Source organism: Ursus americanus, chromosome X (genome assembly GCF_024610735.1).
Source record: "Ursus americanus isolate L20-20 chromosome X, mUrsAme1.1.p, whole genome shotgun sequence".
NCBI lineage: Eukaryota > Metazoa > Chordata > Mammalia > Carnivora > Ursidae > Ursus > Ursus americanus.
In genome coordinates, this window is record NC_142164.1 from 63,840,709 (window position 1) to 64,096,565 (window position 255,857).

Below are 255,857 nucleotides of genomic sequence, written 5' to 3' on the forward strand. Positions count from 1 at the left end.
CTCACCTCTAAGTAATTTTCTACCCACTGACTCCCATCCCCATTACAATAGGCACTTGAATAAAGTCTTCCTTACCATTTTTAACAAGTGTCAGAATAATTTTTCTTTGACATTAATGTGAAAGACAAATGCACCGGACAATTAAAGAGATTTTTTTAAATTCAGGCAAGTGCAATAAGGAAAATGTTCATTTCTGCGGAAGAATGTCTTAAAGAAAAGGAAGGGGGCCTGAGTGTTATAGAGGCAGATAAACAAGGGAACCATGAGGAAAGGTGGACAGCAAATTTTGTTTAAGTTATGAAGCAGAGTGAGAATACATGAGGGCAGGGTGGTCCTTTGTGGTTAGCCATTTCTCAGAACACAAAAAGGTGGGGGGATTTCTCAACCACCTCTAATCTCCAAGAGCACAAGTCTCAGATATAGTTAAATATTGTCACTAGTTTTCCTCTATCATCTTGATTTAGGAAAAGAATTTTCAGACTGCATTATCGTCTAGAGCTTTTGAGATGACACTATGGAGTACACATATGCTAGCATATGCATTAATGTGTTTCTGGAAGAGTACACAAGAAACTTGTCAGTTCCTTTACCTTTGAGGAGAAAAATTGGGGAGCAGGATGGTGAAGGAAAACATTTCTTTTTATCCTTCTATTTTGTTTGAATTTTCTGGACATATGCATATATTTATTTTATTATTAAAAATACTATCTTTGGGTGGCCAGGAAGATGGCAGACATTCACAGTTAGTATGCCCAACAAAAGCCACTGACCATTTTTCAAAATAAGAAGAGGGGCCTATTTGGAGGAACTGGTAAGGAGAAGCTCTCATGATACTACAAAAACATTGTTCTGGGCTTCAAGATGCCATTGTTAATAAATTCCCCTTTCCTAGTAATGTCTCCATCCAAGGGCAGTTTCTATCTGGTGTGGTGACCAAAGCAAAGATGCACAGGACCATTGTCATCTGGCAAGATTACCTCCACTACATCCAAAAGTACAACTACTTCAAAAAATGCCATAAGAACATATCCATGCTCCTTCCCTCCTGCTTCAGGGATGTCAACATTGGCAACATTGGCACAGTGGGTAGGTGCCAGCCCTTGAGAGAGACTCTGAGCTTCAACATGCTCAAGGTCACCAAGGCTGCTGGCACCAAAAAGCAGTTCAGAGTTCTGAGACTAGACATCAGCCCACACCTCCAAACAAAATGAAGTTATTTTCCCAGTCAAAAAAAAAAAAATACTGTTAGTGAAAGTTTATCTGGGCATTGAACTATAGGTCTTTTGTTTCTTCTTCAAATTTTTCTGCATTTCAAAACATAATAAATAGTTTTTTAAATAATAATATATGCAATTTTTTCTGCAAGTTTGGTTTGTTAAAAGCAGTCCCACTGGAGAAAAAGACTGCCTGGTAGAATTACTTGGATTGCCCTAGGTGTTGGTTCCTGGATGCCTTTTCTCTTTTTGCTTAAGCAAAGGGGCAAAAAATTATTAACATATCAGGTTTCTCAATTTTTCTCTCTCCCTCAAGGAAGTAAAGAGATGGAATCTTTCCAATTTAGTAGCCTCAACCAGGAGACTAATTTCCTACCAGGTGAGTTCTTACACTTTTGCGATGCAGAAATAGAAAAATAAACTGAGGAAGACAATATCTCAAAAGTGGGGAGAAAAGATGAAACATATAAAGAGAGAAGCTAAACTAACCTACATAATAAAGAACCAGAAGATACTGGGGAGAAAGAGAGAGCAGGAGAGAAACAAGAGTATTTGAAGGCATTTTTTGCAGATGAGAGGCTTCAGACATGTTAGGGTGGGGTGTGTAAGAAAACTGAAAAGAAGAGAGAGGATATAAAAAGTGCTGCTGAAGTTTCCACAATAGCCAAACTATGGAAAGAGCCCAGATGTCCATCAACAGATGCATGGATAAAGATGTGCTATATATGTACAATGGAATATTAGCCATCAAAAAGAATGAAATCTTGCCATTTGCAATGACATGTTTAGAGCTAGAGAGTATAATGCTAAGTAAAATAAGTCAGTCAGAGAAAGACAAATGCCATATGATTTCACTCATATGTCAAATTTAAGAAAAAAACAGATGAACCTAGGGGAAAGGAAGGAGAAGTAAAATAAGATAAAAACAGAGGGAGGCGAACCATAGAAGACTCTTAACTATAGGAAACAAACTGAGAGTTGCTGGAGGGGAGATAGGTGGGGGGATGGGGTAACTGGATGATGGGCATTAAGGAGGGCAGGTGATGTAATGAGCACTGGGGATTATATATGCAATTGATGAATCACTAAATTCTACCCCCAAAACTAATAATACGTTATATGTTAACTAAATTGAATTTAAATTAAAAAGATTTTAAAAAGTATTGCTGGCATGTGTAAATTAGATTCTATTTCATATTCTGGAAGGGACACAAAATAAAAAATGTAAAATATTTTTAAACTATTTAAGATCTTTTGATTATCTTCCTTGAATACAACTCCTGGCAACAAATGGACCACATGGGTGCAGTATTTATAATGATTACCTTTCAGGGACTTTTTCATGATAATGGAACTATACACTCATATTCAACACTACCTAAATCTAAACATGCTTTAAATCTGAGCCAAGACATGTCCATTTCTGGCACTCAGATTGTTGGAAAAATCACACAAAGAAATCGAGATGAACTCGGCATGAGCTGTAATAGTGTTTGAAGTATTCTTTCAAAGGGAGGGGGGATATGATAAAGAGCTGAATTCTTTCCCTTAGAATCACTGGGTGCAGTGACCTGCAAGAGACAGTTTTTCAAATGGAAAATTGGAACTGTGCTTGCTGAGCAGTATCTAAATAAAATTTACTGTGGTAAATCCCAAGGGAAGGTGGCCACATGGGGCTGTATGTACATATGTGTTGTCTAACACAATGTTTTTTACCTTTTGTTTTTTTAAAAATGTAAAACTTGTGTTTTTGTAAATGAAAACGTTCATGTAATGTAAATGTAAAACTTATAAAAGCTTTCTGTAGAAAAGTTGCAATAATGGTACAGGGAATTCCCATATACCTTAAGCTGTTGCTGTTGTTGTTGTTGTTAAACCATTTGAGAATAAATGACAGATGTCAAGGCCCTTTATTCCTAAATATTTAATAGTGATGCGAATTTTTCAAAGAAAATTCAATTGCTTCTAGATAGGTAAGGCACATACATGAGCAATTTCCTAGAGGTAGGAAGATCTAATACACACCAGATCTGAAGGTAGCTCAGGATTTTGCTGAGGTGGTTAAGTGGCTCCCAAAGGAAGAAGACTAAACTATGGAATAATATGCTAAAGAAATGTTAGAGAAATGGAATGTTTAGATTTCTTTAAGTTTTCCTTTTCACGTATGGCCTTTATTTTTTCCAAAGTTCCTCCCTCTGTTGATTTTGGTCCTCTGTCTTTCGTATTATTTATAATTGTATTTCCTCAAATGCATGGTGATCCTTGGTTGACTACTTGTATTTAAGATTTGAATACTAGGAAGCTGATTAGAAGTCCTGTGCACATGGATGGGATTTAGAGACTAACTTACTCTGCAGGGTATCGATTACTCCATTTTGGGGAGCAACTCACCATGTTGGTATATTTTAGTCTTTTCTGTCAGGGTGATCAGATTCCTCACATAGAGTCATCCAATCTTTCCCCTGTAGTAAATCTAAATAGCAATAATCTCAGGGACTGGGATGAGGTAGGTATCAATATTGAGTATATAAGCTTTCATATAAATGAATTATACTATTTTAAGTGTAATGCTTCTCACTTTAATTGTGCCTGGGTTCCCTGCTCCAGAAATTGTTTTACCTTCTCTGAAGAATGAATCTCCAATCTTCCGCCAAGATGGAAGAAAGGAAGTTGGCTGGCTGTGCTCGGGGGTGGGGGGTCTAGGGATCTAACTGATTTTAGATAAAATTTAGATAAAATTTAGATAATCAGCCCTTGGTTTTTATCATCATCTTCATTCCCATATTCAGAAATACTCAGTGCTGCCAATTCCCGACTTTTTGGGGGCGGGGGGGTCTCTCAGGGTGAACTGGATTACTTTTCAGTTTTCTCCATTGCTTGGGATTTAGGTGTGCAAAGTCAGTTTCATTGTTTCCTTCTTCCAAAATTGTGTTGTTGTTATTTGTCTCCCTCTCTAGATCCTACAAGACTTATACCTTCATAATATCCCATTACTGTCATTTTTGTGAGTTTCTAGAATATTTGGTCCACCATCTCTAACTGAAATTTCCAGATTCTATAATTTTTCAATCATTCTGTGTGACATCTGTCCCCTTTTAAGACCTACTAGAATTGGGAGTTTATGGCATAAGTGCAGAGAACTTGGGGTTAAAGTGTAGAAGGAGTTATGGGGCATAGAAGTGTAGACATTTCTTCAGTGGGAAACTCAGGCTCCACACGTTGAACATAATGCACTGCATTCATTAGGAACATTTTCAAGCTCTTCAAAGTTTTGGTTTGTTACTGACACCAGTACCATCAGAGCTATATTTAGCTGCATTCTATATACATTCTCCATGAGTTAATTAGTGTATACCATACCTAGCCTGAGGCAATTTCTAATGTGCCAAGCCAGGCTGCTGTTGGAGGAGAGGATCGGGGAAATCCTGACAGGGTAGGAAAAGAAAATTCTGATATTAGTGATTACTTGTTAAGCACAGGTAAATGCAGACAGAATATCAAAATGAACCCGATCACCTAGCTTCAGCAATTATCACATCATGGTCAAGCTTGCTTCTTCTGTATCTCCACTCAACCTCCTCATCATCTCTGCCCCACTCCAACCTTCAGAATATTTTGAAGCAAATTCCAGACATATAATTTTACCTGTAAAAATATTGGTATGTAGCCATATGTACTTCTAAAAAGCAAGGATTCTCCTTTTTAAACATAACCACAATACTATCATCAAACATGTATTTCAAAATCAACACAAATTGGAATAATTTTAGAAGGTAAGCTGTGGGGGCGCCTGGGTGGCACAGCGGTTAAGCGCCTGCCTTCGGCTCAGGGCGTGATCCCGGCATTCCGGGATCGAGCCCCACATCAGGCTCCTCCGCTATGAGCCTGCTTCTTCCCCTCCCACTCCCCCTGCTTGTATTCCCTCTCTCGCTGGCTGTCTCTATCTCTGTCAAATAAATAAATAAAATCTTTAAAAAAAAAAAAAAAGAAGAAGGTAAGCTGTGAGCTAGAAGTAAGGTTTCCTTCATCATTGAATAGAATTTAGAACAGTATCAAATAGCATTGTATGGTCCTGACCTTCCAGGAACATTCAAGAAGAATTATCATTTAAGGGACCATACTTTCTCTTTTTTAAAAAAGTTTTTATGTAAATTCATCGATTAACATACAGTGTAATACTAGTTTCAAGTGTACAATAAAGTGATTCGACACTTCCATGCAACACCCAGTGCTCATTACAAGTGCACTACTTAATCTCCACCACCTATTTAACCCATCTTCCCACCCACTTCCCCTCTGGTAACCGTCAGTTTGCTCTCTATAGTTGAGTCTGTCTCTTGGTTTGCCTCTGTCTTCTTTTGCTTATGCTCATTTGTTTTGTTTCTGAAATTCCACATATGAGCGTAATCATATGGCATTTGTCTTTCTCTGACTAACTTATTTCACTTAGCATAATACCCTCTAGCTTCAACCACAGCATTGCAAATGTCAAGATTTCATTCTTTTTAATGACTCAGTAATATTCCACTGCATGTAGGTATGTATGTGTATGTACTTGTATACATACATACCACCTCTTCTTTATCCATTCATCAGCTGATGGACATTTGGGCTGTTTCCATAATTTGGGTATTATAGATAATGCTGCTATAAACATTGGGGTACATGTATCCATTCAAATTAGTATTTTTGTATTCTTTAAATAATACCCAGTAGTGCAATTGCTGAATCATAGGGTCATTCTATTTTTAACTTTTTGAGAAACCTCCATACTATATTCCAGAGTGGCTGCACCAGTTTGCATCACCACCAACAGTACAAAGGGTCCCCCATTTTCCACATTCTCACTGACACTTTTTTCTTGTGTTGTTGGTTTTGGCCATTCTGACAGGTGTGAGGTGATATTTCATTGAGGTTTTGATTTGTATTTTCCTGACGGTATGTGATATTGAGCATCTTTTCACGTGTCTGTTGACTACCTGTATGTCTTCTTTGGAAATACGTCCATTCATGTTTTCTGCCCATTTTTAAATTAGATCATTCATTTTTGTAGGTGTTGAGTTTCCTTTCCTAAGTTCTTTATATATTTTGGATACTAACTCTTTACTAGATATGTCATTTGCAAATATCTTCTCCCATTATGTAGGTTGCCTTTTAGTTTTGTTGATTATTTCCTTCACTGTGCAGAACTTTTTTATTTAAGCAAAGCCCAATAGTTTATTTTCACTTTGTTTCCCTTACCTCAGGAAGACATATCTAATAAGTTACTACGGCCAATGTCAAAGAGATTACTGCCTTTGTTCTCTTCTAGGATTTTAATGATTTCCTGTCTTACATTTAGGTCTTTAATCCATTTTGTATTTAAATTTGTGTACGGGGGGCGCCTGGGTGGCACAGCGGTTAAAGCGTCTGCCTTCGGCTCAGGGCGTGATCCCGGCGTTCCGGGTTCGAGCCCCACGTCAGGCTCCTCCTCTATGAGCCTGCTTCTTCCTCTCCCACTCCCCCTGCTTGTGTTCCCTCTCTCGCTGGCTGTCTCTGTCTCTGTCGAATAAATAAATAAAAAATCTTTAAAAAAAAAAAAAAAAAAAAAAAAAAAAAAAAAAAAATAAATTTGTGTATGGTGTGAGAGAGTGGTCCAGTTTCATTCTTTTGCATGTTGCTGTCCGGTTTTCCCAACACCATTTGTTGAAGAGACTGTCTTTTTTCCCATTGAATATTCCTTCCTGCTTTATTGAAAATTAACTGACCATATAGTTGTGGGTTTATATCTGAGTTTTCTATTCTGTTCCATCTATGTATCTATTTTTCTGCCAGTACTGTCCCGTTTTGATCACAACAGATGTGTAACATAACTTGAAATCTGGAATTGTTTTGCCTCCAGGTTTGCTTTTCTTTTCTTTTTTTTTTTTTTTTAAGATTTTACTTATTTATTTGACAGAGAGAGAGGCAGCAAGAGAGGGAACACAAGCAGGGGGAGTGGGAGAGGGAGAAGCAGGCTTCCCGCTGAGCAGGAAGCCCAATGTGGGGCTCGATCCCAGAACGCTGGGATCATGACCTGAGCCGAAGGCAGACGCTTGACGACTGAGCCACCCAGGCACCCCTGCTTTTCTTTTTCAAGGTTGCTTTGTATATTCAGAGTCCTTGTGGTTCCATACAAAGTTTAGGATTGCTGGTTCTAGCTCTGTGAAAAAAGCTGTTGGTGTTTTGATAAGGATTATATTAAATGTAATTAGATGTAATAGATTGCTTATGGCAGTATAGACATTTTAACCATATTTGTTCTCCAATCCATGAGCATGGAATGTCTTTCCATTTCTTTGTGTCATCTTCGATTTCTCACATCTGCGTTCTATAGTTTTCAGAGTACAGGTCTCTCGCCTCTTTGGTTAGTTTATTCCTAGGTATCTTATGGGTTTTGGTGCAATTGTAAATGGGATTGATCACTTGATTTCTATTTCTGCTGCTTCATTGTTGTTTACAGAAATGCAACAGATTTCTGTACATTGATTTTGTATCCTGTGACTTTACTGAATTCATTTATCAGCTCTAGCAGTTTTTGGTGGAGTCTTTTGGATTTATGTATACAGTATCATGTCTTCTGTAAAAAGTGACAGTTTTACTTCTTCCTTGCTGATTTGGATTCCTTTTATTTCTTTCTGTTGTCTGATTGGTGGCTAGGCTTTCCAGTACTGTGTTAAATAACAGTCCTGAGAGTGGACATCCCTGTCTTGTTCCTGACCGTAGAGGAAAAGCTCTCAGTTTTTTCCCATTGAGGATGGTATTAGCTGTGGGTCTTTTGTATATGACATTCACGATATTGAGGGATGTTCCATCTATCCCTACTTTGTTGAGGGGTTTTATCATGAATAGATGCAGTACTTTGTCAAATGCTTTTTCTGCATCTATTGAAAGGATCATGTGGTTCTTTTCTTTTATTAATGTGGTGTATCATTTTGATAGATTTGCAAATATTGAACCCCCTTGCAACCTAGGAATAAACCCCACTTGATTGTGGTGAATGATTCTTTTAATGTATTGTTGGATTCAATTTGCTAGTATTTTACTAAGAATTTTTGCATCCATGTTTATCAGGGATATTGGCCTGGAGTTCTCTTTTTTAGGGGAGTCTTTATCTGGTTTTGGTATCAAGTCTATTCATCCCTGATTTTACCACAACCTATAACAGACTTGGGAAGGTAGGAATATTGTACACTAAACAAATAGCCTAAGATTGATCAACATACCATGATTTGTGTTCAGTAAGTGGTACATTGTCTGGAAGAATTAGGTCTAAGGAGTATCATGCCTAGCAAAGGAAAATAAGAAAACATCTTTCTCTCCAAGATGATTTTTTCCTATTACATATAAAAAAAGATTATAAGGGAATACTAAGAACAATTATATACCAACAAAATAGATAACCTAGATGAAATGGACAATTCCTAGAAACACACAAACTAGTGATACTGACTCAAGAAGACATGGAATACCTGAACAAACCTATAGCGATAAAGTGATAGAATTTGTAAGAAAATGATTATACCTGTGACCACGTGGGAAATGCCTCAGAAATGCAAGGCTGGTTCAAAATACAAAAATAAATTAATATAACCTATATTAAGAAGATTAAGGGGGAAAACCCATATGACTGTTGATTTTCTGTTGATACAGAAAAATTGATGCAGAGAAAGCATGACAAAGTCCAACACCCTTTCACATTAAAAAACACTGAACAAATGAGTTCTTTCTAATTTTCTTTTTCAGAGATTTTCTGCATCTTTTTACATGTATATTTTTCCACATGATCTAAGGGATCAGGTTGTCTAGTTCAAAAAACAATCAAATAAAGAAACCATATAAGTATATTTGTTGGGATCCAATTTTTTTCCAATAGGAAAAATTGATATCTTCATAAATTATTTTCTGAAAATTATTATCATGAAATATCATACATACAGCATATTTTAACATATACAGTAATAATAATAATAACAAATCAACATTCATTTACCCACCCCTAGAGATACAACTAGGAGTATTACTTTTATTATTGTTATTTATTTACTTTTAATTGTGGTAAAATTCACATAGCATAATATTTACCATATCAACCATTTTTCCCAACTTTATTAAGGTATAATGAACACATAAAATTACATATATTTAAAGTGTACAACTTGATGATTTAATGTACATATACATTGTAAAATGATTGCTACAATCAAGTTAATGAACACATCACCTCACAATGGCCTTATTTTTTTTTTTTTTGGTAAGCATGCTTAAGATCTATTCTCTTAGCAAGTTTCAAGGACACAATACAGTATTATAACTATAGTCACCATGCTGTACATTAGATCCTCAGAACTTATTCATCTTATAACCCTATGTACCCTTATTTTTAAAGATTTTATTTATTTATTTGACAGAGAGAGACAGCCAGCGAGAGAGGGAACACAAGCAGGGGGAGTGGGAGAGGAAGAAGCAGGCTCATAGCGGAGGAGCCTGATGTGGGGCTCGATCCCAGGATTCCGGGATTCCGGGATCACGCCCTGAGCCGAAGGCAGACGCTTAACAACTGCACCACCCAGGCGCCCCTAACCCTATGTACCCTTTGACCAATATCTCCCCATATGCCCCACCTCCCAGCCACTGCTAACCATCATTCTACTATTTGTTTCTGTGAGTTTACCTTTTTTTTTTTTTAAGATTCCACATATAAGATGATATCACACAGTATTTGTCTTTCTCTTTCTGGCTTTTTCACTTAGTATAATACCCTCCAGTTTCATCCATGTTGACACAAATAGCAGAATTTCCTTATTTTTCATGACCAAATAATATTCACATTTTCCTTTTTTATTATTAAAGTATAATGGATATACAATAATATGTTAGTTTCAGGTGTACAACACATTAGTTTGACAATTCTGTACACTGCTCAGTGTTACACAATAAGTGTAGTCACCATCTATCTCTATACCATGTTATTACAATATCAATGACTATATTCTTTATGCTGTAATTTTCATGTCCATGGCCCACATTTTCTTCATCCATGCAACAGTTAGGTTGTTTCAATGTCTTGGCTACTGTGAATAATGCTGAAGTGAACATGGGGATGCAGATACCTTTTTGAGATCCTGTTTTCATTTCCTTTGGATATACGTTGCAAAGTGGGATTGCTGCATCACATGGTAGTTTTACTTTAAATTTTTTTGAAAAAAATGGCTGTATCAATTTACATTTCTACCAGTGTACAAGGGTTCCATTTTCTCCACATCCTTGCCAAAACTTGTTATTTTTTTTCTTTTTCATATTAGCAATTCTAACTGTGAGATAATATTTCATTGTGGTTTTGATTTGCATTTCCGTGATGCTTAGTGATATTGAGCACCATTTCTTATATACCTGTTAGCCATTTGTATATCTTTGGAAAGATATCTATTTAGGTCCTTTATCCATTTTTCAATCAGGTTAGTTTTCACTAATTGTATAAATGTTTTATATTTTTGGATATTTACCCTTTATCAGATACATAGTGTGCAAATATTTTTTCCCATTTTGTAGGTTGCCTTTTTGTTTTGTTGAACCTTGTTAAATTTGCCCTTATGTGTCTGGGTTATTTCACTTAGCATAATGTCTTCAGGGTTCATCCATATTATAGTATGTGTCAGAATTTCCTTCCTTGTTAAAGCTGAATAATATTCCATAGTATGTATATACCACATTTTGTTTATTCATTCATCTGTTGATGGGCACTTATGTTGCTTCCAGTTCTTGGGTAATGTGAACAATATCGCTGTGAATTATATATGCTACATACAAATATTTCTTCAGGACTCTACTTTCAATTAGTTTGGATATATCCCCAAAAGTGGAATTGCCGGATCATACGGTAATATTATTTTTAATTTTTTGAGGAGATGCCACACTCGATTTTTATTTTTATTTTATCTTTGCAAAGTTTTTATCTTTATCTTCAAAGCCCAGGAAATCACTACCTCAGAGCAAGATATTTCATCACCAGTATATGTAGAGAACGTTCTTCATTTTAGGCATTCACTGAATTAAAAACTGAATCACTGCTACCCTCAAATAATACATCATCCTCATCTCTAGCGTCAATGACATTATTATTTCCACAACAGTGCACAAAATTTTCACTGCTCATCATTAATTCCTTTTATCTGACCCAGCATCTGATATCATTTCTCTCTTCTTGAAGAACATCCTTTAGAACTTCCTTTATTTTTTGAGATTTTATATTTTTATTTATTTATTTATTTATTTATTTATTTATTTATTTATTTGACAGAGAGAGAAATTGAGCACAAGCAGGGGAGGGGGAGAGGGAGAGGGAGAAGCAGGCTCCCCGTGGAGCAGGGAGATCCACGCAAGGGCTTGATCCCAGGACCCTGGGATCATGACCTGAGCCAAAGGCAGATGCTTAACTGACTGAGCCACCCAGGTGCCCCTAGAACTTCCTTTAGTTCCAGTCTTCTGGTGGCAAAATCTTTCATTTTTTGTTTGACTGGAAATGTCCATTTTTATCTTATCCCTACTATTTTTGTCATACCCAATCATTTAATTACTTTTCATCCACATTTTTATTATGAAAAAATTCAAACACAGAAAAGCTGAAAGAGTAATACAGTGTACTCTATATACACACTATGCAGATTCAACAAATGTTAACATCTTGTCAATTTGATTTAATGTCTCTGTTCGTGTGTGTGTGTGTGTGTGTGTGTGTGTGTGTATGCATGTGCATGTATAAAATCCCTGAGGAATTCATAGAAACAGAAAGTAAAATGGTGTTTACCAGGGACTGAGGAGGGGGGGAAATGAAGAGTTCTTGTTTAGTGGGTATGGAATTTCAGTTTTGTAAGATGAAAAACTTCTAACCGGATTATGTGTTTTTATCCATACTTTCAATCTCTGCAAATATACTTAGCACTACTGAATTAAACACTTAAAGATGATTAAGATGGCAAATTTTTATCACGATTTAAAAAAAAAAAACCTAGAAAAGTTTTTTTGTGAATATCTAAAGCACAACCAAAATACATGGCTCTACAAATATATGGCAAGAAGGAGAAGTGGGGGAAAATATGATACTGGACCAGTCATCTTATCAATCACAAAGTTAAGTCTTCCAACATAGTTTCAGATGGTCTAACTTGTACTCTGTTGTGAATATAGTGGCTTTGAGTCACCTGCATTTAAAATGGAGCAGTGGTCTAATAAGTTATGATGGAAGGGAGTATTTTACTTCTGGTTCACTCTGATCCCTGGAGTGCAGCTTTTTGAGGCCTGTGCTGCTCCTGGCTGTGTTTGCCCTCAAAACTATTCTACTTTTCCTGGCTCCCAGCCTCTTGAGGAAAAACCTCCGTGGTTGGGAGGAAGAAAGACTCTAGGGCATTTCTCTGTACTTCGGGCAGCTTCTCTGGCAGTGGCTCATTTCTCTACCTTCATTTCTCTATACATTGGCCAATAAGATATAACTGTTAAGCGTCTGCCTTCAGCTCACGTCATAATCTCAGGGTCCTGGGATGGAGCCCCATGATTGGCTCCCTGCTCAGCAGGGAGTCTGCTTCTCCCTCGGCCCCTCCCCCCGCTCGTACTCTCTCTCTTTCAAATAAATAAATAAAATGTTTTTTTTTAAGTTTTAAAAAATTTAAAAAATAAAGTCTATTTTGGCTGATATTAGTATAGTCACCTCTGCTCTTTTTTGGTTACAATTTGCATGGAATATCTTTTTTTTAAATAATTTTTATTTTGTTATATTAGTCACCATACAGTACATCCCCAGTTTGCATGGAATATCTTTTTCCATGCTTTCACTTTCAATGTATTTGTGTCTTTGTACCTAAAATGAGTCTCTTGTAATAACAAACTGATGGTTACCAGAGGAAAGGGGAGTGGGGGAATGGGTTAAATAAGTGATGGGAATTAAGAAGCTCACTTCTGATAAGCACTGGGTAATGTATAGAATTGTTGAATCACTATATTGTACACGTGAAACTTGCATATATATATATATATACACAGTTTGTTAACTTACTGAAATTAAAAATAAAACTTTTAAATAAAGAAATAAGATGAATCTCTTATAGACAGTATATAGTTGGATTGTGTGTTTTTATCCATTCTTTCAATATCTGTCTTTTGACAAAACTTAAACCACTTACACTTAAGGTAATTACTGATAAAGAGGGACTTCTGTCATTTTACAATCTGTTTTCTATATGTCTTATAGTTTTTGTCCCTCATTGCCTGCATTACTGCCTTCTTTCATGTTTTTAAAGTTTAATCATCTTACTTGGAATTTATTGAGCATCTTGGATGTTTATATTCATGTCTTTCGTCAAATTTGGGAAGTTTCTAGCCATTATTTCTTTAAATGTTCTCTTTGCTCCTTTCCTCTCTCTTCTCCCTCTGGGACTGCCACAATGTGTATGTTGAGCTTCTTGATAGTAGCCCACAGGTCCCTTCAGCTCATGTTCACTTTTCATTGTTTTTTTTTTCTGTTCATCAAATGCAATACTTTCCATTGCCTTATCTTGAAGTTTGCTGATTCTTTTTTTATGCCAGTTCAAATCTGCCTTTGAATCCCTCTGGTGAATTTTTTAATTTAGTTATTGTGCTTTTCAGCTCCAGAATTTCTTTTTGGTTTCTTTTTAGAATTTCTCTCCTTATTGATATTTCCATTTTGTCCATTCATTATTCTTATGACTCTCTCCACATCTTCCTTTAATTAATTGAACAGCTTTAAGAATGATGCTTAAAGTATTTTTCTAGTAGATTTGTCATCAAATATGTTTCAGGGACAATTTCTGTTGGGTTTTTTTTTTTTCCCTTTGAATGGGTCATACTTCTTTTCTTTATATGTCTTGTGATTTTTTTTTTGTTGAAAACTAGACATTTGGGGGCGCCTGGGTGGCACAGCGGTTAAGCGTCTGCCTTCGGCTCAGGGCGTGATCCCGGCGTTGTGGGATCGAGCCCCACATCAGGCTCCTCCGCTGTGAGCCTGCTTCTTCCTCTCCCACTCCCCCTGCTGTGTTCCCTCTCTCGCTGGCTGTCTCTATCTCTGTTAAATAAATAAAATCTTTAAAAAAAATTAAAAAAAAAAGAAAAGAAAACTAGACATTTGAATCTAATAATGTGATAATTCTGGAAATCAGATTCTCCACCTTACACAGGGTTTGCTGTCTTTTGCTATGATGATGATGATGATGATGTTGTTTTAGGCTGTTTCTTTTTTTTTTTTAAGATTTTATTTATTTATTCGACAGAGATAGAGACAGCCAGCGAGAGAGGGAACACAAGCAGGGGGAGTGGGAGAGGAAGAAGCAGGCTCATAGCAGAGGAGCCTGATGTGGGGCTCGATCCCAGAACGCCGGGAACACGCCCTGAGCCGAACGCAGACGAACGCAGACGCTTAACCGCTGTGCCACCCAGGCGCCCCAGTTTTAGGCTGTTTCTATGCTGAGGTTCAGGCTGTGGTAGAAACTTAAGGTCTTCTCGGGTCTTTTTTGAGACTTTCTGTGGGCATGCATGCTCACTTTCTAATTTCCCCATATATATAGGTGTTTTTAAATGTCCTTATCTCTAATGTCTGGCTCTCAAAAGGGGTAAAAGAGAGAAATCAAGCGGGGGAGTGGGGAACGGGCACCAGTCCTTTAAATCCACTTGGAGTCACTTCAGCCAAAGTGGGTGGAGTTTGCAACAATGCGGGAAGATGCAACAACAATGGGCTCTGCTTTTTTGTTGTACCTCCGTGATTGGAAGCAACAGTTGATGATCAGAAGGCAGATCCCTGATATTTGGAGAACACGGTCCTTTCTGCCTACCATGGCTCTTGCAAGCTGTGTGCAAGCTGATCCAGGAACACATGCGCAGCTGCCTGCCTGTGGCTGGGGCTGGGAAATGGGTGGCTGCTACTGTGTTAAGAGCTGAAATTGATCAAAATTAACTTCAATTTGCCATGCAAGCCTTCCCCTGGAAGTTTTGATCTTTCAATACACTCCTGAATTCCAAAATAGTTACATCAGACAGTTTCTGCCTGTGCAATTGTCGAGGGGGGAAGGCAGATTCCTGAGGCTTCCTACCCCACCATCTTCCCAGAATCCTCTCACCCAGGAGCCCTAATTTTTAATACACTTTATTTTTTGGAACAGTTTAGACTTACTAGAAAAATGGAGAAGATAGTATAGGGAGTTACAATATACATTGCACGAAGTTTCCCCTTTTATTAACAGTTTTTATCAGTATGGTACATTTGCTACAATTAATGAACCAATATTGATACCTAATTATTAGCTAACATCCATAATTCATTCAGATTTCCTTACTTTTTAACTAATGCCTTTTCTGTTCCAGGATTCCATCCAAAATATCTCATTCCATTTAGTTGTCATGTCTCCTTAAACTCCTCTTGGCTGTGATCATTTTGATGCTTCCCTCATTTTTGATGACCTTGACAGTTTTGTGGAATACTAGTCATTTATTTTATAGTAATCCTCTCTCTGAATTTGTCTGATGTCTTTCTCATGATTAGACTAGGGTTACATGTTCAGAGGAGAAAAATTGCCAGGTAAAGTGTCATTTTAATCACATTATATAAAGGTTACATACCTCAATATCACTCATCATCAAGGAAATACAAACCAATGAGATACCATCTTACACCTGTCAGAATGGCTAAAATCAAAAACACAAGAAATAACAAGTGTTGGCAAGGATGTGGAGAAAAAGGAACTGTTGTGCGCTGTTGGTGGGAATGCAAACTGGTGCAGCCACTCTGGAAAACAGTAGGGAGATTCCTCAAAGAGTTAAAAATAGAACTACCTTACAATCTGGCAATCACACTACTGGGTATTTACCCCCAAAATACAAAAACACTAATTCAAAGGGATACATGAACCCCCATGTTTATTGCAGCATTACTTATAATAGCCAAATTATGGGAGCAGTCCAAGTGTCCATCAATAGGCAAATGGAGAAAAAAGATGTGGTGCATTACTCAGCCATAAAAAGGAATGAAATCTAGCCATTTGCAATGACATGAATGGAACTAGAGAATATAATGCTAAGCATAATAAGTTAGTCAGAGAAAGACAAATACCATATGATTTCGCTCATATGTGGAATTTAAGAGAGAAAACAAATGAGCAAAAGAAAAATAAAAGAGAGGAAGGCAAACCAAGAAACACTCTAAACTATAGAGAACAAACTGATGGTTACCAGAGGGGAAATGGGTGGGAGGACAGATGAAATAGGTGATGGGAATTAAAGAATATACTTACCACGATGAGCCCAGAGTAATGTACGGAATTGTTGAATCACCACATTGTACACCTGAAACTAATATAACACTGTATGCTAACTATACTGGAATTAAAATTAAAAACTTAATTAAAAATGAGTATATACTGTCAACATTATTTGTGACTGTGCATGTTGAAATCGATCACCTATTTTAGGTAGTGTTTGTCAGGTTTTTCTGCTGTGAAGTCCTATTTTTTAAAATTAAACTTTTCATTTTAAAACAATCACAGATTTACATATAGGTGTTAGAAGTAATACATAAATAGCCCGTGTACCCAGTTTTCCCCAATGGTAACAATTTATAATACAATAGTACAATATCACAACCAAGAAACTGGCATTGATACAGTCAAAACTCAGACATTTCCATCACCCTTAGTAACCCTTATGTAATTCTTCTATAGCCACACCCACTTCCTTCTCACTCTCACTCACTCCTTAACTCTGGATGGTCACTAATCTGTTCTCCATTTCTATAATCATATGATTTCACAAATGTTACATATATGGCATCATACAGTATATGCTCTTTTGGTATTGGCCTTTTTCACTCAATAATATTTCTCTAGAAATTCATCTACATTTTTTATGAATTGATAGTTTATTCTTTTTATTTTGAGTAATAATCCATATGGCTATACCACATTTTAACCACACACTCATTAAAGGGAAGCTGCATTGTTTCCAGTTTTTGGCAAATAAATCTGCTATAAACATTTGTGTACAGGTTTTTTTTTTAAATCTATTTGACAGAGAGACAGAGAGAGAGCACAAGCATGGGCAGCGGCAGAGGGAGAGGGAGAAGTAGGCCCTGCACGGAGCAGGGAGCCCAATGCAGGGCTCGATCCCAGGACTCTGGGACCACGACCCAACCTGAAGGCAGATGCGAACCAACTGAGCCACCCAGGCGCCCCTGTGTACAGGTTTTTATGTGAATAGAAGTTTATTCATTATTCTGGTTACATGCCCTAGAGTGCAATTGCTCGGTTATATGGTGGTTGCATGTGTACTTTCTAAAGAAGCTGCCAAACTATTTTCAAGAGTGGCTGTACCATTTTACATTCCTACTGACAATGTATGAATAATTCCATTTCTCTACATTGTTGCCAACATTTGATGTCACTCTTTTTTTATTTTAGCAATCCTGATAAGTATGTTGTGATATCTTACTGTGGCTTTAACTTGCATTTTCCTAGTAGATAACGATGTTGAAAATCTTAATGTTTCTTTATTTGACATCTATATGTTTTCTTTAGTGAAAAGTCTCTTCGTGTGTTTTACCCCATTTTATAATCGAATTGTTCGAATTTGCAACTGTTGAGTTTTGAGTGTTGTTTTATATATTCTAAATAACAGTTCTTTCTTGGATATGTGATTTACACATATTTTCTACAATTCTGCAGCTTGTCTTTTCATTCTGTCAGTTGAGTATTTCAGAGCAAAAGTTTTGAAATTTGATGATGTCCAATTTATCAATTTTTCCTTGGGCTGTGTTTTTTTGTTGTGCTTAGGAACTCATTACTTACCCATAGATCCCAAAGATTTTTTTTTCCTAAACGTTGTATAGGTTACATTTTACAATTAAGTGTGTGATTGTTTTTAGTTGATTTTTATGTAAGATTCCTTTTTTTAAAACTCCATTAAACTGATTTTATACCTTTATCACAGTTCAGTTGGACATATTTGTAAGAATTTACCTCAGTGTTTTCTATTCTGTTACATTTATCTACACATGTAGATCTATATCTCCACCTATACCATTCTGTCTTGATTACTATGGCAATTAAGTAACTCTTGAAATTGGATAGAACGATTCCTCCCACTTTATTCTTGTTTTTCAAAATTGCTTTAGCTGTTCTATTTCCTTTGCCTTTGCCTGGACGTGAATAGTATATATACAAAAAGTTTTGCTGAGATTTTTATAAGATTTGCATTAACTTGTCTCTCCATTTATTCAGATCTTTGTTTTATTTCATCAGCATTTTGTACCTTTCAGCATACAATTATTGTACATATTTTATTAAATTGACACTTAGGTATTTCTCTTTTTGAGTATAATTTGCATTGCATTTTTAGTTTCAGTATTCATTGCTAGTATATGAAAATACAATCGATTTTTATGTTTTTCTTCTGTCCTGCAACCTTGTTGAAATTATTAGTTCTAGGAGGGGTTTTTTGGTGATTACTTGGGATTTTCTATATAGACAGTCATGTCATCTGCCAATAGGAAGAATTTTAGTTCTTCCTCTCCAATTCGTATGCCTTCCGTTTCCCATTATTACCTTATTGCACTAACTGGGACTTCCCTCACTATGTTGAATAAAAGTGGTGAGAGTCGATATCCTTGCCAGTTTCCTGATCTCCAAAGAAAAGCATTCTGTCTCTCACTATTAAATATGTTAACTGTAGTTTTTTGTAGATGTACTTTATCATGTTGAGGAAGTTCCCCTCTATTCCTGTTTTTCTGAGAGTTTATATCATGAATGAATGTTGGATTTTATCAAAGGCCTTTCCTGCATCAATTTACATGATTCTGTGGTTTTTCTTCTTTAGCTTATTAATACATTGGCTTGCATTTATTGATTTTTGAATACCGAACCAGCCTTGCAGCCTTGGGAAAAAATTTCATTTGGTTATGATATGTAATTCTTTTAATATATTGCTGAATTTTATTTGCTAATATTTTGTCAAGGATTTTTGCATTTATATTCATAAGGGATATTGATCTGTAGTTTTCTTTTTTGTACTATCATTGTCTAACTTTTCTATTAAGGTAACTCTAGTTTTATAAAATGTATTGAGAAATGTTCCTTCCTCTTCTATTTTCTATCTTTCTAGGCTGCCTCCCTTCTGCACCTTTGGCTAGTGAAAGTAGGCTTTTCTTGAGGCTTTTTATTGGTGTGAATTGGTATGAATTCTTTCTTAAAAGTTTGATAGAATTTTACAGTGAAATCATATGGGCCTGGAGATTTTTTGAGGGGGGATATTTAATTACTAGTTCAATTTCCTTAATGGCTGCAGAGCTAGTCACATTATCCATTTAATATTGGGTGAGCTGTGATAGCTTGTGTTTTTCAAAGAATTGGTCCATTTCATCTAAGTTGTCCAGTTTATGTGTGTAGAGTTGTTTATCGTAATCTTTATTATTTCTTTGATGTCTGCAGGCTTGGTAGTGATATCCCTTATTTCATTCCCGAAGTTGGTGATTTCTCTCCCCTCTTTTTTTTTTTTCTTGGTTAGTTTTGCTGGAGGTTTATCAATTTTTAAAATCTTTTCAAAAAGCCACTTTGTTACTGCTGGGCTTTCTCTGGACAGTTCTCCAACTGAGGTGTTGGAGTACTTTGTTGCAGCTTTATCAGGGTGTAAGTCTAGTCTCCCCATTAGGCTTTTGCTGGTGGGGGTGGGGCCATAGTTTTACTTGTGATATTTGGCTGAAGTAAAGCAGTTATTGTCCAAAAGTTTTCTAAGTTTCTAGGCTGCTTCTTTCATGGCCATTTAGCTAGTGAAAGCTTTTATTTCTGTGCCTGTTAAAATTTCTTCAGCTTCAAGTCCAGGATATAGGAGGCAAAAAGAAAACCCAGGAAACTCACTGCAGTGTAGTTCTTTGATCCAAAGGCCCTTACCCATCTTTTTCTCTCTACCTTTCAGAGTCTTTTTATGTTTGTTTTATAATGTTCAAGGTTTTTATTGCACTGAATGGAAATAGGTAAAAGTGCATTTATTCAATCTTCTTCTCCATTAACCCTATTTTAAGTTATTTTGAAGAGATGTTTTGTTATTTTGTTTTTAAATTAGAAACTTGAATTTGATAAAATGCCTTTTTATCCTCTATTGATATAACGTGCTTCCCTGTTTGTATCTACAAATACTGAGGAGAATATAAACAGCTTCAATTAAGCTTCTCTGAGGAATGTCGTATAGTTGTTTACCCCTATCCCCAAGCATACATCAAAGGTTTAGACTCAAGCGACTAGAGGGGCCTGGCAGGTAAAGTTAATGAGAAAGGAGTGCCTGTTGGGGTTTTTGTAAGATTATGGGGAATAGTGGGTGCTGAAGTCAGAGGAGGAACATGTGACTTGTCAATAGGGAGAAAATGCTACTCACCTTCATCTGAAAGCTTCCACGCAGAAATGGGTGACTACTGCTTTCTGATCTTTGTTTTATGTTCCAGAGAGACCAAAAATAAGAATGTCTATGAAAAATGGTGCAATTTTTAAATGTTGGCATCTATTTCATGAATATTGTTAAACAATGTGGAGGTCAGACTAAATATAGTATGGACCTGATTCAGTAAAAGGGCCACCATTTTGTAACTTCTGATACAGGGATACTAATGAGTCAAAATAAGGCTTCCTTTCTTCTTGAACTAGAAAAAACTGCCTAGAAGGAATGTAGAGGGGACTTAAATGCTGAGTGTGTTCTTTATAAAGGGACATAGTGTATTTTCCCCCTCCAACTCTGGGCCAAACTCCTAAGGACATGGGAAATGAAACTCCAGATTGTTTGGGGGGATTCAAATGCAGAGATCTGTGTTCCTCTTTTCCTAGAGCTCAGCACTGTGATGAGACTCGAGAATTTGTTTGGCTCAGAGTGATGTAGGGGTTTAATATTGTGTCTTGGCAGATTGAACTGAGATTGCCTCACTTAGGGGCTGGGAGTGTACCTGAGGTTATCTTGTTGCAACAGCACACAATGGCAGAATCAATTTCTAGGAACCCAAGAGGGTCACAGAAGTTGAAACTCAGCTGCATTGAAGGGATCTTTTAGATGGGAATAAAGAATTACACATGAAGTTTTATGGAGGTTCATAAAAGAATGTGGCTTCAGTTATAAAATCAGTTACATTTCTTTGACCTCATGTGTTTATAGACCAAAAATTGTACCCTCTACACTATCTTTTCTAATATAAATTCTATCACATCCTAGGTTTGACATGTAGTTATTATTTTCCAAACCATTTTTTCATTACAACTTCAATTATGGTTACCTCCCCCATCCCAGGTTTTATTTGGAATTTAAATCCTACTTTATAGACTTAGAATTTATATTCTACTTTATAGACTTCAGTTGTTTTTCAGATTTGATTTTTAAAAATAGATTCCAGCATTTGAAACTGAACATTTTTATATCTGTGACAACACATTTTTTCAGAAAATCCTAAATATAAATATAATTTTCCTATCTATGAAAATGGGTATTTTTTAAATTGTCAAAGTCCCAATCAATGTTTAATGTTAATGTTTATACTTTTCTTAGATTTTAAAAAATATGTAAGTCCAAACTTTGCCATATGTTTATGTCAACCATTTGCTGTGAAGGTTTTTTTGTTCGTTTCTCATTGCCCTCTCTCTCAAAGCTACTTACATACATTGTACACATTTTCTGGTTTATTTTCATTAAACTGTACACTCTAGGTAGGGTCAGATAGAGATGTCTTTCAACATTATTTAAAAACTAATGAGATCAGATAATTCAAAACAGTCAATATATAATAAAGTTGAAATTACTTTGACAAAGTCATAGACATTTTTAGAATCAACTTTATTTATCAACGAATCTCTGAGGAAATTCCTCAGGGCACCTTGTGTATCTAAGAACCGCGTGTCTCCTTCCCAGTATATTCTATCCTTTTACCTGGTGTTCTTTTTCTCTATAGCAATTTATCTTCACTGACATTCTGTGTTATTCGTTAATAGATTCTAGGCCTGTGTTCTCAAACCTGATGTGATTTGTTCACTGATATATCCCCAATTCCTGCAGCGGTGGCTGGCATACAGTAACAGTTAGTTGGATGTTAAATCAAAGTACAGAGAACCAAAAATTGTCTAATGTCTAGAATGATTGTCCAGTAATGTTTCACCAGTGACACAGAAACACATTAATTACAGTATAAGACATCTAAAAGTGAACAACTTCTTTTGAGATTTTTTTCCCAGCCCTTTCGTTCTTCAACATGGTAATCGAAGCTCACTGGCCTGGGAGTAGCCTCCATCTATCAACTTCTGGTCAGTGAAGAGATTTCAGAGAAAATAATACAATTATCAATCAGCAAAAGGCGGGGAGTGGGGGGGACACAAAGGGGAAAAACTAAGCGGTAGCCTCCATGGGGCATTCCCGGGCCAGATGTCCGGACTCGCCACAGCGGTAGCAGTTGACTTCACTCGTTTTGCTGCAGTTGATGGCCACGTGGCCGGTCTCGCCACACCGGTAGCACCTGACCTGGGTGCAGTCTTTCTGAATGTGGCCGTATTCACCGCAAGAGTAGCACTTCGGCTCTTCCCGACGATCACAATCACGAGCCAAGTGGCCTGGTCTTCCACAAGTGTAACAGCACTGCTCTCTCTCTCTCTTCGGCTCCATACAGTCTTTAGCGATGTGGCCACTTTTCCCACAGTTGTAGCAGACGGCCTCAGGAAAGTCACAGTTCTTAGCATGATGGCCAGACTCACCACAGCGGTAACAGATGTCAGGTAGGTTGGTGGAACTGCACGGAGAATCTCTGCCGCGGCCTCTAGCTCCGCGCCCTCGACTCCCTCCTGCTCTAGGGCATCCCCAGGCCCAGTGGCCAGACCGTCCACACTTGAAACATTCGTTACTGCTCATGGCGGCGGTGAGATCTTAGGGTGAGCCGGCCCACCACTGCCCCGGAGGCTCCGACGCACCTCCCCTTACGGCGGCTTAGAGACAAGTGGCCGTTTTTCTCTAGGGGCCTCGGTAACGTCACACAAGGTTTGCGCACGGCCCCAATTATGTGTCACAGGCATTCCAGCGGCCCTTCTCCCCGCCCCCCCCCGCCCCACTTTCCTTCCATCCTTGAAGTCAAAAGCATGGCTGAGTGTTGGTGTTTTCTGTTGTTGTTCTTTTTTTTAAATAAACACTTGGATCTTTACGTTTGTTGGAATCCTTCCCCGTTCAGAAAATACACCCTACAAGATTTCTTATAATTAAGAATTAGATCTTTGTGATCTAGTAGATGACATTTTTATGGACATAGGAAATATATGTATGAGATGTATCTAATCCAGTAAATGAAAGAAACAAATTATAACAAATTAGACCAACCACCTTTTTGTTTTAAAAAATAAAATACAAATGTTCACAAAGATATAAGATACATAGGGTAGAAAAAAATCTTTAAAATGCCACAGTGAGGGGCGCCTGGGTGGCTCAGACTGTTAAGTGTCTGCCTTTGGCTCAGGTCATGATCACAGGGTTTCTGGATCGAGGCCCCAGTCCAGCTCCCTGCTTGGTGGGGAATCTGCTTCTCCCTCTGCTTCTCCCCCTGCCTGGTGCTCTCTCTCTGTCAAATAAATAAATAAAATCTTTAAAAAAATAAATAAAATGCCACAGTGAGACTTATAATCTTGCATATTTTATTGAAGGAATTCTAGTTTTCAAGATAATCACCACCATTTAAGTTATAAAACATAACAGGATTGAAGCAGTCAGTATAAAGAACACATTATCACTTGAAAAATAAATTATAAAACCGTAATTTAAATATTGGACACATTTCCTCTCTGTTGTTTTCCAAATTGTTTATATCTTATATAAACTGCATAAAGATTTATGGACATGTTCATTTATATAGATATACAAATAAATATGGACTACTAGACACTGAAATATCAACCATAGCTATTTTGGGTTTCTGTGATTGAACACAATTTTTTTCTCCTTATTTTCCTTTTCTGTACTTTACAACTTTTGAAATAAGTTTAGGTTATTGATAATTTTATTTTTTTTAAAGATTTTATTTATTTATTTGACAGAGATAGAGACAGCCAGCGAGAGAGGGAACACAAGCAGGGGGAGTGGGAGAGGAAGAAGCAGGCTCATAGCGGAGGAGCCTGATGTGGGGCTCGATCCCAGAACGCCGGGATCACACCCTGAGCCGAAGGCAGATGCTTAACCGCTGTGCCACCCAGGCGCCCCTAGGTTATTGATAATTTTAAAAACTCACAATAAATGTTTTTCTTTAAGTCACTAGTTAACTATATGTTTTGCATATGAATTTTTTTCAGGCAGGCAATACAAACATATTTGGTAAAACACAGACATAAGAATATAATATATGTAGCCATTGGTCTTTATTTTCAGTATGACTTCATTGGAATGTGCAACTGGTCCCATAAATGCAATGACAAAGATAAATATTTTCAAAAATTAATAAAGGATTAGAGCCAAAGAGCATGAGTTGCTATATATATAGTAATGAAATGAGTTTTATTCCTAAACAATTAAATGATGCTGCATAAATGGTTTCAAAAGGCAAAAAACCTCTCTGTGGTTCAAAATTTGATATATGTTTATTAAATTAACCTTATTAATTATCACATGTATATTTCCCTTTAGGTTTATATCTTTATTAAGTAATACATGCCCATAGTTTAAAGTATTGATTTTCAAACAACTTTAATTGAGACATGAAGTAAGATACGCATTTTACATCACAATAGAGGATATATATGTGTGTGTTATAACTCAAACAAATTCAAGAAAAAAATACCTTTAACGTGTGCAATGCACTTTGATGTTTTCTTTTATTTTAGGTATTAAAGGAATAATTATGCCAATAAATTTGATAACCTAATAAAATGGACAAATTTCTTATAAAACACAACCTACCATACAACTAGAAAATCTAACAAGCTCTCTATCCATTACTTTTTTTAAATTTAGAAACTTCCAATAAATTTAAAATAGAGCCCACCTAAAAATTAGGATCATATAATAATGTAAGCTACACACTGGAATGTGTAAAAGGTGCATATGGCAAAAGGGAACTTAAAATGATGAAGTAACTATGAAATTTATATGTCTGTATCTATATACCTTAGGTTCATTATACCACCAGCTGTATTTTCTAGCCTAGGACTGGTTGGGTAAGACAAGGTAAAGAGGAAATTAATATTCATTTGATATGTACAGTACACTAGATACTATGGCATAAATTTTGAATTAGGAGGGCAAATGATTTCCTTTTTTTTTTTTAGCTTTTATTTATTTATTTGAGAAAGAGAGACAGTGAGAGCTAGCAGGAGTAGGGAGTCAAGGGAGAAGCAGGTTCCCCACTGAGCAGGGAGCCCAAAGCAGAGCTGGATCCCAGGACCCTGGGATCATGACCTGAGCTGAAGGCTGACACTTAACCGGCTGAGCCATCCAGGCGCCCCAGGAGGGCAAATTATTTCTATAAGGAAATATATTCTTTCTTGTTTTTCTTGAGACTTGAGATCCTGAAAATCTAATTTGGTTTAATATATGGGAAGACAACATGAAATTTTGAAGATAGGTGATGAATTTGTGAGCCCCTGCAACTCTTTTTGTTCCCCCTTCAGACGAACACCCTAGTTTTATTTTTTTTTCCTTTTCAAGTTTTTATTAACTTCCGGTTAGTTAACATACAGTGTAGTATTAGTTTCAGGTATAGAATTTAGTGCCTCGTCACTTACATGCAACAACACCCAGTCCTCATCACCACAAGTGCCCTCCTTCATACCCATCACCTATTTAATCTGTCCGTCAGCCTACCTCCTCTCCAGTAACCCTCAGCTTGTTCTGCATAGTTAAGAGTCTTTTTCATTTCATCTTCTGGATGTGGAATATTTATATATTGGAATGTTTGCACATCTTCTTTATCCATTCATCAGTTGATGGACACTTGGGCTCTTTCCATAATTTGGCTATGGCATTTTCTATTCATGTTGTAATAAATGCTGGTGGTGACCTATTAAATTGATCTCTCAAATACATTAAATGATTGTAATTCACAGCTTAAAACACACTGATTTAAGGAGTCCTAACTATAGGGGCGCCTGGGTGGCTCAGTCATTAAGCGTCTGCCTTCGGCTCAGGGCCTGATCCCAGGACACTGGGATCGAGCCCCACATCGGGCTCCCTGCTCCACTGGGAGCCTGCTTCTCCCTCTCCCACTCCCCCTGCTTGTGTTCCCTCTCTCACTGGCTGTGTCTCTCTCTGTCAAATAAATAAAATCTTTTAAAAAAGGAGACATAACTATAAATGATGCTTATGAATTCTTTTTTTGTCATTAAGTGTAATTATTTTTAATAATAATATTTTTATTACATTATGTTAGTCACCATACAGTGCATCCCCAGTTTTTGATGAAAAGTTCCAAGTTACTTGTGTATAACACCCAGTGCACCATGCAATATGTGTCCTCCTTAATTAATGCTAAGCGAAATAAGTCAAGCAGATGCTTATGAATTCTTGATGTTTTTTAGATGTTTTAATTGATCTATGATTTTCCATTTCAGAGAATGAACATGTAGCCCTTTCTTACCTATACCATCTTTTGGTCCACCTCATACACTTAAACATTTCAAATTCTCCACCCCAGCCAGCCCCCCTGCCATGGCTTCACCTTTCTGCTAATATTGGTTGGGTCAATAGCCAACATTTACATAATTATAACTATGTAAATGCTACTTATGGCTGAGCCATGAATACTCTGATCAATTCTTACTATCTGCACAGCTTTTTGTCTCCTGGAGTTAGTTATTGTCATTCTTCATTTCCCTGGTTTCTCACATACTTACCTCAATTCTATTTCATATGTCTATATGGTTACCTTTACACCAGTACCATACAGTCTTCGTTGCTGTAGTTTTGTATTTTGTTTTGCAATTGGTAAGAGGCCTCCAACTTTTCCCTTCTTTTCCAAAATGTTGTGACTGTTTTGAGTTTCTTGCATTTCCATATGAATTTTAGTATCAGTTTGTCATTTTCTGCAAAAAAGGCGACTAAGATTTTGATATATATCGTGGGACCTATAGATAAATTTGGCGAGTATTATCTTACAAGTCATCCAATACATGAGCACAGGATGTTGTTCCATTTATTTAGGTTTTTATTTTCACTCCACAATGTTTCGTAGTTTTCAGTGTGTAAGTCTCATACGTCTTTTGTTACTTTTTTTCTAAGTATTTCATTCTTTTTGATGCTATTGTAAGTGGAATTATTTTCCTAATTTCATTTTTGTGTTGTTCATTGCTAATATGTAAAAATACTAGTCTTGTATATCGATCTTTTATCCTGCAACCTTGCTGAATTGAACTGATTTATAGTCCCAATAGTTTTTTAGTGAATTCTGTAAGATTCTATAGACAAGATTATGTCAAACGATGGAGACAGTTTGAATTCTGACTTTTATTTCATTTTCTTGCCTAATTGCCCTGAATAGAACTTTCAATATACAATGTTGAATAGAAGTAGTGAAAGTGAACATTCTTGTCTTGTTCCTGATCTTAGGGGGAAAGTTTTGTCTTTAAGACCATTAAATATCATGTTAGCTATGGGATTTTTATACATATTCTTTATCAGGTGACGATGTTCTACTTTGTTGAATGTCCTTGTCATGAAGGGGTGTTGAATTTTGTCAAATATTTTTTTCTGCATCTCTTGGGTTTGCCTCGACATATTGCATTTGCTAGAACCACTAGTTCAATAGAAGTTGTGAAAATGAATGTCATTGTCTTGTTCCTGACCTTAAGGGGAACACATTCAGTCTCACCATTAAGTATGACGTTAGCTGTGGGCTTTTGGTAGATGTCTATTATCAGATTGAGGAAGTTCCCTCCTATTCCTAGTTTATTAAACATTTTTTATCATAAAATTTCATTGGATCTTGTCAAATTCTCCTCTGGCTATTGAGTTGATTATGTGGTTTTGTCCTTTATTCTATTAATATGGTGTATTACATTGATTTTTATATGTTCATCTAATCCTACATTCCTCAGATAAGTACTACTTGACCGAGGTGTATAATCCTTTTTTATGCTGCTGGATTTGGTATGTTAGGATTTTGTTGAATGTATTTGCATCTTTATTGATAAAGAATGTTGATCTATAGCATTTTGATGATGATGATGATGATGATCTCTCTGGTTGTCATTTCAAGGTAATACTGATCTCAAAGAATTATTTTTGAGGTCTTCCCACCTCTTCTTCTCTTTGGAATAGTTTGTAAAGAATTGATACTATTTCTCCTTTAAATGTTTGGAAACTTGCACTATTAAAGCCATCTCAGCCTGGGCTTTTCTTGTGGGAAGTTTGTAACTTACTAGTTTAGTTCCTTTACTTGTAGCTCTATTCAGATTTTCTATTTCTTTTTGAGGCAGCTTTGGCAGTTTGTCTTTCTGGGAATTTGTCTAATTCATCTAGGTTACATAATTTATTGGCATACAGTAGTTGATAGTATCCCTTATTCTCCTTTTATTTCTGGAAGGTCAGTAGTGATGCATTTTCTTTCACTCCTGATTTTAGAAATTTGAGTCTTTTCTCTCTTTTTCTTGGCCAGTCCAGCCAAAGGTTTTTTTCAATTTTCCTGATCTTTGAAAAAGCCACTGTTGGCTTTGTCAATTTTTTCTAGTGTTTTTTTTTTACCTCTTTATTTCACTTATTTTCACTCTAATCTTTATTCCTTCCTTCTGCTTGCTTTAAGCTTATTTTGCTCTTCTTTTCAGTGTCTTAAGGTGAGGATTGTGTTTTTGATTTGAGATCTCTCTTGTTTTTATATGGGTATTGCCAGTTATGTATTTCCCTCTGCGCACTACTCCCACACTCCACTGCTACTCTCTCTGAGCTGCATCCCATAAATTTTGGTATGGTGTGTTTTCTTTTCATTTATCTCAAAGTGTTCATTAATTTTTCTTGTGATTATTTCTTTGAGCCACTGGTTATTCAGGAGTGCAATATTTAATTTCCACATTTTTGTGAATTCCCCACATTTCCTCCTCTTATTGATTTATAATTTCATTCCATTATGATTGGAGAACATACTTTGTATAATTTCAATCATTTTACATTTATTGAAGCTTGTTTTATGGCCTAGCATATGGTCTGTCTTGGAAAAAAAATGTTTCATGAGTGCTTGAGAAGAATGTCTATTCTGCTACTATTGGTTGGGGCATTCTCTCCATGTTGATTAAATCAATTTGGTTGCTAGTATTGTTCCAGTTTTCTATATCATTGTTGATTTTCTGTCTACTGTAGTATCCATTATTGAGAATAGAATATTAAGTCTCCTACTATTATTGTTGGATTATTCCTTTATCTATTTAATTTCGTCTGTTTTTTTCCCATGCATTTTGGGGATCTTTTGTTAAGTGCATATATGTTTTTAGTTGTTATAATTTCTTGATGAATCATCCTTCTTATCATTATAAAATACTTTGACCTTTTAAATATTTCTCCAAGGTGTCACATTTCTTTCCAACCCACAACTACTCTAAAGCACCTTTACATCATCTCTTGACCAAGTTATTTTTCTAAAATGCAAAGTGGACCACGTCAATCTCTTGCTTAAAATCTTTCTCTTCAAAAACTACTAGATAAACTTTGTTAGGCCCAAGAGAGGAAGTAATCTTCCCAAGATCAAATTAAGACAGTGACAGAGCTAGGACTACATCCCAGGTTTCCCAACTCCCAGTTGAATACTCCCTTTACTGTATGTACCACTGAGCTGGGTACTCTGGACTGGCTTATTCAATCTTCATTTAATTATCCTTCTTGTTTGAGAAGTTAGAAAGCCGAAGAGCCCACTTTCTATACGCACTTATGGCCATAGTTCTGGAGGTAAAATAGGGTTTATCAATCAGAATCAACTCCTCAAGATTTGGAAGGCAAATGTGACATCTTCCAGTTACATTTTGCTTGTTTCTGACAAGCAAATTGTGCAGACTTGCCACACAAATAACATTTTGATGTTCATTCATCAACATTGTTTGCCAGTAATCAGTTATGGTGGTGACAGCAGCAGCTGTCGTTTTTCACTTTGGCTTTGGTGTACTCTTGAGTTCATGGATGCAGTTGTAGCCTCATAGGTACTAGCAATTCTGGTTAGTTTTTTATTTTTGTTTTTGTTTGTTTTGAGAGGTACTCTAAATTCTGCCCTAGGTGGGGCCACCAGAACCATGATCTATGCTCCCAATTCTAACGGGGATCCCATTATCCTGGGCCCCAGGGTTCACACTCATGATCTCAGACTGGAGCCCACAGACTCAGTGGCAACACTGTAATCCTACCCCTGGGAGTACTTCAACCCTCAAGCCCATATTCTGGATTTCCTAAACCCTGTCTTAAGGGCCTCTAGGCCGAGAATCTCTGATCTGAGCCCCTGACCCATCCAAGACCCCTAAGTCCAGGCTCAGATTCAAACACACAGATACATTGAAGTTGGCTTACACCAGCTTGGAGCCCCCACCTAGAGAACCCCACCAGACCAGGACCCCTACCTTTAATGATGCCTATGCATAGACTCACTCCAGGGTGTCTCAAGCCAGATGGGGATATTTTGGATTGGGAGGGGATTTCAAACCTGATCCTTTATCTCCATCCCACCCATCTAAGAACTACCCTCCCCAGAAGCCCAAACCCTATTCCAAATGGACCCTCAAGCCCCCAGCCAGAGGACAGCTCCCTACCACAAGGCCTCATATTACTCCTCCATGTTCAGCTGCCAGAAATGCATATTTTGTAGGGAGGGGGCAGGCTCAGGGGCAAAGCAGTCACCTGACCTGTTTTTTCCCTTGGGAATCTTAAGTCTCAGCCATGTTCTCTGTTAGGTGGTTTTTTGAAGGGTGGTGGCTGCAGGGGAGGCAGGAGCCTGGGGTGGGGGCTGGGGAATGTGCTTGCAGGACTGAGGTGGCAGCAGTGGTGGTAACAGAACTCTGGTTAGTCAGTTCTATATTCTTCTGGGAGTTATTCCTTGAGACTCTACCTAGAACCTGTTCTTCTTTTCCTTCCAAATAGTTTGTAGACATGTAATTTTTTATATTAAATTCCTTCTTACATATAAAATACAGATGGGTTTTCTGCTCTTTACAATGAATCCTGATTGATACAAACATCTCCCAAATCATAATTATGACCTCCTTAAAAACATACACATCCTCTTAAATGACACATCTTTGCTCCATAACCGGATATCTTTATTGCCCATACACAAGACTGGATGCATTCTAGGCCCTAATGTATATATTTTTTGTCCACTGGCCGAATTTTGTTGCAAGAGGTTTTTCTTCAAGTAATGTATCAGGGAGTCAATAAACAAATCAATCCCATTACTTGTCTCTTAGCCATCTTGTTCACATATTCAGACTAATTAAACTTAAGCAATACAATTAAGGCCTTTATTAACATGAGTTTGATACTGTACCATTTTGCCAGTCTCTGCTTTCCTATTGTCTCATTCCTCAAAAGTCACAAAGAACAGACAAGTTCTTGTGCCAAAGTAGACTAGTACTATCATGGAAAAATTATTGGACTCTGAGAAGACAAGGGTGCTTATTTCCTCAGTTGTTTTATATCCTTGTAATGATAGATTTTGCAAAGTTAAGTCCAGTTCTGTGTCAGATTTTGTTGATGTACAATTTGACAATGCAAAGCTGTATTCAAGGGATTAATAGAATATTCTTGATTGCCTCTTTTCCCTGCATCCCAACCTCAGTTCAGGGTATTCGCAGTTTCAAGAAATCCTCTGTGTTAGTCAGGATTCTTCAGAGAAGCAGAACCAAAATGATATCTATATCTATCTATATATGGATATATAGGACCATACCAATATGATACATATATATCTCCAACACAGCTATAATTATATATCTATAATTATGATGATATATTTATATCTATCTGGGAAGTCCAAAATCTGGGAAGAGTTGATGTTGCGGTTCAAGTCTAAAGGCTATCCGCTAGCAGAATTCTCTCTTGCTTGGGGAAGGTTAGTCTTTTCTTCTATCCAGGCCTTCAACTGATGGATGAGGCCACCCACATTATGGAAGGTAACCTGCTTTACTCAAAGTCCACAGATTTAAATATTAATCTCACCCAAAAACACCCTCACAGAAACATCCAGAATAATATTCGACCACATATCTGGGCACCATGGCCCAGCCAAGTTGGCACATAAAATTAACCATCACATCCTCTAAGAGTACAGGGTGAGGGAAACAGAGCCTCAGAATGTTAGCCTAAAATGGGTGGATACACTAGAGGTCTCCAAATTTCTCCTTTACCACTTCTGAGGAACTGCATATGAACTGGGAAGTTCAGACAAATAGCTAGGCCCAGGACTCTAAGCATTTTATAGGATTCACAATTTACTACTTGTACCTCCTTTTTGAATTTCTCTTCAGATGGGACCATTGTAGATTAGGGAAGTTTTGTCAAAAGGAAGAGAAAGTGGAAAGAGCAAGTAACTCCATCTGCAAGAATTATTATTGAGGTCAGACCTCAATTTTACAATACTTAAAAAAATAATGCCATCCATTCATTTAAAAAGATAAAGATGATAATTAGAAATATGGAAAATTAGTTAAGATGACACATTGTTACAGCTGTAAAAATAAAAATGTCGATGTTAAAACATTACATGTTTAAACAAAAATGTAAAGAACACAAAGATACACTAATGGCATGAGGTTTCTTTTTGGAGTAATGAAAAATTCTCAGATCGTGGTGATGGCTGTACAGCTCTGTGAATATACTAAAATCCAATGTATTGTACGCCTTAAGTGGGTGCATTGTATAACACAAAATCATATCTCAATAAAACTTACAACGACAACAAAAAGAACACAAAAAGCAAATAAAGGCAGCCAACAGAGAGACTTGGCAATGAAATGGTGAGCTAAGAATAGGAGAGGGAGTGACGAAGGAAGGATGGGCTGAAGAAGGGATGGTGATGTAGGCCGGTGAGACCAAGGGGAGGAAAGCTGGAAGAAGCAGGATGGGCTAGAGACCTGGGCCCTGGGGAAAAAGTGAAGAAGGCCAGAGGCTTAACCTCTGAAAGGCGGTAATGGGTGGGGGTGGAGAGAAGAGGGCGTACTCAGCGCATGCGCCAGGAGCAGACTGCGGCGATCCGGGAGAGGCAGTCCTTTAACTGGCAGCAGCGCTGCGGCTGGAGGCGCCGCTGCTTCTCTTTCGCCTGTCCAGTTCTATACCTTGGCCTGTGCAGCCACACTAGATCCGCGAGCTCTGTGCCGCCGCTCCCTCTACCCTGTCTTGCGGCGGCCAGCGCTAAGAATTCATGCTCCGACACTCGATTCAGCCAGGAGGTAGGAGAAGAACATGGAGGGCGGCGGAGGGAACTCGGGACGGGGAGATCCTTGATCTGTGTGTTCTCCCAGTTCACGAGAGGAAAGAGTGGGGGACAGCATGGGTCTCAAACCTACAAAAGGATGTTAAGCGTTTACTTCCATTGTGAAAGGATACAGACTCCTTTCCTCTAATCAGGGTTGAGGCACATGAGCGTCGGTATTTTCCATAACGTTCTGTTTAAAAATTGGGGGTTCCTCTTATGTAGCAGAAGGTGTATTTAGAGGATGGGCCTTAGCACTAGGCTCATCCAATTATGAGAGCTTTCTTTGCCTTTGTTCTGGGCGGTGGGTCTCATCACGGAGCCTGAGGGTACTCTAGCTCCTCCCTGGGGGCCGGGGCGGATTCCATCTAGATTTGCCCCCTGCAGTCACCTGCAATATTTCCACTTCCCTAGTTTATCACACGTACCCCCATTAGGAAATGCTGGTAGCGTCTCTCCTTGAGTAGTGGGGCACAGCTATGGCGAGGAACACGTCGAGATGGCATCAGGCATGTTATATATAAGAAACCAAGGGAGGGCAGGGACTAGGCGAGGACGAGCTTGGCGCGCATGTGTGTTTGAGAGGTTGGGGGGAGGCGCGGATTCGCGCACGTACATTTGAGAAGGCCCGATGTGAGGAGGAAGGGGCCCCAGTTGGGGAGAGTGGGAGGTAAGCACGCGCAAGCTTGGGACGTTGCAGGGGCGGGGCAGGGTGTCGAATGCGTATTTAAGAAAGCAAAGTTTCTAGTACACAGTTGGCAGCCACAGTTGGGAGGGAAAGTGAAGGCGCGCATGCGTATTTGGGACGACATTGTGACGGTTGGCTTTGGGAGGAGAAAGGAGCGCAGGCGTATTTCAGATGGAATGACGGGGAGGGGAGGCGCGCGCCGTAGGTGTAATTAAGATTGCAAAATGGCGAGGGGGGAGGTAAGTTGTCTTTGCTTGGCAGTCTTGGGCTAGGGGGCCCTGCAGAGAAGTAGAAAATACCTTTCTGGTTGCGTGAAGAGATCTGCCGAGTGGGAGATGTCCTAGGCTGTGGCCAAATCCACCAGAAATTAACCCAGAATCTTAGCCTTTCACTGGCCCATTGATACATGTGGGTTTGAAAATGCGGAGGCGATGATGACTGTCTAAAAGGTTTCGGCCGCTGGCTGTGTGTAGGAAATGCGTAAAATGGGAGCCCTGGAGCCAGGCCACATTCCGGCAATACACATTTGGAGTGCTCTGTGTCAGACTTCGGGCCGCTGTACTTGGCTCTGGACACATTCTCTCATCCCATCAGAGTAGCAGAACACAGTGATTGCAATATTGTGAGAATCTACTGTTATGTTGGTCAGAAGCCCTTGGTTTTCCCCTCTGCAGAATATTGGTGTGAGGATTTGGCTGTTTCCAAGTAGGATTTGGGCAGATGGTGGTGATGGTAGGAAGGTAACCTGGGTTCGTATCCTTTACTCTAAATTATTTTTTCTGTAAAATTGTAGCCTAGGGGGAAGATTTTTTTTAGGTAGCTGTACTGTCGTGGATCTCAGAAGGCTGTCAGTGAGGATCTACTGTAAATCGCTAAAACTAATAGTTTAGCAGTTAAATATGCAGCACAAAGGGCACAGGATTCAAAATAGAAGAGACCGTTCTTGCCCAATAAACCTAGCTGTGACCTCATACTGGTCGTTTTTCTTCTCTGAGCCCATTTCTCTTCAGTAATAATTATATTTAGACGTCTGTAGCACTTAAAACTGTATGCCAAGTACTGGTCTACGTGCTTTTACACATGCCTTAACTCATTTAGTACTCTGGACAATCCTATGAAATAGCAGTGCCATTATTCATATTTTACAAATGAGAAATGTGGGGGACACAAGATTAAGTAATTTGTCCAAGGCTTTACATCTATTTGAATGGCCGAAACTGGATTTTTATCCATGTTGTATAATTCCATAATGCTGTGCTCTTAATTAAACATTGTGCTTTATTCCCCTGAAATGAGGGTTCAAAATGTAAAGGACCTTTCTTTCCTGATTTCAGATTTTGTTTGTAATTGACCTGTGCTGTTTAAGAAAGGAGACCTGTTTGCTTTGGGCTGCTTTTTACTCAATGTATTGTGCAGGGTAACATGTGTAGAAGACAAAAAGTAAAGAATTGTTGATTTGGAGGCTACGGGGGTGGCCATCCTTATCTACCCTTGTCTTCTATGCTTTTTGTTCTGCAGAGGGTTTAAAATGGCCGACTGCGGCAGGCTGGACACACCCTTCTTGTTTTGCCTGGTTTGAGATCTGGTCAAATGCTTTGAGACAGCGGTCTTTTGCTGCAGTAGAGATTTTTTTCTTACCCATTATTAGTATTTTGGTGTGTTAATACAAATGTCCAACAGTAAAAGAAAGATTATTGTTTTTTTTCTTATAATAAAACACTGAAAATACATGCATTTCTTTTATTACTGGTTAGGATGGATTCACTGAAGTGGAATTACTATGTCAACGTTTTTAACACTTAGTGTGTATTGACAGATTTCATTCTGAAAAGGTGCCAATTTTTACTCACACAAACATTGGGTGGTGTTTTTAAAAATATATGTTTTGGATAAAAACCAGTATTATTTTAATTTTGCATTTCTTTGGTTATTAGTGAGTTTGAACTCCTTTTTCCTCTGTATATTTCTTAACAGTTTAATTTTTTTTTCATTTAATGTTAGTTCAGGTCTTATACTGATTTATCTGTTGGAGTTTTTTTTTAATGTTTTTTTTATTATATTATGTTAGTCACCGTTATCTGTTGGAGTTTTAGTTTAGTGTTATTGTTATTACCTATTTGAAAGTGTTCTTCAAGTAAAGGCTATTACTCGGATTTCTGCAGTGTTACATACTCCAGGTTATTGTTTGCCTTTTAACTTTTGTTTTTAAATTTGGGGTTAGTAGAGATTCGAAAGCAAGTGGTCAAATCTCAATCTTCGGTTTTCTGATTTTTCTTCCATTGTTTAAGTTTGAATAGTTCCCTCAATCTAGAAGTTCGGTAAATATGCATTGTAGCGTTGTCTGAGGATAACCATCAAGTTTGGGGAAAAAGGATCTGTAATTTCACCACCCAGAGATAACCCAGTGTTTATAAATGTGCTCACGTCTTTTCATACCCTGCATTTTTCTACAGTTGATCATATATTTGTACTATTTTACATTGTGTTTTGTGTTTAACATTATAACATGCATTTTTCCGCGTTAAACATGCTTTGCAATTGTCGTCTGATGGTTTCATGATATCTTGTTGTATGGAAATATTTTTAAATTTTCAGTATTTTAAATGATGTAATGAATGTCTTTTCATTTTCATTTAGTTATTGTTTATCTATTTTGAGTTATTTCTTTATAGAATAGAGTTCCAGAATTAGAATTGTTCATCAAAAAGTTTGAACGTTATAAGTCTTGCTATAGTAACATTCGAAAAAATTGTCATGTTTTTGTACCCAGTTACTTAGGCATTTAGAAAAAAATTTTTTTGCTACCTTATATGTAAGAGAATGGCATTTTTGTTTTACGGTCCGTTTTTCTGATTCCTGGTGAGGCTGGATTCTCAAATGTTAATTATTAGCTCTTTGCTTTGTGAACTATTTGATTTGAGTCTGAATGTTATGTATTTGTAAGAGCTGTATATTACGTGTTCTGTATAAGGATCTATTATCCCTTGTCATTTATTGCAAATGACAAATGCGATTTGTTGCACATATACTCCTGGTATATGTTGCCATTGAGTCTTAAGAAATGTTTGTGATTCCAAAGACAACTGCTTCGTGGGATACATGTCAGATTCTTGGTAGCCATTTTGAGATAACATTTGTCTGTCCTTTAAATAAATAGCCATGTCTTTTTATTTAAAAAGAGCACTTTTTTATAATAATTTTTTATTATGTGCTGCATAGCATTGGTACATCCTGGCTATGGTTGTGGAAAGAAGACATGGCAACATTTTGTCCCTAATAGGAAACCAACTTAGACAAGACACAAAACAGCAGAACCCTCTTCCCCATCCGTTCAGGGACTGATCTTATTTTGAATACTTAGGAGTGATCTGGAGGAGGATATGGACATAGTGTAATGTCCACATTTATAGATAACACCAAGCTTTTTGAAAGTGTAAAATGCTAGGAGGAACAAACTGCATCACCTGAGAAGGCATTGCGAGTGTGGGCTGACAGTGGCAGAATGGAACAGTGTAGGCAAGAGCAATATGATGAATTTAAGGGGAAATAGTACATATAAAAGTGGCTTCAGAGACATTGGGTCCCAAGACAGGGATCTCAGTGTAAAGGGCAACAATCTATTGATGTCATCAGCTCAGTTTGCTGGTGCAGAGACAGAAGAGCCATTAAAACCCTAGGCCTTATTAAGAACAGTATGGGACACAGAAAAATTCCATCCTGTGTTTGTATAAAACCATCTGAACCAAATGACTAGTTAACACTAGTAATCTCTCCTCAAGGAGTCTCTTACTATCACTCAGTGTTGACAAGTGGTTGGGAAGAGTATATTTCCTCCTTGTTTCATTTTTCTTATTTATTTTGTTATTTACTATTATGTAGGTAATTTAGGATAGATATTCTTAAAGGTTTTGGGGTGAGGTGTCTTAGAAGGTTTCCTGAAACTGGGTCTGTTATTTGTAGTTCAGAGAATCTGTTTGATTATATTTATTAAGTAAACCTTTCTAAATTATCATTCCCAGTACATGGGCTCCATACTATCTCATATATTTAATAACATTCTATAATTAATATTTAATAATATATTTAATAACATTTAATAACAATTTAACAAACAATAAATTTTTACTTTTTCAGTGAAGGGTGGGAATTATAGGATTTAGAGGTGCCAAGTGATTTGTTACTTACTGCTTTTTGCTATCCAGTTACACTGGGTAAATCCAGGTGGTCGTAAGCCCCCATTTTTCAGCATTTTGTTAGTTGCAGGTGTTAAACAGAGGCTTATTATGTGTGTGGGGGAGGTTGACAGATGTATAATGAGCAAAACAAAACAACAGAACTTGTACTGTAGAGGAGGTGGTTGAGAAGATCCTTTACTGGATGTCTCTTCCTATCTTAAGCGTGGGAGTCCCATGTTACATCATGGCCGGTGTCTAGTTCCCCACCCCATCTCTGATCAGGAGTTAGGGAGAGCGTGGGTATTTGAAAAAGCCTAAAAGCCTTTAACCTTTGATTTCTACAATTTGTTCCTCCCCTCTCTTGATGTTACAGCCAGCAGCAGCCTGGAGCAGCGCCCCCCCCCCCCCCGGAAAGAAATTTTACATCGGCCATTATAATACAACCTGATAAGTGTTACAGCACTTACCAGGTTGTATTGTAATTGTCTGTGTATATGCCTGTCTCCCTTCCTATGTTCTCAGTTAGACTGTAAGCTCCTTGAGGGCAGGGACAGTGTCTTCTTCTCCAGAGCCCAGCCTGGCACATTAGTAGGCCTCAGTAAATGTTTATTGGATGAATAAATGAATGAGTCATCAACAAACATTTATCGTGTGCCTGCTAAGGTGATCTCCACAGGCTCTGGACTGTCAACTGTTTATTCAAAATGCATGTGGTCAGAAACGTGCTATTTCTTTCTAGTTATGTATCTAAAGAGTTTTTCTGAGATAATGCTATTTTTGTGTTTGGATTTCAGTCCTTGCTATTTACAGATGTTGCTATGTTGCTGCTGCTGACGCTCTCTTCCTTGGTGGGACCTGGGTGATAGCTGCCAGATCAGGAGCCTCATCCTCCCTGCCCAGTGTGTGCTAAGTGGTTTATCTGTAGACTCATCCCCTTTTCACTCCTCCTCAGGTCAGCCTTCAGATGGTGTTCCTAGAGAGGGCTGCACGTTCTAGATCAGGGGTAGGCCAATGCAGCCTGTGGACTGCCTGGTTTTGCAAATAAAGTTCTGTTGGAACATGTGTTATTTGTTGATATTTTGTCTGTGGCCTTTCTGGCCTGCAGCGGCAGAGTTGAGTAACTACATCAGAGACCTGGTGGCCCATAAAACCTGTCCTTTACAGAAAAAGATTGCCTACCCTGCTTTGGATCATTACTCGGCATTGATGGTTTCATGTTCCTTGCCAGTCACCAAAGATGTTTTTAGCATCTCAAACTCATTTATTTACCTCATTCATTATTGCTTATAACAGGTCTTTTTTCCTGTTTTACAGGTGGGCCAGCTAGAACACACTTCAAACTAGATAGATTATAAGGCCTCCACCAGGGTCCGACAGTTAGTCAGTTATACCATGTACTTCGGCATCAAGCTTGGACCTTCATCTCTAGAAATTCCTTTTGTTATATCCTAACCTGAAGAATGTGGCCATGTCATACCTTGGTGCCTTATCCCTTGACCCCCTCCTTCCTGCACAGCCTTTTGCAATGAGAATATGGAAAGTAACAAATTAATGTGAGCTAAGGCAGAAAGGTAGATCAAGGCAAATGTCGACAGGGTCTGAATGCTACACAAGGAAAAGGGTTTTCTGAAATATTCACTTACTTAGACTTCATACAGTTAGGGAACCTGGACTTCCAGGAGCTTAGGGCCTTCCCCTTTACCCTCCCTAACCTTCCACACATTGTCTTGGTAACCTGCCTGGGGGTCTGTTGTGATTCATTTCATGATTTCATGTCGTTAAAAAGTTGAGAGCTCCCAAGTCCAATTCAAGAAAGCTAGATCCAAAAACAAACAAACGAAAGGAAGGAACATAGGAGTAAAATGGTGGGAAAGGCCCTTACGGCGTTGTTTTTCAAGTTGCTTGTTCGATTTTTCCCAGCATTTTATTATGAAAAGTGTTAAATATACATATAGAAAAGTTGAAGAATTGCACATTGAAAACCCATCTGCCTACCAACTGGATGTTGCAATTAACATTTTGCTATATTTGCTTTATTGCATATTTATCCATCTTTGTCGCATAGGTTTTTAAAATGCTTATGGTGTTATCCATTTTGAGCTCATCTGTATCTGCCCCACGTGGTACTTGAAAAATAGTTTCTTTTTATTCTTATCTGTATTTCCCAAGTTGGAACAAATACTGCTGCAGCCTAACTATGTATAAGCAGATCTTCCTGGCAGTGAGATTCCAGGGAGAGAAGACATTTGAAATCTGAGAGAAAATGCTTGCAGCTTACTGCAAATGGTAGGAGAAGGAAAGCTGGAAATCCAGGTCCATTGTCAGTGAATCTTTCAATAAAACATTGCCCTATACTTCATTTACTTCACTGCCTGGGGGGAGGGGGACAGGTCGTTTCCTGAGCAGCTTCTGCATGGTTCTTAACTTAGACTTGATGAAGGAAAAACAACAAAGTCACATCAAAATGCCACCTAGGTGATTTAGGATTAGCACAACTCCTTGGAATTTTAGCAGATGGATTTTTAATTTGAAGTACTGTCAAACAATATTCTTTCGGACCTTTTCTATTAGCAATAGCCGCAGAGGCAATTTAGGAAGCACCACGAACTGAAATCTTAATTTCTCTTCGTCATGAACATGATGATGGTAAACGTTACCCGTTTGTGTCTGTCTCCCTTCATTTAAACTCAAGGGCAGAGACTGGATCTTACTCATCTTTGTAATTCTCTTAGTAATAAACGTTTGAATTCATAAAAAATGTATTATTGCATTTAATACCTATCACATGGGCAAATACTAAAAAATATTATGCTGGTGTTGGTGGGGTTATCCAGTTTCAGTGTAATCCTTTGTAGGGGCAGTTTGGCAATATATATCATGGCAGAATAAATATTGTATGTCTTTTGACCACACAGTTGCATTTCTAGGGATATACCCCAAAATATTCTAAAGAAATCCTAAAAAAAAGTCTAAGGATATTCTAAAAGATGTAGTTATGGGGATGTTTACAATGTTCATAGCAATAAAAAATGGGGAAAAAACCTTAGCTATTCATGAATAATTGGGTAGATAAATTTTGATGTATTCATGTAATATTGCAACATGGCATTAAAAATAAAAACAGTCTTGTAGACGAATATTTTACTTGGAAAGATGTATCAAGTATATTAATTGGAAAAAAGCTAGAGAGCAGTAGTATGGTTTTCATCCAGTTTTTGCGAAATAAAAATTAATGTTTGTGTACATGAAAGTAATTGGAAGAACATACCCCGAGTGTTAAACTTTTGGGACTCTGTGATTTTTACTTTCCATCCTTAATATATTTCTGGAATTTTTTTCATAGTGTGCATTTATGACTTTCAAAGTTAGACAAACATGGAAAGTATTTCCATTTTGAAATTTGTTGACCTAAACAAAAGTGGAATAAATTGGGCGGCAAGGCGGTTGGGAACTGGAGTAGTTTAGTTTAGAAAAGAGCGAGGCGCAGTGGGAGAAGGGAGTGGGAGAAATAAGATCTCCGTGTTCAGAGAGAGGCACTACCTACCAACTACTCTATTCTTGGCTCCTTAGTGCAGGTATTTCACAGTAAGGTGTCTACATTTACATTTGCCATTTATTTCCCAATTATGCCCTGTACAAATTTTATTCCCCATTCTTGCCCTCTGGGCTGTAATAAGCTACGTAATTGCCAGTGGCAGCTGCTGCTTGTAGGTGTGCAGATCTTGCTCTAATAACAGCTTCTTTACTTTATCCAATTAAGAGATGGCTCAAACTCATCAAGGCTCCTGCTCCCCTTCCCCAGTGCTTGGCAGCATGAAATCTTCCCCACTTGTGGCGGGAGAGCTTTCTGCCTGGCTCTCATGATTACTAGTAGATTCTCGGACATTTTTGCTGATGGGGAATGCGGTGGTTAAAAATAAGTCCTGAGAAACTGCTCCTTGCATTTTCCTGGGGTGCAAGGGTTGTCTGCCTCTCACCGGGTAACAGGAAGCCTAGTTGCATTCGCTGGTGCTGCCAGCATCTAATGATTTTAATAGCCTGGGCTTTGGGCCATTGCTGAATTGCCAGATTTCTGGGTTGCTTTTCATGCTAAGCAGCTAGGGACTGCGAAGCTTAAAGACATTAGTCTGCTTTCTTAGAAAGAAAGAACCCTTGGGGATCTTTGGCTTATCCCGTGTGGGTCTTAGGTCTCAGAGTCCCATTCCTCCTAGTGGTTGAGTCTTGGGAGATAGGGGAGTAGCCATTGGCCTGTGTAGCTCCCTTCGATCATTTTGGTAACCTGGGCAGCAGATAAGGCAATAGATATGTTTAATTCCTTTTCACACACAGGTAAAGTGAGTCCTGGTGGGAGTTGAGATTGTGAATGACAGGCCTTGGCCCAGATCCCAGGGTTTTGTTACCTTTCCTCATTAGTGTGAACCAGAAGCCATCCACAGACCAGATAGATGGAGGTTTCATCCACTTTTAGGGAGCTCTTTTAGCCAGGATTACAGATTGAAGGGTCATAACTGCCAGACAGAGAAGGGCCCCTAAGAAATCAAGTTTACCCCCACTCGAAGGTAGGGATATTGAAATCTAAAGAGGGGAAGGACTTGCAGGAAGCTAGGAAGATCCGCATGAGTTAATACCTGAGTTCTAACACTTTGATATAGCCAGTTACTTGGTGTCTCTGTACTCAGGTTATTCATTTAAAATGAGTATAAGAATTCTTACTAAATAATAATTGTAGACATTTCAGCAGTCTGCCAGATAAAGAAGAGAGCAAAATATGAGGTCCATGGTGTGGGCTGGATGACTTAACTAAGGAGGTAAAAGTAAATCAAAGCTGTGTCTCAAACCTTGGCTATTCTGTCTTAACATTTGTTTCTTCTTCCTTCTTTCTATCCTACAGGTGACACCAGATGTGCTCAGAAGCCATGCCACTGGTGAAGAGGTCATTGAGCCCCGCCTGGCCCAGGGAGGTTACGAAGAATTGGGAGAGGCTTAGATCAGCATCCTGCACATGGTTATCAAATCATTGTGAAGTCTCGGTAAGTGGCTAGTGGCTTTGGCGGACTAGCCCGGTTAGTGGGAAGGGGCAGGGAAGGTGGTCTTCGTAAGTATGAGGCAATTACTTGGTATTTTCCCCATCATGGTATGAATAAAAAAGGTCTCAAAATGTTCAGACTACACTAGGAAGTAGTGTAGAGCCTAACCTTTGATTTTTTTCCTTCTCCCATTTTTGCAGATGGGGGAATTGCTTATCTTGCCTAAGGTTATAGCTAGTTAGTGTCGGAAGTGGCTTTGAGTTTAAGCCAATACTGTGTCTTCTACCTAGTGCTTCCTCTCGGTTCCATTTGAGTCCAAGGAGGCCGTGTGAGACAGAAGTGTTTTTTATTCCACACTGAAGGATCTTTATAATAGCCTCCGAGATTGTTCTTGCCCAATGAAGGAAATGTTCATGGTGTAATTACATTTTTTTATGCAGAAAATCATCTGGGAGGCCTGTTAAAAATGCAGATTCCTGGGCAGCCAGAAGCCTTGTCAAGAGCAACACTAAGACCTACTTGTCACTTATATTGAGGCTTCCTGCCCAGTGAGTTCATCAGCAGCCTGAGTGAATCCCCATTGCCGTGGATGTCCTCATGAGGCAGTTGGGAAGCCTTGGTAAGTTGCCAGTGGTTTGGGTGGGGTCCCCAGTTGGGGGCAGAGAAGAGATGGTTGCGATGCAGCACTTCCTCCCTTCTAAACAGACAGCTATTAAGTGCTCACTAGTTGCCAGAGATTATTCTAGATGTTAACAGAGTTCTGCCATCATGGAACTTTCATTCTTGTGAGAGTAGACAAAGGAATAAAGAACCAGTAAAAGCATAAAGTTTCATAAATGTTACATCTCAAGTTTATCCATTACAGTATGAAAATTATGTTAAAAATGGGTGGGTTAGGGGCGCCTGGGTGGCACGGCGGTTAAGTGTCTGCCTTCCGCTCAGGGCGTGATCCCGGCGTTATGGGATCGAGCCCCACATCAGGCTCCTCTGCTGGGAGCCTGCTTCTTCCTCTCCCGCTCCCCCTGCCTGTGTTCCCTCTCTCGCTGGCTGTCTCTCTCTCTGTCAAATAAATAAAAATTATGAAAAATATTTTATTTCTTTATTTGGGAGAGAGCGAGTGAGTGAGCACAGTTGGGGGAGGGGCAGAGGGAGAAGGAGAGAGAAGCTCAAGCAGACTCCACGCCAAGAATGGAGCTTGATGCGGGGCTTGATCCCATGACCGTGAGATCATGACCTGAGCCGAAATCAAGATTCGGATGCTTAACTTTCTGAGCCACCCAGACTGCCTCCACCATTCTCCCTCCCACTGTACTTGCCACTACCTTTCAGTACAGTGGAGGCTGACCAGGCTGCGTGTGGGGGGGTGATAGATGACGAAAGCAATCTTTTTCCTTTTTGTAACCCCTCACTAGGTTGAACTGTGAAGAATGTCTTCTGGAAAGTGTTTTAGAGAGTCTACCAGCTCTTTCACATGAGTGAACGTGTAGCAGTAGAGGGGATCCTCTCAGTGATTAAGGTAACTCAGTGATTTAGATAAATAGGGGAGGGAAAGATGACTTCCTGGATTCCTATCAGGGAGGCTCATAGAAATGTTGTTTCCAGGGGCCAATACCTTTAAAGCCTGCAGTTCGTTCTGTAGTACATCCTCTTCAAAACAACAGGGGTAAATGACATACTTACCCCGTCTGTGATCACCCCTGCAAAGGATCAGAACTGAAATGGTTCCCAAGTAAACTAGGTAGTATAAGTTACATGTCACAAATAATATCACTATGACACTAATTATACTCCCCTTATGGGGAGAGTCTGTTCTTTTTAACCAGATTTGTTGGGAGTTTTTATCAGACAGTGGAGCTGCATACATCTTATCAAAAGTGAGCTCATAGCAGAGGCTCATTATTTCAGCAGCAGCGAAGTATATAGCACTTTGAGTTACTAATTTCAGAGGCAGCAGGGTCTTTGGACTGCATTTAAACCCACTGGACTAGTATTCATTTTTGGCTCCTAAGGGGTGTGGCCCCTGATAGGCTCCAGGGAGCACTTAAATGGTCCAGAGTTAAAGTAGGCAGCATATGACCATCCCTGGGATAGCTCTGCAGAGGCTGCCCCTACTTTAAGCTTTTTTAAGGAATGCTAGATCATTCCTTGGTGTCTGCCATTTTTCATAAAAGTAATAAAGGTCACCTTTTCCCATGAGAATGGTCTTGAGATGGTCCCTTCATAGCGTAAGGTTCCTCATATGCTCTCTAGAATATTTGGATAATTCCTACTGATAGAATTAGATAATTAGCCTGCACAGGGAACCTGAATGATAGGAAAATTGTCTTTTCCCTTAAGGAGAAGCCTGGGATAGTCATTTATAGAAAGGGAGTTCCCACATTCGATGTCCTTTGCAACTTACTTTTTTATAAAGATTTTATTTATTTGTCAGAGCACAAGCGGGGGAGAGGCAGGCAGAGGGAGAGGGAGAGGCAGACTCCCCGCTGAGTAAGGAGCCTGATACAGGACTCAATCCCAGGACCCTTTGATCAGGACCTGAGCCGAAGGCAGACGCCTAACCGACTGAGCCACCCAGGCGCCCGCCTTCACAGCTTATTTTAAAACGACATATGAATGTTAGCATGCTGTCAAAAAACAAGGCTTCTATCTCTTTCTCTATATGGACCAAAATGGGTTGTATAAGTCTGGCTTTTGTTCTCTGAACCCCAGTTCTTTCCCTAGGGTTTCCCTATCCTCATTATCTGCTCTTTATTTTTGTGACAGCAGGTCCGTTGCGGGTTTTTTTTTTTTTTTCTCTTCTGTCTTTCTCTCTCGGCTAGCCATCACCCCTATAGTAATACCCACGCACAACTTTTGAAAATTTTCTGCCTGAGGTCCTATAACAATAACAGTGGTTATCAGTTAATTATAAGTGCCTTTTATGTTCTAGGCAAGTGCTTTACACATGTTTGTCATCTCATTTTAACTGAAGAGTAACTCTGGGAAGTCTGATTTGTCCCTACTTTACAGATAATAAAGCTGAGTATCAGAGAGATGATGTCCCCAGCGTGCCACAGAGAGCCAGTGGAGGAGCTGTATGTGTCACACTCCAGAGATCTTAGCTACCTTGCTGTACTTGAAGCCCTAGAATGTGGCGAGCATATTCTTCGTTGCTGGGCTCTCCTGCCTCTTCATGGGACCCTTGTCACTGTCCTCTTCCAGGACACGGGGGCACATGTGAAGGGTTTGTTTTTAAAGAGGGATTCAGATGTGCAAGAGAGATGGTGTGAGGGATGTGTAGGTCCCTTCAGTTTCTAGAAATAACCACTTGGGGTAAAGTAGCATTTATTTTTTTTTCCCCCACGTCTCTTCACTGTGTGCTTATCATTGTCTTTTCACCTTGTAGTGTTCCCCCCACCATCCTGCATGATGTTTATGTTGGACAATTTCTGTGAGGTTATGTTTTCTTCTACCCCAACGAAAAGGAATCACAAGAGTCAGAGTCACGAGTGAACACCCACTGCTTACGGAATGTTAGCTCAGGTGCGGGTGCATCAAGGGCTGGAGCAGCTTGCTGTGCCGATCAGTACATCCTCACTGGAAGTCAGCAGAAACACTGTATTCTGCTAGCGGACAGCACTGATAAAATTCCTCTTCGTATGTTTTGAGTGGAAACTAACAGGGATACGTATCAGTTAATACTTGCATCAGTTTTATTGCTGGTAAGGTAACAGTGTCCAGATAGTTGGCATAGACTAAGCTTTGGCAAGCTATGGCCCGCATGGCAGCAGCTTGTTTTTGTAAAGACGGTTTTGTTGGAGCACAGGATCATGCTTATTCTCAGTTGCCTTTTGTGCTGCGGTAGCGCTGAGTAGTTGTGATGGACTCTGCGGTTCACAGCCTAAAGCATTATCATCTGGCCCTTCACGCAAAGTGTGCCAACTCCTGACATAGGTTAAATGTACTGTGTCTACAAATCCTTGCCTTCCCCCTCCCATTTTCTTTTCTGTGGGGCTCGAATTTACAGCTAGCTAATCCTACAAAGTACAGAATTTCATAGTGGTCAGTTTGCCTCTGAATTTCTTCCCATTCAGATTAAGTTCACCAAGAAAGCACACTTACAGATTGGGCCGTATGTACAAAAAGAACTATGTTTCATATGCCTCATATAGTTAGTCATTTATCGTATCTGGTGCCCCCATTTTTTTCCTTCTTTTCAGGGATAACCATTTTAAAATTTAGCCATTCTCGGGTATCCAAACAGTTAGAACTCATGTTTCCTAATTATGACTTTACCTAATTTTAGTACATCTCCCCACTCTGTAGCATGAAAGCAGCCATAGACAGTATGGAAACAAATGGGCAGGACTGTGTTCCAATAAGACGTCATTTACAAAAACAGCAGCCTGGATTCAGCCCATGGGGAGAGTGGCCATCCCCACTCTGCATTATACATACAAGATTTGAGGTGATCCATTAAAGCAAACATTAAGGGTAATTTTTACTCAACTATTCACGTGATACAATAACAGTAACGCAGCTGTACTTGAATCAGCCCTCAAGTGACTTGTGATCTGTGCATATGTACATGACTTAAAAGTCATCTAAGTGTTGGCTCGAGTTTTTGGTAGAGTGATAGCATTTTCATGGGGCATGTTATTACCATCCCTTAGAGGATCCTCTTCCTTGCCATAGGTTTTCATTCATTCATTTATGAAGTACAGTTGACACAATGTTACATTAGTCTCAGGTGTACAACATAGTGATTTGACAAGCCCATATGTTATGCTTTGTTCACCACAAGTGTAGCTACTGTCTGTCACCATACAATGCCATTATGCTACCATTGACTATATTCCCTGTGCTGTACCTTTTATCCCCGTGACTTACTCCTGTTTAGATCACTACAGCTTTGTAGTGTTATCTTGAAATCTGGGATTGCGATACCTCCAGCTATTTGGGGTCTTTTGTGGTTCCATACAAATTTTATTTTATTTATTTATTTCTTAAAGATGTACTTATTTATTTTAGAGAGAGGTGCAAGCACCTGAGTGGGAGGGGGGGCTCACGGGAGAGGCAGCAAGGGAATCTGAAGCAAGACTCTGTGCTGAGCCCAGGGCTCGATCTCCCGACCCTGAGATCACAACCTGAGCCGAAACCAACAGTCCGGGCACCTAACTGACTGTGCCACCCAGGCGCCCCCGCCAATACAAATTTTAGTATTATTTATTCTAGTTCTGTAAAAAAATACCGTTGCTATCTTGTTAGGGATTGCACTGAATCTGTAGCTTGCTTTAGGTTGCATGGACATTTGAACTATTAATTCTTTCAATACATGAGCATGGAATATGCTTGCATTTGTTTGTGTCATCTTCAGTTTTTTTAATCAACATTTCACACTTTTCAGAGTATAGGTCTTTCACCTCCCTGGTTACATTTATTCCTAGTATTTTATTATTTTTGGTGCAGGTGTAAATGGGATTGTTTTCTTATTTTCTCTGTTATTTCATAATTAGTGTACAGAAACAGAATCAACTTCTGCGTTGCTAGGGCTTTCAGTACTATGTTGAATAAAAGTGGAGAGAGTGGATGTCCTTGTCTTGTTCCTAATCTCAGAGGAAAAGCTCTTGAGTTTTTCACCATTGAGTATGATGTTAGCTGTGGGTTTTTCATATATGGCTTTAGTTATGTTGAGATGTGTTCTCTCTGAACCCACTTCATTCGGAGTTTTTATCGTGAATGGATGATGAATTTTGTCAAGTGCTTTTTCTGCACTTATTGAGACAATCTTATGGTTTTTATCCTCTGTTTAGTTAATGGTGGTATATCACATTGATTTGGCACATATCGAACCATCCTTGCATCCCTGTAATAAATCCCACCTGATCATGGTTAATGATCCTTTAGTGTATTGTTGAATGTGGTTTGCTATTGGCCCGTAGTTTTCTTTTTTTGTAGCATCTTTGTCTGGTTTGTGTACAGTAGGTTTTTCTTTGCATGACTTGGAATATTTATTTCATTTTTTTTCTTATCCTTACATTATCAGCTCTAGTGTTTACCTTCTTCAGCAGTGTATGTATTCTATGGTACTTAAGCCCATAAGTGAGTCTAATACAGAGATTACTGTAGATGTAAGGACTGTGATTTTGATAATTTGCTGTGTCAAAACCTGAATTTCTCATTCAGGACAGGAGGAATTAATCCTTCCAGTGATATCTAAAAATGTGATCTGGACAAAGGAACAGGTGTCTCAGTCAAGTAAGTGATTATTTTGACATGGAAGTGAATATTTTTTGACCTTTTGTTGTATGCATTACATTTAATAGCTTTCTTAATAATGAACCTACCTTGCATTTCTTTTTTTTAAGTTTTTCATTATGTTCCATTAGGCAACATACAGTACATCATAAGTGTCTGTTGTAGAGTTCAGCAATTCATTAGTTGCGTATAACACCCAGTGCTCATCCCAACACATGCCTACCTTGCATTTCTAGAAGAAAATCTTTTACTTTTCAAGGATTTTGAATTAGGTTTCCTAAATTTGCTGTTTTAATGTCATTTTCCATTTTATTTTTTTATTACTTTGTTTCTGTGTTCAAAAGTGAATTTTTGGGGCGCCTGGGTGGCACAGCGGTTAAGCGTCTGCCTTCGGCTCAGGGCGTGATCCTGGCGTTGTGGGATCGAGCCCCACATCAGGCTCCTCTGCTGTGAGCCTGCTTCTTCCTCTCCCACTCCCCCTGCTTGTGTTCCCTCTCTCGCTGGCTGTCTCTGTCTCTGTCGAATAAATAAAATCTAAAAAAAAAAAAAAAAAGTGAATTTTTGGTTGGAGTGGCAGTCTGTCGGTTGTTGAAGTTAGGATCATTAATGAAATCCTGTTGCCTTATCTTTTCAGTTTAGCAGATCTCAGACATGTTCCACACCATTAAATATACTTTAATAACATCGCTTTTAAAGTGGCACATAATATGTCACTGCATTAATGTAAAATTTTAATTCTTATCCAGTATTTGGGCTCTTGTTCAATTACTGCTCTTTTAGGATCATGCAAATGATACTAATGTGAACCTCTCTGTAGATAAATCTCTGTGTGTATCCATATTTGTTTCCTAAGGTTGAATTAAATGTACATTCTATTAGTGTAAGAAAATGCCTATTTTTTCATATCCTCACCAATATACTATATTATAGTTTTTTAAAAATTGGCCAGTTGCAAATGTGAAAAGTGGTCTTCCTTGATATTCTAGTTTTTATTTGTTTCCTAGTGAGAAAGAGAAGTTAAAAATCTTACTGGAGACTACTTTTTGATTTTCTTTTTTCACACAGATTTTGAATCTACTGTATGTTGCAGCTGTTTTCCCCAATTTGGTGTGGATGTTGTTTTTTTATTTTATTTTATTTTATTTTATTTTATTTTATTTTTTATTTTTATTCAAGTATAATTAAACATACAGTGTTATTAGTTTCAGGTATACAATATAATGATTCGGCAATTCTGTACGTTGCTCAGTGGTCATCATGATGAGTGTTCTCTTAATCTCTTCACCCATTTCACCTATACCCCATCCACCTCCCCTTTGGCAACCACCAGTTTGTTCTCTATATTTTTAAGAGTGTTTAGTGTTTTTGTTGTTTGTCTGCTCTTACTACTTTTATTCAATGTAGTATTGGAAGTCCTAGCCACCACAGTAGCCAGCCAAGAAAAAGAAATAAAAAGCATCCCTCGACTGGTAAAGAAGAAGTTAAACTGTCACAATTTGCAGCTGACATATCATACATAAGAAAAAAAAATAAAACCCCTAAAGTCTTCACCAAAAAGCTATTAGAATAAATGAATGTAGAAAAGTTGCAGCAGGAGTTTGTGGATTTTTATGTTAAGATTGTGCCATTTATGTAACAGAGCTACTCTTTTCACTTACCTTTTGTGTCTTATTTCTCCCATTACATGTTGGCTTTCCTGTTCATTTTATCTTTTTTAATCCACCTCATATTTTTAGCTTATTCATGAGTTCTGCTTACCTCAGGCTTCAGCTTCATCGCAAGTTTCGCTTGCCTGTGGCCCTCATGGCCTTACCTGTGCATCGTGTTGGCTTGCTGTGTGTCCTCTCAGTTTCAGTTCCCTTTGCTACTATGATGACTTTTAATAGCCCACTTCTAATACTGAGGACACAAATTATTAGGCCTGACTTACCTCAGTTTAGTTAGATATTTATATGCCAGTAGCAGCAGTTTGTGGGTCTTCACTGTCGTGTTCTGCAGTTAATAGCGTTATTATACTCAGTCTCTGCTTTTTTTTTTTTTTAACTCTGTTTCGTTTCTTCCTGCCTCTAATGCATCCATTAACAACTGGCTTCTCTATCCTTTATTTCAGGGGTTTCAGTTGCGAATGCCTGCGGGGTCCAGATGGGGTAAATGCATAACATGGTTCTGATATTTATTTTCTTCCTTTTTCTTCAGATGCTGCTTAGGGGTTTTTGCAAGGGGCTTTTCTTTTGCAAGAGGACTTTTTCTTTTTCTACTTTTGATGGAGACCTTGGAAAAGAGATTTCTCTGCTCTTAAAAACAAGAGTGCAAATTGGATGGTAAAGAGCAGCTGATGCTTCTGAGAAGATTAGTAGGGAGTATTTGGGATTGTGGTTCCATGGAACGGGCACCTTTGATACAAAGGAGAAGGCCATTATTCCTTGGCTCTTCATTGTTGCCCAGTGGGAAAACAGCCCATATTGACAGGATTTTCAGCTCTCTGCAAGGAGACTGATTTTGAGCTGTTAGTTTACTTTTTTTTTAAGATTTTATTTATTTATTCACCAGAGGGAGAGAGAGGGAGGCAGAGGGAGAAGCAGGCTCCTCGTCGAGCAGGGAGCCCGATGTGGGGCTTGATCCCAGGACCCTGGGATCACGACCTGAGCTGAAGGCAGACACAACTGACTGAGCCACCCAGGCGCCCCTATTATTTTACTTTTTAAAAAAATTCCACAGGCCAACACAGCATGTTTATAAATGTTTTTATGACCTCATAAGTGTCTGCTTCTTCATAATTTTGGCTTATTTGTGGTGTTACTTTTTTCACATGTGGTATGAGAAATGAATGTGTAGCCCTGCCCATTCGACTTAACCTGGGGGTTGGCAGTTTCCCTTAGGTAGTGTTTAAAACTGGGTCACAGTTTTGAATGGAATTGTATAGAATAGAATAGGATAGATTAGGAAAGAACTTTGTGAGCAAACTGGCATCCTCTGGTCTGGATCCCCACCTTTAGACCCACATAATGTTTCATAAAAATCTGGTGGTTGCCAGGGGCTGTGGGTGGTGGTAATGGGGAGTTGTTTAATGGGTATAGAGTTTCAGTTTTGCAAAATGAAAAAGTTCTGGAGTTTGGTTGCTCAACAGTGTGAATACACTTAACACCACTGAGCTAGAAGTGGTTGAGATGGTATAAAACAATCGAACAAGAATAGTTCATTAAACAGAAAGTTTACACAGTCATCAGAATATCCTTGGGTATGTTAAATATAACGTCTTCAAGTTTTAAGAGTTTCATCCTTCCATTTCTGTATATCAAGGATCTGTTCATAAATTGTGGCCCATGGGCCAAATGTAGCCCACCACTTCGTTTTTTACAGCCTATGAGTGAACATGATGTTTACATTTTTTAATGGTCGGGGAAAAATCAAAAGGGGAATAATATTTCGTGACATGAAATATACAAAATCAAATTTCACATTTATTGGAACATAGCACCACACTGATGTATGTATTGTCTCTGCCTGCTTTATGCTACAGGGGCAGAATAGAGTAGTTGCGACGGTTGTGACATATGGCCTGCAAAGCCTAAATTACTTACTACCTGGCCATGAACAGAAAAACTTTGAGGTTGCTCTGTTGCAACAGTTACCAGATCCCTCACAAGGATCATCTTTGGTGGCTTTAAACGCCTAATTAGCAGTTTTGTCATGGACTACTAGGGACTGTTACTCTATTCTATTATGTGGGGAGATTCTCACTTCCTTATTCCCAGATGTGACTCCCTAACTAATTCTGAAAAACTCACATTCTTGGTGAGCTTCAGTTGTGGCTGGAATCCTGTTAGCAATTTCTGGTATTGTTGGCTCCTTTGTTTTAAAGAAAGAGACTTCTCTTGGGCCATCCAAGCAATTTGGACCACCCACAGCTATGCATGGCCAGCCTCTAAGATGGACAAGGATCTCCTACGAATTCAAATACAGAAAACCCTGTATTCGAATAAAGACAATTTAAAAAATAAAATTCGGTTTCCCCTCTGAGGAAAATGGTTTGAGGGTTAGAAATGGTGGTTCCAAGACAGATCCAGGAATGCTGGCAGCAGGGGTTTGTATCCTGCATCTAGTATGTCACCTTTAACATCTTTTTAAAATAAAAATCGGATATAGTTAATGTATACAGCACAATGTTTTGATATACATCGTGAAATGATTACTGTATAGTCAGACGCCAAACTAACTTATATTCTCACTTGTTAAAATTTACTGTGTGTGAGAGGAAAGCACCTGAAATCTGCTCTATTAGCACATTTTGAGTATTCAGTACAGTCTTAATTGTAGATACCATTTCATACATCGTGTCTTAATTCCTCTTTGTCTCTGCTTTTTTCTTTTTTTGTCTCTGCTTCCTCATACCTACTCAAGCTTTAGTTTACCTCCTAGCTTTGTATTCTGCCTCCTCATAAATTTTCAATTACTCATCATTAAACCTTGCTTATCGCTCTGGTGTTCTTGGCTGTATCTCATGTTTCCCAGCTCTGTCCTTTGCGGTTCAACTCCCTTGGCTATGGGCCTCACTGTCTTTGCATTTCACAAACTGCGTTGTTCAGTGCAAGAATTTCAGTGGCTTAGCTCACGCCTGCGTGGATAGTCACTTTCTGAGTTATGCAATAACACAGCACTTGGGCAGTGTATCCTACACCTGGCTCATTCTACTTTGGTTGACATGACAGTTCGTATTCTAAAATTTATTGCTGTCTAGAGCTGCCTTTTCTCCAGAACTGTCTATGGTTGGGACAGTTTACCTTGGATGGGACTATGCGTGTGGCTACCATTTACTTCAGATGTGTTTGTACTACGTTTCTACATGCTGACCTCTAAGTATATATGCTCCTCATTTCATATATTCATTTGTAAAGATGCTCTTTCTGTACTTTTCCAACTTGTGCTTAAGTATAGATGTTGGAGAATAACTAAGGCAAGCCAGATGCTGTAGTCTGAAGTAATGTCATAAAGCCACTTTTGAAGTTTACTTTCCAATTGCAGAAGCACTCACCTATCTGTGATCTTCCTTGGCCACTTGAATTTTGTCTGTTGTGATTGTGTCACAACTTACATTCACTGGATGTGTGGTCCTGTGACAAACTTTGCCACAGTTCGAGGCTCTTAGAACATTCAAGCCAGGGTTGTGGTGGATGTATCCACTCTCTATCCCACCACCAGGTAATAACCAGGACTATTTAGACTATTCCTGCCGAAGTTCTGTTCATGTAGCCCAACTCTCTACTATTTTCTAAATTACATAGGATTTCTGGTTTCAAGAAATAAGACACAGGCTTAGGTCAAGAAACAGGTATTTATCTCATAGGTACACGTAGTAAGGAAAATAGGGATTTCATAAGACGGTCAAGAACAGTGTGGTGTGGAAATTCATCTGTGGTGGCTCTAGGGACTTAAGCACATGGAATTAGTGGACCTTTTCCGCTGTGCCATTGACTTGACTCAGCTTTCTATTCTCCTATCTTATCTACATTTTCCCTCATTCATCTTCCTTATGCCTGGCTTTGCCGTTACCTTGTCTTTGGTGACGCTTTTAGCTTCAGATTTCACACTTAATTACTTGTTCTCATGGTTTCTTGTCAAATTTCAGAGAGTTTGAGCACATCTAATTGGCTTAGTTTATGTTTATTTGTGCAGTGCTTTTTCATGCTTAGACGGTTCCTAGGCTGCTGGCAGCGTATGGATTGATCCCACCAGCTGTACTCAGTGGAGATGATATAATACTGGATAATGTGAAACGAAACCTGATCATACAGGGCTGTGCTACAGCTGTGACTGTAAACAGGTCTTTAGAAGGAAATGGGTGGGGGCGCCTGGGTGGCTCAGTCAGTTCAGTGTCTGACTCTTGGTTTTGGCTCAGGTCGTGATCTCAGGGTCATGGGATGGAGCCCCGCGTCAGGCTCCATGCTCAGCAGGAAGTCCGCGATTTCCTCTCTCTCCCTCTGCCCCTCCCCACCACGTACTCTCTCTCCCTCTCAAATAAATAAATCTTAAAAAAAAAAAAAAAGAAGGAAACGGGTATATGTTTGGTAGGAACCAGAACTGACACATTTAGTCCAATGATTCTCAGATTTGTGAATCTGTTATCTATCCATGTTATTCCATGACTGTTGAAATGGTAACTGCGAATCATGCCTAGCTATAGTAGAGACAAAATCATGCTTTCCAGTGTCAGCACTTCGTGGTTATATCAGAATTTGTACATCACTGTCAGACTAGAAACTGTCAAACCCTGCTTGCTTATTTCTTTGAAGTTGCTATAATACCGCCACTACTCTTGCCTCAGAGCTTTGCCCTAAATGGGTGCATGCAGGAGTCACGAAGGCAATTGCATAACTCGGGGCTTTGCCACAGTATAACCTGGATTTCCAAAGAAACGTTTCATCCTGGTATGTGGCGGGTATTGTGCGTGATTTTCACTCTACAGGCATACTGTAACAATTCCAAGTGTTTCTTTTTCTGCTGAGGATCTGTTTCGTGCAACTATATACCTGATACTAATTTCTATACTAATTAGATTCTTTCGGCTCCAAGAAATGAAGAATCACTCAGCCTACCACATTATTAGGGGTTTATTGTATGTAAACATATGGAACATTGGTGGAAGATGGGGATTTAGTGGAACTCTAAATGAATAATACTGAATATGGGAACCAGATTCAAGCAGCCCTGAGGTACCTTAACGGCAGTACGTTTTGGATCATTATTCTTGTGCTTCACCATTGACATCACCCACCCAGCCCCTCTACATTTGCTGTTTCCCCTAGCTTTGTGGTTTTCTATCACCGTTGTGCTTCAGAATTAACCGGGGAACTTTAAGGATAAACCAGAGCAAGATATTGTGATTTATTTGGCCTCGAGTGGCCCCAGTCACCCGCATTTTTAAAACTCCTTCCCACTCTTCATTCTTCTTTTGCGATCAGCTGGCTTCCCCAACCTTTATTTCTCTACCTTCTACCTTCTGCTTCCTCGTGGTACTCAGGGATTGTAGTACCTCATAAATTTGCCTTCTCTTGGCCTCCATGAACTCCCTTAGAGAAGAGGCTATAGATATGACAACATAATTGAAGTGTCTACTGCAAGGGTTTGCAAACATTTTCTGTAAAAGTCCCAGATAGTTCGTACTTTGGACTTGTGGGCCACAGGCTCTTCTGCAAACATTAACTTGGAGAATCAGCCACAGACGATGAATGCAAAATCTGTTGGCAGCCAGATTTGACCCATTGGCTCTAGTTTGCTGACCCCTAATCTGTTCCCTTCTTGTTTATGGTTAAATTTCTTATTTATTCTTTCTCAATATTTTCTTAACTACTGTTCCCTAATATTAACTGAATTTAAGAAGTATTTTATAAGGGCACCTGGGTGACTCAGTCAGTTAAGCGGCCAACTCTTCATTTGGGCTCAGGTCATGATCTCAGGGTCCTGGGATTGAGCTCCACGTCGGGCTCTGCGTTCAGTGTGGAATCTACTTGAGGATTCTCTCTCACCGTCTGCCTCTCCCCCTGCTCACACATGCCCTCTCTCACTCTCTCGTTCTCTCTCTCTCTCAAATAAATAAATCTTTTACAAGAATTATTTTGTAAAATTCTGCTTTGTCTAAAAAATTCACTTGGGGATATTGTAACAGTATTTGATTTGTACATTCATTTGGTCAGAATTAACATGTTTGCAACATTTCTTCTCCCCTTCTAAACGTATTTATTAAACTTTTTATATCCTAATAATCATTATTTTCATCATGTGAATCTCCAGTATTTCTTATGCCATTCCTCAGTTATTTCATGCCATATATAGCCAAAATTAATTAGGTTGTTTTCTGTTGATTTTAATAAGTAGTTATTTTTCCTAACTTATTTCAAAATAGAAGTGTTATTGTTCCTGGTTATAAAGTGAAGAGGTACTTACAAACAATTCAGATAACACAGGATATTAAAAATACAGTCAAGATAAGGTATAATCCCATCATTCAACTAAAACCACCGTTAAACTTTTGGTATATAAACTTGAATGTGAGGCTGTCTTTGTTTAATGTTATTGAGCATTTATTTTATCTAATTATGCCACCTGTTCAAATTCTGTACTGATGAAGCAATTTTATGATACAGTTTGCCTACAGGAAAAGAATGTTCTTCATGTGGAAACAAGTATTCTGGTTACATTGATGGGTATGTTTACAATCTTGTAAATTAAGAAATTGGTTTTTTTGAAGATTATTTACTTCTTATTATATGTCAGCTCTGGTGAATGCCCTTGTAATTTATTTTTACACTTGACTCATCATTTCCTTATCAACTGTAATTTTTGGTCACAGAAGCTACAGTGAATTCTCTCATGGCCCTGAAGTGTGGTTTGTTCCCATGGAAAAGAACCTAACAGAAGATTGATAACGTGGACATGTTTCTGGCATCGGGGATGAGGGTGAGTATGCATTTGGAAGTATTAAGAGAAGACAGTGTGATAATAAAAATCAGCAGCTGTAGTTTGTTAAGAGAAGCTCCCTCATTTTCTAACTGAACCTAGAAAATTACTTTCAACAGTTTAGAGATAGCATATATATCTCTGAGGCACGGTTGCTGAAAGTTAGCTCCAATGGGCCACCAAAGGATTTTTCACTCCTTGAAGTCATCCAAGTAGAGAGAATTGCTTGAACTTTTTAAAATTTAAAATCAAAAATAAGAATGACTGTTTTTATCTGGAACTTGATAGTAATGTCCCTAATTAAAAGTAGGATATAGGATATATTTTAACTGAGACCAACAGCTTAATATCTAAACAGAACTTCTGCATCACTAAAGGAAAATATCTTGCTGGGAGCAAGTTGAGGAAACAAATGTACCACCTTTTGGGTTTTTTTGTTTTTTGTTTTCTTCTTCTTCTTCTTCTTCTTCTTCTTCTTCTTCCTCTTCCTCTTCCTCTTCCTCTTCTTCCTCTTCTTTTGAGAAAGGTAGCCTCTCAAAACAAAATGATTGCCTAGCTAGGAACATGCATTTTTTTTTGCCTAAAGACTGGCTTGACATTTTGTTCTAAGTCAGAAGTTGTTACTAAGCTGTGAGTTGATGTTCTATAGATATAACCTCATTTATTGACAGATCTAATCCAATGATTCTAACAAATCTGACAGTAAAACCCCAGAACATCTAATTGTCATTAATATAAATAGGTATTATATGTTATTGTTATAAAAGCCCAATTTGGAAACTTAGAGGAAAAATACGTGATTTGGCATCTTAATATCAAAAAATAGGTGGTATGTTGGGGGTCAGTAGGTCACAGACCTCGCATATAGTTGTACTCACAGCTAAGATTTATGACAGCAACACGCTAAGGATATACAGCCTTTCTAAAATTACCATAAAGGAAGAAGATAGAGGAGGGTGTGGAGGAATCCCTATACAGGCTTCCTTATGCTCTTGCTCCTAGGAGCGGTCACAGAGTGCATCCTCCAGCAACAAAATGCAGCAACATGTGTGCAGTGTTCTGGCCAGGGAAGCCTTTTAGGTAGAGACTCAAGAGCCAGTGTTTTTATTGTGGACTGGTCAGTCACATTGGCACCTTCTGCTTAGCGTGTACCAAAGTTCTACTTTCCAGAAGGAAAGTAGTTGTTCAGCATGATCCACATTATTTCTACCAGTAATCTATGCACAGTGAGCCACCCTTATCAGTTAGGGAAAGTTTTCTACCAGCGTAGGGAACTGTTTGCCTGTAAAGTTCCTGGTTGCCAGCCGAGGCCAACCTTGCAAAGCAGGCCTCTCTAAGGATAGTAGTCTTAGGCTTGCTTATGTTAACTCTTTTCTGTGTACATGGGTTGAATGTATAATAAAAGATCGGAATTAGAGCATTCTATAATGGATCACATTCAGACCCTGTTTAAGGGAAGAGGGTGGGCCACTTTGATAAGAGTGAGTTTAAATACATGTTTTCTGTTCTGTTTGAGGCATGTGAAAAATTTGAGAGTGCCTATTTGGAACTCTGTTATGTCAGAGTGTGATCTAAGCTTATTTGTAAAGTATTTTTAACAAAATCTTGAATACACTGGCTATTTTTTTTTTTGCTTCCTTTTTTTCTCATGCTGTTGCGACAGTTAACTGTAAAAAGTATGTTAATCTTAAAATTCGTGTGTCATTCCTTCCCCACACGTTAATTTGGAATTTGACATTCTAGGAACCATTTTTAAAGAAATAAGTGTAAGGGAATGTGAAATTTTTGTTCTGTGGTCTCACATGACTTTAATTAGAAAACTGAGTTAGTTTAAAATAACAGGCCTTTCCATTCGACAAGATTTAAAAACATAAACTGTGCTATCTGGACATAATTCACTTTAGGTAATCCTATTTTTGCCCATTATCAGAAATTAAAGGAATTGCTGTAATCTCTTTGATGCATTTTCTGGTAAAATGAAAAATGTTGAGGAGCACCTGGATGGCTCTGTTGGTTAAACATCCACCTCTTGGTTTTGGCTCAGGTCATGATCTCGGGGTCCTGGGATCGAGTCCCAGGTTGGGCTCCCAGCACAATGGGGAATCTGCTTGTCTCCCCCTCTCTCTGCCCCTCCCCCCACTCACACTCTCTCTCCCTCTCTTGCTCTCTCTCAAATAAATAAATAAATAAATCTTTCTAAAAAACGTTGAAGTCTGCACACTAAAATGTTCACATTAGTTATCTTTTGAGGCAGATTGAGCTAAGTAATTGTTATTTGGTGAGGAGGGGGTGTTTTGGTTCCTTGATTTTCTTGTTCTTGATGAAAATATACTATGTTGAGAAAAAGTGAATAATTTACTTATTTGGTAGTTTAACAATGAGAGATTGATACTGTTCTGACACCACCTGGCTGTCCTGCAATTCAGTTCATTTCTGAGGCTAACTACCCAAGTTAATGCCACAGCTCGCAGGGCCTTCCTGAAGACTGCCTTCCCTTCAGCAAGTCTTAGGTCCACCTGTATTTCTGACCAACTGGCTAAATTCAGGGCTTCCCATGACCATCTCAAGTTTGTTAATTTGCTAGAACAATTTCCAGAACTCCCTAAAAGCACTATACTTAAGTTTTACTATAGAGGATACAGCTCAGGAATAGCCAAATGAAAGAGATACACAGGACAAGGTCTCGGCAGGATCTAGATAAGGAGCATTCTATGCTCCAAAGCTCCTTGAGGTCTGGGTGTCCAGAGTTTTATTGGGAGTCTTATTATGTCGTTGGCCACTTGATTAAGTCCAGCCTCCAGTCCTTCTTCTCTCCTTAGGGGTCTAGGGGTTGGGGCTGAAACTTCCAGCCTTCTAATCCTATGCTTGGTCTTTCTGGCGTGGCCATCCCTTCTCTCTGGAAACTGTCCTAGGGCCCACCTTGAGTCACCTCATCAGCATAAACTCAGGGGTGGTCAAAAGGGGCTTCTTAGGAATAACAAAAGAGCACTCCTTTTCTCTTGGGTTTTTTGAGCTCTGTGCTACCAACAGGAGACAAAACCCAGATTTATTATACAGTTTTATATTTTACCTCTGGTTTTATAAGGTTTTTATTATGAGGAGCAAAAAGGATAGATCCAGTGAGGGGATCATAATTTGCAAGGCTACAAGGGGATAGTGGGCAGTAAGGGAGGTAGGGATTTTGGTGGAAATCCATGAAAGGAACTGGTGAGTTGTCTATGCCTCTCCGGGATGAGAACTAGAAAGCCATCAGGAAATGGAGGCATCTGGAAAAACCCTCTGTATTTCTTTATTGGCCATATTTGTTCTGCCATTTCTGCTCTGTCATCACCTTGCCTCCGATTGTTTTTGTTCCCTCCTTCTGTGTCCTTCTTTACCCTAGAGCTTTTGCTGACTTCATAGTTTCTTTTTTAAAATTAATTGTATTTTTTATTCTAATTCCAGGATAATTAACATGTAGTGCTGTATTAGTTTCAAGTGTACCATATAGTGATTCAACAACTCTATATACTTATTACTCAGTGTTCATCAAGATAAGTGTACTCTTAATCCCCTTCACCTATTTCATCCATCCCCCACCTACCTCCCTTCTGGTAACTATCAGTTTGTTCTCTATAGTTAAGAGTCTGGTTTTCGGTCTCTTTTTTTTTCCCTTTTTCATTTGTTTTATTTCTTAAATTCCACATATGAGTGAAATCATACGGTATTTGTCTTTGACTGACTTATTTACTTAGCATTATACTCTCTAGCTCCATCCATGTTGTTGGAAATAAGCTTTCATTCTTTTTTATGGCTGAATAATATTCCTTTGTGTACACACACAACGTCTTCTTTACCCATTCATCTATAGAAAGACAATTGGAGTGCTTCTATAATTTGGCTATTGTAAATAATGCTGCAGTAAACATAGCAGTGCATATATCCTCTCAAATTAGTGTTTTCATATTCTTTGGGTAGGTACACAGTAGTGCAATTAATGGATCATAGGGTAATTCTGTTTTTAATTTTTTGAAGAACCTCCATACTGTTTTCCAGAATGGCTGTGCCAGTTTGCATTCCCACCAACAGTACATGAGGATTCCTTTTTCTCCACATCTTTGCCAACACCTGTTTCTTGTGTTGTTGATTTCCACCATTCTGACAGGTGTGAAGTGATATCTCATTATGGTTTTGATTTGCGTGTCCCTGATGATGAGTGATGTTGAACATCTTTTCATGTGTCTGTTGCCCATCTGTATGTCTTTGGAGAAATGTCTGTTCGTGTCTTCTGCCCATTTTTGATTGGATTATTTGGTTTTTTTGTGTTGAGTTGTAGAAGTTCTTTATATATTTTATATATTTATCAGATACATTCCTTTTTAATTATTATTATGTTAGTCACCATAGAGTATATCATTCGTTTTTGGTGTAGTGTTACATGATTATTTGTGTATAACACCCAGTGCTCATCACAACACATGCCCTCCTTAATACCCATCACCGGGCTAACCCATTCCCCCACCCCCCTCCCCTCTGAAACCCTCAGATTGTTTCCCAGAGTCCACAGTTTCTCATGGTTCGTCTCCCCCTCTGATTCCCCCCCTTCATTTTTCCTTTCCTTCCCCTAATGTCCTCCATGCTGTTCCTTATGTTCCGCATATGAGTGAAACCATATGATAATTGTCTTTCTCTGCTTGACTTACTTCATTTAGCATAATCCCCTCCAGTTCCATCCATGTCGATGCAAACAGTGGGTAGTCATCTTTTCTGATGGCTGAGTAATATTCCATTGTATATATGAACCACATCTTCTTTATCCATTCATCTGTTGAAGGGCATCTTGGCTCCTTCCACAGTTTGGCTATTGTGGACATTGCTGCTATGAACATTGGGGTGCATGTGCCCCTTCTTTTCACTACATCTATCAAATGCATTTCTGTACACTAATAATGAAGCAGCAGAAAGAGGAATTAAGAAAACAGTCCCATTTACAACTGCACCAGAAATAGTAAAATACATAGGAATAAAATTAACCAAAGAGGTGAAAGACCTATACTCTGAAAACTATGAAACGCTGATGAAAGAAATTAAGGTTGACACAAACAAAGGGAAAGATACTCCATACTCATGGGTTGGAAGAACATATATTGTTAAAATGTCCATACTACCCAAAGCAATGTACAGATGCAATTCTTATAAAATGCCAACAGTATGTTTCACAGAACTAGAACAAACAATCCTAAAATTTGTATGGAACCACAAAAGACCCTGAATAGCCAAAGTGCTTTAATCTTGAAAAAGAAAATCTGGAGGTATCACAATTCCAGAGTTTCAAGGTATATCACAAAGCTGTAGTAATCAAAACAGTATGGTGCTGACACAAAAATAGACACATAGTTCAGTGGAACAGGATAGAAAGCCCAGAAACAAACCCACGATTATATGGTCAATTAATCTTCAACAAAGGAGGCAAGAATATGCAGTGATACAAAGATAGTCTCTTCAAAAAATGGTGCTGGGAAAACTGGGCAGCGACATGCAATAGAATGAAAGTGGAGTGCTTTCTTACGCCATACACAAAAATAAACTCAAAATGGATTAAGGCCCTAAATGTGAGAGAGACCTCAAACCATAAAAATCCTAGAGTAGAGCTCAAGCAGTAATTTCTCTAACATCGGCCATAGCAACATTTTCCTAGATATGTCTCTTCAGGCAAGGGAAACAAACAAAAAAACGAAGGGGAACAGGCACCCTGATGTTTATGGCAGGATTGTCTACAACAGCCATATTATGGAAACAGTCCAAGTGTCCATTGATGAATGAATAAGGAAGATATGGTATGTATACACAATGGAATATTACTTAGCCATGAAAAAGAATGAAATATTGCCATTTGCAACGATGTGGATGCAGCTAGAGAATATTATGCTAAGTGCAATAATTCAGTCAGAGAATGATAAATACCATATGATCTCACTCATGTGGAATTAAAGAAACAAAAGAGCAAAGGGAAAAAGAGAGAGGCAAACCAAAAAGCAGACTCTCAACTATATAGAACAAACTGACGGTTACGAGAATGGAGGTTGGTGGAGGGATGGGTGAAATAGGAGATGGGGACAAAGGAGTGCACTTGTTGCGATGAGCATTGGGTGATATTATAGAAGGGTTGAATCACCAACCACATTGGCACCTGAAACTAATATTATGCTCTATGTTAACTAACTGGAATTTAAATAAAAGCTTTAAAAAGTTAAAAAAAAAAAGCAAAAGTAAACGATTGGTACTGCATCACAGTAAAAAGCCTCTGCACAGCAAAGGAAACAATTGATGAAACTAAAGGACAGCCAACTGAATGGGAGAAGATAATTTGCAAATAACATAGCCGATGAAGGGTTAGTATCCAAAATGCTTACTCATGGTTTCTGCTTCCTCGTGAACTAGATCCAGTTCTAGTTCTTACTTGGCTCTCCATATTTAAAACTTGAGTGCTTAGGAATTGTCAGCCTTTCATCCTGACGGGCTCTTTCCTAGGCTAGTGAGCTGGGGTTGGGAGTACTGCTCTTGGGCTCCGAAGACAGAGAAACTTCTCTTAGGGTGTGAAGGAAGACAGTCTCATTGCAATGCAAATCACTTCTAAAACAACATTAAAATGTTTCTCTTTAAAGAGTACTTAAAATATTAAGGATATTAAGGGTATCAATCCTTTTCTTAATACCAAAAGCAAAATTATTTTTTTAAAGATTTTATTTATTTGAGAGAGAGGGAGAGTGGGTCACAAACGAGCAGGGGGGAGGGCCAGAGGCAGAGGGAGAAGCAGACTCCCTGCTGAGCAGGAAGCCCCACATGGGGCTTGATCCCAGGACCCCTGGGATCATGACCTGAGCCAAAGGCAGATGCTTAAGCGACTGAGCCACCCAGGCTCCCCAAAGCAAAATTCTTAATATAAAAGATTGATAAATGTCATGACAAAAAATGTAATCAAGTTTAAATAAGTGTTTGACTTTGGATTTATTTTTAGAAAGGAATTCTAAATGCCAAGACTAAGTCAGTATATTTGCTTATGTATTTTTTCTTATTCTTACAAAGTCTTCTAATATTTAATCTTTTTTAAGTGAAAAGGATTTGCTTTTTTCTCTCAATTGTTTAATTATTCCTTTTGTTAATTAATCCATCCTTTGTTCACTGGTTTATAAATGCATCTTTATCTTTCTATGTCTTCAAACATAGAAGCCATAAAATAAGATTCATAAATGCAGCTATATAATAAAATACTTCATGTCAAAAAGCACCGTAAATGAAGTCAAAAGAAAAATGAAATACTTGGAAAAATATCTGCAGCACATTATTAAGTGCTGATCTCCATTAATATATAAAAAGCTTCTATATAAAAAGCTTCTAAATAAAAAAATCAGACCATAGTTTAAAATGAGCAACGGGCATGAACAGACAGTCATAGAAAAACAAATAACACCTAAACCTTTGTGAAAGAATGCTCAAGCTCGTTTATAAGAGAAATGCAAAATAAAACTACAGAAAGTTAACATTTGAGAACTTTGTTGGAAGGACTGTGGGAAAACTGGTATTCATAGAATGTTTGTTATAGTTCAAAATAGTATATAATTCTTACAGAGGGCACTTCAGAGATATTTATCAAAATTGTAGTTGCCTTTATTCTTTGAGTTAGTGATTCCTCTTTAGAAATTATCCTGCATATCTGAAAATGTGAAACAAATTGCCTCTGTAACATTGAAGAATGTTTTATAATAGCAAAAGATTGGAAACAACCCAGGAGCCCATCAGTGTGGGACTAGATAACTGGTACATTGACACAATGGAATACTAGATTGCTGTAAAAGTGAATGAGGAAGCAGTCTATGCAGTGATATGTTTTTAAGTGAAACTAGTGAAATATACATGCTTTATGTCTTAAAAATATATGTAGATTATACAAAAGTGGTTACCTGTTGGTGCTGGGGGAATGGGGCAGGTGCACCCAGGGATAAGGGCAAGATTTTTCTATATATAATTTTTTGGTAGGGGAAGGTAGCAGAATGAGTATGTTTGGAAGGTTCCAGTGACAAAATGCACCTTTAATTTTTATTCTAACTTCTATATATTTGTGTAAATTTCTAAGTGTTGATCTGTTGATTTCCTTTTACCTACTGCTCTTTAAACTATGTTTTAATATGTGTTTTTTTAAAAAACTATTGTGGCTATGTTCACTCATTTGTTCTTTTGATTAGCTTTTTGTTCAACTTGTATAAATTAAATGCCTCCCATGCCATGACTACTGAAATACAGTAATGCATGTAGTAATTTCTAGGTTTTCTCGGGGAGTTCAGTAGGCTAGGGGAAGTATAATAGAGTTAAGTGTAGGGTATGTAGGAAGGTTGCCTAACAGAATAGAAGATAGGAAGCCAAGGTAGGAAAGAGAGGAAGGCTTTGTAACAATGGACCTTGGGGGAATTTCACCAGAGTGGCATCCTAAAGCAGAATCCCACTTTGAGAACAATTAACCAGGCTAACATTGGTAGATCTTGTTCTCTGAAGGACTTTTGGTATTGTCACAGTGGACTTAGCTATATCTATCTAGCTATCTAGCTATCTCTCGCCACTGAATAATATTTTTAGGGCTTAAGTTTCAACTATTAGAGGTTCCAAGGGACCTAATTTTGTACATTAGGTGTTCTGCTAAAATTACTGTAATTTTGCATAAGGAATCATGTCACTCATAAATATAGCCTTTTTTGGGGATCCCTCTTACACTGTTGGTGGGAATGCAAGTTGGTACAGCCACTTTGGAAAACAGTGTGGAGGTCCCTTAAAAAGTTAAAAATTGAGCTACCCTATAATCCAGAAATTACACTACTGGGTATTTACCCCAAAGATACAGATGTAGTGAAGAGAAGGGCCATATGCACCCCAATGTTCATAGCAGCATTGTCCACAATAGCTAAATTGTGGAAGGAGCCAAGATGCCCTTCAACAGATGACTGGATTAAGAAGATGTGGTCCTTATATACAATGGAATATCACTCAGCCATCAGAAAGAACGATTTCACAACATTTGCAGCAACATGGACGGGACTGGAGGAGATTATGCTAAGTGAAATAAGTCAGGCGGAGAAAGACAATTATATGGTTTCACTCATTTATGGAACATAAGAAATAGGAAGATCGGTAGGAGAAGGAAGGGAAGAATGAAGGGGGGGTAAACAGAAGGGGGAATGAACCATGAGAGACTATGGACTCTGGGAAACAAACTGAGGGCTTCAGAGGGGAGGTGGGTGGGGAATTGTGATAGGCCAATGATGGGTATTAAGGAGGGCACATATTGCATGGTGCACTGGGTGTTATACGCAAATAATGAATCATGGAACATTGCATCAAAAACTGGGGATGTACTGTATGGTGACTAATATAACAAAATAAAAATTATAAAAATAAATAAATGTAGCCTTTTTCATGATGTCCCTAGATAAAATTTTGTCCTTTTTTGTTTCGTGTTAAGCTGTTGGTCATCATCCATTCCTTTCTCTTGGAGTCATGGTACTTTGGTAGCCTGGAGTGATTTCTAGATTATTTTCATTTTGTGGAACCTTAAAAATCTGTTGAAGTAATAATGTCAGATGTCTGACTTAAGTTCTGCTTGGGCATTTCTTTGACCCAGAATGGTTCCTCTGACATTAGGCCAAATACAATGATCCCAAGGGGTCAGTATATCTTGTAGTAATTTTAGTGAATGATCTTTAAGTGTACTTTGATACTTTGGGATTGATTATTTTCTAGTTAAGAGACTACATGATATGTCTGTCTGTACCTGGGATTGAATAATTGTTATATCATATAAGCACTGCACCCTGGATCTGAAATTATATTGTTGTAGTGTAGGCTATAGACTTAGCCACTTTCAACATGTTGTATGAACCTCCTAAAACCAATCAATTTCTGCCAGACTCATGGAGGTCAAAGGTGTATTTTAGAATTTGTAGGAGTCCACTAAGCATTAACACTTGAGACTCTAGTTAGGTTGGAATTATATAAGGCGGCCTGCCATTCCTGCTTTGGTATATTTTCCTATAACCCCTGATTGATTTGGCAGCCTAGTGGCAAATTGGTTGCTGTTGCTGATATATAAGCTTCTTGCTGATACATACAAGGATTTGTGCGTCTGTAGACAGAAGATTTTTGTCCTTTTAGAATGTTGTGATTCCAACTCTTAAAACTGCCTGGCACGTAGTAGATACTCCTTAAATGTTGAATAAACATTGGTATGGATATAATACCAATACACACATATATATATGATACTACATGTATCGTCCCCTGAATGAAAACAATGTGTTAATGCATTTATTTATATTTTTATATATCTTACACTGTTGTTTTGGGGTACTTGCACTAGTAATTCTATATCATGATTTATAAGTAAAGAGTATATAGTTTTAATAATTTGATTCATTATGTTGCTAGATTACCCTCTGAAAATTGTTCCAGTCTTATTCTCATAGATTGTTTTTTCAAAAACAATAATACATGCAAATGGTAAATAGTATAAAATTCAATTTGTACTAAAGTTAATTTAGTTAAAAGTTTCCTCCCTACCCCTGGTTTTCTAGTCCTCAGTCTTCCTTCTTTATAGATCCAAGTATTGTTACTAATTTCAGAGATAGTCTCTACGTACATAAGTCAGTAGTCTTGTTATAAAGGCAGCATATTGTAGAAAAATAGCCTGATAAAAACTGAAGAATGAAAGAAATCTGTAGACCAGCTTCTGATAGCAATATAGAAGCAAATAACCCAAATATAAATTTGGTGATAAGATTCCACAAGCAGGGACACCTGGGTGGCTCAGTCGGTTAAATGTCCCGCTCAGTGGGGAGCCTGCTCCTCCCCCTGCTTGTGTGCGCTCGCTCACTCTGACAAATAAATACATTCTTTAAAAAAAAAAAAAAAGATTCCACAAGCAAATTCATGAGGCAAGCGGTATTCATGCCAGCTATTCAAGGATGGTTCAATTTTAGGAAATCTGTGAATATCATTCAGGACATTGTAGATCAAAGGAAAAACTATCACAAGAGTAGCTCTACAAGTTGAACTTCTTTTTAGTATTTTTTGATTTAATTAAAATTACCGATCCATTTGGATCATATCTTGATGTCAGTCATCATATAATCTCACATTTGATTTTTTTTTAAGGGACAGCTAGTTGTCCAGTACTATTTATTGCAAATCCATCCTTTGCTTACTCATTTAAAATTATGTCTGTCAAATATTAAGTTCTCACAATTTGGGTCTGTGTCTGGGTTCCTTGGCTTGTCATTAACTCTCTTCTCCTGTGGTCGTTGTGGAATTATTTTGATTTATAAGTATTATAAATGTCACTATTTGCTGTGCTCATCTGCTCCCTGTCCACATTTAGATTCATTTGTGATACCATTTTATAGATGCCAGCTTCCCTAATCTAGCAAGGGAAACAAACATTCGTGTCCAAGAGGCAGAGAGGACCCCTCCCAAGCTCAACCACGACAAACCTACGCCACGTCACGTCATAGTGCATTTCGCAAATATTAGATCCAAGGATACAGTATTGAAAGCGGCCAGGGCAAAGAAATTTCTCACATACCAAGGCAAAGGCATCAGAATTACGTCAGACCTGTCTACACAGACCTGGAATGAGAGAAAGGGTTGGGGGAGCATTTTTAAAGCTCTTTCAGAGAAAAACATGCAGCCAAGGATCCCTTATCCAGCAAGGCTGTCATTCAGAATTGATGGAGAAATAAAGACATTTCAGAATCGCCAGTCACTAACCAATTTCATAACCACGAAACCAGCCCTACAGGAGGTATTACGGGGGGTTCTATAAAAGTAAAAAGGCCCCAAGAGTGATACAGAACAGAAAGTCACAGCCAATAAAAACAAAGACTTTACTGGCAACATGGCAGCATTAAAAGCATATCTCTCAGTACTCAGTCTTAATATTAATGGCTTAAATTCTTCCTTAAAACGCGACAGGGTTGCAGATTGGATAAAAAGAAATGACCCATCCATTTGCTGTCTACAAGAGACTCATTTCGAACCCAAAGATGCATTCAGACTGAGAGTAAGGGGATGGAGTACCATCTTTCACGCAAATGGACCTCAAAAGAAAGCTGGGGTAGCAATTCTCATATCAGATAAACTGGATTTTAAACTACAGACTATAGTTAGAGACGCAGAAGGGCACTATATTATTCTTAAAGGAAGTATTCAACAAGTGGATATGACAATTATAAATATATATGCCCCCAACAGGGGAGCAGCAAGATACACAAGCCAGCTCTTAACCAGAATAAAGAGACATATAAATAAAAATACATTCATAGTAGGGGACCTCAACACTCCACTCTCAGAAATAGAACACCCTGGCAAAAACTAAGCAAAGAATCAAAGGCATTGAATGCCATACTCGACAAGTTGGACCTCATAGATATATATAGAACACTACACCCCAGAACCAAAGAATACTCATTCTATTCTAATGCCCATGGAAGATTCTCAAGAATAGACCATGTTCTGGGACACAAAACAGGTCTCAGCCGATGCCAAAAGATTGAAATGATCCCCTGCATATTCTCAGACCACAACGCTCTGAAATTGGAACTCAACCACAAGGAAAAATTTGGAAGAAACTCAAACACTTGGAGACCAAGAACCATCCTGCTCAGGAATGACTCGATAAACCAGGAAATCAAAAATCAAATTAAACAATTTATGGAGACCAATGAGAATGAAAATACAACAGTCCAAAACCTATGGGATACTGCAAAGGCAGTCCTAAGGGGGAAATACATAGCCATCCAAGCCTCACTCAAAAGAATAGAAAAATCTAAAATGCAGTTTTTATATTCTCACCTCAAGAAGCTGGAACAGCAACAGAGGGACAGGCCTAATCCACGCATGAGGAAGCAGTTGACCAAAATTAGAGCTGAAATCAATCAAGCAGAAACCAGAAGTACAGTAGAGCAGATCAACAGGACTAGAAGCTGGTTCTTTGAGAGAATCAATAAAATTGACAGACCACTGGCAAGACTTATCCAAAAGAAAAGAGAAAGGACCCAGATTATTAAAATTATGAATGAAAAAGGAGAGGTCACGACAAACACCATTGAAATTGGAAGGATTATTAGAAATTTTTATCAACAGCTATATGCCAATAAACTAAGCAATCTGGAAGAGATGGAATCCTTCCTGGAAACCTATAAACTACCAAGATTGAAACAGGAAGAAATTGATTTCTTAAACAGGCCAATTAATTATAAAGAAATTGAGTCAGTGATAAACAACCTTCCAAATAACAAAACTCCAGGCCCAGATGGTTTTCCGGGAATTTTACCAAACATTCAAAGAAGAAAAGATACCTATTCTCCTAAAGCTATTTCAAAAAATAGAAACAGAAGGAAAGCTACCAAACTCATTCTATGAGGCCAATATTACCTTGATCCCCAAACCAGGCAAAGACCCCCTCAAAAAGGAGAATTACAGACCGATTTCCCTAATGAATATGGACGCCAAAATCCTCAACAAGATACTTGCTAATAGAATCCAACAGTTCATTAAAAGGATTATCCACCACGATCAAGTGGGATTCATACCTGGGATGCAAGCGTGGTTCAATATTCGCAAATCAATCAGCGTGATACATCATATCAACAAGAAAAGACTCAGGAACCATATGATCCTCTCAATCGATGCCGAAAAAGCATTTGACAAAATACAGCATCCTTTCCTGATTAAAACCTTTCAGAGTGTAGGAATAGAAGGTACATTTCTCAATCTCATAAAAGCCATCTATGAAAAGCCTACTGCAAATATTATTCTCAATAGGGAAAAGCTGGAAACCTTTCCCTTAAGATCAGGAACATGACAAGGATGCCCACTCTCGCCACTATTATTCAACATAGTACTAGAAGTCCTTGCAACAGCAATCAGACGACAAAAAGGGATCAAAGGTATTCAAATCGGCAAAGAAGAAGTCAAAATGTCTCTCTTTGCAGATGACATGATACTCTATATGGAAAACCCAAAAGAAGCCACTCCCAAACTATTAGAAGTTATAGAGCAATTCAGTAACGTGGCGGGATACAAAATCAATGCTCAGAAATCAGTTGCATTTCTGTACACAAATAACGAGAACGAAGAAAGAGAAATTAGGGAATCCATCCCATTTACAATAGCACCAAAAACCATACGTTACCTTGGAATTAACTTAACCAGAGACGTAAAGGACCTTTATTCTAGAAGCTATAAATCACTCTTAAAAGACATTGAGGAAGACATAAAAAGATGGAAAGATATTCCATGCTCATGGATCGGAAGAATTAACATAGTTAAAATGTCCATGCTACCCAGAGCAATCTACACTTTCAATGCTATCCCGATCAAAATACCGATGACATTTTTCAAAGAACTGGGACAAATAGTCCTTAAATTTGTATGGAACCAGAAAAGACCCCGAATCTCCAAGGAACTGTTGAAAAGGAAAAACAAAGCTGGGGGCATCACAATGCCGGATTTCGAGCTGTACTACAAAGCTGTGATCACAAAGACAGCATGGTACTGGCACAAAAACAGACACATAGACCAATGGAACAGAATAGAGAGTCCAGAAATGGACCCTCAGCTCTTTGGGCAACTAATATTTGATAAAGCAGGAAAAAACATCCGGTGGGAAAAAGACAGTCTCTTCAATAAATGGTGCTGGGAAAATTGGACAGCTACATGCAAAAGAATGAAACTTGACCACTATCTCACACCATACACAAAAATAAACTCCAAATGGATGAAAGACCTCGATGTGAGACAGGAATCCATCAAAATTCTAGAGGAGAACATAGGCAGCAACCTCTACGACATCGGCCAAAGCAACCTTTTTCATGATACATCCCCAAAGGCAAGAGAAACAAAAGATAAAATGAATTTATGGGACTTCATCAAGATTAAAAGTTTCTGCACAGCCAAGGAAACAGTCAGAAAAACTAAGAGGCAGCCCACGGAATGGGAGAATATATTTGCAAATGACACTACAGATAAAGGACTGGTATGCAAGATCTACAAAGAACTTCTCAAACTCAATACACGAGAAACAAATAAACAAATCAAAAAATGGGCAGAAGATATGAACAGACACTTTTCCAATGAAGACATACAAATGGCTAACAGACACATGAAAAAATGTTCAAAATCATTAGCCTTCAGGGAAATTCAAATCAAAATCACACTGAGATACCACCTTACGCCAGTTAGAATGGCAAAAATTGACAAGGCAAGAAACAACAATTGTTGGAGAGGATGTGGAGAAAGGTGATCCGTCCTACATTGTTGGTGGGAATGCAAGTTGGTACAGCCACTCTGGAAAACAGTGTGGAGGTCCCTTAAAAAGTTAAAAATTGAGCTACCCTATGATCCAGCCATTGCACTACTGGGTGTTTACCCCAAAGATACAGACATAGTAAAGAGAAGGGCCATATGCACCCCAATGTTCATAGCAGCAATGTCCACAAGAGCTAAATCGTGGAAGGAGCCGAGATGCCCTTCAACAGATGACTGGATTAAGAAGTTGTGGTCCATATATACAGTGGAATATTACTCAGCAATCAGAAAGAACGAGTTCTCAACATTTGCTGCAACATGGACGGCACTGGAGGAGATAATGCTAAGTGAAATAAGTCAAGCAGAGAAAGACAACTATCATATGATTTCTCTCATCTATGGAACATAAGAACTAGAATGATCAGTAGGGGAAGAAAGGGATAAAGAAAGGGAGGGGTAATCAGAAGGGTGAATGAAACATGAGAGACTATGGACTATGAGAAACAAACTGAGGGCTTCAGAGGGGAGGGGGGTGGGGGAATGGGATAGGCCGGTGATGGGTAGTAAGGAGGGCACATATTGCATGGTGCACTGGGTGTTATACACAACTAATGAATCATCGAGCCTTACATCGGAAACCGGGGATGTACTGTATGGTGACTAACATAATATAATAAAAAATCATTATTAAAAAAAAAAAGTTGATAAAAATATGAGCAGTTTTTGTTTATTAAAGTTCCTCCCAAAATGCCCATCTCAGAATGTTTTAATACATGCCACAGTGCTTTTATTTAACTATTTTATAGTTGCTTAAGTAATTTTCTTCAAAATATACAAGATTGTGGACTCCTTAACCTGTATTCTAGGACTGTATCACAAAACAGGTTTTCCAGAATTTTCTTTGCACACCAGGGGTCTCACAAGGATATTACAAACTTGATTCAGTTTGCTTTGTTGAATTTGTAGTAAGTCTCATTTTTAGCACACACAAAATATCAATGTATGGTAACCTATTTATAGAGTAAAAATTTTTTTGAGTGGATTTCACCATTCTGTTCATTATTAAATAAAATTTTTGTTTATGGAAAAGTTTTAGATTTACGTGAAAGTTACAAAGAGTTCTCATATACCTCACCTCAGGGTGTCTTGTGTTAACATTTTATATTACTAGGTACATTTGTCACATTCCCACCTCTCCTTAGCCCTTGGTAAACTCTAATCTACTTTCAGTCTCTGAATTTGCCAGTTCACGGTACCTCATATAATCGGAGCAGTGCAATATTTGTCCTTTTGTGTATGGCTTATGTCCCTTAACATATCTGCAAGGTTCATCATCGGTATTATTGCATGTGTCAGAACTTCATGCTTTTTTAATGGCTGAATGATAGTCCATTGTATGTATATGCCATATTTTTATGTGCCACATTTTGCTTATATATACATGTATTAGTATATAGTTATTTACATACATATTTTGCTTATCCACCATCTGTCTAATGGATAGCACTGCTCTAGAACATATTTTTGGTTAATTATTATCACATCTTATTAGTCTGATTAGATTGGTCATAGTAAACTGTACAATAGGAAATTATTTAACTCTTGCAATAAAATCCTGAAATTGTCTCTGGAGTATTAAAACCTCAGTCCACTGAAATTGTGAAACATTCATATTCATATTAGCACAGTCTATCCAAAAATTAATGAAAATCTTTTCTTATTCTAGATGTGATACCTTTGGCATCACCGTCTATTTTCTTTAGTTAAAAGTAAACAATAACACTAATTGGGTGAATTGTTTTCTTTTAGCTATTATTTTTTAATAGATTTTACTAAAGAGAGAGAGAGAGCAGGGTGGGGGGGAGGAGCAGAGGGAGAAGGACAAGCAGACACCGTGCTGAGCGCAGAGCCTGATGTGGGGCTCGATGTGGGGCTTGATCTCAGGACCCTGAGCTCATGACCTGAGCCGAAACCAAGAGTCAGACACTTAACCAACTGAGCCACCCAGGCGCCTCAGCTGTTATTTTTAGTGCAGGCTAGTATGTTGTGTAGAATTATCATCCACTTCCTGAACATCTCTTTTCTTTCCTTTTTTCCTTCCTAGTCTCTTTGTAATTTCTGAGGGCCTTTAGTCAGTTCAGGAATAAGTTCAAATCTATACCTATTACTTAAAGAATTGTTTTCTTTCCTCCGTTATACAGTGTTTTAAAAAATTATAAAAGGCATGGTATTCATTGTAAAAAATTTGAAATAAGAAAACCATAGCACAATTTTAAAAATATGTAGAAATACGCAGCTTGTTGGTACATTTCTTTCTAGTATGTTTATGTATATTAACAATGTTTTTAGATACTCTTTTTTGAGTGTTGTTGACATACAACGTTACATTAGCTTCCGGTGAACAACTTAGTGATTAGATGGGTCTTGAGTTAAGGAGAACATTTTCCTATCTTTAAATATGAATGCATACAAGTCTTGTCTTTGGGCCATGATTTTTTATAAAATATTTACATCTTTTTGGGCCATGATTTTTTATAAAATATTTACATCTTTTTTTAAGCAGTAAGGTTATTTTAAGTTTTTCAAAATAAAATTTGAACATAACAACGTAATTAACATACTTGTGGAAACATTTTTGTGTGCATACCTCCTTGATGATTTCTTTTATTATAATCTTGTTAGAGACCGATTTTTTTTGTCTGCTTTGCATCTCTTGATTAACTAATGTGAATGAAGTTGAGTGTAAAGTCATTAGACCCACATTCAAGAAGCAAATATTGTTCATATACCCACCCCCTACATCTCTTTGCAGTTAATTCATTCTCACCTCTGACAAACAATCAGCCTGTGCCCTGCGATCATCCACTATTCTTTGCTTTCCAAGACAGCCCTACGTAATGAGATGGCTCTGTTCCTTTCTCTCTCACAAAATGACACACTTTTAATGATGATAAGATTATTTTACCCTTTTAATTAGTTTTTCCAGCACTTCCTACTAAATTCAACTATTTTTTTCTCATATCAGTACCTCTTGTCTCTATTTGTTCTATTTCAGGCAGCATTCCATTTTATGCAGTATCCTTTTTTTATAGTAGTCTTTTAATAACAACAGTTCACATTAACTGAGCATACACAGTAAGCATTACGCACTGTTTGTTGTCCATGTGCATCAGCTCAGTTTTAATGCTCAGGAACTACATTCTAATATTATCCCTTATTTTTTCAGATGGGGTAATTGAGGTCAGTTACACTCAGTAACATTGCCCCCAAATGTCAGAGTCAGGCAGTTTGGCCCCAAAGTCTGTGCTCTGTAGGCTCGCTGTCTTCTTTATTGATGCTTTAGTTGTGGGGGGAAAAAAATGAGGTCCTTTTCAGTGTCTGGTGGTAACTGTGCTCCTAGGAAAGTTAGGAACTCTTTAAGAACCGCCTTTTTCTAGAAGATTTATTTATTTTAGAGCAAGTGAGCATCGGCGGGGAGAGGCAGAGGGAGAGAGAGAATCTCAAGCAGACTCCCTGGTGAGCATGGAGCCCAGTATGGGGCTCAATCCCACAACCCCAAGATCATATCCTGAGCTGAAATCAAGAGTCAGACGCTTAACCAACTGAGCCACTCAGGCGCCCCCACCCTGCTGCCTTTTAACTAAGTGCAGTAGTGCAGGGCGTACTCTTAGAGTTAGGAGGTCTTGGATGAGATTCCAAAATAAAAGATTTAAGAAATCCCATACCTTATGTTAGGACGAGAGCATGTGGTAAAGAATGTAGTGAGGTGGCTTTTAGCCAGAAGGGTGGTTGTGGGCATTGACCCCAAGAATCATCCAGAACAGTTTTGCAGTAAAAAGAACAAAGACTAGCCCTGCTTTCCTCGGGAGGAGGGATGAGCCTGATGCCTTTTGTTTGTGGTACACTTAGCCCAAAATGCTTTTTGATGCCCATAACCATTGATAGAGGTAATCTTTAATCACTGCCAGCCAGAATGCCCAGTGCACTTTGTATTCCGTATTGAGTTGTCTGTCCTTTGGATGAGGTGCTTTTACTGTGCCTGGTTCTTAAAAGGGCCCTGAAAGCTTCCATTTCCTGGCTCGTATCTCGCCATCAATTACCTGTCAAAAAGATTTGTTTTGTTTTGTTTTTAAGGTTTAAAAGTGACACTGGCAGAGGTGGAAATAAAACCAGCTTCTGAATTGTCAGTTTTAGACTCCGAGAGAGAGACAGAGAGAGAGAAGGGAAAAAAGGCATTTTTAAGTGAAAAGCATTTGGTTTTATGCATGGGTTAACTCTAAACTGGGCAAGTTTCCTGCGAGGAGGGAGGAACAAATACTTTGCACTGTGTCCTTGGAGTATGGGTGGGATTCATGGACACACTTCCCTGCTTGGCCATTTTAATGATTAAAGAAGCCCCATGCTGTCCCTGAAGATCTCTCATCCTTCCGTTAAGGTCAGTTTATTCATTGTTCCCTCCCTGTTTTGCACGAGAGTAGGTGAATCAGAAACACATAGGTGTCCCTGTAGTCTGTCCCGGACCCCATCCACACAAAGATCCTTTCTAGGAGCCCTCGGCATATTGTGAAGTACCTCCCATCACACCTCAATACTAATAAGAAATCAGAATTGCCTCATGACAGCATTGATAAGATGTCTCCTCAAGTGAGCTAGGAAGCAAAACCTCAGGTGGGAACTTGCCATCAACAAATACGGAACAATCTTTTAGGTGATGAAATTCGTTAATGCCTGATTTGTATGAGTTTTGTCTTCAACATGTTTGCGATCTGAAAAGGTTCTGATACAGTTTTGTCACTTGTAGCGCCCCTGCTCTGTGGGAACCCTGTGATTGCAACTGCATCTCCTCCCATTGGCTTCAAGGACAGTTTTCCTGCAAGTGAACAGGAAGTGGTTTTAGTATAGTGCTGGCACTTTTGGTCTGAGCCAGCCGGGGTTCTTTGAAACACTGTGGTTCTCAACTATCCGCTGATGGGCTGGGTTGTGTTTTTCTAGTTAGCAAATGTCTGTTACTATTAGTAGCCATTATTGTTCCTTTCGAGCATCTTACTGCCTAAGACATATACTTAAATTTTCACAAAGGGAAGATTTTACAGCCAGTTCCCTACATTGGTAGTGCAGCTAAGCTTAGCAGTTTTTTTAATAAATGCTTTTGGAATATTTTATTCTCTTGAAAGTGTGCTGCTGCCATCCCTCTCTTCCAATTATCCACCTGCCCCTCCTAAGCTTGCTCTTGTAGACACTGCTTTGTGGTATTGCCGACAGCCCCCGCTGGAGAATCGCTGTCCCGAAATAGGAATCACATCTCGTATACGGTGCTGTTGTTATTTTTCTAGCTGAATTGATTCTTCAGACGGGATTTAACACCCAATCAGCAGCTGAATTCAGCAAAGGATTATCTTGCCATGTATATGGTTGTAATGAATTTCCAATTTTGGTTTCTTTGTGAACAATGAGAAGCGAATAAATCTTTTATATGTAATTGTAACCTTGTCCTTTGGAAACTTCTAGTGCACAGCTCTGTTCCAAAGTTTAGACCTAGTAAAATTTTAGTAAAAATCTGCTGCTTATTTAAAAAAAAACATTGCATGTTAAGGGCTTTTGATTTTTGGAACCGTATTCATACATATACATATAAACACATAGCGATACACCAGTCACTATGTTTTTAGGTGCAGTGTTTAATTTTAGTTAGAAAACCTATTACCTAGTTGGGCGATTTCCATCCTGTGCAAATTGTACAGTCATGTTGCCCAGTAAGATTACAGGTTGGACACCCATTTTCGAAGTACTGCCAATACAATGAGGCTTTTAAAGAATTTGCTGCAAATTATTGTGCTTTCGTATTGGCACCAGTGTTGCTCAGCACATTATACGGCTTCATGTATGTAACTGTTCGTTGTTTACTTTTAGTCCAGTGTCGCTGTGTAGACTGGGTATATTCTAATAGTATTAACTATTTAGCTGTTACTATTTAGTATTAACTATTTACCTTTGCCCCTCCAGTTGACTGCCTGGATTTTGTCTATTTGCAAAAAATTAGGTATTAGGATCTGCCAACCATGGGTTGAGTGGTTTAGAAGTACTGTTCTTTGCCGTATTATGAAACCGTAGGTCCATGAGTTGTTAAACTGCCATTATTCACTTGATCAAAAAATGTACCCTGAATTTTATCATGGTGAGCCATCATTTGTTGAATAGTATTCATCTCAACCCTAGTCACCAAGGTGATTCAGATATATTTGGTAACTCTTAGACTTTCTCCACATGAAGAAAATTTTGGTATTCCACTGTCTTGTTCTTTTATGAGTTGTCATATTTTCCTATGTGTTGCCAGAAATATATGTTGTCAAGTTGTTGACTCAGCAGTTCCTCTGTATGGTAGATCTGGCCCTGCTAAGATTTTCTTTCTACCACCTGTGGTCAAACATAGGCGTGCCTTCTGTTTTTTAGGTTCTTTAGTGACTGTTCTTCATCAAATCTTGCCTCTGCTCCTTCACCACTAGATCATTATTTAGCCCAGTTAAAATATGAGATCATCTTTTGACTTCGTGGTGCACTGGAAAACTTACATCTCCTAGTGGATGAAAATATTTCAATGATAAGGCTAATCTCCATGTGGTATTCCTTTATCTCTAATCTTTGCTTACATGCTTACGTGTTATGCCTACACATACTGGGCAGTTTGATGCTTTTACAAACACTTTACCTTCACTCATGGCCAGGATACTGGTGACCACTATTTGGGGGCCACCTGTCAGTGGGGTTACAGCTAACAAGTGTCCTCTCAGTTTTGTCATAAGATTAAATTCTTTAAAAGATTAATGCCTATTTTAGCAACCCTGCTAATCAGTGTGACTCTGAACAAGGCAAATAACTTCTTTTAAAAAATGATAATTATTGTGATATAATTCATATGCTATGAAATTACCCTTTTACATTTCAGTGGCTTTTAGTATATTCATGGAATTGTGCAATCATCATTTCTGTATTACTGTAAAACATTTTTATCACCCCAGAAAGAAGCCCCATACCTCATCTTTTGCAGTCCCTGCAACCACTAATCTTACTTTTGTCCCTGTGGATTGGTCTATTCTAGACATTCATATGAATGGAATCATATAATATGTGGCCTTTATGTCTGGCTTCTATCACTTAGCATGTTTTGGTGGTTTACCCATATTATACTGTATATCAGTTCTTCATCCGTTTTTATGTCTGAATGACATTACACTTTATGGATGAACTTCATTTCGTCTGTTTATCTGTTGAAGGACATTTGGGTTTCCACCTTTTGTCTGTTCTGAATAATGGTGCTGTAAACATTTGTGTATAAGTTTCCACGTGGACATATTTTCATTTCCTTTGCTATACATACAGTTAGTGGAATTGCTTTGTAGTATGGCAACTCTATTTTAACGTTGTAATTTTGACAAACTTAAAGTGTTTGCACCATCCTACCGTATCACCGGCAATGTATGAGGATTTCAGCTGATCCCTGTTCTCACTTGTTACTTTGGGTCTTCTATAATAACCATCCTAGTGAATGTGAAATATCTCACTGTGGTTTTGACTAGTATTTCTGTGTTGAGCAACTTTTTATGTGCTTATTGGCCATTTGTATTTCTTTGCAGAAATGTTTATTCAATTCCTTTGTTCGTTAGCATTGGGTTACATGTCTTTGGTTTTGTTGTGAAAAATCTTTATATAACTAGATAATAGACCCCTTTTGGGTATGTGATTTGCAAATACTTTTTCCCATTCTCTGTGTTGTCTTTTAACTTTCCTGTTTGAGGTATTTAAATTTTTAATATTGATGAAATCCATTTTATCCATTTTTTGGTCACTTTTGATTTTGGTGTCATAACAAAGAAACCATTATCTTACATTGATGTCTGATCCATTTGGCATTTATTTTTATATATGGTGTGAGGTGTAAGTTCAACTTTATCCTTTTGCATGTAGATATAGAATTGTCCTACCCCCATTTATTGAAAAGACTCTCCTATTGAATTATCTTGACACCTGTATTGAAAATCCATTGATTCTAAATTTAAGGGTTTATTTTGGGCCTATAAGTTCTTTTTCATTTATCTCTATATCCTTATATCCAGATCATACAGTCTTTATTATTTTAGTTTTGTAATAAATTCTGAAATCTGGAAGTATGAATCCTCCCAACCTGGTTCATGATTGTTGGACCCTGAGTTTCCATTTGAATTTTAGGATCATTTTGTCAATTGCTATAAAATAAGATCTGGAATTTTGATGAACATCACATTTAACCTGTAGATCACTTTGGGGAGTATTGCCATGTTGACTATTAGATATTCTCTTAGTTCTGTTAGTCCATTAACATGGGAGGTCCTTCCATTCGTTTAGTCTTTAATCTCCTTCAACATTGTAATTTTCAGGATAAAAAGTCTTGTATTTCTATGTAAAAAATTATACTAAATGTTCTGCTTTTTCTCATGATATCGAAAATAGAATTGTTCTCTTATTTCATTTTGATTGTTCATTGCCAGTATATAGAAGTAAAATTATTTTTAATTGATAGTGTATGTTCTAAGCTTTCTGAACTCATTAGAGTTGCTTCTTTTTATTCTAATAGTTTTAATATTAGGTGGGGTATGGGGTTTTTTTTGGTAGATTCCTTAGGCTTTTTATGTGTAAGATTAAATCCCCTACAAATACAGATCATTGTACTTCTTTCTTTCTAATCTCATCAATTTTTATTTCTTTTTTCTGCCTAATTACTCTGGCTAAAATCTCCTGTACAGTATTGGCAAGAGCAGGCTTCCTGGCCTTAGTGGAACTACACTTACTTTTTTTCCATTAATTATGATTATAGCTGTACAGTTTTTGTAGATGCCCTTTGTCAAGTATAGAAGATTCCCTTCTATTCCTAGTTGGTTGAGGTTTTCATTTTTTTAAATCATGAGTGTTTGTCATGAAATTTGTCAAATGCTTTTTCTACATTTGTTGGTATTTATTCTGTAAATATAGTGTTTAGATTCATTGATTTTCAGATGTTAAACCAACTTTGCCTTACTGAGGTGAATCTGACTTGCTCATGGTCTGTAATCATGTTCATGTCTAGATTTGGTTTGCTAGTGTTACATTGGATGTTTTTGGAAATCTGTATTCAAAAGGTCGCTTGCTCTGTGATTTCCTCATTTTGTGTTTGTCTGGCTTTGGTATCAGGCTAATACGGACTTCATAGAATGAGTTGGAAAGTGTTTCCTTCTCTAATATTTTTTTGGAACATTAAGCAAGGGATTGGTATTAATTCTTTAAACGTTTCACTGATTACCGTTAAAGTCATCTGTTCAAGGATTCTTCTTTTTGTGACTTTTATAGATTAATTATCTTATTTATTTTTATAGGTCTGTTCAGATTTTTCTTGAGTCAGATTGGTTGTGTCTTTCAAGGAATGTGTCCATTTCATTTAAGATATCTAATTAGCACACACTTTTTAATAGTATGTCCTTGTGATTCTTTTTATTCCTGTAGGGTTGGTAATGTCTCCTCTCTTATTCCTGATCATATTTATTTGAGTTTTTTCTCTCTTTTTCATGGCCAGTCTAGCTACAGGTTTGTCTTTTATTGTTTCAAAAACCATATTTAGTTCCCTTGATTTTGTTTTTTTTCCTTAGTCTTTCTTTCATTTACTCCTATTCCAACTGTATTATTTCCTTCTTCCTGATTGATTTGGTTTAGTTTATCTTTTTTTAACTTCTTAAGGTAGTTTGCTTATTGATTTGAGAACCTCATAATTACAGCTGCAGTTCTCCCTCTAAGCACTGTTTTTGTTGTATCTCCTAAATTTCATATATTTTGTTTACATTTGGGAAGTATTTTCTAATTGTCTTTATTATTTCTTCTTTGACCCATTGGTTATTTAAGAGTTTGTTGTTTAATTTTCCCAGATTTGCGAATTTCCCAAATTTTATTCTGTCATTGATTTCTTTTAATTTCATTTCATTGTGGGAGAACATAGTTTGTATGATTTCAGTTCTTTGAAGTTTATTGAGACTTCTTCTGTGTCTTAGCATGCAGTCTGTCCTGGAGAATATTCCATGTGCACTTGAGAATAATGTGTGTTCTGCAGTTGTTAGGTAGATGCACCTCTACAGATGGTTAGTAAGTCCAGTGCTCTTATAGAATAGCCAAGTCTTCTATCTCCTTGTTGACCTTTGCCTAGTTGTTCTGTTGTTGAAAGTGTGGTATTGATGTCTCCAGCTGTTAGTGCTGAATTACCTATTTTTTTCTGTTTCCATCATTTTTTTCCTTATTTTTGTTGCTCTTTTGTTAGGTACATATATGCTTATGATGTTTGTATTTTTTGCTGAATTGATCCTTCCACTATAATGAAATATCCTTATTCATTTTTTAATAACAAATCTTCTTAAATTACAGTTTTTACTAATATAGTTATCCAGCTCGCTTTTGGTTACTGTTTGCCCGGTATGTCTTTTTATATCTTCTTATTTGCAAACATTTTGTGTTTTTGCATCTAAAATATGTGTCTTATAGACAGCATGTAGGTGGATTATAGTTTTTAATCTATTTTTGCCAAACTCTGATGTTTTATTAGATTTTTTAAATTTACATTTAATGTAATTAAACATACTGATAAGGTAGGACTGATGTCTGTTGTTTTCCTATTTGTTTTCCATGTGTCTTATGTCTTTTTGTTTCTCTGTTCATCTCTTACTGCCTTCTTTTATGTACCATTTTAATTCCTTTGTTTCTTTTACTGTATTTTCTAACATTCTTTTCATGCTTGCTCTGGTATTTCAATTATTAACATCCTACTTTAAAATAGTTGTTTTCAGATTAATACCAACTTAATTTCAGTTATGTACAAAATGTGCTCCACTCTTTGTTCTCTCCCCTCTTCTTTGTGCTGTTATTATTATACAGATTACATCTGTATGCAATGTAAACACACCAACAGAATCTTCTAGTTACTCCTTTATGCTATTGTCTTTAAGTCAGAAATGAGCCAAAAATGTTACAAATAAAAATAGAATTTTTTTGTCTTTTAAATTTATTTATGCAGTTACTTTTACTCATGCTCTTTATTTTTCATGTATATATGAGTTACTGTCTAGTGTCCTTTCATTTCTGCCTGTAGGACTCTTGTATCTCTTGTAGGGCATGTCTGTTAGCACTGAATTCTTTTAATTTTTGGTTATCTGGGAATGTCAGAATTTCTCCTTCATTTCTCAAGGATAGTTTTGCTGGATACAGACTTCTTGGTCAACATTCTTTTTCCTTCAGTAGTTTGAATATAATCATCCCACTATTTTCTGGTCTCTGTGGTTTATGAAAACTTACTTAGGGTCCATTACATGTGATGAGTTGTTCTTCTCTTGCTGTATCCGAGATTCTGAAGTCACTTTGACAATTTGGTTATTATGAGTCTAAATTTGATTTGAATGTCTTTGAGTGTATCCTTCTTGCCACGCATTGATCTTCTTGCATGATGTATAGATTAGTACTTTTCATCAGATTTGGCAAATTTTGCCCATTTATTCACTTATTCTTTCTGTCCTCTTTTCACCTTTGTTTGACTCCCATTATGTTTGTCATCTTTACTGAGTACTTCTTTTTCATTATTTTATAATAAATAAGAGAACGTAAGGCTCTCTGTAGTACTGGCTGAAGTTCATAAACGGTGTTCTTGTTTTGTTGTTCGTTAAGTGTGTTTGTTATTTACTGTGAAGCTTCATGTTGAGAATTTCTGGTTTGAACTACCTCATATATACATGATATGTGTGTTATATAAGTATGTATGTATTATATGTAAGCATATAATATAGAAGCTTGTATATTTTTAAGTTACGTATAAAATTATATATTAAATATATTGTATCGCATTTTGATTAGTGTGGTTGCTGTCCTTTTGTACATGCCTAGTTCTTAATAACTTTAGTACACCAAGTCCCTCATTCTTACTTTAAAAAAAATAATTGTCTTATTTTCATGTACTTATTCTTCCAGGAGACCTTTAGAAACAACTTTTCAAGTCCTCACCATGAATACCATTGGAATCGCAGTTGGAGTGGCACTGAATGTGTAGATTAATTTTTGGAGAGCTATCGTCTTTCTCATCTTCTCCTACATGAATGTGGTATGTTTCTGCTTGTGTTCAGGTCTGAAGTATTGTGTGTATCTATTCCACTTGTTATCTTCAATATTTTTTCCTACTTTCTGAAAGAAATAGGCAGACGTCCTAGGAAATGAGATTCTGTTCGAAAAGTACAGAAGATGTCATCTGCATAGACTAGATTCTTCAGTATAAAAGGTCATACAAAATGTATTTTTTTGGATAGGATGGTAACATTTCGTCCACGCAGCCCTAGGGGTCTGCCTTGTTTATAATGTTCCATATCCTTGTTTTGTATTAATTACAGAGATGATTTCTGATAATAGGGAAATTATGAAGTAGGCCATTTGTTTTTAGTGCTCTCAGCATCCCTTGACCCTCTTCGTTCCCATTTAGAAGTGCTTCCTCCATCCTGCAAGCTTCTGGAAACTCAGTGCCCATTGAATACAGGATATGTACCCATTGAAGACCTTCATGCCCTCCAGTATAAGGCTAACTTGTGTTCTCACTACAGAAGTTTAGAAACAGAGGGGTAAGAGTCTTGTTCCACTTGATGGTCCTGTTTCAATCTTAAGAGCAGCTTTCCGAGAGGGATTCTGAGAGGGATTTGAACTTGGATCCTATGAGAAGCATCACAGGAATTAGGGCCGTTTAGATTGTGGGAGACAACACGTCCAAAATAAAGGGTTTGGTAATCTGTTTTCTGGTCTTTTATTGAGTCAGGAATAGTTGCTTTTTGCTGCTTTTGAAGGCAGTTCTAGTTAATGGATAAACAGATTTAAGAACTGTCCAAAGATGAAAATATTCTTGGAAGTGATACCTCATGGTTTCTGTGACCACTTGGAATGGAATTTGAGAATCTCCCTGCATTGTATTGAGAGGTTGGATTACATGCACTCAGAGGTCACATTAATTTCTGAGATTCTGACCATCTCAGTAAGGACAAGTGAAACGAGTATTATTGTGTGCCTACTTCACATGTTCCCATTTAATCATCACTACAACTTTCTGAGGCATCCCAGAGAGGTGGAATAAATTTATTGAGGTAACTCATCTAATTAATGGCAGAGCATACCTCTCCCGTATATCTTAATTTACAAGAGTAATTCCTTAGATTTGTATAGCACTTTATCATTTAGAAACTTTTCACAAACATGGTTTTATTTGATCCTTATGAAAATTCAGTGCATTTGGAAGAACAGATTTCACGTGTTTATTTTATAAGTGGAAAAACATGGGTTTAGAAACTCTTCGAGTTTCTCGGGGGTAAGAGGGATCTGGGAGCCCATTCTGTACAATCTCCATGCTTCACAGTTGAGGAAACTGAGTACCAGAATTAAAAATCAGTGTATTTTGTAGGTATTCTTTGATTTGTGTTGGAGGGAGGGGAAGATCAGGCTACATGATATCCTGGGGGGACAGAAGGGTTGTGTTGCTTTTATCCATCCTTTAGTATACACTTGATTAAGGCCAGCTCACCACATTAGAGTAAATGGCATTTTAACAGACATTGATCAAAGGCATTAAGGGTTTAAGGAGAAAACTTAAGGCTTTAGGGAACAGGTCATGGAAGATACTTTGGGTCATGATATCCTTCTTGGTAGCTCTGAAAACATTTAAAGTATTTCCTGCTCCAGGTTCAAGGGACACCCGGGAAGCAGGGCAGGAGAGAATGGGTTACGTTGTTAGTTTGCGATCAGTCTGGTACGGATGGGAATGAAGGCTCAGCCCCTGCCACAATTCTAGGAACCAGGTGACTCGTGGGTCTGTGACATAGGCTCAGCGTGTTGGCTCCCTTGACTATAGCATGGGTTGCAGATTTAGAACCTCAGGGATGGAAGGACCTTAAAAACCTCCTGTCCAAACCAGCTTATTTCAGTTTGATCCTAATTCCAGTTCTTTTAAAATATACCCAATAAATGGCCTTAAATTTAACCAGTGGGCCAGTACAATTAGCAGTGGGGAAGTCCTTCCTAAGTCACCTTGGCTCTGCTTCGAAGACTTCCACACAGTAATGAGCTGAAATATATTTTTCTACAGCTTCAACTTAATCAGCATCTTTGTATTGTACCCCAACTCAAAAATATTGCTTTATTGTTCTCTCTCCTGCATCTTCAGTTTCTTCTCTCTGCTGCCTTTTGAGCTGCCAGGCACTGTGCTGGGAGATGGGGATATGGAGACGAATTTAGACACAGTCCCTGCCGTCAGGAGTTCTCAGTCTAGTGAGAGAGTTCGACATGTACACAGATAATTACAACAGTATGGTATGCTCTACAATGGAGGTATGTACAAGATAACTATGGGGTTCAGAAGAGAAATCATTTGATTGAGTATGGAGATGCCAGAGGTTGGAGGAACTGATGCTTAAGTGGATTCTTAAAAGAAGTGAAGCTTGACCAGGAAGAAAACAGGGAAGGACCGTTCAAGCAAAGGCATGGACATTGGAGATAGAATGATGAAACGGGGGAACTACAAGTAGTTCCTGAAATTAGGTTAGAAATGTAGGCTGACAGTACATCCTTATATAGTGTTCCTTGAAATGCAGATTCCATTTTGAGTGTTTTTGATGGTCACTCTGGCAGTGCTATAGAGTATGTTCTGGAAGATTTTCAAATCCGGGCAGGGAGATTAGTTAGAAGGATACTGACGTAGGTAAGATGGTAAATGATCTAAGGCCGGAAGGAGTGGGAGTGGAGAAGAGGAGCTAACCTCTTAACAAGAGGCTATACAAACACAGACATAATAGAACCTGGGAAGAGTAATAGAGGAGACAATTAAGGCTCCCAGACTTCGGCAAATGTCCATTCATCTACCTCCATCGCTGACCTTGATGAGAAATGGTCTCATGTTTTTTAGATGGGCGTTGCTGCCGGTTTCTTCTGGACCAGGGCTTGACTGTACCGTTTTTTGCAAGTTTCGTTTTGAGATGGCAGCTCTGTATGAAATGTTGATTCTCAGAAAGACATCTGAACAGCTGCAGACCTCTCCTAGGATTACTTAGTTCCCGGTCCTTCTCAGCAGTAGCAGCCCTCGCTCCCTACCACATGTCGCCCAAAGTCAGAGTGGAGGCTCTCATCTCTAAAACCCACTCAGGGAAGAGACGGCCCTCGTTGTTACTATCTCAGCTGTTCTCTTTTGCTTAGGGATTTTACAGTGTTTATGGTTTATACCTCCCAGTAAAATGTATTCAGTAATCAAAAATCTATACATGCAGTATTCATTTCCTCTTTTCTCAAAGCAATAGGAACATGTCTTTTGGAAAATTCACCTAGCGCTCAGAGTTGTGACCTTGTGCATTCAGAGAATGGATTTCTGTGACTAGAACGATTAATAGGAGATTATATTTAAGTAGACCTTATGTATTTTCAGTGGACCCTGTGTAAGTAGCCATCCTAGAGGGCAGTAAGGGGAGGAAAGGGTGGGAGAGGAAGCTCCGAGTAGGACAGCAAAGCAGTACAGTAAGAGATTGGGCCTTGGAGCGACATAGCCTAGGCTCAGACCTGCTCTTACATTCACTAGTGTGGTGTCAAGCATGGTTTTTCACCTCTCTGGGACTTTCCTTTCTCTTATGTAAAATCCGTGTAATAATCTTTTTTGCAATGATCTGTGGGGGGATGGATGATCACAATGATTTGTAAGGATTTCATGGGATTGTTCGTGTAAATTGCTTAGAACAAGTCTGAAGTGTGCTAAATGCTGTATCAGTTATGGTTGCTGCTGATAATGATGTTGACCGCGACAAGGATTGAAAGAAGATAGTTAACTAGAAGTGCTTATATTTTACATTGTCAATGAGACTCTTGGGGTTCAAGAAAGAAAGGAAAATGAACTGACTTGAAGGTTCTCAATGGTATACTAGTACGAAGTCAATTTTCTGCCTACTTTTTCTTCTCCGCCAAATAGGTTTGGGAAACCAGATGAATTTTGTCCATGCCCTGATCACTAATCTATTGCCTTTGCTCTTATTTCCAAATAGAAACCTGTTGAAAAGTTGTGTTACACCTGAATAAAGGTTATCCTAAAAATGTAGAAAAATGCTTTGGAGTTGGTCAAAACTGAACTTGAAACCTGACTCAACTGCTTACTATTTGTGTGATCTAAGGCATGTTACTTTACCTCATTGAACTGCAGTTTCTTCATCTAATACAGTAATTCGTTTGCAGGGTTTCTGTGAGGGTATTTGTCAAGTGTATGTCATAAGCACTCTATAAATCACAGCTATCGTTGTTAGTGCTTGGGATACTCACCACGTGACAGAAACACCAGCAGGCCCTGGTGGCTGGGAGGACTGCATGGATCCAACCTCAACCTGGAGTTGTGCTCTTCTGAAGAAATCCTACTCGGATGGATATAATACAACCTGCTAAGTGTCCTAGCACTTATCAGGTTGTATTATCATTGTCCGTGTCTATGGCTCTCGTCTACCAGACTCTAAATTCCTTACAGGCAAGGACAGTGCCTTATTCATCTTTGTATTCGGTGCCTAATCCCGTGCACATTGTAGGCCTCATTAAATGTTTGTTGAATGAAAAACTGAATCATCAACAGACATTAATTGGGCGCCTGCTCTGTGATCTCCATGGGCTCAGCTTTTCCCCGCCAGTTGCCTACAACGTCCAAGCTGTCTTCAGTATGCTTTCTCCTGAAGCTTCCTCCTATCTTCTCATCCTTTTGCTGAGGACTTCTCTGTGTAGTGCAAGGATAGCAGATACATTTACTTCATCTCAAGTACCATCTCCAGCCGACTGAGAGTACCTGCCTTGATTATGTTTGATCAAAAGGATTCTGAAGCCAGGTCTCATTTCAGTGTGAAAGAGCGTTAATGACTAATCACTGATGTTTGCCGAGGGGGGGAGAAGGGGGCGTAACGGCACAAGGGCCACGTATATGTCATATTTGATGTTATGTTTTCCGTGAAATAGTCTGTTTCTATGCCTGCATTTTAGTCTTGGCTACTTGCAGATGTTGCATGGCTGCTGCCGCCGCCGCTGCTCCAGTTGCTGCTGGTTGCTCCTTGGGTAGGACCAAAGTGATCATTGCTCAGAACCTTCATCCTCACAGTCTGGGGTTTGTTCCTGTGGCTGGTATTCCCAGTTTCCCCTTTCAACTTTACCTCAGCTATCCCCTTACCTGCACTGACAGGTAGGCCTCCCCTTTCCGTTCGCCACCCAACAGGCTCATGTTTCTTTTCTTATTTAGTATGATTAATTGCTCTTGTTCCATGAAGCCTTCTTTCTGTTAGAAGATGTGACAACTAGAATACAAGTTAAACGATTCCATCAGGGCGCTACAGTGAGTCATATAAGCTCCCCTTTGCTGTGGGAGAAAATTACAGACTTTGGGGCAGGAAGAACTGAGAAGGGAGGCGCTGTAGACGGGGGAGAGAAAGACCATAGCAGATGGAGTAAGATCCTGGGAAACGGTGTAGGTTGGGAGGGTAAAACCTATATAGGGCTCTAAAATTGGGGCGGAGGGATAGCCTTGGTTGAAAGGAGTTACCTCCTCACTGGAGTATAGGGATAGGAGTAAGGAAGAGTAGCTGAGAAAGGGTATTGCAGATCCATAACTGTTGAGGTGAATGATGGAGAGGAAGCTGACCAGGGACACGATCTAAGGAATATTCGGGCCAAAAGGCTGGAGTGGGGCCTTTTGGTATGTTAAAGTGAGAAACTATTGTATTAAATGATACATGATATATTCGGTTAAAGTGAGAAACTAGTTTGAAACTCGATTAGAAACTCAGGAAATTATAAAGTGGTCTTGGGCCACTGTCACAAGTAAATTTGATTGCCTGGGACTGGCCTTTATTGATTGAAGAGTGGACAGCTAGCAAGAGGGGGTTATACAGAAATGAATTTGAAAATGCAGACTATATGGGGAAGGCAGTTAGGTCAGAAGTGAGCTCAAAGTCTGTGAATAAAAAGAGGACTTAGTGTGATCAAGATGCGTGTTGAGTAGTTGGAAACTTAGAATAATTGGACCTGTAATCGGAGGGTGGATTTTGAAACCCTGAGATTTCAAAACTGGAGTGGTCAAGATACTTTTGAAGCTGGGATGTCAGATGGTCAGTTACATAAATACTGAAGCGACCCAGGATTATAGCGAAAGCTGGGCTGGGAGCGAACACTGTGGGCCTATAGAATAGGCTTTGGTGACTGAGGAATGGTCAGAGATTGGCTCATGGCAGCTGTGCAGATGCGAAAGAGGAAAGGATGTAATGGGACAGTGGTAGTAGGAGCTGCAGAAGAGTGGCAGGTATCATTAGAAGTTACAAGAACTATGATTTGCACATTGCACTGTGGTGCTGGCTTGCGGAATGCCCAGCTAAAACGATCCCCTCGTTTACTGAGCGCCTGCTCTGTCCCCGGCACCTTACTCTGTGCTACCCATTTACCCCGTTTGGGTCTGTCACATACCAGGTGTGAGAGAGTGAGCAGCAGTCCCAAGCAAGCACAGCAAGGGGAGCTGCTGGCCCTCAGAACTGATGGAATGCTGTGGCCATCCCAGCAGACTGGGCAGCTTGAAGTGGCATAAAAAGATTTCCTTAGGATCAGAAGTTCCCTTGACGTTGAGCTAACTTTATTATGTGGTAGAAGCTTGTGTTGGCTGGTCCATAATGTATTCCGGCTTCTGAGCCTCTGAGTTGAGAGGTATGCTGGTAAAAAAGCCAAACAAAAAAACAGGCACAGCACTTTAAAAACACACATATTCATTAACTGGAACAAGACAGTCGGTTATCTAATTGAGCTTTTAAGATGAAGGATAGATAAAAGAGAGCTCACATCAATGGGTGAATAATGAAACCACTTCGTGAAAGCCACTCTGAGGTCAGGGTGCCTCCAGTTTGGTGGACGTGTTGTAGATAATCCGCTGTGCTGTTGGGAAGGAGGGCTGGAAACTGACCCAGAAAGATGGCCTTTAGGACCCGGAAGGGTCAAGTTTAGGAGAAGAGAGTCTCTGTGAACCCTGTGGCATTGCATGTAGTCTCATTTTTCTTCAGTTATAGTCTTCAAATGAGTCAGTATCTCAATGAAGGTTTAGAGCCACTGTGATAGAGTGACCAGGCCCTCAGACAGCCTATCCCCTCCTGTGGGGGCTGCTTTATATTTATTCCTCAGGAGGATCTGGTAGAAGACTTCATGTGAGGGAGAAGAAAAGGCAAGAAGCGGAGAATGACTACAGCCCGTCCTCGTCTCTGTGACCCAGCAGAGGGATCGTCCTCTTGAGACTCTCCAGACCACAGGTAGCTCCTTTCAGTTGCATGCTTAGCCCTCTCAGCTACTTTCTCTGTTCAGAAATTGTACTGTATGTGCGTGTATGAACTATTACTTCCCATAAAGAGTACTCCATGTTCACAGCAAAAAAACAAACAAACAAAAAACCTCCCTACAGTAAGGCATAAGGCTCGCTCTCTGTTAGGCCTCCAGTGGGCAAAAATTGCTGGATCCCCAAAGCTGGAATATAGGCCACCAGAGAGGAGTTTGGGTTTCAGCAACAAAGGACCCCAGCTTCATGGAAGCGAAGGCAGTCAGCTGACTTGAAAGTAGCTCCTATCCCTGCACTCACATATTTTTTTTTCCTTCACCTCCTTGACTAAGATACCACTGATGAGAGCAAACCAAAGCCATACTTTCTCCTTCCACTGGCACTTTCTGGCCTGCGCAGATGCTGTTAGGAGTCACTCTCTTTCATGAGCACTTCCTTCTTAAGACCCACAGAGTCATGAATGCTGGAGTTGGGGTCAAACTTGTCCTACTTGTCTCAGTGCTTGGGGAATACTAATGATAATCAGCCCGATACCGACTTCCACCTGATACCATGACAGCTCCCGGAGAAGCTGTAGCCAGGGCCAGCAGCCCTGTGACCCCCAGCCGCGGGACTTACTCCTGATGTGTCAGCTGATGACAAAATACTAGTAGGAGGGCTTGCCCCAACCCAGTCCCTCTTCTGAGTTAGTCATTAGAGATCAGGACTTGTCTTAGGGCATATGTGACGTAAGGACAGATAACCCAGGGGTTAATAGTAAACAATATCAGGAGTCCAGGTTATTACCTTTTCTCTCTCTTGGGGATGGGCAGATTTGGGTAAGTGGAAAGTCTTGTGCCTTTCAAATATAGGCCCAGGGATTCCCCAGGACACCCTTGGTCACACCATTTGGTACCTTATCGCGGGTCTTGCCTCTTCTTCAGAGTTTTTCTAGTGTACTTCTTGCTCTCACTAACCACCTTTTATTCCCTGCCCGACCGTGATGGGTTTCAGCGGATGTTTTTGTTTTGTTTTTTCTTTTCCCTTCCTCAGGCCATCTGTAACAGTCGTCATCTGGGAGGAGGCTTATTGTGAATGAGTGAATGAAGCCTCAGTGAGTGTTTGGAGTGACACCCATGTTTTTTCTCTGAATATAAGGAGAGGGAAGGAGGCCATGAAATGCCATTATAGAGTAACAAAAATTTGACATTTTAGTAGATACTGGACCTAGAAGCCTATATGAATGAAGGAAACAAATGTGAGAGACCTCGGAGGTGTATGAGTGAAGATAGGAGTGAACGCCTTATTGCCCTTAGTAATGGAGGAAGAGAGGGGAGAAAAGTGAAGGAGGTCATAAAATCCTTTATGTCCCCGGAGGAGGCCCTGAGACTTGCTTCATAAACCAGGGACTTTTTAAGGTGGATTGAAGACGAGTCGTTGCTCTGCACTGCTTCGGTTGCCATCTGTGTGAGAGTCGTTCCAAGCACTCTTCTCAGGTACAGCTGCCTTTGTGGCGATTTCTCTTGAGCCCTGTTGAGCAACAACCCAGAACGAGGTTTGCAACTCAGAACTCTCTGGATCAGTGACAGGGGGGGGGTCGAGGACAGAGGAGGTAGCCCAGGTAGTACCAAACCGCTCGGGTTTTTTTATATAGGATGGATGGGGTAGAGGCGAGGAGCACAGTGGTTCTAGGCAACTCCAAGCACCTGGTAAGGCATGAGGAAACAGTACACTGAAAGGTCAGCCCTTGGACCTATTATTTGTCAATCCCCAGAGCATGATAGAATATCTAAGAGTTATAAAGGATTCTTTCATAGAAGAGATTTAGAAGAGGGGAACTTCCGATTATGTAATATGGGCATTACGGCTTTTAAAGACATCTGCTGCCTACATAGGTCATGGAGATTGATACCAGTTAGGATCAGCCTGTGGCTGTCTAGGCCAGTACTGACATAGAGCTTTCATGCTCTTGGAGAGCTACTGCCACTCTCTTGCTTTGACAGGTGTTCATCTGCAGTATGAGTCCAGTGCTTGAAGGAGCAGGAGGACAGCAGGCATCCCGGGGGCAGCAGTGTGGTCTTCTGAGTGAAGATGGCAACAGTAAAGAAGATCATGGACTTGGCTGGATTGAGCTGGGCTTGTTTGTTGTTTCAGAATTTAAAAAATACTTTTTTTCTTGATGATAAAAGTAACAGATGATCATTGTTAAAAATCAAAGGTATAAATTAAAAAGTAAAGAACACCTATAATCTTGTAACCCAGAAAACAGCTCAACATGTGAGTGTGTTTCCTTTTTTCTTTTTAATTAAAAAAGAATATCTGTAACACAATTTTTTCAAGTTTTTATTTTAATTCCAGTTAGTAAACACACAGCGTTCTATTCATTTCAGGTGTACAATTTAAAAACAAAATTGACATCATGTTGTATATGTTCTGTATCTTTTTTGTTTGAAAATAATGTATTTCCATGTCATTAGCATTCTTTGAAAACACAGTATTGTTACATAATATTTCATATGGATGTAACAAAATTTAGGTAGATGATTGTATGTTGCTGGACACTGCATATTACCAATTTTGCCTATAAAATGTAATAAACGTCATTGTACATTAGTCATGTACATTTCTAATTATTTCTTTGCAGTAAATTTCTAGAATTGGAATTGCTGAGTTTGATGAGAGCATTACTAGGGCATCTGAAAGATACTGTTGAATTGTCCTCAGTATAGTTGTAAAAGTTACATTCCCGTCAGTGGTGTATAAATGTGCATATTTCTCCACACGTTCATCAAAATATGGCCTTTCTTTTTATAAATCTCTGCTCATTTAATAGGTAAAAATATACTTCTGTTCTATTAGAGATTTGTATTTGTAATTTACATATAGTAAAATTCAGTCCTGATTTATAGTTCTATGGGTTTTTTAAAAGATTTTATTTATTTGAGAGAGAGAGTGTGTGCACACGTGGGGGGAGGGGCAGGGGGAGAAGCAGGCTCCCCGCTGGGCAGGGAGCCCAATGTGGGAGTCAATCCCAGGATCCTAAGGTCATGACCTGAGCCGAAGGTAGACACTTAACTGACTGAGCCACCCAGGCGCCCCTGTTCTATGGGTTTTTTTTTTTTTTAAGATTTTATTTATTATTTATGTGACAGAGAGACAGCCAGTGAAAGAGGGAACACAGCAGGGGAGTGGGAAAGGAAGAAGCAGGCTCCCAGCGGAGGAGCCCGAAGTGGGACTCGATCCCGAAATGCCGGGATCACGCCCTGAGCCGAAGGCAGATGCTTGTTCTATGGGTTTTGACAAGTATAGTCAGGTATACTACTTCAGTACCACTTGAAACAGTTTTATTACTAATAATTTCTCCCAATTGTTCTTTTTGTTGTAAACCACTTTTCCCATTCCCAATCCCTGAAAACCACTGATTTGTTCTCCATCCCTACGGTTTTTCCCTTTCCAGAGGTGATAGGATTGGAATCGTGCAATATGTAGATATTTTGGCCTGGTTTTTCACAGAGAAATGCATTTAAGATTCATCCATGTTACGAGGATCATTAGCTTATCCCTTTTTATTGTTGTACTTCATTGTATGAATGTACCACAGTATTTTATACATTCACTAATTGATGGGCATATGAGATGTTTCCAGTTTGGGCAATTATGAATAAAGTTGCTATAAGCTTTTAGGTATATTGGTTTTGTGTGAATAAAAATGTTCATTTCTATAGGGTAAATGCCTAGGAGTGGGATTGAGCACCAAGCTTTTCCAAACTTCCTGTGTCATTTTGCATTTCCACCACAAATACATGAGTTCCAGTTGCTCCACATCTTCCCCAGAATTTGGATTATATATTTTTTAAATGTTTAGTCATTCTACTAGGTATATAGTGTTATCTTACTGTAGATTTGATTTGCAATTCCCTAATGGCATATGAGTTTCGGCATCATTTCATATGCTTACTTGCCATCTGAATATCTTTTTTTTTTTTAAAGATTTTATTTATTTATTCATTTGACAGAGAGAGACAGCCAGCGAGAGAGGGAACACAAGCAGGGGGAGTGGGAGAGGAAGAAGCAGGCTCATAGCGGAAGAGCCTGATGTGGGGCTCGATCCCGTAACGCCGGGATCACGCCCTGAGCCGAAGGCAGACGCTTAACCGCTGTGCCACCCAGGCGCCCCCCCATCTGAATATCTTCTTTGGTGAAGTATCTGTTCATATCTTTTGCCTCCCCTTTTTTGGGGGTTGTTCCTTAACTACTGAGTGTGTAGATTTCCTTATATATTATTTCTTTTTTTAAAGATCTACCTATTCGGGGGGGGAGAGGGAGAGGGAGAGAGAAACCCAAGCAGAATCGCACTGCATGTGGAGCCCAACGCAGGGCTCAGTGCCACGACCCCAAGATCATGACCCAAGCCGAAACCAAGAGTTGAATGCCCAATCTGCGCCATGCAGGCACTGCTCTTCTTTTTTAATTCTAGTTACCATACAGTGTTATATCAGTTTCAGGTGTACAGTATAGTGATTCAACACTTTCATACAACACCCAGTGCTCATCACAAGTGCCCTAATCCCTATCACCCGTTTCACTCATCCCCCCCAAGCCCCCCTCCCCTCTGGTAACTATCAGGTTGTTCTCTGTAATATAAAGAGTCTGTTTCTCGCTTTCCTCCCTCTCATTTTTTTGCCTTTACTTGTTTGTTTTGTTTCTTAAATTCCGCAGGCGAGTGCAGTTCTCATATATTCTTGATACAAGTCCTTTGACAGGTGTGTTATTTGGAAATGGGTTTTCCGAGTCTGTGGCTTGTCTTTCCATTAACAATATTTTGCTCAGAGCAAAAGTGTTTAATGGAGTCTACCTTGTCAAATATATGACAAGGGATGGGTATAAATGGACTTGAAGTGTTAAGTGTTCTAAGCCACTTAAATTATCCAGGGGGTGTTTAATAGTAACAAATATTTACTGTAAAACTATAACTAAAGGTAGATCTAAAAGATCTATCATGATCCTTACACCTACGTGTAATCTCCTTCCCTTAAATGTGGGCAGGACCTGTGTCTTGCTTCTAACCAACAGGGTGTGGCAAAGTTGATGGGATGTTACTTCCATGAAAATATTTTGTAATATTGCATATACATTTAAAAATAGCTTCAAAATATACAGAGCATTAATAGAAGTGCATGGAGAAATTGTAAATCCACCAAGTGAAATAATTCAACACCTTTTCAATTATTGAGAAATCACATATACAAATCAACATAATACAGAAGATTTAAACAGCCCAACTCCTAAGCCTTGTCAAATGGATATGGAAATACATGCACTTCTGCTTTGAAGAATTACAGAAATAATTCATCTGAAACACATTTGCAACAGTCACAAGAACTGATTCTGCATTAGATCAGAAAAATCTAAAGAATTGGCGAGATTGAGGAGTTAAGATGGCGGAGTAAGGGTCCCCTTTTTCAGCTGGTCCCGAGTCGAGCTGGATAGGTACCAGACCATCCTGAACACCCACGGAATCAGCCTGAGATGCAGGAAGATGCATCTGGATCTCTACAAATGAACATCTCCAGCGCTGAGTATTGAGGTATGAAGAGGGGAGCCCTGAATCCGCGCACGGATACCGGAACATAAATGGAAGGGGGAGGGAGCCGCGGTGTTCCGGCGCCAGGAAGCGGTAGCCACCTGCACTGGGGAGCGGCCGGACTCCCGGACGGGCACCCGCAAGAGAGCAGACTGAGACTGTGAGCCGGGAAACACGCGAAACCAGTCTGAAAACCAGAGCTCCGGAGTGCACAAACCACACTGAAACAGCTCTGGAGCACGCGGGGGTGGCTGGCGGCTGGCGGTGTTAGACACACAAAGGACAGAGACGTGCCAGCCCTGGAAGTGAGGGCTGGGACACCGGGTATGGGGCGCACATCCCGGGACGCTGCAGGGTTTAGCAGCACCAACAGAAACAGAGTTAAAGTAGCCAGAAGACCCCAGTGGAGAGCAGTCTGTGATCCCTCTGCTCTGAGACAGAGGCTGGGATTTGGCTACTGCTGCTCTGACTTTCAGAAGAGGCAGAGCAAATCACCAGGGAAAGCTGCCAGAGAACAAAAGCCTGGAAATACCAGCTCACAGTATGCCCATCCCCATCCCCCCTCGCAGGGGACATGGAGACTCTACGCAAATAGGGTTGCCTGAGTATCAGTGTGGCAGGAGCCTGCCCCAGAAGGCAGGCTGAAATTTCAAGAAGCCCACATCCCTAAGGTCCCTATAAAACAAGTGCACACTGCCTGGGTCCTGGTCAATAATTTGGGCTCTGGGCAACCCCGCAACCTCTCCTCATCAGAACGACGAGGAGGAGAAATCCCCCCCCCCAGCAAAGAAAGGCAATGAGTCTGTGACATCTGCCACAGAACTCATGGATATGGATATAACCAAATTATCAGAAATGGAGTTCAGAGTAACAATGGTCAAGAGGATGTGTAGACTTGAAAAAAATATTAACGAAAACATTAAGGAGAATATAGAATCTCTAAGGGCGGAAATGAGAGCGAATCTGGCAGAAATTAAAAATACTATGAATCAAATGCAGTCAAAACTAGATGCTCTGAGGGCCAGGGTGAATGAGGCAGAAGAATAAATCGGCATATTGGAGGATGGGTTAGTAGAAGAGAAAGCTAAGACAGAAACTTGGCTCAAAAAAAAAAAAATCCAATCCCTGCTTGTGTTCCCTCTCTCGCTGGCTGTCTCTATCTCTGTCGAATAAATAAATAAAATCTTTAAAAAAAAAAAACCAGGGATGTACTGTATGGTGACTAACAAAATATAATAAAAAATATTATTATAAAAAAAAGATTTCAGAAGAAGGAATATTCTCAGGATAAAGAGGGGGCATTACAGAGTGATACGGAAGGCAATTTACCGAGAAGACGTAACAATACCTGAAGCAAAAACCGACAGACTGCAAGAAGACATAGACAAATCCACAATTATATTTGAAGATTTCAATACTTTTAAGAAATAACAGAAGAATCAGCTAGAAAGTTTATAAGAATAAATCTAAACAACACTAGAATCAACTTGTAGTAACTGACATTTGTAGAACACTATACCCATTACAAGTAGAATTTATATTCCTTACAATTTCACATGGAGTGTTCAACATGATAAACTATACCCTAATTCATAAAATAAACTAACAGATTGGCTTCCAATATAAATTTAAATGTCCTCCATGTCTCTTCATGGCTTAATATCTCATTTCTTTTTATCCCTGGATAACGTTCCATTTAATAGGTGAATCTCAGTCTAACCATTCACCTCTTATGGGACATCTTGGTTGCTTCCAATTTGGGGCCACTATTAATAAAGCTGCTATAAATATTCATGTGTACATTTTTGTGTAATCTTTTCACTCATTTGGATAAGTACCTAGAAGGGCAATTGCTGTATGACATGATAAGTCTATGTTTAGTTTTATAAGCAACTGCCAAATCTTCTTCCAAAATGACTGTACCATTTTACATTCCCCCCAGAATGAGTTCCTCTTGCTCCAAATCCTTGACAATATCTGGTATTGCCGGTATTTAGGATTTTAGCCATTCTAACAGATATGTAATGATATCTCACTGTTGTTTTAATTTGCAATTCCCTAATGACTTGATGGTGAGCATTTTCTCATATACTTATTTTCCATATGTATATTTTCTATGGTAAGATGTCTCTTTAGATTTTTTTTCCAGTTTTAAAATCAGGTTCATTTTCTTACTGTTGAGATGTAACAGTTCTTTGTACATTTTGGATAACAGTCCTTCATCTGGTATATCTTTTGCAAATACTTTCTCCCAGTCTGTGGCTTATCTGCTCATTCTCTTGACAGTGTCTTTTGCAGTGCAGAAATTTTTAATTTTAATAAAGTCCACTTTATCACTTCTTTCTTTCATGGATTTTGCCTTTGGCATTGTATCTTAAAAAGCCACTGTCAGGGACGACTGGGTAGCTCAGTTGGTTAAATGTCTGCCTTTGGCTCAGGTCATGATGCCAGGGTCCTGGGATCAAGTCCCACATCAGGCTCCTTGCTCAGCGGGGAGCCTGCTTCTCCCTCTGCCTGCTGCTCCCCCTGCTTGTGCTCTCCCTCTCTCTCACTCATGTTCTCTCTCTCTGACAAATAAATAAAATCTTTTTTTAAAAAGCCATTGTCAAACCCAAGGTTATCTAGATTTTCTTCTATCTTATCTTCTAGAATTTTTATAGTTTTGCATTTTATATACAGGTCTATGATCCATTTTAAGTAAATTTTTGTGGAACATGGAAGGTCTGTGTATAGTCACAGTCAAGGCTTACCATATCTCACCTGGCTGTCAGCATTTCTTCTGCCCTCCAATCCCAAGTTGGAAAGATCAAATTCCTGGTGAGTACAGCCAAGAGTCTGAGGGCTCTTTTCCTTCATCCGCTTCCTATTGATAGGATGGAGATTTTACATGCATGGCAGGACTAGAACACTGGAACCCTGAATTCTCACCCTTGCCCCAGCTTTTTCAGGGGCAGAGTTTCCACACAGGGAGAGAAAAAGCCAAGAGACTACCACTTCACTCACTACCCATAGTAATTTTTCAAAGAGTTTTCCAGGAGCAGAGACAGTCCACAAGAAAAGTGAGCTCCAAGCTATACCCAAGGCAAATGACTATTTGAGAGTGTAGGAAGTTCAAGTCTAAGGGGCACTCTTGAAATAATTAGTCTCGGGGCACCTGGGTGGCTCAGTTGGTTAAGCATCTGCCCTCAGCTTGGGTCATGATCCCGGGTCCTGGGATCAAGTCCCACATTGGGCTTCTTGCTCAGCAGAGAGTCTGCTTCTCCCTTTGCCTGCCACTCCCCCGCTTGTGCTCTCTCACTTGCTCGCGCGCTCTCTCTCTGGCAAATAAAAGAAATCTTTAAAAAAAATAATTAGTTTCTCCCATTTAAGAGCAAGAGATTATACCATAAGCTGGCTAATTTGCCAGAGAAATCAGGGAAAGATACAGCTAAAAATAACTTTCCTGGGAGATGAATAAACTACAAAGACTGGCTTCAAACTATACCTTTGTGAATTTAATTAAATCAGACTGCTAAGCAATTCATGCTTCAGAGCATTGTTGAAAACATTATAACAGTCAGTTGGTAATTAGTGGAACCTAATAGGTGAAGTATAATAAAGCAGACAGCTGAGAAGAGAGGTCAGAAAGAGTCAAAAGGAACTGCTACACTCTCTGTGATCCAGAGGTGACTATGCACACGCTCAAGTCTCCACCCTCTGAAGAACAATATCAACTGCTTCACACGACAATGAAATAGACTTTACTAAAACAGCCTAGCCACAAAACAACAACAACCAAGTAAACAAGAATAAAAACAAGTCTTGGAGAGGGTTAGAAGTTAGGATCCAGGGGGGGTCTGGGTGGCACAGCGGTTAAGCATCTGCCTTCGGCTCAGGGCGTGATCCTGGCGTTATGGGATCGAGCCCCACATCAGGCTCCTCTGCTGTGAGCCTGCTTCTTCCTCTCCCACTCCCCCTGCTTGTGTTCCCTTTCTCGCTGGCTGTCTCTCTCTCTGTCACATAAATAAATAAAATCTTTAAAAAAAAAAACAGAAGTTAGGATCCAGTATTCAACATATTACCTAAAATGTCTAGTTTTCACAAGAAATCATGAGATACTCAAGGAAATAAGAACATGTGACCCATAAACAGGGGGGGAAAGTAGGTAAGAAAAACTGCCTGTGAAAGAGAGCAGATGACATATTTAAGAGACAAAGACTTCAAGGTAACCATTAGTTCAAAGAAATTCACTTCAAAGACATGGAGGAAACTATGCCTAAAGAAATAAAGGAAGGAGAGAATATTATGAAAAACTATATGGCAACAAGCTGGAAACCTAGAAGAAATGGATAAATTCCTAGAAATAAATAAACTACCAAAACTGAGGCAGTAAGAACTAGAAAATTTGAACAGACTGATAACCAGCAAAGAAACTAAATTTATAATCTAAAAATTCCCAACAAACAAAAGTCCATGACCAGAAGACTTCACAGGTAAATTCTACCATTTAAAGAAGAGTTAATACCTATTCTTCTCAAATTATTCCAAAAAATAGAAAAGGAAGGAAAGCTTCCAAATTCATTCTATAAGGCCAGCATTACCCTGATACCAAAACCAGATAAGAGACACCACAAAGAGAGAGATAGAGAGAGACAGGCCAATATCCCTGTACATAGACGCAAAAATTCTCAGTAAAATACTAGCACAAAATAGAACAATACATTTTTTAAAAATTCACCACAATCAATGGGGATTTTATTCCTGGAGTGCAAGGGTAGTTCAATATTCACAAATCAATCAACATGATATGTCACAGCAAGAAGAGAAGGTAAGAACCATATGATCATTTCAATAGGTGCAGAAAATATACAACATTAACTCATTCATGATAAAAAAATAGGTGCAGAAAAAGTACAATAATTCATTCATGATAAAAAGACTCAACAAAGTAGGTTTTAGAGGGAATAAACCTCAACACAATAAAGGCCATCTATGGAAAAATCCACAGCTAATATCATCCTCAATGGGGAAAAACTGAAAGCTTTTCCTCTGTGGTCAGGAACAAGATAGGGATGTCCACCCTCACCACTTTTATTAAACATTGTACTAGCCCCAGCAATCAGATAACACAAAGAAATTGAAGGCATCCAAATTGGCAAGGAAGAAGTAAAACTTTCACTATTTGCAGATGGCATGATACTATACATAGAAAACCTGAAAGACTCAACCAAAAAACTGCTAAAACTGATGAACAAATTCAGTAAAGTCACAGGATACAAAATCAATGCACAGAAATCAGTTGCATTTCTATACACCAGTAATGAAGCAACAGAAAGATAAAGGAATCAATCCCATTTACAATTGCACCCAAAATAATAAGATACTTAAGAATAAACCTAACCAAAGAGGTAAAAGACCTGTACTTTGAAAACTATAGAACACAGATAAAAGAATTGAAGATGACACAAAGAAATGGCAAAACGTTCCATGCTCATGGGTTGGAAGAACAAATACTGTGAAAAATCTATATTGCCCAGAGCAATCTACACATTTAATGCAATCCCTATGAAAATAACAATAGCATTTTTCACAGAGCTAGAATAAACAATCCTAAAATTTGTATGGAACCACAAAAGACCCCAAATAGCCAAAGCAACATTGAAAAAGAAACGTAAAGCCAGAGGCAACACAATTCTGACCTCAAGTTATATTGCCAAACTGTAGTGATCAAGACAGTATGAACCGGAACAAAAATAAACACATAGATCAATAGAACAGAATAGAAAACCCAGAAATTCACCCACAACTATATAGTCAATTAATCTTTGACAAAGCAGGAAAGAATATCCAATGGAAAAAAGATAGTCTCTTCAACAAATGGTTTTGGGAAAACTGGATAGCAGCAGGCAAAAAAATGAAACTGGACCACTTTCTTACACCATACACAAAAATAAACTCAAAATGGACTAAAGACCTAAATGTGACACAGGAGATCATTAAAATCCTAGAGAACACAGGCAGTAACCTCTTTGACATTGGCCATAACAACCTCTTACTAGATATATCTCCTGAGGCAAGGGAAATAAAAGCAAAAATAAACTATTTGGACTTCATCAAAATAAAAGCTTCTGCACAGCAAAGGAAACAATCAACTAAACTAAAAGGCAACCTATGGAATGGGAGAAGATATTTGCAAGTGACATATCTGATGAAGGGTTACTATCCGATAAAATGTTACTATCCAAAATCTATAAAGAACTTAACAAAACACCAAAAAAATGAATAATCCAGTTTAAAAACTGGGCAGAAGAGGGGTGCCTGGGTGGCTCAGTCAGTTAAGCATCTGCCTTTGGCTCAGGTCATGATCCCAGCGTTATAGGATCAAGCCCCGCATCAGGCTCCTCTGCTGGGAGCCTGCTTCTTCCTCTCCCACTCCCCCTGCTTGTGTTCCCTCTCTCTCTGGCTGTTTCTCTGTCAAATAAATAAATAATATCTTTAAAAAAAAACATAGATGGAACTGGAGGAGATTATGCTGAGTGAAATAAGTCTAGCAGAGAAAGACAATTATCATATGGTTTCACCCATTTGTGGAACATAAGGAATAGCAGGGAGATAGGTAGGAGAAGGAAGGGAATAATGAACGGGGGGTAAGCAGAAGGGGAAATGAACCACGAGGGACTATGGACTCTGGGAAACAAGCTGAGGGCTTCAGAGGGGAGGGGAGTGGGAGGATTGGCTAGCCCGGTGATGGGTAGTTAGGAGGGCACGTATTGCATGGTGCACTGGGTGTTAGACGCAAACAATGAATCATGGAACACTACATCAAAAACTAATGATGTACTGTAGCAGTTCAATAAAGTCTCAAAGGATTTTAAAAAATTAGTAAGTTAAAAAGATAATGCTGCTATAAACCATCATGTATGATTTATACACGTACATGTATAAGGGAAAAGATGTTATAAGCCCAAAATACAATAATACTGGCTTTTACATTTACTTATTTAGTTATCTTTCCTGCTGTTCTTCATTTCTTGTGTGGGCTTGAGTTATCATCTAGTATCCTTTCATATCAGCCTAAAGGACTCCTTTTAGCTTTTATTGAAGGGCAGGTCTGGTAGTGAAAAACTCTCAGTTTTTATAGATCTGAGCATGCCTTCATTTCTCCTTCATTTTTTATTGGGGAAAAATATATGTATTTTTTAATTATTTTAACCATTTGTAAGTGTAAAATTCAGTGGCATTAAATGCACTCCACAATGTTCTGTAAGCATCACCAATAAATCAATACCCAAAACATTTTCATCATCCAAAAAAAACCCTCTAGCAAGTAAACAAAGACTTGCCCTTCCCCCAATCCAGTTTCTGGTAACCTCTATTCTATCAGTCTCTATGAATTTGCCTATTCTAGGTATGTCATAAAATTGAAAGGACACAATATTTGTCACCTGTGTCTGGCTTATTTCACTAAGCATAATGTTTTCAAGTTTCACCCATGTTATATCACATATCAAAATTTCATTCCTTTTTATGACTGAACAATATTCTATTCATCTGTTGGTTGACACTGGGTTGGTTCCATCTTTTGACTATTGTGAATATAGCTGTAATGAACATTGTAGAAATATCTGTTTGAGTCCCTGTTTTGAATTCTTTTGGATATATGCCTAGGAGTGGAATTGCTATGTCATATGGTAGTTCAGTGTTGAACCTTTTGAGAAATTGCCAAACTGTTTTCTATGGCAACTGTGCCTTTTTATATTTCTACCAGCAACGAATGCACAAGGGTTCTAAATTCTCCATATCCTCACCAACACCTGTTTTTTTTTCTTTTTTTTAACTATAGACATCCTTGTAGGTGTGGAATAGCATCTCATTGTGGTTTTTATTTACATTTCCCTAGTGACATATAATGTTAAGCATCTTTTCATGAGCTTATTGGCAATTTGTATATCTTCTTTGGAGAAATGTCTAAGTCGTTGCCCAATTTTGAATTGGGTTCTTTTTGACTTTTTGTTGTTGAGTTTTAGGTGTTCTTTAGATATCCTGGATACTAATCTCTTATCAGATATATGGCTTAAAGGTTGTTTTTCTGATTTCTTTATAGCATCCTTTGATGCACAAAATTTCTTAATTTTCATGAAATCCAATTTATTCTTTCATTTGTTTCTTGTGTGTTTAGTATCATATCCATGAAATCACCAGATCTAATCTTATTAGGATTTTCTGTAGGGTTTTCTTCTAAAAGTTTTATAGTTTTACCTTATAATTTTAGGTCTCTGGTGCATTTTGAGGTAATTTGTGTATGTGGTGTAAGTTAAAGATCTAATTTTATTCTTTTACATGTGGATATCCAGTTTTTCAAGCACACTTGTGAAAAAAAACTCTTTTCCCCCATTGAATGGTCTTGGCAACTTTGTCAAAAATGAATTGACCATATATGTGAGGGTTTATTTCTGGGATTTTTATCCTATCCCATTGCTCTATATGTCTGTCCCTAATACCTATACCATACTGTTTTACTTACTGTAGCTTTGTAGTAAGTTTCAAAGTTCAGAATTCTGAGTCCAAATTTATTCACTTCTTTCAAGATTGTTTGCATTAACATGGGTCTCCTGAGATTTTATATGAATTTTAGGATAGGTTTTTAAAGAGAGTCATTGAAATTCTGATATGGATTACATTGAATCTGCAGATTATTTTGGGTAGTATTCTCATCTTAATGATAGTATTAAGTCTTCCAATCCATAAACACAAGATGACTTTGTAGTTAATTAGGTCTTGTTTAATTTCTTTCAGGAATGTTTTATAGCTCTCAATGTACAAGTCTTTTGTCTCCTTGGCTAGATTTATTGCTAATGATATAATTTTTAATTAATTTAATTTTTATAGGTCTCACTTAGGAAAGTATGCACCAAACACATTCACATTTCTTTTTTTAAGCAAATGACAAAGACCCAGTTTACCAGTTTCACTTTTTTTAAACATAAGATTAATGTTAGTCAAAACTTGTCTACGTTGCCAGTATTCATACACAACTAGAAAAATCCTCAATTTACATCAAACCAGACATGTATTATGATTAATACATTAATAATTTTCACTACTGAATACTAAAAATAATTGACACTGACACTACTTAGCTCACATTTCAAACACAATGGAAAAGCAGGTCTGGCTGGTGTTAGTGAATGAAAGTGTCGGGGCCACCTTGGATTACATTTAATAAAAAAAACAAAGTACTTACAGAGATTTACAACAATTTTAAAGATAAAAAAAATGCTTCTATCATGTAGTCCCAACAATAAACTCAAAAGTCAATAACAAATAGGGGCTCTGATAAGCTGTTTATAAAATCTTTAGATGAAGTGCACTTATACTGAGAATTAAATTCTTTTGAAATCTTCAAAAAATGTTCCTGTTAATCCTCAAATGGTGCTTGTTATAGTTTAACATTTCTGTTAACTGCATGCATTGAATTACTTATTACCAAGCATAGCTGCTGCTCCTTACCATTTATTGTTAAGGACTTTAACTGGACCTCTTTAATTTCTCTTTCTTGAGCATTTTTGACAATTCAATTGTAGTGATTTCTCTGCCACAAACCATTTTAGTAGAAGTTGATATAGATTTAAAGTTGCTCATCCCACTACCACCAAATGACATGGAAGAAAATAAAGTGAGTCTCCAAATTTCTGACCTAATAAACAAAAGGAAGAAAATCCTGAATCAAAAGGGAAAAAAAAAACCACCTCCAAAAAAAAAAAAAAAAAAAAAAGGAAATCCACTGAAGGAAGAGAAAAACAATCCTGTTCCTTGGCTCCTGCTCCCACGGTGAAGGGGCTCCTTCCATTCCCAGAAAAGTCCTCAAAAGGATTTCTGAGGAAATCGAATGAAAACAGGTGTCTTCCACCAAAAAATTCCCTGAAAAAGTCATCTGGATTATGAAATGTGAAGCCAAACTCAAGCCGACTGTCAAAATGACTTCCATTTCCACCTCCATAATTTAATCTTTCTTTGCATATTTGTCATAGATGTCCCATTTTTTACACATCATATGCCTCAGCTACTTGTTTGAATTTTCTCTCTGATTCTTCTTTATTCTTGGGATTTTAATCTGCATGCCACTTCAGTGCCAGTATTCAATATGCCTTTTTAATATTCTTGGCTGAGACATGTCTCTGCATGCCTAGAACTTCATAGTAATTCACATGTTTTAACAGGCTGTTGGAATGAGTCTGAGGATGCAGGAGCAATTAGCAGAAAGGAGAAACAATGGGGTGGCAGCCTGGGTCTCCCCTTGGTTGTGGCATGGCTGCTCTGGTGAAAGTGTCAGAGGCCACAGCTTCTCCTGCTTTACTCTCCTTAGATCTAATATTTTAAAATATTATTATAAATGGAACTGAATTCTTCATTTTTGGAATGTTTGTTGCTGGTGTATAGAAATATAAGTGATTTTTATGTGTTCATCTGCAACTTTAAAGAATTTGTTTTTTGTTTCTAGTAGCTTCTAGTGGATTCTTTAGGGCTTTCTAAAAATTGGATCATATAATCTATGAATATAGGTAGTTTTACTCCTTTATTTCCAATTCTGATGCCCTTTTCATTTTTCTTTTCTAATAGCTCTGACTAGTACTTCTGGTAAAACATTGAATTGCAAAGGGTGAAGGTGGGCATCTTTGTCTTGCTAGTGACCTTAGGAGTATAGTTTTCATTGTTTCACCATTGAATATGATATTAACTGTGGGGTTCTCATAAATGCCCTCTCTTATGTTGAGAAATTTCCCCTCTGTTCCCAGTTTTCTGAGAGTGTATATCACGAAAGCATGTTGGATTTTGTCAAATGCCTTTCCTGAATCAATTAGGATGGTCATGAGGATTTCTTCATTTGCTCTATTCATCTGATATCTTACATTGATTGATTTCCTTATGTTGAAACATGCTCACATAGCTGAGATAAATTCCACTTGGTCATGGTGAATGATTCTTTTAATATGCTACTGGATTTGGTTTGCTGATATTTTTTTGAATACTTTTGCATCTATATCATAAAGGATATTGATTTGTAATTTTCTTTCCTGTAATGTCTTTTAATTAAGATTTATTTATTTGAGAGAGAGAGTGGGAGGAGAAGGGGAGAAGGAGAGGAAGGAAGAGGATCTCCAGCAGACTCCCTGCTGAGCAAGGAGCCCCACGATCCCACAACCCTGAGATCATGACCTGAGCTGAAACCAAGAGTCAGATGCCCAGCTGACTGAGCCACCCAGGTGCCCCTCTTGTAGTGCTTTTATTTGGCTTTGGATCAGAGTAATGGCAGCCTTACTGGTTAAGTTACCAAGTGTCCTCTTCTCTTTAATTTTTTAAAAGAATTCTAAAAGTACTGTATTATATCTTTTTTTAATAATAATTTTTATTATGTTATGTTAGTCACCATACAGTACATCCCTAGTTTTTGATGTAACGTTCCATAATTCATTACTTGTGTATAACACCCAGTGCACCATGCAATATGTGCCCTCCTTAATACCCATCACCGGCCTATCACAATCCCCCACCCCCCTCCCCTCTGAAGCCCTCAGTTTGTTTCCCAGAGTCCACAGTCTCTCATAGTTCATTCCCTCTTCTATTTACCCCCCCCTTTATTCTTCCCTTCCTTCTTCTACCGATCTTCCTATTTCTTATGTTCCATAAATGAGTGAAACCATAAGATAATTGTCTTTCTCTGCTTGACTTATTTCACTTAGCATTATCTCCTCCACTCCTGTCCATGTTGCTGCAAAGGTTGGGGAATCATTCTTTCTGATGGCTGAGTAATATTCCATTGTATATATGGACATCTTCTTAATCCAGGCATCTGCTGAAGGGCATCTCAACTCCTTCCACAATTTAGCTATTGTGGATAATGCTGCTATGGACACTGGGGTGCATATGGCCCTTCTCTTCACTATGTCTGTATCTTTCGAGTAAATACCCAGTACTGCAATTGCTGGATCATAGGATAGCTCAATTTTTAACTTTTGAAGGGACCTCCACACTGTTTTCCAAAGTGGCTGTAACAACTTGCATTCCCACCAACAATGTAGGAAGGATCCCCTTTTTCCACATCCTCTCCAACATTTGTTGTTTCCTGCCTTGTCAACTTTTGCCATTCTAACTGGTGTAAGGTGGTATCTCAATGTGGTTTTGATTTGAATTTCCCTGATGGCTAATGATTTTGAACATTTTTTTCATGTGTCTGTTAGCCACTTGTATGTCTTCATTGGAAAAGTGTCTGTTCATATCTTCTGCCCATTTTTTTATTTGATTATTTGTTTCCCATGTATTGAGTTTGAGAAGTTCTTTGTAGATCTTGGATACCAGTCTTTTATCTGTAGTGTCATTTGCAGATATCCTCTCCCATTCCGTGGGCTGCCTCTTAGTTTTTTTGACTGTTTCCTTGGCTGTGCAGAAGCTTTTGATCTTGATGAAGTCCCACAGGTTCATTTTATCTTTTGTTTCTCTTGCCTTTGGAGATATGTCATGAAAAAAGTTGCTGTGGCTGATGTCAAAGAGGTTGCCTATGTTCTCCTCTATGACTTTGATGGATTCCTGTCTCACACTGAGGAACAAACAGCCCTTAAATTTGTGTGGAACCAGAAAGGGCCCCGAATCACCAAGGAATTGTTGAAAAGGAAAAACAAAGCTGGGGGCATCACAATGCCAGATTTCAAGCTATACTACAAAGCTCTGATCACCAAGACAGCATGGTACTGGCACAAAAACAGACACATAGACCAATGGAACAGAATAGAGAACCCAGAAATGGACCGTCGGCTCTTTGGGCAACTAATCTTTGATAAAGCAGGAAAAAACATCCAGTGGAAAAAAGACAGTCTCTTCAATAAATGGTGCTGGGAAAATTGGACAGCTATATCCAAAAGAATGAAACCTGACCACTCTCTCACACCATACACAAAGATAAACTCCAAATGTATTATATCTTCTTTAAATATTTGGTAGAAATCACCAGTGAAGCCATATAACTCGGGATTTTATTTTGTTGGGGGTTTTATATTAGTTATTCAATCCCTTTACTTATTATGGGTCTATTGAGATTTTCTATTTCTTCTTGAGTTAGTTTAGATAAGTTGTGTATTTCAAGGAATTTGTCCATTTTTCTGTTATCTAATTGGTTAATGTACAATTTTTCATACTGTTTCCTTACAATTCATTTAATTCTGTTAAAGTCAGTAGTAATGCTGCCACTTTCATTTCTCATTTTAGTTATTTGTATCTTCTCTTCTTTTTCTCAGTTTAGCTGACCATTTGGTGATTTGGTTTTTCTTCTCAAAGAATCATCTTTTGATTTTGTTGATTTTCTTTATTGTTTGCTTAGTCTTTATTTTGTTTATCACTACTTTAATCTTTATTATTTCCTTTTTTCTGTTAGCTTTGGGGTAGTTCACTCTTCCTTTTCTGGTTCCTTCAGCGTTGAAGTATATTGATTTGAGATCTTTATTCTTTTTTGATGTAGACATTCCCAACTATAAATTTCCCTCTGAGAACTGTTTTGTCTGCATCCCATCATTTTGATATGTTGTGTTTTCATTGACACTTGTCTCTAGGTATTTTCTAATTTCCCTTGTGAATCCTTCTTTTACCCATTAATTGTTTAAGAGTGTGTTTAATTTTAATATATTTGTGAATTTTCTAGTTTCTTCTGTTATTGATTTCTAACTATCCTGTCATGGTCAGTTAATACATTTTGAATCATATCCATCTTTTTTACATCAATTGAGACTTGTGGTTTACTATGTACTCTACACTGGAGAATGCTCCTTGTGCATGTGAGAAAATGTTTATTCTCCTATTCTTGAGTTCAGCCTAATTTATATGTCTTTTAGGTTTATTTGATCCAGTGAGTTTGAGTCTCTTCTTTCTTTACTTTTCTCTTTGGTTGCTCTATCCATTATAGAAAGTAGAGTATTGAAGCCTCCACCTTCTTATTGAAGAATGTCTGTTTCTCCCTTCAGTTCTGTTCATTTTTGCTTCATATATTTTGAGGATCTATTATTAGGAGGTGATTGTTATGTCTTCCTCATATAGATGGCCAAAAAACACATGAAAAGATATTCAACATCACTAATCATCAGGGAAATGCAAACCAAAACCACAATGAGATATTACCTCATGCCTGTCAGAATGGCCAGAATCAAACAGACAAGAAACAACAAGTGTTGGTAAGATGTGGAGAGAAATGAACCCTTAGTGGGAATGTCAATTGGTACAGCCAAGTGGAAAACAGTATGGAGTTTCCTCAAAAAATTAAAAATAGAAATACCATATGATCCAATAATACCACTACTGGGTATTTACCAAATTAAACTAAAACACTAACTTGAAAAGATATATCTATATACCCCTTTGTTCATTGCAGCATTATTTACAATAGCCAAAATATGGGAGTAATCCAAGTGGAAGTTGTGGTACACACACACACACACACACACACACACACGAATAAAAGTTACAGCATAAGGAATATATTCAATGATATTTTGATATTGTTGTATGAGGACAGATGGTAGGAATTTTTTAGAAGTTTTTATTTAAATTCCAGTTAGTTAACATACAGTTAGTATGTTAGTTATATTAGTTTCAATTGTACAATTTAGTGATTCAACACTTACATGCGACACCCAGTGTTCATCACAACAAGTGCACTCCTTAATCCCCATCACCTATTTAACCCATCCCCCCACTCACCTCCCCTCTGGGAACCATCAGTTTGTTCTTTATATTTAGGAGTCTATTTCTTGGTTTGCCTCTCTCTCTCTTTTCCCCCCCTTTGCTCATTTGTTTTGTTTCTTAAATTCCACATATGAGTGAAATCATACTGTATTTGTCTTTCTCTGACTTATTTCACTTAGCATAATGCTCTCTAGCTTCATCTACATAGTTGCAAATGGCAAGATTTCATTCTTTTTATGCTGAGTAATATTAATATATATATGAATACATACACCATATAAATATATATATATATACATATACATATATGTGTGTATATATATATGAGTACATACGCCACAACTTCTTTATCCATTCATCAGTTGATAGACTTTTGGGCTCTTTCTATATTTTGGCTATTGCGGACATTGCTGCTATAAACATTGGGGTACATTTGCCCCTTAGAACCAGTATTTTTGTATCTTTTGGGTGAATACCTAGTAGTGCAATTGCTGGGTCATAGGGTAGTTCTATTTTTAACTTTTTGAGGAATCCCCATACTTTTTTCCAGAGTGGCTGCACCAGTTTACATTCCCACCAACAGTGTAAGAGGGTTCCCTTTCTCCACATCCTCGCCAACATCTGTTGTGTCTTGTGTTGTTCATTTTAGCCATTCTGACTAGCCATTTTTTTTTCTTTTTGGTTTGTATCTCTTTTTTCTCCCCTTTGTTCATTTGTTTTGTTTCTTAAATTCCACATATGAATGAAATCAAATGGTATTTGTCTTTCTCTGACTGGCTTATTTGACTTAGCGTTATACTCTCTAGATGCATCCATGTTGTTGCAAATGACAGGATTTCATTAATTTTTATAGCTGAATAGTATTCTATTATATATAATGTAGGTATATATAATATATAATAGAATAGAATATATAAAATGGAATACTATTTGGCTATAAAAATATCACAGATTGAGATATATATAATATATATCTATATAGATATATAATATCTATATTATATATATTATATAGATATATAATATCTATATTATATATATATATATATATATATATATATATATATATATATATATATATATATCTCACATCTTTATCCATTCATCAATCCATGGACACTTGGGCTGCTTCCATAGCTTAGCTATTGTAAATAATGCTGCAGTAAACATAGGATGCATATATCACTTTGACTTAGTGTTTTCATATTCTTTGAGTAAATATCCAGTAGTGTGATCACTGGACCATATGATAATACTATTTTAACTTATTAAGGAACCACCATACTGTTTTCCCCAGTAGCTGCACCAGTTTGCATTCCCACCAGCAGTGCACAAGGGTTCCCTTTCTCCACATCCTTGCCAACACTTGTTTCTTGTGTTTCAATTTAGCCATTCTGACAGGGGTGAAGTGATACCTCATTGTGGTTTTGATTTGACTTCCCTGATGATGAGTGTTGTTGAACATCTTTTCGTGTGTTTGTTGGCCATGTGTTTGTCTTCTTTGGAGAAATGTCTGTACATGTCTTCTTCCCATTTTTACCTGGATTATTTGTTTATTTGCTGTTGAGTTGTAGAAGTTCTTTTTTAAAAAGATTTTATTTATTTATTTGTCAGAGAGAGAGAAAGTGAGCACAAGCAGTGGGAGCAGCAGGCAGAGGAAGAAGCAGGCTCCCCGCGAGCAAGGAGCCCAATGCGGGGATTCAATCCTGGGACCCTGGGATCATGACCTGAGCAGAAGGCAGACACTTAAATGACCGAGCCACCTAGGAGTCCCTATAAGTTCTTTATATATCTTGGATACTAATCCTTTATTGGATATGTCATTTGCAAATATCTTCTCCCATTCAGTAGGTTGTTTTATTTATTTATTTATTTATTTATTTATTTATTTATTTATTTATTTGAGAGAGAGGGAGAGAGCATGAGCGGGGGGAGGAGCAGAAAGAGAGGGAGACAAGCAGACTCCCCTCTGAGCAGGGAGCCTGATGTTGGGCTCACTCCCAGGACCCTAAATCATGACCTGAGCTGAAATCAAGAGTTGGATGCTTAACCAACTGAGCCACCCAGGTGCCCCAGTAGGTTGTCTCTTGGTTTTGTTGGTTGTTTCCTTTGCTGTGAAAAGCTTTATTTTTATGTAGTCCCTATAATCTATTTTTGCTTTTGTTTCCCTTGCCTCAGAAGTCATATCTAGAAAGATGTTGTTATGGCCAATGTCAGAGAAGTTACTGTCTGTGCTCTCTTCCAGGACTTCATAATTTCAGGTCTCACATTTAGGTATTTAATTCATCTTGAATTTACTTTTATGTATGGTGAAAGAAAGCAGTCTAGTGTCTTTCTATTACATACAGCTGTCCAGTTTTCCTAGCACCATTTGTTGAAGAGACTCTTTTTCCCGTTGCATATTCTCGCCTCCATTGTTGAAGATGAATTCATCTTTTAAGCACTATTTTTATCTGGGATTTATATTCCATTCCAATGATCTATGTGTCTATTTTGTGCCAGTACCATATTCTTTTGATTACTACAGTTTTGTTATATAATTTGAAATCTGGACTTATGATACCTCCAGTTTTGTTTTTCAAGATTGCCTTAGCTATTAGGGGTATTTGTGTTTCCATACAAATATTAGGATTGTTTCTTCTAGTTCTGTGAAAAATGCCGTTGGTATTTTGATGGGAATTTCATTAAATGTGTAGATTGCTTTGGATAATATAGACATTGTAACAAGATTTGTTCTTCTAACACATGAGCATTGAATGTCTTTCCATTTGCTGGTGTCATCTTCAATTTCTTTTATTAATGTTTTATAGTTTCCAAAGTACAGATCTTTCACCTCCATGGTTAAGTTTATTACTAGATATTTTATTATTTTTGGTGCAATTGTAAAAGGGATAGTTTTCTTCTCTTTCTGCTGATACATTATTAGTGTATAGAAATACAATTATTTTCTGTGCATTGATTTGGTATCTTGTGACCTTACTGAATTTATCAATTCTAGTAATTTTTAGGTGGAGTCTTAAGGATTTTCTGAATATAGTATCATGTCATCTGCAAATAGCGACAGTTTTACTTCTTTCTTACCAATCTGGACGCCTTTTATTTCTTTTTCTTGTCTGTTTGCCGTGGCTAAGACTTCCAGTACAATGTTGAATAAAAGTGGTGAGAGTTGTCTACTTTATCTTGTTCCTGACCTTAGCGAAAGCTCTTAAGTTTTTCACCATTGATTATGATGTTAGCTGTGGGTTTTTCATATATGGCCTTTATTATGTTGAGGTATGTTTTCTCTAATTCCACTTTATTGTGCTTTTATCATGAATGGATGCTGTATTTGTCAAATGCTATTTCTGCATTTATTGAAATGATCATATGGTTTTTAACCTTTCTTTTATTGATGTGATGTACCATGTTGATTTATTTCTGAAAACTGAACTACACATACATTCTGAAAATAAATCCTCTTTGATTGTGGTGAATCATTTTTTAATGTATTGTTGGATTCAGTTTGCTAATATTATGTCAACGATTTGTGCATCTATGTTCATTAGAGACATTGGCCTGTAATTCTTTTTTGTGGTATCTTCATCTGGTTTTGATATGAGGGTAATGGTGGCCTCATAGAACAAACTTGGAAGTTTTCCTTCCTCTTCTATATTCTGGAAAGTTTGAGAATAGACATTAACTCTCCTTTAAATGTTTGTTAGGATTCACCTGTGAAGCCATCTGGTCCTAGACTTTTGTTTGCTGGGAGTTTTTTGATTACTAAATCAGTTTCATTTCTGGTAATCTGCTAAATTTTCTATTTCTTCCTGCTTCCGTTTTGGTATGTCATAGGTTTCTAGAAATCTGTCCATTTCTTCCAGGTTATCCAGTTTGTTGGCATATAGTGTTTCATAATATTCTCTAATGATTGTATTTCTGTGGTGTTGGTTGTGATTTCTTATCTCACATTTGTGATTTTATTTATTTGAGTCTTTGAATTCTCTATCAGGCATACTGCTTATCTTCATTCCATTTAATTCTTTGCTGTGATTTTGTCCTGTTCTTCATTTGGGACATATAACTCTGTCTCCTTATTTTGCATAACTATCTTTATTTGTTTGTATGTATTAGGAAAGTGAGCTACATCTCCTGATCCTGTAGGTAGTGGCCTTATGAAAAGGTCAGGTCCTGCAGGGCCCTGTAGTGCAGTATAACCTGTTCACCAGAAGTAGGCACTTCAGATGCTTGTATTATGTGTGTTTTATACACACTATTTTTGTGGTTGAGCCACGTTTGCTTTCACTCCAGTCAGTTGCAATGGCCCCTTTGGCCTATTGTGGGGAGGTTTTGGTATGTGTGTTGTTAAGGGTTTAGTCTGGCATCACCCTGGTCTTTTAGTTGAAGTTGATCAGTTGCCTTCCTTCAGCCTGCTTGCCAGGGTTGTGGTTCCACCAAACTGCAGGGCACTCTCCTCTGGTATCCCCTGAGAGGTTCTAATTGGTGAGCGGGGCCTGCAATGAGATCAGATGTCTACCCACAATCTGTCTGTTGGGTTTTCAGTGACCCTGAACTATAGGGCTCTCTCCTTGGACTGCCCGGTGTGTGGTTTTTGTTTGTGGTCAGGGCCAGAAGACTGATCATATGTCAGGCCCCTGCCCACTACTGGGACTGTAGTTGAACTGGTAAGTGATTATCTTCCCCTCTCTCCAGGGCAAGAGTCACTTTGGAGTGACTGGTCACTTAGCTGCTTGCAAAATGAGACAGGTCAGGTGCCACTTTGGAAGGATTCCTGCAGGTTGGATGTGGTGGATCTACAGGAAAAGGTTGGGCCTGGTCATGCTGTGTTAACATGCTATGTGGAGAGTGTTTATTCTGCCTTCAGCATTTGTGCAGGTATCTAGGCTGGAGAGGGGAGAGAAATGGTGCCAGCCAACCCTTTTTTTTCTTGGAGACGTCTCCTAAAGATCCTTGCCTCTGCAACACACTTTCTGAATTTATTAAAGAAATCTCCTTCTTGTATACCCTAGGTGTTTTTCAAACTGCTGCTTCTATGCTGTATCTTGGTGAAGCTGCTTGTTATGTTGTCTCTTTAAGGGAAGAGACTAGCTGAACCTGCTGATTTTTAAAGTACCTGGAATTAAGCCCCACTGATTGCAAAAAATCACAAAGTTAAGCCTCATTGATTTTCAAAGCCAAATATTATGGGTACTTATCTTCCCAGTGCAGGTCCCCCATGTCTGAGGTGCCTGGTGTGGGGCCTCTTCCTCTCCTTTATCTGCGCCTGTGGTGTTCATGATTAGTCTTGCTGGGAGTTTGGTTTCTGACCGGGTCTCCACCTCTCCTACTGCTTGCTTTCTTTTTCTTTCTTTCTTTCTTTCTTTCTTTCTTTCTTTCTTTCTTTCTTTCTTTCTTTCTTTCTTTCTCTTTCTTTCTTTCTTTCTTTCTTTCTTTCTTCTTTCTTTCTTTCTTTCTTTCTTTCTTTCTTTCTTTCTCTTTCTTTCTTTCTTTCTTCTTTCTTTTTTCTTCTTTCTTTCTTTCTTTCTTTCTTTCTTTCTTTCTTTCTTTCTTTCTTAGAGAAAGACAAAGAGCATGTGTGAGGGAGTGGGGTAGGGGGAGTGGGCAGAGGGAGAGGGAGAGAGAATCTTTAGTTTCCACGCTCAGCATGGAGCCCTACACAGGGCTCGATCTCATTACCCTGAGATCATGACCTGAGCTTAAATCAAGAGTTGGATGCTTAACTGACTGAGCTGCCCAGGTGCGCCCCTCCTACAGCTTTCGATTCCTCTCTATGTTTAACTGTGGGAAGTCTGTTTTTCCACTCTTCACATCATTTTATGGATTAGTTGTACTGATGTGGCTATTATTTGGGTGTATCTATGTGATGAGGTGAGATTAAGGTCCTCCTATTCTGCCATTGTCCTCAGTTCTAATAGTTTGTTTCATGCAGTCTTTATGGTTTTCTAAATATTACCATATTTATCATTTGCAAAGACATGACTTCTTCCTTGGTAATTTGGATGTGTTTTATTTCTTTTCATTTTCTGATTTCTGTGGCTAAGACTTCCAGTATTATATTGAATGAAAGTGGTAAGAGTGGACATCCGTGTTTTGTCCTTGATCTTAGTTTTTTATCATTGAGTATGTTAGCTATGGTTTTTTTTTTTAATTAATGATTTTTTATTATGTTAGTCACCATACAGTACATCCCCGGTTTCTGATGTAAAGCTCGATGATTCATTAGTTGCGTATAACACCCAGTGCACCATGCAGTACGTGCCCTCCTTACTAACCATCACCGGTCTATTCCATTCCCCCACCCCCCTCCCCTCTGAGGCCCTCAGTTTGTTTCTCATAGTCCATAGTCTCTCATGCTTCATTCCCCCTTCTGATTACCCCCCCTTTCTTTATCCCTTACTTCCCCTACTGATCATCCTAGTTCTTATGTTCCATAGATGAGAGAAATCATATGATAGTTGTCTTTCTCTGCCTGACTTATTTCACTTAGAATTATCTCCTCCAGTGCTGTCCATGTTGCAGCAAATGTTGAGAATTCGTTCTTTCTGATAGCTGAGTACTATTCCATCGTATATATGGACCACAACTTCTTAATCCAGTCATCCGTTGAAGGGCATCTTGGCTCCTTCCACGATTTAGCTATTGTGGACATTGCTGCTATGAACATTGGGATGCATATGGCCCTTCTCTTCACTACGTCTGTATCTTTGGGGTAAACACCTGGTAGTGCAATGGCTGGATCATAGGGTAGCTCAATTTTTAACTTTTTAAGGGACCTCCACACTGTTTCCCAGAGTGGCTGTACCAACTTGCATTCCCACCAACAATGTAGGAGGGATCCCCTTTCTCCACATCCTCTCCAGCAATTGTTGTCTCTTGCCTTGTCTATTTTTGCCATTCTAACTGGCGTAAGGTGGTATCTCAGTGTGGTTTTGATTTGAATTTCCTTGATGGCTAATGATTTTGAACATTTTTTCATGTGTCTGTTAGCCATTTGTATGTCTTCATTGGAAAAGTGTCTGTTCATATCTTCTGCCTATTTTTTTATTTGATTATTTGTTTCCTGTGTATTGAGTTTGAGAAGTTCTTTGTAGATCTTGGATACCAGTCCTTTATCTGTAGTGTCATTTGCAAATATATTCTCCCATTCCGTGGGCTGCCTCTTAGTTTTTTTGACTGTTTCCTTGGCTGTGCAGAAGCTTTTTATCTAGATGAAGTCCCACAGGTTCATTTTATCTTTTGTTTCTCTTGCCTTTGGGGATGTGTCATGAAAAAGGTTGCTTTGGCCGATGTCGTAGAGGTTGCTGCCTATGTTCTCCTCTAGGATTTTGATGGATTCCTGTCTCACATCAAGGTCTTTCATCCATTTGGAGTTTATTTTTGTGTATGGTGTGAGAGAGTGGTCAAGTTTCATTCTTTTGCATGTAGCTGTTCAATTTTCCCAGCACCATTTATTGAAGAGACTCTTTTTTCCACTGGATGTTTTTTCCTGCTTTATCAAATATTAGTTGCCCAAAGAGCCGAGGGTCCATTTCTGGGTTCTCTATTCTGTTCCATTGCTCTATGTGTCTGTTTTTGTGCCAGTACCATGCTGTCTTTGTAATTACAGCTTTGTAGTACAGCTCGAAATCTGGCATTGTGATGCCCTCAGCTTTGTTTTTCCTTTTCAACAGTTCTTTGGAGATTCGGGGCCTTTTCTGTTTCCATACAAATTTAAGGACTATTTGTTCCAGTTCTTTGAAAAATGTCCTCGGTATTTTGATTGGGATACCATTGAAAGTGTAGATTGCTCTGGGTAGCATGGACATCTTAACTATGTTAATTCTTCCGATCCATGAGCATGGAATTTTTTTCCATCTTTTTATGTCTTCCTCAATGTCTTTCAAGAGTGATTTATAGTTTCTAGAATATAGACCCTTTACATCTCTGGTTAATTCCAAGATAACGTATGGTTTTTGGTGCTATTGTAAATGGGATGGATTCCCTAATTTCTCTTTCTTCAGTCTCGTTATTCGTGTATAGAAATGCAACTGATTTCTGAGCATTGATTTTGTATCCCGCCACGTTACTGAATTGCTCTATAACTTCTAATAGTTTGGGAGTGGCTTCTTTTGGGTTTTCCATATAGAGTATCATGTCATCTGCAAAGAGAGACATTTTGACTTCTTCTCTGCCGATTTGGATACCTTTGATCCCTTTTTGTCGTCTGATTGCTGTTGCAAGGACTTCTAGTACTATGTTGAATAATAGTGGCGAGAGTGGGCATCCTTGTCGAGTTCCTGATCTTAAGGGAAAGGCTTCCAGCTTTTCCCCATTGAGAATAATATTTGCAGTAGGCTTTTCATAGATGGCTTTTATGAGATTGAGAAATGTATCCTCTATTCCTACACTCTGAAGGGTTTTAATCAGGAAAGGATGCTGTATTTTGTCAAATGCTTTTTCTGCATCAATTGAGAGGATCATATGGTTCCTGAGTCTTTTCTTGTTGATATGATGTATCACGCTGATCAATGTGCGAATGTTGAACCACACTTGCATCCCAGGTATGAATCCCACTTGGTCATGATGGATAATCCTTTTAATGTACTGTTGGATTCTATTAGCAAGTATCTTGTTGAGGATTTTGGCGTCCATATTCATTAGGGAAATCGGTCTGTAATTCTCCTTTTTGAGGGGGTCTTTGCCTGGTTTGGGGATCAAGGTAATATTGGCCTCATAGAATGAGTTTGGTAGCTTTCCTTCTGTTTCTATTTTTTGAAATAGCTTTAGGAGAATAGGTATCTTTTCTTCTTTGAATGTTTGGTAAAATTCCCGGAAAACCATCTGGGCCTGGAGTTTTGTTATTTGGAAGGTTGTTTATCACTGGCTCAATCTCTTCATAATTAATTGGCCTGTTTAAGAAATCAATTTCTTCCTGTTTCAGTCTTGGTAGTTTATAGGTTTCCAGGAAGGCCTCCATCTCTTTCAGATTGCTTAGTTTTTTGGCATATAGCTGTTGGTAATAGTTTCTAATAATCCTTCCAATTTCATTGCTGTTGGTCATGACCTCTCCTTTTTCATTTATAATTTTATTAATTTGGGTCCTTTCTCTTTTCTCTTGGATAAGTCTTGCCAGTGGTCTGTCAATTTTATTGATTCTCTCAATGAACCAGCTTCTAGTCCTGTTGATTTGCTCTACTGTGCTTCTGGTTTCTAAGTCATTGATTTCTGCTCTCATCTTGGTCAACTGCTTCCTCGCGAGTGGATTAGGCCTGTCCCTCTGTTGCTGTTCCAGCTTCTTGAGGTGAGAATATAAAAACTGCATTTTAGATTTTTCTATTCTTTTGAGTGAGGCTTGGATGGCTATGTATTTCCCCCTTAGGACTGCCTTTGCAGTATCCCATAGGATTTGGACAGTTGTGTTTTCATTCTCGTTGGTCTCCATAAATTGTTTAAGTTGATTTTTGATTTCCTGGTTTATCGAGTCATTCCTGAGCAGGATGGTTCTTAGTCTCCAAGTGTTTGAGTTTCTTCCAAATTTTTCCTTGTGGTTGAGTTCCAATTTCAGAGCGTTGTGGTCTGAGAATATGCAGGGGATCATTTCAATCTTTTGGTATCGGTTGAGACCTATTTTGTGTCCCAGAACATGGTCTATTCTTGAGAATGTTCCATGGGCATTAGAATAGAATGAGTATTCCTTGGTTCTGGGGTGTAGTGTTCTATATATATTTATGAGGTCCAACTCGTCAAATATGGCATTCAAAGCCTTTGATTCTTTGCTTAGTTTTTGCCAGGGTGTTCTGTCTATTTCTGAGAGTGGAGTGTTGAGGTCCCCTACTATGAATGTATTTTTATCTATATGTCTCTTTATTCTGGTTAAAAGTTGACTTGTATATCTTGCTGCTCCCCTGTTGGGGGCATATATATTTATAATTGTCATATCCACTTGTTGAATACTTCCTTTAAGAATGATATAGTGCCCTTCTGCGTCTCTAACTATAGTCTCTTATTTAAATTCTAATCTATCTGATATGAAAATTGCTACCCCAGCTTTCTTTTGAGGTCCATTTGCGTGAAAGATGGTACTCCACCCCCTTACTCTCAGTCTGAATGCATCTTTGGGTTCGAAATGAGTCTCTTATAGACAGCAAATGGATGTGTCATTTCTTTTTATCCAATCTGCAACCCTGTGGTGTTTTATGGGAGCGTTCAAACCATTTACATTGGCACTAAGAACTGAGAGATAGAATTTTAATGATGCCATGTTGCCAGTAAAGTCTTTGTTTGTATCGGTTGTGACTTTCTTTTCTGTATCACTCTTGGGGCCTTTTTACCTTTACAGAACCCCCCTTAATATCTCCTGTAGGGCTGGTTTCGTGGTTACGAAATTGGTTAATGACTGGCGATTCTGGAATGTCTTTATTTCTCCATCAATTCTGAATGACAGCCTTGCTGGATAAAGGATCCTTGGCTGCATGTTTTTCTCCGAAAGAGCTTTAAAAATGCACCCCCCAACCCTTTCTCTCATTCCAGGTCTGTGTAGACAGGTCTGTCGTAATTCTGATGCCTTTGCCTTGGTACGTTTGAAATTTCTTTGCCCTGGCTGCTTTCAATACTGTATCCTTGCATCTAATATTTGCGAATTGCACTATGATGTGACGTGGCATAGGTTTGTTGTGGTTGAGCTTGGGAGGGGTCCTCTCTGCCTCTTGGACATGAATGTTTGTTTCCCTTGCTAGATTAGGGAAATTTTCAGCTACAATTTGTTCAAATATCTCTTCTAGACCTCTGTTTTTCTCCACCCCCTTGGGGATGCTGATGATTCTGACATTGGAACGTTTCATTGAGTCAGTAGTCTCTCGTAACCTACATTCGTGGGCGTGGATTTTTTTAAGTCCAGCTTCTATATTCGTTTTTTCTTCTACTAACCCATCCTCCAATTCGGTGATACGTTCTTCTGCCTCATTCACCCTGGCCGTCAGAGCCTCTAGTTTTGGCTGCATTTGGCTCATAGAATTTTTAATTTCTGCCAGATTCACTCTCATTTCCACCCTTAGAGATTCTATATGCTCATCAACATTTTCATTAATACTTTTTTCAAGTCTACACATCATCTTGACCATCGTTACTTGAATTCCATTTCTGATAATTTGGTTACATCCATATCCATTAGTTCTGTGGCAGAGACCACAGACTCATTGTCTTTTCTTTGCTGGGGGGGACTTCTCCTTCTCGTCATTCTGATGAGGAGAGGTTGCGGGGTTGTCCAGAGCCCAAATTATTGACCGGGACCCAGGCCGTGCACCCTTGTTTTATAGGGATCTTAGGGATGTGGGCTTCTTCTTTAAAGATTTTATTTATTTATGTGGCAGAGAGACAGCCAGCGAGAGAGGGAACACAAGCAGGGGAGTGGGAGAGGAAGAAGCAGGCTCCCAGCGGAGGAGCCTGATGAGGGACTCCTTTCCGGAACGCCGGGATCACACCCTAAGCTGAAGACAGGCGCTCAATGACTGTGCCACCCAGGCGCCCCGGGTTGTGGGTTTCTTGATTTTTCAGCCTGCCTTCTCTGTTCTGGGGGAGGGGCCTGCCGCGCTGATACTCAGGCAACCCTGTTTGGGCAGAGTCTCCGTGTCCCCTGCGAGGGGGAATGGGGATGGGCACTCTCTGAGCCGCTATTTCCAGGCTTTTGCTCTCTGGCGGCTTTCCCTGGCGGTCTGTTGTGCCTCTTCTGAGAGTCAGAGCAGCAGCGGCCGAATTTCAGCCTCTGTCACAGAACAGAGGGATTGCGGCCCGTTCTCCACTGTTGTTCTGGCCACTTTAACTCTGTTACTGTTGGTGCTGCTCAACCCTGCCATGTCCCAGAATGTGCACCCCACACCCGGCGTCCCAGCCCTCACTTCCAGGGCCGGCGCGTGTTTGTCCTTTGTGTTTCTAACACCGCCAGCCGCCAGCCGCCCCCGCGCGCTCCCGGAGCTCCTGGTCTCAGTCTGAATCCAGTGAGCACACTGGGATTCCGGAGTTCCGAGAGATGCCTGGTGGCACACGCTCCCGGCTCACGGTCTCAGTCTGCTGTTTCTTTCGCGGGTGCTGGTCAGCGAGCCCCGCCCGCTCCCCCGTGCAGGTGGCTACCGCTTCCCGGCGCCCGAACGCGGCGGCTCCCTCCCCCTTCCGTTTATCTTCCGATATCTGTGCACAGTTTCATGGCTCCCCGCTTCGTACCTCAATACTCAGCGCTGGAGATGTTCATTTGTAGAGATCCAGATGTATCTTCCTGCGTCTCAGGCTGATTCCGTGGTTGTTTAGGCTGGTCTGGTACCTATCCAGCTCGACTCGGGGGACCGGCTGAAAAAGGGGTCTCCTACTTCTCCGCCATCTTAACTCCTCCAGCAGCTGTGGTTTTTTCATCTATGGCTTTTATTATATTGAGGTCTGGTTCCTTTAAACCCACTTTGTTGAGAGTTTTATCATAAACATCTTATCCATTCATTTATTTTTTTTTAATATTTTATTTATTTATTTGACAGAGAGACAGCCAGTGAGAGAGGGAACACAGCAGGGGGAGTGGGAGAGGAAGAAGCAGGCTCCCAGCGTAGGAGCCTGATGTGGGGCTTGATCCCAGAACGCCGGGATCACGCCCTGAGCCGAAGGCAGACGCTTAATGACTGCGCTACCCAGGCGCCCCTATCCATTCATTTATTGGTGGACATTTAGGTTACTTCCCTATCTTGGCTTTTATAAATAATGGTGCAATAAACATAGGGGTGCATATATCTTTTTGGATTTGTTTTTTGGGACCCAGTAGTGGAATTATTGGATCATATGGGATTTCTATTTTTAATCTTTTAAGACTTATTTATTTATTTCAGAGAGAGAAAGCGTGTGTGTGTGTGGGGGGGGAGGGCAGAGGGAGGGGAGAGAGAGAATCCTAAGCAGACTTTGCATTGAGTGCAGAACCCAACACAGAGCTCAATCCCACAACCCTGAGATCATGACCTGAGCTGAAACCAAGAGTCAGATGCTTAACTGACTGCACCACCCAGGCACCTCTCTATTTTTATTTTTATTTTTGTGATAACTTCATAGTGTTTTTCACAATGGGTGTACCAGTTTACATTCCCAACAACACTGTACTGGGTTCCTTTTTCTCTACATCTTCACCAACACGTGTTATTTCTTGTCTTTTTTATTTTAGTCATTCTATCAATTAGTCTTTATCTTTCCTTCTGTTAAGATGATGTATCACATTAATTTGCAAATGTTGAACCACCTCTGTGTCTCTGGAATAAATCCTACTTAATCATGGGAGATGATTTTTTAATGCATTGTTGAATTCAGTTTGCTAACATTTTTTGAGGATTTTTGCTTCTATGTTCATGAGTTATTGGCCTATAGTCTTCTTTTTTAACAGTTTGGTTCTTTTTTTTTTTTTTTTTTTTGGATCATGCGTCTGGTTTTGGTGTCAGAATAATGTCTTCATATAATAAATTTGGGAGTTTTAGTTTGAGGATAGGCATAAACTCTTTAAGTGTTTGGTAAAATTCACCAAATTCTGATCTTGGAATTTCACCTGGTCCTGGACTTCCATTTTTTGGGTTTCTTGATTACTGATACAATTTCATTACTAATAATCAATCTGTTCAAATTTTCTATTTGCCCTGTTTCAGTTTTGTGAGAATATGTTTCTAGGAATTTATTCATTTCTTCTTCGTTGCCCAATTTTTTGACATATAGTTTTTGATAATATTCCCTTAAAATGCTTTGTGTTTCTATGGTGTTGGTTGTTATTTATCCTTAATTTCTGATTTTATTTTTTTTTATTTTTTTTTTAAAGATTTTATTTATTTATGCGACAGAGAGACAGGCAGCGAGAGAGGGAACACAGCAGGTGGAGTGGGAGAGGAGGAAGCAGGCTCCCAGCGGAAGAGCCTGATGTGGGGCTCGATCCCAGATCGCCAGGATCACGCCCTGAGCCAAAGGCAGATGCTTAACAACTGCGCTACCCAGGCGCCCCTAATTTCTGATTTTATTTTTTGGAGTCCTCTCTCTTTTTTGCTTGATGAGTCTGGCTAAAGTTTTATCAATTCTGTTTACCATTTCAAAGAACTAGCTCTTGGTTTCATTGATGTTTTCCATTTTTCTTCATCTCTATTTCATTTCTTTCTGCTCAAATCTTTATTATTTCCTTTTCTCTACTACCTTTGGACTTTGTCCATTTTTTAAAGAGATTTATTTATTTTAGGGCGAGAGAGAGAGAGAGAAAGAGAGAGAGAATGAGCAGGGGAGGGGCAGAGGAAGAGAATCTCAAGCAGACTCCCCCCTGAGTATGAAGCCCAACCTGGGGCTCAATCCCACAACCCTGGATCATGACCTGAGCCAAAACCAAGAGTCAGTTGTCCAACTGACTGAGCCACCCAGGCACCACTGTTCATTCTTTTTTTCTATCTCCTTGAGGTTTAACTTTATGTTGTTTATTGGAGATTTTTCTTGTTTCTTGAAGTATGTCTGTATTGCTGTGAACTTTCTTCTTAAAACTGCTTCAATTGCATTCTAAAGGTTTTGTACCATTGTGTTTTCACTTTCATTTGTCTAAGAAATTTTAAAAATTTCTTCTCTGATTTGTTGGTTCACTCATTCATTGTTCAGTAGCATTTTGTTTAGCTTTCATATGTTCGTGTTCCTTCCAGATTTTTTCTTATAATTGATTTCTAGTTTCAAACCATTGTGGTCAGAAAGGATGCTTGATATTATTTCAATCTTTTAAAATTTATTGAGAATTATTTTGTCACCGAACATACGATTTCTTCTGGAGAGTGCTCCATGCGCACCTGAAATGAATGTGTATTCTTCTGTATTTTTGTTGAATGTTCTGTATATATCTGTGAGGTCATTCAGTTCTAATGTGTTGTTCAAAGCCACATTTTCCTTACTGATTTTCTGTCTGGATTATCTATCCATTGATGTCAGTAGGGTGTTAATGTCCACTCCTATTATTGTATTATTGTTAATTTCTATGTTTATGTCTCTTCACATTTCTTTATCTATCATGGTGTTCCCATGTTTCTTGCGTATTTACAGTTGCTATATTTCCTTCTCCATTTGATCCCTTTATCATCATGTACCACCTTTCTCTCTTGCTATGGTCTTTGTTTTAAAGTCTGTTTTGTCTGATATAAGTAATGCTACCTCAGATTTTTATTTTTTTCCTTCCATTTGCATGGCGTATGGTTTTCTAACCCTTCACTTTTAGTCTGTGTGTGCCTTTAGATCTGAAGTGCATGTATTGCAGGCAGCATATACATGGGTTTTCTTTTTTCTTTTCTTTTTCCTTTTCTTTGCTTATTTTTTTCTACTTTTTAAAAATTAGTTTCAGGAGTACAATGTAGCAATTCAACATTTCCATGCAATACCCAGTGCTCATCACAAGTGCACTCCTTATCCGCATCACCTATTTAATCCACTTACCCACCCATCTCCCCTCTGGTAGCTATCAGCTCATTTTCTATGGTTAAGATTCTGTTTCTTGGTGTACTGCTCTTTCATCTATCTATCTATCTATCTATCTATCTATCTATCTATCTATCTACCTATCATCTATCTATCTCTCATTTTCCCCCACATGCTCATTTGTTTTGTTTCTTAATTCCACATATGAGTGAAATCATATAGTATTTATCTTTCTCTGACTGACTTATCCATCTGACATCTCCATCCATGTCATTGCAAATGGCAAGACTTCATTCTTTTTTATGGTTGAGTAATATTCACACACACACACACACACACACACACACTACATCTTCTTTAGCCATTCATCAGTCAATGGACACACGGGCTGTTTCCACAGTTTGGCTATTGTAGATAAAGCTGTAATGAACATTGGGGTGTGTACATCCCTTTGAATTAGTATTTTTGTATTCTTTGGGTAAATAACTAGTAGTGCAATTGTTGGATCACAAGGGTAGTTCAATTTTTAACTTTTTGAGGAACCTCCATAGTGTTTTCCAGAGTGGCCGCATCAGCTTGCATTCCCACCAAAACTGCAAGAGGATTCCTTTTTCTCCACATCCTTGCCAAAACCTATTGTTTCTTGTGTTGTTGATTTTAGTTATTCTGACAGGTGTGAGGTGATATATCTCATTGTAGTTTTGATTTGTTTTTCCCTGATGATCAGTGATATTGAATATCTTTTCATGGGTCTGTTGGCCATTTGTATATCTTCTTTGGAACAATGTTTATTCACATCTTCTGTCCATTTTTAATTGGATCATTTGTTTTTTGGGTGTTGAGTTTTATAAATTCCTTATATATTCTAGATACTAACCCTTTATCAGATATGTCATTTGCAAATATCTTCTCCCATTCGATAGGTTGCCCTTTAGTTTTGTGGATTGTTTCCTTTGCTGTGCAGAAGTTTTTTTATCTTGATGAAGTCCCAATAGTTACTTTTTGCTTTTATTTCCCTTGCCTCAGGAGACATATCTAGTAAGAGGCTGCTACAGCCAATGTCAAAGAGGTTACTACCTGTGTTCTCCTCTAGGATTTTGATGATTTCAGGTCTCACATTTAGCTCTTTCATCTATCTCTAATTTATGTTTGTGTATGGTATAAGAAAGTGGTCCAGTTTCATTCTTTTGCATGGTGCTATCCAGTTTTCCCAACACCATTTGTTGAAGAGATGTCTTTTTCCCGTTGGATATTCTTTCCTGCTTGGTTGAAGATTGGTTGACCATATAGTCATAGGTTCATTTCTGGGTTTTCTATTCTGTTCTATTGATCGATGTGTCTGTTTTTGTACCAATACCATAGTGTTTTGATCACTACATCTTTGTAATATAGCTTAAAGTCCGTAATTGTGATGCCTCCAGCATTGCTTTTTTTTTTTTTTCAAGGCTGCTTTGGTTATTCAGGGTCTTTTGTGGTTCCATGAAAATTTTAGAATTGTTTGTTCCAGTGCTGTGAAAAATGCTGTTGGTACTTTGATAGGGATTGCATTAAATGTGTAGATTGCTTTGTGTAGTATAGATATTTTAACAATACTTATTCTTCGAATCCATGAGTATGGAATGTCTTTCTATATCTTTGAGTCACCTTCAATTTCTTTCTTCAAAATTTTATACTTTTCAGAGTACAGGTCTTTCACCTCTTTGGTTAGGCTTATTCCTAGGTATGTTATGGCTTTTGGTGCAATTGTAAATGGGATTGATTCCTTGATTTCTCTTTCTGCTGCTTCATTATTGGTGTTTAGAAATGCAACAGACTTCTGTACATTGATTTTATATCCTGTGACTTTACTGAATTCATATATGGGGTTTTACCAAATTTTTGGTGGAGTCTTTCAGGTTTTCTATGTAGAGTATTATGTCATCTGCAAATAGTGACAGTTTGACTTCTTCTTGCTGATTCTGATGCCTTTTACTTCTTTTTGTTGTGTGATTGCTGAGGCTAGGACTTCCAGTACTATGTTAAATAATGATGGTTAGAGTGGACATACCTATCTTGTTCCTGACCATAGAGGAAAAGTCTTGCTTTTCTCCACTGAAGATATTAGATGTGTGTTTTTCATAGGTGGCTTTTGTTATGTTGAGGTATATTCCCTCTAAACCTACTTTGTTGAGGGTATTTGTCATGAACCGATGTTGTACTTTGTCTAATGCTTTTTCAGAATCAATGATAGGATCATATGGTTCTAATATTTTCTTTTATTAATGTGGTGTATCATGTTGATTGATTTGCAAATACTGAACCACATTTGCAACCCAGGAATAAATCCCATTTGATCCTGGTGAATGATTCTTTTACTGTATTGTTGGATTCAGTTTGCTAGTATTTCATTGAGAACATTTGCATCCATGTTCATCAAGGATATCGGTTGTAGTTCTCTTTTTTAGTGGAGTCTTTTTCTATTTTCTTTCTTTCTTTCTTTTTCTTTTCCTTTCTTTCTTTCTCTCTCTTTCTCTCTCTTTTGGTTATTTATTTTTTTAGTAATCTACACCCAACGTGGGGCTCAAACTCATGACCCTGAGATCAAGAGTCATATGCTCTTCTGAAGGAGTCAGCTTTTTTATCTGGCTTTGGTATCAGGGAAATGCTGGCCTTATAGAATGAATTTGGAAGTTTTACTTCCTTTTCTATTCTTTGGAATAGTTTGAGAATAAGTACTAACTATTCTTTAAACATTTGGTAGAATTCACCTGTGAAGCTATCTGGCCCTGGACATTTGTTTGTTGGGAGATTTTTGATTACTGATTCAATTTCTTTGCTGGTTATCAGTCTGTTCAAGTTTTCTCTTTCTTCCTCTTTCAGTTTAGGTATTTTATGTTTCTAGGAATTTATCCATTTCTTCCAGGTTCTCCAATTTGTTCATATATACTTTTCATAATATTCTTTTATATTTTGTATTTTTTGTATTTCTGTGGTGTTGGTTTCCTTTCTCCTCTCTCATTTATGATTTTATTTATTTGGGTCCTTTCTCTTTTCTTTTTGATAAGTCTAGCTAGGGGTTTATCAATTTTTTAAAGGTTTTCAGTTTTATTAATTTTTTCTATGTACTAGTTCCTGGTTTCATTGATCTCTTCTATTGCCTTTAGTTTCTATATCATTTATTTCTGCTTTAATCTTTATTTTCCTCTTGATGGCTTTAGGCTTCATTTGTTGTTCTTTTTCTAGCTCCTTTAGGTGTAGGGTTAGGTTGCTTATTTGAGATTTTTCTTGTTTCTTGAGGTAGGCTTGTATTGCTATAGACTTCCCTCTTAGGACTGCTTTTGCTATATCACAAAAGTTTTGTACTACCGTGTTTTCAGTTTCATTTGTTTACACATGTTTTTTTTAATTACTTCTTTGATTTCCTGGTTGACTCATTCATTGTTTAGTAGCATGTTGTTTAACCTCCATGTATTTCTGGGCTTTCCAATTTTTTTCTTCTGGTTGACTTCAAGTTTCATCATGTTGTGGTCAGAAAAGTTGCATGGTATGATCTTAATCTTTTTGTGTTTGTGGAGGTCTGATTTCTGACCCAATATGTGATCTATTCTGGAGAATGTCCCATGTGCATTTAAAAACAACGTGTATTCTGCTGTTTTAGGATGGAATGTTCTGAATATATTTGTTAAGTCCATCTGGTCCAGTGTGTTATTCAAAGCCATAATTTCCTGGCTGATTTTCTGTTTAGATGATCTGCCCATTGATGTTAGTAGGGTGTTAAAGTCCCCTACTATTATGGTATTATTATGAATGAGTTCCTTCATGTTTGTTATTAACTGTTTTATATACTTGAGTTTCCCATGTTGGGTGCATAAATATTTACAATTGTTAGATCTTCTTGTTGGATTGTCCCCTTTATTATGATATAGTGCCCTTTCTTTATCTCTTGTTACAGTCTTTGCTTTAAAGTCTAGTTTGTCTGATATAAGTATTGCTACGCTGGATTTCTTTTGACATCCTCTTGAGTGGTAAATGTTTCTCCATCCCCTCACTTTCAACTGGAAGCTGTCTTTAGGTCTAAAATCAGTCTCTTGTTGGCAGCATATGGATGGGTCTTGCTTTTTTTTTTTTTAATCCATTCTGACAACTTACATCTTTTTATTGCAACATTTATTCCAATTACATTCAGAGTAATTATTGATAGATATGAAGTTAGTGCCAGTGTATTAATTGTTATTTCATTGTTTCTGGAGATTTTCTCTGATCCTTTCTTGTCTTTATTACTTTTGGTCTTTCTTTCTTACTCAAAGAGTCTCCTTTAATATTTCTTGCAGGGAAGGTTTAGTGTCATGAATTTTTTTATTTTTTGTTTCTCTGGGACTCTCTTTCTCCTTCTATTCTGAATGATAGTCTTGCCAGATAGAGTATACTTGGCCACATATTTTCCCCATTCAGCACATTGAATATATCATGCCACTTTCTTCTGGCTTGTGAAATTTCTGTTGCAAGATCCCCAACTAGTCTTCTGGGTATTCCCTTGTAAATTAAGGATTTTTGTGTTGCTGCTTTTGAGATTTTTTTCTTTATTGCTATATTTTGCAAATTTAATTATAATATTTCTTGGTGTTGGCCTGCTTTTGTTCATTTTGATGGGCGTTCTCTGTGCCTCCTGAATCTGGATGTCTGTTTCCTTCCCTAGATTACAGAAGTTTTCAGTTATGATTTCCTCAAATAAATTATTTGCCCCCATTTTTCTCTCTTCTTCTTTTGGGACTCCTATAATATGAACGTTATTATGTTTGATGGAGTCACTGAGTTCCCTAAGTCTATTCTTATGTTCCATAACTCTTTCTCTCTTTTGTTCAGCTTCATTGATTTCAATTATTTTGTCTTCTTGGTCACTAATTCCTTCCTCTCTTTCTTCCAGCCTGCTGTTCATTGCATCCAGTTTGTTTCCAATTTCATTTATTACATTCTTCATTTCTGACTGATTCTTTTTTAATTCTTTTGTCTCTGTGGTGAGGGTCTCCCTGATGTTTTCCATTCTTTCTCAAGCCCAGTGAGCATCCTTATGCTTTAACTTCTCCATCAGGTATGGTACTTATATTTGTTTCACTTACTTCTCTGGCCATAGCCTCATCTTGTTCTTTCTTTTGGAACGAATTCCTCCATCTTGGCATTTTGTCTAAGTGTCTGCCTTCTTCTCTGTGTTAGAAAAGCCAGGTTTGTTTTTTGCTCCTGAGAGTAATGGCTTTATGAAGAGGTCATGTAGTGTCCATGGCCTGGTGCTTCAGGGAGAGTCTCTAGTGTGTGCTGTGTGCACTCTGCTGTAGTATTTTGGCTGCTCTGTCCTTCAGGCCAGTTGTCTTCAGAAGCTCTCCTTGCCTGCAGTGGGCCAGTGTTTGGTCCTTGGCCTGAATGTGGCAAGTTTTAACTAGGTGTGCTCTGGCCTGTTTGTTAAAGGAGACCTGATACTACTTCCACTAGAACAGAAGCCCTGCAGAACTCTCTGGTTGGGAGATATGTGGTGGGCAGAGTCTCCTGGGAAAGGATCCCACCGCACTGGGACTACAGAGTCTCCTGGGGAAGGATCCCACCACACCTGGACTGAGGCAAGCTTGACCGAAAAGGGCAGTCCCATCAGAGTGCAGGGAGTGGGGCTTGGTGTAGGCAAGTTAGGCAGCCAGTGTCAGCACTGCACTGCTTCCCACCGATGGCTCTGTGTTTATGCTGAGGAGTGGGGGAAGGAAATGGTGCCAGCCAGCTCCTTTGTGTCTGGAGAGGTGTCCCTGTAAACATTGCCTCTAAGGGATGCACTGGGAGAAGAGCAACTAATCTACCCCATGTACCCCAGGTGTTCTTCAGATAGCTGTTTCCATGCTGTCTGCCCCCAGGTTGTTTGCCTGCCTTCTCTCCAGGAGCAGGGCAGTGCCCTCAGTGCTCTATCCTAGCCAAGCCTGCTGACCTTTAAAACTTAAGACTTGCTGGTTGCAAGAACTCAGTAAATCAGCCTCTCTCATTTTCCCAGCCAATGGCTTTGGGGAAATGTTCTCCTATGTGTTCCCATGTGTGCTGTACTCTCTCTTGCCCTTCTCTTCAACAACAGCTCTCTCCCCTCTGCAGCACCCATGATCTATTTCTCCCCTAAACCAAGTCTCCACACTTCCTACGTTCTTCAATGTGGCCTCTTCTCTTTTAGTCGTGCAGTTTGTTCTATCAGTCTTCAGGTCAATTTCTGGGATAATTACAGTGATTTGATAGTTATCTAGTTGTGTTCATGGGACAAGATGAGTCCAGGGTTCTTCTACTCCACTGCCATCTTCACACAGTCTCTCTTTTTTAATCTATTCCATTACTCTATGTCTTTTGATTAAAGTATTTAGACATTAATTATTGATAGCTATGTACTTATTGCCATTTTGTTGTTTTCTCATTATTTTTATAGCTCTTCTCTCTTCCTTTCCTCTTTTCTTGATCTCTTTCCTTGTGGATGACACCTTTATTTGGATTCCATTCTTTTTGTGTGTGTATTATAGTTTTTTAATTTGTGGTTACCATTAGGCTCATATTAACATATTATATTTATAGCAGTCTATATTAAGTTGATGGTTCCTTAAGTTCGAATACATTCTAAAAGCACTAAATTTTAATTCTCCTTTCCATGTTTACATATATGTCATATCTTACATCTTTTGTGTATCCCTTGACTGATTTTTGTAGATAACTATTTTAATACTTTTGTGTTTTATTCTCTGTAGTGCCTTTATAAATGACTTATCTTCTACCTTTAGTACACATTTGCACTTACCTGTGAAATTCTTTCCTTTTATAATTTTCTTACTTCTAGTTATGGCCTTTTCTTTCCACTCAAAGAATTCCCTTTAATGTTTCTTGTAAGGCTGGTTTAGTGGTGATGAGCTCCCTTAAATTTGTTTTGTTTTGTTTTTTTTCTGGGAAACTATCTCTCCTTCTATTTTTTTTTTAATGATTTTTTATTATATTACGTTAGTCACCATACAGTACATCCCCGGTTTCCAATGTAAGGATCGATGATTCATTAGTTGCGTATAACTCCCAGTGCACCATGCAATACATGCCCTCCTTACTACCCATCACCGGCCTATCCCATTCCCCCACCCCCCTCCCCTCTGAGGCCCTCAGTTTGTTTCTCATAGTCCTAAGTCTCTCATGCTTCATTCCCGCTTCTGATTACCCCTCCTTTCTTTATCCCTTTCTTCCCCTACTGATCATCCTAGTTCTTATGTTCCATAGATGAGAGAAATCATATGATAGTTGTCTTTCTCTGCTTGACTTATTTCACTTAGCATTATCTCCTCCAGTGCCGTCCATGTTGCAGCAAATGTTGAGAAATCTTTTTTTTTGATAGCTGGGTAATATTCCGTTGTATATATGGACCACAACTTCTTAATCCATTCATCTGTTGAAGGGCATCTTGGCTCGCTCCACAATTTAGCTATTGTGGACAATGCTGCTATGAACATTGGGGTGCATATGGCCCTTCTCTTCACTACGTCTGTATCTTTGGGGTAAACACCCAGTAGTGCAATGGCTGGATCATAGGGTAGCTCAATTTTTAACTTTTTAAGGGACCTCCACACTGTTTTCCAGAGTGGCTGTACCAACTTGCATTCCCACCAACAATGTAGGAGGGATCCCCTTTCTCCACATCCTCTCCAACAATTGTTGTCTCTTGCCTTGTCTAATTTTGCCATTCTAACTGGTGTAAAGTGGTATCTCAGTGTGGTTTTGATTTGAATTTCCTTGATGGCTAATGATTTTGAACATTTTTTCATGTGTCTGTTAGCCATTTGTATGTCTTCATTGGAAAAGTGTCTGTTCATATCTTCTGCCCATTTTTTGATTTATTTGTTTCTCGTGTATTGAGTTTGAGAAGTTCTTTGTAGATCTTGGATACCAGTCCTTTATCTGTAGTGTCATTTGCAAATATATTCTCCCATTCCGTGGGCTGCCTCTTAGTTTTTTTGACTGTTTCCTTGGCTGTGCAGAAGCTTTTGATCTTGATGAAGTCCCATAAGTTCGTTTTATCTTTTGTTTCTCTTGCCTTTGGGGATGTGTCATGAAAAAGGTTGCTTTGGCCGATGTCGTAGAGGTTGCTGCCTATGTTCTCCTCTAGAATTTTGATGGATTCCTGTCTCACATCGAGGTCTTTCATCCATTTGGAGTTTATTTTTGTGTATGGTGTGAGAGAGTGGTCAAGTTTCATTCTTTTGCATGTAGCTGTCCAATTTTCCCAGCACCATTTATTGAAGAGACTGTCTTTTTTCCACCGGATGTTTTTTCCTGCTTTATCAAATATTAGTTGCCCAAAGAGCTGAGGGTCCATTTCTGGGTTCTCTATTCTGTTCCATTGCTCTATGTGTCTGTTTTTGTGCCAGTACCATGCTATCTTTGTGATCATAGCTTTGTAGTACACCTTGAAGTCCGGCATTGTGATGCCCCCAGCTTTGTTTTTCCTTTTCAACAGTTCCTTGGAGATTCGGGGCCTTTTCTGTTTCCATACAAATTTAAGGATTATTTGTTCCAGTTCTTTGAAAAATGTCCTCGGTATTTTGATCGGGATACCATTGAAAGTGTAGATTGCTCTGGGTAGCATGGACATCTTAACTATGTTAATTCTTCCGATCCATGAGCATGGAATTTTTTTCCATCTTTTTATGTCTTCCTCAATGTCCTTCAAGAGTGATTTATAGTTTCTAGAATATAGGTCCTTTACATCTCTGGTTAAGTTAATTCCAAGGTAACGTATGGTTTTTGGTGCTATTGTAAATGGGATGGATTCCCTAATTTCTCTTTCTTCAGTCTCGTTATTCGTGTATAGAAATGCAACTGATTTCTGAGCATTGATTTTGTATCCCGCCACGTTACTGAATTGCTCTATAACTTCTAATAGTTTGGGAGTGGCTTCTTTTGGGTTTTCCATATAGAGTATCATGTCATCTGCAAAGAGAGACATTTTGACTTCTTCTTTGCCGATTTGGATACCTTTGATCCCTTTTTGTCGTCTGATTGCTGTTGCAAGGACTTCTAGTACTATGTTGAATAATAGTGGCGAGAGTGGGCATCCTTGTCGAGTTCCTGATCTTAAGGGAAAGGCTTCCAGCTTTTCCCCATTGAGAATAATATTTGCAGTAGGCTTTTCATAGATGGCTTTTATGAGATTGAGAAATGTATCCTCTATTCCTACACTCTGAAGGGTTTTAACCAGGAAAGGATGCTGTATTTTGTCAAATGATTTTTTGGCATCAGTTGAGAGGATCATATGGTTCCTGAGTCTTTTCTTGTTGATATGATGTATCACGCTGATTGATTTGCGAATATTGAACCACGCTTGCATCCCAGGTATGAATCCCACTTGATCGTGATGGATAATCCTTTTAATGTACTGTTGGATTCTATTAGCAAGTATCTTGTTGAGGATTTTGGCGTCCATATTCATTAGGGAAATTGGTCTGTAATTCTCTTTTTTGAGGGGGTCTTTGCCTGGTTTGGGGATCAAGGTAATATTGGCCTCATAGAATGAGTTTGGTAGCTTTCCTTCTGTTTCTATTTTTTGAAATAGCTTTAGGAGAATAGGTATTATTTCTTCTTTGAATGTTTGGTAGAATTCCCCAGGAAAACCATCCGGGCCTGGAGTTTTGTTATTTGGAAGGTTGTTTATCACTGACTCCATTTCTTCATAATTAATTGGCCTGTTTAAGGAATCAATTTCTTCCTGTTTCAATCTTGGTAGTTTATAGGTTTCCAGGAAGGATTCCATCTCTTCCAAATTGCTTAGTTTATTGGCATATAGCTGTTGATAAAAATTTCTAATAATCCTTCCAATTTCAATGGTGTTGGTCGTGACCTCTCCTTTTTCATTCATAATTTTAATAATTTGGGTCCTTTCTCTTTTCTTTTGGATAAGTCTTGCCAGTGGTCTGTCAATTTTATTGATTCTCTCAAAGAACCAGCTTCTAGTCCTGTTGATCTGCTCTACTGTACTTCTGGTTTCTGATTGATTGATTTCTGCTCTAATTTTGGTCAACTGCTTCCTCGTGCGTGGATTAGGCCTGTCCCTCTGTTGCTGTTCCAGCTTCTTGAGGTGAGAATATAAAAACTGCATTTTAGATTTTTCTATTCTTTTGAGTGAGGCTTGGATGGCTATGTATTTCCCCCTTAGGACTGCCTTTGCAGTATCCCATAGGTTTTGGACTGTTGTATTTTCATCCTCATTGGTCTCCATAAATTGTTTAATTTGATTTTTGATTTCCTGGTTTATCAAGTCATTCCTGAGCAGGATGGTTCTTAGTCTCCAAGTGTTTGAGTTTCTTCCAAATTTTTCTTGTGGTTGAGTTCCAATTTCAGAGCGTTGTGGTCTGAGAATATGCAGGGGATAATTTCAATCTTTTGGTATCGGTTGAGACCTGTTTTGTGTCCCAGAACATGGTCTATTCTTGAGAATGTTCCATGGGCATTAGAATAGAATGAGTATTCTTTGGTTCTGGGGTGTAGTGTTCTATATATATCTATGAGGTCCAACTCATCGAGTATGGCATTCAAAGCCTTTGATTCTTTGCTTAGTTTTTGCCAGGGTGTTCTGTCTATTTCTGATAGTGGAGTGTTGAGGTCCCCTACTATGAATGTATTTTTATCTATATGTCTCTTTATTCTGGTTAAGAGTTGGCTTGTATATCTTGCTGCTCCCCTGTTGGGGGCATATATATTTATAATTGTCATATCCGCTTGTTGAATACTTCCTTTAAGAATGATATAGTGCCCTTCTGCATCTCTAACTATAGTCTCTAGTTTAAAATCCAATCTATCTGATATGAGAATTGCTACCGTAGCTTTCTTTTGAGGTCCATTTGCATGAAAGATGGTACTCCATCCCCTCACTCTCAGTCTGAATGCATCTTTGGGTTCAGAATGAGTCTCTTGTAGACAGCAAATGGATGGGTTATTTCTTTTTATCCAATCTGCAACCCTGTGGCGTTTTATGGGAGCATTCAAACCATTTACATTGGCACTAAGAACTGAGAGATAGAATTTTAATGATGCCATGTTGCCAGTAAAGTCTTTGTTTGTATTGGTTGTGACTTTCTTTTCTGTATCACTCTTGGGGCCTTTTTACCTTTATAGAACCCCCCCTTAATATCTCCTGTAGGGCTGGTTTCATGGTTACGAAATTGGTGAGTGACTGGCGATTCTGAAATGTTTTTATTTCTCCATCAATTCTGAATGACAGCCTTGCTGGATAAAGGATCCCTGGCTGCATGTTTTTCTCTGAAAGAGCTTTAAAAATGCCCCTCCAACCCTTTCTATCATTCCAGGTCTGTGTAGACAGGTCTGTCGTAATTGTGATGCCTTTGCCTTGGTACGTGAGAAATTTCTTTGCCCTGGCCACTTTCAATACCGTATCCTTGGATCTAATATTTGCGAATGCACTATGACGTGACGTGGTGTAGGTTTGTCGTGGTTGAGCTTGGGAGGGGTCCTCTCTGCCTCTTGGACACGAATGTTTGTTTCCCTTGCTAGATTAGGGAAGTTTTCAGCTACAATTTGTTCAAATATCTCTTCTAGACCTCTGTTTTTCTCCACCCCCTCAGGGAGGCCAATGATTCTGACATTGGATCGTTTCATTGAGTCAGTAATCTCCCATAACCTACATTCGTGGGCATGGATTTTTTTAAGACCAGCTTCTATTTTCGTTTTTTCCTCTATTAACCCATCCTCCAATTCACTAATCCATTCCTCTGTTTCAGTGACCCTGGCCGTCAGAGCCTCTAGTTTTGCCTGCATTTGGCTCATAGAATTTTTAATTTCTGTCAGATTCGCTCTCATTTCTGTCCTTAGGGATTCTATATTCTCAGTAACCTTTTCGTTAATACTTTTTTCATTTCTACTCATCATTTTGACCATCGTTACTCTGAATTCCATTTCAGAGTAACGATAATTTGGTTACATCGATATCCATTATTTCTGTGGCAGAGACCACAGACTCACTGTCTTTTCTTTGCTGAGGGGGGCTTCTCCTTCTTGTCATTCTGATGAGAAGAGGTTGCGGGGTTGTCCAGAGCCCAAATTATTGACTGGGTCCCAGGCCATGCCCCTTGTTTTATAGGGATCTTGGGTATGTGGGCTTCTTCTTTAAAGATTTTATTTATTTATATGTGGCAGAGAGCCAACCAGCGAGAGAGGGAACACAAGCAGGGGAGTGGGAGAGGAAGAAGCAGGCTCCCAGCGGAGGAGCCCGATGAGGGACTCCTTTCCGGAACGCCGGGATCACGCCCTAAGCCGAAGACAGGCGCTCAATGACTGCGCCACCCAGGCGCCCCGGGTTGTGGGCTTCTTGATTTTTCAGCCTGCCTTCTCTGTTCTGGGGGAGGGGCCTGCCGCGCCGATACTCAGGCAACTCTGTTTGGGTAGAGTCTCCGTGTCCCCTGCGAGGGGGGATGGGGATGGGCACGCTGTGAGCCTGTATTTCCAGGCTTTTGTTCTCTGGCGGCTTTCCCTGGGGATCTGCTATGCCTCTTCTGAGAGTCAGAGCAGCAGCGGCCGAATTTCAGCCTCTGTCACAGAACAGAGGGATTGCGGCCCGTTCTCCACTGATGTTCTGGCTACTTTAACTCCATTACTGTTGGTGCTGCTCAACTCTGCAGCGTCCCGGGATGTGTGACCCACACCCGTCGTCCCAGCCCTCACTTCCAGGGCCGGCGCGTCTCTGTCCTTTGTGTTTCTAACGCCGCCGCCAGCCGCCAGCAGCCAGCCGCCCCCGTGCGCTCCCGGATCTCTGGGTATCAGTCTATGTCCGGTGAGCACACCGGGATTCCAGAGTTCTATGAGAAGTCTGGTGGTGCGCGCTCCTGGCTCAGGGTCTCAATCTGCTGTTTCGCAGGTGCCGTCCGCGAGTCTGCCCGCTCCCCCGTGCAGGTGGCTACCGCTTCCCGGTGCCCGAACGCGGCGGCTCCCTCCCCTTCCGTTTATCTTCCGATATCTGTGCACGGTTTCACGGCTCCCCGCTTCGTACCTCAATACTCAGCGCTGGAGATGTTCATTTGTAGAGATCCAGATGTATCTTCCTGTGTCTCAGGCTGCTTCCGTGGTTGTTTAAGCTGGTGTGGTACCTATCCAGCTCGACTCAGGGGACCGGCTGAAAAAGGGGTCCCCTACTCCTCCCTCTCCTTCTATTTTGAATGTAAACCTTGCTGGATAGATTATTCTTTTTTTTATAATATTTTTTATTATATAATATTAGTCACCATACAGTACATCCCTGGTTTTTGATGTAAAGTTCGATGATTCATTATTTGCGTATAACACCCAGTGCACCATGCAATATGTGCCCTCCTTAATACCCATCACTGGCCTATCACAATTCCCCACCCACCTCCCCTCTGAAGCCCTCAGTTTGTTTCTCAGAGTCCATAGTCTCTCATGCTTGGATAGATTATTCTTGGTTGCAGGGTTCTTTCCTTTCAGTACTTTGAATATATTATGCCATTCTATACTGGCCTGCAAAGTTTCTTCTGACAAATCAACTGAGAGCCCTATGGGATCTCTTGTATGTAGCTGTTTTCTTTTGCTGTTCTTAAAATGTTCTCTTTATCGTTACTTTTTGCCATTTTAATTATTATGTGTCTTTGCATGGACCTCATTGGGTTAATCTTGTTAGGGGCTCTCAGTGCTTCCTGGATCTGATTAGGGATTACTTCCCCCAGATAAAGGATTTGTTGGTAAATTAAAATGGCACAATTTACTGTTCTCATTGAGAATCAACTACAGTTTTTGGACTAAGCATTGCCCAGGTGGATTTAAGACTTTGGTTAATTTCCAGAGTTCAAAAAAATGTTGATTTTGACAATTTTTGTCCAATTGTTCATTGATTTTGTGGAGGGACAAGATTATGAGTCTTTTATTCTGTCATGATTGCTGACATCTCTCCTATAATGGTTTAAAAATATGTCTACAGGGGCACCTACCTGGATCGCTCAGTTGGTTAAGCGTCTGACCTTGATTTCAGCTCAGGTCATGATCTCAGGGTTGTGAGATTGAGCCCTGCATCAGGCTCACACTGGGCGTGGAGCCTGCTTACCTCTGTTTGTGTGTCTCTCTCTTAAAAAAAAAATACCTACAATCTCTCTAGTATTCATTCTCTAACTGGTGGAGTCTATCATTCTATAAATGTGGGTTGTATTTAGTGACTCAATCATAATAAATAGAAAAAACTGGAAGTGATGGTACATGACTCAGAAGGACTGTCACAAAAAAGCATCTTTCTTGCTCTCTCTCTCTCTCTCTTGGATTATTCATTCTTGGGAAAGCCAACTGCTACATGCTGTGGCCTACAGAAGGGAGTATTTCCACCCAAAACAATGTGATTGAACAGTAAGTTAATCTTACAACCCAAACTTTCAAGATAATTGCAGTCTGAGCAGACTCCCTATCTCCAATAGCCCAAGAGATGTTGTGCCAGAACTATCAACTAAGCTACACCCAAATTTCTAACTCCTACAAACTACGTAACTAATGTTTGTTGTTCTAAGCCACTACATTTAGGGAGAATATTTGTTACACCACAGTAGATAGCTCATAAACCCTCTTATAAAGAAAAAAAAAAAAAGATTAAACTTTTAAGAGCAGTCCTGAAAAATATACTAGATGATAATCATTTCCAGTGCTAATCAAATATTATCGGGTCAAGGCCTATTCAAATGGATTCTAGATATAGTTCTTGACAACTGTTATACTTCTGAGATGACGAGGAGAGAACGTTTTAAGCAGATGGTCAGTTTCTGTAGTGAGTTTGGAAGTTTCTGAGCCGAGCTAGGAAAAATATGTGACCACAAGGTGGCAGCAGCATACCATGAGCTTTATTCAGTACTTCCAATAGATTTCTATGAAGAATAGCAGATGGGTTAGTTCCTTATGGCATGGGACCTTCCAGAGTCTCACCACTCAGAAGAGAAGGAAGCAAAGAAACTTCAAGCAAAGTAGGGAATAGGAAAGGGGTCTTACTGTCTAGGTAACACCACTTAGCTCGAGTCAGAGAGCTCCACAGGGCAGAAGTGGCTTGGAGTCATTTATAGCACCCGGGTTTACCTTATCTGTGGCCAGTAGATTTATAAGGGCAGTTTTACAAAGCATGCAAATCAGGCAAGCCCCAAAGGCTAAACATATGCTTATAAGGGCTACATTTAAAGCGACTGCATAAAATGTAGAAATTTGTAAAAATTGTACAAATTTTTTAATGTGTAAAAAATCGAGTTTGCCACTAGTAGGCATTTAAGCTAATTGTCCTGGCCTGCTGTGAAGGAAATACAGGACTAATTACAGGGGCCTCATCTTTGGCTTATTTATATAACAGCTTCCCATGCCACTTAATATGAAGACAATCTTCAGTGATACAGGTCTTCGTAGGTATGTTTAACACCTAGAAAATGTCATTCAAGACAAAATAGCCTCTTCCCATTGTATGTCACGGGAATTCTTCATTTGGTTCCCTATAGGGTAAATTACAATTAAGTATTTACCTTGGGAAAGGATTTTTTTTTGAAAGATTGGTTATTTATAGAAAACCAGCTAAGATTCACATTAAGCTTTGTATTTGTTTTCTATTCTTGCCTTAAAATTACCACAAATTTAACAGCTTTAAACACCACACATAATGCATCATGTTTTCTGTGGGCCAAGGTTTTGCGACAGCTTAGTTGCATCCTCTGTTTAGGGTCTCACAAGACTGTAATCAAGGTGTTAGTTGCACTGCATTCCCATCTGGAAAAATAACTGGGGAAGAATATACTTCCAAGTTCATTCAGATTGTTGGCAGAATTCATGTTCTTGTGGCCATGTAACCATAAGTTTTTGGCTGGCTGCTAGCAGGAGATGGTCCTCAGATCCTAAAGGATTCCCACAGTTCTTATTCCCATGTGCTTCTCTAGCATAACTGCTTACATTGTCAAACCAGCAATGAGAATCTTTTCCTCCACTCTAAGACAATCTTATACAACATGATGCAATTATAGGAGTGAATCTTATACAACATGATGCAAATATAGGAGTAATCCAGGGAGTGACATTCCATCAACTTTGCCATTGTTCATAATTTGCTATTTGGTTAGAAGTCACAAGTACTGTGCACACACAAGGGGAAGGGAATAAACAAAGGTGTGAACATTAGCAGATAAGATCATTAAGGGTTACCTTATGGTCTGTTTGCTACAAACTTATTTTAAAAAGTGACAGGACCAAGTGGTGTTGTTACCTAGACATATTTCCCAGACTTAATATCCAGGTACTATGAATTCTGTATGTATATAAAATAATTTACTTGCTTTCCAATGTTTTTATTAATGCCTACAATTGCAATTTATTCTTCAATAATTGGCATATTTAATATTGTTACAGTAAAAAACACAACAAAACAAACTTTATTTCTATTAGTCTACAAAAAAATCTTGACAGACACCTGTGAATATATTAGAAAAATATTTTATTTTTGGGATAAAGTATCATTAATCTAGCACAACTTAAGAACACTGGTAAGTAGTTATAATGGTTCTCAAATAAATTTGCCAGAGTGAGGTTTTCTTTTTCACTTGAGGGGGGGGGCAAAGGGAAAGAGAGAGAATCTTAAGCAGGCTCCACGCCCAGCACAGAGCCCAACGTGGGGCTCAATCTTACAACACTGAGATCAAAACCTGAGCCAAAATCAAGAGTTAGACTCTTAAAAGACTGAGCCATCCAGGCGCCCCATCTACTGGTAAATTTTTCTAATTATAATTGCTCTAACCTTTTAATGTTAACATTTGACAATATTAAGAAATAGAAATGAGAATTTTAATCCAATGGTTAAAAATCAGTCTTCCAAAATTAATTTGGGCATTCTAAGCCCTGAGATTTAAATTTCAAAGTGTTATTTCTTACTATTTCATGTTATACACACATAAAGTTGTTGTGTTAGGGTTCTCCAAAGCTCCAGAGAAACAGTGTTCTGTTTCTGAATACACACACACACACACACACATACATACATAAATATATAAATATACACATACACACACACACACACACACACACATATATATATATATATATATATATATATATATACACAAATGTATAAGAGGAGTTTTATTACAGGATTTGGTTCACGTAGTTATGAAGGCTGAGAAGTCCTATGATCTGCTGTCTGTAAACTGGACAAATGGAAAATCTGGTGCTGTAATTCAGTCTGAGTCTGAAGTTCTGGTAACCAGGGGAAACAATGGTTTAACTCTTAGTCAAGATTGAAAGTCTAGGGGAGGGGGGAGATGTGCTGGTAGAAGTCCTGGAGTCTGAAGCCTGGGAAACAGGAATTCCAATGTCTGAGAGCTGGAGAGAGAATTCCTTTGCCTTTTTGTTCTATTCAGGCCCTCAACAGATTGGATGGTGCCCACCCACATGCATGTAAGATATTCTTTATTTAGTCTGATTCAAATATTAATCTCTTCTGGATACACCCTCACAGACACACCCAGAAAAGAAATGTTTTAACAGCTATCTGGACATCATTTAGCCCAGTCAAGTTGAAGCCTGCTGTTAACTTTGTTATAATTAACATTTGTTAAGAACTGCAGGTTGTCAAATGGTGATTCACAGCTCAACAGAAGACCGCAAGGGAAAGTGAAATAGAGAACTTCGTTATTCACAGATCCTGGAGGAGGTACATAGCATCCTCAAGGGGCCACATGGGGGAGTTCAAGGCAGGGTGCAGGCAGAGAGAGCAGGGAAGGACCTGGGGCACATGCCTTTATTAGGGTCTGCAGGTAGAGGGCTTTGGGGTTCTCAGTCTATGGCCAGAATGGGCAATGCAAACCAAAAAGAGCAGGGTTTTGGTAAGTTTCTTAGGGGTCTTATATAAGAGGTTCACAGGGGGAAGGGTCTGGCAGATGGGGAGAATGCTTATTACAAGGGCAGTTGCAGTAGTCATATCAGGAACTTACATTTACTTTTAACTCTGTGGGCTGTTATCTAGGGCATGCATTCTTGAGAGAGCTAGGGTCAGTTCAAGGTTCCTGCAGGACTCTTGGCCATATAAAATGGATGCCAAGGCAGCAGTATTATGGAGTAGTTTAGCAAAACTCCCAAAACACATAAAATTAACCCTCATGGTAGTCAATTACATATTACTTTTCATCCATCCTCCATTTAAAAAATACATCCACAATAGGAACATGGAGAAATAGAAAACAATTCTGGTGAACCAAATAAGAAAATGTATACTAGAATGTATAAAAATTTTAAATGTATGTATGAAATCTGTATGGTGTTGGGTAATCATACTGAATACAATTAAATATATTTTATATCCATATGATACCTTGCATTGAATTCTTTAAAAACTAAGATCTCACCATTGTTATATTAATTCAACAAATGGAAAACTGATGTACTGGGGAGCCTCAACCTTAAAAATGGGTTCTACATGTTAAATGTATTTCTAAAGTATTTTCATTTTGTCATTCATTACTCAATCATACAAAATATTTATTGAATACAATTTAGTAGGCAGGCACTGTACTAACTTATGGGATTGTGTTTAGAATACCATTAATTCTACTGATCAACTTGGGGAAAACTGGCTTCCTTACTACACTGAGTCTTCCAATTCATGAACACAGTATCTCTCAACTACTTTAGGTCGTTGACATCTTCCGCCAGAATTTTGAAGTTGAAACGTTATTTAACGATAAATTGAAGTTCTTTCATTAATGTGGATTTATTTAGATTTTCTGTTCTTGGGAGAGTTGTAATAGTATTTTAATATTTTTTGATGTCTTTATAGAGTCTTAGTAATATTTCCTTTTACTCCTAATTAGAACAGTTTTTTCTTGTCTCTTTTTTCTTGCAGATTTTGGCTGGTAGCTTATCAAAAGTATTGACTTAAAAAACTTCTGCGTTTGCTAATTTCCCTTTATTGTTTCCCACTTTCCAATTTATTGACTTTTGCTCCCGTATTTATTATTCATTACCATTGCTTGCCTTCAATTTGTTTTTTCTAGCTTTTTCAAGGGGAAGTTTCAATTGATTAAAAACCTTTAATTCCAATATAAGCATTCAATGTTACAAAAATGTCCTAGTTCTGTGTTAGAAACATCCCAGTTTTGATGTTATATTTCCTTTTTATTCAGTACAAAATATTTTCTAATTTGCACCAGAATTTCTTAGACCAATCAGCTTTGGGAGAGGTTGTTGCTTACTTTCCAAATATTGTGGTAATTACTAGATGTTTCCATTACTGATTTCTACTTTAATTCCATTACTGCCACAAATAATGCTTTTTGTGATTATATTACCTTTCATCAGATTTTCTTTTGGTCAGGAATATGGTGAATATTGCTGAATATTTCAAGTGAATTTGCAATCTACTGTTGTGGAATGGAGTGTTCCTTTATAAATGTCATTTAAGTCAAGTTGATAGTGTTCAGACTCCTACATCCATGGTATTTTCTGTCTACGTTTTAATAAATAAAAATGAGAGTGAATGAATAATAACAGTAAATAAATGAATAACGAGAGTATAAAGTCTCCAAGAATAATTTTTTATCTATTTTTTTCATTTTTTGTTTCTCATATGTTGAAAACCTGCAGTTAGTTGTAACCAAATTTAGGAATAACTTAGGTAATTTTCTCTGTTCTGAATCCACCCTTTTGATTCGTGTTCACAAGATTTATCATCTTTCTTCCTGTTACTTGTAACATAACTGTTATTCTATTTAAAGTGGGTATTCTTGGGACACCTGGGTGGCTCACTCAGTTAAGTGCCTGCCTTCGGCTCAGGTCCTGATCCCAGACTCCTGGGATCAAGTCCTGCATCAGGCTCCTTACTCAGTGGGGAGCCTGCTTCTCCCTCTGCCTGCCACTCCCCCTGCTTGTGCTCTCTCTCGCTCTGACAAATAAATAAAATCTAAAAAAATAAAGTGGGTATTTTTTTTCTGGGTGATTTATATTTTTAACAAATTATATTTAAAAAATTATGGAGATACAGAATATTACAAAGACAGTACTGAAAGTTACTCACACCTCTCATCTAGTTTTCCCCACAACTAACACTTTAGCATAACTGTAGTACAATATCAAATCCAGAAAAGCAATGTTGATACAAAGTGTGTGTATAATTCCATGCTATTTTATCTCATAGGTAGATTGGTGTAGCCACTACAGCAATCTAAATTCAGAACTATTTCATCGTTACGATTTCCCTTGTGCTACTCCTTTAAAATGACACCCACCAATACCATCTGTCATACTAACAGATGACAATAATCTGTTTCCATCTGAATAATTTTATTATGTTAAGTAATCATGCATCTGTGACCATCTGAAGCCAGTTTTTCATTCATTATACTACCCTTGAGAAACACCCAAGTTTTTACATATGTCAACAGTTCATTCTTTTTTGTTGCTGAGTAGTATTCCATGGTATGGATGTACCACAAAATTTTAACAATTCATCTGTTGACAGAAATGTAGATTGATTTCTGTTTGTGACTATTACAAATAAAACTGTTGTAAATATTTATTTATTTATTTAATTTTTAAAGATTTATTTATTTGACAGAGAGAGACAGCCAGTGAGAGAGGAAACACAAGCAGGGGGAGCGGGAGAGGAAGAAGCAGGCTCCCAGCGGAGGAGCCTGATGTGGGGCTCGATCCCAGAATGCCAGGATCATACCCTGAGCTGAAGGCAGACGCTTAACGACTGAGTCACCCAGGCATCCCTAAATATTTAAGATAAAAACCCATGACTGCAATTATTGATTCTTACCATGTGTTCAGTTTTAAAAGAAACTTCTAAAGTGGTTTTTAAAGAGTGGATATACAATTTGATGTACCCATCAAGAATGTATAAGAGGTCCAGTTTCTCCACATCTGCCTCAGAATTTTGTATGGTCAATGTTATATACTTTAACTCTTGTAACAAGTAAGTACTGTTATGTCATCATGGTATTAGTTTGGATTTCCAACTGCAAATGATTTTCAGTATCTTTCCATGTCCTTAGTGACATTTCTCTAGCCTCATCAGTAAAATGCTTTTACATGTCTTGCCCAATTTCTAACTATATGGTTTGCATTTTTATTGTTGAGTTTAAAGGTTATTTATGTATTTCAGACACAAATCCAATGACATATTAGTGTTTTGTGAATATCTTCTCTGAAAATGCAGATTGTCTTCCCATTTTCTTCATAGGAAACTATGCAGAGCAGAAGTATAAAAGTTTGGTGTAGTCCAACTTATCAATTAATTTTCTTTAATGGGTTGTGCTTTTGTTTTCATGATTAAGAACACCTTGCCGGGGCACCTGGGTGGCACAGCGGTTAAGCATCTGCCTTCGGCTCAGGGCGTGATCCCGGCGTTATGGGATCGAGCCCCACATCAGGCTCCTCCGCTATGAGCCTGCTTCTTCCTCTCCCACTCCCCCTGCTTGTGTTCCCTCTCTCGCTGGCTGTCTCTGTCAAATAAATAAATAAAATCTTTAAAAAAAAAAAAAAAAAAAGAACACCTTGCCAAACTCCAGATCCTATATATTCTCCTATCGTTAGGTCTAAATGTTTTATAGTTTTGCATTTACATTTAAGTTTATGATCCATTTTGAGTTAATCTGGGTAGATGATACATGAGGTTTAGGTCAAGGTTTATTTTTAAAATTTATAAATATTTAATTGACCCAGAACCTAGTATTGAAAATACCATCTTTCTTCTATTGAACTGGTTTTAGAAATTTTTCAAAAGCCCAAAATAGGTGTGTGTGTGTGTGTGTGTGTGTGTGTATATATATATATATATATATATATATATATATATATATATATATGTCAGTTCTGGGTTCTCTATTATTTCATTGTCTCCTTCCCTTCATCAAAACCATGCAGACCCAAAAATGGTGGCAACTTGATGTCTTAAAATCACTATAGAAATCTTTTAATAAATTGTTTAAGCCATTCTAGTTATATTGTCTTTCCTACTGAGGGACATCTTAGTTGCTTCCAAGTTTGGGCAATCATGAATACAGGCGCTACAAATATACATGTGCAGGTGTTTGTGTAGACACAAAATTTCAACTCCAATGGGTAAATAACAAGCACAACTGGTGGGTCATATGGCAAGAGTATGTTTACTTTCGTAAGAAGCTGCTGAAGTATCTTCTAAAGTGGCTGGTTGTACCACTATGTATTCCCACCAGCAATGTGTAAGAAGAGCTCCTATTACTCCAGACCCTCAGCAGAATTTGGAGTTGTGTTCTGGATTTTGATTAATCTAATAGGTGTGTAGTGGTATCTCCTTGTTTTAATTTGCATTTCCCTGATAACATATAATGTGGAGTGTCTTTCATGTGCATGTTTCCCATCTTCTTTGGTGAGATGTAAGTTAAATTCCTTGGCTTATTTTAAAATCAGATGGCATTCTTATTGTTGATTTTTCAGAGATCTTTGTATATTTTGGCTAATAAGTCTTTTATCAGACGTCAGTGCTTGCAAATGTTTTCAGTGTCTTTTATCGGTGTCTTGCAAAAATTTTCTACCAGTTTCTGGCTTGTTTCCTATTCTCTTGGCATTGTCTTTTGCAGAACACATGTTTTTAATTCTAATGAAATCTAGCTTTTCAATGATTTCTTTCATGGATTGTACCTTTGGTGTTGTACCAAAAAAGTCACTGCCATATCCAAGATCATCTAGGTTTTCTCCTATTTTACCTTCTAGGAGTAAATTTTACATTTAGGTCTACGATCGATTTTTAGTTTTTGTATAGGGTGTAAGGTCTGTGTCTAGATTCATTTTATCATGTTTAAGTCCCAACTGTTCCAACAAAACTTGCTGAAGATACTATCTTTGCTCCATTGTATTGCCTTTGCTCCTTTGTCAAAGATCAACTGACTATATTTACGCAGATACATTACTGGACTCTCTATGCTATTCTACTGATTTGACTGTTCTTTTGCCAAAACCACACTTTCTTAATTGCTACAGCTTTGTAGCAGGTGTATCTTCAGTTCTGACTTGGCTCTTTTCCTTCAATGTTTGTGTTGGTAATTTTGTCTTTTGCTTTTCCATATAAATTTAGAATTAGTTTGTCAAAATCCACAAAATAACTGCTGAGATTTTTACTTGGATTGCATTAATCCATAGACCAAGTTGGGAAGAACTGACAACTAGGCAATATTAAGTCTTCCTATCCATGAACATCAAATATCTACTTATTTAATTCTTTTACTTCATTCATCAGTGGTTTGTAACACATTTTCTTAGGTTTAGACCTAATTATTTCATTTCAGCATGTGTGTGTATTAATATAAACTGTATTGCTTGTAACTTCAAATTCCACTTGTTGATTGCTGATACATAGGAAACCATTTGACTTTTAAATATTAACTTTGTATCACACAACCTTGCTATAATCACTTATTAGTTCTAGGAATTTTTTGTTGATAGTTTGGAATTTCTACATAATTATGTCATCTCTGACAAAGACAGTTAAATTCCTCCTAATCAATCTGTATAACTATTATTTCCTTTTCTTGTACTATTGTTTGAGTTAGGACTCCCAGCATATTTTTAAAAAGCGATGAGATGAAATATCCTTGTTTCTGATCTTAGCAGAAAATTGGCATATATCATCAAATACAATACTGCCTGTAGGTTTTTTGTATAGTTCTCGATCAAGTTGAGGATGTTACACTCTATTTTTAATTTACTGAGATTATTTTTTATCACGAATGGGTTTTAGATTTTGTGAAATTATTTTTCTACATCTATTGACATGATCATTTATGATTTTTCTTTTTTTAGCCTATTGCGATGGATTACAGAAACTGAGTTTTGAATGTTGAAACCATCTCACACACATAGGATAAATCTCATATGGTTGTGGCATAAAATTTTTATACATTGTCGATTTGATATACTAACATTCTGTTGGGAATTTTTGCATCTGTATTCATGAGAGATATAGGTTTGTAGTTTCCTTATTATGTCTTTGTCTGGTTTTGATATATAGTTAATGATGATTTCATTGTATGAGTTAGGAAGTATTTTTACAGCTTCTATTTTCTTTTTTTTTTTTTAATTATGTTATGTTAGTCACCATACAGTACATACAACTTCTATTTTCTGAAAGAGATTGTAGAGTACAGGTATAACTTCTCCCTTAAATGGCTGATAGAATTCCCCAGTGAATCCATCTAGACCTTCTGGTTTTCCTTTGGAAGGTTGTTATTTACTGATTTAATTTAATACATAAGAGCTTTTTCAAATTGCCTATTTCTTAAGGAATTTCACAACTATATTTAAGTAATACTAATATGTAGTTTAATTATATTTTTACTGCCTTTGCCTTTGGTATAATAATAACACTGCCTTACAAAATGAGTTAGGAAGTGTTTTTCCTACTTTCTGGAAGACATCACATACAAATTGGTGATAATTCTTTAAATGTTTGGTTCAATTTTCCAGTAAAACAAAGTGAGCCTGGAGATTATTTTACCAGGAGTATTTAAGTTATAAATGTATTTACTAAGTTGGTATTGGGTGTTCATTTTCTTTTGTAAGTTATGATAATTTGCATTGAGGGACATTTTATTTAACATGTCTAATCCAAGGATGACAATTACTCAGTTTCCCCTTATTAGCCCTTTAAGGTCTTTATGATTTATTGCTATATCTCATTTCACTTGTGTTATTGAGGATGTGTGGCTTCACTTTTTTGCCAATCTTGGTAAGTTTGTACATTTCTTTAATCTTTTCAATAAAACAGCTTTCATTTTTTCCCATTGTTTCATTTAATTTTACTGATTTCTGGTCTTTTTTTCATTTTCTTCATTCTTCTTGCTTTGGACTTAATTTGCTATCTTTCCCAGTTCCTTAAGGTGTTTTCTTTGTTTACTGATCTGAAGTTTTTGTGTTTTCTAAGTATTCAGTGATATAAATTTTTCTCAGCACTGACTGGGTTGCGTCTTACATACTTTATATTTTAAATGTAATTTTCATGTTTTTATTATTGTTAAGACATCATCTTTGACTAACTGCTTATTTAAAAGTATGTTGGTTAGTTTCCAAGTGTTTAAAAATTTTCCTGTTACTCGGGCGTGTGTGTGGCTCAGTTAAGCGGCCAACTCTTGGTTTCAGCTCAGGTCATGATCTCAGGGTCCTGGGATAGAGCCCCACGTCAGGGTCTGCACTCAGCAGGCAGTCTGCTTGTGGATTCTCTCTCCCTCTCCCTCTGCCCCTCCCCATGCTCATGCATGCATGCACATTCACTCTCAAATAAAGAAATCTTTTAAAAAATAATTTCCCATTACCTTTCAGTTATATATTTCTACTTTGATACTGTTGTGGTAAAAACACTCTGTGATTAAAAGTCTTTTCAGCATATTGAGGTTTTGTGACCCAAAATATGATTTATTTTCAACATGGTCTAGTGCATTTGTAAAACAAAGTACTTTGGTATTACTGAATGGACAGTTCTACACATGTCAATTAAATCAAGGTAATTCACAGTTTTGATCAGGTCTCTATTAATTTTCTAATTCTATCCATTATTGTGAGAAATGTACTTATCAATTCTATTTGTTAATTTTATTATTTCTGTATCTGTTATTGCTTTATTCTGGAGCTCTGTTGTTTGATGCATAAAATTTAAAACTGTTATATAGTCTTAGTTGTTCTGTAATGCAACCTCTTTCTGGCCTCCAGTTTCTGACGACAAATCTGTCATTTGCATTTTTTTCCTACAAGTAATGCATTTGACCCCCTCTGGCCACTTTCACGATTATCTTTAGTTTTCAAAGCTTTGATTATTAATGTGCCTCAGACAGATTTCTTTGGCATTCTAAGTTTTAGGGTTCAGTAAGCTTTGTGAATCCATAGATTTATGTATTTTCAAACACTGGAGGAATCTTTGGCCATTATTTTGTCAAACACATTTTGGAGTTAACCACTTTTTTCCCACCTTTTACAACCCCAATGACAACAATGTGGACTTTTTTTTTTTTTAATGGTCTCAAACACCATTGAGGCTTTCTCCATTTTTTTTTTTTTTTAGTCTGTTTGCTCTCTGTTGCTCAGTCTGAATAATTTCAATTGTTTTATCTTTTAAGTTCACTAAGTCTCTTCTCTGCCATCTCCATTCCGTTATCTATTATATTTTTCAGTTGTGAAATTAAACACTTGTTTCTTCATATCCTCTTTCCTGAGACTTTCTCATATTTTAAGTGTTTGTAATTGCTTGTTAAATCATTCCCATAAGGACTGCTTTAAAATTCTGATCATGTAATTACAACACCTGTGTCATCTCTATGATGGCAGCTATTTATTGTCTTTTCTCAAAGCTGAAATTTTCCTGGTTTGTCATAATAATGGGTGATTTTTCAATCCTATACTAGACACTTAATGTATGTTAGACTCTGCAAGTCATCTGAACCCTCTCTTTTTACAGACCTCCTCTGAGACAACTCTGGTGAGGGAGGAAGATTCTGTCAGCTAAGTACCAGGTAGGGGTGAAAGTATGGGTTCTCCCCTTGGCATTCTTTAAACTCTAAGAGTGAGGAAAGGCTCATTACTGCTAGTCGTATGTAGGTATGAGAGAACAGCATATTTTATTAATGCTCACCATATGTCCTTCCCAAATACCAACATGGTTGGATCTTAATGAGGGCTGGATGGTCAAAGTACCAGCTTACCACACAGCTTCATCTGAAAACCAACAGGGAGCGGGAAGGGCTCTTCATTTTGCTGGATGTGAATATAAATCCAAGATGTCCGCAAGGCCTCTACTTATACTGTGATGGGATTAGTGTTGCCACTATGAAGTAAAGACTTTGCTGTGCAGTGAGTTTTCTCTGATACCATCCTGACACTGGTTGAGGGGGGATGAGAGGCTCATCATAGCTTGGCACTGCTGAAGTCTATGATCTCCACTCAGCCTTTGCTGATGGGGGTGTGGATTGAGTGATTTTTATCCTGAAGTTTGAATGGAGTAGGGCAATATTATCTAAAAGTTCTTATTTGATGGGTTGCCACTGTCTAGGGAGAACCCTTTTCCTAGGGCTTTGTTCTGATTTTTGGTCTCTGCCTGTAGATCTACTTGCCAAATTATCCAGCACTTAACCTGAGATATATTGGGGGAAAAAAAAAGGAACAGGCAACTCAACACCTAGTTTTTCCTTGGGTCCCATTTGTCTCTTGCTGATGTCCACTTATTTCTTCTTCTTCCTCTTATTATTTATGAACTTATTTATTTATATTTCTTATAAGTAGGCTCCACACCCAACATGGGGCTTGAACTCATGACCCTGAGATTATGAGTTGTGTCCTCTACTGACTGAGCTAGCCAGGCACCCCTCCATTCATTTCTTTATTTTTCAGTCTTTTTATATGTCTTTTATATATAATGTCCAGGGTTTTTTCGCAAATATCATAATGCATTTATTCCACTAATCTTGAGCCAAAAGTTCTAGACCATGTAAAATGAATATATTTATTTGGTTGCTATATGTCCATTCTTTTATTATCTCTCCTCTTTCTAAAATTCCATTTTTCTTCTTTCTTCTATGCCTTTGGATTATTTGAAAATTTGTAGTATTCTACTTCAATGAATTTTTTAGTTATGTCTTCATATTTTTGAGAGTTTCTCTAAGGATTACAATACACACACCTGATATTTTCCTGTCTACTAAACATTAGTATATTACTACTTTAAATAAAACCTACAACTCTTAGAACCACATATGTCCCATTACCATCTGTGTCATAAACTGTGAACTGTGATTTTGTCATACATGCAAGCTAAAAGTAAGCTTGTTACAGTTTTATGAATCCTGGCAGAAGAGCTAAGAATCATGAATTAGTGACAAAAGACTTTATTACTCATGACACGGTTAAGAAGCATGAGCATCTTCACATTGATTTCATGAGGAGTCTACATTGGTTCTTCAAGCCTCCCAACACATTCCAAGAGGGCAATGAGAAGTGGTCTAGGTGGATTCTGCACAGGTAATAATTTGCATTAGGTGAGGAATCCCAAGTTTAGGAAACCTGAATATTTTGGTTTCTCCATATAGACTTTTCCAATAGGCCCAAGGGATTAATCCAGATGTATTAGTGATCGCAGAGGCTATGCCTTTGCCTGTAAGTTGGGACCCTAGGTCAATTCTATAATCCAAAACAATCCTGGCCAATGAGTTGAAGCTAACCTGACTGCCTTACAGGGACTAGATGAAGGAACCTTAGTGACTTAAGCACCCCATTGAGTCAGCTTTCGTTGAAGCTTTGTTTCAGGTGGGGGAGCAGGAAATAAAATTTCCCGGAGAGGGATAGCTGCAACATTTTTAAGCAAAGATGGATAACGCTGGGGCCAGGTTTTCTGCATTCTTAAAAATACTAATGTCATCTGACAAACAAGGCTTTAATGGCATCTGACAAAAAAGGTTTGTTGGACTCTTCTCCCAAAATGGGTAATTTATATGTTTTAAAAGGTTTCAAACATTCCAACCTCTGCCCCAGAAAGAAACATTATTATTTGGATACTTTAAAAAACAAAACAACTAAAAAACCTGCTCTCTGCTGAAGTTATCTCAGACCACCTATATTATGTGGTAATTTTCATACATTTTACATATAAATATATTGAAATTCCCCCTCAGACATTATAATTTTGTTTCTAAGAGTCATGTACACATAAAAGGAATTAGTAGAAAAAGTTATCCTATTTGCCCAGATATTTACCACTACTGTTGCTCAAATTTTATCCCTGAAGTACCAAGTTTCTCTCTGGTATCATTATCCAAAGAATATTTATTATCATTTCTTTTAGAGCATTTCCATGATGAAAAAAATCTCCAGTTTCTCCTTCATCTGAGAGTAACTTATGTTGAACTCATTTTAAAAGATATTTTTGCTTGTTACGGAATTCTGGATTGATTCTTAAAGATGTTGTCCTGTCTTGTGGACTCTATAATATCTGAAGAAATACAGTCATTCAAAATTAGTTATCCTACATGTAATATAGTGATTTTTGGTAGGAACTTTCCTCAAATATTTTTTCTATGCCAATCTCTTTCTCCTCTCCTTTTGGTACTCCAATCATACAAATATTGAACGTTTTGAAATTGTCACATAGATTCTTGAAACCCGAATTTTTTTCAAAATGTTTTTCAAATTTGATAGTTCCTAATTTTGAGGTTCACCGATCATCTGTCACCTTAAATCTGCTACTGAACTCATTCATTTTTTTTACAACAAATTTTAGATGTTGTATTTTTCAGTTTAATAAAGTCCACCTGGTTCTTTTAAAGTTTTATTTTCTAAGCTAAGAACTTCTATTTTTTAATTCATCTTGAGAGTGCTGACGTATCATGGAATATAGTAATAATGGTTGCTTTAAAATCTCTATGATAATTCCAAAATCTGTAATATCCTGTGCCTGGCATCTATTCACCGTCACATATTTTCCTGGTTCTTTGTATTTTTGGATTGTTGGGGATTTTGTGTATTATGTTTTAAGAATCTGACCTCTTTAAAAATCTGCTGGACAATGTGTGTGTGAATGCCTTTTTAAAAAGGCAATCAGTTCAGTTAGGTTCAGACCACAACTTCTATCTCCCCTTTTATGAGAAGTGCTTCCAATATCTAGTTTTCAGTCTTTACCATGATGATTTGGGTCTACCTCACATATGATTCTCCGAGTTCAGTCTGTAACATGGGTGGGGCTTCATATTATAAATTCCAAAAGCTATCTGTTTTATTTTGGACTATCCCATACATGTTCACATTGAAAATGAGCTTAAAAAAACCTCAGTTCATATACAAAATACGGAGATCCCCTTCTTCAGCTCTCTCATCTCTAAAATTACCCTATTCTCCAGCTCCAAAGGGCTTCTTTTTCTCACTCCAAAGTAGACTAGATGCATGCTTTCTCTGGTATTAAGCCACATTTGTTGCCATGGAGATCTGCACAAATGGAGTCACCCTTGAGAAAAGCAAAAAATAAAGAGAATTAACAGGAATACTACGCACACTTCAATTTACAGGGTCCCCTTTTGCATGTTGCCATCACCTGCCATCACCATCATGCAATTCTAGAACTGTAGCTGTCCTTAGGGAAAATCCAGGAGGAGGGAGGCCAGAAGGAAGGGAAAGAGATGGGGATGGAGAATAAATATGAATAAAAATACTTCCTGTATACTTCAGCTTACAAGTACCCAACAGCCGGTCAACTGGCCAGAAAGATAAGGGTTCTCTGAGATTTTCTGTCTATGCTCATTTACAGTTCTGTACTAGTGATGCCCTCAGACCAAAGCCAGAAGTAATTTATACATTTTTCCTAGGTTATCCAGTTTGTTGGCATATAATTGTTCATAGTAGCCACTTATGATCCTTGTACTTTTGTGGTATCAATTGTAATGACTCCTCTTTCATTTATTGAGTCTTCACCTCTCTTTTTTTCTTGGTTAGAGTATCTAGTTCGCCATTTTTTTCTTTTAAAAAAGCTCTTAGTTTCATTGATTTTTGTTATCTTTGTGGTCTCTATTTATATCTGCTCTTTATTATGTCCTTGTTTTTTGTTTTTTGTTTTTTTTTTTAAGATTTTATTTATTTGACAGAGAGAAGACAGCCAGCTAGAGAGGGAACACAGGCAGGGGGAGTGGGAGAGGGAGAAGCAGGCTCCCAGCGGAGGAGCCTGACACAGGGCTCGATCCCAGGACTCTTAACGACTGAGCCACCCAGGCGCCGGTCCTTCCTTCTTTGAACTCAAGTCTTAGTTTGTTCTTTTTTAAGAACAATTTTTTAAGGTGTAGAGTTAGGTTATTTGAGATTTCTTTTTTTTATCAATGTAGGAATTTATTGTTATAATCTTCTCCCTTGGAGCTGCATCCTATAATTTTTGGCATGTTGTTTTTGTTTACATTTGTCTCCAAATATTACTTCCTTTGGATGTTTAGGCTAATATTTTTCATAAAACATTGTTAAGTTTTCAGACATTACTTCTTCAAATGTCATTTCCATCTTTCTCCCTCTATTTCTAGCACTGGCATTTAAACACATGTCGGTACGCACAATGGCATCCCATATTTCTGTGAAACTGCTTTCTTCCTTTTTTTTTCCTGTATTCTTTAAATTGTATGTCTGTCAATCTGTGTTCAAGCCCACTGATGCTTATTCTGACAATTCATATTACTGTTGAAACACTCTAGTGATTTTTGTTTTCTATCTATACTTATCAACTCTAGATTGCTCCTATGGCTCTTTCTACAATTTCTACTTATTTAATTGATACTATTTGATGAGACACTATCTTCATACCTGTACTTTTTAAAGCATGGTTTCCTCTAGTTCTTTGAATATATCTATAATCGCTGATTTAAAATATTTATTTTCTAAATCTGATATGTAGACCTTTAAATGTGGGTTCTGTTGCCAACCTCTTTTGCTATATGGTGACATTTTCTTCTTTCTTAGCAAGTGTCAAGATTTTTTCAGCTCAAAAGTAGGCATTATAAATGATATATGGTAGAAATACTGGCTAGTTAACCATGAGATGAATCCAGGGCTGGTAGTTACTGTTCAAATTTTCAATATGTTAACTGATTGACTGGACTTTTAGTGAAGTCTGTTTCTCCCATGATATGATGGGAGCCTATGGTATTGCTCCTCAGAGGGCACAGTCCTAGAAATGTCATTATCCTAGGATGGCAGTGCACAATTTCTCTCTATTCTTGGAACATACTGAGCTGCTAGTGTACACTAATTTTAAGTTAATTTTCCTACCACCTATAACAATGCTCTGGAGGCATATCTTACTGTATATTCTAATCCAATTAAACTTGGTCCATTTGCAGGGGCAGTTTATCATGCCAGTCTTTGTTTTGTAGTCACGAATGCTGTTCGTAACTCTTTACCTGGTTTTCTGTGGCAAATTAGCTGGACTAGTTTAGCAAGTTGCTCTCATTAATCTACCAGCTAATCACTTACCACTGAATTATGATTTTTTAAGATTGCCCATAGGCTTGAACGTCCCCCTGCTCTTTTAAATAAAATTTCATCAGGAAGGGCTTCAGAACTCTGTTGCTCATGTTCTGCCTGTTCTACTCAGCAACATTTATCATCCAGATTCACTGAGCTGTGTGTAGTGGGGCGGTCGTGGCGGTGACTACCTTTGCTCAAAGTAACAGCCCAAATTTATAGGGATTAACCTGTTCTCAACTTGCCTCACCTGGTATGGTACATCAGTGGTCCAAACAACTTGGGGCGAGGATAAGAACGTTATCAGGTCTGAGGAAGAGCTTCTGCTCTACGTGTCTGGGTTGGGAGAACAGAAGTCCTCTCCTATCAGCTACAATTGCCTGCAAGTTAGGATCTACAAAACTGAGCTGTGAGGATAAGGAATTTAAGCATCACTCCATTCTGGACTATAGGCCTCAACTGTTAGCTAAAAGAGAGGGATCCCTGTATTCCTCACTGCAAATGCTTGGAGTGGTCACTGTCTTGCTGAATTGAGATGGGAGGACTGAGTGGTGGTTCAAGTGCCATAAAGTCTTGGTTTTATTCAGTTTTAGTACAATTCTCAAAATTTTTTTCATTTGCTGTATGCCATTACAATTTCAAGAGGTGTTAAACTGTCGTAAATTTTGCTCATCTTCACCAGCTATGTTTGTTTCCCTGGAGAGTAGATTCACAAAATCCTTACACTGCCATTTAACAAATGGAAATGCCTTGGGGCACCTGGGTGGCTCAGTCCTTAAGCGTCTGCCTGCGGCTCAGGGCGTGATCCCGGCGTTATGGGAATAGAGCCCCGCGTCAGGCTCCTCCACTGGGAGCCTGCTTCTTCCTCTCCCACTCCCCCTGCTTGTGTACCCTCTCTCGCTGGCTGTCTCTCTGTCAAATAAATAAATAAAATCTTTTTTTAAAAAATGGAAATGCCTCAATTTTATTCTTATTATTGTCAATTCTTTGATACTTTATTCCTTCAAAGCTTTTATCTTTATCCAAGAAATTAATCAAATTCCCATTTTAAAGTTTAAGGAGGGGGCATTACATAGGTGTTCTAGATTCCCAAACTAGAAATGAATTCCTTCTTTAGTAAAGCAAACTTTTCTTTTGAACTTCTTTTTCTTCCTTTTTTTTTTTTTAAAGGACTACATTACTTTTGTTTGTTTATTTTAATGTAAGTTCTATGCCCAACTTGGGGCTCAAATTCACAATCCCCAGATCAAGAGGTACACTAAGGTGTCTCAATAAGTAAAGGACAGAGCTTGCACTTTTTTCCCCCAACTTTTTAAATCTTTCATATTTCACTCTTGAAACTACTGCTGTCCAGTAACATTTATATATCACAGTATTTACTTATTGCAGCATACCCTACAATGCTTCATTTTCCTAATTATTAAATTCCATTATATCGTCAAATTTAACAATTTGTCCTATTACTTAAAATTAACTTGAACTTGCTAATAAATTTCCTCCCCTACTAAAAAGACGGTAGATATAACTAAACTTCTAGATAACTTTAAAAATCTCACCACAGTGGGAAGAAAATAACCTAAGCAATCCAGATACTACAGAATTTTTAATAATTATATAAGCAATAGATAGAGAAAACTGCACAAATATCAACTGAAGTGAATATGGACCAAATACAATGCTATGTTAACGCTTTTTATCTTGCATGGTAATGAGTAATGACCGGTAGGTGGTTTGCAAGACTCACTGTAATTTACATTACTTTTACAATTTGTACTATTTTTCTATTTTCTTGTACTAATACTAGTGCCCAAACTCAGTATTTTCTCTGTTGTATACTTTCACATTCATATAAAACAGAGAACATTTGTTTTTTTACTTAAAATTTTTTAGTTAACACACAATGTTACATTGGTTTCAGGTGTAGAACAAAGTGATTCAACTCTACACATTATGCTATGCTCACCATAAGTGTAGCTACCATCTGTCACTATACAATGCTATTACAATACTATTGACTATATTCCCTATGCTGTGACCATTTTAGTAATTTTAAATAGTACAATTCAGCAGCTTTTAGTACATTTACAACTTGTGCACCATCACCATGGTCAAATCTATGTTTTAATAAGGCAGCAGAAAACCCAAGACTTATTAAGCAGTCATTCTCCATTCCCCATACCCATACTTGTTGACAACCACTAATCTGCTTTGCTTCTATGGATTTACCTCTTCATATTTCATGTAAAAGGAATTAGGGCCTTATATGTCTGTTTTCATTCACTTATCATAATGATTAATAGGAATATCATGTTATACTGTGTATCCATAATTCATTCAACTATAAAGTTGAATAATATTGCATTTTTTGGATATACCACTTTAATTAGACAACATATAGTACATCATTAGTTTTTGATGTAGTGTTCCATGATTCATCAGTTGCATATGACACCCGGTTCTCATCGCAACACGTGTCCTCCTTAATGCCCATCACCGGTTACCCCATCCCCTGACCCACTTCTCCTTCCGCGACCCTGTTTGCTTCCCAGAGTCAAGAGTCTCTCAAGGTTTCTCTCCCTAATTACTTCCCATTCAGTTTTCCCTCCCTTCCCCTATGATCCTCAGCACTATTTCTTATATTCTACACATGAGTGAAACCATGTAATTGTCCTTCTGACTGGCTTATTTCACTTAGCATAATACCCTCCAGTTCCATACACATTGATGTTAATGGTAATTATTCATCCTTTCTGATGGCTGAGTAATATTCCATTATATGTATGTACGTGTGTGTATATGTATCTGTGTGTGTGTGTGTGTATACACAGTATACACACACCAAATCTTCTTTACCCATTCCTCTGTTGAATGACACCTTGGCTCCTTCCACAGTTTGGCTATTGTGGACACTGCTGCTATGAACACTGGGGTGCAGGTGCCCCTTCTTTTCACTACATCTGTATCTTTGAGGTAAATACCCAGTAGTGCAATTGCTGGATCATAGGGCAGCTCTATTTTTAACTTCTTGAGGAACCTTCATACTGTTTTCCAGAGTGACTGTACCAGCTTGCATTCCCACTGACAGTGTAAGTTGGATATACCACTTTCATCATCTCATGAATACTGGAGTACTTTCCACCTTTCAACTATGGTGAATAGTGTGGCTATACACAACTGCACACAAAAATTTTATTTAAAAATGGATATTCCTTTAACTTAGGGATATAACTTGGTGTGGAATTGCTGGGTCATTGAAATTTTATATTTAATTCTTTTCTTTTTTTACTTCTTAGTACCAAGCACTGTATAAGGTTATTTATTTTTATTGAATATAACACTCACAGTATTAGTTTCAGGTATACAATTTTATACATTACTCAGCCATAAAAAAGAAAAAAGAGATCTTGCCATCTGCAACAACACTGATGGACCTAGGGAGTAAAATGCTAAGTGACCTAAGACAGACAAATACAATATGATTTCACTCATATGTGGAATTTAAGAAACAAAACAAATGAACAAAGAAAAAAAGAGACTCTTAAAGAGAACTGCTGTTTGCCAGAGGGAAGATGGGTGGAGAGATGAGTAAAATGGATAAAGGGGAGCAAGAACATACTTATTGTAAGGAACCCCGAATAATCTCTATATTGAGGAACCACCATCCTGTTCTCCACAGCAGCCTCACCATTTGACAGCTCCCCATAGCAAAGAACAAAAATGCCAATTTCTCCACATCCTTGCCAATATTTACTATTTCTCATTTTTCATGTAATAGCCACAGTATTGAGAGTGAAGTGTTAGCTCATCTATTCTAAACTGAATTTCTCAAATAAAAAGTAATGTTAAAGATTTTCATGTACTAATGGCTGCTGGTATATCAACTTTGAGAAATGTCTTATTTAAGCTCTCGGTGCATTAATAAATTGAGTTTTGTTTCTGATTTTTAATTGGAAATGTTCTTTATATATTCTGCAAGCTACTATTTTCTCAAATATGTATTTTCCAAGTATTTTCTCCTACTTTGAGGGCTGTCTTTTCACTTTCCTGACAGTGTTCTATGGTGCACTATGGTTTGTAAGTTTGATAAAGTCCAATTAATCTATTTTATCTTTTCATGGCTTTACTTTCAGGGTTATACCTAAGAATCAACTACCAAATTACAGGTCAGGAAAATTTAACTATATTTTCTATTAATATTTTTATAGTATTAGCTCTTACATTTACTTCTGATTTCAAGTTAATTTTTGTAAAGGGTATGAGGTAAAGGTCCAACAACATTGTTTACTAAGTTGCTCTCCAGTTGCTGAAGGACCATCTGCTGAAGACATTATTCTTTCATAATTGAATGCTCTTGGCAATCTTCTAAAAATCAATTAGCCATAGATGTATGGGAGTATTTCTGGACTTTTATTCTATTCCTTTGGCCTGTATGTCTATCCTTATACAAACACCACACTGTTCAGATTCTATACTTTTGTTGTAAGGTTTGAAAAAAAGGAAGTGTCAATCATCTAAATTTGTTGTAAGACCTTTTAGGCTATTCAGGGTTTGCCACTATTATTCAACATAGTACTAGAAGTCCTTGCAACAGCAATCAGAAAACAAAAAGGGATCAAAGGTATCCAAATCAGCAAAAAAGAAGTCAAAATGTCTCTCTTCGCAGATGACATGATACTCTATATGGAAAACCCAAAAGAAGCCACTCCCAAACTATTAGAAGTTATATAGCAACTCAGTAATGTGGCGGGATACAAAACCAATGCTCAGAAATCAGTTACATTTCTATACACGAATAACGAGACCGAAGAAAGAGAAATTAGGGAATCCATCCCATTTACAATAGCACCAAAAATCATACGTTACCTTGGAATTAACTTAACCAGAGACGTAAAGGATCTATATTCTAGAAACTACAAATCACTCTTGAAAGACATTGAAGAAGACACAAAAAGATGGAAAAACATTCCATGCTCATGGATCGGAAGAATTATCATAGTTAAAATGTCCATAATACCCAGAGCAATCTATACAGTCAATACCATCCCAATCAAAATACCAATGACATTTTTCAAAGAACTGGAACAAACAGCCCTTAAATTTGTATGGAACCAGAAAAGGCCCCGAATCTCCAAGGAACTGTTGAAAAGGAAAAACAAAGCTGGGGGCATCACAATGCCGGATTTCGAGCTGTACTACAAAGCTGTGATCACAAAGCATGGTACTGGCACAAAAACAGACACATAGACCAATGGAACAGAATAGAGAACCCAGAAACGGACCCTCGGCTCTTTGGGCAGCTAATCTTTGATAAAGCAGGAAAAAACATCCAGTGGAAAAAAGACAGTCTCTTCAATAAATGGTGCTGGGAAAATTGGACAGCTACATGCAAAAGAATGAAACTTGACCACTCTCTCACACCATACACAAAAATAAACTCCAAATGGATGAAAGATCTCGATGTGAGACAGGAATCCATCAAAATTCTAGAAGAGAACACAGGCAGCAATCTCTGCTATTCTGTATCTATTTTAGGATCAGCTTTTCCATTTCTGTAAAAGAGTTGAGATTTTGATGAGGATTGCATTACATCTGTGTATCACTTTAAGGGCTTACGTACACCATGCTAAATTACGCTTTCCAGTAAATGAACACAGGGTATCTTCCCACTTAATTTTCTTTCAACAAAGTTTTATAGACTTAAATTTACAAGCCTCCACCTACTTGAATAAATGTACCCCACCTATTTTATTCTTTATGGTAATATTGCAAATGGAACTGTTCCCTTATTTTCCTTTTTGCATTGTACATTGCCAGTGTATAAAAATATAACCGATTTTTGTGTATCTTGCATATGCTCTGAAACTTTACTGAATTTCTTATAAGCTCTGTTTTTCATGAAGATTATTTAGGACTCTCTACATGTAAGATCAGGTCATCTGAGAATACAGAGTTTTACTTCCCCCATTCCAATTTTGTTTTTCTTGCCTGACTTTTTTTTTTTTAAATGCATTTCTGTACTTTTTTTTTTAAAGATTTTATTTATTTATTCGAGAGAGATAGAGACAGCCAGCGAGAGAGGGAACACAAGCAGGGGGAGTGGAGAGGAAGAAGCAGGCTCATAGCAGAGGAGCCTGATGTGGGGCTCGATCCCATAACACCGGGATCACGCCCTGAGCCGAAGGCAGACGCTTAACCGCTGTGCCACCCAGGCACCCCCTCTTGCCTGAGTCTTCTGTCTAGAACTTCTAGCACAAAGCTATTTACAAGTGGCTTCCTAGTTTTATTTGTGGTAATCAAGGGACAACAGACTTTTCCCATTAAGTATGTTAGCTGTTTTTCATAAATGCATCTCAAATCTTATTGAGGAAATTCCATTCTATTCCTAGTTTGTACAGCTTTGTGTATCACGAAAGGGTGTGGATTTTGTCTAATGGTTAATCTGAAACAAATTATAATGTGGTTATTTTCCTTCACTAGTAATGTGGTACATAAAATTAATTTACATATGTTGAACCATCTTTGAAATTCTGGAAAAAATTCCATTTTGTTCATGGGACATAATCCTTTTAACGTGTTGCTACATTTGGTTTACTTGTACTTTATTAAGGTTTTTGGCATTTACAGTCGTAAGGTACACTGACCTATAGGTTTTGTCTTTGTGTCTGTCTGACATTAGTATCATGGAAATGTCTCAAAATGAGTTAGTGTTCCCTCAATTCTATTTTCTGAGAGAGGTTGAAGAGAGGTGCTAATTCTTCTTTAACATCTGAAAGAACTCACCAGTGAAACCATGTGGTACTAGGCTGTTCTTTTTGGCAGATTATACTTTAAAACATAATTTCCTAATGTGAAATCCATGTAACATTAAAGGAACAATTTTAAAGTAAACAACTTAGTAGCATTAAAGCACATTAACACAATCTAGTTGCAAAATGTTTACCCCACTCAAAAGTAAAACACTATAGTCATTAAACAGTTTCTCCACACTCCCTCTCCTCCCAGGTCCTGGCAGCCACCAATCAAAATTCTTTTTCAAAGGAATTATCAATATGTATGGAATCATACAACATGTGACCTTTTGTATCCAGTTTCATTCACTTAGCGTAATGTTTTGTAACTTCATCTACACTATAGCATGTATCACTAATTCATGACTTTTCATGACCAAATAATATTCCCTTTTATGCATATACAAAAATTTTGTTATTTTGGACATTTGCACTTTATTCTACAGCAGCTGAACCATTTTAAATAGGAGTTATGTAGACAGGTTTCGATTTATGCACATTTTGGCCAACACTTATTATTTTTCATGTTTTTAAAATTACAAACTAGTAGATGTGAAATGATCTCATTATGGCTCTGATTTGCACTTCATTTATGTCTCATATGAAGAATCTTCCATGTGTTTTTTGTCCATTTACTTTGAAAAAATGTCTTCTCAACATGTTGCCCATTTTTATTTTTTTAAAGATTTATTTGAGAGACAGATGGCACAAGTGGGGGGAGGGGCAGAGAGAGAGGGAGAAACAGACACCCCACTGAGTAGGGAGCTCAACATGGGGCTGAATCCCAGGACCCCAGGATCATGACCTGAGCCAAAGGCTGACGGTTAACAACTGAGTCACCCAGGTGCCCCCAAATGTTGGCCATTTTTTGAGTTGTCAATTTGTTGTTGAGATGTAAGCAGGTTTTTAAAAAATACATAACACAGTCTTGATACAAGACCCTTATTTAGTATATATGGTTTGTAAATATTTTCTCATCTTCTGCATATTGTCTTTTTACTTTCTTGGTAATGTCTCTTGATGCATGAAAGTATTAAATTCTGATAAAACTGAATATATTATGTCTTTTTTTACTTCTGTTTTAGGAATCACAATTAAGATACCATCATCAAATCCAAGGTCATGAAGATTTATTCCTGTTTGTTTTTTTTTAAAGATTTTATTTATTTATTTGACAGAGATAGAGACAGCCAGCGAGAGGGGGAACACAAGCAGGGGGAGTGGGAGAGGAAGAAGCAGGCTCATAGCGGAGGAGCCTGATGTGGGGCCCGATCCCACAACGCTGGGATCGCACCCTGAGCCAAAGGCAGACGCTTAACCGCCGCCCCTATTTCTGTTTTCGACTAAAAGTTCTAGAGATTTAGCTCTTGTATTTGGAATGTTGATGCATTTTGAGTTTGAGTTTTGTAGAGGGTGTAATGTAGGGGTCCAACTTCATTTCTTTGCATGCTGACATCAGGTTGTCTAAGCACTATTTGTTGAAGGGACTGTTCATTCCTGTAAATCATCTTGGGACCCTCATCAATAATGAACTGGATACAGATATATGGATTTATTTCTGGAACCTCAATTATAATCCAGCTCTATTCTACTAAGCTTTGAAATAAAAACTTGACTCCTCTGACTTTATTCCCTAGCAACTCTAAATGAATTTGTAGATTAGCTTTTTCACTTCTGCATAAAAGGCTGTTCAGATTTTGAAAGGTACTGCACTGAATCTGTAGATTACTATGGGAGCACTGACATCTTAAGAACATTATATTACAATACATGAACACAGGACGTTTTCCCATTTATTTACATGTTCTCTAATTTATTCCAGTAAAGTTTTTTTTTTTTTTTAAGTAGGCTCCACGACCACCAGAGCCCAAGATGGGGCTCGAACTCACGACCATGAGATCAAGACCTGAGCTGAGATCAAGAGTCGGACACTCAACCGACTTGAGCCACCCAGGCACCCCTATTCCAGCAAGTTTTGCAGTTTTCACTGAACATGTATTTTACCTTCCAGGTTAAATTTATTCCTATGTATTTTCTTTTGTATGCATGAAATTATTTCCTTAATTTTTTTAGGCTATGATTAGCTAAAAAAAATGCAACTGATTTTATGTGTTGATTTTTTACCCTTTAACTTTGCTGATTCTGTCTTAAACTTTTTTTTTTTTAAGATTTTATTTATTTATTTGACAGAGAGAGACAGAGAGAGAGGGAACACAAGCAAGGGGAGTGTGAGAGGGAGAAGCAGGCTTCCCGCGGAGCAGGGAGCCCGAAGCAGGGCTCAATCCCAGGACTCTGGGATCATGACCTGAGCCGAAGGCAGACGCTTAACACCTAAGCCACCCAGGCGCCCCTGTCTTAAACTGTCTTAACTCTACAGGTGTTAATGAGGTTGAAACTAGCAGAAAATTTAAAGTTTGTGTTTCAGAGAACTGTTTTCCTCTCATCAGTCATTGTGTCTTTTCAGACCCCAATAACAAATTCACTAGCTGTCTCTGCAGAAGCCTGGACTCAAAGTCAACTGATAACGGTTCCAGCCTCTGAACAAAGTCCTACATTCCTTACCTAAGATAAGGAGCCCAAGATTCCATCTAGTTTGTACCAGTTCTGAGTGCAGGCACAGAGCTCCTTTTTTCCTTGTCTCATGAGATAATCTCCTCACTATCAAGGGCTGAAGTTTGCCTTATTCTCATGGTAAATCTCCACCGCAAAGTGATCATGGAATGTATGGTCCATGTGCTTACTCAATGAGCATGTTCCATCTTTCCTCATGAATAGTCACAAGTTTCCCCAACCACTTCATCAATATATCCGTAATCTCAACACTTATGATTACAAAAAACTTGTTCTCTCCCCCTTTGGGGAGGCAGATTTGAGGCTGGCCCTCCTGTCTCCTCATTTGGCTGCCTCTCAAATAAATCCTTTCCTCACTGCATACTTTTATTATTTTAAAAATGCATCTACACAGCACCAAGCAAAAACTTCCATAACCAACAAATAACTTGCCTACTCTCATTTCATATTTAACCTCAGGAAAACATCAATTTCTTCTGTGTTATTATACTTGGCTTTTACCAAAATATCATCTGTATGTAGGCATTTTCAATATAGATTCCTTCACCTACCAAAATCCATTTGAAATTCAACTATACTGCTCATGTATCATAGTTCATTATGTATTATTGCTTAGTATTACATTATAGGGAGGCAGCATATTTTATTCATTCAATACCCTGTTCAGGGTCATTCAAGTTCTTCCCAGTTTGGGCTGACAAAAAAAAGGTACTATGTTGTGATGGTACACAACACTATGTTCTATGTTAGAACACAGGTTATTATTTCAACTTGGATAAATACCTACAAAAGTAACTGCTTGGCCATACAATAGATGTAGGTTTAATTTTATAAGAAACTGACAAACTGCTTTTACAAAGTGCACCTTTTTTGAAGATTTTATTTATTTGACAGAGAGAGACAGCAACAGAGGGAACACAAGCAAGGGAAGCCGGAGAGGCAGAAGTAGGACCTGGGCCGAAGGCAGATGCTTAACCACTGTGCCACCCAGGAGCTCCATTTATTCTTTATCTTTAGCAGCACTTGGAAATGTTGGTTTTTCTTACTCAACCATTCTAGATGTTTAGTGATATTACAGTAAATTTAACTGACATTCCCTTAATGACAAATGAATGCTAAGTATTTTTCTATTTGCTTATGCATTTTATCTTTAGTAAAAAGGTATTTCTATCTTCTGTACGTTTATTTTATTGTGACGTTAATTCATATACCACAAAATTAACCCTTTTTACTACCCACTTATCACTCCTTCAAGTCTCTGAAAACTACTCCTTATGTGTTCTCTATCACATAATAAATGGCATTTTGTGTTTGGCTTCTGTTACTTGCATATTTTCAAATTCATCCAGTACTTTACTCTTTTTATTATAATTTCACTTTCTTGACAGTGTCTCTTCAAGCATAAAGGTTACTGATTTTGATGAATTTTATGTATTTTGTCTCTGGCTGCCTGTGCTTTATATACGTCATATCAAATCCAAGGTCATGAAGATGTACAACTGTTTTAAGAGTTTGGTAATTTCAGCTCTTAAATTTAGGTCTTTGATTCATGCTGTCATCATTTTTGCAATGTTAAGTCTCTGGACCAACTTCACTCATTTGGAATGGGGATATCCACTTGTCCCAACATTATTTGTTGAAAAGATTATTGTTCTCCACTGCACTGTCTTGACACCCTTGTCAGGAATCAATTAATCATATATATATGAGTGTGTTTGTCAACTCTCAATTCCATACTTCCATATGCCTATGTAACCTGTATGTCTATCCTTACAATATTACTATTCTTAATTACTAGATTTTTGTACTAAATTTTAAGATTAAAAAAAATGTTCTCCATTGTAGTCCTTTTTCAAGATTGCTTTGTCTATTCTGTATCCGTATTTCCATGGGAATTTTAGAATCAGCTTGCCAATTTCCACAAAAATGCCAGCTAAAACACCGACATGAGACTGCACTAAATCTCAGGATCAATTTGGGGAGTAGTGCCAATTGTATTCTTTTCCTAGAGCTGCCTAACAAACTACCAACTGGAAAGTTTAAAATAAGAAAAACTGGTTCTTCCACAGTTCTGGAGACTAGAAGTCTGAAATCAAAATATTCACAGCCTTGCCTCTTTTGAAGGCTTTCGGGGAGAAAACATTCCATATTTCTCTAAGCTTCTGGTGTAGCTAGCAATCGTTAGTGCTCCTGATCTTGTAGAAACATTAGTCCAATTTCTGCCTTTGTAATCACATGCCATTTTCCCTGTATCTCTGTGTCCTCTCCTCTTCTCATAGGGGCAGCAGTCGCGCTGGATTAAAGCCCCAACCTACTCCAGTATGACCTCATATTAACTTAATGACATCTGCAAAGCCCCTATTTCCAACTAAGGTCAAATTCATAGGAAACAGAGGTTAGAAAGTTAATGTATCTTTTAGGGGTACATAATTCAACCCATGACACCACCTTAACATTACTAATTCTTCCAATTCATGAACAAGATGTCTGTCAATTTGTTTACTTCTCAAGTTTCTTGTAATGTGGTTTTCCTGGTTTTCAGTGTAAAAGCCTTACACAATTCTTTTGTTCAATTTATGCCTAAGTATTTTATTCTTCTGGATACTATTGTAAAGGGAATTTTCTCAGTTTCACTTTCAGATTCTTCATTGCTACTGTACAGAAATACAACTTATTTTCCCATATTTTTCTTATACCCTGCAAACTTTCTGAAATCATTTATTAGATCTAATTTTATATGGGTTACCTAGTATTTTCTACATACAAGATCATTTCATATGTGCATATAGTTCTTCTTCCTTTCCAATCTAGTTGCAATGTTTTTCTTGCCATAAACAGACTGAATTTCTAGTATAATGTCAAAAAGTAGTAGTGAGAGCAGACATTCGTGTCTTGTTCCTGATCTCAAGGGGAAAGTACTCAGTCACTTAACATTAAGTTTCTTAGCTTCAGGTTATTCCTAAATAGCCATTAACTGGGTGAGAAAATTACCTTCTACTCCTAGTTTGTGAAATGTTTGTAACATGAACAGGAGTTGGATTCTGTCAAGTGCTTTATATGCATCTATTGTGCTTATGTGTATTTTAAAAAGTGGGCTGGTGGGGCACCTGGCTGGCTCAGTCGGTTAAGCGTCCGACTCTTGGTTTCAGCTCAGGTCACGATCTCAGGTCAGATCAAGTCTGAGTGGGCTCTGCACTCAGCAGGGAGTCTGCCTGAGATTCTCTCCCTCTCCCCACCCCCCACTCGTGTTCTCCCTCTAAAATAAACAAATATTTTTTTAAATAACAAGAAGTGGGTTGCAGCTTTTAATGCTATTGACTTTTAGAAGTATTTCATATATTCTAGATAGATATTTATCAGATAAATGTGTTGCAAATATACTCTCCTACTCTGTGGCTTATTTATGTTTTCATTTTCTTAGCACCTTCCCTTGAGAAAATAGTTTTCATTTTGATGATAATGCTTTTGGTGCCCTACTGAAGAATTCATTGCCTAACCTATGGAAAGAAAGATTTCCTGTTTTATTGTAAAAGCACCACAGATTTATTTACTTTTACATTTAGTAAAATGAGTTAATTTTTTATAATGTGCATTAATTTTTTCTAGGTTAATTTTGTCAAGGTTGACTTTCTACTATATAGATAGCCAGTCAGTACCGGCATTATTTGTTGCAATAACAACTTCATTAAATCAACTTCAAACCTCTGTAAAATATCTATGGACTGTATCTGTACAAGTCAACTTGTGAATTGCCTTCTGTTCCATTTTGTCTATCCGTAGACAAAAAACACAATGATGTCATGACTTAGATCTGTATACTAAGATTTGAAATTATGAATTGTGTTTTCTTCTTTTTAAGATTTTATATATTCACTTGAGAGAGACAGAAAGTACAAGGAAGGGGGAGGGGGAAAAGGAGAAGGATAAGCAGACTCCCCGCTGAGCAGGGAACCCAACGTGGGGCTCCATCCCAGGACCCTGGGATCATGACCTGAGCTGAAGGCAGACGCTTAACCAACTGAGCCACCCAGGAGCCCCTGAATTGTGTTTTCTTCAACAGTTCTACTTTGAGATTTTGGCTCGTTCAGTGATGATGACTTTCCATATAAATTTTATAATCATTTTGTCAGTATCTAGAAAAATACCTAATCTTAATTAGGACAGTATTAAATCCATATAAATCTATTTGGGAGAATAAACAATACTGAGCTTTCAACCCATGAATAATTTGTTGCTCCAGTTATTTGGGCAGTGCTTTGTACTTTTCAGCACACATACTCAGTGTATCTTTCGCTATATTTTTACTTTCCAAACAGTATTCTCTTTGCACAGTTCTAACATTCACAAATTTCTGTTACCATGCCTTAAAATAATACGTGTGAAAATAACACCAAATTTCAGTTACAACGATGTAGAAACTGAGTAAATGGGTAAAGTAAAAAGATGCCCTGTTACGTTCCTTCCAAAACCTATGTAAATAACTAATGCACATCACGTTCACGGACTACTCCTGTCACTTATTAAAAATAAGATTTTTTTTTTCTGAGTTGATTCAGGTTCACAGAAAAACTGAGGGGAAGGTACAGATATTTCTCATATATATGCTGTCCCCATGCATATCCTTCCCCATTATCAACATATCCCAACAGAGTGGTACATTTGTAACAACTGATAAACCCACCCTACCATAGAATCACCCCAAATCCCCAGATTACTTAATGGTTCACTCTTGGTGTTGTATATTCTATGGCTACATAAAATGTATAACAACATATCTATCATTAAGATAGAGTATTTTCATTGCCCTAAAAAACCTGTGCTATACATATTCATCCCACTCCTCCTTAACCCCTGACAACCAGTGATTCTTCAGTTTTCTTCACAGTATTCCCCTTCTGTCATATAGTTGGAACTATTATGTAGCCTTTTCAGATTGGCTTCTTTTACTTTATAATATGTACTCAGAACTCCTCCATGTCTTTTCATGCCTTCATAGATCATCTTTTTAGCACTGAATAATACTTCATGGTCTGGATGTACCACAACTTATTCATCCATTCACCTACTAAAGGACATCTTTGTTACTTCCATCTGGGCAGTCATGAATAAAGCTGCTATAAACATTCATGTGCAGACTGTAGACATAAGTTCTCAACTTTCTGGGTAAATACCAAAGAGCAGGATTGCTGGATTGTATGGTAAGAGTATGTGTGCTTTTTTAAGAACCATTTTCAATCTCTACCAGCAATGAAGGAGAGTTACTGATATTCCACATTCTTACCAGTGCATGATATCGTCAGTTTTTCAGAATTTGGCCATTTTGATACGTGTGCAGAGGTAGCTCATTGATGTTTAAATTTACATTTCCCTTTTCTTATGTTTACATCGTATCTGTATATTTTCTTTGGTGAGGTGTCTGTTAAGGTCTTTGGCCCACTTAAAAAACTGGTTATTTTCTTATTGTTAAGTTTTAAGAACTCTTTGTATATTCTGGATTAACAGTCCTTTAACAAATAGGTCTTCTGCAAATATGTTCTCCCAATCTGTGGCCTGTCTTCTTATACTCTTGACATTGTATTTCACAAAGCAGGAATTTTTAATAAAGTCCAGCTTATCAAGTATTTCTTTCAAAAGACCATGCCTTTGGTGTTTTATCTAAAAAGTTACTGGCATACCTAAGGTCATCTAGGTTTTCTCCTATATTATCTTCTAGAACTTTAGATTTGCATTTTAAATTTACCGTAAAATGCTTGGGATCCATTCAGACTTAATTTTTCCAACTATAAGAGTGGATTCCTCGGGGAGCCTGGGTGGCTCAGCCGGTTAAGTGTCTGCCTTCGGTTCAGGTCATGATCCTGGGGTCCTGGGTTCGAGCCCTGCATTGGGCTCCCTGCTAGGCAGGAAGCCTGCTTCTCCCTCTCCCACTCCCTGTGCTTGTATTCCCTCTCTTGCTGTCTCTGTCAAATAAATAAAAAATCTTTTTAAAAAATTGCTATTATGTCTTCCTTAAATACTTAGAAGCATCCATCAATGAAACAATTATGGTTAGGAAATTTTCTTTGTTAGAAGTATGTACCTCAATTTAATTTCCTAAGAGTGATAAAAATACTCATTTTTATTTCTTGTAGAGTAAGTTCTGGTAGCTTCTGATATTTTTTTTTAAAAGGGTTCAGGGACGCCTGGGTAGCTCACTCAGTTAAGTGTCTGCCTTTGGCTCAGGTCATGATCACAGGTCCTGGGATCAAGTCCCACATAGGGCTCCTTACTCAGCAGGGAGCTGAGTCTAAGAGATTACTTCCTATGTTTTCTTCTAGGAGTTTTATGGTTTCAGGGCTCACATTTAGAGAAACTACAGAATGGGAGAAGATATTTGCAAATGTCTTATCAGATAAACGGCTAGTATCCAAGATCTATAAAGAACTTATCAAACTCAACACCTGTTAGAATGGCTAAAATCAAAGAGACAAAAAAGGATGTGGAGAAAAAGGAAGCCTCGTGTATACTGGTAGGAATGTCAACTGGTACAGCCACTGTGGAAAATAGTATGGAGGTTCCTCAAAATTTTGAAGATAAAATACCATATGATCCAATAATCCCACTACTAGGTATTTACCCAAAGAAAATGAAAACACTAATTCAAAAAGATGTGTGCATCCCTGTGTTTATTGCAGCATTATTTACAATAGCTAAGATATGGAAGGAATTCAAGTATCCACTAATAGACGAGTGCATAAGGAAGATGAGATAGATAGATAGATAGATAGATAGATAGATAGATAGATAGATAGATAGATACGATGGAATATTAATCAGCCATTAAAAAAAAGGATGAGATCTTGCCATTTGCAACAATATGTATGGACCTAAAGGGTATTATGCTAAGTAAAATAAGTCAGGCTGAGAAAGACAAATACCATATGACTTCACTCATATATGGAATCTGAAAAACAAATGAATAAACGAAAAACAGAATCAGACCTATAAATACAGAAAACAAACTGATGGTTGCCATAAGGTTGGGGAGTGCCAGAGGGGAGGGGGGATAGGCAAAATGGGTGAAGGGGAGTGGGAGATACAGGCTTCTAGTTATGGAATGAAAAGTCATGAGAATAAAAGGCAGAGTAAAGGGAATACAGTCAATGACAGAAACAATAAAACTAAAAGGCAGCCTACAGAATGGAAAAAGATATTTGCAAATGACATGTCTGATAAGGGGTTAATATGCAAAATATATAAAGAGCTTATCAAGCTCAACACCCCCCCCAAAAAATAGTAATAATAATCCAGTTAAGAAATGGACAGAAGACATGAATAGACACTTTTCCAAAGAAGACATTCAGATGGCTAACAAGACACATGAAAATATGCTCAACATTACTCATCATCAGGGAAGTACAAATCAAAGCCACAATGACATACCACCTCACACCTGTCAGAATGGCTAAAATTAACAACACACGAAACAACAGGTATTGGTGAGGATGTAGAGAAAGGGGAACCCTCGTGCACTGTTGGAGGGAATGCAAACTGGTGCAGCCAATCTGGAAACCAGTATGAGGGGTTCCTCAAAAATTTAAAAATAGAACTACCCAGGCACCTGGGTGGCTCAGTCAGTTAAGCCTCTGCCTTCAGCTCCATTCATGATCCTAAGGTCCTGGGATCAATCCCACATCGGGCTCCCTGCTCAGCGGGGAGGAGTCTGCTTCTCCCTCTCCCTCTCCCCCCGTGCTTCTGTGCTCTCTCTCTCTCTCTCATTCTCTTTCTCAAATAAATAAATAAAATCTTTAAGAAAAAAAAATATAATTACCCTACAATCCAGCAATTGAGCTACTAGGCATTTACCCAAAGGATACAAAAATACTGATTCAAAGGGGTACATGCACCCGGATGTTTATAACAGCATTATCTACAATAGCAAAACTATGGAAAGTGCCCAAATGTCAACAGACTGATGAATGGATAGAAAAGATGTGATGTATATATACAATGGAATATTACTTAGCCATCAAAAAGTATGAAAAGTTACCATTTCCAACAATGTGGATGGAGCTAGACTGTATTATGCTAAGCGAAGTAAGGCAGGGAAAGACAAATACCATATGATTTCATGCACTGTGGAATTTAAGAAACAAAACAGATGAACATATAGGAGTGGGGAAAAAGGGAGAAACAAACCCTAAGAATCTCTTAACAATAGAGAACAAACTGAGGGGTAACGGAGGGAGGTGGGTGGGGGAGGGGCTAGATGAGTGATGGGTATCAAGAAGGGCACTTGTTATGATGAGCACTGGGTGGTGTACTTAAGTGATGAATCAATGGATTCTACTCCTGAAACCAATACTGCACTGCATGTTAACTAACAAGAATTCAAATAAAAATTAAATAAAAATAAAAAAATAAAAAATAAAGGAACATAGTCAAAGACATTATAATAGCATTGTATAGTGACAGATGGCACCTATACTTGGTAGTGAGCACAGCATAATGTTTAGAGTTGTTCAATCACTACGTTGTACACCTGAAACTAATGTAACATTGTGGGTCAACTATATTCAAATAAAAAAATTAAAAATAAATTTAAAAATGTAAAAGCCCCAAAATCAATTTTCTTTACTAGCAATAAAATATCCAAAAATGGAATTAAGAGAACTCCATTCTGAATAGCATCAAAAAGAATAAAACATGTAAGAATAAATTTCACAAAAGAAAAAACAAAACAATTTACATATTAAACACTACAAAACACTGCTTGGAGAAATACAAAAAAAAATATATGGAAGTCTATGTTCATGGACTGGAAGACGCAATATTATACAGACAACACTCACCAAACTGATCTTTAAAGTCAATGAAATCCACACTGAAATCCCAGCAGGCTTTTTTTGTATTGAAAAAAAAACCAAAAACAAAAAACGGGGGGCACCTGGGTGGCTCAGTCAGTTGGGTGTCTGCCTTCGGCTCAGGTCATGATCCCAGGGTCCTGGGATTAAGCCCTGCATGAGGTTCCCTGTGCAGCGTGGAGTCTGCTTCTCCCTCTCTTTCTGCCCCTCCCCCTGCTCATGCTCTCTCTCAATAAATAAATAAGATCTTAAAAAAAAAAAAAAAAAGGTAAGCTGATCACAAGTTCAAGGCATACAGAATACCCAAAATACTTTTGAAAAACAATGTAGTAGGTCTTTTGTTACCAGATTTTAAAACTTACTTTAAAGCTACAATAATCAAGGTAATATAAAATTGATGAAGGAGTAGATACAGAAAATAACTGATAGGGGTGCCTGGGTGGCTCAGGCATTAAGCCTCTGCCTTTGGCTCAGGGCGTGATCCCGGTGTTCTGGGATCGAGCCCCACATCAGGCTCCGCTGGGAGCCTGCTTCTTCCTCTCCGACTCCCCCTGCTTGTGTTCCCTCTCTCGCTGGCTGTCTCTATCTCTGTCAAATAAATAAATAAAATCTTTAAAAAAAAAAAAACTGATAACTGATAAACTGGACCTCATCAAAATATAAAAATTTAGTGTTTCAGATAGACACTACAGAAAATGAAAAGACAAGTTACATAGTGAAGAAAATATTATTTTTGATATAGGATTTGTGTTCAAAATACATATATGTATATATAAAGAACTCTTATAATGTAAAAAGAAAAAAATTAGAAATGGAGAAAAGATTTAAATGATATTCCACCAAATCATATGAATGATCAATAAGCAAATGAAAAAATGCCCAATCTCATTAGATCTTAATTAAGGAAATATAAAATAAAGCCATAATGAAATACCACCTCACACTAATTAAACTGGCTATAATCAAAAAGACAACAACAAATGATGAAGATGCAGAGAAATGTTAACCTTCATATATTGCAGGTGGCCATGTAAAATAGTATAGCCACTTTGGAAAACAATATGGCAGTTTCTTGAAGAACTAAATAAATATTTACTCTATGACCCAGCTATTCCATTCAAGAGAAATGGAAACACACAAGGACATGTACATCAATTTTCATAGCAACATTTATTAATAATTGCCAAAGGAAATAAAAGGAATATGTCAACTTTCTGTCAAGTGCTGAATTGTGAAACAAAAACGTGGTGTATCTATAACACTGAATAATTAATATTCAGCTCTAAAAAAATATATACAAATACATGCTACCACCAAGATAAACCTGGAGGTCAAACTATCATGAATATTCTATAATTTCATTTATATGAAAGGCTAATTTTACTTAGAGGTCAGTAGTAACATACAACTGAGGATGGGAATAGGACTGACTATAAAAAAAATTCACTTGAGGAGGTACCTGGATGGCTCAGTTGGTTGAGCGTCTACTCTTGGTTTCAGCTCAGGTCACAAATCTCATGGGTTGTGGGACTGAGCCCCATGTCGGCATCCTGCTCGGCAGGGAGTCGACTTAAAGATTCTCTCCCTCTGCCTCTCTCCCCCAACTTGTGCACTCATGCTCTCTCTCAAATAAATAAATCTTTATTTTTTTAAAAGATTTTTTATTTATTTATTTGACAGACAGCGAGCAAGCACACAAGCAGGGGGAATAGCAGGCAGAGGGAAAGGGAGAAGCAGGCTCCCACTGAGCAAGGAGCCCAATGCAGGATTCGATCCCATGGGATCATGACCTGAGCAGAAGGCAGTCGCTTAACTGACTGAGCCACCCAGGAACCCTTAAAATAAACAAATAAATCTCTTTAAAAAATTCACCTGAGATCTCAATAGCAGAATGGAGACAAGAAAAAAGAAGTCATTTGAAAAAGAAATTTGAAGAGAGATCAATAGAAATTACCCAATCTAAGCAACAGAACAACAAAAAGGTTGAAACAAAACAGTCTCAGAACCTATGAAGCAATATTAAAATGTCTAGCATACAAGTCATCAGAGTACCAGAAGGAGAAAAAAGTTGTACAGAAAAAATGTTTGTAGGAATATTACTGGAAAACTTCCCAAATTTGATGAAAGATAAATCCACATATTCAACTACCTCAACAAATCTAAACAAGATAAACTGAAAGAAAAACACACCCAGAAATACCACTTTCAGCAAACTGCTAAAAACCAAAAATAAAAAAATTTGAGAGCAGCTACAAAAAGCAACACAGTTCAGATGGATTATCAATGATTCAAACTACTGCAAACTTCTCATCAGAAACCACGGAGAACAGAAATGGTAGAAAAACATCTTTAGAGTGCTAAAAGAAGAGGGGCACCTGGGTGCCTCAGTGGATTAAGCATCTGACTTGATTTTGGCTCAGATCATGGTCTCAGGGTTGTGGGATCAGTCCCAGGTCAGGCTCCAGACTCAGCGTGGAGTCTGCTGGAGATTCTCTCTCTCCCTCTCCCAGTGTCCCTCCCCACACACTTTCTCTCTCTAAAATAAATACTTTCTAAAAAAATTTTTTAAAATTAAAAGAATAAAGGGCTGAAAGAAGAAAAAACATCATCTGACACTTTTTTACCCAGCAAAAAAGTCCTTCAGGAATGAAGGTGAAATGAACACATTCTTAGATGAAAGAAAATGAAGAGAATTCATTTTAAAAGGAGTTGAGATGAAATAATAGAGTTCTTGACTCTGAAGGTGAATGATACCTGGGGGAAGCTAATATCCTTAGAAATGAAGGAAGAGCAGAACTAGTAAATGACTGAGTAAATATAAAAGCTCATTTTTCTCCTCTTAAGTTCTTTAATATATACAGGACTCTTAAAAGCAGAAATCATAACACAGTCTGATGGGCTTTCAAAATACATAAATGTAAAACACATGGCAACTATTTAAAAAATCATTTTAAAAAGTATGGCTTTTGTTTTACTTGAAGTGGTAAAACATTAAATCTATACAAACTGTTAGGTGATTACGAGGTATGTTTATTGTAATCCCTATAGCGGCAACAACGGAACAAATTTAAGTGTTATAACCAAAAAATTTAGAAGAACATTAAAATGGAATACTAAAAGTAGTCAAATAATGCCAAAGAAAAAAATGAAGAAGAGAAACAACAATAACAAAGACGACAAAGCTCAGACTTGTAGAAATCTAGAAACAGCATCACTACATCCTTTAAGAGAAGAAACAGGCTTGACAACTGCAAATTAGTGATTTTATTAACCACAGAAGTGAAGTCATAGAGTAAAAAATTATATAGAAATTTAGAAAAAGGTAGGCACCTGGAGAGAAAAGCAGAATCTGAACATTTAATCATTGGAACAAATGTCACAAAAAGTGGCAAGAAAAGACGATATAACTAAAAATTAAAATATACTGCTAAAAGCTAAGTGTAGGCTATCTTTGGGGGGAGGGGCGTTTCAAAAAACAGGAAATGGGTTGCACCCACCTGCAGATTTTACAAACAGGTGGCCACAGGGAAGATCACAGAGAAAGATTCCCTTAGTGCTATTTGGGGGAGGGGAGCAGCAAGTATGGCTGAAATTCTGCCCATATGTATTCCTCCTCTCTCTCACACAAAAATTAATAATAATAATAATAATAATAATAACAATAACAATAATAATAAGTTCTTGAACTAAAAGGAAGATCATTAAAACTTATACTCTGAAGCACTGAGTAGAGGAATAGAGGGCAATCCAAAGTTAACACCAGGTCCATCTTCCCTAAGGAACAAAAACCTAAGAAGCACAGTGTGGGGACACAGTGGTGAAAATCAACTCTATCTGGGTAAGGGGTGAAAAAACAACTAAAGCTTTAGCTCTGGGGGAGGAACTGAAATACATGCTGGCAACAGCATTATACCTGAAGGTGCAAGAAGACTTGTGAAGGCCATACCCCAAAACTCAGGTTCAATGCCTAGTTAAGACTGAGTCTCAATCCAAACATTAGAGAATACTCCCCTTTTCTACCCCCAAACAAATGCTAATAAGCACTGAGATTAGAAGACGACACAGAGGAAAGCTGAGGAAAACAGACCCTCTCTGGGGAGCAGTGCAAAGGGACAAAAACCACACAGGGACACAACAACAAAGTATCATTACTTGATTCCAAGTCTCTGGCGCAGAGAGAAACCATAGCAACAAACTCTAAAACCAGCCCAATTCTGACTAATTTGACACAAAATTCTACATGAATAGCCAAGAAAAAGGGAAGGTGTGCTTTTCTCAAACAAAAAAATATTTACTTCAGGAGGAGGGGGAAGATGGCAGAGTAGGAGGACCCTGAGCTCACCCTCCCCCATGTTTACAGCTAGATATCATCCGCATCCAAGCCAATAAATTGGAGAACAATCTGAAGACTGACAAAACAAACTCCACAAGTAGATACAAAGAAGAAGCTGCATTTGAAAGGTTAGGTAGGTCAGAAAGGCATATAGAGGCTGTCCACAGGAGGGAGGGAGCTGCGTGCATGCAGAGAGGGCAAAGAAACAGGCCCTAACACCAGGGAGCTCACACAAAGAAGATAACGTTTGGCTTTAAAAAACGAGACAGGCTGGTGCACATGAATCAGGAGAGGTTATCAAATCCATTACAGTACTACTTGGTTCCAGATATGGATGAGGAAGGGGAAGGGGGGGAGAGAGAAGGAGGGAGGGGAAGGGGGGGAGGAGGGGGAGGAGAAGATGATGAAGAAGGAGGAGGAGGACTAGAAGATACTGATGAAGGGGCACCTGGTGATGCAGTCAGTTGGGCATCAACTCTTGATTTCAGCTTGGGTCCAGGAATCTTGAGATGAAGCCCCTCGTCGGGCTCCACATTCAGCCAGGAGTCTGCTTGAGGATTTCCCTCCCTCTCCTTCTCCCCCTGCTCACTTGCTCTCTCTCTCAAATGAATAAATAAATCTTAAAAAAAAAAACAGAAAAAAAAAGATATTGATGAAGAAGATGACAATGAAGGTGAAGAGGATGAGGGGGAGAAGGAAGGACAGGAGGATGAATGAGAAGATGACTAATGGAACACTGATGGATTCCAATCTACCTTTTTAAAATCTCCTCCAGTCCCTGGGAACAAGTTGCAGTCTTTTCTTCCCTCCTCTTGTGCTCATTCACCCTGTTTTTTGAAGTCGTTTTTCTCTCCCTTGGTTCTCAACGTATATTGGGGGGAAATACCTTGAGCAGAATACAATGGGAAAAGAATCTCTACCACTTTCCTTTCCAAACTCATTTTTATCCCTTCCTGTCTCAACAAAAACATTATGAAGTCCGTGGGGCGCCTGAGTGGTGCAGTTGTTAAGCGTCTGCCTTCGGCTCAAGGTGTGATCCCAGCGTTCTGGATCGAGCCCCACATCAGGCTTCTCCACTAGGAGCCTGCTTCTTCCTCTCCCACTCCCCCTGCTTGTGTTCCCTCTCTCGCAGGCTGTCTCTGTCAAATAAATAAATAAAATCTTTAAAAAGAAAATTATGAAATTCATACCACTGTGCTCTGTGGGGAAAAAAGGAAAACCTGATGCTCCCTTAACTCTGCTGGAAGCTAGAGAATGTTAGGCCCCTGTATAATACTGTACAGAATTCCAACTTTTTTCTTCCTTTCTCTGTATATTGAGCTCAGAGATTACACTGTGTCTCTATGTCAGTATGGACACTTAGCATTTGCCAACATGTATATTTCTACTTTCTCTTATTTAAAAGAAGAAAAAAAATTTAAAGATGGGATTACAGAAGGTCAGCAAAGGGTGGGTTTGAGATGCCTGGGTGGGTTAAACAGGCATTCTGACAACATGGCTTCTCCTTTGGCATGTTTAATTGTGATGTTTAATGGACACCCTTGCAGTTTAAGATGACACTTTTAAAATTATATTTTCTACTTATGATGCCACTCAGTAGATGATCAGCAGAACCTATATATAGGATCTTACTTGGAACGGACTACCTTATTACAATTTTGCTCCTATTTTTAAATTTTCTTTGTTTCACTGGAAAGGAAAGATGATGCTCAGTTTTAAACGTTAAAAGTGTACAAGTTGCTTTGTTACAATAAAACTACCTACCTACCTACCTACCTAACTACATACAGACATACATACCAAAGGGGCTGAATTCTGTCAGTTTGTAAAACCAGTAGGACTTGGAGCCTAGAGCTTTAGAGTCGCCTGACGCCAGTGGGTAAACCACGAGGGCTAGTTATAGCTGGTCACTGGCCTTAAAGAGACAGCAGCCTGCGTGGAGAGGCAACATAAAAATAGCAGTTTACACAACACCAGGGGCAAACGGAAGACAGATCTGTTCATACTGATTTCAGAGTGTGTTGGGGGACTTCTCCAAAGAAAGGGAGCTAGCAGGCGCCATTTTCCTCCCCTGCCCCCTACCATAAACACAGAGCCCTCTGTGGGAGGCAGGGCTACACAGACACTTGTTACCTAACCTGTTAGCAGCGTGCCCTGCCCAAGAGGTCTCCTGAAGACTCCCCGACTCCAAGTCTGCTACCATCAGCCCTGGCCTCAGGGTAAATTTTCTTAAACCCCTGGGTTCACCCCACCCAGCCACACAGGGTGCACAGCTGCTGTTTCGAGCCACCATCATGTACCACGCCCATCTGCATGCCAACCCCCCCATCACTGCATTCAGCCCCTAGCTGCCACAGAGTTTCAGGAGATCGGGCACAGAACTAGTGGCCCAGTACAAACTTTGCTAACACCACTACCTGGCCCCCAAGTTCCCTGGTGGGCACGCCCTCTCAAAGCTGGCCTGCCTGGGTCCCACTAACATCACAAAGAGCAATTACAGCCCACAACAGGCAGACATAGAGTTAGTGCAAACAACTGCACTAAAAGGAAAAATGACTCAGACACAATAACAGGGCTTATGTAACACACATAGGATACTCTCCTGAAGTGCCAGGCTCTTAGGAACAGGGAACACTGCACTGCAGGACACTCCAGGACCTCTTCTTCATAAAGTCACTACTTTCAAGAGCAGAAGACACAGCTGATTTCCTTAACACACAGAAACAGAGAAAAGCAGACAAAACGAGGAGACAGAGAAATTTATCCCAAAGGAAAGAACTGGACAAGACCACAACCAGATATCTAAGCAAAACAGATATAAGTAAAATGACAGACAACTTAAAGCAATATTCACAGGATTGAGAAAAGAGTGGAAGACAAGAATGAGACACTTAGGAGAGATAAGGAATAACACAGCAGAGATAAAGGGCTTGATATGAAATGAGAAACATCTTTGTTGGAATGAACAGCAGGATGGAAGCAGCAGAGGAATGAATTAGTGATCTGGAAGACAGAGAAATGGAAAATAAGGTGAACAAAAGAAAAAAAGTTATGCAAAATGAGAACTTATGGAACTCAGTGACTCCATTAAATGTAATAGTGTTCGTATTATAAGAGTACCACAAAAGGAAGAGAGAGAAAAGGGGACAGAAAATTTATATGAAGAAATAATAGTTGAAAACTTCCCTAATCTGGAAGGGAACAGATATCGGAGATCCAGGAGGCACACAGAACACCCATCAAAATCAACAAAAACAGACCCACACCAAGACATATAATATCTAACAAAACATAATTAAATTTGCAAAATACAGAGATAAAAAAAATTTAATGCATCAAGACAAAAGAAGTCATTAAGTTACAAGGGAAAACCCATAGATTTTCAACAGAAACCTGCAAACCAGAAGGGAGTGCCATGATATATTCAAAGTGCTGAATGGGAAAAATATACAGCCAAGAACATTCTTTCCAGCAAGGTTATCATACACAATAGAGGGAGACACAGAGTTTCGTAGACAAACAAAAACTAAAGGAATTCATGACCAATGAACCAGCCCTGCAAGAAATATTAAACAGGACTCCTTGATGGAAAGGAAAGATGAAAAAGGACAGTACAAAGTAAGCAATATAAAAGTAGTAATAATGAACATTTCTGTAAAAAAAATCAGTCAAGGAACCAACCAATAAAAAGGGATATGAAAATAATAACACATACCTAAAACATGGGGAGGAGAGGAGTAAAGAATGGGTTCATATTTAAATGACCATAAACTTAATATAGACTACTATTGGCAGAAGGTATACAAACCTACTGGTCATGATATATCTAAAACCACTAACATATACAAAGAATAAAGAAAAATGTATCCAAATGTATCACTAAAGAAAATCAGCAAAACATGAAAGACAAAAAAAGCATCAGAGAAAATGTTCAGAAACAACCACAGAACAAGTAATAAAAATGGCAATAAATATTTATCAATAATTACTCTGAATGTAAATGGATAAAAGACATAGGATGACAGAATGGATAAAAAAACAAAACCCATCTATACGCTGCCTACAAGAGACTCATTTTAGACATAAAGACACCCACAGATCGAAAGTGAGAGGATGGAGAAGCAACTATCATGCAAATGGACATCAATGAAAGCCAGAGTAGCAAGACTTATATTGGACAAAACAGACTTTAAAAAAAGACTGTAACAAGAGACAAAGAACACTATATAATCATAAAGGGGAAAATACAACAATAAGATATAACAATTGTAAATATTTATGCACCCAACATAGGAGCACCCAAATACATAATGAAGTTAATAAAAAACATAACGGAAATAATCTATAAAACTATAATGATAGTAGCGGACTTTAACATTTCACTTACATCAATAGACAGATATCTAAACAACATCAAGGAAACAAGGGCTTTGAATAACACATAGGAGCAGATAGATTTAACAGATTTAGGCAGCAGCTCTTTCTGTCCATAGGTGCTGTCCCCGTGCTTTATTAAAATCACCTTTTTGCACCCCCCCAAAAAAAGATTTAACAGATATATTCAGAACATTCCATCCTAATCAGCAGAATACACATTCTTTTCAAGTACACATGGAACATTTTCCAGAACAGATCAAATATTAGCGCATTAAAAAAAAAACTCAACAAATTCAAGAAGATCAAAATCATACCATGCATATTTTCTGACCACAATGCTATGAAAACAGAAATCAACAACAAGAAAAAATGTGGAAAGACCACAATACATGGAGGTTAAATAACGTACTACTAAACAACAAATGGGTCAACCAGGAAATCAAAGAAGAAATAAAAAATACATGGAAACAAATTAAAACACAATAATCCAAAACCTGTGGAATGTGGCAAGAGGTTATAAGAGGGAAGATTACAGCAATACAGACCTACCTCAAGAAGCAGAAAAAATCTCAAACAACCTAACCTTGCACTTAAAGGAGCTAGAAAAAGAACAACAAAACTAAAACCAGAGGAAAGAAGGAAATAATTAGGGCAGAAATAAATGATATAGATTTAAAAAAACACAACAGAACAGATCAATGAAACCAGGAGCTGGTTCTTTGGAAAAAAATCAATAAAACTAATAAACCTCTAGCCAGAATTATCAAGAAAAAAAAAAGAGAAAACACTCAAATAAAATCGCAAATGAGAGAGAAGAAATCACAACCAACACCACCGAAATACAATCATAAAAGAATATTATGAGACTCCATAGGCCAACAAACTGGACAACCTGGAAGAAACAGATCAATTCCTAGAAACATATGAACTACCAAAACTGAAACAGGAAGAAATAAAAAATTTGAACAGACCCAACAGATAATCAGCAAAGAAACTGAATCAATAATCTAAAAACTCCCAACAAACAAAGTCCAGGAGACAGCTTCACAGGTGAATTCCACAAAACATTTAAGGAAGAGTTAATATCTATTGTTCTCAAACTATTTCAAAAATTACGAAAGGAAGGAAAACTTCCAAAATGATCTTATGAGGCCAGCATTACCCAGATACCAAAACCAGACAAAGACACCACAAAAAAAAGAAGTATAGGCCCATACCCCTGATGAACATGGATGCAAAATCCTCAACAAAATACTAGCAAACCAAATTCAACAATACATTTTTAAAAATTATTTTTAGATTTTATTTATTTGACAGAGAGAGAGAAAACAAGCAGACGGAGCAGCAGAGGGAGAGGGAGAAGCAGACTCTGCTGAGCAGAGAGAGCCCTATGCGGCACTCGATCCCAAGACCCAGGGATCATGACCTAAGTTGAAGGCAGACACTTAACTGACTGAGCCACCCAGGCACCCCTCAAGAACACATTAAAAAAAAAAAATCATTGACCAAGATCAACTGATTTATTCCTGGGTTGCAAGGGTGGTTTATACTCACAAATCATTCAATGTGATAGATACATCACAAAGAGAAAGAAATAAGAACCATATGATGTTTTCAATAGATACAGAAAAAGCATCTGACAAAACACTGCACCCATTCTTGATAAAAACCCTCAACAAAGTAGGTTTAGAGGCAACATAACTCAACATAGTAAGGGCCATCTATGAAACAAAACAAACCAAAACAAACAAAACAAAACAGCTAACATCATCCTTAAATGGGGGAAAAGCTGAGAGCTTTTTCCACTCTCACCACTTTTATTCAACACAGCACTGTAAGTCCTAGCCACAGCAATTAGACAACAAAAAGAAATAAAGGAAATCCAAATCAGCAAGGAAGAAATAAAACTTTCACTATTTGCAGATGACATGATATAGACTCTATACAGAAAACTGAAAAGACTACAACAAAAACCTGCTAGTACTCATCAACAAATTCAGTAAAGTTGCAGGATATGAAATTAATGTGCAGGAATCTGTTGCATTTCTATATACCAATAACAAAGCAGCAGAAAGAGAAATCAAAGAATCAATTCCATTTATAACTGCAGCAAAAACCAAAAGACACCTACAAATAGACCTAACTAGAGGTGAAAGAGCTATACTCTGAAAACTATAAAACACTGATGAAAGAAACTGAAGATGACACAAGGAAATGGAAAAACATTCCATTCTCATGGATTGGAAGAACAGATATTATTAAAATGCCTATACTACCCAAAGCAGTCTACACATTTAATGCAATCCCTATCAAAATACCAGCAGCATGTTTCACAGAGCTAGAATGAACAATCCTAAAATTTGCATAGAACCAAAAAAGACGCCAAATAGCCAAGGCAATCTTGAAGAAGCAAAGCAAAGCTAGAGGCATCACAATTCCAGACTTCAAGTTATATTACAAACGTGTCGTGATCAAAACAGTATGGTACTGGCACAAAAATAGACACATAGATCAACAGAACAGCAAGTCCAGAGATAAACCCACAATTTTACCATCAATTAATTTTTGACAAAGCAGGAAAGAATATCCAGTGGGAAAAAGACAGCCTTTTCAACAAATGGTACTGGGAAAACTGGACAGCTACATGCAAAAAATGAGACTGGGCAACTTACTTATACCACATACAAAAATAAACTCAAAATAGATTAAAGACCTACATGTGAGATCTGCCACCATAAAGTCCTAGAACAGAACACAGGCAATAACTTCTTTGACACATCGGTTGTACCAATTTCTTTCTAGAGAGGTTTCCTGAGGCAAGGGAAAACAAAAGCAAAAATAAGCTATTGGGACTACATTGAAATAAAAAGCTCTGAACAGTGAAGGAAACAACAAAACTAAAAGGCATGGGTGCCTGGGTGGCTCAATTGTTAAGCGTCTGCCTTCGGCTCGGGGTGTGATCTCAGTAGTCCTGGGATCAAGCCCCACATCAGGCTCTTCCACTGGGAGCCTGCTTCTTCCTCTCCCACTCCCCCTGCCTGTGTTCCCTCTCTCGCTGGCTGTCTCTCTGTCAAATAAATAAATAAAATCTTAAAAAAAAAAAAAAAAGACTGAAAGGCAACCTACAGAATGGAAGAAGACATCTGCAAATGACATATCTGAAAGGGGCTTAGTATACAAAATATATGAAGAACTTATACAAATCAACACCCAAAAAACAAATAATCCAACTAAAAAATACGCAGAAAGACATTAACAGGTACTTTTTAAAGACCTACAATGGCCAACAGACACATGAAAAGATATTCATCATCTTTTATCACCAAGGAAATGCAAAAGTACAATGAGCTATCATGTCACACCTGTCAGAATGGCTAAAACCAACCACAGAACAACAGGTGTTGGTGAAGATGTGGAGAAAAAGGAACACTCGTGCACTGTTGATGGGAATGCCAACCGGTACAGCTACTCTGGAAAACAGTATGGAGCTTCCTCAAAAAGTTAAAAATAGAACTACCTTATGATCCAGTGATTGGGGGGCATTTACCCCCAAGAATACAAAAACACGAATTCAAAGGGATACAGGCACCCCTATTGTTACAGCAGCTTTATTTACAACAGCCAAGACATGGAAGCAGCCCAAGTGTCCATCGATGACGAATGGATAAAGATGAGGTGGTATATGCATACAATGGAATATTATTCAGCCATAAAATGAATGAAATCTTGTTATTCCAACAACATATATGGAGCTAGAGCATATAATGCTATGTGAAATAAGTCAGTCAGAGAAGGACAAAAGCCGTATGATTTCAGTCATCCACTCAAACTATATGATTTCACTCAGAATTTAAAAAACAAAACAAGCAAAGGGGAAAATAAGAGAGACAAATCAAGAAACAGATTCTTAATTATAGAGAACAAACTGATGGTTACCAAAGGGGAGGTGGGTAGGGGGGAAGGGTCAAATTGGTGATGGGGATCAGGAGTGCACTTGTGATGAGCACATGGGAATGTGATGTATGGGAAACACTGAATCAGTATATTGAACACCTGAAACTAATATAACACTGTATGTTAACTGGAATTTAAAAACTTAAAAAAATACTTCAGTATCTACTGTCTTACATATGTCTTCCAGCAAAATTATATGTATATAAAAACAAAGGGACAAAAAAAAATAGCATGAAGAAAATGTAATCTCCAAAACCAGATTCAGATATGAGATGTAGAAACTAACGGAGAATTTAAAATAACTAGCGTATGTTAAAAATCTAGATAATAGGCCACATCATGTAGGTAATATCAGAAGAGTTGAAAACTATAAAAATGAATCAAATGAAAATGGTAGATATTGAAAACACATTAACAGAAATGAGTATGCCTGCCTTTAAGGGAGCTTATAAGTAGACTCAACACAAATGAAGAATCAGGGAACTTGAACACAGGTCAACAGCAATTACCCCATCTAAGATGCAAGCAGAAAGTAGAGGGGGAAAATCATTCAAAACAGAACTATGGGGGCGCCTGGGTGGCTCAGTCGGTTAAGCATCTGCCTTCAGCTCAGGTCATGATCCCGGGGTCCTGGGATCGAGTCCTGCACTAGGCTCCCTGCTCCACGAAGAGCCTGTTTCTCCCTCTCCCTCTGCCTGCTGTTCCCCCTGCTTGTGCTCTCTCACTGCCAAATAAATAAATACAATCTTAAAAAAAAAACCAAAAAACAAAAAACAGAACTACGGAGGCAGTAAGATCAATGGTTGCCATTAGTTGGGGGCTGGAGGAAGGGAAAAATAGATGAAGGACAGAGGATGATACTTCAGTGATGGATACATATCATTATACATTTGTTCAAACTATGAGTCCTAATGTAAACTAATGACCTTAGATGGTGATGTGTAAATAATGTAGGTCGATCAGTTCTAACAAATGTACCACTCTGGTGGAGGATGTAGATAATGGGAGAGGTGATGCATGCATGGGGGGAGGGAGTATATGGGAAATTTCTCTACACCCTCTCGATTTTGCTGTGAACCTAAAACTGCCCTAAAAAGAAACTCCGTTTAAAAAAAAAGTTACCCGTACTTTTTTAAGAAATAAATTTATCAATTGGCATTAGTATTGTGCCTTCAGTGATCTAAAGCTGTAGAGGTTTTCCTGTTTTCTTCTAGATGTCATGTAATTTCTCTATGATTCATTTTCATTAGTTTGTATAATGAGTGAAGTATGTGTTCACACTCTTTCGGCATGTGGTCCTTCAATTGTTTTGGCAGCTTCTGTTAAGGAGATTATCCTTTCAACATTGATCTTTGCATCTGTGTTGAAAATAATTAACTAGATTTCTGTGAATCTATTTCTATCTCTGTTTCACTGATCTTTGTCTTTCTCCTTTCACCAATACCAAACACTACTGATTACCATCTTTATCATAAGTCTATAAATAAGGTATAGTGTGCCCTTTCAAACTTTTTTTTAAGATTTTATTTATTTATTTGAAAGAATGAGGGAGAACAGAGAGGGAGAGGGAGATGCAGACTCCCTGCTGAGCAGGGAACCTGATGTGCGGGATGTGCAACTCGATCCCAGGACCCTGAGATCATGACCTGAGCAGAAGTCGGACGCTTAACCAACTGAACCACCCAGGCAACCCTCCTTTCAAACTTTTTATTCTTCCTTTTTTAGAACTGTTTTGGTTATTCTAGTTTCTTTGCATTTTCATATAAACTTTAGAATAAGCTAGCAATATCTACAAAAACAACTTGCTGAGATTTTGACTGAGACAACGATTGAATCTACAGATGAAATTCAGAAGATCTGATATCTTACCAAATCTTCTGATTCAGGGATGTAGTATTAATCCCTATTCATCTAGATCGTCTTTGATTTATTTCATGAATATTTTGTTGTTTTCAGCAAAAAATTATAAAAGCAGCAACAGAAAAAAACACACAAGTGACCCAAAGAATCTTTACCGGTGATTTCTCATGAGAAACAATGAGGATCAGAGGCAGCACTTGGTATACACAAAGCGCTAAAAGAAAACAAAAAACAAAAAAACAAAAAAACGACAAGCAAGAAGCTTATATCCATAAAACTATCTTTCAATAATGAGGAAAAAGTAAGACTGACAAAAAAGGACTAAGAGAATTCACTGTTAGTCGACCTGACTTAGAAGAAAAAAACAAATTCCTTCAAGCTGAAATGACTTTAATTCAAATCCATATAAAGAAATAAAAAAGAAGCCCATATGAAGAAATAAACAGGCTCAGAAAAGCTAATTACATAGATAAATGTAAATGACAGAATAAATAAAATTTGCTCTTTTCTTCTAAAATAATTTAAGAGAACTGCATAAAAGATACAAGTATTGTGCACATTATAATCTCTTGAGCAACAATTTTAAAATGAACTAAAAAAAAACCACTAGAATTGAGAGTTTCCTATTACTGTACATCCTAGCCAGCAATTGGTATTTTCAGGTTTTTAAAAATTTTAATCATTCTAATATGAGTATGAGGATTTCTCATTTTTTTAAATTGAATTTCTCTAATTTCAAATGAGCATCTTTTCATTTGCTCATTGGCCATCTCTTTATCTTCTTTGGTGAGGTGTATATTCAGATCTTTCGCCCAATTTCTAACTGGGTTGTTTTCTTATTATTGAAGTTAAAGAGTTCTTTATATATTAAAGTCCTTCATCAGATATGGGTTTTGCAAAATTTTTTTCTAGTCTGTGGTTTGCCTTTTCATTCTCTTGACGCTGTTTTTTCCGAGCAAACATTTTTAATTTTAATAAAGTCCTGGTTATCAATTTCTTCTTTCATGAATTATACTTTTGACGTTGGATCTAAAACTCATCACCAAACCCAAGTTCACATATTCTTTTGTATTTGCTTTTAGAAGTCTTACAGTTTTCCATTTTATATTTAAGGTCTGTGATCCATTTTGAGAGAATTTTTGTTTAAAGTGTAAAGTCTCGGGGCGCCTGGGTGGCACAGCGGTTAAGCGTCTGCCTTTGGCTCAGGGCGTGATCCCGGCGTTATGGGATCGAGCCCCACGTCAGGCTCCTCCGCTATGAGCCTGCTTCTTCCTCTCCCACTCCCCCTGCTTGTGTTCCCTCTCTCGCTGGCTGTCTCTGTCTCTGTCAAATAAATAAATAAAATCTTTAAAAAAATAAATAAAGTGTAAAGTCTCTAAGTTCAATTTTTAAACTGTGAACATACAATTGGTTCCAACACTATTTGAAAAGACTACCCTTTCACCGAGTACTCTTTCTGCCTTTGTCAAAGACCAGTTTGCAATCTGCGTTGAGTCTGAGTTCTCTATTCTATTGATCTATATGTCTGTCCCTTTACCAGTGGCATGTTATGTTCGTAACTGTAGTTTTATAATAAGTCTTAAAACCAAATGGTGTGAGTCCTTCAACTTTGTGCTTCTTCCACACTGTATTACTTGTTACAGTGTTTGCCTTTCCATATAAAGCTTAGAATCAGTGTCACAAATGATGCCAAAGACATTAACAGGAAAATGAAGAAATACTACAAACAACTATATGCTCATGAATTTGATAAATTAGATGAAATGGAACAATTATTTGAAAGATCACCAAAGCTCACTCAAGAAAACTTGAATAGCCCTCCCTATACCTAGTAAATAAATTGGACTGCAAGTTACTAGCAAAATATGAAAACTTCAGGCTTAGACAGTTTCACTGGTAAATTCTACCAACCAAGTAATAAATAATGCCAATTCTACACAATCAATTCCATTAAAAAGAAGAGGAAAGAACATGTCCCATTTATGAAGCCAGTATTATCCTGTTCACAAATCCAGAAATATTGCCAGAAAAGAAAATTGCAAATCAGTATCTCTAATGAACACAGATGTAAAAATTGCCACAGAATGTTAGTAAATAAAATGCAGTAATATGAAAAAATATATATCACAATCACATGGATTTCATCTAAGAAATGTAAGATTAGTTCAACATTGAAAAATCAATGAAATTCAGGGTACCTGGGTGGCTCAGTCAGTCAAGCCTCCAACTCTTGATTTCGGCTCAGGTCATGATCTCAGGGTCCTGGGCTCTGAGCTGGGGGCATGGAGCCTGCTTAAGTTTCTCTCTCTTCCTCTCCCTCTGCTCCTCTCCCCTCTCTCTCTCTCTAAAACAAAGCAAAACAAAACAAAAAAACAATGAAATTCCATATCAACAATTTGAAGACGACCATACAATCAATAGATTCAGAAAAAGACATCTGAAAAATTCAACATACTTTCATGATAAAAACTCTCAGAACACTGGGGTGCCTGGGTGGTGAAGCTGGTTAAGCACCTGACTCTTGGTTTCGGCATAGGTCGTGATCTCCGGGTCAAGAGACTGAGCCCTGAGCCAGCTCCTCATTCAGCACACAGTCCGCTTCAGATTCTTACTCTCTATCCCGCTCTGACCCTCCTGTTCATGCTCTCTCTCTCAAATAAGTAAATAAATCTTAAAAAACAACAACAACAACAACACACACACACACACACACACCTCTCAGAACACTAAAAATAGAGTGGAAAGTGCTTAACCTACTAAAGGGCATCTATGAAAGACTTATAGCTAACAAAGATTGGAAAGAAGGAAAATATGCTCTCCCTCTCTACCCCATTCCACACTGTATTGGAAGGCCTACCAGCTCAATAAAGCAAGAAAAACTATTATAAGGCACACATATTAGAAAGGAAAAAATTAGTTTGCAGGAAATACTACTGTCTGTCCAAAAAAAATCTCAAATAATCTACCAAAAAAAAAAAAAACAAAAAACAAACCCTCTTAGAATTAAAAAGTGAGTTTAGCAAGGTAGCAGAATATAAAGTCAACAGACAAGTCAATCATATTCTTATATATGGCTATAACTGGAATTTGAAATGAAAAAATTAAAATTTATAATAGCACCCCCAAAAATAAAGTTCTTACATATAAATCTAACAAAATAGGTGCAAGAACTGTATGTGGAAACAACAAAATATTAATTAAATACATCAAAACAGATCTAGATAAATAGGGAGAAATACTATGCCCATGAATTGGAAGACTCAGTAAGATTACAAACCTCCCCAATTCATCTACAGATTCAATGCCATCCCAATCAAAATCTCAGCAACTTCTTTTCATAGATTCTTTAAAGATATTTTTGTCGATGAGAGGAACACTAATGTGGAAAGAGACCTTCTCTGACACACAGCACGAAGGAATAACTTAACCTGAAGCTGAAATAGTCATTAAGGAAGACTAGAGGCAACTACCCTAGCCAAACAACTCTGCTCCCTAACTGGGGATGTCACACTGAGAAAAACATGCCATTTCCCCTCCTCTCAGCTCCAGAGCAGCAGTGCAGAGGTTTTGCCAAGACGCAGAGACAGGTTGTAACAAAAGAGAGCGCAGAAGGTATCCCCAAGGGAACGGACTTAATTTGGAATACACTGGGGGGGAAAAATCAATCCTAAGAGTACTCCCAAAAACAATAGAAATTTTGGTGGTAAGCAATTAAATAGAGACTGGTAACTACATGAGAACAACAAGCTAAAAAACACCAGTTAGAAGTTTACCAGAGAGAACCAGGGAAAGAGACAGATAACAGCATCCCTCTATAAGTGAATGAATAAATGGGTATACTGAGATAATGGAATATTCAGCACTAAAAAGAAATGAGCTATCAAGCCATGAAAAGACAAGCAGGAACCTTAGATGCATATTACTAAGTGAAAGAAGTCAATTTGAAAAGACTACATAATGTATGATTCCAACTATCTGACATTCTGGAAAAGAAAAAAACCATCAAGACTGCAATCAGTGGTTGCCTGAGGCTAAGAGAGAGAGAAGCACAGATTGGCAGAGCACCAGGGATATTTAGGGCAGTTATGGGAAAACCAAGAAACTAGAACAGCCAAAGCAGTTGTGGGGCGGGGAGGGGGGGGACACGACTACAATCGGAGCACTCACGCCACCTGTTTTCAAGACTTATTTCAAAACTTACTATGCAGTATTAGCAAAATGGTAGACACAAGAGATCAGTGGAACAAAACAGCATATCTAGAAACAGACCCACACATATATGGTCAATTAGTGGCACTGATGTAAAAAAAGTTCAAGGGAAAAAACACAGGATTTTCAACAAACAGTACTGGAATTATTAGAGAATGAGGGGAAAGGGCTAACTACAAAGGAGCAGGAGAAAAATTTTTTAGGCTAGAAAGAATTTTATATCTTGACTACAGTGATAGTTATACTGTGAAGTCCTTAGTGAAAAAACAGAAGTGTAAAACTAAGGAGGGTGAATTTTACATTATTTAAATTACACTTCAGCAAACCTAAAGAAATATTTAAAAGCTAGATACTACACAGTGAAAAAGTAAAAATTGTGATATAAATATATTAAGATAATGAGAGGGACCAGCAGTTGAGTATGTACATAATATAGCTGAATTCAGGGTGGGGGTTAGAAGGGTATGTGTATGAAGGAGAGTTAACTATCATCCACGATGGGCAGTCAATAGATAATGGCTAAAACTTAAAAATAAAAAAAAAAGCTACACTAGCACATTATTTAGATACACAGATCTAACTAACAGAAAAATTGAAATTTCAGCATGATTTGGTTTGCTTCTGAGAATGGAAAATTAAGGGGTGGGGGAAATCAGACAACTGTTTTTCTTTAAACAACCTTATAAAACTATACAACTCTACTATATGGTAGATGTTTTATTTTTAAATTTAAATCAAAAGAAGTACATCTACACCTTGAATATGTGCCATTAGTTCCCTGGTACATTAAACTATTGTTTAGTTAACTTATAAACTGCATTTTTATATAAAGTCTAGAATCACCTAAAAGAAGCACAAGAAGATGCGGATCCAGAGACTTCTAAATATGAAGGAACAGCATATTCCCCAACTCCAAACATTACTTAAATAAACAGCGAGGTCACCACCTAGTATAAAATTGCAACTTAATCAGCTGGAGTCTCTGGGGCTGGGAATTGACTAGAGGAGTAATTCCAGAGCTCCACCCCCTACCAATTGGTAAGACTGAAACTACTTCACTATATGTAGTTATGACAGGCGTGGGCCCTGATCACCTATGCTTTCACCAAACCGGAGCTTGCCTCTAACCTATTCTCAGTCTGTATGACTAGCCTTCATGCCTGTTAGGAGTCTTGCCGTGAACCTCAATATTTTGGTTTGGGTCCTGCACCAATCTAAACCAACCATCAGGGGACGACAATGTGCTAGTTTCTGTCTGCCTGAGTAACCTGACTACCTAGAAGCTTCCAGATGAAATGTTCTACCTACCAATTTAGGTCCCATCCCTCTGAACGCCAGGCCAGATCAAACATACATTTGCCATGTCCCCCTACCCTCAAACACGCACTTTAGACCAGTGGTGTTAAAGCTTTTAGAAGAGTTTACACTCTCAAAACTACTGAGAAAACAAAGAGCTTTAGTCGATTTATTTACTACAAGAGAAAGTAAACTAAAAAAAGCCTTTTAAATATTTAAAATACCTATTAATAATCAATTTAATGATAAACTTGATTAGTTAACTTAAATGGTTGTTCTATTTACTTATAATCCTGACCCTAACCCTAATACATCACATGCATAATAAATTTAACATAATGAATTTTTGTGCAAAATGACTGTACTTTCAAAACCAAATAACCCTAGTGATGAATAGTATTGTCTTACATATATTTCTATGTTTGTAATTCTCCTTAATGCTTGGTTTAATAGAAGACATTGGAGCCTCATATCTGCTTCTCCATTCAAGCTATTATGAAATTTTTGCTTGGGTGGAAATATATGGAGAAAGTCCTACTGGATATGAAGTTGAAAAAGAAAGAAGTATATTAATATTCTTTCAGATAATTATGAAAATTCTTCAATGGTACTATACCAAAACTCAACAAGTGGTAGCTTCTCAAAAATCAGCTGAAACGCGGGAATCTAAAAACATAACATAACTCTGTAACCTTAAAATCCACTAGTCTGTCTTGCCCTTTCAATGAATATTTGACCCATGCATGATTATGGAACGTCCTACAAGGGTCATTTGGAAAATATTAGTTTACTGAGTCATACAGATTTTGATATTTCATTAGATGGTATTTTAAAAATCATATTCATTAAAATCTCTCATGTCATCAGAAAAATCTTAATTTAAGTATTGGTGAAACCATAAAGCTCACACAGATGGACATTAAGTCTATAAAACTCCTAAATTTTGTTTGAAAGCTAGAATTTTATTTATTTATTTTTTTAAGATTTTATTTCTCTGACAGAGAGAGAGAGAGAGAGAATACAAGCAGCGGGGCAGGAGATGGAGAAGCAGGCTCCCCGCTGAGCAGGGAGCCAGATGCGGGGCTCGATCGCAGGATACTTCGACCATGACCTGAGCCGAAGGCAGACGCTTTAACCGACTGAGCCACCCAGGAGCCCCTGAAAGCTAAAATTTTAAATGTGCAACAAATAACTATCAGTTGTTTTCCTTGAAAGGATAAGTTCACTTATTTACTTAGAAAAAAATATATGCCTAATACCCAAATATGAAAAACCATAGTTTCTCTGTTATTCTTCTAAGTAAACTGTTACAAGTAAAAAAAAGTGAGTAGCACGTTTCTATGATGTTACAGGTAACTTTCCAAGGCAATCACCATAACTCAGTTTGCAGAAGTGATTCATGCTTACTTCCCTTTTTATCACACAATATTAAGACATGTACTCATGGGTCTATATTTAATATAATTAGTAACGTTTATTGCGCAAAAACATTTTTTAAGAAAAATTGACTTTTTAAATTTTTTTAGTACAAGTGCATGGTGAAGAATTCAATGACCACTGGTACAGTTTGGTACCACTACCTTCGTACTCAGGCAGAAGCAGATTTATTTTCCGCTGCTTTGACACCATCAGTGCAAATGTCAAAACAGGTAAAAGTAAACAACTAAGTACTATTCTGAAAATATCATCCACTTTGCAGTTCCCTTGAAAAGCCCACACACTGACAACTGTAATATACTGTTGGCCACCACCTCAGGTGTTATATCCCCTTAAAGGTGCCAACTACCCTATTATGGCTTATTGCCCTTTCCCAACAGTACTACTGATGTCTGCACCAATCTAAGCAATGATAACTTCACTATTATTTAACCTGTTTTGTAGAAAACAAGGGATACAAAAACAAAACATCACACTTCATTTCCAAATCAATAAGGGTTTCTCACTCCTCCCAGGAACTACTAAAGCTGTGTCTTCTGAATAGCTGAGTTTTCTCAATTAGCTGAGGGTTTACACCATATGCAAACTTTTTTTTTTAACTTCAGAAGAGAATCCTAAAATGTGTAACATACATTTCTGCCTAACAAAAGATGTAACTATAACTTAACCTTTTCTGGACGCCCTCTACCTTAAATTGTCCCAGACTACTCAATTTTATATATATTTGTCTCTTTACCTGCAGTCAGGCTATGGGCTGCACTTGTAGTAACGATCAATGTATCATGCAACCACTCCTCTCCTACTTTCTAAATCTGTCATGGTCATGGAAACCAGATTTATTAGAATTATGTATTAAAGGTTCCAAGTGAGAGACTCACTGAAAAGAATTCAGTGTGAGCTCTAGTGCAGACACTGCTGTACCTCTTTTAGCTATTCAAAAATACTTTTCATTCTGCTTTTGAGCTGTGTTCAAAACACAACTGGGAGTTAAGCTGGCGGAGGAGTAGAGGTCCCCTTTTTCAGCTGAGTCGAGCTGGATAGGTACCAGACCATCCTGAACACCCACGGAATCAGCCAGAGACCCAGGAACATACATCTGGATCTCTACGAATGAACATCTCCAGCGCTGAGTATTGAGGTACGAAGCGGGAAGCCCTGAAACCGCGCACAGATACCAGAAGATAAACGGAAGGGGGAGGGAGCCGCCGCGTTCCGGTGCCGGGAAATGGTAGCCACCTGCACTGGGGAGCGGGCTGATTCGCGCGGACCGGCACCCGCGAAGGAGCAGACTGAGACCGTAAGCCGGGGAACGCGTGCGAACAGTCTGAAAACCGGAGCTCCAGAGTGCGCGAGTAACACTGAAATGGAGCTCCGGAGCGCATGGGAGCGGCTGGCGGCTGGCGGTGTTAGAAACACAAAGGACAGAGACCCGCCGGCCCTGGAAGTGAGGGCTGGGACACAGGCTGTGGGGCGCACATCCCGGGACGCTGCAGGGTTGAGCAGCACCAACAGAAACAGAGTTAAAGTGGCCAGAAGACCCCAGTGGAGAGCGGTCTGCGATCCCTCTGTTCTGAGACAGAAGCTGAGATTCGGCTATTGCTGCTCTGACTCTCAGAAGAGGCAGAGCAAACTGCCAGGGAAAGCCGCCAGAGAACAAAAGCCTAGAAATACGGGCTCACGGTGTGCCCACCCCATCCCCCCTCGCAGGGAACATGGAGACTCTACCCAAACAGGGTTGCCTGAGTTTCGGTGCGGCAGGCCCCTGCCCCAGAAGGCAGGCTGAAAAATCAAGAAGCCCACATCCCTAAGGTCCCTATAAAACAAGTGCACACTGCCTGGGTCCTGGTCAATAATTTGGGCTCTGGGCAACCCCGCAACCTCTCCTCATCAGAATGACGAGAGGAGAAATCCCCCTCAGCAAGGAAAAGACAATGAGTCTGTGGCCTCTGCACAGAACTGATGGATACGGATATAACGAAATTGTCACAAATGGAGTTCAGATTAACAATGGTCAACAGGATGTGTAGACTTGAAAAAAATATTAAGGAAAATATTAATGAGAATATAGAATCTCTAAGGGCAGAAATAAGAGTGAATCTGGCAGAAATTAAAAATGCTATGAATCAAATGCAGTCAAAACTAGATGCCCTCACGGCCAGGGTAAATGAGGCAGAAGAACCAATCAGTGAGTTGGAGGATGGGTTAGTAGAAGAGAAAGCTAAGACAGAAACTTGGCTCAAAAAAATCCAATCTCAAGAACGCAGGTTATGGGAGATTACTGACTCAATGAAACGTTCCAATGTCAGAATCATTGGCATCCCCGAGGGGGTGGAGAAAAACAGAGGTCTAGAAGAGATATTTGAACAAATTGTAGCTGAAAACTTCCCTAATCTAGCAAAGGAAACAAGCATTCATGTCCAAGAGGCAGAGAGGACACCTCTCAAGCTCAACCACTACAAACCTACGCCACATCACGTCATAGTGCACTTCGCAAATATTAGATCCAAGGATACAGTATTGAAAGCGGCCAGGGCAAAGAAATTTCTCATGTACCAAGGCAAAGGCATCAGAATTACATCAGACCTGTCTACACAGACCTGGAATGAGAGAAAGGGTTGGGGGGGCATTTGTAAAGCTCTTTCAGAGAAAAACATGCAACCAAGGATCCTTTATCCAGCAAGGCTGTCATTCAGAACTGATGGAGAGACAAAGACCTTCCAGAATCGCCAGTCACCAATTTCATAAGCAAAAAACCAGCCCCAAAGGAGATATTAAGGGGGATTCTATAAAAGTAAAAAGGCCCCAAGAGCGATACAGAACAGAAAGTCACAATCTATAGAAACAATGACTTTATAGGCAACATGGCATCATTAAAATCATATCTCTCAATAATCACTCTCAATGTAAATGGCCTAAATGCTCCCCTAAAACACCACAGGGTTGCAGACTGGATAAAAAGACATGACCCATCCATTTGCTGTCTACAAGAGACTCATTTTGAACCTAAAGATACATCCAGACTGAAAGTAAAGGGCTGGAATACCATCTTTCATGCCAATGGACCTCGAAAGAAAGCTGGGGTAGCAATTCTCATACCAGACAGATTGGATTTTAAACTAAAGACTATAGTTAGAGATACAGAAGGGCACTGTATTATTCTTAAAGGATATATTCAACAAGTGGATATGACAACTATAAATATATATGCCCCCAAACAGGGGAGCAACAAGATACACAAGCCAACTCTTAACCAGAATAAAGAGACATATAGACAATAATACGTTAATAGTAGGGGACCTCAACACTCCACTCTCAGAAACAGACAGATCACCTAAGCAGAAAATCAACAAAGAAACAAGAGCTTTGAATGCCATACTAGACGAGATGGACCTCATAGATATATATAGAACACTACACCCCAGAACCAAAGAATACCCATTCTATTCTAATGCCCATGGAACATTCTCAAGAATAGACCATGCTCTGGGTCACAAAACAGGTCTCAACCGATACCAAAACTGAAATTATTCCCTGCATATTCTCAGACCACAACGCTCTGAAATTGGAACTCAACCACAAGGAAAAATTTGGAAGAAACTCAAACACTTGGAGACTAAGAACCATCCTGCTCAAGAATGATTCGATAAACCAGGAAATCAAAATTCAACTTAAACAATTTATGGAGACCGACGAGAATGAAAACACAACGGTCCAAAACCTATGGGACACTGCAAAGGCAGTCCTAAGGGGAAAATACATAGCCATCCAAGCCTCACTCAAAAGAATAAAAAAATCTAAAATGCAGTTCTAATATTCTCACCTCAAGAAGCTGGAACAGCAACAGAAGAACAGGCCTAATCCATGCACGAGAAAGCAGCTGATCAAGATTAGAGCAGAGAACAATGAATTAGAAACCAGTAGCACAGTAGAGCAGATCAAGAGAACTAGAAGCTGGTTCTTTGAAAGAATTAATAAAATAGACAAACCACTGGCAAGACTTATCCAAAAGAATAGAGAAAGGACCCAAATTAATAAAATTATGAATGAAAAGGGAGAGGTCACAACCAACACCAATGAAATAGGAAGGATTATTAGAAACTTTTATCAACAGCTTTATGCCAATAAATTAAGCAATCTGAAGAGATGGATGCCTTCCTAGAAACCTATAAACTACCAAGACGAAACAGGAAGAAATTGATTTTTTAAACAGACCAATTAATTATGAAGAGACTGAAACAGTGATTAAAAACCTTCCAAAAAACAAAACGCCAGGGCCTGATGGATTCCCCGGGGAATTCTACCAAACATTCAAAGAAGAAATAATACCTATTCTCCTAAAGCTATTTCAAAAAATAGAAACAGAAGGAAAGCTACCAAACTCATCCTATGAGGCCAATATTACCTTGATCCCCAAACCAGGCAAAGACCCCATCAAAAAGGAGAACTACAGACCGATTTCCCTGATAAATATGGATGCCAAAATTCTAAACAAGATCCTTGCTAATAGGATCCGACAGTACACTAAAAAGATTATCCATCATGACCAAGTGGGATTCATCCCTGAGATGCAAGGGTGGTTCAACATTCGCAAATCTATCAGTGTGATAGATTATATCAACAAGAAAAAAGCCAAAAATCATATGATTCTCTCAATAGATGCAGAAAAAGCATTTGACAAAATACAGCATCCTTTCCTGATTAAAACCCTTCAGAGTGCAGGGATAGAGGATACATTCCTCAATTTCATAAAAACCATCTATGAGGGCCACCTGGGTGGCACAGTCGTTAAGCGTCTGCCTTCGGCTCAGGGCGTGATCCCGGCATTATGGGTTCGAGCCCCATGTCAGGCTCCTCCACTATGAGCCTGCTTCTTCCTCTCCCACTCCCCCTGCTTGTGCTCCCTCTCTCGCTGGCTGTCTCTATCTCTTTCAAATAAATAAATAAAATCTTTAAAAAAAAAACCATCTATGAAAAGCCTACAGAAAATATCATTCTCAGTAGGGAAAAGCTGGAAGCCTTTCCCTTAAGATCAGGAACAGGACAAGGATGCCCACTCTTGCCATTATTATTCAACACAGTACTAGAAGTCCTTGAAATAGCAATCAGAGAACAAAAAGGGATAAAAGGTATCCAAATTGGCAAGGAAGAAGTCCAACTGTCTTTCTTCACAGATGACAGGATACTCTATATGGAAAACCCTAAAGAATCCACCCCCAAACTAGTAGAAGCTATAGAGCCATTCAGTAATGTGGCGGGATACAATATCAATGCTCAGAAATCAGTTACATTTCTATACACGAACAATGAGACTGAAGAAAGAGAAATTAGGGAATCCATCCCTTTTACAATAGCACCAAAAAACATACGTTATCTTGGAATTAACTTAAGCAGAGACGTAAAGGATATATATTCTAGAAACTACAAATCACTCTTGAAAGACATTGAAGAAGACACAAAAAGATGGAAAAATATTCCATGTTCATGGATCAGAAGAATTAACATAGTTAAAATGTCCATGCTACCCAGAGCAATCTACACTTTCAATGCTATCCCGATCAAAATACCAATGACATTTTTCAAAGAACTGGAACAAACAGCCCTTATATTTGTGTGGAACCAGAAAAGGCCCCGAATCACCAAGGACGTGTTAAAAAGGAAAAACAAAGCTGGGGGGGGGCATCACAATGCCGGATTTCGAGCTGTACTACAAAGCTGTGATCACAAAGACAACATGGTACTGGCACAAAGACAGACACATAGACCAATGGAACAGAATAGAGAATCCAGAAATGGACCCTCGGCTCTTTGGGCAACTAATCTTTGATAAAGCAGGAAAACACATCCAGTGGAAAAAAGACAGTCTCTTCAATAAATGGTGCTGGGAAAACTGGACAGCTACATGCACAAGAATGAAACTTGACCACTCTCTCACACCATACACAAAGATAAACTCCAAATGGATGAAAGACCTCAATGTGAGACAGGAATCCATCAAAATCCTAGAGGAGAACATAGGCAGCAACCTCTAAGACATTGGCCAAAGCAACTTTTTTCATGACACATCTCCAAAGGCAAGAGAAACAAAAGAAAAAATGAACTTGTGGGACTTCATCAAGATCAAAAGCTTCTGCACAGCCAAGAAAACAGTCAAAAAAACTAAGAGGCAGCCCACGGAATGGGAGAAGATATTTGCAAATGACACTACAGATAAAAGACTGGTATCCAAGATCTACAAAGAACTTCTCAAACTCAATACATGAGAAACAAATAAACAAATCAAAAAATGGGCAGAAGATATGAACAGACACTTTTCCAATGAAGACATACAAATGGCTAACAGACACATGAAAAAATGTTCAAAATCATTAGCCATCAAGGAAATTCAAATCAAAACCACTTTGAGATACCATCTTACACCAGTTAAAATGGCAAAAATTGACAAGGCAGGAAACAACAAATGTTGGAGAGGATGTGGAGAAAGGGGATCCCTCCTACATTGCTGGTGGGAATGCAAGTTGGTATAGCCACTTTGGAAAACTGTGTGGAGGTCCCTTTAAGAGTTAAAAATTGAGCTACCCTATGATCCAGCAATTGCACTACTGGGTATTTACCCCAGTGATACAGACGTATGGAAGAGAAGGGCCATATGCACCCCAATGTTCATAGCAGCATTGTCCACAATAGCTAAATCGTGGAAGGAGCCGGATGCCCTTCAACAGATGACTGGATTAAGAAGATGTGGTCCATATATACAATGGAATATTACTCAGCTATCAAAAAGAACGATTTCTCATCATTTGCTGCAACATGGACGGCACTGGAGGAGACTATGCTAAGTGAAATAAGTCAAGCAGAGAAAGACAATTATCATATGGTTTCTCTCATCTATGGAACATAAGAACTAGGAAGATTGGTAGGAGAAGAAAGGGATAAAGAAGGGGGTAATTTAGAAGGGGGAATGAAGCATGAGAGAGTATGGACTCTGAGAAACAAACTAAGGGCTTCAGAAGGGAGGGGGTGGGGGAATGGGATAGGCTGGTGATGGGTAGTAAGGAGGGCACGTACTGCATGGTGCACTGGGTGTTATACGCAACTAATGAATCATCGAACTTTACATCAAAAACCAGGGATGTACTGTATGGTGACTAACGTAATATAATAAAAAAATATAATTATAAAAAAACAAAACAAAAAACAAAACAAAACACAATAACTGGCTGAACAGTTAAGTTCCAGATATTAAGATATTGTACTTGCATTTAAAATGAAGCCCTGTCCAGATAACTTGAAATCCACACAAAAAGAAGTTTGATAAATCAGTAATTCAAGACCAGAGTGTTGTTTTTTTTTTTTAAGATTTTATTTATTTATTTGACAGAGACAGCCAGTGAGAGAGGGAGCACAGCAGGGGGAGTGAGAGAGTAAGAAGCAGGCTCCCAGCGGAGGAGCCCAATGTGGGACTGGATCCCGGAACGCCGGGATCACGCCCTGAGCCGAAGGCAGACGCTTAAGGACTGCGCTACCCAGGCGCCCCAAGACCAGAGTGTTTTTTAATTAAACTTGTAATTTTAAGATAAATGTACATTCATATGCAGTTCTTAGAAATAATACAAAGAGAACCCTTTGACTGTTAACCCACATTACTGCAACAATAACAGCTTACAAAACCATACTACCACATCACCACCGGGATACTGTTATTGATAGTCAAGATGCAGAACATATTTTTAAATTTTATTTATTTGAGAGAAAGAGTGAGAGCAAGAGAGAGCGCACATGTGCACATGAGAGCGTGGGAGGGGCAGAGGGAGAGGGAGAAGCAGACTCCCTGCTGAGAAGGGAGCCTAAGGCGGGGCTTGGATCCCAGGATCCGGGAATCCTGACCTGAGCCGAAGGCAGACGCTTAACCAACTGAGCCACCCAGGTGCCCCCAGAACATTTTCATTAACACAAAGACATTTCATGTGATCTTTTATAACCCATCACCCTCCTGAACCCAACCCCATCCTTGAAACTTAAGAACCACTACTCTATTCTTCATTTCAATGATTCTGTCATTTTCAGAATACTATATAAATGGTACCTTCCGCAACTGGATTCTTTTACTTGGCATTAATTCTCTGGGGATTCACCCAAGTTGTTGTATCAACTTCATTCTTTTTTATTCCTAAGTGGTATTACACATATCAAGAGTTTAGCTAAGCTTCTCCATGGTATTGGTGCCTCGGCATCCATTTTGTTTGGCTAACAGGCCTGAAGAGGCCTTAAACTGACATTTGGTCTTCATGCAAACACATGCCCTGGATAATAGCCTGCAGAGTCATAACTATGTTAAGTCCTGATACAATTTCCCCAATGCCCCTTGTGATAAAGTCTCCCTTGCCTCCCAGGGCTTTTCCCTTGTGCACCTCTTATATTAGACCTCTGAGAAGCTTACCAAAACCTTGCTTTTCTTGGTTTGAATTGACCAATCCAGTCTTAGCTCAGAAACCCCAAAGCACTACCTACAGACCCTAACAAAGCCATGTGCCCCAGGTACTGACCTGCTGTCTACCTGTACCCTGCCTTGACTTCTTCATGTGGCTCCTCAAGATGTGTAGTATACTGACCACCAAGGACCTGTGAGTAAAGAACCTCTCTATTTCAATTTTCCATGTGGTCTCTTATAGCACCTGGGCTTATCATCAAACACCCCAAGGAGCTCTACTTAACAAATGTAAATCTGGGGTGCCTGGATGACTCAGTTGGTTAGGCATCCCCTCCTGGTTTTTGTTCAGGTCATGATCTCATGAGTTGTGGGAGATGGAGCCCCATGTCTGGTTCCGTGCTTGGCAGGGAGTCTGCTTGTGGATTCTCTCCTTCTACCCCTCCCCCTGCTCTCTCTCTCAAATGATTAAACAAATCTTTTTAAAAAAAACCACACACACAATTGTTAATTTAACAATTTGCAATGAACATACCGGAATTGGTTTAGGCATCCAACCATTAGAGGACATCAGGGAAGGGGGGCCTGGGTGGCTCAGGTGGCTGAACATCTGCCTTCAGCTCAGGTCATGATCTCAGGGTTCTGGGATCCAGCCTCGCATAGGGCTCCCTGTTTAGCAGGGAGTCTACTTCTCTCTCCTCCTCTGCCTGCCCCCCTCCGCTCATGCTCGCTCTCTCTCAAATCTAAAAAATAAAAGAAAAAATAAATTAAAAAAATAAAAGACATCTGGAATTTCTACATTGTTACTATTATGAATAAGATTCATACACAGGTTTTTGTGTGAACACAAATTTTCATTTCTCTGGGATTTATTTTTTACTCTCAAGACTGTAACTGCTGGGTTATACAGTAGTTGCATGTTTAATATAATAAGAAACTGCTAAACTTTTCCAGAATGGCTATGTAACATTTTACATTCCCATCAAAAACATGAGTAATCCAGACTCTCTGCATCCTAACCAACACTTGATGTTACCTCTATTTTTCATTTTATTATTTTAATACGTAGATATATTTCCTTGTGGTTTTAATTTGTATTTCAAAAATGGTTTATGATGTTGAACAGCTCTTCCTTTTCTAATGTGCCATCTGCATATCTCCTTCCTTGAAACATTTCTTCATGTCTTTTGTCCATGTTCTCACTGGATTAACCGGTCTGGTTTTTTACTTTTTCGTTTCTAGTTTTTTTATGTATTTATTACTAAATGTACTAGTATTTACATGCAAGACACACAGTTTACAAATAAACTGCTGCCACTCTATAGCTTCTCTTTACGTGCTCTTAACAGTCTTTAGCAGAATAAGACTTTTTGGTGTTCATGAAGTTTAATTAATCAATTTTTCCTTTTACAGGTCATGCTTTTGAAGTTAAGTATATGAACTCCTTGTCTACCCCAAGATCTTATTTTCTCTGTTTTCTTCTAGAAGTTTTATAGTTTTAAGTTTTACTTTTTTACACTGAAGTCTAGAATTTGTTTTCAGTTCATTTTTGTACAAGGTGTGAATCTCAGGCCAAGAGTCTTTTTTTCCCCCATGGATGTCCAGTTGCACAAGCACCATTGTTGAAAAGGCTCTTTCCCTACTGAACTGTTTTTCTGCTTTTGTCAAAATCAGGTAGGCATAACTGTGTCTATTTCTCAGTTCTTGATTTTGTCAAATTGATATGTCTATCCCTCTACCAGTTTAATGCTGTCTTGATTATTCTAAATATACAGTAGACATTAGTAACAGGTAGAATGATTCCACCAATTCAGTCTTTTTCAAGATTGTCTTAGCTATTCTAGGGCCTTTGCTTTTTCATATAAATTTTATTTATTTAAGGATTTTATTTATTTATTTATTTATTTATTTATTTATTTATTTATTTGACAGAGAAAAGCACAAGCAGGAGGAGCAGGAGAGGGAGAAGCAGACTCCCTGCTGAGCAGGGAGCCTGACGCAGGGCTCCAACCCGGGATGACCTGAGCTGCAGGCAGATGCTTAACCGACTGACCCTTTCATATAAATTTTAGAATAAGCTTCTCTATATCTACAAAAACACCCTAGGATTTATATAGTAATTCCATTAAAACTGTATCACCTTGGGGACAACTGACATCTTCAATATATTGTTTTCCAATTCATGAACATGGTAAATATCTTCAATTATTTAGGTCTTGGTCTCTTTCATCAGCATTCAATAATTTCTAGAATACAGATCCTATATGTTCTATTAAGTTTATATCTAAGTATTATATTTCCTTGGAGTAGTTGTAAATTGTATTATAAATTCTGGTTTTCACACATTCATTAATAATATACAGAAATATGACTGATATTTGTATACTGATGTTGTAGCCTATAACATTGCTGAAGTCACTAATTCTAGGAATTTGGGGAGCTTTTGTGTAGATTCCTTTAAATTTTTACATATACAAACGTGTTATCTGCAAATAGGGACAAATTTCTTTTTAATTAGGACACTTTTTATTTCATTTTCTTGCCTTACTACAGTGGCTTGACTTTTTGGCACTATGTTGAATAATACAGGTAGGAGTAATATTCTTGCCATTTTTTCTGACCCTAGGGATATGTATGCAATCTTTCACCATTATATATGATGTTATCTGTGGGGTTTTTGTAGATGCTGTTTATCAAGTCAAGGGAGTTACCCTATATACCTCATTCTCTAAGAGTTATCATAAACAGGCATCTGATATTGTCGTATACCTTTTGGGGATCAATTTAATATAATCACATGATTTTTCTTCTTTATCCTGTTGATAATGTGCATTATATTGATTGATTTTCAAATGCTGAACCAGCCTTGCATACCAAGGAAAATTCCATTTGGTCATGGTGTATAATTCTCATACATGACTACATTCAATTTGCTAGTATGTTAAAAGTATTTTGGGTCTAAGATGATGAAAAATATTGGTCTGTAGTTTTAGGGGGGGTTTGTACAAATTTTGCATTGTTTTCATATCAGGGTAATACTACTGTCAAAATAAGTTCTGCTTTTTGCATGAGATTATGTAAAGTTGGTCTTAATTATTCCTTAATTTATAGTATATAAAAGTGAAATCATCTAGGTCTTAAGATTTCTATTTAGCACCTTTCAAATTACACTTTCAATTTCCTTAATGGCTGTGGGACTATTCAAGTTCTAATCAATTTCATCTTGATTTAGATTTGGCAGTTTGTCGATTTTGAAGATCGTTCTTTTACTTCTAAGTTGATTAATTTATGGGTATAAAGTTGTTCATATTATGCCCTTATTATCTTTTCAAGGGCTGTAGGATCTTTCCTGATACTAATGACTTGAATTCTCTCTCTCTGTTTACCAATGTTTATTGGTAGTTTACCAATGTTACTTTTTGTTTCACTGATTTCTCTATTATTTTTCTACTCTCAAATTCATTAATTTTTTTAAAAGATTTTATTTATTTGAGAGTGAGTTTCAGAAAACACGAGCAAGGGGAGGGGCAGAGAGAGAAGGAGAAACGGACTCCCCACTGAGCAGGGACTCCAACGAGGGGCTCAATCCCAGGACCCTGAGATCATGACCTGAGCTGAAAGTAGAAACTTAACCAACTGAGCCACCCAGGTGCAACAAACTCATTAATTTCTTACCTTATTATTTCCTTCCTTTCGCTGATTTGGGGTTAATTATGCTCTTTTTTTTTCTTTTTTAGTTTCATGAAGTGGGAAGTAGATTATGGAATTGACACCTTTCCTTATTTCTAACAAAAATATTTACTGGTGGGCTGCCTGGTTGGCTCAGTCAGTTAAGTGTCTGCCTTTGGCTCAAGTCATGATCCCAGGGTCCTGGAATCCAGTCTTCCATTGGGCCCCCTGCTCAGCGGGGAGCCTGCTTCTCCCTCTGCCTCCCACACCCCCTGCTTTTGCTCTCTTCCTCTCTCTCTCTCTCTCTGACAAATAAATAAAATCTTTTAAAAAAAAAAAAAGAAAGAAAGAAAGAATTTATAGTGCTATAAATTCTTCTCCACACAATGCCTTAATACTTTGTCTCACATATTTTGATAGCTGTGCTTACATGTTCTTTCAGATACATAAATATATATATGCATATATATAAAATTTCCCCCCTTGAGACTTTAACTTTGACCCATAGATTACTTAAGCATGCTGTTTAATATCCAGCTGGTTAGAATTCCTTATTTTTGTTTTTAATTTTTAGTTTGAGTCTATTATATAGTCAGAACATACCCTGTATTATTTCAGTTATTTTAAATTTGTTGAGGTTTGTTTCATTGCTGAAGTTTGGTCTATCTTGGTAAATCTCTTTTTTAATTTGAGAGAGAGAGAGAGAGAGCGCACAAGCCCATGTGAGCCGGGGAGGGGCAGAGGGAGCAAGAAACTCAAGCAGACTCCACACTGAACATGGAGCCTGATGAGAGCTCGATCTCATGATCTGAGATGAAACCAAGAGTCAGATGCTTAACTGACTGAGCCTCCCAGGCGCCCCTGTATCTTATAAATAGCACAGAAAACACTATAAAATAGTATGTATTTATTACTCAGCAACAAAAAGAAATGAGCTATCAACCCAGGAAGACAGAGAGGAACTTTAATACATATTGCTATGTGAAAGAAATAAAGTGAAAAGGCTACATAATGTATGATTTGCATGACACTCTGGTAAAGGCAAAACAATGAAGACAGTAAAAAATACCAGTAGTTGTCAGGAGTTTCAAGGGATGGATGAAAAGGTGGGAGTACAGGGAGGGGATTTTTAGGGCAGTGTAACTACTCTGTATGAAACTGTAATAGTGAACGCATGTAATTTTAAATTTATCAAATATACTATATAATGCAGAGTGAACCCTAATGTAAACTATAGATCTTAGTTAATATATATCAGTATTGGCTCAATTGTAATACATGTACCATACGAATACAAGATAGTAATAAAGGAAACTGGTTTTCTCAATTTTTCTGTAAACTTAAAACTTTAAAAAATAAACGCTGTTAAAAAAATAATGTATATTCTTCAGTTGTTGTATGAAATGTTCTATAAATGCCAATTAAATCTTGTTGGTTTACAGTACTGTTCTTTTTTTTTTTTTTAAAGATTTTATTTATTTATTTGACAGAGAACACAAGCATGGGGAGCAGCAGGCAGAGGGAGAGGGAGAAGCAGGCTCCCCACTGAGCAGGGAGCCTGATGCAGGGCTCCATCCCAGGACTCTGGGATCATGACCTGAGCCGAAGGCAGACGCTTAACCAACTGACCCACCCAGGTGCCCCACTGTTGAGTTCTTCTATACACATACTGATACTCTGTCTCATTGTTCTGCCAATTGTGAAAAGACTGCTGAAGTCTTATAATTCTATTGTTTGGTACATGCACTTTGGAATTGCCATATCTTTTTTTTTCTTTTTGAGAGAGAGAGAGAGAGAGTGGTCAAGTGAGAGAGTTGGGGGAGGGGGCAGAGGGAGAGGGAGAGAATCTTAAGCAGACTCTGCACCGAGGGAAAAGCCCGACGTGGGGCTCAATCTCCTCTGAGATGGTGACCTGAGTCGGGGACAGAGGGAGAGGGAGAGAATCTTAAGCAGACTTTGCACTGAGGGAAAAGCCTGATGTGGGGCTCGATCTCATGACTCTGAGATGGTGACTGAGTCGAAATCAAGAGTCAGACACATAACCAACTAAGCCACCCAGATGCCCCAGGACTGCCATATCTTATAAGCGAATTTTATCATTACAAAGTGTCCTCCCCTTATATAGATTATATATATTTTTAACTTTAATTTTATTATATATACAGATTATATATATAGATTATATATAATCTCCATATATATATATATATGTATATATGTGTGTGTGTGTGTATATATATATATATATATATTTGTTCTAAAGCCTACTTTATCTGTATTAAAATAGTCACTACTGGGGTGCCTGAATGGATCAGTCAGCTAGAGCATGTGACTCTTGATCTTGGGGCTGTAAATTCAAGCCCTGTACTGGCTGTAGAGATTATTTAAAAATAAAAAAATAAATTAAAAAAAAAGGTCACTACGGCTTTACTTTGAGGTTTGCATGGCATATCTCTGCCTACAACTCTACCTTCAATCTGCCTATAAAATCGAAGTGAGTTTCTTATTAACACATATAATTGGGTCATGACTACTACTTTACTCTGACAGTCTCTTGTCTTTAAGTGTCTTAAGTGCATTTAGACCATTTAAATCTAATGTAATTGTCAATATATTAAAGCTAACCTCTGCCGTTTTATTTTTCCTTTGTTCTCTTAGTTTTCTATTTTCTTACATACATATATATACACACATATATATACACACACGTTAACACAGTCTACTATCAACATTTTACTAGTTAAAATCAAGTGTAGAAACTACCCCTCCTTTATGACCCTTGACCCTCCCCCAATTATACCATAATTGTCTTAAATATTTCCTTTAAGCACAATTTACATACAACACCAAAACCATGATCCACAAAAGAAATAACTGATAAGTTAAACTTAACTAAAATAAGTCGTACTGCTTTGTACAAGACAGTACAAAGAAAATGAAAAGATAAATCAGAGTCTAAGAAAAGATCTTGCAAAACACTATCAGATAAAGGATGTGTACTCAAAATATACAAAGAACTCTTTTTTTTTTAGATTGTATTTATTTATTCGAGAGAGAGATAGCATGGAGAGAGAGAGAGAGAGAGAGAGAGAGAGCATGAATGGGGGGAGGGGCAGAGGGAGAAGCAAACTCCTTGCTGAGCAGAGAGCCCAACGCGGGGCTCGACCCCAGGACCCTGGGATCATGACCTGAGCTGAAGGCAGACGCTTAACTTACTGAGCCACCCAGGCGACCCTATAGAAAGAACTCTCAAAACTCAACAATAAGGAAACAAGAAACCTAGTCAAAAAAATAAGCAAAACATCTAACAGTGACTCAAAGAAAATAAGGAGATGAAAAGATGTACAATGTATGTCATAAAAGAACTGCAAATTAAAACAACAATGAAATACCACTACACACCTTTCAGAATAGCTGAAATATTTTTAAAAAGCAAAAACAAAAAAACAAAACAAAACAAAATTGGTAATACCAAATGCTAGGAAGGAAAAAGAGCAACAGAAACTATCATTCATTGCTAGTGAAAATGCAAAATACCACAGCCACTGTAGAAGACAGTTTGGCAGTTATTACAAAACTAAACATATTCTTACCATACAATTCAGCAATCATGCTTCTTGCTATTTACCCAAAAGAACTGAAAATTTATGTCCACACAACAACCTACACAAGGATGTTTAGGGAGCTTGATTTATAAAGATATGGGTTTACTTAATAATACATCAATTGTCAAAAATAAGAAGCAACTAAGATATTCTTCAGTAGGTGAATGGTAAGTAAACTATGGTACATCCAGACACTGAATTATTATTCTCTGCTAAAAAGAAATGAACTATCAAACCATGAAAAGACACGGAGGGATCTTAAAAGCACATTGCTAAGTAAAAGAAGCCACTCTAAAAAGGTTACACACTGTATAATTCAGACTACATAACATGGAAAAGGAAAAGCTATAGAGAAAGTAAATGGATCACTGGTTGCCAGGGACTTCAGGGAAGCAGAAGAAAGGAAGGGATGAGCAGATGGTGCACAGGGGAAACTATTCTGTGTAATACTGTAATGTTATACACAAGACATCATGCATATGTCAACACTCTTAGAACTGTAGGACACAAAGAGTGAACCTTAATATAAACTCTAGATGATACTTAACAGTAATATGACTAATGCAAGACAGACAAACTATGATGGGGAGGGAGTAGTATGGGAACTCTTTACTAGCTACTCAACTTTTCTGTAAGTCTAAAACTATTCTATAAATAAAATTAATTAAAGTAAATGAAATTAACTTTAATAGATTTAAAGACCTAAATGTAAGAAGTGAAATGATAAAACAAGAAAACAGAATATATTTTCTACTTTGGCATAGGAAAATATTAATTAGATAAAAAACATGGACCCATAACTACATGGTCAACTAACCTTCAACAAAGCAGGAAAGGATATCCATTGGGAAAAACACTCTTTTCAACAAATGGTGTGGGGAAAACTGAACAGCAACATGCAGAAGAATGCAACTGGAACACTTTCTAACACCGTAAACGGAAATAAATTCAAAATGGATGAAAGACCTAAACGTGAGACAAGGAACCATTAAAATCCTAGCGAACAGAGGCAGCAACCTCTTTGACATTGGTCTTAGCAACTTCTTACAAGACACGTCTCTGGAAACAGGGATTAAAAAAAGCAAAAACGAACTACTGGGTCTTCAAAAAAAAAAAAAAAAACTTCTACACAGCAAAGGAAACAATCAACAAAACTAAAAGGCAACATACAGAATGGGAGAAGATACTTGAAAATAACGTATCTGATAAAGGGTTTAGTATCTAAAATCTATAAAGAACTTATAAAATCCAAACCCAAAAGACCAATAATCCAGTTAAGAAATGGACAGAAGATATGAATAGACATTTTTCCAAAGAAGACATACAGATGAACAACAGACACATGAAAAGATGCTCTACATCACTATCAGGGAAATACAAATAAAAACTACAATGAGATACCACCTCACAGCAGGTGTTGGCAAGGATGTGGAGAAAGGTAAACCCTCTTACACTGTTGTTGGGAATGCAAATTGGCACAGACACTCTGGAAAATAGTACAGAGGTGCCTCAGAAAGTTAAAAATAGAACTACCCTACAATCCAGCAATTGCATTGCTAGGTATCTACTCAAGGAATACAAAAATACTGATTGGAAGGGATACATGCACCCTGATGTTTATAGCAGCATTATCAACAAGAACTAAATTATGAAAAGAGCCCAAATATCCATCAACCGACAAATGGATAAAGAAGATGTGATAAATATATAAAATGGAATATTACTGAACCATCAAAAGGAATGAAATCTTGCCATTTGCAATGACATAAAGGAGCTAGAGTGTAAGCAAAATCAGTCAGAGAAAGGCAAATACCATGATTTCACTCATATGTGGAATTTAAGAAACAAAACAGATTAACATAGGGGAAGGAAGAAAAAAAGATAGGGAGGCAAACCATAAGGGACTCCTGACTACAGAGAACAAACTAGAGTTCCTGGAGGGGAGGTAGGCAAGGGATGGGCTAAATGGGTGACAGGTATTAAGGACGGCACTTGTGATTAGCACTGGGTGTTATATGTAAGTGAAGAATCACTTAATTCTGCTCCAGAAACCAATATTACACTATATGTTAACTAACTAGAATTTAAATAAAAACTTGAAACAAACAAAAAAAACCATAAAGTACATACCATATAAGAAAAAAACTTTATGAAATGGATTTCATCAAAAAACTTCTGATCTTTGGGATGCCTGGGTAGCTCAGTTGGTTAAGCATCTGCCTTTGGCTCAGGTCATGATCCCAGGGTCTTGGGAGCAAGTCCCGCATGGGGCTCCTTGCTCAGCAAGGAGCCTGCTTCTCCCTCTGCCTGCCACTCCCCCTGCTTGTGCTCTCTCTCTCTCTGACAAATAAATGGGTGAAATCTTTAAAAACAAAAACAGAAACAAAGTTAAAAAAACAAAAAAACTTCTGATTTTTTTAATGACATCCTTAAGAAAACCAAAAGGCACCCTAGGGAATGGGAGAAAATATTCAAAATACTTATTATCTGACAAAGGACTTATACCTAGAAAATATGAAGAAACATTCTATGTCAATGCTAAGACAAGCAACAAAAAATTTGACCAGACATTTCACGAAAGATATAAATGTCAAATAACACATTAAAAGATATTCAACATCATAATTACTGGGGAAATGCATATTAAAATGACAAAATACTACCAAACACTTATTAGAATGGCTTTTTTAAAACACTATGACGTGCTGGTGAGGGTGTAAAACATCTGAAACTCACATATTTCAGGTGGGAATGTAAAACAGTAAAGCTTTTTTTGGAAAACTATTTGGCAGTCTCTTGTAAGGTTAGATATACTCTTACAATGGGACCCAGTAATCCTATTCCTAGGTATTTACCCAAAACAAAACTAAAAATACATATCCATACCAAAACTGGTATGAAATATTCAGAGGCTTTATTCACCATCAAAACCTGGAGACAACCAAAAAGTCCTTCAACAAGTGAACAAATAAACTAAGGTACTGTCAATTTTAATTTATTTATAAATTGTATCTTGATGTGGGAAACAAAGGCAGAAGAAAAATTATTAAATTTCCTTATTTCCTACAGCCCAGTGGCAAGTCCTTGACACAGGCAGAGTGACATTCCGCTAGGGACTCAACTGCCTCGAGGTTAATACTTTGCTAAGGGCAAAAGACAATCCTAGCCTACCCCCCCCATCCTGTAAGTCTACTTTAACGTATAAAAATGCCTTAACTTCTTTTATCTCTAAGATACCGTGTTGGCAATCATCCTCCAAGCATTGGCCCACTGATATACATCTGAAGGGTCTCATGACTAAGGTTTTATTAGATGGTAATAAATGACCTTTTCCCAACAATAGCTAGCCCCCGTCAAGGTCCTGGAAACCTTGCTTCCAAATTCCTTAGAGACTTACGCTATCCCTAACCCCTCCCAACTTGAAAGTATGTAATGGGCCACTCCTTATGACCCCAGCGCAGCTCTTTCTGCCCATGGGTCCTGTCCCCATGTTTTAATAAAATCACTTTTTTGCACCAAAGACATCTCAAGAATTCTTTCTTGGCCATCGGCTTCGAACCCTAATGTCTTTCTTACATCATCTAAGTTGGGGGGAAAAAAAAAGGAAGAAAGATAGCTAACAAACTCAAGGAAAATATATGCAATTTATCTCCACATAGGGCTATATTCCATTAAACATACAGAATTCTTTAAAATTGCAGAAAAATTATCAAAAATCTAACAAATAGGGAAAAAAGGAACTACTTGCAAAAGAAAAGCCTATAAAAATGATACTTAAAAATGAGAAAAACTTTAAACTCAAAGTTTTTAAAAATACAAATTTAAAAAACACTGGGATGCCATTCTTCACCAAACTGGCAATATTTTTTAAATATGAAAATTGGGAAAAAATAAAAAGAGCTAAGATGGCGGTATAGTAGGAGGGCCCTAGGCTTGCCTCATCCCTCAAACACAACCAGTAACTATCAAATCATTCTAAATACCCAAGAAATCAACCCGAGCACTGTCAGAACAAACTGCACAACTAGAGGGAGAGAAGAGGCCACATCAAGGAACTTAGGAAGTACCGAGAGGTGCTTTGGGGGAGAAATGGACTGCGGGTGCTGTGACGGGGAGGGAGCCCTGGTCTCGGAGAAAGGCAAGAGAGAGAGTACCATGCACAGGGATACACACAAGAATACTTCTCCAAAGCCACTGGCTGGGAAAACCAGAGAGGCTGATTTTCATGAGTTTTTGTAACCAGCGGGGGCTTAAAGGCTTGAGTTTTAGAGGTCCACAGGCTTGGCTGGGATAGAGACCTGGGGGCACTGCCCTACTCCTGAAGAGAAGGCAGGCAAGCAACGCAGGGCAGACGGCACCATCTGAGGACTGCCTATGGCACATGGGGACAGACTGTTCACTCTTCCTGGAGCGTTATCTGTGAGAGCTGGCTTTGCCTCTCTGGGGACAAAAGAGCCACGGCTGCCATTTCCCTCCTGCGTCCCTCAGCATAGGCATAAAGACACGGGCTGAGGGGGGATAAATCAGACACTGGCTATTTAGCCTGCTTTGCTCCAAATCTCACGCCCCTGCACTCTGGCGTAACTGCCCTTCTTGATCAAGCCTGCATTAGTTCCAGTGGAGTGAGAGACCCTACCCCAGAAGACCATCGCAGGTCCCCAGAACACCTGGTCCCTACTGAAGTTTGGAGTTTCCCTATTGAAGTTTGGAGTTTTAAAACTCAGCAGGCTTGGCTGGGATACAGCCCAAAGTGCAATGAACTGCCGCTCCAGGAAGGCAAGCAACCTGGAGACAGTATGAAAACATGGGACACGCGAGGGGAAATTATTCACTCTTCTAGGAGTGCTTCCTGAGAGCAACAAGTACAGACTCCCCTCTCGGGTGGGGGGGGGGGGAGCTGGCTGACGCCATTTTCCTCCACCGCCTCTCAGTACAAACCAACTTCAACAAACAGCACAGCACCAACACTGGCTGCCTGGCTGACTAACCGGCTTACCGGCTTTCACCAAGTCCTCCTCCCCAGCCCCGTGCAGTCTGCTAACGCTTGACTCCAGCACGTGTGCATAAGGAAAAGCACAGCAGTCCCCTTCCCCAGGAGACCAGCAGAAAGCCCTGCATGCACCACGTCTACCAATGGTACAGATTTTCGTTTTTGTTTTTTATTTTTTAAGATTTATTTGAGAGAGAGCACGGAAGAGAGCGAACGTGGGAGTGGGGGCAGAGGGAGAGGGAGAACTAGGCTCCCTAATGAGCAGGGAGCCTGCTGTGGGGCTAGATCCCAGGACCCTGAGATTAAGACCTAAGCCAAAGGCAGACAGTTAAGTGACTGAGCCAGCCAGGTGCCCCCCCCCCGCCCCCCGCACCACAGAGTTCTGCAAGGCTTCAGTTGTAATGGAAGTAGCATCAGGTCTTACGTAACAAGCAGACCAGAGCACACCTAGTTAAAACTCGCCACATTCTGGCCAAGATCCAAACACTGCCCACTGCAGGCAAGGAGGACCTCTGCAGATGACTGACCCGAGGGAGAGAGCAGCCAGTGCAGATGACTGACCCAAGGAACAGAGCAGCCTTGCACTGCCTACTGCGGGCAAGGACGACCTCTACAGATGACTGACCCAAGGGATATAGGAGCAGAGTGCTGCTCCAAGAGGGAGAGAAGAGGGAGAGTGCTGCATGAGGGAGAGCAGAGTGCATGCAGCACACACCAGAGACACTCAATGAAGTACCAGGCCCTGTACACTACCTGACCTTTTCTTCCTAAAGCCATTACCCTCAGGAGCAGGAAACATAACAGGCTTTCCTAACACTCAGAAGACAGAGAGATAGCCAAAGTGCCGAGAAGGAGGAATTCATCCCAAAAGAAAACAAGAAAAGGTCACAGAGATCTAATCGAAACAGATATAAATAATATGCCTGATGGAGAATTTAAAACAACAATTGTCAGGATACTCTCCGGGCTTGGGGAAAGCATGAAAGACATCAGGGAGATCCTTACCACAGAGAGGAGAGTTAAAAAAAAAAAAAATCAGGCAGAAAAGAGAAATGCAATAACTGAGATTTGAAACTGACTGGACGTAATAACTACAAGGATGGAAGAAGCAGAGAAATGAGTAAGTCATACAGAAGACAGAATTATGGAAAATAATGAAGGTGAACAAAAGAGAGAAAGAAGAATGATGGATCACAACAGTAGACTTAGGGAACTCAGTGATTCCATCAAACGTAATAATATTCATATCATAGGTCTCCCAGAAGAAGAGAGGAAAAGGGGCAGAAGGTTTGAGTTTAAATGATAGCTCAAAGCTTCCCTAATCTGAGGAGGGAAACAGACATCCAAATCCAGGAGGCTCTGAGAACTCCCATCAAAATCAACAAAAGCAGGCTAGTAACAAGATATATTGTAGTTAAATTTGCAAAATATAGTGATAAAGGAAAAATCCTAAAAGCAGCAAGAAAAAAGAAGTCCCTAACTTACAAAGACCCATAAAGTGAACTGCAGATCTCTCCATAGAAACCTGGCAAGCCAGAAAATGGTGACATGATATATTCAACAAGCTGAACGGGAAATATCTGCAGCCAAGAATACTCTATCCAGCAAGGCTATCATTCAGAATAGAAGGAGAAAGTTTCCCAAACAAAAACAAAGGAGGTCATGACCACTAAACCATCCCTGCAAAAATATTAAAGGGGACTCTTTCGGTGGGAAAGAAAGACCAAAAGTGACAAAGACTAGAAAGAAACAGAGAAAACCTCCAGAAATAATGACAAAACAAGTAATAAAATGGCACTAAATTCATATCTATCAATAATCACTTTGAATGTAAATGGACTAAATGATCTCATCAAAAGACACAGGGTATCAGGATAAAAGAAACAAGACGCATCTGTATGCTGCCTACAAGAGACTCATTTTAGACCTAAACACACCTGCGCATTGAAAGTGAAGGAATGGAGAAACATTTACCATGCAATGGATGTCAAAAGCAACCTGGAGCAGCAATACTTAAGCCAGAAAAACTAGATTTTAAACCAAACAGTATAACAGAAGATGAAGAAGGACACTATATCATAATAAAAGGAACCATTCATACAAGAAGATCTAACAACTGTAAATATTTCTGCCCCCAATTTGGGAACACCCAAATATATATAACAATTAATAACCAACATAAAGGAACTCACGGATAAAAATAGGGGACTTTAATACCCCGCTTACATCAATGGACAGATCATCTAAGCAGAAAATCAGCAAGGAAACAATGGTTTTGAATGACAAACTGGACCAGATGGATTTAACAGATATATTCAGAACATTTTATCCCAAAGCAGAATACGCATTCTTTTCAAGTACACATGAGACATTCTCCAGAATAAATCACATATTAGGTCACAAATCAGGCCTCAATAAGTACAAAAAGACTGAGATCATACAGTGCATCTTTTCTGACCACAACACTATGAAACTTGAAGTCAAGCACAAGAAAAAATTTGGAAAGATCACAAATACATGGAGGTTAAACACCATAAGTTGGTCAACTAGGAAATTAAAGAATAAAAAAAATACATGGAAACAAATGAAAATAAAAACACAATGATCCAAAGCCTTTGGAATATAGCAAAAGCCTCAGAAGAGGGAAGTATACAGCAACATAGGCCTATCTCAAGAACCAAGAAAAATCTCAAATACTAACCTAACCTTATGCCTAAAGGAGCTAGAAAAAGAACAACGAAGAAAGCCTATAGTCCTCAGAAGAAGGGAAATAAAAATTCGAGCAGAAATAAATGATACTGAAAAGAAAGAAACAGATGAATGAAACCAGAAGCTGTTTCTTTGAAAATATTAATAAAATGGATAAACCCCTAGTGAGACTTACCAAAAAAAGAGAAAGGATCCAAATAAATAAAATAAGTGAAAGAGGAAAAAGAACAACCAACACCACAGAAATCCAAACAATTATAAGAGAATATTATGAAAAATTAAATGTCAACAAATTGGACAATAAGAAAGAAATGGGTAAATTCCTAGAAACATATAAGTAAACAAAACTGAAACAGGAATAGAAAACTTGAACAGATCAATAACCAGTAATCAAAAATCTCCCAACAAACAAAAGTCCAGGGTCAGATGGCTTCACAAGGGAATTCTACCAAGTGTTTAAAGAATTAATTCCTATTCTTGTGAAGCTGTTCCAAAAAAACAGAAATGGAAGGAAAACTTCCAAACTCATCCTATGAGGCCAGTATTATCTTGATTTCAAAACCAAACAAAGACTCCACTAAAAAAGAAAAATATAAGCCAATATTCCTGATGAACATAGATGTAAAAATTCTCAACAAAATACCAGCAAATCAAATCCAACAGTACATGAAAGGAATGATTCACCATGATCAAGTGGGATTTACTTTTGGGCTGCAACAACAGTCGTTCAACATGATATACTACATTAATAAAAGAAAAAGGACGAGACCAAATAGTCCTCTCAATAGATGCAGAAAAAGCATTTGACAAAGTACAAGATCATGAATAGATATGATAAAAACCCTCAAGAAAGTAGGGACAGAGGGAACATACCTCAACATAATAAAGGCCATATACAAAAAACCCACATCTTCAATGGGCAAAAACTGAGAGCTTTTCCTCTATGGTCAGGAACAAGACACTGATGTTCACTCTCATCACTGTTATTTAACACAGTATTGGAAATCCTAGCCACAGCAATCAGACAACAAAAAGAAAAGGCATCCAAATAGGCAAGGAAGAAGTCAAACTTTCACTATTTGCAGATGACATGATACTCCATGTAGGAAACCCAAAAGACTGCACCAAAAAATTGCTAAAAACAACACATGAATTCAGTAAAGTCACAGGATATAAAATCAACATACAGAAATCTGTTCCATTTCTGTACACCAATAATAAAGCAGCAGAAAGGGAAATCAAGGAATCAATCCATTTAAAATTGCACCAAAACCATAAGATACCTATAAATAAACCTAACCAAAGAGGTAAAAGATTTGTACTTTGAAAACTAAAACACTGATGAAAGAAACTGATTTTAGATATGACTCCAACAATAACACAAAAATACAACCACCATGAAGTTATTCACATCATTGTATATAATAGTGAGAAAACTAGAAAGCTTCATTAGGGGAGCCTTGGGGGTGCACCACGTTGGGCTCCCTGCTCAGTGGGGAGTCTGCTTGTGCCTCTCCCTCTACCCCTCCCCTCTGCTCCTGCTCTCTCTCTCTCAAATAAATAAAATCTTTAAATAAAAAAGGAGAGGCCTGTTTAAATATGGTAAACACATATAGGGGAAAAAAGTAAGAAGCTATTGTATATATGCATAGGTGTACATCTATGCATTTTGTATACATATGTATATACTTATGACCACTGTTTATTGTTAAATGCAAAAAAATACAGCATGTTTAGTAAAGTCTTTCACTTGTTTAAAACTACATTCAGGTGCGCCTGGGTGGCTTAGTCAGTTAAGCATCTGCCTTCAGCTCAGGTCACGATCCCAGGGTTCTGGGATGGAGCCCCATATCAGGCTCCCTGCTCGGTGGGGAAGCTGCTTCCCCCTCTTCTCTGCCTGCCACTCCCCTTGCTTATGCTCTCTTGCTCTCTCTTTGTCAAATAAATAAAATCTTAAAAAAAAAATACATTCAACTGGTGAAGCTGTAAGGACATAGGTACTCTCACACATAGCTGGTATGAATGCAAAGTGCACAATCATTTGGAGGGATATTTGGCAATACTTAACAAGACAGCCTTTAAAAGCAATTAACAACTTACAGAAGTCTATACCATAGATACATCTTCGACAATACAAAAATATATATAAACAAAGCCATTCTTATAGCCTAGCCTTGTCTGCAATCGGAAAACAGTGAAAAGAATCTTAATGTCCATACACATAAGTTTATTTAACTACAGTGCATCCGATAACAAAATAAAATGCAGCAGAAAAAAAAAAAGAATGAGGACGATCTCTATTACCTGACACAGAATGACTTCTTCCAGGATATACTACAAATGGAAAAAAAAAATCAAATTTCAAAAGAATAGCTATAGTATACAATCTTTCACATAAGGGGGAAAGAAGGGATATACAAAAATATGCATGTATCCGTACGTTTCTGCAAAGGAAATTCAATGAGTATAAAGCAGAAACTACCAAGACTGATTATATACAGGGAGTGGTTAGGAATGTTTTTCCTATATGTAATATATGAGGAAGGGAGTGACACTTCTCTTTGTAAACCTTTTTGTATAGGCTTGACACAAGGAACCATGGTAATGTTTCACATAACCAAAAAATAAATACATATTTCAACATAACCAACATGGGGGGGAAACCCAAAATAGAATACAAAAAAATAACTGAATTGTAAAACAAATGGGTAACATAAACAAATTTAACTGGGCGGTAAGAAAAGAACTGACTTAAGTAACTTTAGAAACAGTATTTTTGACTATCAACTGTAAGAGTAAAGACATACTGTACACAAATACTGTACTCTAGTTAGGAAATTTCTCCTTAGAGGGGTATGTTTTGGTAATTTTGAAATTTTGTTTCAAACATAAAAACAATCAAAAAACTTCTAACATTCTAAAATAAAGCAAAGTACATATATATAAGGATAATGAGAACGAGGTTTTTCAGTTTCACAAAAAGGAATTACAATGAAAAAAAACGGGACGACTAGAAGAGAATGAACCCTGTGCTTTTATTTGGAATCACACATAATATGAATTCATGGTTTTACATACACACAACCACAAATACACATATATATAGAAGAATACTTATACAAAGAAGGGATGTCTATATATGTGACTATAAACACATACTTCCTAACTGCTGACTGAGAGGACCTAAAAACAATGATACCACAAAAACATGCACTTTTGAGTACACAATACTAAGTACACAATGAGTACACAAATACTGTTTTCTAAAAACCATTCTCCAATAACAGGAATCAGGATTCCTTAGAAAAATGGTTGATTCCAGATCTGGGTGGGGAAAAAACAAGATGTGTCTAATACATACTGTGGTGTGAGAAAGGAGTACAATGCCCAAAAAACGAGAGCATATCAAAAGGACACAGAAGCCAAACTGAAGAAAAGCCAAATGGCTAAAATTGAGAGCTATTACAACAAAATGATAGCATTAAGATTATAACCAAAAGAATGAAAAAAATATCAATGAATCCATACTAATAAATATTTGATTAAGTAAATAAAATGGGGAGAAGGGACAGCTATTTCTTACACACTTCCAGCTATTAAACATAGAAGGAATAATGGAAATCCTAAATAACCTTTAAATAAACACTAACATAATCGTTGTGGAAGGTAAAAGGCACGGATGGATAAAATCAGTGGGTAGAAGTACAATGAGAAACACAACATTTGCAGAATCTCAAAGTATATCCACACAAGATACATATAAAATTGAAAGGAAAAAGCAGTAACTTTACAGTAGAAAACTTTGGTACACGTTAGCCAAGAGATGAAAGTTACCATCACATGTATTAAGACATACCCAAAACATGTCCTATGATGCACAGAGAATGGCACAGCATTTCTTCTGTAGCATTATTGCCAAGGTTGCATAACATGAATTAAATCATGAAAAATGCCAACAAGGGGTGCCTGGGTGGCTTAGTCAGTTAAGCGTCCAACTCTTTATCTAAGCTCAGGTCTTGATCTCAGGGTCATGAGTTCAAGCCCCACACTGGGCTCCACGCTGGGCATGGAGCCTACCTAAAAAAACAAAAACAAACAAACAAAAAACACCAACAAGATGACAGCTCTTAAAACTGATACAGACCTTAAAACAACTATTTATAAAAATGCGAGAAAAAAATGCTGAGATAAGCAATCACAAACTTCAGTGCAACAAATATTGAAAGTAAAAATCTTGTCAATAGGCAATCAAAAAAGTGAAAATTTTGAAGTTAAAAATACAGTAACTAAAATTACAAAATAAATGGACAGATTCAACAGCACAATGGAGATGACAAAGGAACTTAAAAGAAATAAAAAGAAACTATCCAATACTAATACAGAAAATATTGAGCATAAATATACAAAGGCTCAGGGAACTATGAGACAATAACAGAAGGATAAGAGGAAAGAGTGTATGACTGAAAATATTTGAGAAAATAAATGCCTGAAAACTTCCTAAATTTTCCAATAGACATAGACCTATGGATTCAAGAAACTAAGAAAACTTCAAAAGGGATAAACACAGAGAAATCCACAGCCAGATACATCATAATAAAATTGCCAAAAAGCGAAGCTAAAGAAACCATTATATAAGCAGTAAGAGAAAAATAAAATACTACCACATAGAGGGATAATGATTCAAATAACTGATTTCCTATCAGAAAACACAAGAGCCACAAGAAAGTGGCACACATGTTTAAATGGCTGAAAGCAAGGAAATGTCAGCCTAAAATAATCTACCCAGAAAAATTACTAGCAGGAATGAAAGTAAAATAAAGACATTCTCAGATTATAGAAAACTAAGAATATACAGCCCCTGAGATCTTCTCTGTAAGAACTGCTACAAAAAAGTTCTTCACGTAGAAGGGAAATACCAGAAGGAAACCTGAATCATCAAGAATAAAGAGCAACAGAAATATTTATCTGGATAATACAAGAGATTATTTATCTCTCTTGAATTCTTTAAAATTGTTTCAAGGTTGAAAACAAAAGATATGAACATCTTCTGATAGTTTTCAATGTATGCCAATGCAATACATGACATTATAGCATAAAAGAGAGACAGTTAAAGGACCTAAAAGATGTTAATGTTTCTACATTCCAAAATTATAGGGTAAAACAGACCGTGAAAACTTAAGTACATATTGTGTAACGCCTAGAACAAATACTTAAAAGGGCTACATAAAAAGATAAAGTCAAAAATAATAAAGTAAATGGAAAACTAAAAAGTACTCAAATAACCCAAAAGATGGCAGAAGGGGGAGAAAGAGGAACAAAAAAAGGAACAAAGAGAAAACAAAGAATAAAGTAGTAAACCTAAATCCAAACATACCAAATTTACATTAAATATGAATTGCCTAACCACTTAAACTCAAACACAGATATTGTCAGAATGACCAAAAAAAAGAAAAAGAAAAAGAAAAAATCTAAACCATGATACAATATCCTGTCTGCAAGAAACAGACTTCAAATATATTGATATAGGCAGACTAAAAGTAAAGGAATGAGAAAATACACACCAAGCAAAGACCAACCAAACAACAGGACTTTCTATATTATACATTAAATGCAAAAACATATTTCAGAGCAAAGAAAATTACCAGAAACAATGACGGGAATAACATAATGAGAAAAGGGTCAATTGAACAAGAAGCCACAGCAGTGCTAAATGTATACGCACCTAACAGAGCTTCATAATACATGAAACAGAAACTGACAAAAGAAATACAAATCAGTGACACTCAATCCAACAACAGCAGGATTCACATTCTTTTTAAGTACATATGAAAGTATGTACTTAAAAGTATGTAGTATGTAGTATTACTTCAAATCATAATATAATTAAACTAGAAATTAATAACAGAAAGAAGATGGAAAACTCCCTTAATGTTTTAAAATTAAAAAATCAATTATACTTTTCATTCTCAGAAGTTTAAATTTTTTATCTTTCATACTTCAACTTAACGTTTTCAGTCTTTCCTCTACATTCACAGTAAGTTTAAAATACTTAAACCATTAATTCTGTTATTTATGTCATTTTGAAGTCAGCTTCAATTGATAGATTTCTCTCCTTATATTTTCCAGATCTATGCAGGTCTCACTTTTTTTTTTTTAATCTGCTTTATTCACTTTTCAAAGTAAAACTTGTTTCCTTCGCACTCTTTTCCAACATAATGGTAGTCAAAAATTACTGGCATTTTACTGGCATAAGATAAACAATCCAACGTAAAAATTGGGCAGAAGATCTGAATAGACATTTTTCCAAAGAAACCATCCAGATGGCCAACATGTAAATGAAAAAATGTCAACATCACTAATCATCAGGATAACGTAAATAGAAAACCACAATGAGATATCACCTCACACCTGTTAGAATGATTATCATCAAAAAGACAAGAAGTAACAACTGTTTGTGAGGATGTGGAGAAAAAGGAACCCTTGTGCACTACTGGTGGGAATATAAACTGGGGGAGCCATGATTGAAAACAATATGGAGGTTCCTCAAAAAATCAGAAATAGAACTACCATATGATCCAGCAATTGCCCTTCTGGGCATACATACAAGAGAATTTAAAACAGGATCTCCAAGAGATATATGTACTTCCATGTTCTACTTCAGCATTATTTACAATAGCCAAGATATGGAAACAACCTAAGTGTTCGCTGAAGGATGAATGGATTAAAAAGAGCAGTGTATATTATACAATGAAATATTATTCAGCCATAAAAAAGGAATAAAATTTTGTCATTTGCAACAACATGAATGGACCTCAAAGGCATTATGCTAAATGAAGTAACTCAGACAAAGACAAGTACTATATTGAACTCTCTTGTATGTGAAATCTAAAACAACAATAACAAAACCAAGCTCACAAATACAGAGGAGAGACTGGATGTTGCCAGAGGTATGGGGACTGGAGGGGGGGAGGGCAATGTGAGGCAGGGATGGGTGAAGGGGATCAAACAGTAAAAAGTAAGAAAAAGAAATTCAATACTAAAAACCTATTTGAAACTACAGCTCTACGGCCCATCTTGATGGATATAAAATAACACTGTATGAAATATCATTAAAGAGGAAAAACGAAATATAAAATGGTATTTTTAAGACAAGTTGATTATAACTACACAGAATGCATATGTGTACATTAGTAAAGATATATTATTTTGAATAAAAAAATGGTTTAATATTTGTTATTTTTGGTAAATTTCAGTTTGGAAAGAATTAGAATGGAAGAAAGAAATGCACAGATAAGGTCTAATACAAAAAAAATTATTTGCATAAGATAGCTGGTACTTTTCCTCATACATCAGTCACTAATATTTTTGTTCAGTGTGTTTTCTGCCTTTCAACTTGGTAAAATGGTAAGATGTAAAAAGAGTATTTTTTTTAAAGGTTTTATTTATTTATTTGACAGAGATAGAGACAGCCAGCGAGAGAGGGAACACAAGCAGGGGGAGTGGGAGAGGAAGAAGCAGGCTCATAGCAGAGGAGCCTGATGTGGGGCTCGATCCCATAACGCCGGGATCACGCCCTGAGCCGAAGGCAGACGCTTAACCGCTATGCCACCCAGGCGCCCCATAAAAAGAGTATTTTTATTCCATGTTTAAGAGAAATGCTATAGCATAAAATCTTTTCTCCCTTATTGCTGATGAGGGGGCGGTGGTAGCATAAGGTAGAGTTACACAGGTACAGGCATGTTTAAGGTTAAGCAAACTCTGATGAAGAGCTGGTTAGCAAATATTTTAGTCTTTGCAAGCCACATGGTCACTGTCTTAATTACTCAACACTACTGCTGTAGAATGAAAGAATCCATAGACAATGGGCATGCAGGTAAGTATAACTGTATACCAGTAAAGCTATTTATGAACACTGAAATTTGAACTTTACATGATTTTCATGAGTTAAGAAATACAATTCTGCTTGCGAATTTTTAAACTACTTAAAAATGTAAAGCTACTCATAGTTTGCTAGTGATACAAAGTCAGACAACAGGCCAGATTTGACCCACAAACCATACTTCGAAGAACGTTAGGACTCAAATCATACAGAGTATGTTCTCCAACACAATAGAATTTTTAAAAATCAAAACCAAAAGAAAAACTTGGAATTCCACAGATATCTGGAAATTAAACGATACATTTCTAACTTACCCATGAGTCAAAGAAGAAATCACAAGCAAATTTTTTTCACAAGCAAAATTAATAGAAAGTACTGTGAACCGAATTATAATAAAATCACAGTATCAAAATGTATGAGATGAGAGGACAACACCAAAAATGGTGGAATAGGGAGCTCCTAGGAACCATCCCTTCACTGAAATTATTAAGGTGGCAAAAAAAATGTAAGAATCAACCTTTTCAGAACTCTAGAACCTAATCAGAAACTTACTACAATCAGGACAGCACTTAAAGAAGAAAGACGCTGTAAATTTTTTTTTTTAAAAGATTTTATTTATTTATTCGACAGAGATAGAGACAGCCAGCGAGAGAGGGAACACAAGCAGAGGGAGTGGGAGAGGAAGAAGCAGGCTCATAGCGGAAGAGCCTGATATGGGGCTCGATCCCACAACGCCGGGATCACGCCCTGAGCCGAAGGCAGACGCTTAAGCGCTGTGCCACCCAGGCACCCCGACGCTGTAAATTTTGTCATTTAAAGAAAAGAAATCTTATCAGGCCACTGCCTGACAACAAAGATAATGGAATGGAGACTTTAGTGACCACATATGACAAGGAATATAGTCTGCAAAAAATAGTTTAGACTTTAAACAAGTGGGCTGTCACTAAACAAGTGGATGACTGTACCCCACAATAAGCAACAACACAAACCCTGGGGAGGGGGGAAATATTCTGATTTCCAGAGCCACCGTACTACAAAATTCAAAGTGCCTACTTTTCAAGAGAAATTTTCATTAAAAAATTATTAGGCATGTAAACAAACAAGTATGGCCCATTCACAGAAAGAAAAAAGTTAAAAGAAAGTGTCTCTGAGAAAGCCCAGACATTAGACTTTCTAAAAAAAAATCAACTATCATAAATATGCCAAAGAGCTAACAGAAACCATGGACAAAAACTAAAGGAAACCAGGAGAACAGCATATCAATAAACAGAAAATAACAATAAGGAGACAGAAATTACAAAAATGAACCAAATACAAATTCTGAAACTGAAAAGCAGAATAACTGAAATGAAAAATTCGCTGAATTTTAAAGGGGTTCAACATAAAATTTCAATAGGCTGAAGAAAGAAAAAATGACCATGAAGATAGGTAAATTAAGATTATCTAGTCTGAGGAATGGAAAAAGAAAAAACTGAAGAAAAATGAAAAGAGCCTAAGAGACAACATCAAGTATACCAACATATGCAAAATGAGAGGTCCAGAACAAAATAAGAGAGTCATAAAGAATATGTGAACAGTGGCCAATCTACATAACTTAAAAATTCAACGAACCGCAAGAGAATAAACTCAAAAGCCATTCACAGTGAGATGTAGTATAATCAAACTGTTGAAATCCCCAAAAAGAATCCTATGAGCAAGGAAAGTGAAGCAACCCATCAGAGATCATGGAGGCCAGAAAGCAGTGCAATGACATATTTAAAGTGCCGAAAGAAAAAAGCTGTCAATCAACAAATCTATACCTGATTTAAAAAATGTTTTTCAAAAATAAAGGAAAGAGATCAGCTTATGGCATGACAGCATGAGGAGCTCCAGTGACCTGCTTCTCCCCACTGAAACTGATGAAAACTTTTTTTAAAAGCCATTGAAAGCCTCTGGAAACTGATCTAAGGACAAATGGCAAATAAAGAAACACACATTCAAGAATAACTTCAAAAATTCACTAAGATGAGTCTGTATTTGTTTTTTCTTAAGATTTAATTTATTTGACAGAGCGAGCACAAGCAGGGGGAGCAGCAAGCAGAGGGAGAGGGATAAGCAGGCTCCCTTCAGAACAGGGAGCCCAATGCAAGGCTCGATCCCAGGACCCCGTGATCATGACCTGAGCCCAAGTCAGGCGCTCAACCATCTGAGCCACCCATGCGCCCTGATGAATCTGTATTTGGACCAAGACCACTGCCTCCCTCCCTCCCTCAGCTCAGCTCAAGCAAGGGGAATCTCCACTCCAGATTCCTGCAACAAAGAACACAGGGCTCCCTTTCCACCCCTCCCCCCATGTCCCATTCAGAGGGCTTTCTTCCCAGGAGGAACAGAGTTTCTCATTCAGCCCTGAGCTGCCTGTTAATAGGGCTGAGTCCTGGGCAAGTGTGGTTGAGAGGCAGGGGTTCCAGCCCTACCAGCCCCCCCACTGGTGGAATGTATACTTTATTGGGTGTGGTGCATGGAAAAGACCCAGGCCCTGATCATCCTTGCCCTGGGTTGTGAGGAGAGAAAAGCAAACCCAGATGACCTCTGGCTACACCCTCCGCTCCACAACATACTGTTACTCAAAGAGAAACTTGACATTGTTCCTACCCCACCTCCAGAGACCAGGCTCAGAGCTTTTGTTTGAGGGAAGGAGGAGACATTAAAACGATAGCTCTTAATTTCTTCCCAAAGGGACTGACTTCATTTGCAAGAGCATGGAGAAAGTCAAGCCTAAAGGAATCCTAAAAAAACACAATGAGGCTGTAGCAAAAGCCAATTAGCAGATTCAAAACACAGAGGCTAAAAAAACAAACAAAAAAAAATTATTTTAAAAACAAAACAAAAAAACCACACAGAGGCTAAACTGTAGGTAAGCTAGTTTGCAGGAGAGAACTGGGAACTGAAACAACTGGGAGGAGCCCTCCTAGGGTCAAAACAAATAACAAACACTGATCTCAAAAACTATTTCTTCAAAGGACCCACATTTTGGTTCGATTAACTTTCAAAGTAGCTTATGCCCCAGGGCATTATGGAAAACAATTAAACAGTTAGTTCCCAGCAAATGGATCTTGGCTGCTGGGTGTGGTAAGGGAAAGACAGCCCTAACAAAACCAGTCATCCCACGGTGATTGTGGGCATATTCAAATTGCCCCTCCCTGAGGACCACCATCTGAGGACTAACCTTGTGGGAAAGACGACTACAATGAGATACAACTTCACATCCATTAGGATGGCTAGAATTGGATGAAGTCAGATAATGACAAGCGTTGGTGAGAAAGTAGACAAGTTAGAGCCCTCATATGCTGTTGCTGTGAACGTAAAATGGCTGCAGCCACTTTGGAAGAGAGTTGGGCAGTTTCTCAAACAATTAAACATAGCTACCATTAAGACCCAGCAAAAACACTTCTAAGTATACACCTAGAGAAATGAAAACATATGTCTACAAAGAAATCTGTACATGAATGTTTTTAGCAGAATTATCCTTAAAAGCCTAAAAGTGGAAACAACCTAAATGTCCATCAATGAATGAATGCATAAACAAAATGTGGTATATCCATAATGTAGAACATTATTCAGTCACAAACAGAATGAAGTACTGATACATGCTACAATATGGATGAACCTTGAACATTATTCTGAGTGAAAAAAGCCAATCACAACAGACCACGTATTATATGATTCCATTCATACAGAATGTTCAAAACTGGGAAATCTATAGAGACAAAAAGTAGATTAGTGACTGCCTAGGGCTGGGCAAATAGGGTTCAAGGGGATATGGGGTTATGGCTAAAGTGCATGGACTTCTTGGAGTGATGAAAATATTCTAAAATGACTGTGGTGATGGCTGTACATAGATTAAAAACCACTGAACTGTACACTTCAAATGGGTAACTGTATGATGTGTGAATTATATTTCAATACATCTGTCAAAAGAACTGAAAGGAGAAATTAAGACATTTCCAGATAAAGAAAATACGAGGGAATTTGTTAACAGACCTACCCTACAAGAACTGCCAAAGGGAATTCTTCAGGCTAAAATGGAAGGATAATAGAAAGTAACTCAAAAGTATATGAACAAATAAGGAACACGGGTAAAGATAACTACATAGATAAATATAAAAGCCAGTACTATTGTGTTTTTGGTTTACAACTTCTTTTATTATTTTTTTTCATATGACTTAAAAAGAAACGGACAAACTTATCCTAAAATTCATATGGAATTGCAAGGGGCCTGGAAAGCCAAAACGATCTTGAAAAAGAACAAAACTGGAGGAGTGACACTTTGCAATTTTAAAACTTACTACAATCTACAGTAATCAAAAGTGTGGTACTAGCATAAGGACAGATACAGAGACAAATGGAATAAATTTGAAAGATCTGAAATAAACCTATACATCTGTGGCTAATTGATTTCAACAAGCGTGCCAAAGACCATTCAATAGGGAATGAACAGTCTCGTCAACATGTGGTGCTAGGACAATTGGCTTTGTGCATGTAAAAGAATGAAGCTGGACCTCACACCAAATACAAAATTAACCCCAAATGGATCAATGACATAAATACAAGAGATAAAAACCATAAAACATTTAGAAGAATACACAGAGATAAATCTTCATGACTTTGGATTTGACAAAAAATTCTTAGATTTGACACCAGAAGCACAAGAAACAAAAGGAAAAAATAGACAAACTGGACTTCAAATTTTAAAAAAAAATTGTACACCAAACCAAAGGACATTATAAATAAAGAGTGAAAAATACCTACCGAATGGGAAAAAAACTTCCAAATCATATATATAACAGTTCAGAATATATAAAGAATTCTTACAACAGCAAAAATACCCAAATTAAAAAATGGACAAAGGATGGGGCGCCTGGGTGGCACAGAGGTTAAAGCGTCTGCCTTCGGCTCAGGGCGTGATCCCGGTGTTACGGGATCGAGCCCCACATCAGGCTCCTCCGCTATGAGCCTGCTTCTTCCTCTCCCACTTCCCCTGCTTGTGTTCCCTCTCTCTCTGGCTGTCTCTATCTCTGTCGAATAAATAAATAAAATCTTTAAAAAAAAAAAATGGACAAAGGACCTGAATAGACATTTCTACAAAGAAAACATACAAATGGTTAACAAGCACATGAAAACATGCCCAAATCAGTCTTTAGGAAAACGCAAATCTAATCCATGACATACCACTTCAAACATACTAAAATGGTTGTAATTTTCTTTAAAAAAAAAAAAAAAAAAGGAAATAACAAGTGTTGGCAAGGAAGCATGGTACATTTAACCTACAGTGAAATCGCCAAACCATTTTCCACAGCAGCTGCACCATTTTATACCCCAAAAGCAACATACAAGAGTTTCAATTTCTCTACTTCCTTACCAACACTTATTTCCTGTTTTTTTCCTTTAATTAGATTCTGCCTTCAACTTAGAAGAAACTTCAAATGGCCCCTGTTCCTGTAATCCCGGTAACAGGCATTTAAAAATTCATCTTTTTTATTGACTTTTCTTTTAAAAATTTCTCTTCAAAATTTGTTTAAAAAAAATAACCCATCTTAGAAGTAGTTTACATGTCACAAAGTTTAAGAAATGCATGGGAAATATAATCACTGTTTAAAATAATGGTTACCTCTGGTGATGAAGGAAGAAAAGAGATGAATCCAGGAACGGGTACACAGAGAACTTTATCATAGTAACATATCATTTTTACAGAGGTTCACTGTATTGTTTTTGGCATCTCTCATTGTGTTATTCTTTATATGTCTGTATATCTGAAGTTCTTATTTCATAACATATGTGGAAATCCCCCCAAAAAAGACAAAGAAAAAAAAGTTAATCTTACATTCCCTCATCACCCCTCCCACCAAAGACACAGGATCCTACTAGGTATCTGCAACTTACTTTTCTCACATAACAATCTATTATAACATTCTCTAGATCAAAAGTGTGTGAAGAGGTAAATCCATTTCTACAGCTGCAAAGTACTTCATAACACAAATGTCCCACAATTTATTCAAACATTCTACAGATGGATATACAGGTTGTTCCAGTTACTCATCATAAAAAAAAGCTGCAAATTTTTTACTGTCTTCCCCAAATGTTATGCTTAATATAAATTTAATTTTCACCGAGAGATTTGAACACGGAAAATCTAGCTCTTTTCCTACTCAGTGAGAAATCAAGGTAATAATCCACAAAATAATGTAACAATTTCCCCAAAGATTACCTGTATACACACGCACACACCTACCTCTGAACAGAACAATGTGCTTCCAGAACAAATGCTAATATTAAAATGCCCAGAAGTCCTCATCTGAAACATAAAGGTCATTAATTTTTTTTTAATCTAGCCCATGAGCATGTTACAAACTGATTAGTTTATCAAAATTACGACGTTTGCACGCGAAATACAGCACGAAGAAAATAAGAGAAAATAGGTCCAACAGGTTAGGCTGTTCCTGAAAGCGCTCTGGGGACACAAATCTTTCATTCTGGGCCCGCGTGGTGTCAATAAAAACCCATTTAAACAAGGAAAAATGAGAAGAAAACGGTTCAAAATCCCTCCTACGAGCTAATATCCGCAACCGTCTAGCTTCATCAGTGGCGGTAAGGTGACTAAAGAAAGGGAAATTACTCTCGGGTGTTTTATAGAGCGGTGAGAGAGAAAAATGAAAAACAGGCCGGCTCCTCCCCCCACTCAGGCAGGCCACGCGATCCCGAAGTGTGTAGCCTTACGAACGGACATTTTTCTAGCCGATGTGAAGCTCAACACCCACCACAAAACAAAAGTTGGCGAGCTTCTGTACTTTCCTCACATTTGTTCATTGGCTGCTTTCCACACCTGGTTCGCCGGCAGTACTTTCCCTCTGTACGAACGCCGCCATCTTAGGCCTTAGAGGACCTCTAGGGGATAGGACGATGAAAGCCTGGAGTGGGCGTCACAGCCAAATAGGTCCCGCGCCCAACCGCCGTGCACTGCTGAAATGGCTCCGCCGGCAACGTGACCCAGCTTCTCTGCGGCCCCTCCCCCAGTTTTCCAGAGCGACTGCGCGTCCTCTTACAGCCTTTGTCTTCATAGAAATGACCTCGTTCCTCCTCCTCTTCTTTCTTTTCTTTTTCTTTTTCCATCCCAAATTTCTTTTACCTTTGCCTCCACTCCTTTCTTCTTTCTACATTCTAAGATATCTCTCGTTCTCCTCAGCTTTCAGTTATCTCACAGGTGTACGGCATTTTATAATAGACAAAACTGTCTTTCTGTTATTTTGCCAAAGTATTATAATACTATAAGGTAAGCTGGGGACTGATTGTCCCAATTTTATAAATGAGGCAACTAAGGCCCAGAAGAGGTGAACCAGTTTTCCAAAAGTTGCAACAGCTAATAAGTGTTAAAGTGGACGGAACCTAATTCTTTTTGCTCCAGTGAGCGCCGTGCTGCCAGAGATCAAGGTCCACTTCATCCAAGTAATTGAAAAGAAGGGAAAACTGAAGACAGAAATAGGAAGGGTTTGGGCCTAAATTCATACAGTGAGTCAGTGACAAAACGATTCAAAACAAGTTGCTTCCTTGTTTAATTCTGTAACAGTAAGCATCTTCATAAAGGGATTGGGATGCTGTTCTCCTGCCTAAAGCTCCTTTCTCTTCTTTTGACTGAGCTCATTCAGCCCTGACTCTTTTAAGAAGCCTCTATATTTATCAAAACGTTTATCTTTTTCTGGCCCTCTCCATGAGGGAAAATACACTAGCTGCTGGATGCGAGCTCCCAAAACACGTTTAAAAACCGAGGCTGAAAGTTTTGTGAAGCTGTGTGCTTTAATGGTGCTTTAATGGTACTTTAATGGTATGAAAGATTAGTGAGGGAAGGATTGTGCTGCATAAGTATGGAAAAGGCAATTTAATAGTCCTAATCCTTTTCAAAGGTATAGTTTCTCTTTCCCTTCTAATGTTATCTCTTAATTTGTACAAGAACCCAGCACAGAATATGCTTATTCTATTTCTTCACATCATTACTTTTTCTTTATTTATTTTGATTTGTCACCTTCAAATAGAGGTTAATCATAGAGAATTGTGTAAACTTCTCGGCCATTGATTTATGGCCATTCTTGTGTAAAGCACGGCATGGAGCCAATCTGTGTTGTCAGTAATCCATGTAGTGAGATGAAGAGGTCTTAGTTTAAGCTTGAGGTGTGTCTTTGCCTGGGGTTTAGACAAGTGTGAGCACATCTTGGAAACTGGTAGGGCAGACGCCAGAAGTCAATTGCGGAAGGAACTCCTGACCTCTTGAGAAATAACTTATCCTAAGAGAGGAGGGAGTCAGGCAAAAAGGGAGAATCAGTTCTGAGTATTGCAGGGGATTTGGTTGTGCTACAAAGTGTGTTTATTTTGAGCTAAGTACACAACATCTCTCTACATCAATTTAAGGGTAAGTAGAAAAGTGAAGAGCACTGAGTGAAACATATTTCAGTTTTGCTCTGATGACTCTCAGGACTTTTTCTGTCTGAAACAAATGACCATTTGGATTTTAAAGAAGTGCATATAAATAAATAACCAGCAGGAAGCATTCATAGAACAATAGGCCTTTGAAGCTGCTAGTCTTAGGGGGGGAAACCTGATGCACTAGTTTTATTTAATGGTGTTTCAAATTAAGAGGTGCTGGACCCCAGGACCTAGGGGGAGAAAAGGTCTATCAATTCACAACAAAGGTAGAAACCCCTGCTTCTACCCACTCATATTTCTTCTAGTCTACCTGCCTTGCTCCCAAGAAAAATGCCTCCAGAAAACATCAGAGACAGAGTTTGGTGACCAGACTACAATATTTGCTCTTTAAGGCTGATCTTGTTGACTTCCTGGATTCCTGGTCCAGTCAGTACCTGTTCCGTTCAAAAGTAAGAAAACTGTCTCCCGCAAGGATATAAAATCCGAATAGACAAAAGAAGAGTTGGGATTTCACCATCGTCTGGCCATATTTAGCAGACTCTCAGTTGGAGAATTTACAAACATAATTGCACAGGCAATGATCTCTGGGACAATAGTTTCTCTTACCTTTGCATTTATTTTTTAAGACAAACAAATGAGTAATGAACCTATAAATGACAGTCCAAATAATAGATGCATGCATAGTTAGACTAGAATACATTAATTTGAAACATGAATTGGGAGAAAGTACAACTGATGTGGGAAATGGGAGACCAGATAAACAGAGTTCATTCATTACGAACTTGCATGTAAGGGTGCCTGGGTGGCTCAGTCGGTTAAGCATGGGACTCTTGGTTTCAGCTCAGGTCACGACCCCCACGTCAGGTTCCGCACTCAGCGTAGAGTCTGCTTATAATTCGTTCCCTCTCCCTCCGCCTCCGCCCCTCCCCCAACTCGAGTGCGTGTGTGGTCTCTCTCTCTCTAATAAATAAATAAATAAAATTTAAAAAAAAAAGAACTTACATGTAAAGAATAGGGCTACACGAGAGGTGGTAGAGAATACAAATATGAATGAAACCCAGTATTGGTCCTCAAGATTAGATTCAAGTTGGGGAGGGGAAGATAAAAGGTGTTTTAAAAGAATTATAAGCAACATCTTTGTATGAGACACTGTACTAGGTACAAGGTGGGAATAAAAGTGAGGTTTGAGTGTGCAAAGAGCATGGGGATGAAACTACTATGATTCTTAGCCTCAGGGAATTTACGGACGAATGGAGAAAAACAAAACATGAGGGTCAAGTAATGTTTTTTATTAGGGGACTCAAGGAGATTAAAAAGCATTTAACACATATAATACATACATTTCACACCTAAAATTATTCATAAGATCATGCAGTTTGCAAGGCACTTACTAAGTGATGTAGGGTATGAGAAGAAGAACAAGAAGAAATCTGTAAATGTACTTTGAACCTTTGAGGGCATTTATGTAGAACGAGGATGTAATCATGAGACATGTAAAATCACACAACTTTCTCTGCTTAAAGTTGACCTGTCCTGAAGGTCTTTTTTTTTTTAGATGTAATTCACATACCATAAAATTCATCATTTCAAAGAGTATGACTCAGTAATTGTTAGTATACTCACAGATTTGTGTAACCCTCACCACTATCTAATTTCAGAACATTTTCGTTACCCCAAAAAGAAATCCCATACCCATTATCACTCATCTCCTTCCCCCCCACAAACAAGTCCCTGGCAAATTCTAATTTATTTTCTGTCCTTATGGATTTATACCTTCTGAAAATTTCATGTAAATTAAATAATATGGTAGGTGGACTTCTGTGACTGGCTTTTTTTTAGCATAATGTTTTCAAGGTTTATGCATGATATACCATATATCAGTACTTTATTCCTTTTCCATTCCTTTTATGATTAAATAATATCCTATTGTATGGATATGCAACATATTGTTTATCCAACACACGTGTTTGAATTGTTTCCACTTGTTGGCTCTTATGAATAATACTGCTATGAACATTTGTGTACAAGTTTTGTGTGGACATGGTTTCAATTCCCTTGAGCATATACCTAGGTATAGAACTGCTGGAAAATATGGTAGCCCTACGTTGAACCCTTTGAAAAATTGCAAACTGTTTTCCAAGGCACTGTACCACTTTACATTACCACCAGCAAGTATCAGGGTGCCAGTCTCTCCACATCCTCACTAACATTGTCATTTTAATTATAGCTATCTCGGTAGGTGTGAAGTAACATCTCACTGTGTTTTTGATTTACATTTCCCTGATGGCTAACAAGGTAGAACGTCTTTGTATGTACTTATTGGCCGTTTGCATATCTTCTTTGGAGAAATGTCTATTTAAATCCTTTGCCCATTTTTCAATTGAGTTATTGGTCCTTTACTGTTGAGTTGTAAGATATATATATACCTGGATATGTGTTCATTATCAGATATGTAGTTTGCAAATATTTTCTCTTATTCTATGGTTTTTTTCAATTTCTTGACATGTCGTCTAAAGCACAAAATATTTTAATTTCGATTAAGTATAATTTATCTGTTTCTTCTTTTGTTCCTTGGGCTTTTGATGTCATATCTAAAAAACCATTGTCTAACCTAAAGGCATGAAGATGTACACCTAAGTTTTCTTCTAAGACTTTTATAGGTCTAACATTTACACTTAGATCTTTAATCTAATTTGAATTATTTTTTGTATATTGTGGAAAATAGGGTTCTAACTTCTTTCTTTTGCATGTAAATATTCAGTTGTTCCAGCACCATACGTTTAAAAGACTAGCCTTTCTTGGTAGGAAATTGACCATAAAATGTGAAAATTTATTTTCTGAACTCTCAATTCTATTTCATTTACTTATATTTCTAACTTATGTTTCTACCACAAATCTTGATTACTGTAACTTTGAAGTGAGTTTTAGAATCAAGAGGTGTGAGTGCTACAACTTTGTTCTTTTTTTCTGGGTTGTTTTAGCTATCCTGGTCCTTTGTGGTTTCATATTAATTTTAGGATCATCTTGGCAATTTTTGAAATAATCAAGCTGGAATTTTGACAGGGACTGTGTTAAATGTGTACAAAATTGGAAGAGTATCATCATCTTAATAATATTAAGTCTTCCAATCCATGAACATGGAATGGATGTTTTCCCACATATTTAGGTCTTCTTAAATTTTTGTCAATGACATTTCGTACTTTTTCTATGTACAAGTTTTGTATTTTTTGTTAAATGTATTCCTAAGTGTTTTGATGCTATTTTAAATAAAATTGTTTTCTTAATTTCATTTTCAGATTGTCCATTGCCAATGTGTGAAAATACAACTGATTGTTGTATATTGGTTTTGTATTGTACAACCTTAACAAAATGGTTTATTAGTTCTACTTCTAGTATTTTTATGTATTCCTTAGGATCTTCTTTTTTTTTTTTGATTTTCCTTATCTTTATTTTTTTTTATTAATAATGATTTTTTATTATATTATGTTAGTCACCATATAGTACATCCCCGGTTTTCGATGTAAGGCTCGATGATTCATTAGTTGTGTATAACACCCAGTGCACCATGCAATATGTGCCCTCCTTACTACCCATCACCGGTCTATCCCATTCCCCCACCCCCCTCCCCTCTGTAGCCCTCAGTTTGTTTCTCATAGTCCATAGTCTCTCATGTTTCATTCCCCCTTCTGATTACCCCCCCTTTCTTTATCCCTTTCTTCCCCTACTGATCATTCTAGTTCTTATGTTCCATAGATGAGAGAAATCATATGATAGTTGTCTTTCTCTGCTTGACTTATTTCACTTAGCATTATCTCCTCCAGTGCCGTCCATGTTGTAGCAAATGTTGAGAACTCATTCTTTCTGATTGCTGAGTAATATTCCATTGTATATATGGACCACAACTTCTTAATCCAGTCATCTGTTGAAGGGCATCTCGGCTCCTTCCACGATTTAGCTATTGTGGACATTGCTGCTATGAACATTGGGGTGCATATGGCCCTTCTCTTCACTACGTCTGTATCCTTGGGGTAAACACCCAGTAGTGCAATGGCTGGATCATAGGGTAGCTCAATTTTTAACTTTTTAAGGGACCTCCACACGGTTTTCCAGAGTGGCCCTACCAACTTGCATTCCCACCAACAATGTAGGAGGGATCCCCTTTCTCCACATCCTCTCCAACAATTGTTGTTTCTTGCCTTGTCTATTTTTGCCATTCTAACTGGCGTAAGGTGGTATCTCAGTGTGGTTTTGATTTGAATTTCCTTGATGGCTAATGATTTTGAACATTTTTTCATGTGTCTGTTAGCCATTTGTATGTCTTCATTGGAAAAGTGTCTGTTCATATCTTCTGCCCATTTTTTGATTTGTTTATTTGTTTCTCGTGTATTGAGTTTGAGAAGTTCTTTGTAGATCTTGGATACCAGTCCTTTATCTGTAGTGTCATTTGCAAATATATTCTCCAATTCCGTGGGCTGCCTCTTAGTTTTTCTGACTGTTTCCTTGGATGTGCAGAAACTTTTAATCTTGATGAAGTCCCATAAATTCATTTTATCTTTTGTTTCTCTTGCCTTTGGGGATGTGTCATGAAAAAGGTTGCTTTGGCTAATGTCGTAGAGGTTGCTGCCTATGTTCTCCTCTAGAATTTTGATGGATTCCTGTCTCACATCGAGGTCTTTCATCCATTTGGAGTTTATTTTTGTGTATGGTGTGAGATAGTGGTCAAGTTTCATTCTTTTGCATGTAGCTGTCCAATTTTCCCAGCACCATTTATTGAAGAGACTGTCTTTTTCCCACCGGATGTTTTTTCCTGCTTTATCAAATATTAGTTGCCCAAAGAGCTGAGGGTCCATTTCTGGGCTCTCTATTCTGTTCCATTGGTCTATGTGTCTGTTTTTGTGCCAGTACCATGCTGTCTTTGTGATCACAGCTTTGTAGTACAGCTCGAAATCCGGCATTGTGATGCCCCCAGCTTTGTTTTTCCTTTTCAACAGTTCCTTGGAGATTCGGGGTCTTTTCTGGTTCCATACAAATTTAAGGACTATTTGTTCCAGTTCTTTGAAAAACGTTCTCGGTATTTTGATCGGGATAGCATTGAAAGTGTAGATTGCTCTGGGTAGCATGGACATTTTAACTATGTTAATTCTTCCGATCCATGAGCATGGAATATCTTTCCATCTTTTTATGTCTTCCTCAATGTCTTTTAAGAGTGATTTATAGTTTCTAGAATAAAGGTCCTTTACGTCTCTGGTTAAGTTAATTCCAAGGTAACGTATGGTTTTTGGTGCTATTGTAAATGGGATGGATTCCCTGATTTCTCTTTCTTCGTTCTCGTTATTCGTGTACAGAAATGCAACTGATTTCTGAGCATTGATTTTGTATCCCGCCACGTTACTGAATTGCTCTATAACTTCTAATAGTTTGGGAGTGGCTTCTTTTGGGTTTTCCATATAGAGTATCATGTCGTCTGCGAAGAGAGACATTTTGACTTCTTCTTTGCCGATTTGGATACCTTTGATCCCTTTTTGTTGTCTGATTGCTGTTGCAAGGACTTCTAGTACTATGTTGAATAATAGTGGCGAGAGTGGGCATCCTTGTCGTGTTCCTGATCTTAAGGGAAAGGCTTCCAGCTTTTCCCCATTGAGAATAATATTTGCAGTAGGCTTTTCATAGATGGCTTTTATGAGATTGAGAAATGTACCTTCTATTCCTACACTCTGAAGGGTTTTAATCAGGAAAGGATGCTGTATTTTGTCAAATGCTTTTTCGGCATCGATTGAGAGGATCATATGGTTCTTGAGTCTTTTCTTGTTGATATGATGTATCACGCTGATTGATTTGCGAATATTGAACCACGCTTGCATCCCAGGTATGAATCCCACTTGATCGTGGTGGATAATCCTTTTAATGAACTGTTGGATTCTATTAGCAAGTATCTTGTTGAGGATTTTGGCGTCCATATTCATTAGGGAAATCGGTCTGTAATTCTCCTTTTTGAGGGGGTCTTTGCCTGGTTTGGGGATCAAGGTAATATTGGCCTCATAGAATGAGTTTGGTAGCTTTCCTTCTGTTTCTATTTTTTGAAATAGCTTTAGGAGAATAGGTATTATTTCTTCTTTGAATGTTTGGTAGTATTCCCCAGGAAAACCGTCCGGGCCTGGAGTTTTGTTATTTGGAAGGTTGTTTATCACTGACTCAATTTCTTCATAATTAATTGGCCTGTTTAAGAAATCAATTTCTTCCGGTTTCAATCTTGGTAGTTTATAGGTTTCCAGGAAGGATTCCATCTCTTCCAGATTGCTTAGTTTATTGGCATATAGCTGTTGATAAAAATTTCTAATAATCCTTCCAAATTCAATGGTGTTCGTCGTGACCTCTCCTTTTTCATTCATAATTTTAATAATCTGGGTCCTTTCTCTTTTCTTTTGGATAAGTCTTGCCAGTGGTCTGTCAATTTTATTGATTCTCTCCAAGAACCAGCTTCTAGTCCTGTTGTTGATCTGCTCTACTGTACTTCTGGTTTCTGCTTGATTGATTTCAGCTTTAATTTTGGTCAACTGCTTCCTTGTGCGTGGATTAGGCCTGTCCCTCTGTTGCTGTTCCAGCTTCTTGAGGTGAGAATATAAAAACTGCATTTTAGATTTTTCTATTCTTTTGAGTGAGGCTTGGATGGCTATGTATTTCCCCCTTAGGACTGCCTTTGCAGTATCCCATAGGTTTTGGACTGTTGTATTTTCATTCTCATTGGTCTCCATAAATTGTTTAATTTGATTTTTGATTTCCTGGTTTATCGAGTCATTCCTGAGCAGGATGGTTCTTAGTCTCCAAGTGTTTGAGTTTCTTCCAAATTTTTCCTTGTGGTTGAGTTCCAATTTCAGAGCGTTGTGGTCTGAGAATATGCAGGGGATAATTTCAATCTTTTGGTATCGGCTGAGACCTGTTTTGTGTCCCAGAACATGGTCTATTCTTGAAAATGTTCCATGGGCATTAGAATAGAATGAGTATTCTTTGGTTCTGGGGTGTAGTGTTCTATATATATCTAAGAGGTCCAACTCGTCGAGTATGGCATTCAAAGCCTTTGATTCTTTGCTTAGTTTTTGCCAGGGTGTTCTGTCTATTTCTGAGAGTGGAGTGTTGAGGTCCCCTACTATTAATGTATTTTTATCTATATGTCTCTTTATTCTGGTTAAGAGTTGGCTTGTGTATCTTGCTGCTCCCCTGTTGGGGGCATATATATTTATAATTGTCATATCCACTTGTTGAATACTTCCTTTAAGAATAATATAGTGCCCTTCTGCATCTCTAACTATAGTCTGTAGTTTAAAATCCAATTTATCTGATATGAGAATTGCTACCCCAGCTTTCTTTTGAGGTCCATTTGCGTGAAAGCTGGTACTCCATCCCCTTACTCTCAGTCTGAATGCATCTTTGGGTTCGAAATGAGTCTCTTGTAGACAGCAAATGGATGGGTCATTTCTTTTTATCCAATCTGCAACCCTGTGGCGTTTGAAACCAGAATTTAAACCATTAATGTTAAGGCTGAGTACTGAGAGATATGCTTTTAATTCTGCCATGTTGTCAGTAAAGTCTTTGTATTGGCTGTGACTTTCTGTTTTGTATCACTCTTGGGGCCTTTTTACTTTTATAGAACCCCCCGTAATACCTCCTGTAGGGCTGGTTTCGTGGTTACAAAATTGGCTAGTGACTGTCGATTCTGAAATGTCTTTATTTCTCCATCAATTCTGAATGACAGCCTTGCTGGGTAAAGGATCCTTGGCTGCATGTTTTTCTCTGAAAGAGCTTTAAAAATGCTCCCCCAACCCTTTCTCTCATTCCAGGTCTGTGTAGACAGGTCTGATGTAATTCTGATGCCTTTGCCTTGGTACGTGAGAAATTTCTTTGCCCTGGCCGCTTTCAATACTGTTTCCTTGGATCTCATATTTGCGAATTGCACTATGACGTGACGTGGTGTAGGTCTGTCATGGTTGAGCTTGGGAGGGGTCCTCTCTGCCTCTTGGACACGAATTTTTGTTTCCCTTGCTAGATTAGGGAAGTTTTCAGCTACAATTTGTTCAAATATCTCTTCTAGACCTCTGTTTTTCTCCACCCCCTCGGGGATGCCGATGATTCTAACATTGGATCGTTTCGTTGAGTCAGTAATCTCCCGTAGCCAACATTCGTGGGCGTGGATTTTTTTAAGACCATCTTCTATTTTTATTTTTTCCTCTATTAACCCATCCTCCATTTCACTAACCCTTTCCTCCGCTTCCGTGACCTTGGCCGTCAGAGCCTCTAGTTTTGCCTGCATTTGGCTCATAGAATTTTTAATTTCTGTCAAATTCGCTCTCATTTCCGCCCTTAGGGATTGTATATTCTCAGTAATATTTTCCTGAATACTTTTTTCAAGTCTACTCATTATCTTGACCATTGTTACTCTGAATTCCATTTCTGATAATTTGGTTACATCCATATCCGTTACTTCTGTGGCAGAGGCCACTGACTCACTGTCTTTTCTTTGCTGGGGGGGGGCTTCTCCTTCTTGTCATTCTGATGAAGAGAGGTTGCGGGGTTTCCAGAGCCCAAAATTATTGACTGGGTCCCAGGCCGTGCCCCTTGTTTTATAGGGATCTTAGAGATGTGGGCTTCTTCTTTAAAGATTTTATTTATTTACTTATCTGAGAGAGGGAGACAGACAGTCAGCAAGAACGAAACAGAAGCAGGGGAGTGAGAGAGGAAGAAGCAGGCTCCCAGCGGAGGAGCCCGATGAGGGACTCCTTTCCGGAACGCCGGGATCACGCCCTAAGACGAAGACAGGCGCTCAATGACGGCGCCACCCAGGCGCCTCCGGTTGTGGGCTTCTTGATTTTTCAGCCTGCCTTCTGTGTTCTGGGGGAGGGGCCTGCCGCGCCGATACTCAGGCAACCCTGTTTGGTTAGAGTCTCCATGTCCCCTGCGAGGGAGGATGGGGATGGGCACTCTCTGAGCCGGTATTTCCAGGCTTTTGTTCTCTGGCGGCTTTCCCTGGCGGCCGGCTATGCCTCTTCTGAGGGTCAGAGCAGCAGAGGCTGCATTGTCGCAGAACAGAGGGATTGCGGCCCGTTCTCCACTGATGTTCTGGCCACTTTAACTCTGTTACTGTTGGTGCTGCTCAACCCTGCGGCCGTCCCGGGATGTGCGCACCAACTCGGCGACCCTGCCCTCACTTCCAGGGCCAGCGCGTCTCTGTCCTTTGTGTTTCTAATGCCGCCAGCCACCGGCCGCCCTGTCTCTGTCCTTTGTGTTTCTAATGCCGCCAGCCACCGGCCGCCCCGCGCGCTCCCGGGTCTCCCGGTCTCAGTCTATGCCCGGTGAGCACACCTCGATTCCGGAGTTTCGTGAGAAGCCTGGTGGCGCGCGCACCCGGTTCAGGGTCTCAGCCTGCTGTTTCGCGGGTGCCGACCGCGAGTCCGCCCGCTCCCCCGTGCAGGTGGCCCGCCAGCCACCAGCCGCCCCGCGCGCGCTCCGGGAGTTCCCGGTCTCAGTCTGGATCCCGTGAGCACACCGGGATTCCGGTGTTCCGGGAGATGCCTGGTGGCGCGCGCGTTCACGGCTCACCGGTCTCAGTCCGCTCTCTCGCGGGTGCCCTCTGTGTGTCCGCCCGCTCCCCCGTGCAGGTGGGTGTCGCTTCCCGGCGCCCAAACACGGCGGCTCCCTCCCCCTTCCGTTTATCTTCCGATATCCGTGCACGGTTTACAGCTCCCCTCTTGGTACCTCAATACTCAGCGCTGGAGATGTTCATTTGTAGAGATCCAGATGCATCATCCTGCGTCTCAGGCTGATTCCGTGGTTATATAGGCTGGTCTGGTACCTATCCAGCTCGACTCAGGGGACCGGCTGAAAAAGGGGTCCCCTACTCCTCCGCCATCTTAACTTCTCCTCCTTAGGATCTTCTGTATACAAAATTATGTCATTTGAAAGTAGATAAAGTTTTACTTCTTGCTTTTTTAATTTAAATTCAATTTGTTTAACATATACTGTATTATTAGTTTCAGGAGTAGAATCCAGTGAAGTTTTACTTCTTTGTTAATCTGAATTTATTTTATCTCTTTGTCTTTCCTAATTGCTCTGACAGAACCTCTACTACAAGGCTGAACAGAAGTGGTAAGAGAAGGGGCGCCTGAGAGGCACAGTCAGTTAAGTGCCCGACTCTTGGTTTCAGCTCAGGTTGTGGTCTCAGGGTCATGAGATCGAGCCCCACCTCAGGCTCCACGCTGAGCATGGAGTCCACTTGGGATTTTCTCTCCTTCTCCCTCTGCCCCTCACACTTGTGCTCTCTCTCTCTCTCAAATAAATAAATAAATCTTTTAAAAAAAAAAGCGGGGTGCCTGGGTGGCTCAGATGGTTAGGCGTCTGCCTTCAGCTCAGGTCATGATCTCCAGGTTCTGCAATCGAGCCCCACATTGGGCTCCCAGCTCAGCAGGCAGTCTGCTTCTCCCTCTCTCTGCCTCTCCTCCTGCTTGTGCTCTCTCTGTCTCTCTCTCAAATGAATAAATAATACCTTAAAAAAAAAGATGTGCTGAGAGAAAACATCCTTGGTTTATTCCTGATCTAAGAACAAAGCATTTTTATTGGTGTGGCATTAGCTTCCTATTGCCACTATAAAAGTTACTGCTAAGTTAGTCACTGAGTGTAACACAAAGTTATTCTCTGAACATTTCTGGAGATAGGAAATCTGAAATCAATTGCACTTAGTTAAAATCAAGGTGTCAGCAGGTCTGCGTTTCTTCTGGAGGCTCTAGGGAAGAATCTGTTTCCTTGCATTTTCTTGCGTCTAAAGGCTGCATGCGTCCCTTGGTTCATGGGCCCCTTCCTCCATCTCCAAATTCAACAGTGTAGCATCATCTCTAATCTCTCATATTCTCTCTTTGACTCTAATCCCCTGACTCCCTCTTATAAGGAAGTTTACGATTACATTGGGCCCACCCAAATAATCCAGCATAATCTCCACATCTCAAGATCTTAATCACATCTAAGTCTATTTTACTGTGTGAGGTAACATGTTCACAGTTTCTAAGGATTAGGACAGGAGCCATTATTCAGCCTACCAAAGACGCCTTTTTTCAGTTTGTGTAAGTTCCCTTCTATTCCCACTTTGTTTTGTCTTTCATGAAAGGATCTGGATGTTGTTAAAGTTTTTCCCTACATCTACTGAGATGATCATGTGGTTTTTGCACTTTATTCTATTAACAGGGTGATTGATTTTTATATGTTGAACCAATCTAATATTTCTTCAATAAAGTCCACTTTTTCATGACATATAATCCCTTTTATATGTTTCCAGTTCAGTTTGATAGTATTTTGTTGAAGATTTTTTGTGTTTATAATCATGAGAGATATCAGTAGTTTTCATTTCTAATGATGTCTTTCTCTGGTTTTGATATCAGTGTAATTCTGGTCTCAGAGAATGAGTTGGAAATTGTTCCCTCCTCTTCTATTTTTTGTGAAGAGTTTGTGAAAGACTGTAAATTCTTTAAACATTTGGTAGAATTAACTAGTTAAGTCATCTGGGCCTGAGCTTCTCTTTATGGGCTTTTTGTTGATTACTAATTCTATCTCTTCACTTTTAAAGATCTATGCAAATGTTTTATTTCTTCTTGAGTCAGTTATTGATAGTTTGTATTGTTACAATTTTGCATGCTTCTTAAAACCATTTCATACAAAATTTATACAGGACTTAAGTCATCAGAATATTTATGAGCCAAGTCATTGGCTTCTCTTTGTAAATCAGTATTCATAGACAATAACTTCTCTCCGGTTAAAAATTAAAATTGTGAGGGCACTTCATGTAATTTTGTATATCTCCATTTCAAATGTGAAATTAGGACATCTATAATTTTCTTAATTTCTGTTTGATATGTTTTCTCTATAATAATTGATGCTCTTATCTGGTTATTTTTACATTTCCAATTTATTTGCTTGTCTTCTTAATTTAAGTTCAAATTCAGGAAGAATATTCATATCTCTTCACATTCATAAAGTGTACTTTCAAAGATTTTTTCATGACCATTAAAAAGAAATAGAAACATGTATATGGAAACACACATATTTCCTTTTGCCTCAGGCTCTAATATGGCTTAGCACAGAACTGCAGTTTCTGTCTTTATTAAAAATTTCATATTGTGTTCATCATGGAATTTTGCATTATTAATCTTAAAAAAATCTTGCATTCATGACTTCACACCTACTAGAGTGGCCATAACTGAAAAGATAATGAGCATTGGCAAGAATATTGAGAAGTTGAAACCCTCATATATATATTTCTGGTGGGAATGTAACATGAGGGATAGTTTGGCAGTTCCTCAAAAAGTTAAACTTAGAGTTAACATATGACCCAACAGTTCTTCTCCTAAGTATATGTTCAAGAGAATGGAAAACATGTCCACGCAAAAACTGGTTTGTAACAACATTATTCATAATAGCCAAAGAGTGGAAACGACTCAAATGTCCAATTGATGAATGGATAAACAAAATGTAGTATATCTACACAATGGATGAATTTTGGAAACATTATACTAAATTAAAGAAGCCATTCACAAAAGACCATGTATTCTATAATTTCACTTAAATGAAATGTCTGGAACAGACAAATCTATACAGGCACAAAATATTTGTGGTTGCCTAGGACTGGGAGGAGAGAGGTTGGGGGTTGATAAGAATGGGAACTGACTCTTATAGGTTACAAAGTTTCTTTTTGGGGTACTGAAAATGTTCTAAAAATAGATTATGGTGATGATTGCTCAACTCTGTATATATACCCAAAAACTACTGTATTGTGCACTTCATTTTTTTTTTACAATTTTATTTATTTTTTTAAGTAAACTCTACCCCCAACATGGGACTTGAACTTATAACCCTGAGATCAAGAGTTGCATGCTTTACTGACTGAGCCAGCCAGGCACCCCTATACTGTACACTTCAAATAAGTGAGATTTATCGTATGTAAATTATATCTCAATAAAACTAAAAAAGTAAACAAATAATAAAATATCATTTATCTTGATTACTGAGTTTTTGATGCTTTCTTGAATTTTGCATCCAAGGCAAGTGCCATACTTCACCTTACCTGGCTCTGGAAATCAGACTCCCAAAGGCTTCTTGCATTAACTCGTATATTGCCCACAATTGCCTGAAATTCCAACCATTAGAGATTGTCCCTTTAGCCTGAGTTCTTCACACCTATTAGAATGTTAATTCCTCAAGAGGAAGGGGGAAATATCCCAGTAAGTATTGTCCATCTTGATATCTTATAAGTAAAGTTATTGGTTATTTTCCCCAGACAATTTTTTAACAAGAAAGTGTCAGGCATAGGGCTCTGAAACAGAAGGAGCACCAGTTTTGAGAAAAGTCTGGGAAAAAAATATTAAGGGCCATAAAAGCAAACTGTGCCTTTTTAATATGAATTTCTTTTTTTTTTTAAAGATTTTATTTATTTATGTGACAGAGAGACAGCCAGCGAGAGAGGGAACACAGCAGGCGAGTGAGAGAGGAAGAAGCAGGCTCCTAGCGGAGGAGCCCGATGTGGGACTCGATCCCGGAACGCCGGGATCACGCCCTGAGCCGAAGGCAGACGCTTTAACGACTGCGCTACCCAGGCGCCCTTAATATGAATTTCTTACGATCGATTTAATTTTACTGAATACCTACCTACTTTGTGTCAGGCTCTGTGCTAGGTACAGAGATATAGTAGTGAAAAGGACAGACATGTTCCATGCCTTTAATGACTTCACAATCTGGTAGGTGAGACAGACCAGTAAAGACCTCATTTTGTATAGTGCCAAGTATCGTAATAAACGCATGAGATAGCGCACAGAGGAGGGAAAGTTTTGGGGTTTGCACAGTGCTTTATAGGTTACAAGCACATTCTCGCCCATGATCTCATTGGATGTTCACAATAATCATTTGCTTTTCATAAAGCAGAGATTGGTATTCTCATTTTACACATGAGAAAACTGAGGCTATGCTAAATGGTAGTCAGGACTAGAATCCAGGTTTCATAATCTTTTCACTACATCCTGCAACCTCTATACATAGGGGCTTGCCTATTCTCTTTGGCTCACAGTGCTGGAACTATAAGAGGTATGTTTGGATGAGTTTCATTTTCTGTCCTTCCTCACACCCCTCAAAATCTGCTTTCCTGGATATTTCCAAAAACACAGTCAACACCTGAAAGGGATGGAGGAGGCAGGAGGCAGTAACTACATCCTTAGTTAAATGATGTATACACATTGTGCTGGGATATACTAGAGTTTCTTTTCATGAATTCTTTGCCAGCCTTTTGCGTTTTGCCAAGTAGAATGATAATGGCATTACTGATCACCTCCAAACAAAAACCTCAGTCTATTCAAATGTGAACTGGGGCTCACTGCCTGTTGTACTCTGTCTAATTTCAGGAAAATACAAAATGTATGTCTCTGATTTATTTGCATTTATCTCATAAAAATGTTTAGAAAAAGCTATGTGCTGCCCAGTGCCTCTAGTGGTTTCATTAGTAAGCTTTTAAAGTTACCTTTTACTGTTCTTAAAACTAGGTGCTTCTGTGTCATTTATCTATTTCTGATATGCCAGAGTGTTGGACTTTGGCTCAAATAGGCTGTGCATTTTGAATTAGGTTTGTAAGCCTCGACCATAGAGTGAAAGGCAAAATTCTAAATTTAGTCATAATACCCTCACTCAGATCTCAGGCTTCCCAATCAGATCACTTTTACACTTTAAACTTAGATTCTAGGCATACCCTAAAGACTGAGGTCTTAAAAGTCATCTCCAGGCTTACTCTCCTCACTTTTATACTCTTCCACTTAAACAAGCAAACAAAACAAACCAACAAGAATTGCTCTTCCTTGGTGGCCAAGCAGAAGGGTATCAGGCCTCTATTGAGGTAGGTTGAATTCGGTCTAGATAAAAAGAACATCCTAACCTTGCCTTAGCCTAGAGAATCTCTGGGTGGAATGCATTAAAGATGGTCCTAATATTTCAAGACTATAAATTCTCAGATGCTAAAATAACTAAAGCTTTAGAGAAGAACAGATTTAGATGTTTTCCCAAGATTTTTAAAAAAGATTTTATTTATTTATTTGAGAGAGAGAGAGCAAAAGCAGGGAGAGTGGCAGAGGGAGAGGAAGAAGCAGACTCCATGCTAAGCAGGGAGCCCAATGTGGGGCTCGATCCCAGGACCCCGGGATCATGACCTGAGCCAAAGGCAGACGCTTAACCAACTGAGCCACCCAGGCACCCCCCAAGATTTTAAGTAATCTCTACACCCAACGTGGAATTCAAACTCACAACCTGAAGATCAAGAGTCTCATGCTCTACCAGCTGAGCCAGCCAGGGACCCCTAAAATGATTTAGATTAACTGGTATGTCTAAGGAAGCTAAGAGGCAAAAAAGACTATTAAAAAGTTTCTGAAAAATTTTAAAAAAATAATAAAAGAAAAAAGTTTCTGAGGCTTTATAACAATAATAACTAACACTTATGTTGTATTCCGGGTGTTAGTCTCAGAGCTTTACATATATCTGCTCTTTTATTTGTTCACATTGGTACTATTACCCCATTATATACATGGAGAACAAGAGGCACTGAGAGATTAAGCAACTTGCCCAAAGTCACACAACTGGCAAGTGACAGAGCTAGGATTGAAACACAGACAACGGGGCACCTGGGTGGCCCAGTCGGTTAAGCATCTGCCTTCAGCTCTGGTCATGATCCCAGGGTCCTGGAGTAGAGCCTCGAGTTGGGCTCCTTGCTCAGTGGGGAGCCTATTTCTCCCTCTCCCTCTGCCTGCCACTTCCCCTGCTTGTGCTCTCTCTCTCTCTCTC

General features: G+C 38.2%; 1 protein-coding gene, 1 long non-coding RNA gene and 3 pseudogenes across 26 annotated transcripts; 2 read left to right on the forward strand and 3 right to left on the reverse strand.

Annotated features, from left to right (window-relative positions):
• Positions 1-726: 726 nt before the first annotated feature.
• LOC123796409 (small ribosomal subunit protein uS17 pseudogene) lies at positions 727-1,211 on the forward strand (annotated as a pseudogene).
• A 21,423-nt stretch (positions 1,212-22,634) lies between these two features.
• Positions 22,635-23,279, reverse strand: ZCCHC13 (zinc finger CCHC-type containing 13; annotated as a pseudogene).
• A 10,109-nt stretch (positions 23,280-33,388) lies between these two features.
• LOC123797288 (uncharacterized) lies at positions 33,389-96,603 on the forward strand. 15 transcript variants are annotated; one of them, XR_015723294.1, is made up of 9 exons: positions 33,407-33,625; positions 43,403-43,541; positions 43,979-44,157; positions 44,951-45,054; positions 58,123-58,229; positions 85,566-85,695; positions 87,790-92,914; positions 93,970-94,412; positions 94,920-96,603. XR_015723294.1 is itself a non-coding variant. In XM_087859644.1 (8 exons), the coding sequence occupies exons 1-2, from the start codon at positions 33,404-33,406 to the stop codon at positions 43,496-43,498; spliced, it is 318 nt and encodes a 105-aa protein (XP_087715770.1). In that variant the 5' UTR covers positions 33,389-33,403; the 3' UTR covers positions 43,499-43,541; positions 43,979-44,157; positions 44,951-45,054; positions 58,123-58,229; positions 85,566-85,695; positions 92,790-92,914; positions 93,970-94,913. The 15 variants fall into 15 exon arrangements, 3 of the variants coding, with proteins under 3 accessions (XP_087715770.1, XP_087715769.1, XP_087715771.1); XR_015723299.1 differs by lacking the exon at positions 94,920-96,603 and adding an exon at positions 46,924-47,060 and having other exon boundaries at positions 93,970-94,913; XR_015723298.1 differs by lacking the exon at positions 94,920-96,603 and adding an exon at positions 57,917-57,976 and having other exon boundaries at positions 93,970-94,913.
• An 8,828-nt stretch (positions 96,604-105,431) lies between these two features.
• On the reverse strand, positions 105,432-127,998 carry LOC148106922 (dnaJ homolog subfamily B member 6 pseudogene; annotated as a pseudogene).
• Positions 127,999-145,092: 17,094 nt separating this feature from the next.
• LOC123788117 (uncharacterized) lies at positions 145,093-238,935 on the reverse strand. Of its 11 annotated transcripts, XR_015723328.1 has the most exons (9): positions 238,352-238,935; positions 237,826-237,888; positions 237,205-237,354; positions 230,283-236,611; positions 227,535-227,755; positions 225,983-226,012; positions 209,241-209,448; positions 195,537-195,682; positions 145,093-158,621 (listed from the first exon to the last, which is right to left on the reverse strand). It is a non-coding gene; the product is annotated as an uncharacterized LOC123788117 (long non-coding RNA). The 11 variants fall into 11 exon arrangements; XR_006778424.2 differs by lacking the exon at positions 230,283-236,611 and having other exon boundaries at positions 238,352-238,930; XR_015723330.1 differs by lacking the exons at positions 225,983-226,012; positions 227,535-227,755; positions 230,283-236,611 and adding an exon at positions 218,110-218,341 and having other exon boundaries at positions 238,352-238,931.
• Between the last annotated feature and the right edge of the window lie 16,922 nt (positions 238,936-255,857).

Bases quoted from the DNA above. Each gene is read 5' to 3' on its own strand.
- LOC123797288 (XM_087859644.1), top strand. From the start codon at position 33,404: ATGCGCCAGGAGCAGACTGCGGCGATCCGGGAGAGGCAGTCCTTTAAC. The intron at 33,626-43,402 runs GTAGGAGAAGAA...TCTATCCTACAG, and splicing joins ACACTCGATTCAGCCAGGAG to GTGACACCAGATGTGCTCAG.